The sequence below is a fragment of the Natator depressus genome, chromosome 3 (assembly GCF_965152275.1).
Source record: "Natator depressus isolate rNatDep1 chromosome 3, rNatDep2.hap1, whole genome shotgun sequence".
NCBI classification, from domain to species: domain Eukaryota; kingdom Metazoa; phylum Chordata; order Testudines; family Cheloniidae; genus Natator; species Natator depressus.
This window is the reverse complement of record NC_134236.1, coordinates 103654071-103892581: the sequence shown is the minus strand read 5'-3', so window position 1 is coordinate 103892581 and position 238511 is coordinate 103654071. Positions and strand designations below refer to the sequence as shown.

Sequence of the window (238511 nt, the reverse complement as noted above, 5' to 3'; positions counted from 1 at the left end):
TTAAGTTATAGGTGATAGTCAATCCACTAATAAGGGCAGACATTTCAGACAGGAAAATCACTGTTTTATTCTTATATATCATAAAGTGCTTTTGGCACAAGTCTTCTTTCACAAGGTGATTCTAAAAGGAGACCAGGCCATCTCTCTTCCTCTCCAAACAGGGTTTTGAAGTTCACAACTGCAACGCAGTCATTACTAGATGGAAGTGAATGCTTTTGACAGGCTTTGGTCAGCAAATCTGATCAAACATAGTCTAGTAGATGGAAACAAATGGAATAGCTTTCATCTACATTGAAGATACTACTGCACTTAGACTGCCTAGGAACCTTTATTATTACTTTGTGTGTATTTTTACAACTAGTCCAATTATATTTTACGATGTCACTCAGTGATTCTATTGTACTTTTTTTTTTTTTTTAAGTGAAAAACATCTGGGCTAAATAGGTATTTTAGAAAGATCAACAGACATGTCCCCCAATTGACTGTGGAGCAGCAGAAGTCAATCTAAATTCTTCTCTGCCTATGTGTTGTAGGAAGCTATGGAAGGAATTTTCAAATCAGCAATTTGCTTGTACACAAGATCACTATTCAACCAGCTTACAGCTCAGTTTTGGAGGCTACAGTTAAGTGTTTGTCATTACTGTGTTGGTGACACTGGGCACTACTCTAGGTAACTCGGGAGGGTGGAAGACCACGAGTGTCGATGAAGCCCTCTTGCTCTAGGCCCAGGCAAACTGATGCCCCTCTGTTCCTTGAACTTTCTGCGACCCTGCACAACTATGAGGAAGCTAGCACACAGACAGGTTTGCACACGGCTCGCTAGCCAAGGCCAGCTTCGGCCTGGGAAACGTATAGATAAGGCAGAAATGTTTAGCAAAAACCAGTAACAAATAGAACCAAATAAGGCAAGGCCCGGGCAATGCTAATGAGAAAAAACATAACTGGCTGCTTTAGCTGATTGGCTAAGGTATTGTATGGGGCAACAGGTAATTGGTTGCATAAGCTTGTGTAGTGAAGTAGGCAACAGGTATAAATTGTATACTGTAATCTGCATTCGGGGCTGCAGGATTTGAGACAGTTCAGTCTCCCTGCGCCCTATCTGAAGCTTCAAATAAAACTCTCTGCTTCTCCACCCCGTTGTGGTCATCGGCGCAACGCACACCGGGCAACGAACCCAACTGTTGCTTGCCTCGGGCACTCTGTGCCGGCAACAACTGTATGAAGTTTATATTAACAATCTTAACTTGGACTAAGATTATCAGAGGAAGCACACTTTTATGTATGCTGAAAAGCAAAGAAAACAGAAAATCTGAAGGACTGTTTCATGAGAGATTATTCTAGATGTTTCCTCAAATTATAATTTATCCAGAAACTAAAGAGCTTGATTCTCCACTACAATGCACCTTGTATAGTCATTTACACTTGTGGGTATAAATGCTACTCTTCTGATCTAATAGCATTTTACACTGGTGTAAATGACTACACAAGGTGCAATGCAGAGGAGAATCGCGTCCCAAATACCATTTTGTCTTTTGTGTTTGATAACAAGGAGAATACGATTTCAGACAGCGGTAGAAGTGGTTGCCAGATGTTGTGATATATATATAGCAATAGTCTTTTTGTTCTATAACTCACTTGATTAGTGGTTGGGAGATGCTAGTCAGGCTCTTCCATGTCACAAAGGGCTAAATTCAAGCAATACAATCAAATGGCAAAAGCCATGTAAAATCACTGATACCATTCATGACAATGTACACTGAAGAGTGAAAAATAAGCCATATCATAGCCATCATTTATAATAGGAATTCCAGAGTTACATGTGAGTGAGGATTCAGATATTCTTTAGAATCACCCAAAAATTCACAAGTAAATCATTTAGCAGGAAAGACAACATGGACCGTTGAAAAGGAGAAAGTGGCAAGAGAATCCAAACTGTTAAAAAAAAATTGGGGAAAGTGAGAAGTGGCCAAAAGGACTCTATGTGCAGGGGCTGAAATTGTGGAAAAGCAGCATCACTTGCCGCATAACCTCAGCCATGCTGAACATAATGCCATCAACAGCCTCAGGAACAACTTTGACATCATAATCAAAAAGGCTGACAAAGGAGGTGCTGTTGTCACCATGAATAAGTTGGAATATGAACAAGAGGCTGCTAGGCAGCTTTCTAACTCCACATTCTACAGGCCAATCCCACTGAGGATTACCAAAAGAAACACCATCTGCTCAAGAAACTCCCTGAAAAAGCACAGGAACAGATCTGTGGAGAAACATGCCTAGAACCCCAACCAGGGGCATTCTATTTGCTACCCAAGATCCATAAACCTGGAAATCCTGGACACCCCATCATCTCCGGCATTGGCACCCTAACAGCAGGATTGTCTGGCTATGTGGACTCTCTCCTCAGGCCCTATGCTACCAGCACTCCCAGCTATCTTCGAGACACCACTGACTTCCTGAGGAAACTACAATCCATCGGTGATCTTCCTGAAAATACCATCCTGGCCACTATGGATGTAGAAGCCCTCTACACCAACATTCCACACACAGATGGACTACAAGCCGTCAGGAACAGTATCCCCGATAATGTCACGGCAAACCTGGTGGCTGAACTTTGTGACTTTGTCCTCACCCACAACTATTTCACATTTGGGGACAATATATATCTTCAAGTCAGCGGCACTGCTATGGGTACCCGCATGGCCCCACAGTATGCCAACATTTTTATGGCTGACTTAGAACAATGCTTCCTTAGCTCTCGTCCCCTAATGCCCCAACTCTACTTGCGCTACATTGATGATATCTTCAATGTCTGGACCCATGGAAAAGAAGCCCTTGAGGAATTCCACCATGATTTCAACAATTTCCATCCCACCATCAACCTAGACCAATCCACACAAGCAGTCCATTTACTGGAAACTACTGTGCTAATAAGCGATGGTCACATAAACACCACTCTATAGCCGTCAGTAGGTTTCCGGTATACTTACCTACATGCCTCCAACTTCCATCCAGGACACACCACATGATCCACTGTCTACAGCCAAGCTCTAAGATACAAGCACATTTGCTCAAATCCCCCAGACAGAGACAAACACCTACAAGATCTCTATCAAGCATTCTTTAAACTACAATACCCACCTGCTGAAGTGAAAAACAGATTGACAGAGCCAGAAGAGTACCCAGAAGTCACCTACTACAGGACAGGCCCAAAGAAAACAACAGAACACCACTAGCCATCACCTTCAGCCCCCAACTAAAACCTCTCCAGCACATCAAAGATCTACAACCTATCCTGAAAAATGATCCCTCACTCTCACAGATCTTGGGAGACAGACCAGTCCTCACCTACAGACAGCCCCCCAACCTGAAGCAAATACTCTCCAGCAACCACATACCACACAACAAAAACATTAACCCAGGAACCTATCCTTGCAAGAAAGCCCGATGCCAACTCTGTCCACATATTTATTCAAGTCACACCATCGTAGGACCTAATCACATTAGCCATGCCATCGGGGGCTTGTTCACCTGCACATCTACCAATGTGATAGATGCCATCATGTGCCAGCAATGCCCTTCTGCCATGTACATTGGCCAAACCGGACAGTCTCTATGCAAAAGAATAAATGGACACAAATCTGACATCAGGAAATATAACATTCAAAAACCAGTAGGAGAACACTTCAACCTCTCTGGCCACTCAGTAAAAGACATAAGGGTGGCAATTTTGCAACAGAAAAGCTTCAAAAACAGACTCCAACGAGAAACTGCTGAGCTTGAATTAATATGCAAACTAGATACCATTAACTTGGGTTAGAATAGAGACGGGGAAATAGATTCAATATGTGTAATGACCCAGCCACTCCCAATGTTAAGTATCCTCACATCTTCTTGTCAACTGTCTAAATGGGCCATCTTGATTATCAATTGATTGTTTCCTGCTGATAGTAGGCCATCTTAATTAATTAGCCTCTTACAGTTTGTATGGCAACTTCCATCTTCTTTGTTTGTATATGTATATTCTTACTATATGTTCCATTCTATATGCATCCGATGAAGAGGGCTTTAGCCCATGAAAGCTTATGCTCTAATAAATTTGTTAGTCTCTAAGGTGCCACAGGTACTCCTGTTAAGCACTTTCCTTAATATCACAGCCCTTCACTATATTTATAGTGAAAACAAAAATAAGTTTATTATCAAAGATTTAAGGTTCAAATGATAGTGAGGAAGGATATTGGAACAAATGTTAGATATAAAACTAAATCATAACATTCTTTCTATAGACTAAACTATAGGTTACCCTCCAGTCTAAAAAAGTTGCTCACCCTAAACCTTTTGCAGCTTTTCAACCAAGGTTGGCTGAGATGCCGTTTTCATGGATGTAAACACACTACCTCCTTATTTTCTAGGTGCAGGATGAGGGGGTGTCTTCTTTGCCTTCTACTTATACCCCCAAAGTTAATTGTCTTTACTCAGAGACAGGATAACCATCTGTGGCTGTTTTTCCTGTGTGCTGCTTTCCCGCTGACTTCACTTCTTTGTTGACTTTGTATGCAAAAGAGCATCCATTGTGTAAGCTTATAATGCTTAATTTACATCCTTACCAAGAGATAGTTGAATAAGCATTTGTCTCACAGAAAACCTGTTTTGTCACCTCTGCTGGTGACTCATACCTTGATACAGACTCTGAGAACATATTTTCAGTGTATATACGAAACTCTTTACATAGTATCTGCACATACATTTCACAACAATATTAATGACCATTGTGACCCCAGCTTTCATTTAAGACCTCACATGACATTCTTTGAACCAGAATGTACACAGAATCAGGAAATTCCTGTCACCCCCTTGCCAGTTAGTTCACAAGAGCTAAGTACAAAGCAAGGGGAAAAAAAACATTTGCCAAAAAAAGAGTATAGGAACCAAAACATAGCAAAGACACAAAGCATATAAAATCATACATACTTTGCAGAAACATTGCCAATAGAAACATCTAGTAGATAAACTAGTAAAAGAAAATATAATTACTGAGTTAATCTATAAGTCAATGCATGTTGCTATTTTCTCTTTTCCAATACTATGGTTGGTGATGCTTTTGCAAACCAAGTTTTCCACTTGCATTGTTTTTGCATATTGTGACAAAGATCCTCCTCCGCCTTGGTGGGTCCTGCACTTATTGGCAGATTTGCGTGCCTCAGAGATTCACAGCAGCCCTCAGTTTGGCCACTCTTGCTAGTGGCTCAAACCTGCCGTTCACTCAGCTAACCTCATCACTGGCCAGCATGGGGGAAACGGAGAACAATCCCCGCAGTCTCTGTATCCCACCTGATTGGGGTTGGGGACAGGGCAGATCCCTTTCCAATTTAGACCTTCCCTTGTGGTGTTTCTCACAGACCAGGTCAACTCCTCCTGTGTCCGATCAGGAGTTGTGGGGGAACCCATGCCCACCCTCTACACCAGGTTCCAGCCCAGGGCCCTGTGGATGGCAGCTGTCCACAATGTTCCCTGTATCAGCTGCATGACACCTACAACTCCCTGGGCTACTTCCCCATTGCCTTCCCCCCAGCACCTTCTTTATCCTCACTGCAGGATCTTCCTCCTTAAGCCTGATCATGCTTGAACTCTTCAATCCTCCAGCAGCACACCTTCTCACTCCCTGCTCCTGGCACACCCCCCTACTTACTGATGGGAGGTCCTTTTTAAACCAGATGTCCAGATTAGCCTGCCTGCCATAATTGAATCTAGAAAGTTCTTAATTGGCTCCAGGTGTCTTGATTAGCTTGCCTGTCTTAATTGGTTCTGGCAGTTTCCTGATTGCTCTAGGGCAGCCCCTGCTCTGGTCACTCAGGGAACAGAAAACTGTTCATCCAGTGGCCAATATATTTGCCTTCGACCAGACTCCTGTATCGCACTGGTCTGGGTCTGTCACAACATATAGGGTTTTGGTCACAATGTTTTTAAATCCTATACTTTTGTCTTTGTGGTTTGCTTGCTGTGTCTTTGTCCCACACTGGTTTTGTTTGTTTGTTTGTTTTGTTTTGTTTCCCCCCTGCTTTGTATTGACATGGAAACAGTGACAGAGGACAGTGGTAATAAGATTCTGCTTCCTGCAGTGAGAAGTCTTCAACGCTATTCTCACTTCAGTCACTATTCTCTTGCTCCTATAAGAATCTCTGGTGTTACAAAGTGGAGATTTAGGGAAAAAAAGAAGCTGTGTTAGTCAAGAAGGAAAGTGGTAATGGCAAGGCCAAGAATTTCAGAAGGGGCAAGGACAAATTTAGACAGTCATCCAAAAACGGTTAGAGAGAGTTTTACAGACAAATGGAATGTAGAAGATAAAGAGAGGTGGGAGGATCAAGGATGCCTCCTAGATTCCTGGTTTTAGAAGCAGTCTAAGTTAGCATAGGGAACAGTGAAATCAGAGACTGGAAAAGAGAAGATTTTTCTTTTTTGCCATGAAGGATTTAATTCTATGAAGGATTAAATAATAGGAAATTATGGTTGCATTCAGGAGATGACAATCAAGCAAGACATGAGTGGGTGATAGAAAATGCTGAAAGAGTTATGGAATTGAGCAATATCTGCACACAGATGATGTACGCCATAGATACTAGTGATAAAGATGTTACGGAGGGCCAGGATATATGGAGAAGCCTGCCAAGGGTAGAGACTTGAAGCTGTACATAGAGGAGAAGGGGATGGGAAGTTGTAAAGCTTCTGAAAAAGAATGAAAAGTGAGCAGTTAGATAAGTATGTTTCCAACCACGTGAGTTTTTTGCTCAAGATGATAAAGAAGGAGGAGGAGGAGAGAAAGAGAGTGTATCTTCTCTACAGTGGGGATGTGCACTGGTTGTGGGGTGGGGGCTAAGGCAATAAGCACTATCAAAAATGCTTTCCACTGCATTTCCCTTAAAAAAGATGCATTTTATTCAGTTCTATACTCACTGAGTCTTTGTTTCATCTAACTGGTTCTTTTTTTTAAAAAAGTCCTCTGGTAAATTGGATGCAATCTTCATCAAGTTTTACTTCGAGATTTTGATTTAATTTGAACTGGTGCCAAACTACACTGCCTGAAATCACAGAATACACATCCTCACAATTCTCTTATGTTTCTTTAGCAGGATCAGTTGTTTTAAGTAAATCACTTGTGAAATGAAGCCTTGGCTAAACTGCGGTTTTCAAATTTCATGGCCAGACACCAGAGTATGGTGCCACCCCAAACCCCGCTAATGTAGACAATGCCAGTAAAAGCTCTCTGCTGCACAGGTTTAACTCACCCCACATCCTGTAGAGGTAAGTTGCACCACTGGAGTCACAGTTCAGCCTGGCCACATGAAGTTTGGAGTTCAATTTTCACTCTGGGTTTCAGATTTAAATGAACTCAACATCTCAAAGTGAAACTTGGTTCAAGTTGCTGAGTTTCACTTGGTTTCCCAGCCTGCTCCAAAACACCATGAAGCCCAGCCAAAACTTACCCTGACTTTTTGGGGTTTGGCTGTACTAACAAGTTAATATAAAAACACAGCATAATCTCGAGCCCAAGCCTTCTCCCCAAACTTGGTGCTTCCGACCTCAGACCTGTTCAAACCCAGATTACTGTCTATAAAGGTTTCAGAGTGGTAGCCGTGTTAGTCTGTATCAGCAAAAACAACGAGGAGTCCTTGTGGCAGCTTAGAGACTAACAAATTTATTTAGACATAAACTTTTGTGGGCTAAAACCCACTTCATCAGATGCATGGAGTGGAAAATACAGTAGAGAGGTATAAATACATAGCATATGAAAAGATGGGAGTTGCCTTACCAAGGGGTGGGGGGGTTAGTGCTAATGAGCCAATTCAATTAAGGTGGAAGTGAGCTATTCTCAACAGTTGACAAGAAGGGGTAGAAATCACTTTTGTAGTGCTAATGAGGCCAATGTAATCAAGGTGGCTCATTTCCAACAGTTGACAAAAAGGTGTGAGTATCAGCAGGGGGAAATTAGTTTTTGTAGTAATCCATCCACTCCCAGTCTTTATTCAGGCCTAATTTGATGGTGTCCAATTTGAAAATTAATTCCAGTTCTGCAGTTTCTCGTTGGAGTCTGTTTTTGAAGTTTTTTTATTGAAGAATTGTCACTTTTAAGTCTGTTATTGAGTGTCCAGGGAGATTGAAGTGTTCTCCTACTGGTTTTTGAAAGTTATAATTCTTGACATCAGATTTGTGTCCATTTATTCTTTTGGACTGTCTGGTTTGGCCAATGTACATGGCAGAGGGGCATTGCTGGCACATGATGGCATATATAGATGTGTAGGTGAATGAGCCCCTGATGGTGTGGCTGATGCGGTTAGGTCCTATGATGGTATCCCTTGAATAGATATGTGGACAGAGTTGGCACCGGGGTTTGTTGGAGGGTTTGGTTCTTGGGTTAGTGTTTTTGTTGTGTGGTGTGTAGTTGCCGGTGAGTATTTGCTTCAGGTTGGGAGGGGGCTGTCTGTAAGCGAGGACTGGTCTGTCTCCCAAGGTCTTGTGAGAGTGAGGGATCGTCCTTCAGGATAGATTGTAGATCCTTGACGATATGATGCAGAGGTTTTAGTTGGGGGCTGTAGGTGACAGCTAGTGACGTTATGTTACTTTCTTTGTTGGGCCTGTCCTGTAGTAGGTGACTTCTGGTTACCCTTCTGGCTCTGTCAATCTGTTTCTTCACTTCACCAGGTGGGTATTGTAGTTGTAAGAATGCTTGATAGAGATCCTGTAGGTGTTTGTCTCCGTCTGAGGGATTTGAGCAAATGCGGTTGTATCTTAGAGCTTGGCTGTAGACAATGGATTGTGCGATGTGGTCTGGATGAAAGCTGGAGGCATGTAGGTAAGTATAGCCGTCAGTAGGTTTCCGGTGTAGGGTGGTGTTTATGTGACCATCGCTTATTTGCACTGTAGTGTCTAGGAAATGGATCTCTTGTGTGGACTGGTCCAAGCTGAGGTTCATGGTAGGGTGGAAATTGTTGAAATCCTTGTGGAATTCCTCAAGGGCCTCCTTCCCATGGGTCCAGGTGATGAAGATGTCATCAGTGTAGCGCAAGTAGAGTTGGGGCATTAGGGGACGAGAGCTAAGGAGAGGGTTGTTCTAAGTCAGCTATAAAAATGTTGGCATACTGTGGGGCCATGTGGGTACCCATAGCAGTCCCACTGACTTGAAGGTATAAATTGTCCCCAAATGTGAAATAGTTGTGGGTGAGGACAAAGTCACAAAGTTCAGCCACCAGGTTTGCCGTGACATTATTGGGGATACTGTTCCTGATGGCTTGTAGTCCATCTTTGTGAGTAATGTTGGTGTAGAGAGCTTCTACATCCATAGTGGCTAGGACGGTATTTTCTGGAAGATCACCAAAGTATTGTAGTTTCCTCAGGAAGACAGTGGTGTCTCGAAGATAGCTGGGAGTGTCTCGAAGATAGCTCGACTATTCTCCCCTTGTTGTACCCAGATGGAGTTCTTGAGTCACCTGCAAGAAAATCATTGGGACTCAGATTTTCCCAGGTGGAACAACTGTTAACAGGCTAGGTCCAAAAGTTCATTACTCCCTTGTCAGTATCAAATCATAGCATTTTTAATGGTTTCAGTGTGAAACCATAAATCATAGACAATAAGTGTACCTTCCAACAAATGTGGGCTGAGAATAGAGATCATAATGAAACCAAGTATATTCACAGGGTCAGGTGTCATCATTCACTTTTTTTTCTGAAGCTCTAATCAGACTTCACCAAAAATTAATAAGAATCCAACAAAGACAGGACTGCATTACAACAGAAATGCGAAAGGGCTTTCAAAGTTAAATACTGGAACCCCTGTTTGGGCATATAGTCATTCTGATGCAGGTGGCAACTTAAAACACATCTTACTGAAATACAAAAGAATAAAATATTCCAGTGCAATAGCCAACATGTGATTAACAGTCAGGATTGAAGGTTTGGGGGACTATAGTAAAGAATACCTGTTTAAAAAAAAGAAAAGAAAAAACTCCCTAAGCCCTGGTCTAAACTAGGACTTTAGGTTGACTTTAGCAGCGTTAAATCGATGTAAACCTGCACCCGTCCACACGATGAAGCCCTTTTTTTCGACTTAAAGGGCTCTTAAAATCGATTTCCTTACTCCACCCCGACAAGTGGATTAGCGCTTAAATCGGCCTTGCTGGGTCGAATTTGGGGTACTGTGGACACAATTCGACGGTATTGGCCTCCGGGAGCTATCCCAGAGTGCTCCATTGTGACCGCTCTGGACAGCACTCTCAACTCAGATGCACTGGCCAGGTAGACAGAAAAAGGCCCGCGAACTTTTGAATCTCATTTCCTGTTTGGCCAGCGTGGCAGGCTGCAGGTGACCATGCAGAGCTCATCAGCAGAGGTGACCATGATGGAGTCCCAGAATCGCAAAAGAGCTCCAGCATGGACCGAACGGGAGGTACGGGATCTGATCGCTGTATGGGGAGAGGAATCCGTGCTATCAGAACTCCGTTCCAGTTTTCGAAATGCCAAAACCTTTGTCAAAATCTCCCAGGGCATGAAGGACAGAGGCCATAACAGGGACCTGAAGCAGTGCCGCGTGAAACTTAAGGAGCTGAGGCACGCCTACCAGAAAACCAGAGAGGCGAATGGCCGCTCCGGGTCAGAGCCCCAAACATGCCGCTTCTATGATGAGCTGCATGCCATTTTAGGGGGTTCAGCCACCATTACCGCAGCCGTGTTGTTTGACTCCTTCAATGGAGATGGAGGCAACACGGAACCAGGTTTGGGGACGAAGAAGATGATGATGATGATGAGGTTGTAGATAGCTCACAGCAAGCAAGCGGAGAAACCGGTTTTCCCGACAGCCAGGAACTGTTTCTCACCCTGGACCTGGAGCCAGTACCCCCCGAACCCACCCAAGGCTGCCTCCTGGACCCAGCAGGCGGAGAAGGGACCTCCGGTGAGTGTACCTTTTAAAATACTATACATGGTTTAAAAGCAAACATGTGAAAGGATTAATTTGCCCTGGCATTCGCGGCTCTCCTGGATGTACTCCCAAAGCCTTTGCAAAAGGTTTCTGGGGAGGGCAGCCTTATTGCGTCCTCCATGGTAGGACACTTTACCACTCCAGGCCAGTAACACGTACTCGGGAATCATTGTACAACAAAGCATTGCAGTGTATGTTTGCTGGCGTTCAAACAACATCCGTTCTTTATCTCTCTGTGTTATCCTCAGGAGAGTGAGATATCATTCATGGTCACCTGGTTGAAATAGGGTGCTTTTCTTCAGGGGACGCTCAGAGGTGCCCGTTCCTGCTGGGCTGTTTGCCTGTGGCTGAACAGAAATGTTCCCCGCTGTTAGCCACGGGGAGGGGGGAGGGTTGGGGTAGCCACGCGGTGGGGGGAGGCAAAATGCGACCTTGTAACGAAAGCACATGTGTGATGTATGTAATGTTAACAGCAAGGTTTACCCTGAAAGAGTGTAGCCACTGTTTTATAAAATGTGTCTTTTTAAATACCAGGTTTCAGAGTAACAGCCGTGTTAGTCTGTATTCGCAAAAAGAAAAGGAGTACGAAAGCTCATGCTCAAATAAATTGGTTAGTCTCTAAGGTGCCACAAGTACTCCTTTTCTTTTTAAATACCGCTGTCCCTTTTTTTTTCTCCACCAGCTGCATATGTTTCAATGATCACAGGATCTTCTCCTTCCCAGAGGCTAGTGAAGATTAGAAAGAAAAAAAACCGCACTCGTGATGAAATGTTCTCTGAGCTCATGCTGTCCTTCCATACTGACAGAGCACAGACGAATGCATGGAGGCAAATAATGTCAGAGTGCAGGAAAGCACAAAATGACCGGGAGGAGAGGTGGTGGGCTGAAGAGAGTAAGTGGGGGGCTGAAGAGAGTAAGTGTTGGGCTGAAGACAGGGCTGAAGCTCAAATGTGGCGGCAGTGTGATGAGAGGAGGCTGAGGCTGCTGGAGGATCAAACCAGTATGCTCCAGTGTATGGTTGAGCTGCAGCAAAGGCAGCTGGAGCACAGACTGCCACTACAGCCCCTGTGTAACCAACCGCCCTCCTCCCCAAGTTCCATAGCCTCCACACCCAGACGCCCAAGAACGTGGTGGGGAGGCCTCCGGCCAACCAGCCACTCCACCACAGAGGATTGCCCAAAAAACAGAAGGCTGGCATTCAATAAATTTTAAAGTTGTAAACTTTTAAAGTGCTGTGTGGCATTTTCCTTCCCTCCTCCACCACCCCTCCTGGGCTACCTTGGTAGTTATCCCCCTATTTGTGTGATGAATGAATAAAGAATGCATGAATGTGAAGCAACAATGACTTTATTGCCTCTGCAAGCGGTGATCGAAGGGAGGAGGGGAGGGTGGTTAGCTTATAGGGAAGTAGAGTGAACCAAGGAGCGGCGGGTTTCATCAAGGAGAAACAAACCGAACTTTCACACCGTAGCCTGGCCAGTCATGAAACTGGTTTTCAAAGCTTCTCTGATGTGTACCGCGCCCTCCTGTGCTCTTCTAACCGCCCTGGTGTCTGGCTGCGCGTAACCAGCAGCCAGGCGATTTGCCTCAACCTCCCACCCCGCCATAAACGTCTCCCCCTTACTCTCACAGATATTGTGGAGCACACAGCAAGCAGTAATAACAGTGGGAATATTGGTTTCGCTGAGGTCTAAGCGAGTCAGTAAACTGCGCCAGCGCGCCTTTAAATGTCCAAATGCACATTCTACCACCATTCTGCACTTGCTCAGCCTGTAGTTGAACAGCTCCTGACTACTGTCCAGGCTGCCTGTGTACGGCTTCAAGAGCCATGGCATTAAGGGGTAGGCTGGGTCCCCAAGGATAACTATAGGCATTTCAACATCCCCAACAGTTATTTTCTGGTCTGGGAATAAAGTCTCTTCCTGCAGCTTTTGAAACAGACCAGAGTTCCTGAAGATGCGAGCGTCACGTACCTTTCCCGGCCATCCCACGTTGATGTTGGTGAAACGTCCCTTGTGATCCACCAGAGCTTGCAGCACTATTGAAAAGTACCCCTTGCGGTTTATGTACTCGCTGGCTTGTTGCTCCGCTGCCAAGATAGGGATATGGGATCCGTCTATGGCCCCACCACAGTTAGGGAATCCCATTGCAGCAAAGCCATACACTATGACCTGCACATTTCCCAGGGTCACTACCCTTGATATCAGCAGATCTTTGATTGCGTGGGCTACTTGCATCACAGCAGCCCCCACAGTAGATTTGCCCACTCCAAATTGATTCCCAACTGACGGTAGCTGTCTGGCGTTGCAAGCTTCCACAGGGCTATCGCCACTCGCTTCTCAACTGTGAGGGATGCTCTCATCTTGGTATTCGTGCGCTTCAGGGCAGGGGAAAGCAAGTCACAAAGTTCCATGAAAGTGCCCTTACGCATGCGAAAGTTTCGCAGCCACTGGGAATCGTCCCAGACCTGCAACACTATATGGTCCCACCAGTCTGTGCTTGTTTCCCGAGCCCAGAATCGGCGTTCCACAGCATGAACCTGCCCCATTAGCACCATGATGCATTCATTGGCATGGCCCATGCTTTCAGAGAAATCTGCGTCCATGTCCTGATCACTCACGTGACCGCGCTGACGTCGCCTCCTCGCCCGGTATCGCTCTGCCAGGTTCTGGTGCTTCATATACTGCTGGATAATGCGTGTGGTGTTTAATGTGCTCCTAATTGCCAAAGTGAGCTGAGCGGCCTCCATGCTTGCCTTGGTATGGTGTCCGCACAGAAAAAAGGCGTGGAACGATTGTCTGCCTTTGCTCTGACGGAGGGAGGGGCGACTGACGACATGGCTTACAGGGTAGGCTTACAGGGAATTAAAATCAACAAAGGGGGTGGCTTTACATCAATGAGTATTTCAGGCAGGACTTCACGGAGGGTTCCAATAAGAAATGGTGCACCTAAGTAATTGTTCTTATTGGAACAAGCAGGTTGGTCTGGCCTCTGATTGATACATGGCTAGATTTACCTCACTGCACCTTCTCTGTGAGTGACTGCAGTGTGACCTAGAGGAATGAGTCCCCTAGACGGGGGAGGGAGGGAAGCAAATGAGTACAAAACAAATCTGGTCAATTTCTTATTTTGATCCACTCCATCTATCTTTTACATCTTTGGCTGGCAGCAGACGATGCAGAAGGACTGCAAGCCATCCACATCTCATGGCTGCTCGGCAGAAGATGGTGCAGTAGGACTGCTAGCCATCCTCATCTCTTGCCTTCCTGGCAGAAGATGGTACAGTAGGACTGCTAGCAATCCGTATCACCTGCCTGCTCACCATAAGATGGTTCAATAGGACTGACTGCAGGACTAAAGAGAATGACCTGGTCAAGTCGCTCCAAATTTAGTCCCTGAGCCCATGTCTGCCCAGGCGCTCCTGATCGACCTCACAGAGGCGACCAGGAGCGCCCTGGACATGACGATGACGGCTACCAGTCCTACTGTACCGTCTGCTGCCACAAGGCAATGGGTTGATGCTGCTGTGTAGCAATGCAGTACCATGTCTGCCAGCACCCAGGAGACATACGGTGAGGGTTACCTGAGCGGGCTCCATGCTTGCCGTGGTATGGCGTCTGCACAGGTAACTCAAGAAAAAAGGCACGAAACAATTGTCTGCTGCTGCTTTCACAGAGGGAGGGAGGGAACGGGGGCCTGATGATATGTACCCAGAACCACCCGCGACAATGTTTTAGCCCTATCAGGCATTGGGATCTCAACCCAGAATTCCAGTGGGCAGCGGAGACTGCGGGAACTGTGGGATAGCTACCCACAGTGCAACACTCCGGAAGTCGACGCTTGCCTCGGTACTGTGGAAGCACTCCGCCGAGTTAATGCACTTAATGCACTTAGAGCATTTTCTGTGGGGACACACACACTCGAATATATAAAAATGATTTCTAAAAAACCAACTTCTATAAATTCGACCTAATTTCGTAGTGTAGACATAAGAACTAACAACTCCAAATGCATCCCAGTTACAAGAGGATTAAAAAAAAATGAAGATGTCTGGCAAATAAAAGAAACAAATATAACAGAATAAAAGAATATCTTTCTTCGGATTTTCTAAGGAAAGACTGTGCAGTGGAAAGTAATCTGTAAAGCAAATGTTAATTACAGTAGACAATAGGGAGATAAAAAACTTTCTTCATAATTAGTCTCCCTTAAAATGGTATCCCAAGGAGTGTAAGATGAAAATAATTAAAATGTATCCACACTGGCAGTATGACATGTTAATTGTATAAATGAAACAGTAATATGCTAAAAAGATCAAACATAGTAATTGTATACCTACTGTCAGAAAATTTAAGAGCCAGTGTTATGGTAATAGTTGAGAAATTAGATGAGATGTGTTGCTACACTGCCACCTAGTGTTGAGGTGGATACTTGTACTTGCCACTTAAAACCTTCCCTCTGAGACATCAAACTGCTTTACATATATTAATTAATTTATTATCACAACAGCCTCCTGAGCTAATGTATATTAGTCTTATTTTACTGATGAGGACAGTGAGGCACAGAGGTTACAATACATGCCCCAGGAGAGACAGTGGATGAAATCCTGACTGTATTGAAGTCAATGGAAAAATCTCCACTGACTTCAACAGGGCCAGGATTTCTCCTAGTAAGACTGTCAGACTCAGGCAGGACCTGAACCCCAGTTCTCTGGCAATTAAACAAATAGATTTAACTAATTCCTTATGTTCAAGTTGTATATATTATGTCTTGCCATACACTGCTAATGTAGACAGTCTAACATACTGCAATACAAACTGATATAAGGGATTTTTCACAACTTTTCTTTATTTAATTACAGTCCATTTAAAATGAATAATAAAATTACCAATTAAAATTCTAGAAGCCTTAAAATCCCTAAAAATATTAGATCTCAGTGGTTTGCGAACTTCTGGTTTCAGCTTCAGTCCAGCTCTCCACAACTTGTACCCTTAAAGTAGTCCTGGCTTGAACTTCTTAAAGCACTTGAAAGCCAGAAATTGGATAGACTCTAGAAAAGGCTTTCAAATGGACTAGAGTTTTTTCAGATGTTTGTTTCTCAAGTTTTCAATACAAGAAACTATTTCAAAGGTAGCTTATATGGCTTTGGCTGAGGTGAAAGACTGTAGCAAATTTTGAAGGGCTTCTGGATCTTAGTAATTTTAGCTCCTGGAGAAAAGGTGTCCACATTAAGAAGACAAAAACAACCCCACATTATAAATGATACTTTCCCTTATTCAGGAACACATAAGCATGTATTTACATTTAAGTATATGCTTAAGTCCAATAGAAGTCAATGGGTTTTAAGCATGTCCTTAAAGTTATGCATGCATAAGCATATACTTAATTTCATCCCTACTCAGGAAAGTGCTTACATGCCTTCCTGAATTGCAATCACTAACATTGGCATCTCCACAAAAATTGAACTGGTATGGAAACTAACCTACCTTTTCACCCCTAGGCATTGAAGCACATGGGTAGGAAGATGTATGTGAGTTTGCACTGCTAATTACTGTGTTGTACTTAAAAGGAAAAGGAGTACTTGTGGCACCTTAGAGACTAACCAATTTATTTGAGCATAAGCTTTCGTGAGCTACAGCTCACTTCATCAGATGCATGCTGTGGAAAGCGTAGAAGATCTTTTTATACACACAAAGCATGAAAAAATACCTCCCCCCACCCCACTCTCCTGCTGGTAATAGCTTATCTAAAGTGATCACTCTCCTTACAATGTGTATGATAATCAAGTTGGGCCATTTCCAGCACAAATCCAGGTTTTCTCACCCCCCCCCAAACCCACTCTCCTGCTGGTAATAGCTTATCTAAAGTGACCACTCTCCTTACAATGTGTGAATTGGAATTCATTTGCAAATTGGATACAATTAACTTAGGCTTGAATAGAGACTGGGAGTGGCTAAGTCATTATGCAAGGTAACCTATTTCCCCTTGTTTTTTCCTACCCCCCCCCAGACGTTCTTGTTAAACCCTGGATTTGTGCTGGAAATGGCCCACCTTGATTATCATACACATTGTAAGGGGAGTGGTCACTTTAGATAAGCTATTACCAGCAGGAGAGTGGGGTGGGGGGTGAGAAAACCTGGATTTGTGCTGGAAATGGCCCAACTTGATTATCATACACATTGTAAGGAGAGTGATCACTTTAGATAAGCTATTACGAGCAGGAGAGTGGGATGGGGGGAGGTATTTTTTCATGCTTTGTGTGTATAAAAAGATCTACACTTTCCACAGTATGCATCCGATGAAGTGAGCTGTAGCTCACGAAAGCTTATGCTCAAATAAATTGGTTAGTCTCTAAGATGCCACAAGTACTCCTTTTCTTTTTGCGAATACAGACTAACACGGCTGTTACTCTGAAACCTGTGTTGTACTTGTTCTTCTTTAAGAGACTTCAGTTTACAAGACTGCCAGAGACCAGGACTGCTCCTTTCATAGCACTAGAAACCTGACCCTGCAGACACAGTACAGGAAGGTGAGGGTGCTCAGCACTTTGCAAGATTGGGCCCTAAATTTACCATAATTCTGTGATAATCTTAGGCTTTTAAAGGCTTTCATTGCTCTTATAAATTCATTTTCAAATTACAACTGTATAATATAGTAGGGGAAAAGCTAAAACATTTTTTCTTATATTTTTTCTCCTTGGCATATTACTTCAAAAGGCCAGTGTCACTAACAAATTCCACTGTGACTGTTGCCATATAAATCACGCTTGTTGGGCATTGTAAACCTGCCCACTTTATAAAGAAAAAGAATAAATTACTATCAAGGTAAAATAATCTATTATGTAATTCTGTTAAATAATAAAAGCTTCTGTCAGGATACTTTACCACTGCATTGATTTTCTCTGAAGCCTCAGTTAGAGATGTAAAATTTCCAGAAATTTTGCAGGTGTGGGGAAAAGCCCCATTCCCCCCTGAAAACCCCCCAGAAATTTTGGGGAAAAGTTTTGGGGGAAATTGAAAACTCATTGACACTAAACTTTATTTCCTTCATTAAGAATGAGAAATGTATTATGTGAATTTAGTTAGCCCATTAAAAAGTACTGCTAGGTATATTTATGAAATAAGTATAAATTTTTTGCGTTTGAATAATGACAAATATACCAAGTGTCAGAGATGGAGCTGCATGCTAAGGTACTTAAGAATATATTTTTTGCCTGTTGACATATCTCTAAAAGAAGAAAAATAATTAAAATGTTGAAAATTAAAAGCATCAATATTGTTGAACTGTAAACAAAAAGGAAATTTATTACTGTAGAAATAGTATGTAAAGAGAGATCTGATGTTATAATGCAGATACAGAAGAAACTCATGTTTCTAGAGTAAAAGGTTGGAAAATGAACATCCCTATACATATTCTTTATAATATCATTAACACAGAACAACATTATGCAACATCAGTAAATTTGGGTATATATTAGGGCTGTTGATTAATCGCAGTTAACTCACACGATCAACTCAAAAAAATTAATCGTGATTAAAAAAATTAATTGCAATTAATCGCAGTTTTAATCACACTGTTAAACAACAGAATACTAATTGAAATTTATTAAATATTTTGGATGTTTTTCCGCATTTTCATATATATTATATTGTGTGTTGTAATTGAAATCAAAGTGTATGTTATTTTTATTACAAATATATGCATTGTAAAAATGATAAACAAACAGTATTTTTCAGTTCACCTCATATAAGTACTGTAGTGCAATCTCTTTGTCGTGAAAGTGCAACTTACAAATGTAGACTTTTTTTTGTTACATAACTGCACTCAAAACAAAACAACGTAAAACTTCAGAGCCTACAAGTCCACTCAGTCCTAATTCTTGTTCAGCCAGTGGCTGAGACAAACAAGTTTGTTTACATTTACAGTTGCTAATGCTGCCCTCTTCTTATTTACAATGTCACCAGAAAGTGAGAACAAGGCATTTGCATTGCACTTTTGTGCATTGCAAGGTATTTATGTGCCAGATATGCTAAACATTCGTATACCCCTTCATGCTTCAGCCACCATTCCAGAGGACATGCTTCTATGCTGATGACGCTTGTTAAAAAAATAATGTGTTAATTAAATTTGTGACTGAACTCCTTGGGGGAAAATTGTATGCCCCCTACTCTGTTTTACCCGCATTCTGCCATATACTTCATGTTATAGCAGTCTCGGATGATGACCCAGCACATGTTGTTCATTTTAAGAACATTTTCACTGCAGATTTGACAAAACGCAAAGAAGGTACCAATGTGAGATTTCTAAAGATAGGTACAGCACTTGACCCAAGATTTAAGAATCTGAAGTACCTTCCAAATCTGAGGGGTACAGGGTATGGAGCATGCTTTCAAAAGTCTTAAAAGAGCAACACTCCGATGCAGAAACTACAGAACCCAAACCACCAAAAAAGAAAATCAACCTTATGCTTATGGCATCTGACTCAGATAATGAAAATGAACATGCGTCGGTGCGCACTGCTTTGGATTGTTATTGAGCAGAACCCGTCATCAGCATGGATGCATGTCTCCTGGAATGGTGGTTGAAGCATGAAGGAACGTATGAATCTTTAGCACATCTGGCACGTAAATATCTTGCGACGCCGGCTACAACAGTGCCATGAGAACACCTGTTCTCACTTTCAGGTGACATTGTAATCAAGAAGCATTATCTCCTGCAAATGTAGACAAACTTGTTTGTCTGAGCTATTGGCTGAACAAGGAGTAGGACTGAGTGGCCTTGCAGGCTCTAAAATTTTATGTTTTATTTTTGAATGCAGGTTGTTTTTTTTTTTTACACAATTCTACATTTGTAAGTTCAACTTTCATGATAAAGCGATTTTTGAAAATGTAGAAAACATCCAAAAATATTTAAATAAATGGTATTCTATTATTAACAGTGCAATTAATCATATGATTAATCGCGATTACATTTTTTAATCACTTGACAGCCCTAGTATATATCCAAATTTTATAGTAAACACCTGACTCCTTAATAGTACATTATCATTACACAGTAAATGACATAGCTGTAGGCAAAAAAAAGCCATCTTATAAATAAACAAGAATAATATAACTTAAACAATTTAGTTACTAATATAATCTTGGAAACGCTAGCATAGCTCAAGTTTTTCCTTGTGATTCCTCTAATCAGAATCTATTTCTGAAAGATCCACAACTTTTGATTCTGAACTTTCACAATGATCTTCAAGTATTTCAGCAAACTGAAGATTTACCAAATGAAGCAAGCTTCTGAACTCTTTCTCATGTTAGCCTATTTCTTGATTTTGTGTGCATATTTCCAAATATGGACCAGTTTCTTTCAAATGCTGCAGAAAATGGAGGAATCCGAAGCAGATGAGAAGTCAGAGGTTGTATTGTACAAAAGTCTTGCCACCGTGTTGTAGGAGCAATACGCTTGGCAAATTCCCAGACTGCACTCCTGGACCAACTATCTGAAGATGTTCTGTACTCTGCAACATTTGAAAGTACTTTTCCAATATCCAGTGCTAAGTGTGTTTGGTTGTTTAGCAGTCCAGTCAATGCTGTAACATCACTACCATTACTACCTTTGAACCTTGGATCTATGAGGTTTGCAGCAACATGTACTGGCTTGCAACAAAATTCTTCCCATCTACAAATGAAGTCCTTCACTTTTACTCCTTCCTGACTTGTGGGTGGAGATGCACTTAGAGTCTCAAAAAACAGTTGACTTTATCTTGGCCAGAAGATGATGAATGTTTGACGAAAGTGCTTTGTCTGATTCATCTAGTGATTGCAGAAACAATTGGCTGTAGAATCTTCAGAGAGTTCTGCATGTGAACCCAGAAGATAGCCTCATCAAGTATACCTTTAAGATCTTCAATTATGACTTTTTCTGGAAGAGCTTTCTTTGTTTTAAAAAAACTTTCAAATGACATCATCATTTTTCTCCATCTCATTTTGCTAGATAGTTTCAGTGTTACCATTTTATTCTTACCAGGCTTTTCTTCTTGCTTCTTCTTTAAAGACTGCAGCTACAATATGAACATATTTTCACCTTTTATAACTCGTTTTTTTCTTTTTATAGATCTTTTCCAGTGTGCCCAACTGCATGAAATCATTAAAAAGCTGTTTTAGGCCATGGGAAGCACGTCCTGTTGCAGTAATATGTGGATATTTGTCCATTACGATGTGCCATGCTGCTATCGTATTACTGGCATTTTGACTCAGCAGAGCAAATACTTTCCCACTTCCAATCTTCTCTAGTACTTCACATATTTCACTACTAATATACTCTGTAATATGTCTGTTCTCCTCTTTCAATGCTTTTTTAAAAAACCTGGTTTAGGTGTTATCACAAATTTTATGATTCTTTCTCCCTATACATTTGTCCATCTATTTATAAGTACTACTAGACGAAGTGCTTCATTTATTTTTTTCTTGCACAGTTTGCTGACTGGGAACTGTAATAATGTGCCCCAGGGGATTACATAGATAACTATGGTATATTGGCCTACTTGTGTGTAGGAATAGTAATTGCTTAATACTATAAATTGAATTATAGTAACTTCATTTGAAATACTTATTAGTTTTTAGACATCATTTTGAAGGACTGAAGTGCAGCAGTAATATTTTAAATATTACTCTAAAATTTCTTTCACTGTTCATTCTGAGAGAAAATATTTCACACAAGTTTCTTTTCAGTTTTTCCCAAACTTTCCAAATGTAAACAGGATCTGAATGAATGCTTCCCTGACAGCTAGCTGGGAGGAGAAGAGACTATGGGCGTGTTTATGTAAATACAGTTTGCTCCTGCGCTGTTTACATATTCATCATTTACAGCTGTGTCAAAGGATCAACTTTGCCTGGTGTTGGGTACAAATGACCTTAGTACTGAATGCAGGGGTACTGAAATATGGTTACCAATGTTGTAATTATTGTAGGAATACAGGAAAGCAGGACTGTGCTTAACCTGTCCCAAATGAGGGGGGGCACCCTCAGTTTAAAGAACCTTATTAAGCAGGGGCTTGAATGTCAGAGCCCTGTGAATGTAAGAGGGGTGTGGACAAGCTTTTGGGCAGATTATCTCAGTAGCACTCAGACTAGAGATGCGAAGGTCCAGAAAAACCCTGTAAACTTTAAGGGAAAAAAGCTCTTTCCCCCCAGAGGCCTAGTATGGAAAAATTGTGTAACCCTTCTGCCACGTGGAGCCAGCAGCAACCAGGGACGGATTCAATATCCAGGGGTTCCTTTCCATCGATACAACACAGAACTGGCTCAAGTCCCCATGCAGTAACCTGGGAAAATTACACACCACCCCTGGGGGCTTATGAGAGGCAATACTTTCCCACTCGCAAGCACAGAGTCCAAGTGTAGAAAATAAACTTTTAATAAAAGGAGGGAAGTAACTCAGAGTTAATTTGGGAAAACACCGCAAACAGGTTCATGAACATATACCATGAGTAAAAGACCCACCCCCAAGTAGGTTGGGCAGTGCCCTTTTCCCCTCAAGTTCTTAATCCAACCCAAAAGTCCCTTTCACATGCACGACCCTTCTCTGCACCCCACTCACAGTTGCTGTCCTTAGTCAGTGCAGACTGAGAGTTCAGAGGTGCATCTGCAGAGTTCACCTCTTACCCTGGGGGTTGGGGGTAAAAAGGCATCTTACTCTGCTGGCCGCTCACCGGCCACCTGCTCACTGCTCTTACCATGCCCCTCCACCAGCCGGCTGTTCGTCGCGCCTCTCCTCTGCCACCCTGCTAGCCGCTCCTCACGCCTCTCTGCTGCCGCCCTGCTGGTCGCTCATTCACCAGCTGACTGTCAGTCACCTTCTGCCTCTCTGCTGTGACCTCTGCACATCAGTCTCTCAGTGATTTTCAGCTCTTTTGCAGGCTGGGCAGAAACACTGCCCCCTCTAAGCTGATTTCAGCTCTCAGTGATTTTAGCTCTTAGAAGGCAGGTCAGAAACACAGTCCTACCACAACCCCACAAAGTCACGGGACCCCCTGGTCAACCTCCTCCTAACCCTGGCCAAAATGGCCATCTACAAAACTAGGGAGAGGAGGTTGGCCGATGGGGTTTCCTGTGACTGTTGGGCCTATTTCCACTCCTCAGTCTGTTCACGTATCCGGGCAGAGTTCTTCTGGGCGGCGTCTGCTGACTCCTTTGACACCGGCAAGGAGCAGTGGGTGCTGTCCGGGGTTCTCTGCTCTGTGTCCCCATCAAGTTCCCTTCGTTTAGCCCTGTGATCTCACTCCCGTTCCTGTTATATCTTTAGTTGTCCCGCACAATCATTTGGAATCCCAGACCTGGGGAGGAAAGAGGATGTGGGCAAAAATCTACACCATGACAAGTTGGGGGTTCACGTTTAGACATACTTTCCGTCTCCTGAACCTCAGCTGGAGATGATTCTTAAAGAAAAGAAAGAGCTATAAGAAGAGAAAGCAGATGCCCCAAATTATCTCTCCCTTTCTCTCCACCCATGTGTGATGGGGCATGCATGTCCTGTACTGGGACTGCAGGAGTTAATTCCTCTCTTTGGGCCAAGGAGTCCATGCCCCCTTGACTCTGCCGGGTCCCCCTATCCTGGCCACCGCCCACCCTGAGGTGGTGGCCCACCTCACCAACCCTATTGATTCTGGCTGCTAGGCCGCCCAGCCCTGATCGTGAGAGCAGCTCTCCTGACTCTGGCCACTAGGTCACGCAGCCCTGATCGTGAGGTTGAGTATATTGACTTTGGCTGTTGGACCACACTACTCCGGGACTCGGGGGGGCGCGTAGACTTGACCGTGGGTCTATAATGACCCTTGCCCCATCCCATAGGGGAATGGGGAGTGCATGACCCGTGATGCTAAAGCATCCACAATACCTGAAGAACAAAGGAAACAGCTTTAGACTGGGGGAGGGATCCTGACTGAGAGAAATTCAGCCAGCAGAACTGTTGAAACGTGGTGAGAGAGACCTTTGCTTTAAATTTACTTAGCTTGTTAAGTTGGGTATTAGTTGTGTTTTACTTTTATTTTCTTGTAACCAAATCTGACTTTTATGCCTCATTACTGGTAATCGCTTTAAATTATCTATTTGGGATAATAGGATTTGTGCATATCATTTTCTATTAATAAAATGGCAGACTTTGAGTTTGTATTGTTCAGGAGAGAGCTGGGCAGTACACGACCTGCACTTCTGAGGAAAGTCTGGGACTGGGAATTGGCTGGTGTTGTTCTGCAGTGTAATTCAAGAGTGGCTGGCTATAGCACTCATATACTATAACTGGGAGTAATTTACATGTTGGAGGTTTTTGAACAGACCAGGAGTGGTAACTGTAACTGTGAAGCAATGTAAAAAGCACCCCAGATTGAAAAACTGAGGGAACTGTTCATCGGTCCAGATTGTACTCTGGGTAATGTCACAGTGTCATAATTGTACTAAGATTAACAAAACGTGTTTTATTAGTTGCATATAATTTTGACAAATGTAGGGCATCAGCTTTCAGAAATCTTATGGACTTGATCATGCTACTTTTACTACTCATGTGAGTAGTTCTAATGAGAATGGAGTTTCCAGACTACCAGTGTAGGTACACTGAAAAACTCTGGCATTTACTGACATATGTGAGTCTATTTGTGCTGCCATTTATAACTGAGGCAAAGACTGAAATTGTGTCCTCACTGAAGTCAATAGCAAAATTCCCACTGACTTCAGTGGGGTCCATGATTTCATTCAAAGGCTTTCATTTTACAAGTTAATTTTCATAGTTAATTGCACACACACAACTTGTAAAAAAATTAACTTTTTCCCCCCATCAACAAATGACTTAATATTGAAAAAACTGTCTGTTCTCTGCTTTTTTTTGCAAATGTTTTTCTGTTCGTCGAAACTGGAAGTCAAGCAAAGCTTTTGAACTTGAATTTTACTGGGCCATCACCCACTACAAGGGCAACAACAGAAACCGATTTGGGGCTTCCCAAATAACAACAGGATAGCTGGTGGGGTTAGGGCCTGCGCCGGCTGGGGCAGAGGGGCATGCACTGCCCCACCCCATGCCCAGCGGGCTCCTCGGCTTCCCAGAAGAGGTCACTTGAGGGATCGGGGATGTGAGGCTCCCCTGCCCCAGTCCCGAGCCCGTGGGCGTTGCAGCAAGGAGAGCGGAGGTGAACCTGATCACACCCCACAGGCGTGGGGCAGCCTGGCAGGATCGCCACTGCGGGGAATGGGGCTGCTCAGGGGCCCAGTCTGTGGGGACACAGGACCGGCTGACGGGCCCTCTGGCGTCAGCAGGAAGCTTCCTCGCCACCTCCCTGAGCTTTGGGGCAGGCCCACAATGCCCCGAGAAGGCCCCTGCCGCGGCCAATCGCCAACGCTACCAGGAGCCGGCTGCGGGGGCATTAAACCAGTGCAGGAGAAGTCGTTTACGCGCGTTCCTAAAACGCATCCTCCAACAACGTCCCACCCTAAACACTGCCGGGCTGGCCGGCTGGCATCATAAGCACCAACGTCATGCGCCGCGCATGCGCATCACATCTTGCCCGCCTCTCCCCGAATGGCGTGTACTGCATCACTCTCTAGCGCAAGCGCCTTTCCTCCCCCTTAATTCTAAGGAGCGCGCGCGCGTTTCATCTTCGGGACTCAGTAGTGGAGCATGTGTTTCCGTTGTCGTTGAGGTGGGAAGCCTGCAAAGAAGTTCCGGAGGCTTCTCCACTCCCAGCGTTCGCCCCAGTTTAGGCGCATGCGCATTCTGCGGAGCGTTGTTTCCTTGGCAGCTGTTGTTTGTTTTCGGCAAAACGAGCGTGAGAGGCCGCGGAGGGGGATGAGGAAGAAACCAAGTGGCGGGGGGGAGAAGGGGCAGCCGCAGCCCTAGTTCGAGGCCGTGCCCGAGGCTCAGTCAAAGTGAGTGAGAGCCCCTGCCCCGCGCGCTCTGCCGTTTGCGGAGGCACCGGGATGGGGAGCGGGGTAAGAGGCAGCCGGGGCTCGGGGGGCGGGGCGGGGGGAGTGGGTCTCCACCCGCTACCCGCTGGGCTCTGCCCCGGTAACTGCACACTGTGTCCCTGACTGCTGGTGACACTGGCCGCGCGCTGCTGGTTCCGCGTTGCCAACTTTCTAATCCCACAAAACCCAACGCCCTTGCCCCGCCCCTTCCCCCCTCCTCGCGCTCTCCCCCACCCTCACTCGCTCTCCCCGCCCTGCAGCACGGGGATGGAGTGCGTGGGCGGGGGTGCAGGCTCTGGGATGGGGAGTTTGGGGGGGGGGGGCTGAGCCTGGGGCAGGGGTTTGGGAGGAGGTGGGGGCTCGATTACAGTACAGCAGGGGGTTCGGGCCTGGGGCAGGGGTTTGGGAGGGGGTGGGGGCTCAGTTACAGCACAGCAGGGGATTCGGGGCAGGGGGTCGGGCTGTGGGCTCCAGCTGGGCAGCGCTTACCTCAGGCAGCTGCTGGAAGCGGACAGCATATCCGGCTCCTAGGCAGAGGGGACGAGGGGCTCTGTGGACTGCCTGCCCCCGCAGGTGCCACCCCCACAGCTCTCATTGCCTGCGGTTCCTGGCCAATGGGAGTGTGGAGCCAGCACTCGGGGTGGGTGCAGCTCATGGAGCCTCCCTGGCCGCCCACGCACCTAGGAGCTGGACATGGTATCTGCTTGTGGGAGCTGCACGGAGCCAGGGCAGGCAGGGAGCCTGCCTTGGCCTTGCTGCACCGCTGACAAGACTTTTAGCAGCTCGATCAACAGTGCTGACTGGAGCTGCCAGGGTCCCTTTTCAACTAGACGTTCCGGTCGAAAACTGGACACCTGGCAACCCTATGCTGACCACTGCCCTACCTTGGGGTTTGAGGGGGGCTAAGACTGCAGGGGAGGGACGTGTGGTGCTGTGACATGAGTCGCTAACCCCACTTGCCAGCAGCTGCCTGGGTACTGGCTGCTGGATTTGCGCTCAGGCAAACTTGGGCAGACTTCTGAGTGGAGGCTACTCTTGTGGGAATTCTGTGTGAAAAAATTAAAGATTCTGCACATATTTTAAAATTCTGCAATATTCTCCATATTTTATTGGCCAAAATAACACAATATAATCACACAAATTTCAATTATTTTGGTAATTTATTTCAAAATACCTGTCAGCAAGTATGTCTGTAACAGTACAGACAACGAATAAGACTAGGAAATGTGTTTTTGTCAAATAGATTCCTTACTAGGCATATAAATACAGAACTTTGAATAATTAATTTAAACTGCAATGCAGAACCGTATTTACCGCCCCCCTCAGAAGCAGTGCAAAAGTTTGGGGGAGTCAGGGGTAAACAGAGGAGCTGAGGGAGAGGGTAGGAGCCTGGGAGTGAACCTGGAGGGTTGATGGGTATGGGTGGGAGAAATATGGAACAGGTTTTTTGGGGGGGGCAGGAAGGGATTGTTAGGGGAGCCTCCCCTATGCAGATCCTGGCTGACCTCTAGACTCTCCCATTCAGTCAGCTACATCTGCCCCTGTCCCCATGTGTCCCTGTACCCTCCTGTCCTTGCACCCTTTCCCCGGTCCCCATGTGTCCCGACACCCCCTCCCCCATGCCCATGTGTCTCTGTACTCTTTCGCCCATCCCCATGTAGCCTTGCATGCCCTCAGCCAGCCCCCTCCCCCCATGTGACTCTGCACCCTCTCCCCCTGTCCCCATATGTGCCTCCACTCAGCCACCTTCTCCTATGTGGCTGTGCACCCTCCCCCCACCCCGTACCCATGTGGGTCAGCACCTCCACTCCCATTCATCCCCTGCCCTAGTCTGTTCTCCACCACTAGCCCTTATGAACCCCAGTCTGTGATCCGCCAACCCCGCACTGTCTGTTCCCCCGTATGCCCTGTCTCCTGACCTGGCCGCACAGGCACAGCGCTGGGCAGGCAACCTCTTCCCTTCCATATCAGCAGCTGGGGCTACTCCTGCCTTGGAATGGCTGCTCTGTTCTAGTGCCACAGCAGTCCCTGGGGGACAAAAGGCAGAACTGCAGTAACTTTCTAGTAGAAGTTATTTTCTGCAGGGGAAAAAAATTATGCACGGCACATTAATTATGTGCATGCGTAGTGGTGCAGAATTCTCCCTGGAGTAGTGGGGGCTGCAGCAGGGAAGGCAAGGGGAACTGCTATGCTGTAGGCAGTTTCCCACCCACCTGCCTTACCTGAGCCCAGCTGCTTTCCCAGCCCTCGGGACAGGTGTCTGAGGAGGGGTGTTTGCCTGCCCTACAGGGAGTGAAATTCACTCAGCCCGCCAGCGCAGACCTACCTGTTCTTCCCCACAGAAGCCTGCCTTGGCACTTCGGAGGAAAAGAGATTAGGGATGTCTCCCCCGGTGTCATGAGGCTGTGCCGCCCAGAACAGTGCTGGTCCCAAATAATTGCTGGTGAAGTTGAGATGAGTGTACAAAACTGAGAATGGCTGGCAACACAGGTTGTACTGCAGAGCCAGTTTTTTAAAAAGGCTCCAGAGACTATCCTGGCTGGTACAGGCCGGTAAGCCGAAGTTCAGTACCAGGGAAATTGGTTGAAACTGTAGTACAGAACAAAATTATGAGACACACAGGTGAACGCTATTTGTTGGGGAAGAATTAACATGGCTTTTGTAAAGGAAAATCATGTCTTGCCAATCTATCAGAATTCTTTGAGGTGTGTCAACAGATGTGGACAAGGATGATCTGGTAGATACAGTGTATTTGGATTTTCAGAAAGCCTTTGAGGCGGTCCCTCACCAAAGACTCTTAAGCAAAGTAGCCAGTCATCAGAAAAGAGGTGAGGACCTTTTAGGGATCAGTAACTGGTCAAAAGATAGGAAACAAAGTGTAGGAATAAATGGTCAGTTTTCAGAATGGAGGAAGGTATGTAGTGAGGTCTCCTAAAGATCTGTACAGGGACCAGTGCTGTTCAACGTCTTCATAAAAGATCTGAAAAAAAGGGAAGATAGTGAGGTAGCGAAGTTTGCAGATGATACAAAATTGCTCAAGATAGTTAAGTTCAAAGTAGAAGAGTTACAAAGGGATCTCACAAAACTGGATGGTGGGGCAAGAAAATAGGAGATGAAGTTCAGTGTTGATAAATGCAAGTAATGCATATTAGAAAACATAATCCTAACTATATATCCAAAATGATGTGGTCTAAATTAGTTATGACTCAGGAAACAGATCTTGGAGTCATTGTGGATAGTTCTCAGAAAACATCTGCCCAGTGTGCAGGAACCATTACGAAAGACATAGTAAGAAAGTATATGTCATAATGCCACTATATAAATCTATACTGCATGCAGTTCTGGTTGCCCCATCTTCAGAAAGATATATTAGAAATGGAAAAGGTACAGAGAAGAGCAACAAAAATGATTAAGGGTATGGAACAACTTCCATATGAGGAGAGACTAAAAAGACTGGGACTCTTCAGCTTGGAAAAGAGATTACAGTGCTAAGCAGGGATATGATAGAGGACTATAAAATCATGAATAATGTGGAGAAAGTGAATAAGGAAGTGGTGTTTACCCCTTCACATAATACAAGAACCATGGGTCACCCAATGAAATTAATAGGCAGCAGATTTAAAACAAATGGAAGTACTTCACTCAATATGTGGTCAACCTCTAGAACTCATTACCAGGGGATGCTGTGCAGACAAAAAGTATAACAGGGTTCAAAAAAGAATTAGATAAGTTAATGGAGGATAGGTCCATCAGTGGCTATTAGCCAGGATAATCAAGGATGCAACCATGCTCTGAGTGTCCCTAAATCTTTGACTGCCAGATGCTGAGACTGGACGACAAGGGATGTATCACTTGTTGATTGCCCTGTTCTGCTCATTCCCTTTGAAGCATCTGGCATTAGCCACTATGGGATACTGGGCTGGAGGGACCATTGGTCTAACCCAGTATGGCCACTGCCCCTCTGTTTGGAAAGTTTAAAACAGGCGTGCTTGGAGCATGCACCAAGAACACACTGCTGACTGAGACTGGGGTGAGGAGGCTTTACACACATGAGAAACTCTCCAGCACTTGGGAGGGGGATGGAAAAACCCACTGACATGAGTGGAGCAGTTCACATGTCTCAGACCTATTGTTCCAGGCTGTAGTCATCTCTTTCAGGTGAGAACATTTCACTGAGATGAATGGGCCACTTTAGAAATCTGCGAGCTCACAGAGGTGTTGTTTTAAACCCACCATGGGCAGAAATCTGAGAATGATCTGTCAAAGTTTGGGAAAAAATTTGCCTCTATCAAGTTTCCCAGTGGTCCCCCCCCAACTCCACTCAACATAGTTCCCATCCCCTGATCCTCCTGAATTTTCCCCTTCTGTGTGTGTACTGGGATCTAGGGGAGCCCTACCTCTCTGCAGGGTCTGACCCTCTCTCCCAGCCCCGCCATGTGAGCTGAAATCAGATCTGGAGTGAAGAGGGACTGAAGGTAATCAACATGGCCGTCCTTAGGCATACGCAGAATACGCAACTGCGTAGGGCACCACGTAATTTGGGGCACCAAATTTCATGGTGCCCCAGGCAGCTGCATGGTGCGTATGCGGCACTGGCTCCAGCAGCCAGCCCCACCTCTTCCCGCCTCTGCTCCGCCCCCACCCCACCCCCATTCTACCCCTTCCCGACAGCCCCCTCCCCTGAGTGACGCAGCCGGGGATTAGTGTGGGTACTGGAGCTGGCAGAAGGGGTCACTCCCGCACTCCCTAGCGGCGGTGGGAAGCAGAACTATCCAGCCCCAGCCTGCTCTGCTCTGTTCCACTTCCCGCTGCTGCCGCTGGTGAGTGTGGGGGTGGGCTGACCCCTTCCTCCAAGCCCCCTCCCACAAGCAACAGGGCTGGGAGCTGCGGGAGCGGAGCAGGCTGGGGCCAGGTCGCTCTGCTCTGCGCTGCGACCGATGAGTACGCAGGGGGGCGGGTCTGACTCCTGTTGCTGGCACCAGGCCCCCTGCTAATCCCTCGCACTGCCCTAGGCCTCCCTGTCCTGCTGCTGCCCCCCACAGCTTCTGCCCCTGCAGCTCTTGAGTGCAGTTTCCCCCTCACCAGCAGAGGGGGTGCAGTGCTCAGGCCATCTGCCCCACCCCACCCCCAGGAGCCACTGCCAGACATGATGGCCACTTCTGGGAGTGGCGCGGGGCCAGGGCAGGCAGGCAGGCACGCTGCTGCCACCCTGGAGCTGCTAGAGGTACACCCCTGCACCCGAAACCCCTGTCCTGAGTCCCTGAGCCTCCTGCTGCACCCTCCTGCACCCCAATGCTCTGCCCTGAGCCTCCTCCTGCACTTCACAACTCTTCCTGCATCCCAACCCTCTGCCCTGAGCCCCTTCCTGCACTCCCTCCTGCACCCCAACCCCCTACCCCAGCCCTACATTCATGGCCCTGTACCCCTCCTGCACCACCAACCCCGTGTCCTGAGCTACTGCCACACCCCGCACCCCTCCTGCACCCCAAGCCCTTCCCCGAACCCTACATTCATGGCCCTGCATACAGTTTACCCACCCAGATGTGGCCCTCAGGCCAAAAAGTTTGCCCATCCCTGACTTAACCTATGTCCTATTAATAAATTTATTTTATTTTAATATAAACCAATTCAGTGCTGTGTTTGAGGGGAAAGGTGTCTTTACCCCAGTTAAGTTAATAAACTGTAATATGCTTTTCTCTCTTTAAAGGCACAACAAACATTATTTCTCTGAGCTGTCCAGGAGAGGACTGGACACTCCAGGGCACAAGGTTTGGGGGGAAATTTGGGACTGGAAGTGCGGTAAGGTCATCTTGCTGGTTATAACCAGGGCTGGCAAGAGGTAGAACGGAGGTGTAGATAGGTTGCTGAGGATCAGAGCTGCTGAACTAGGGCTTCATAGCACATAGGCAAAGAGTGTGACCTGCATTCAGCTGTGAGCATTCGAGGCTGGTAGTATAGCAGCAAAGCATTGTAAGGCACCCAGGGTTGCAGGGCAAGTGGTGACACAACTCTTTACTGGTCTGGATTGCACTCCCAAACTCAGTGACAGAATGGTGGGGCAGACACACACTAATCTTCTGTCACATGTTTAGTGGCACTCTAACAACCATGTAATAAAATTGAAGGTTTTGGGACATAGACCATGTATGAGATTTCTCTCACTGGCCCTGTTAGCAACTACACATTGCAAACATTTCCAAGTGAAACTATTATGTTAATTCTACTGTGACGGGTTGGATCACAGAAACCCCCTTTGGGACCTGCCATCTGATGTGCTGAGACTACCTCTGAGCCCATTTTCCCTGGCAGCTTGGGACTTCAGACATACTAGCCTGCTACAAACACGGACTCAGGTCTGAACCATGCCCCCCACAAGCTGCAGGGCTTAACTGAAAACAGCTTAAGAAGTGTTCCTATCTCCAACACTCAGGTACCCTGCTCCCAGTGGGGTCCAAATCCCAAATAAATCCATTTTACCCTGTATAAAGTTTATACAGGATAAACTCATAAATTGTTCACCCTACATAACACTGATAGAGAGATATGCACAGCTGTTTGCCTCTCCCCCCCCCCCACCAGGTATTAATACATACTCTGGGTTGGTTAATAAGTAAAAAGTGATTTTATTAAATACAAAAAGTAGGATTTAAGTGGTTCTAAGTAATAACAGACAGAACAAAGTGAATTACCAAGCAAAATAAAAATATAATACGCAAGTCTAAGCCTAATACAGTAAGAAAGTGATTACAGATGAAATCTCACCCTCAGAGATGTTCCAATAAGTTTCTTTTACAGACTAGCCGCCTTCTAGTCTGGGTCCAGCAATCACTCATACCCCTGTGGTTACTGTCCTTTGTTCCAGTTTCTTTCAGGCATCCTTTTGGGGTGGAGAGACTACCTCTTGAGCTGAACTGAAGACAAAACTGAAGACAAAAAGGTGTGGTCTCCCAGGACTTTGTATAGTTTCTCTCTTCTGGGTGGAAACCCCCCTCTCCGCCTGTGTAGAATTACAGCTACAAAATGGAGTTTTGGAGTCACATGTCCAGGCATGACTCAGAACTTTACAGGAATGTTTCCAGGAAAGCTCAGATGTGGATTGGCATCTGTCAAAGTCTATTGTCAGATTAAGTATTTCTTGATTGGGCGCTTACTGAGAATAGTCTTTTCTCAAGAAGCTGACCAAATGTTTCACTGAGGCTACTTAAAATCAAACAAGTACACAGCCAATATTCATAACTTCGAATACAAAAATGATACATGCATACAAATAGGATGAATATATTCAGTAGATCATAACCTTTGGAGAGAGATGTTACATGACATATGTAGCATAAAACATATTCCAGTTATGTCATATTTACATTCATAAGCATATTTCTATAAAGCATTATGGGGTGCAACATCACATCTACTATAACAAAATGTGTAGCAGTGAAGAAGAAGCACTGAGGAATTATGTAGTGACTCTATGGTCTAGCGAAAAGACCACTGGACTGAAACTGTTCCTTACTCTGCCACTGGGCCTGCTGGATGATCTTGGGGAAATCACTTCACCTTTCCGTGCCTCAGTTTCCCACCTGTAATATGAGGATAATAATGTAAAGTTCTTTAAGTTATACCAATGAAAAGTACGATATAAATGTTATGTCTTTAATTATTACTAGGCTTGGAAGGATTAGGGTTTTTATTGGTAAATGTCAATTTCACCATACACACACACAAACAGATGAAAAAATATATCCATGGAGAATAATAGAAATTTACAAATAGGCAGAGAGAGAAATGCTGCTTGAGAAATTATTAGAGTCTGATTTAAGGATATTTGCTCTATATTTTGACATGTGATGTTGGTGATTGGTGTTTTAATTGTTTTAAAGCTTTAACGTTTTGAATCTCAAGGTCTACTGTCATTGAATAATTACTGTCTGACAACTCCGCCCCTAAATTTACACAGTTGCAGGAAATTAAATCAATTAAAACAGAAAAAATACCTAAAATAAACATTGATACTTGCTCAAAATTATTTTTGTAAAAAAAAAATTTAATTGTGCCAAGCCTAATTATTACCTAGACATGGGAGCATATAAACAGCAAACCTAGGTGAGAACTACAACTGTTGAAATGACCATTAACTCCTACCAGCAAACATTTCACTTTCTGTTTAAAAAAACCTAGGAAATTAAATGGCAATATACTTCATTAGCTCAGAGTTACATTTGCCCAGTGATAGCTCCTGCACTTTTAGAACATCGATTTCAGTAAAGTCTCAGACTTCTGAAAGTCAGGAAGTGCAGAGTTAAGGTAAACTCATGCAACCTTAATTTTGCCCTCTTTGAGCAATGCCCCAATATGTCCATAACACACATACGCCCATTCTCCCTTTTCACTGTAATGGACAGCTGCATTTGCTGTACACTCAAACACCCAGTCCGCTGCCTCAACAGAATACAACACTTGTAATATTTAAAAACTACTTCACTCTTTTTATAGCCCCTTCACACTTGCACGTAAGATACCACCTAAACCTCTACTTTCCCCTACCCATCATTAAAGCCACAGAGTGCTCTCATATCTGGCCTTTCTACTGACAGTATCAGTGCCCTGCCACTCACACAACCTGTACCATTCTGTATTGAAATGATGCAGAGTGGAAACTCAAGGTATATATACACCTCTTTCCTTTCATAAAACACATGTGGGGGAGGGGACTCAGAACCACATCTTCTAGTATGTGGTTCTGAGTCCTCTCCCCCACATGTGGCAATCTAGTATGGCAATCACAGCTCTGTGATGCTCCTCAAACTAATCCCCAGGTCTCCTAATATCACTGTCACAGCTCTTCCACCTTATTTCTCTTCCACTGAATCTACACCTAACACAGTGAATGCAGCAGGAGTGCATGTAAATCATTCTCAGTGCTATTGTCACCTCCGTGGATGTAGAGTTAAGGTTGCATAGGCATTTACCTTAACTCTATGCTTACTGGCTTTCAGAAGTTTGAGTTTTGCTGAACTTAATGTTCTGGAAGGGCATGAGCTACTACCAGGCAACCTTAACTCTGCTTTAACAAAGTGTTTTGACATTTAATAGATTGAGCTCCTTGCCTCTCTTACTATAAGGCATGTTTTCCAATCCTTTAATCATACTCATGGCTCTTCTTTGAACTCTCTCCAGTTATCAGCATTTTTCCTGACTTGTGGACATCAGAACTGGACACAGTATTCTAATGATGGTCTGCACCAGTACCAAATAAAAAGGTAATGTAATCTCAATACTGATATTTCAATGTTTATACATCCAAGGATTGCTTTAGCCCTTTTGGCAGTGGCATTGCACTAGGAGCTCATGTTCAAGGGATTCTCCACCATGAACCCCAAGTCTTTTTCAGAGTCACTGTTTCCTAGGATCCCCCCATCCTGTAAGTAGGACTACATTCTTTGTTCCTAGGTGTATGACTACATTTGTCCATATTATTATTATTTATTTTATTTATTATAAATGTGTATTATCATAGCACCTAGAGAACCTGGACCCCATTTACTATGCACTGTACAAATATAGAACAAAAAGGCAGCCTCTAACCCAAAAAACATTCTCATTTTTTGTCTAGTTTCCTCCTTTGAAGTTAAATGCTATTGTGTGTTTCTTTGGTATTTTTCCTTCTACAAGGATGTTAAATTTAATTACATTATGGTCACTGTTACTGAGTAGTGCAGCTATATTCATCTCTTGGATGTGCTCATGTGTTTCATTTAGGACTAAATCAAGAATTGCCTCTCCCCTTTTGGGTTCCAGGACTATCTGTTCCAAGAAGTAGTCATTAAGGGTGTCTAGAAATTTTATTTCTGTATCTCCTCCTGAAGTGACATGTTCCCAGTCAATATGGGGATAATTGAAAGCCTCCTTTATCATTGGGTGTTCAATTTTGTAGCCTCTCAAATCTCCCTGAGCATTGCACAGTCACCTGGTCAGCTGTAGATAGTATGTTTCTGCTGCTGTACTCTGATTATTCAAGCATGAAATTTTAAAATTTCTATCCATAGAGATTCTGTGGTACAGTTTGATTCATTTAAGATATTTTACTATATTTAATTCTGTGCTTTCTTTGACATGGAGAGTTATGTTAGCTGGTGTTGCCAAGTTAGCATTTACATGGTATTAATAAGACTTCAGAAATGATGCCTAGTTAATCACTCTCTTGACTAAAGTACCCCATTGAGGCGAATGAATAAAAACCTAACACACTTTTTGTTTTTGCATAAATAATAAATGGTGATGAATAGGAATAGTTTGTATTTTTGTGCCATTTTGTCAAATAATTCTGGGTTGCAGTCTTGTGAGATCTCAAGCTAAGCAGTTACATCTAAGTTACACTAAGCAGTGAATCCTTGGATGGGAAACCTCCAAGGAAAACATGGGGTGCCTCAAGATGGTGCTGGAGATTCAGCAGCTTGGCCAGTCAGTGTCCAAGTTCAGTGTTGGGAAGCATTTTACTGTGCAGATGCTATCTTTCAGGTGAGATGTAAGCAAACAAAATCTGGAGTTATGACCATTTGTGATCACTAAAAATTTCATTTCACTTTTTGCAAGAGTGTAAGGGAGCTAGTCTGATCAAATTCTAAATTGTGTAATAAGGTTCACCTACCTAAATTCTTCTGTGGCTCATATTGGATGAGGAATTCTTCAGTTCCTGTAGTGTAGCATTTAACAGTAGACACACACTTCTGCTTTGTTATATCCTACGTGTGGCTGCTTAGCTGTGGTGGCTGGGGTATTTTTTTTCTTTGCAGCATAACCTATACAGCCCCTGGGATCTTTCAGGACAGAAAATGTTACAGAAGTATAAAATACTGAAGCAGCAATACTACACTATCTGTTTATAGACACAAAAGACAATGATGGACAGTACATTAGTTGCCATTCTGAAGATTATTTTTGCTACTTGATGAATTTGAAAAATATAGTTTAAAAAATGATAGCTTAGATAGAGAAAATGAGAATGTGCAGGAAGATATACAGGAATTTTTTAAAATCTCTGGCTGCAGATTTCTGTTTCCCAGATTATATCCTGGTGTCTGGAATATAACTCTGTACTGTATTATGTGTGTTTGTCATTGCTGGAGGAAAACTGCTTTATTAATCAATATGCTAGAAAAATAATAGATTAAGGAAAACTCTAGCCTTAGTCATTTTGGGATTCTCTGATTGCTGAACTTTAACACAAGATTAAATCTCTCCTATTTTAAAATGAGATTATATAGGGGGAACATCCTTGTTCTTATCCATGTTGATTAATGGGCTATATTTAGACTCCTGATACTGTTAATTAAAGGCTGTGTGTCAAATGTTATGTAATTCTTCCTTCCGATTACAGTGGATAAAAATAACTATTAATATTATGGGTTTTAATTTTGTTGTCATGAAAGGGATAATTTATTCAGCAGGAGAAGAGTGGTGTGTAGAGAGCTCAGTGGTCTTCAGTCAAGCGTGGTGGATCTGTGCAATTTATAGCACTCAAAACAAAAAAGTGGCAGTGAGAATACTAGCCTAGCCTGTAGAGAAGATGATCAGCTGTGGACAAAATTTATTTGCTAGTGGCCCTCTTTTGTTGTGTATATTTGGATACTAATGAAGATATTTCAGCCATTAGATTGGAAGCAGGTATGCGCTACGCATATTTTATTTGTTTTTTGTCCTGTGTTCCTTTTTATATACTTGAGAATACCTGCTTTCTTGGTGCTCAGACTCTTGAGAGAATAAAATCAATCACAAAATGTATTCTTCCCTACTCTCCAAAAGACAAAAATAATTGATAAACTGCAGGGTATTATAATTTAACAGTGTTTTGGTTTCTACCTTAAAGTAGTAAATGTTTTCTGTTTCTATCTGAGTCTGAATTTGAATTGTGTGTAAAGCATTGGTATCCTGTTGAGACACATACTTTATAGTGCCTTATAGTGACAATAAATCTAACTTTAGAAATATTCAAATTGATTTTATGTAACTAAAAAAAACCCCCTAAGACATGATTATTTAAAAATACATTTTCTCTTTTTTCATTTCTTTTAAGTGTTATGACCATAGGGATGCATAGTTTAACAATGACACTGAAGTAGTTTTGTTTCTGAGCTAGAAATAAATTATATTTCTTTTGGAGGAAAAATATTGTTGTTAGCTGTTAAATGACAAGCTACATTTTTACAATAAAAGATGCTCCCTGCAGCCCCCCATGTAAAGCCACTTTTGGTCATACCTGCCAATTTCAAACACCTTTCAGAATGTAAAGTTTGTATGGTTTCCACCTCAAAAGACTGCCTAGCAGCAAGAGGTAGAATTGGTATAACTAGATGTTAATGCGTAGCTTCTGTTTCTCTCTTTTTAGTTTCTAGAGCTGTGCAAATATTGGAATTTTGGTTTGTTGGCAGTTCTGAAAAATAAAATAATTTAAAAAAAACAATAACTTTTGTTGGTGTATCAAAAAGTCAAATTTCATTTCAGTGTGATGATCATTTTATATTTTTATTAATAAAAATAAATATTGAAATGAAGAGTTGTTTCAAACTGAAAAATCAAAACACTTTATTTAGAAAATGTCAAAACAAAATGCTTTGATATTTTTCAGACTTTTTTATAATTGTTTCAATAAAAAAAAATTAAGTGTTTTTGGTGTTGCTGAACGTGCATATTTGATGGGTGTGTGTGTGTGTGTGTGGGGGGGGGGTTGGCCAATAAATTTCACCCAACCCTATTTAGTACATTATGGCAGTTCAGTAATTGCTAGAACTTATGCTTGGCATATCCACTCAAGTTTCTTTTAGAACTAATATACCTCACATTTTGTAAGAAGGAATTTAGGACCCTGTCCTATGATCTTTACTCCACCAAAGCTAATGTTGACTTCATTTGGAGTATCGTCTGAGTGAAGAGGGTGTGCAGGATTGAGTCTTAATTGTTTTTTTTTTTTTTTTAAAGAGTGAATCTGTAAAATCTCTCTTTAGAGCACGCCACAAATTAAAGGGAAATGGATTCTATTTCATTGACTCTGTTTATATGGTGAGAAGTATTTCTTGCATTGTTCCATATAAATTGAATTGCATTTTAGATTTATTCCAATCAACATTGGTTTTTTTTTGGTTTGGTTTTTTTTAGTCTCAGTATTACTAACCCAGTCATTCAGGCTGGCATAAATTTATACTATACATTTTGTAACTTAGTTTTGTTAATTAAAATATTCTGAATGTTGGTGTGTGTTTTGCAGAATGTTGAACTTTAAGAAAGAAAGGTGTAGTGTATTGAGCCATTCTTAATATAGGACTGAAAATGCCACCAGGTGAGAACTTCTACATTTTTAATTTCCAAAATGCATTTTATTCTTAGAATTGGGTATTAATGTTCAGTTACTTCCATCAATTGATCTTTAGTGCTGCCTTGGATTAATTCTTGGTCAATGCTTACAGCTGATTTTGTTTTGTTTTATGAACTTTTTTATTTAACATTTGCAGGATTTATAAAATTGATAGTTAACATGTGAAACAATGTATTTGAGAATTGTCTTGTTGTGTACAATAGATAGATGATTCTACGTATATTGCTTCTTTGAGTTATGTTCATCTGGTTGCCATTGTAAATGGAAACTTTTTCTCAGTTTCACAAGGTAAAATAAAAGTCTTGATTAGTGTAATTCATCTCTGGTGAAAATGCTGCCCTCTATGCCTAAAAGTGTAATCAGGTGCTATTGTAATGAACCTAATTATTTGAGCCAATTAATCTTATTTTAACTTTTTTTCCAGCGGAGAGTGAGGCAAAGGCAAAAACCAAAGTTCGCTTTGAGGAAATATTCAGGAGTCATTCTGGGCTAACAGAAAAAAAGAAATCAAAGAAGGAAAAATTTCACTCTCATGAGAATATTATGGTGAGTTTGTTAACCTGAGAACAGTGATTCTGCTTGCCTTCGTGGAAAAAATCCCATATCTCTCAGCAAAGGAAGTATGCTTCCTCCCTCCCAACAGAAAGGAGATGCTGTAAGCTTCAGCAAGCACTATGAAAAGAAAACGTGGTGTTTGCTTCATAATAGAAAACTTCCATTTTTAATGTATGACTTTTATTCATTATTGATGTCCATACTGAACAATAAGAGTAAACCCCAGTAGTTTACAACTTACAGTGACCTAGTGATACTAGTAATGTAATTCGAGGTTAATGTTCAAGGATGCCTACTGGCATGCCTACAGTTAAAATTGTGTCAACCTATTCTTATCCACCACATTTTTCAGTAGAATTTTGGAGGCCATCCTTCAAGCTTTCCAAATTCACATTAACTTCAGTTGGAGTGTCGTGTGTGAAGGGCTTGCAGGATCATTCCCACAGTAATACTAGTAGTTAGATCTTAGAGCATATAGCTCATGTCTGTGAGTTTTACAGATGCTCATCAGTTGTCTAGTTGGTAACAAAGGTAAATGTCAACTTTATTAAGTTTTCCAAAGCTAGTATCATGAAAATAAGAATATTAAAACAAAATTAAATCAAACTAGAACTCCCTCTCCTCTTTCCCACTCATTTCTCTGCTTCTGAACAGCACTGAATATGACTCTTCTCTCCTCCCACCCTCCAGGAGTTGTCATCTAACATCTACCCAGCTCCTTTCCATCAGCCTTCCTCTCTTGATTTTGATTCATGGCTGTCTATCTTCCTTGCCTCACAATCTCCCTCACTCATTTGTGGTGACTTCACGTTCCATGGTGACGACCCATCCGATCCCTAAGCTCAGTAGTTTTCAACCTTTTTTCATTTGCGGACCCCTAAAAAGATTTTGAATAGAAATCTTAGACCTAGTCTGTGGACCCCCAGGGTGAAAACCACTGTTTTATGGTAATGACAACCTTTCACAGAGCCCTTAGATATAGTCTGTGGATCCCCAGGGGTCCATAGACCACAGGTTGAAAACCACTCGCCATCACCTCTTCATTCAACTTGCAACCCTGGTCAATAGTCCACTCACCAAAATGACCACTCATTTGACTTGGACTCCACCAACCACTGCTCTCATTTATCTCTCTGTTGCTGAGTTCCCCGTCCAGCCAGTAAAAGCTGGCAAATAACAGGAACGTCAACACACTCTATTGGTGGCCCAAAAAGCTGCCTGTGGCTTAGTTCCTTAGACAGGGCTTAGTTCCTTAGACAGCTCCAGCCTGTACAACCTTAATTCATGCCACTGGTACGTATGCATTATGATACCGTCTTTAATTACATAATCACATATTATTTTTTCCACAGGACCTTTGCTTCATTCAGTGCACAGCATGGATGGTACTCTCTCAGTTGGTAGCCGGTCAATATTTCATTTCATTCTCAGCACTCCATGTGTGGCCTCAGACCTTATTGCATACCTTTCAGAGCCTGTTCTGAATACAAAATTATTAATTTCCTCGTGGTGCTTATCACCTGTGACAAAGTTCCTGCTCTGCCTTGGTGGGTCTTGCACTTATTGGCGGATTTGCTTGCCTTGGAGCTTCACGGCAGCCCTCAGCTTGGCCATTTTTCTGAATTCACAGTCCAAGTCGACTCCTCCTGTGTCTGACCAGGAGTTGGGAGGATTTGGGGGAACCTGGGCCCGCCCTCTACTCCGGGTTCCAGCCCAGGGCCCTGTGGAATGCAGGTGTCTAGAGTGCCTCCTGGAACAGCTGTGTGACAGCTACAACTCCCTGGGCTACTTCCCCATGGCCTCCTCCCAACACCGCCTTTATCCTCACCATAGGACCACCTTCTTGGTATCTGATAATGCTTGTACACGTCAGTCCTCCAAAAGTCCGCATTCTCGCTCCCAGCTCCTCACACACACACCAGAAACTGAAGTGAGCTCCTTTTTAAAACCCAGGTGCCCTGATTAGCCTTCCTTAATTGATTTAGCAGCTTCTTGATTGGCTACAGGTGTTCTAATCAGCCTGTCTTAATTGTTTCCAGAAGGTTCCTGATTGTTCTGGAACCTTCCCTGTTACCTGACCCAGGGAAAAGGGACCTGCTTAGCCTGGGGCTAATATATTTGCCTTCTGTTACTCTCCTTTTGCCTTCTGGCCCGACCGTGTCACACACCATAGTGCTTATCACCATGGAATCAGAGTGCTTCACAAATATAAATTAATTTATTTTCAAAATACTCCTGTGAGGTAAGTTATCATCCCCATTTTACAGATGGGGACCAGAGCAAAGAGAGATTCACATCAGAAGTGTTCACTAATTTTGGGTGACCAACCTGAGTGCCCAGCAACTGGAATTCATCTACCAATAAGCCCTAGGGACTGATTTTTTTTTCAGAGTACTTAGCATTTTATAGCAGTTTATCTGTTTAGAGCAGAGGTGGGAAAACTACGGCCCGTGGGCCACATTCAGCCTGCGGGACCCTCCTGCCCGGCCCCGAGCTCCTGGCCTGGGAGGCTAGCCCCCGGATCCTCCCCTGTTGTTCCCCCGCTGCCTCAGCTCACTGCGCCGCCGGCGCAATGCTCTGAGCGGCGGGGCTGCTAGCTCTTGCCGAGCAGCACAGCTGCAGAGCCGCGGCCTGACCTGGTGCTCTGTGCTGTGTGGTGGCGTGGCTGCCTGTCCTGGTGCTCTGGGCAGTGCGGCTGTAGCGGCGCCAGTTGCCGGTGCTCCAGGCAGTGTGGTAAGGGGGCATGGAGCAGGGGGGGTTGGAGAGAGGGCAGGGGAATTCGGGGTGGTGGTCGGGGGTGGAGGTGAGGATGGGGGTCGGGGCGGTCCAAGGGCAGGGAACAGGGTGGTTGAATGGGGGAAGGGGTCCCGGGGGGGCAGTCAGGAAGGAGGGGGGGGTTGGATGGGGCGGCAGAGGGCAGTCAAGGGACAGGGAGGGATGTATGGGGCAGGATTCCCAGGGGGGCCGTCAAGGGACAGGGAACAGTGGGGGTTGGATGGGGCAGGGGTCCTGGAGGAGCTGTCAGGGGGCGAGAAGCGGGGGGGTCGGATAGGGGGCAGGGGCCGGGCCATGCTTGGCTGTTTGGGGAGGCACAGCCTCCCCTAACTGACCCTCCATACAATTTTGGAAACCCCAATGTGGCCCTCAGGCCAAAAAGTTTGCCCATCCCTGGTTTAGAGTATGGCTCGCATTGACTTCAGTTGTAGGCCTTAGATGTCTAAAGTTGATCACTGAGGAAAATTAGGAACACACAAGTGACTTGCCCAGCGTCACACAGGAACTCTGTGGCAGAGGCAGGAATAGAATCCATTTAACCAGTATGGCAATTAAGTGTCTTAACCATGACACCATCTTTTTATTACATACCTTCCAACTTCTACAACAAATGAGGCAGAGGCCCTACAGACAACAATTTCCTTCACTGCATAGTCCTGTTCCAGCCCCAAAGCACCATCCTTCCTTCTTACTGAATGAGGCTGGGGTCCTGTGAATAGAATAGTATGTGATCATGTAATAAAAGTCTGTATCATAATGCATATGTACCAATGGCATGAATTAAGGTTGTACAGACTGGTGCTGTCTGAGGAACTAAGGTCTGAGCCTAGCCACAGGTAGCTTTTTGTGCTACCGATCAAATGTGTTGATGTTCCTGTAATTTGCCAGCTTTTTTGGGGGCAGTGTTTGATATAGTTAGGAGGAGCTTCTGTTTAGCTAAGAGTTGTGGCTAAATTTAAGTGAACAAAGGGGTTTGTTCAAATTAGGGATATATATGTGTGTGTGGGTGCTGTAGATGATGAACTGCACAAAGTTTACAAAAAATGTAACACACCAGTCAAAATATCTCAGTTATGATTTTTCAGATTTCTTCAGTGGAACACTTTTTACATATCAGGATAAATTCAGAAAATCACTGACATGTAAATGATTAATTCCAAGTTATTTTCTGAAAGAAAACTGCTTCCTCAGCTACAGAGAAGGAGTAAGGTACTGTCAAAGACAAAAGAGTGACATAACCTTGACTATGGTGTCACTATTGTTCCTCTATAATTATTTGTCTGATAAATAACTTCATCCATTATACTTCATGGGTAAAACCTGCTCAGTAAAAATGCAGATAAGGAGGTGGGATAATCCATCCAAAATCAGTTGATGTTTCTGTATGCTTTGCCTTTTTTCATTTTGTATATAATCTGCTGCATTTTTTTAGCCACTGTAAAAATATTTTTCCTTTCTTTCCTTTATCTGTCACTCTTAAAATTACCTGTACATAATCTGCCACATCCTTTTGGATTGTTGGCTTTTGTATGGAAAGAATGTTGTTGGACTAACTAAGCAGGAAAAGGTTAAATTCATATGATGATGAGTATTTTCATGATTAAATACTACATAATTTTAAGTACACTCTATGTAACTAAAAATACTGAAAAGGTGTGTGAATACAGAGCTGGCCTTAGGTTTTTTGCTACCCTAGATGAACATCATTGCATGCAGTGCTATTCCCTATCCTTCCATACATTTACATCCCACATTTAATAGAATTATTTAATTTAATATTTTAGCATGCATTTTTTACATTACTATGTCTGGGTTTATGCTTCTCTTTCCTTTCCCTCATTCCCTTTTTCTTTATGTTGACTCTGTGTTGGTGCATTTTTTCTCCCACTCTGTTTATCTGTCCAATTTATTTTTCTAGTAAGAATAATAATTCTCTCTCTCTCTCCCCCTCCCTTCTTTCTTCAACATCTCCAATGCCTTTTCTACCTCCTTTTGTAATCTCCCCTCACCCCCATGTCCATCATGGCTAAACCAGGCTTCCTCCTCATCTCAAGGGTAGAGGGGAAGGTTTGGCAGCTAAGAAAGCTGAGGTGAAACTTGTGATGAAGGCAGCTGGTTGGCAGATAGGGAGTGATCAACTTTTCTTGGTTAGTCACATGAAAGGTCAACTATATCCTTCTCTCACTCTTCAGAGATGGATCTCTAGAAATCACAGATTCCAAAAGTGTGTGTGCCTTTGTAGCTGCATGCTTTGCCCATGTTTAGGGTTGGACCCGCCTGCTTCCTTCCCCAACCCCTCAGGATGACATTTAGTGGCATTGTCTAGACAGACCAGGTGAATATTTAAATATCCGGTTCTTATATAATGTTCTTAAGTATTAAAAAAAAAAAAAAAAACCCCACAAAACAAAAAACCAAGAACCCAAAGGAGAAATACAAAAACTATAAGATTACTTAAAGGAACCCTATCAGTCTAAATTGGTTTGTCTTAGATTTTTTTTATCTGCTATTCTTACAAGTAACACCCGTGATAGGGGTTCTCAACCTGGGGTTTGTGTAAAGGTGTCAAGAGTTCTTTGGCCACTGTGCCCTTCCTAGCTAGATGGGAAGTGAATCCCAGGATTGTCTTGCTATTGAAAAATAGGGTAATGGCAAGGAAAAGGCTGACGAGTACAGAAATAAAATATTTGTACTGGAAGAAATCAGAGGGGAAAAGATATATTTTAGTTATTGGGGTTTCTTGTGGGTGTGCATCTGAAAGCTCTGTCTGTATAGTTAGTTTTACTGTTTCCCCCTGTGTAGTCAGTAACACCCCAATCCTGCAATGAGCTTCACTTTGGCAACCCCCTGAGCCCACATGGAGCCCCACTGACTTAATAGGAGCCCCACACAAGCTCAGGGACATATCTGTGTGGAGCTCATTGCTGGATCAGGCCTGTAGTAAGTTTGCTATGTTGTCTGTGTGGGTTTTTCATTCATCCATAAAGGGAGAGAAACCTTTACAAAAGTATTTTGCAAAACCACAAAAATTGACAGAGGGGTTCAAAGGTGGGTGTATTATCTGAAAATACTTTCAGCTACGTTTTTGAAGTGGACTAGATTTCAGGTTGACTCGGTCTCTTTAATAAGAGTAGTTTATTAATAGATTTTTCTTCCGTAGTTTTATAACTGTCATCTTAAGAGTTGTCAGTTCTTACATTTTATTAAGTCTGTCTTTTGGAAAGTGATTTTCATTGCCAAAATTTGGCACACTGCTCATGGTAAAAAGGACAGGCATTGGCACAGGCATTGGCACCTCTAACATTAATATTAATATCTGTTTGAGACATGTTTTGGTTCTGCATTTCATTTCTCCAGATCTTTCAAAATGTTTTACATTGACATATCATACCATTATGGAGTAGTCCTGTTCATTGAGGTAGTTTTGAATTTTACTGTGTGGTGAATATATACGTAAGGTGTTTGTTGAAAAAGAACATTGAAAATACAGATTTAAAGCTGTCCAAATACAAAAACATATTTTAAGCATGAATGCTCTGTTTCTGTTCCATCTGGTACTTGCTAGGTTTAAACAAAACAATGATTAGATGACTAATTTAATTTTTATATTTCACCAAATAGTGTAAACTGATAATGTACTGAGCTATTTTTATTATTGTAACATTGCATATGATTTATACTTAAAATTATGTTCTGTGTTTTTATTTCAAGCTTGACACCTTTAGAAATAATCTTGATCTAGCTAAAGAAAGTGGAAATGATGAGGTAATTATAAACAACACTTATAATCCTGAGGAAAAGAGCCCCCGGTTTACAAAAAACAAACTAAGAGACAAAGCCTCAGTTGCAGAAAAAATAAACAATGATGTTGTTAGTGGAGAAGAAAACAAGCAACCAAAGTCTAACAAGAAGAAAAAGAAAGCAGTGTTACAAGAACAATTTAATGAGGAGGAAAATGTATATGAAACTAAATTGGAGAGTTTTGAAAAACAGATTACTGATTTTCCAAAGAAAAAAACAAAAAGTAAATCACAAACAGATGCATCTCGTCAAAAAGGTAACAACAAGATAAAAAGTACCTTGAATGAAGTGAGAGATGTAACTGAATTAGAAGAGGAAGAACAGCTAATTCAAGCCTATCAGCTGCAAGTGGCTGAGGATGAGGCAAATGCAATTAAGGAGAAAATAAGAAAAAAACTTACAGAACAGATGTCTGAATTCACCTCCAGTGTTCAAAGCCAAAAAGTTGTATTGAACAATGAAGTGGGCAAGAAGAAGAAAAAGAAGAAAGAAGTGCCAGTTGCATCTGAAGCTGAAACAAGGTATAGTGGTAAATTGTAATCTGTGCATGTATACATCTTAAACAAACTGTTTGATTTTTAAGATGGGGAAAGAATCCTGTGATAGATGTGCAAGGTTTTTTTGTTTTGTTTTTGTTTTTAACTGTGAACGAGCCAGATGATTTTATGTTGGGGGGAGGGAACCTCTTCCCCTATATACACAAATAACTCTTCTACCACATTATATCTAAAAATGTTGCCAAGATCCTTACTAATTTGTAAGAACTTACAAAATTGAATGCATTTTTTTTTAATGTTGCAATACTACATGTAATCTGCCAATTCTTCACTGAGGACCCCACTCCTTGACTGTGTGGCCTTTGGGTCAAGCCTGATTAAAATTCGGCATTTATGAAATATTGTCTCAAGTCAAAACTACTTATCCACTCAGCTAACAGAATGCATCATTCTTTAGTATATTTTATTTCATGTGAACTGTGGCTCTGATCCTGCAAAGATCTTGTTTAAATTTATGCACATGAGTAGTCGCAGGACTACTCATGTGCAAATCCCCACATGAAAATATTTTAGAAGGTAAGACTTAGGATAATAAAATGGAGAGAGAAATTAAGGATAGACCATTCAAGAATGTGTGCCACTGTTATCACTGTAATAGCTAAACAAGACAAAATTATATTTTTGATAGGATTTTGAAGATGGAGAGCTAATGAATTCGAGAAGCAGGAAGAGTCTTTTTAATGCATTAACAGAAATAGTATGTATTTGCTGACAGTGATGTGTGTTGCGTTACAGTGCAATGTCCCTCGCTGAACTACAGCATAACCCAGTGGAAGATGATACCAGAAAAAAGAAGTCATCAGGAAGACTGCTTGTATCATACTTTAAAGATGAAATGAACACAGAGGAACACAAGGAGGAGGAAGATGTGGAAAAACTGAAACCTAAAATAAAGAAAGCAAAAAAGAAATCTAAAAAAGGTTTTTGTAATCAAAATATTATAGTCAAAGTTTTTCATATTGGAAGACTTTGCTGCTGCTAAGTTCCTTTGCTGTTGCTTGTTCCTATCAATGAGACAAAGGTGGCTTAGAATATTATAAAAATATTCAGTAGCAAAAAACTGTTAACTCAGAGTTAATGTTGCTTGGTGGTATGTCATCTCGTTGCAGAGTATTGCGTTAAGCAAAACTCAAATTTCTGAAAACCAGGAAATGCACAGTTAAGGTTGCCCATGTAATCTTAACTCTGCCCTCTTTCAGTAATGCCCATTACGTCCCATTAACACACACATCTTTACTCTGCCACCCCCACAGTTTCTGAAATGTACAAGCTCTTCACCTCCATTCGTTCTCACCCATAGGATTCTATCTAAACCATGTCCCTGACCCATTCACTGCATTCCCCTCTCCACTATTGTACCTACGCCTCCCCACTGCAGTGCAACTCCCTGATGTCTTCAGTCCCTGGTTTACAAATGTTTCTGTTGCTGTTATTTTCTCCCTCCTATAACTTGACTTACCTTCTGTGCTTGGAGTGAAGGACAACTATGTTACAGTGGAATAGTGTTGGGATACAGGGAGGTTGGGTTGCACTGGCAGAACTGGTAGGTGCAGGGAGGTTGGGGTGCACTGATGACAGTGGTGGGGTACAGGCAGGTTGGGGTGCAGGAAGGTTGGTGTACACTGGCAGAACTGGGAGGTGCAAGGGGATTTGGGTGCACCGGCAGAGCAGTGGGATGCAGAGGGGTTGAGTTCCAGAAGTTTGGGCTGCACTGACAGAGCTGAGGCCGTTGTGGGGGTTGGCTTTACCTGAGCCCCCAGCCTCTCTTGCCTCCCCTACCATCCATCACCATGACCCTTTTTCCTTCACTACAGCCCTAAACCCAATCTCCAAATCTCTCCCCCAGTCTCCCACTCCTCCATCCCCTAATGCCCCTCCCAGAAAGTATTCACACGTCATCTCTCTCCCTGCCCTGTAGACTTTAATTACGTTCCCTCAAAATAATTTTGACACCCATGACTCTCACAAATTGTAGCAACCTCCAGCCCCTCAATCTAAAACTCCTTTTGTCTTAGGTAGGGGCTTGTGATTAATATATCCTCAGTTATGTTAAACTGAAGTGTGAGTTCACAGCCATGGGTCTCAATGAGGTCTGTGGTTCATCCAGTCATAATTGTCTCTCAGTTTAACAGTACAAGGCAGCAAAAGGAAACCAGTTTCTTGGGAGGGCCTGTAACTCAGGAGCCACCCCCTTCAAATGACCCCAAATGTGGTCTCTACCATTACCCTGCACCTTGTAAGGCATAATCAATTTAAAAATAGTCTGATTAGCTATTCAGATGTTAGACCATTTACAAGAATTGAGCTTCAAAGCATGTAAAATGGTGGGACTGGAAAACCTCTAGCTGTTTTTCTGTATTGGTGCATGCGCAGTGTAAAAAATGTACATTTTTCTTAAATGCTGTTCTCAGTTTGGGTCCCCCAAAGATTAGTGGGTGCTGTGCACTGCTTTGGGTAAAACTGAACAGATTGAGACCATTTTGCTCTGCATGACATCAATAGTTTAATCTCTAGCTCTGGGAAAAAGAAATACCCACCTAGAAATTTTTTTAAAAAAGGCTATTTTTCCCAGAGCATACATCTCCAGAATCCCTGTCTCAAATGATCCCAAATTTGGGTCACTAACTCTACCACGCACCCACATGAGGCACACCAAATTTCAAAGAAATCTGACTAAGCATGTTCAGTCTAGAGCCGGGGTTCTCGAACTTCATTGCACATGACTCCCTTCTGATGACAAAAATTAACTACATGCCTCCAGGAGGGGGGACTAAAGCCTGTGCGCTCCCCCCGCCGCCAAGCCCTGCTGCCCTGGGGCAGGGGCGGCCAAAGCCCAACCCCCACCACCCTGGGAAGGGGGAGCCAAAGCTGAAGCCCAAGGGCTTCAGCCTCACGCAGGGGGCCTGTAACCTGAGCCCCATCACCTGGGGTTGAAGCCCTCGGGCTCCAGCTTTGGCTCCGGGCCCCAGCAAGTCTAAGCCAGTCCTCACAACCCCATTAAAACAGGATTGAGACCCACTTTGAGGTCCTGACCCACAGTTTAAGAACCGCTGCTCTAGAGGACTTAGAAAGGTCAACCTTTAAACAAATGATTCGATGCAGCCTTAACTGTAGTGGTGCTCCTGTGCCATTATAATACTATAAAATAGCTAAGGAGGCATATGGCATATTTTCTGTTCCTAGTTTTGGGCTGAATTCGTGGAAAATTAGATGGGTGCAAAGCCATAAGTGCCTATTATAGTCTAGGGGATTCAGCTAATTGTGCTAAATGATCTTGTGCTAGTCTTGCAATTTGGATAGTAAGGTATTTTTAATCACATTATATAACCATTCAACAACATATTGTGTAGCTATTGAAATCATAAAAGACAACAGGCATATATACTGTCGTTTATTAGTGTAGCTGGCTACATGTATACTGAAGTCTCAGGGAAGAGCTGATGCAAATCAAGAGCAAGAGTTGTGGTTCATTAATTTTTATTTGATAATAATCAGTGGTAGAGAATGCTTGTGTTAATATATATGCATATAGACAAACATATGTATAATGCTGTAATCCACTGACTTTATTATGATACTCTATTGCATAAAGAACAGAACTAAATATGAGCTGAATGTAAAGTTTGCTGTGAAACTGTAATAGATTTTTAATCCTTATAATTTGTCACTAATGTCTGCTTAAAGATCTTTTGTTTGTTTGTTTCTTTGCTTTTAGCATTAGAAGAAAACACAGAAATTGCTGCAGAAAATATACAGGAAATGAACAGTCCAGAAGTTTGTACTCAATCCAAACTTGCTTTTGATGACAGCCTTGTGTTAGGGGTTTACATCCATCGAACTGATAGACTTAAAACTGATCTCATGGTTTCACATCCCATGGTCAAGATTCATGTGATTGATCAGAAAACTGGTTTGTATGTCAAGAAAGAGCATAGGTGATTTTACTGATTTTTTTTTTCCCCCACTTCCCCCTCCCCCCCCCAAAAAAACCCTTCATGTGCCTGCTTCTGCTGGAAATAATTACTTAAATAAGCATATACATACATGTTTAACTATAAGAATAAATATAGTCTTATTCACTGCAAATCCCCACACAACTTGCATACTTAAAATAAAGTACATGTGTAAGTGTTTGCAGGAATGGCGCCATTGTTTTCTTTCACATTTGGAGCACATGTATTATCAGAGTAGCAGTGTATCTGGTCAGACACACACATTTGCAATGTGACTGATTGACTCTTCTCCCAAAACAAAGAGAGAGATGGCAGAATCTTTAGAAGCCTCATTGAGAATAAGCAAACAAACATATTGAGGCATGAATAAGAGATTTCTTTTTGCTTATTGGCAAAACATCCATAAGAATATTGAAATGAAGGTGAGTTCTCCATTCCTCTTATTGGTTTCAGAGTAGCAGTCGTGTTAGTCTATATTCGCAAAAAGAAAAGGAGTACTTGTGGCACCTTAGAGACTAACCAATTTATTTGAGCATAAGCTACAGCTCTGTTTCACTTACCTATTCCCATGAGGGGCCTGATTCAAAGCCCACTGAAGTCAGTGGGATTTGTATTGGCTTCAATGGGCTATGGATCAGGCCCAATCAAAATGCTTGATTATTGGGATTTGGAACTCCAGCAATGCTTATTGCCCTGGACTTCATCAGTTGCAGTAGGATCTGCAGTGATTATTGAATATTCTTTCTAAAATAAAGAGAATGGATATCTTGTACATTTTTGTTTACAGTAGTTGAAGTAGTCATAGTATTTTGTTCTTTGCTTACTTTTTTGAAAAATATTGACAATTGCAGTTGGTTGTTTTTAAACAGCAGCCGGGCGGTTTCATCTTTTTATGAACAAGAGCGAGTGGAGCACATTCTTCCTATTATGACCCAGCCTTATGATTTCCGACAATTTAAATCAACACTTCCAGAATGGGAGGAACAAATCATATTTAATGAACGTTTTAGTTATTTTCTTCAAGATGCTGAAGAAAGCCCCAAAGTAGTCCTGTTTTTTGAGGTACAGATGAAATATTTTACAGTAAATTTTTCAAGTTGCAATTTTCTGACTGTGTATTTCTGGCAGCACTTTATTTATGATTTACAGTTATATTGCTGGAATACCATAGTTTTTTTAAGACAATATATATTATGGTGAAGATTTTTAAAAACACTCAGCATTGGCCAGCTGTTCTCTCATTGAAGCCAATGGGAGTAAAATTAGGGCAATACTAAGGAGTTTTGAAAATCCCTCCCTCAGCAGGATTCTGTTCTGGGTAATAAATAAATACTTTGGCGAACGTGTCTTATTGACACAATCAAAATTCTTCCAGAAAGGACTGAAAGGGGCATGCCAGACTGGGAGCTATGGTACCCTTTGAAAAGGGTGTAGCATACCCTCCTCTCATTGCACTGGCACTTCTTGCTGACAGAAGAATAGGGTAGGGTCACTGTCCTTTTTTTGGGTTCCTAACACCAGCAGTTCAGAGGCTGATAGTGACTGCCCCCTTAGTGCTGCCACCTCCTACTTGTATACATAAGCAAGGCTAGCCAACACGTAGCCCACAGACTTTTTGCATGTTTGCCATAAAAAAAAAAAAGTAGACATCTGTTTCTCCTTCATCATTACTCAAACAGCAATAACTACCTCAGCCTCAAATACATTTATGTTTATAGGAAAAATTGTAAAGCATGTTCCGAACATGTTTTTGAGCGTAACTGTAGCCAGTATTTATAGACAGCTATATACAAGAGAGTTTATATAGTGTTAATGTGGAAATGGAAACCTAGTACAATCAATAATTTTTTCATACCCTTGTCATATATTTTTCTAAATACATTGTGCATATGCAATCTAATAACAGTGCCAGATGTTCCTTTATGGTCTGCAATTTTCATAAAATAACTACATTCAAAGTAGTAAGAGAGGATCCTGGTGGCTTATCACAGAAGTGATTCCAGTAGTGTATAGAGGCTCTTCATGGAAACAGTTTTAAAGTTTGAGACAAAATCTTTGTCAAATGAAAGCCCGCAGTTTCTGTTGTTTTCACTGGCATTACTTAGGCACAAATCTGAAGATCGATTGTAACTCTAATATTATGCATAGAATCATAGAATATCAGGGTTGGAAGGGACCTCAGGGGGTCATCTAGTCCAACCCCCTGCTCAAAGCAGGACCAATCCCCAGCTAAATCATCCCAGCCAGGGCTTTGTCAAGCCTGACCTTGAAAACTTGTAAGGAAGGAAATTCCACCACCTCTCTAGGTAACCCATTCCAGTGCTTCACCATCCTCCTGGTGAAAAAGTTTTTCCTAATATCCAACCTAAACCTCCCCCACTGCAACTTGAGACCATTACTCCTCGTTCTATCATCTGCTACCACTGAGAACGGTCTAAATCCATCCTCTTTGGAATCCCCTTTCAGGTAGTTGAAAGCAGTTATCAAATCCCCCCTCATTATTCTCTTCTGCAGACTAAATATCCCAGTTCCCTCAATCTCTCCTCATAAATTATGTGTTCCATCCCTCTAATCATTTTTGTTGCCCTCTGATGGACTCTTGCCAATTTTTCCACATCCTTCTTGTAGTGTGGGGCCCAAAACTGGACACGGTACTCCAGATGAGGCCTCACCAATGTCGAATAGAGGGGAATGATCACATCCCTCGATTTGCTGGCAATGCTCCTACTTATACAGCCCAAAATGCTGTTAGCCTTAGAATCATAGAATATCAGGGTTGGAAGGGACCCCAGAAGGTCATCTAGTCCAACCCCCTGCTCGAAGCAGGAAAGCCATGTAAAGTTGCAGAAGTGGTCGGATATGAGGAGATTCTGGTTGCAGACCATGAAAATCAAGAGAATTTGTATACCAAAATGATCTTTTTGACATATAAAGGGTTTGTGAAGAGTTGCTTTTGTCCAGTTTTTATAAAAAATATAAAGAGACTGATGTGAAATAAGAAACTTTGTTAAAAAAAAAAAAAAAAAAAAAGAGAGATTTACGTTCTTGAAGATCATAACACTGATGTGGTGGTGTGTGTGTTTAAATATCACTTGTGGTAGATATGGACACTGGATAGTTCATAAATTATATTTTTATAATATTAAGTAAAATGAGAATTTTAAATCCATGAATCCTATCTAAAATACCGTCAGTAGTAATTATTACTTCAGAGAAGTGCATTCTCAATGGTAATGTATGTATATATTCTAATTTAATATCTGCAGATCCTTGATTTCTTAAGCATGGATGAAGCAAGAGCCAACTCTGAAGTGCAAATTCAGGAAAGTGGTTTTCACAAAATCTCTTGGGCATTTCTAAAGGTATTGTGAACTTAAAAATACAAAAAAACAACCACCAAAAGTAGAATAAAAAGCCTGCATAAAGTATCTAAAAGAAATTAGCAAAGCCAGCTTTTCAAAGAAACATATTACTTGGTGGGAAACTTTTTTAAAACAAACGAAGTATTTTAAACCACAGGTATAGAGACAGATTCTGACAGAGAGCACTCATGCTATTAAAAGATCATGTAGATATACAGAGAAAATAGGTATGGCAATAGAGAAAATGGATATTTCTCAACTAAATGTACAAAATGCATGAAAAAATACATTTTCTTTTTCAAGTGCAGCACTTGGCAGAAAAAACAGAAGCTTCTGAATAAAGGCTAATCAATTGATAAATGTCATGGGTGTCTTCTCTGTACACCTGGGACCAGAAGTACTACCTCAAGAGCAGTTAGTGTCTTCTGTTTAAGTGCTATTCAAAATTCTAGTAGAGCTTTTAGTTAAATCCAGATATTGAGGGGGCACTGTGAGTCCCCCCCCACTTGAAATAATGAAATTGTCATGACTCGCCTTAATCCTACAAAAGGGGAATCATCCTGACAAACAGTGGTCTATCTCCTGCCCCAGTAGGCAAAAAACTAACTTATGGAAGGGATAAGTTCCAGAGCTCACTTATTTTCTCTTACCCTGAGTCATGCTATGCTACTCAGGGATGTTTACAGGCGCTACAGTGGTATGCCTGTGGCTTTGCAGCTGCCCCGTTATAATGCAGTAGCATAGACACTTGCTACAGTGACAGGGGTTTTCTGTCACTATAATAAATCCATCTCCTTGAGAGGCTAGGCAACTAGGTCGATTGAAGAATTCTGACATAGTGGTGTCTATGTAGAGGCTTAGATTGGCTTAACTTCATCTCTCAGATATGAATTTTTCACTTTGGGGAAGATGGGAGAGTTGCTACTTCTGCTGCACCTTCTGTCCTCCACCAGAAGCCTGTAGAAGCGCCTTCACTGGGACATGGAAAAAGTGGGGGCAAGAGCAGGGACCTAGCTGCTCTTTGTGGCAGAAATCCAATGAGTCTCAATGGACAGTGCAACTGTTAATAACATTAAAAATATAATATTTTGTCTTAAACAACCACATTAAAACTAAATCTTTTTTTGACTTTTCCCTTTGGAAAGGAGTTGCAAAGGAAAGTGATGTTGCAAATAGGGATTCTTTCCCAAGTACAATATATTACATAACTACTTCTTGTGAAAAATTATAATAAATTAATGAATGCCTTTTTCTCTTGGGAAAGACAAGGTAGGTGAGGTGATCTATTTTATTGGACCAACTTCTGTTGGTGGAGGGTTTGAGTTTCACAGAGCTCTTCTTCAGGTCTGGGGAAGGTAACCAGAGAGTCTAAGCTAAATATAAGCTGCGACAGATAGTTAAGGGATTCACACATTGTAGGAGATCACTTAAAATGAAGTGGTCAGTTACAGGTTAGCAGGCAGTGAGGTGTGTTACAACTTGGCATAATGAACTATGGAACTTGTTGAGTCCATGGTTTGTGGTGTCTATTAGAGATACGAATTTAATTTCCTAGGCTCACCTTTTGAAGGTGCTGTGCAGGTTTCCTTTGAGGACAAGTATTGAAAGATCAGATACGGAGTGATTGCTTTGTGAAAAGTATTCATCCAGAGGTGATAAGGTGTTTTTGTCTTATCATTTTTCTGTATGAGTTTATTCAGGAGCTTAGAGATTGTCTGTCTGGTTTTACCCCCATGATTGTTGTTCTTAGTGCATTTGATGAGGTACACCACACTTTGAGATAGGCATGTGTAGGATCCGTGAATCTTGAAAGTTGTATTGTGGGGAGTATTGATGATTGTAGTGATGGAGACATGTCTGTGGGTTTTGCATCTGTTCTGGCAGGTTCTGGTGCTGCTTTGAGTTTTGTGTTTTGGTCTATGGGGAGCTTGCTTCTGATGATGAGCTTAGCAAGGTTGGGGGATTGTTTGAAGGCCAGAAGAATGGGTCTGGGAAAGATTTCGTTCAGGGTGTGGTCCCCATCAAATGTGTTATGCTTATAAGAAGCACATGGAATCTTTTTCAAGGGGATATCAGAACCCCGTGGAGGTTTCACACGAGGCTGCTCTTGCAGACGGGGTAACTTGGGACCAGGAGGGTGGTCATACCCGGATCCCTGATACCTCCCAGAGGGCACTAAGCAGTGCCAACAAGAGGGGGAGAAGGAATACAACTCCATTAAGACAAAGCTCCCCAGCTAGCCTGACAGACCCTAATGCAGCTTGGGGAGAGCCAGGAAAAGTGGGATGAAGCACGGACTGGGAGGCCCTTAAATTACAATTGCAGCAGAAGGAGGTAGCAAGCATAACCCCCAACACTCCTCCTTTCCCTCCTCCTCCAGAAGACAACGAGGGAGGCCTGCTGGATAGGGAACCCCCACATTATGTAGGAGCACAGCAGTGGAGGTTCATAGGTAAAATCACCTGGGATCCCGGGGGGCGACCATGTATTTATGTCCAGCTGGGTAGATATGCTCCTATGCTAACTCTAATTGACACAGGAGCTGCTGTATCTTTAATAAAATCCACTCCAAAAGCCTAATGGGGAGAAATTGTCTCGAGGAAACTTTGCTTATTTTGTTAGCTTTGAATTAGTAAGAAGAAATTGTTTTGGTTTTATTCTTTGCTTTATGTGTTAATGATTGTTTGTTTTTTAGAAGGATAGAAGTGTTATGGCTATAATTCTTTCTTTTGAAATTATTTACTGTTTTGTGTGTGAGTGAAGAATGTATGGCATGCTAACAGAGAAGACACATGAGGCGCCAGTAATGATGGGCCGGATGGTCAAGAGGGGAGTGGAGAAGTCAAGAGGCACCAACCTTATTATCAGAATCACCCGGATGGCAGGCTGACGACCCTAAAGCAAAGGCATACGCCCCAAGGACAAGATAAAGAGTGGAGCCAAAGGGACGAGATAAGAAACATCTGCGGATACTCCCAGGAACAACCCAAAATAATGCTGATTGGCAGCAACCTTGACTACCTCGTGATTAACAGCTCCGGTGTGACACAGCAAGGTCCATAGACTTTTATGGGAACTTATTACTGTAAAAGAAGGGTGTATTCCTATGGGACTCTGGTTTGTTCTGCATCAACATCAGCGCTTCAGATGCTTCCGACAGAGACCCAGTTCCAGCTTCTCCCCTCCCTCGTGTGCAGTTTCAGCTGGCCACTGGAACTGACCGAGCAACACTAAGGACTGGTAACTATAAGATCCAGCTGCAGAACCTTTTGGGGTGTGTGTGTGTGTGAATGGAAGCACGTGCTGATTTTAATGTTTAAATTGTACTCTCAATAAACGGGACGTATTGCCTTATCCCCTTGAAAAAGATTCTGTGTGCTTCTTATATGCATAATATATGGGTTGTAATTATTTGATGATACCCTGTATGGGTTCCAGTGTGGGGTGACAGGTGACCACTAGGGGTGTGCAGTCAGTAGGTTGTCTTTTCTTTTTTTTTCCTGAATGGAAGCAGGTTCTCCACAAGTATTCTGGTGGCCCTTTCCATGATGTGATCTACTTCTCTGATGGAGTGTCCTTGTTTAGTGAAGGCAGTTTTAAGGATCTTTAGGTGTGTATCCTGGACTTTCTCTTTGGAGCAAATTCTGTGGTATCTGAGTGTCTGGATATAAATAACAGATTTCTTAGTGTGACTGGGGTGGTAAAGGTGATCTGTGAATTTCTTGTATATAAGTTGTTTGTAGGGTTCCATTGCTGAAGCTCATCATGGTATCCAGGAAGCAGATGCAGGTATGGAGTATTCTAGAGAGAGTTTGATGGATGGGTGATGGTGGTTGAAGTTGTGGTAGAAATCTATGAAGGAGTTCATAGAATCATAGTCTATCAGGGTTGGAAGGGACCTCAGGAGATCATCTAGTCCAACTCCCTGCTCAAAGCAGGACCAATCCCCAACTAAATCATCCCAGCCAGGGCTTTGTCAAGCCTGACCTTAAAAACTTCTAAGGAAGGAGATTCCACCACCTCCCTAGGTAATGCATTCCAGTGTTTCACCACCCTCCTAGTGAAAAAGTTTTTCCTAATATCCAACCTAAACCTCCCCCACTGCAACTTGAGACCATTACTCCTCGTTCTGTCATCTACTACCACTGAGAACAGTCTAAATCCATCCTCTTTGGAACCCCCTTTCAGGTAGTTAAAAGCAGCTATCAGATCCCCCCTCATTCTTCTCTTCTGCAGACTAAACAATCCCACTTCCCTCAGCCACTCCTCATTAGTCATGTGTTCCAGTCCCCTAATCATTCTTGTTGCCCTCCACTGGACTCTTTCCAATTTTTCCACATCCTTCTTGTAGTGTGGGGCCCAAAACTGGACACAGTACTCCAGATGAGGCCTCACCAATGTCGAATAGAGGGGAATGATCACATCCTTTGATCTGCTGGCAATGCTCCTACTTATACATCCCAAAATGCCATTGGCCTTCTTGGCAACAAGGGCACACTGTTGACTCATATCCAGCTTCTCGTCCACTGTAACCCCTAGGTCCTTTTCTGCAGAACTGCTGCCAAGCCATTCTGTCCCTAGTCTGTAGCGGTGCATGGGATTCTTCTGTCCTAAGTGCAGGACTTTGCACTTGTCCTTGTTGAACCTTATCAGATTTCTTTTGGCCCAATCCTCTAATTTATCTAGGGCCCTCTGTATCCTGTCCCTACACTCCAGTGTATCTACCTCTCCTCCCAGTTTAGTGTCATCTGCAAACTTGCTGAGGGTGCAATCCACACCATCCTCCAGATCATTAATGAAGATATTGAACAAAACTGGCCCAAGGACTGACCCTTGGGGCACGCCACTTGATACCGGCTGCCAACTAGACATGGAGCCATTGATCACTACCTGTTGAGCCCGACAATCTAGCCGGCTTTCTGTCCACCTTATCGTCCATTCATCCAGCCCATTCTTCTTTAACTTGCTGGCAAGAATACTGTGGGAGACCGTGTCAAAAGCTTTGCTGAAGTCAAGGAACAACACATCCACTGCTTTCCCTTCATCCACAGAGCCAGTTATCTCCTCATAGAAGGCAATTAGATTAGTCAGGCATGACTTGCCCTTGGTGAATCCATGATGACTGTTTCTGATCACTTTCCTCTCCTCCTAAGTGCTTCAGAATTGATTCTTTGAGGACCTGCTCCATGATTTTTCCAGGGACTGAGGTGTGGTTCTGTAATCACATCCACCAATTCCTTTAGCACTCTCGGATGCAGCGCATCAGGCCCCATGGACTTGTGCTCGTCCAGCTTTTCTAAATAGTCCCAAACCACTTCTTTTTCCACAGAGCGCTGGTTACCGCCTCCCCATGCTGTGCTGCCCAGTGCAGTAGTCTGGGAGCTGGCCTTGTTTGTGAAGACGGAGGCAAAAAAGGCATTGAGTACATTAGCTTTTTCCACATCCTCTGTCACTAGGTTGCCTCCCTCATTCAGTAAGGGGCCCCTTCTTGTTGCTAACATACCTGAAGAAACCCTTCTTGTTACTCTTAACATCTCTTGCTAGCTGCAACTCCAAGTGTGATTTGGCCTTCCTGATTTCACTCCTGCATGCCCGAGCAATATTTTTATACTCTTCCCTGGTCATTTGTCCAATCTTCCACTTCTTGTAAGCTTCTTTTTTGTGCTTAAAATCAGCAAGGATTTCACTGTTAAGCCAAGCTGGTCACCTGCCATATTTACTATTCTTTCTACACATCGGGGTGGTTTGTCCCTGTAACCTCAATAAGGATTCTTTAAAATACAGCCAGCTCTCCTGGACTCCTTTCCCCCTCATGTTGTTCTCCCAGGGGATCCTGCCCATCAGTTCCCTGAGGTTGTCAAAGTCTGCTTTTCTGAAGTCCAGGGTCCGTATTCTGCTGCTCTCCTTTCTTCTTTGTGTCAGGATCCTGAACTCGACCATCTCATGGTCACTGCCTCCCAGGTTCCCATCCGCTTTTGCTTCCCCTACTAATTCTTCCCGGTTTGTGAGCAGCAGGTCAAGAAGAGCTCTGCCCCTAGTTGGTTTCTCTAGCACTTGCACCAGGAAATTGTCCCCTACACTTTCCAAAAACTTCCTGGATTGTCTGTGCACTGCTATATTCCTCTCCCAGCAGATATCATGGTGATTGAAGTCTCCCATGAGAACCAGGGCCTGCGATCTAGTAACTTCTGTTAGTTGCCGGAAGAAAGCCTTGTCCACCTCATCCCAGGACTTCCCGTTCTCCCTGCTTGTTTCCCAGGCTTCTTGCATTTGTGTATAGGCACTTGAGATAACTTGCTGTTTGTTCTGCTTTCTTAGTATGAGGCAGGAGCCCTCCCCGTCGCACTTTCCTGCTCGTGCTTCCTCCTGGTATCCCACGTCCCCATTTACCTCAGGGCTTTGGTCTCCTTCCCCCGGTGAACCTAGTTTAAAGCCCTTCTCACTAGGTTAGCCAGCCTGCTTGCGAAGATGCTCTTCCCTCTCTTCGTTAGGTGGAGCCCATCTCTGCCTAGCACGCCTCCTTCTTGAAACACCATCCCATGGTCAAAGAATCCAAAGCCTTCTCTCCGATGCCACCTGTGTAACCATTCGTTGACTTCCACGATTCGACGGTTTCTACCCAGGCCTTTTCCTTTCACGGGGAGGATGGACGAGAACACCACTTGCACCTCAAACTCCTTTATCCTTCTTCCCAGAGCCACATAGTCTACAGTGATCCACTCAAGGTCATTTTTGGCAGTATCATTGATGCCCACGTGGAGAAGCAGGAAGGGGTAGCGATCCGAGGGCTTGATGAGTCTCGGCAGTCTCTCCGTCACATCGTGAATCCTAGCTCCTGGCAAGCAGCAGACTTCTCGGTTTTCCCGGTCGGGGCGGCAGATAGATGACTCAGTCCCCCTGAGGAGAGAGTCCCTGACCACCACCACCCGCCTCCTTCTCTTGGGAGCAGTGGTCGTGGAACCCCCATCCCTAGAACAGTGCATCTCATGCCTTCCAATTGGCAGAATCTCCTTCTGTTCCCTTCCCTCAGATGTATCATCTGGTCCACTTTCCACATTAGTACCTGGGGAGAGAACATGAAAACGGTTGCTCACCTGTATCTGTGTTGCTGGTACACGAGCGCTCCCTGTTCTTCTTCTGGAGGTCACATGCTGCCAGATTTCTTCACCGTCCTCCTGTCCCCGCTGCGCAGCCTGCTCTGACTCTTCAGAACATTGTGTCCGTAGAAGCATATCCTGACGTATGCCCAGGAAATCTTCAGTTTTTCTTATGCAATGCAGGGTCGATACTTGTTTCTCCAGACCTTGAACCTTCTCTTCCAATATGGAGACCAGCTTGCACTTTGATGATGGGGTGTTGAGTAGTGCCCGTTTAGTGGGTCTTGGTGTCATGGTTTCTCTCAAAGGTGGTATCAGTTGTGGAGGAGTTGTCGTTAGTTTTATTTTTTGTTTTTATGTTGGATGGCTGTCATCAGAGAAGAGGGCTTTTTTATAGTTGTTTTGGGTTTCCTGCATAATCTCCAGGTATGTCTTTCCTTATTTTTTTATTCCAGTGTGTGGGAGCGTGTGGTGATTTCTTGTTTGAGGTTGGCCCTTCTGGAATAAGGTGGAGGAGGTGGTTCCTCAGTTTTTCTGAGGTCCTTCCGTAGAGCTGTTCATCGTATTTGGAGTTTTATGCAGTGGTCAGAGGGTTATAGATGGTGAGTCGTCTTGGTATGATGATTTGTTTTTTGCGTCTGTTCAGGAAGTAGATGTTTCTTGGGTCTATGTCACTTAATGTAGTTCTGCACCATTTAAGACTGAGGCCAGATAGGAGTAAATTAACAGAAATATTTAGTTTCTCTTAAATGCTATATGATCTTTTACCAATTTTTTTTTTTAATTTGCAAAATTTATTTTAACAAATTTTCTCTCTTTTTGTGGCAATATGGTACAGATAAAATATTTATTGCAAATTCTTATCTGTCTGAATTATTTCAACAAAATGTAACTTGTAATGCCTCAATTGCTGCAAGAAAAAGATTACACAAGAATGCCAGTTTGAAGAGAGACATAAAAAATGGTAGTGCTTTCTGAATTATAGTAGGGTTTGATCCTGCAAACATACTAGGGTTAGTGCTTGCTTACTCTCAAGAGTAATCCATTGAGTAGAGTGGGGACATCACTCGTGGGAATAATAACTATCCCCAGTAGTAAGTTGAGCCCCTAGTTGGTCAAAAGTGTCAGTGTCATCAATGGCTTGTATGAATTTTGAACAAAAGTAGCAATTTTCTTTAATTTTTTAAAATTACTCTTTTAGCTTGTAGGTGCAAACGGAGTCCTAAACATTGATGGGAAACTACGTCTGCAATTGTATTATCCACCTCCAAGGACCAGGACACAGTCAAATGTTGTTGAGGTTTTTGATTGGTGGGAAAAGGGTCCTAGGAATCGTTACCCATCAACATTATATGTAACTATAAAAGGCATAAAACTACCAGATCACGTAAGTTAAGTACATTTACATATTTATATATAAACAGAAATACTTAAGATCCATTCAAGCTATTTATTTTTAACCAAAATCAGATGACAATTTACATTTTTATGTTTTTTTCTGTAACTGTCCTTTATAACTTGCTATACTAAGCATACTACATCTTAACATGCCCCCTCTTTTTTTTTTAATCCGCTTAGCACTTTACAACTTCCCGTAAAAACGTTCAAATCAGTTTCCCCAACTACTCTGAATTTTCTGCTATTTAGCCAATGTTTTCCATAGAACAGTCCTGTATCATCTTGGCCCTCTTTGTCCTCTCATATTGGTGAAAACGGGGCCAAACATCATTAAAGTTAATTGAATTGAACTGGTATACAATTAGTGCAAGTGAGAGGAGAATTCGGCCCCTAACTCTTATTTTTGTTCTAAAAACTATATAAGAAAATGTACTTTTTATCAGATTTAACACCTTTTAAAGGAGGTGAAATCTTAAAATCAGAATAGCTATGATTATTTGCTCCAACAACACCCAGATGGGGACTAAAAAATAAAATTTTGTTACATACGGTATATATTGTTTTATTACTGGCTTCTTTATCTATAATCTTGACAGATTTCTTATCTTTGTTTAATACTGACATGGGTGAAGTGTAGTGGGGTTGGGGCAATGAAATCCACACTCCCAATCCAAGGCCAGCGTGTAAGGCTGTTGTGTAGCCCTCTCAGATCACTATTTAAGCCTACAGATTGGAATAGCAGCTACAGACCTTCTGCACTAGTTACATGTATTGTTAGATCCACTGGACTTTACCCCTTGCCTGCGTTGCCCCATTCCTGTGATGCCATTCTAGTACACTGACCCTTTCCATAGAACATGAGTGGATAGGCACCTCCACATGGCTGGCCAATCCACCCACAGTCTCTTTGCATGGCCCCATATAGGCTCTACATTGTGGAGAGTGTCTTGTACTGGCCCTCTGAACCACAGGTGAATTTAATCCTTTGCACACTTATAGTATTTTTACATTTTTGTTCTTCTTAAATGCTCTTAACTTCTGTCTTTCCTGACTTTCTGACTTTAGGGACTGATCCTGCAGATAGTCACTGCTCCGTAATCTCTATTCCTGCACATATTCCTCCTGAAATCTATGGGTCTAAGTGCAATAGTAACTGTTTGCTATACGTGAAATAACATATGCATTGGTAACATATGCATTGGTGTGCTAGGCACCATACAAACATAGAGTAGGAGTTGGTCCTTGACCTGAACTATAATGCCAGACAAAGAGTGGAAGGAAAACAGAGGCACAGAGAATAGAAGTGACTTGCTTCTCCCTGATATTAAGGCATGTTCTTGGCGTTATTTAGTGTGCATTTCATTAAGATATTTACGGTTTTCCTTATCAAAAGAGGGAGCCCAAGTTCAGTATCCAATGTGGCAGTCAGGCTGCACAGAGATCACGTAGGTTGCTCTCATGCGCTATATTAGGGGTTGGCAACCTTTCAGAAGTGGTGTGCAGAATCTTCATTTATTCGCTTTAATTTAAGGTTTCGCGTACCAGTAATACATTTTAACGTTTTTAGAAGGTCTCTCTCTGTCTATATATTATATAACTAAACTATTGTCATATGTAAAGTAAACAAGGTTTTCAAAATGTTTAAGAAGCTTCATTTAAAATTAAACTAAAATGCTGATCTTATGCCACCAGCCCGCTCAGCCCGCTGCCAGCCTGGTGTTCCATTCACCTAGGCCGGCAGCAGGCTGAGTGGGGCAAGCGGTTGGTAGCCAGAACCCTAGACTGGCAGCGGGCTGAGCGGGGCTGGCGGCTGGGACCCCAGACTGTCGGTGGGCTGAGTGGCTCAGCTCGCTGCCACTCAGCCTGCTGCCAGTCTGGGATCCCGCCCCTTCCCACATAGAGTGGGTACCTACCTTCTCCCTGGTTCTAGCCCATTCTCTTCCTCTCTCTCTGCACTGAGCTGAGGGTGGGAGTGCACTGAGCTCAAGGCTGGGGGTGAAGGAGCAGGCTGGGGGTTGGAGTGTAGGGTCTGGCCAGGAGCTAGAATGAGGGAAGGGGCTCAGGGTTGGGGCAGGAGGTTTGGGGATGGAGTGCTTACGCCACTCCCATTTGATGCGAAGGGTACAGGTGGGAATGTGGGGTGGGGGTGGGGTACAGGAGCTCCTGTTTGGTGCTCAGGGTGGGGGTGGGAATGTGGGGGGTGCAAGAGTCAGGACATGGGGTGGGGGGAGCTGGGGGTGTGTGAGTGGGGGTGCAGGAGTCAGGGTTGGGGGTTTGAGGGGGGTGCAGGAGTCAGGGCAGGAGGCTAGGGGTGTGGGCTGGGGTCGTGAGGGTGCTCCCAGCCCCCTGGCCTGAGCGGCTCACAGCAGCGGGCTGGTGATTCCAGCCTGATTCCACCCCCCTTCCCCAAGGCCTTGTCCTCACCTCTTCTCCGTCTCCTCCCCGGAGCAGCGAGCTCGCTGCAGCTCTGCTTCTCCCCCTCCCTCTCAAGGGCCATCAGCTGATCGGCGGCAGGGAGGGAGTGGAGGAGGGGTAGGAACCCAGCACGCTGGGGGAAGAGGCGGGGGAGTGGGGAGCTTGCCTGCTCTGCAGCAGCCTCCGGCAGGACCAAGCTTCTTCACCCTGCCCCCGTGGGGAGGGGTGGGGGGAGAAGGCGGAGAAGAGCGGGCTGGGGGTCCCGGCCTGGGTTCGGCAGCCCGCTGCGTGGGGCTGGCGGCTGGGACCTAGCAGGGAGCAGCGTGCCATTAAAAATCGGCTCACGTGCCGTCGGTTGCCGACCCCTGCACTATATGATGTTCTGTCTCCTTTGTGAAATTATTAGGTTCTGCTCAAATATTAGGAGAAGTTCATTAAGCACACTTAGCAGAGATTTTTCAATCGCTTACAACTTCAATCTCCCTCCACAATTAATTCCACACATGGTGCAATCCACTTGTGCAGCACTTTTTTTTTTTTTTTTTTAAACAGTAGGATTTAATTAATGCAGAGAGCCTGTGCTGGCCCTTGGCACCAGGTGTAAATTTCAGTAAAGAGCGGTGTCTGCTAGATTTGGGGTGGGGAGATTAACTTGACTTAAGTGGGAGAACTCGTGCTTAAACTGAATTGGGCTCTATTGTGGAAAAGGCTAATAAAACAGAAAAGCATGAATCAGTTGTGTAAGTAAAAGATTTATCAACCATCGGACAGAATTTTACCACCCCAATTTACTTTTCACCAGTGTAGGCTTGTTGGCTACTTTCATTGCACCTCATTTGTATTTGACGATGAATTTCACTTATTTCTTATGGAAGTATTACGTATTACTGTTTAACAGCATGTATCACTGTACTACCAGGTATTTTTTCATATACAAGGATTGCCCCCATTTAATTTTCTTTCAGTGTTTACACAAAATACATTTACATCCTAAAATTTTTAGACTTATTTCAATTTTGTGAAATATGTTACTGTACTTAAAACATTTTGTGTTTTCCTGAAATAATTGATTTTGCTATTGATATTTTATCTGCCTTTAGGTATATCCTTCTTTCCGTTCTATGATGGCTGTTCAGCAGGAACAAGGTAGCACGTCATTCTGTGAGCTCCAGAATGAGGTATCAAAAAAAGCTAGTGTATATAGTCCACATGAGAAAAAGGAGCAATTGAAATGGATGAGACTGCCTGGACAGGTGAAGGTTTTTTTTTTAAAAGTACCAAAAAAATCCACTATCTGCTAATAAGGTTATTTTATGGTATAAGATTGTGAAACAAGTCTGGTTTTGAGGGTGTGGGCGGGTCTCAGGAACCTGCTGGAGGGCAGGACTCTTTCCATGGAGGCCCTAAGCTCCCATTCTAGCTTTGGGACCCGTGCAATCAGTTCCTTGACAACATGATTCTTGGGACTCCTCATTCAAAGGATGTTTCACCAGCTTAGTGGGGATGGAGAGGAGTTAGTGCAGCTCCACTCTTGGTGCTTCTGGTCCTGCCCACTCCTCAGTCATGGATCCCCACCACACGTCAGAAAGGGGACCTTCTGTGAGCCTATTATTGTCCATATAATCATTCAGTTTATTCTCCAAATGGGAATGGGGTTTATTTCACTGCTGGATGCCATGTAAGAAACACAACTAATACACAGAGTGCACTTGTTCAGAAGAAAATCCCAATTTAATCTTAGATGTAAATGGCTTTTGTTTGATTATGTACCTTGATTTTGTGATAATATATAATTTGTGTTAAAAACTGCCAGTGGTTTTATTTCTTTCATATTTAATAACAGCCAGTGATTTAAGTAGTAACAAGGAAATGTTAGAAAAATCAACAAATTGTTTTAAAACAGCAAATTGTCCAAAGATGAAAAGGGTATGGAAATAAATTTATGTTTGACATGTTTAGGATGAATAAAAATTGTGTAAATTTAGATTAAATTCTTTTTCAAAATGTTTTATGATGAATTTTTGCCTTTTTACAGAAAGGCAAATAAATGCATGAGCCAAATTAAGTGAATTATACTCTTGAGAATATTGTCTAGACATCCTCAAATATTAAATTATTTACTATTAAACTTGTCCATGTAAACACTGTAGAAATTGTGTTTTTGAGAGATCCAGGTACTAACAACTTATTTTGCTGATTTTTTTGGCTTGTGGAAAAGTTTGTTAAATACATAATGTCTTTTAAGTTTTGTGTGTTTGTTAACATTCACAGCTGTGCAATAACTGTTTTTATTTGGAAATGTAGGCTTGTCGTATACCAAACAAGCATCTCTTTTCACTGAGAGCAGGAGATATGGGCTGTTTCTGTATTCGTTTTTCTCAAGATGGAAAAACATTAGCAGCAGCGTGTGCAGGGAGAGATGGTTATCCCATTATTTGTAAGTTATGAATTTATTACTTCTGTTTTAACATAGAGCTATAACATATGCAAAGAGCTCTTTTTTTCCCCTTTAGTTTTTTATTTTGAAGAGTGTGTCGATTGGACTTTAAAAAAAAAAAAGTGTTACTTTTTGGAGTATAGAGGTTTTATATTAACAGTTATGTTCTTTTAGTTCTTTTAGTTCTCTTTGTAAATATTCTTAGCTATAAGGCAACTTTAGCAAAGTGTCTGCTGATTGAAGACAGTATGGCTTTTCATATGTGGTAATGTATATGTCCAGTTTAAGGACTTGATATTACAATATTTCAGCATCCAGTAGAAATCTGAGAGTCTGAAATGTGTCAGGAATATAAGTTCTGATAATAAGTTTTTAAGTGAAATAACTTGCCCCTTTCTTAGATTTTTTTTTTGACAGGGGAAAGGGAATTTGTGAATGAATTCACTTTTCATTAAAGTGGCTAACCAATAATACTTACTAGAGCCAGGCATAATGCTGGAGATGCCAGGCAGTCGTCTTCACAAAAATCTCCCAATACAACTCACTAATGACTAGCAATACTATTCATATCCTGGGCTGCTTCTGTGCAAGAAAATGTCACTTGCTGCATTTTGAAACAGAATATAATCGATTTTTTGAGATTCTTGGGAACAACGTTCCATCTCCACACAGAATAAAAGGCAAAACCTATAAATGCAAGTACTTAAAGAGTGGCTATCACGGTTATATTGCTTCTCTACAAAACTTGCTGATCACCAAAAAATTGACCTCACCATTAATATTCTTATGTAGCTGGCCAAGTGGCAATCAAAGTTTAAAAAAAAATAAAATAGAGTATTTACTTAATGTCCTAGGTTCATCCCTGAAAACTTAAACTGTCTCATCTAATTTTTAAAGGGGTTAATGCACTTGTGACATATCCATGAACCACTAGATGGAAGTAGATGCTTGCAAACTTGTGTTAAATTATTAACAATGCATACCCAGTAGCTATTTGATTTTGAATTATGGAAATTAGGAGCTAGTGGAGTTGAATTCACTTATGCAAGCAATGACTTGGCCCTAGGAATATATCTAGCTTTGTAGTAATTATATTCCAGATGTTTGTTGCATCAACATCTTCCATATTTAAAGATTGAATTTGTATCGGAACATGCAGTTATAAGTCTTATACATAAAATCTTGGCCCTAAATCGTTTTCTTTTGAGTATCGATGCTTTATTATTGGAAAAGCAGTTTCAAATGTTTCCAAATTTAACCTTTTTATTTACATTTTCATTAGTATATGAGATTCCTTCTGGACAATACTTGAGAGAATTTTATGGCCACCTTAATATTGTATATGATCTTTGTTGGTCAAAAGATAATGAGTACCTCCTTACTGCATCCTCTGATGGCACTGTCAGGTCAGTATGAGTGAAATGTTATAGCAGCTGTTGTCAAAATGATAAGTAGGCTTAGTGAACCCAGCTGTGTCTTTATCATAAACTGTGCTGGACAACTTTTAACCATGGACTTGAGTGTAATTTGAGTTATTTGTTAATGTTATTGGAAAGCTATGATAGAATGATAGCTTTTTAGGAATAATTTTATTATGTTTGGTTTAAAATATACGGTGTTTTTGGTCCAAGATTTTAAAATGTAGTTGCCTAAGTATAGGCTCTTAAATCCATATTTAGCCGCCTAAATAAGTGGTCTCATTTTTCAAAAGTGCTCAGCACCCAGCAGCTATTACAGAAATCAATAGGACTTTTGGAACATTTAATCCTTCCAAAAATTACCATATTCTAGATGCAAAAGCCAATCTTAATGCTATATTAAGGCTGCAAATTTGAACACACCAGTCAGGAAACTGAAAATTTAGAATTCAGTAGCAACTTTAACTTTACCACGTTGCAATTGTATATAGTAGTTTGAATTCTTGGCTAGGCTGTTACAGTGATTTGCCTTGAGTTACACATTTATCTGGAATATAAAATCTTAACTCTGAAATTTTTCCCCTCTTGTGTATAAATTTAAAAAGTTACATTAATGCAGTATTTAAGCAGCAAATCTTGAGGTACTTAAAGCTCCCTCATCCCTCCAAAAAAAACCAACCCAGAACACTTAAAACACAGCAAGAAAAAATATGGCCATAGTATTCCACAAATGTGTTATGGGTAACCTCATAGGTTTTAATCTTCACTGATGTGTAGATGCACAAAAACCTAGCTATTGCCTTTGTTGGGCAACTCCATAGTGCTGCAGGCAGCTGCATAATTAAAATCCCCAAAGAATTGTGATTGCCATATTATATGTGTTGAAAGTGTTAATTTAATTGGTTTTACTATGGGGTAGAGGGGAAATAAATATAAAGTTCTTCAAGTGATTGTCCACATTGTTTCCACTCTTGGTATGCTTGGGTATGAGATCAGGTTTTTTTTGGCCAGCTGTGTACATTGGGGTCATGCCTTTGCCCTGGACGTCTTTACACCATTCATCCAAGCCTGAGGGCATAAAAGGCAGAGTGGGCCAGCTGCCCCTTGGTTCTGTCTTACCTCTTGTAGCAGCAAGATGGAATCCTTGCAGTGTCCTTCTTCTGTCCACGGTGTTCGTGTAGTTAGTTAGTAGTCTTACTGCCTAGTTACTAGTTAGTTTGTTCATGTAATTAGATAGTTAAAAATATTTTTTTTCTTAAATAAGTTTCAGTGTAGGCTAGTCCCCCGTGCCTGTACAGGGATGCTAGAAACAGGGTGGAAATAAATTTCCGGAGTTCAAAACCTGTCCCTCACATGAAGCTTAATTCCCATTGGAATGTTCCACATCAACCTTTTGAGTATAGCTGCAAAAATTCAGTAGATTCAATTAGACCCTTAAGTATTTGCATGTATTTACATCTAGAACCATTAGCACAAAATTTGGTATTAATTTATATGGTAATATTTACTAGAAAGCGTCACGTTATGAGACAGTTATCCTAACTTTTTGTTTTGTTTTTTGTTTTTTGTTTTTAAAAGAATGTGGAAAATTGAGACCCAGGCTACAACTTCTGTGAGAGTTTTCCCTCATCCTTCATTTGTTTACACTGCAAAGTACCATCCAGTTGCTGACTATCTTGTGGTGACAGGCTGTTATGACTCTGTGATTAGGGTATGGAATACAAAAGTGAGAGAGATCTATGGTCAGTTAATACAGGAGTTTGATGGTCACAAAAGTTTCATCAATACACTGTGTTTTGATGCAGAAGGTATGTTCAATATGTTATAATTGCATCTCAAACAAAGAGCAGTTCAAGCCTGTTCAGTTTGGTGTATTTCACTGAGATAGTTGTTAAAAAACAGGATGTTTTTATTTTGTTACAATTGTTATTTTATTAAAATGTCTCACTCAGATCTACTACTATCCAGTGTGTTGATGTATTCAATTATTATTTACTGTCTGTAATCTGGGCATGTCTACAATATGCTGGGCACTGTACAAACATTTAGGAAGACATAGCCTGGGCTGGAAAGATAAATAAGCAGGCAAAAGACAGGAAAGGAGGATACAACAGATGTAAAAGGGTCAAGGTGATAACTAACCAGGTCTTGATGATACAGTTTTTTTAAATTAGATATATAGATTATCCACAATTGACCCTCTTCCTAACTAGTTTTAGTTGGCTAATTTCTTGTCAGTGTCATTGCAGAAATTGGTATGGAATAAAGAACGGAGACTGTTGTGGGAGAAGCAGGCAAATGGTGTGCCAAGGCTGGTATTATGAGCTGAGCAGAGATGTGGAGAGGCAATGTAGAAAAAAGTAGGGCTGTGAAATGATTACAACATTAATTGCTATTAATCGCAGTTTTAATTACACGGTTAAACAATAACAGAAAACAATGTATTTAAATATTTTTGGATGTTTTCTACATTTTCAAATATATTGATTTCAACTACAACACAGAATACAAAGTATACAGTGCTCAGTTTAAATGATTATTTTATTACAAATATTTGCACTGTAAAATGATAAATAAAAGAAATAGTATTTTTCAATTCACTTCATACAATACCGTAATGCAATCTCTTTATCATGAAAGTACAACTTAGAAATGTAGATTTTTTTTTGTGACGTAACTGCACTCAAAAACAAAACAAAGTAAAACTTTAGAGTCTAAAAGTCCACTGAGTCCTACTTCTTGTTCAGCCAAACACTAAGACAAACAAATTTGTTTACATTTACGGGCGATAGTGCTGCCCTATTCTTATTTACAGTGTCACCAGAAAGCGAGAATAGGCATTTTCATGGCATTTTTGCAGCCGACATTGCAAGGTATTTACATGCCAGATATACTAAGCATTTGTATGCCCCTTCATGCTTTGACCACCATTCCAGAGGACATGCTTCCATGCAACATTATCTTACATAAATGTAAACATGCTTGTTTGTCTTAGAGATTGGTTGAGCAAAAAGTAGGACTGAATGGATTTGTAGGCCCTACACAGGGGTGGGCAAACTTTTTGGCCAGAGGGCCACATTGGGGTTGCGAAATGGTATGGAGGGCCGGGTAGGGAAGGCTGTGCCTCTGCAAACAGCCTGGCCCTGTCCCTGTCCCCTATCCGCCCCCTCCCACTTCCCACCCCCTATCAAACCCCTCCGCTCACTGTCCACTGACTGCCCCGCCCCCTGACAGGCCCCCCGCCCCATCCAACCCCCTGCCACGCTCCTTGTCCCCTGACCACCCCCTCCCGGGACCCCCGTCTGTAACTGCCCCCCAGGACCCAACTCCTATCCAACCCCCCTGGTTCCTGTCCCCCCCCCCCCCCCGGGACCGACCTGAGCCCCCCTGACCCTACTCCCTATCCACTCCCCCCTGTTCCCTGTCTCCTGACTGCCCTCCACCCCATCCAACCACCCCCTGACTACCCCTCAGGACCTCCTGCCCTTTATCCAACCCCCCCCACTTACCATGCCATTCAGAGCAGCAGGATAGGCTTATTGGAAAGCCTGGGAGATGGGCGGGTGCAAGCGGTGCTGCCCATGTGGCTGCGGGGGAGGAGGGACAGAGGAGGAGGGGCCGGGGGTTAGCCTCCCTGACCGGGAGCTCAGGGGCTGGGCAGGACAGTCCTGCGGGCCGTAGTTTGCCCACCTCTACTCTAAAATCTCACTTTGTTTTATTTTTGAGTGCAGTTATGTAACAAAAAAACTACACTGTAATTTGCACTTTCATGATAAAGAGATTGCACTACAGTACTTGTATGAGGTGAATTTAAAAAGATAAAATAGTATTTTTCCAGTGCAAGTATTTGCAATAAAAATAATATAAAATGAGCACTGTACACTTTGTATTCTGTGTTGTAATTGAAATCAATGTATTTGAAAATGTAGAAAAAAATAAAAAAAATTTATAATAAATTTGAATTGGTATTCTATTATTGTTTAACAGTGTGATTAAAACTGCAATTAATCACGATTAATTTTAACTATGAGAGAAGCTCTCTCACCAGCATAGTGCTGTCTAGACCAGCACTTTGGTCAGTATAACTTATTTCACTCAGGGGCGTGGGTTATTCAAACCCCTGAGTAACATAAGTTATACCAAAGTAACCTGTAGTGTAGACAAGGTCTTAAGTTACAGCCTGGGGAACTGGGAGGATGGTGAATTTTTCAACAATGTCAGCGAATGGAGAGGGTTTGGAAGGAGAGATAAGGAGTTCAGTTTTGGCAGTATTAAGACTGTGTCGGTGGCAAGACATCCAGGAAGAGGTGTTGGAGAAACATTCTAAAATGCATAACTGGATGGAGATGTGAGTTGTTGCTGTGTGAGTAGAGGAGCTCCCCAAAGATGGAACATTTGTATTTTAGAATCTGGGTTTTTCAGATAGGTATTTGATGAAAATGTAGATGCATTATTTCTGTGATAGGCATGGCAGCTGACCACAGAAAATAAAGAACCTTCTACTTCGTTGTTTACAATGATGTGTATACTATTGGTTAAAGAGCAGCTGTTGAAAGGCAGCAATTGGAGGGAAATTTGCATTTGCTCTTGCCCAACCTGTTCTCAGTGGGGGTCTTCACTGGATAGTTATGCACGAGGGGTCTAATCTAAGGCCCACTGAAATCAGTGGAAAGACGTCCATTGATTTCAGTGACCTTTGGAACACAACATAGAAGACAATACTAAAAAGCAAAGATATTGAATAAAACCAACTTAGCATCTAAGTGAAAAATAGTCAAAGTATTTAATTGTAAGTATTACAGTATTTACATTTTTATTCTGTTTGGAATTTACGATATTGACTTCTGTGATGTATTATAAGCAAAATTTAGGCTTTTTGACTACCCTGCATTAATTGGAGAAAATGGAAGCAAAATATTGCTGTTCAAATATTGGCTTTAATAATTCAGTTTATAATATATCCATGAATGTGGAAATTACTATAAAACTGTTAATAGCACTGATAAGACAGAGTTTCCCATGTATATTTAATTTTGGAGATATCTCTAGCTCACATATCCCCTGTTGTTCATTTAGTATGGTTTCAAAATCTTGCTGTTAATACTACATAAGTGTAATTATTATTTTACAGGACTTCACATGTTCTCAGGAGACAGCTCAGGGCTGATTATAGTTTGGAATACCTTTGTCAAAGGAAGTTCTCAACATCCAGTCCAACATTGGGGTATAAATAAGGTATACAAATATTTTAATTAGCACGATAACTTTTATGTAAAGCAGTTTCAAATCTAGCCATCTAATTTGCATTTAATTACTTTTTCATGTCACTTTTGTGTGGTTGGAAAGTAAATTTCCCCTAAATGTCTTGTTAACACTTTGCAAACGGCTGATAAAACATGCTGTGATTCACTGGGAATTTCTAGATTTTTTTTTTTTGTCACAGTTTTAGATATGATACTGTAAGTAGAGAATGTAAATGCTTATTCCTAGCACCAGCTTCTACAACAAATGTTTGAGAATTGGTAGCATTGTAATTGCATACAGTAACGTGTTGTTTGTACTTCCATAGATAGAATTAAAATAACAGACTGTGTATCTTGTCAAAGTAGCTTTATTCACACTTCTATGGTTAACGTCTTGTCAGCCTTTCTGTTATCAACTCTGGTTTTCAGAATTTCATCATTATAATAGGATCTGTCACTTAAATGGCTGTGGAAACTTGATATGGGCTAAAACTTGTTGATTTGGGATACAGTATCTTGTCTAGGAACCAGTGTTTGCTTTTTAAAATGGCCTTGGTTTTTTTTAAACTGCATTTAATCTTTCCTTGCACTGCCCCCCACCAGTTTCATAAGTTAATATCATAGTGACATCCTTGCCTTTGTTTCCTATCAGATTAGTCTTGCATTACAATAAACTTCATTTTTTCATTGTAGGAAATAAAAGAAAATGATATTAAAGGGACTCCAATAAATCATCTAGAGGTACATCCGAATGGAAGACGTTTATTAATCCATGCCAAAGACAGTGTTCTGAGAATTATGGATCTCAGAATGTAAGTAGGTTTTTGTAGTCAATGCATAGATTTCTGTGTCTCAAGTTGACTCATTGTGATAGTAAAATGTTTTAAAATTATTAAATAGATACTTAAAAGAGGAAGGATAGTCCAATAGTTACAGTGCTAGACTGGGACTTGGGAGACCTCAATACAAATCCTTGCTCTGCCACAGGCTTCCTTTGTGACATTGGACATGTCCTGTAAGTTAGAATTTCCAAAAGTGCCTAAGTCCCATTACAAAAATGATTTAGCCACTTACCCGATGTCATTGACTTTTCAATGTCACTCAGGAAGTCCAACCTCATACAGGAAGTCTGCAGCAGATCAGGGATTTTAATCCAGATCTCCCAAATCCCTTTAAAAAAATTATTTAGTTACTTAGCTTGGTTCATTGACTTTCAGTGGGACTTAGGAGCCTGAGTCACTTAGGCACCTTTGGAAATTTTACTCTTTGGGTATGTCTACATTTTAAAACGCTACAGCAGTGCCACTGTAACGCTTAGACACTACCTACACCAACACCTACATTCTCCCATTGGCATGGCAATCCATCTCCCCAAGAGGTGATAGCTAGGTTGACAGAAGAAGTCTTCTATCAACCTAACACTGTCTACACTGTGATTTTTCATACCCTGAATGATGTAGCTATACCAATGTAAGTGCCTAATGTAGACCCAGGCCTTAGGGTTAGTCTACACTAGAATTGCAACAGCGGCGCAGCTGTACCAATGTAGCTGTGCCGCTGTAGCGCTACTAGTGTAGATGATCTATGCCGAAGGGAGAGAGCTTCTCACGCCGACATAATGCTGTCCACACCAGCACTTAGGTCAGTGTAACATACGTCGCTGGGGGGGTGGCTTTTTCACACCCCTGAGCGATTTAAGTTATACAGAAGTAAGCGCTAGTGGGTACAAGCCCTTAGTCTCTCTGTGCCTCAGTTCCCCTTCAGTAAAATGGGGCTAATAGCACTTCACTCCCTCACAGGGTAAATACATTCAAGATTGTGAGGTGCTCAGATACTATGGTCACAGGGGCCACACAAGTACATGAGATGGATGGGTGGAGAGACATTCAAATATAATCTGTGATTATTATTTTCCCCTTTATTATTAATATATTTAAACTATTAGTATAAAAATAAAGAACTTAAACTACGAAAAGCAAAACCGCCCTAAGTGAATGTACCACTAAGGCTAAAACTTAAATCCAGAAAAACAACGGAATGTAGTGTTAAAGCATAAAATCTGTGCTGATGTTTTGTTCTTAGTTTCCGTCTTCTCCCTCCCCCTCCCAAACACAGACACTCAAAGTTTCCCCAGTGTTTTAAGAAAAGATGCTTGGGGGAAAATACCTTCCAAACACTGACAGCACAAGGAAGTATCTGAGGTCTAGGGACATTTTTTCAGAATATACATTTATTTATAATGTAGCTCTCTCCCCATATCACTCTGTTTAAATTTCTTTGACCCTGTCATGTTTTGTGCTATCAAAAGACTTAGCTCTTTTACAGCACTTTTCCTATTGCCAGAAGGGAGAGGATCCTTGGAATGGTCTTGATGGAGAGGCCAAAGCTCAGAACCTCGGTGCAGTGTGGTTGCTTTTCATTGAACTGTCCACAGAATCTGTGTGTGGAGTCATTGTAATGGGCCCTTTGAGGGTCATATGAATGTAGGCGGATCCTACAGAGGTGTAGAGCCAGTATTATAGTTCCTATACTACAACCCTTCCTGCTACTGGCATGGCAGTGTGTTTGCGGGGGAAGAGGAAAGTGGGCATTGCTAAGGTTTCCCCACATACTCCTGGAGATACTGGCAGCCAAAGAACCTTACATTGGAAAACCACCCAGCCAAGACTTCGAAACAGCGGGTATGTACCATGTGCTGTAGTGGACCCCCCTGGAACTATTATTGTGTTCAGAATCTCCACTCTGACTAAAAAGTTTCTAGTTATTGTGACTGTGAAGCAAACTTCAGAAATGTGAGCTGAGTGTCACCAATATGAAGTTGTCTATGTGAGTCTGCAGAGAGCATGAAATAGTAGCTCTGAGAGGTTTGAACTGCTCTGTTAATCTCCATGAGGTGTTAGTTTGGATTCCCAGCAATTTTACTTTTAAATGTCAACATTGTTAACCATTTGAATCCTCACGTAAGAAAGGAGAGAGGGAGGGGATCACAGATCTGGACAACTTGCTGTGAGTGACACCGAAAGCTAAAACAGAGCTCTTAATCTTACCCCCAAGTCCATTCCCCACTACCTCCTTCTTTGATCACTAGACAACCCCACCATTCTGCCTGTCATTCAGGTCTGAAATGTGGGCATCCTCTTTGACTTGGACCTCTCTGTCTAGGTCCTCACGTCTAGGCTATGTCTCAATCTTGCCAACTTTTTCTGCTTAACATCTCTAAGATACAGCCTGTGCCATCAGTCTATGCAGCTAAGACTCTCATCATCTCATGTCTCAAGTACTGCTGCAACATCCTTCTCTCTGGCCTTCATGAGTGCATTCTTGCCCTGCTCATGTCCATTCAGAATGGTGCAGCAAAGATAATTTTCCTAGCCTGTTGCTTTGACCAAGTCACCCTTCTCTTTGTATCCCTCCACTGACTCCCCTTCTCGAGTGTATCAAACATAAACTATTTGTCTTCACTTGCAAGACCTATCCAGGCCTACCTGTCAACTTTCATTCACTATGAAGATGTCTGCTTCTGACTCCAATTGACCATGATGCCAGTCTCCATCGCTCACTTATTAAGTTCTCAATCAAGCATCTTTGTGCTTTCTCTCATGTGCCCCTCATGTGTGAGAAGCTCCCCATAAACATCTTCAAAGCTATTTCATTATCGTCCTTAAAATTCTCCTTTTCCATAATGCCTACAAAAAAGCTATTCCACAATGATCCCATCTCTGCAACAGTGATCTGGTTACCAACGCACATTGTAGAATGCATAGTGGTACTCAAAGCACATTGTCCTTGTAAATGTACAGCAAACAGCACATGGCTCATAGCTTCAGCAAAACGAGTAGTCCTTGTTTATAAATGTCCTGCTAGGAATTGTGTGGTGCTTGCTGCACTCAAAGCTCCAGGCCCAGAGAACAGTCCAGCACAGGATGCTACTGTGGCTGACTGCTAAAATGCTCTTTCAAAGCTTCCCTCAACCGCATAGCTCCACACTAGCTCTTGTAATGGCCCAGGTGTCGAGCTGTTCACAGTCAGCAAACAGCCGCTCTACCTTTGTCCACCCTGGTGATTGCTTTTCACCCTTTGCATCACAGATATTATGCAGGACACCACAGAGAGCTGTAGTCATTGGGATATTTTTCTCACTGAGATCCAATCATATGAGTAAATACCACATCATCTTTTCACATTCAGCTGTCATTCTGCACCAGATGAGCTGGGTGTTAAGTCTTTCCTTGGTGCTGTCAAGGTGGCCAGTGTGTGGCTTCATGAGCAAGGTGTTTGCTGGGTCCCCCTGTGTCACTAATGGCATTTCAGCATTGCCAGTGGTAATCTGCTGGTTGGGAAAGAAAGTCCCCGCTTGCAGTTTTCTGAATAGTCCTGTGTTTTTGAAGGTGTAAGCATCATGTACCTTCCCTGACCAGCCCACGTTGATATTGGTGAAGCATCCCTGGTGATCTTTCTGTTGATATGCTCTGTAGCAAAATAGGAGTGTGCATGCCATCTGTCTTCCTACCACAGCTTGGAAACTCCATTGCTACAGATCCATCCACTACATCTTGCACAGTCCTCCACTGCAGGAGACATTAATGGCCCTGTATACTTGCATGATGACTCCCACTGTGGATTGTCCAACTCCAAAATGATTTCCCTCTGACTGGCCGCAATTTGGTGTTGCAGTCTTCTAAAATGTGATCACCACTTGCTTTTCAACGGTCAGCGCAGCTCTCATTCTGGTTTCCGTGCACTGGAGGGCTCGGGCAAGATTGGCACACAGATCCAGGAATGTGGCCTTTCGCATTCTGAAGCTCTGCAGCCACTACTCGTCGTCCCAAACCTGCCTATGTTGCAGTGTCACCCATCAGTGCTTGTTTCTTGGGGCCGGAAACAGTGCTCCACTGTCAGCTGCTGCTCCATGAATGCCATCAACAACCTTGACTTGGTTCTCACTATGTCCCATAGCAATCTGTCCTAGAAGAAACTGTCATGTCCCCCGTTGTTGTGGTACTTTCTGCGGGTCTGCAAATACCAGAGGATCACATGTTCTGTATTTGCAACATTCATTGGAATAGTGTAGAGCTCTGTGCTTCAGTCAGAGGTGGCAGACACTGAAAAGTGCCACCTGGATTTGTGGGATTTTTTTAAAAAGTTGTGAAAATTTATGGACTATGGATGGCATTATGGAATGGAGAAAGGTACATGCTGGGAACTTGACCTCTAGCTCCCAAAGATCCCTGAGTGAGTAATTTCTACCCCATAACACATTGCAAAAATGTCCCAAAAGGCATTGGACCAGACAGCACTGTGTAGCACACTGGGATACCTACCTGCAGGAGACCATACTTTGCATCAACACAGGCACTCCTGCTGAGTATGTGCAGTGCCGACGCAAGTAGCCAAGCATGCATGTGCTGAAGCGATATACAAACTTTGGTGACTGTGTGCCAATATAACTTGAATCGAGCAAAGTTTGTTTTGTAGGCATGGCCTTCTATTATAATCTCCTTGGGACAGGGACCGGCTTTTGGTTCTTTGTTCGTACAGCCCCTAGGACAATTGGGTCCTGGTCCATGACTAGGATTCCTAGGTGCTATGGTGATACAATTTTTTTTTTAAAAATCTAATTTTGGTGCCATACATGGGTGATGTTTCGGAGTACCACCTCTTTCCCATCCCTCCCCCAGTCAAGAAGGAGCCAAGTCCAAGGAATCCAGCAAATCCCCTGGGCATATTTAAGCCTCACTGAGGCGAGGAGGAGCTGAGCTCAGAGAGCTGCACAATTATATTTTGAATATCTACACATCCTACTGTAAGGGGCACCTCATTTTGGCAATTTACATGGGTAGAGCGTATTTTGTTGGCAGAGGTGGGAAAAGTACCACCACTTTTTTTTTTCCAGTCCAACCCTCTTGGCCCAGCAAACAATCAGCCCAGAATTAAAGAAATGCAAAGACAACTTTTGTACCCACTGTCCAGATCTGGTATTCCTTTGCCATTTCCAAAGATATGGGCTTAAGTAGGTAAGTGTACTGATGCCTACTTTAGATACAATATATTGAGCTAGTATTATTTATTCAGCAGAAAATTCATATGTGAGGTATGGGAGATTTTGTCTGTTATGAAAGCAATTGCCACACTCAGACTATTCTTTATTTTTAGCTTGGCTACAAAGAAATACATAGGTGCCACAAACTATAGAGAGAAGGTTCACAGTACCTTAACACCATGTGGGACATTTCTTTTTTCTGGAAGTGAAGATGGTATAGCATATGTTTGGAATCCAGAAACAGGTAACCAATCAATTATTTTACAATATTAGGCCAGGTTGTTAAGCTCTCTGGAAGAGCCTTCGTTTTAAAAAAACAAAAACAAAACTTTTTCTTTTTCATTTAATAACATTGGTGCAAAATAAAAATTTAGGCTGATGTCCTTAAGTCTGTAAATGTAAGGTCCACCTTTTATGTCAGTGTTATTAGTTATATGCTCTGAGTTAACAATCATATTCATATGGGAATAAATCTCAATCACAGGTAGTATTTCAGATTTCTAGTAGTAATTAAACATTTCTAATTTGGTCTTTTGTTCAGTTATCCTTTCCATATATGATACCAACGTATTTGTGTATGCAGATTAAGACCCTGTTCCAAAGCCGACTGAAGTCAATAAGTGTCTTTCTGGTAACATCAGTGGCTTTGGATCAGGCTGTTAAGAGCTGTTTATTTTACTTGCACAATTGACTGATTGAAGACCTCTAATAAGTGAATGATCAGTATACATAGCCACCTGGATGTAGGAGTACTAGGCTTCCTCATAAATTGCTCTCAAAATTGGATAATTCCCACATAACCACTAAAATACAAAAGGACCCTGCTGGACAAAGCGCAAGCAAAGCACAACTAAGAGCTAGAGAATTTCTTGTCTAAATTAACCTTATTGTACTGTGTATAGCAGAGAGGAAATTAAATGCGGTGGTTCGTAACAAAAATTTGGTTTTGTTGCCTTTCTGCTTTGTTCTTTTATATCAGATTGCAACCTAGATATTTAAAACATTAAACATTTAAAAACTGGTATTTAGGCAGGCAGGTCTGTTCTGAAGATTTTTTTTTTGAAGGCATCTTCATCAACCAGGGTTCAAAACTACCTGCACATCATTGCACGACTTTCCCAGTGTCTATCAAAAATAGGTGGAATGTAGGAAGAGAGAATTTGTAGATAAAAGCACTGAGACTAAAAAGACTTATGCATGTGTTTAACTTTATAGACTGGACAGGGTCAGGCCAGATGGCTACAAAAGAGTGGTCGAAGGTAGACACATTAGTTCCAGGTTAAGCAGGTCCCTTTTCCCTGGGTAAAATAACAGGGACTATTCCAGAACACTCAGGAACTTTCTAGAAATAATTAAGGCAGGCAGGCTAATTAGGACACCTGTAGCCAATTGGGAAGCTGCTAGAATTAATTAAGGCTAATCAGGACACCTGGTTTAAAAAGGCTCTCACTCCAGTTAGTGAGGGGCGCGCAAGGAGCTGAGAGTGAGAGGGCATGGTGCTGGAGGACTGAGGAGTACAAATGCTATGTAGCATCAGGAGGAAGGTCCTGTGGTGAGGATACAGAAGGTGTTGGGAGGAGGCCATGGGGAAGTAGACCAGGGAGTTGTAGCTGTCACACAGGTGTTACACAAAACACTATAGACAGCTGTGATCCACAGGGCCCTGGGCTGGAACCCGGAGTAGAGGGCGGGCCTGGGTTCCCCCCGTCCCCCCAACTCCCTATTGGATACAGGAAGAGTTGACTTGGACTGTAGGTCCCACCAGAGGGGAAGGTCCCTGGCCTGTCCCCCGACCCACTAGTTGGACCAGCAGAGACTGTGGGGATTGTTCTCCTTCCTTTCCCCCATGCTGGCCAGTGATGAGGTTATCTGAGTGAACGGCAGATTTGAGCCCCTGAGGGCTACTGTGAATCTCTGAGGCGAGCAAAATCCTCCAATAAGCACAGGACCCACCAAGATAGAGGAGGAACTTTGTCACAAGACATAAGTTGTTCCATTGAGTTCAGGATCAGGGCCAAAACTTTTATGAAATAGTGGTGTGCAAAACTTCCGTTTCCATTGGTCAGTATGACTGAAGCCCATGACTAAGATAACAAGCATTTTCCCAGAAAGATACAAACACATATTATGGTTATGTGCCATTTAATATTTAAGTGGATAGTGCTTTCCAAGTTACAAACTAGTTTAAAATACAAAGGTTGAAGTCCTCTCTAAGGTTTTTGTAACATAAATATAATATAGAGAGATGAGTGAATTTTATAAAAAGTTGCAACGTTATCACGTCAAATTTTTATGACAAATTAAGAACTCTATTTTTCCTTTTGTAGGTGATCAAGTAGCCATGTATTCTGACCTCTCCTTCACATTTCCAGTTCGAGATGTTGCCTTTCATCCACATGAACACATGGTGTCATTTTGTGCCTTTGGTCAAAACCAGCCAATACTTGTATACATTTATGATTATAAAGGTACTGTAGAGCATTTCTTGATGCATAAGAATCTTGGTAGCTGTTTGTTTCACTTTTTAGAAGCGACTTGCAAAGGTTCTTTTTTAAAAACAAACAAACAAAACAGAACATCAAAACCTGCCGTGCAAGAATTGTGCTGAAATCTCTAAACCAGTTTAAGATCAGCACAGAAATAGCTTCCAGTTTACCTTTCTGTCATGATTTTGCATGACTGAATTCCAGACTTGTCCTCACTTCTCTCTCCAGATCATACCCTCAGCAATCTATGTTGTGCTAGTGATATCATGTCAATCATTAGAACCATATTTCAGTCTTGGGCTGGATTATGGAGTCAGGCAAATTTACATTTTCTCAAAGTACACATAGTTTAATGAAAACCTTAATGTTTTATGCTTGATGGGATATAAAATAATTTTTAAAAGCTGTATACAAATGGTTTAATTGTTGAGTAAAATCTAGGCTCTCTTGGTCCTCTGTAGGCAAACTCACATCTGCAGTGGAATTCCATAGCAACTGTGTTATCATCAGGGATCCTAGAAATCTGTTTGTTTTGGAAAAACATGGAATTTATGTTTTTACAGAGAATCTTTGAGATTTTACATTTTGTGGAGGGAAAAAAAAACAAAAAACCATATACAGTAGAACCATGTTTATACAAGCCTCCATTATCCAGCTCACTGTATTAAGCAAACTGGGGCTGTCAGCCCTGGGTGGTGGGGTTTGGACAGCCAGCCCCGGCAATGGGACCCCCTATTGTGGCTAGGGAAGCTAAAAGTTCAGTTTGCAGAAAAACATGGATTTTTGTGGGTTTTTATTGGAGAATTTTGGGATTTTTTATCACAGAAAATGAGATCCCCGGCTATCTCTAACATAGAGTTAATTGTAGACTTAATTAGTCTTTTAAACTGGTAGGTTTCTTGATTTTTAAATTTTGTTGGTTATTATTCAGTAGCATCACTCTTTTCTTTGTTGCGGATGTTGTTTCAGTTGTCATGTTTCATCTTAATGGCAGATATGACAAAGGTGTGTATATATAATATATTAAGAAGATATATGTATATATATTTACTTTTTTTCCATTTACATCTGCTGTAAAGTAATTGCATTTTGTGCTGATAAAGATGAATAGTTAATGCAAAATATTACATTTTCCATTTAGTTGCTGTCTTGATAATATTGAGTGAATAATTAAAAAAAAAAAGCAACACTCTTACTAACTTTATATTAAGGTTCAAATCCTCCATCTACTGTACAGACATGATTTTATTGAACTAATTAAACTGAAAGAATTAATGGTCAATATTAAATGCTAACTTTTAGTCCACTAATAAATCTATTCTGTTTAGCTGTTTAACTAGAGAACCACAGATAATTGTCTCTCTTATTAAAAACTGATTGTAGGCCTGACTCAGGAAAACACTTAAGCATATTCTCAAATCTGTCCCTGTTCAGGAGAGCATTTAAGCATGTGCGTTAGTATTTTCTTCAACAGGGATGCTTTCCTAAATTGGGGCCCATCACAGTTCTGGAAAGCACTCTGCAAAGAAACAAACTATTATTTCCTGCAAGTAATACATATTTATCATGTCAAATTAAAGCTGAGAACTAATTTGCATTATGACTACATAGATATTTGTTAATATGCATATAAATTATATTAATAAAAGTGAAGAAAATTAGCTATTTGAAATCACTAAACAAAATTACATTCTTGAATTAGACAGATTTCATAGCTGTTTAACTGTGTACCTCCTGGAAGTTCATTTTCTATTTAATGGAAAACGTGGTTGAATCTTGAACAATCAAACAGGATCACACTGAGGTTATATTGGTAGTTAAAGTCATCTGTTGTTTTAACAAAGTTACTGATCTTTTGTCATCAGTAAGCCATTTCATAGGTTGCGATTTTTTGGGCATAATCTGTATGACATACCAGGGTACAATCCAGACTGAGTAGCCATGTCACCTCTGCCCTCGAACCTTGGGTGCCCTTTAAAATGCTTTGCTACTATAGCCTACAGTCTGCTCACAAAAAGCTTCCAGCATGCAAGTCACTCCCAGCTGTGTATGTGCTGCAGCCAGCTACACCTTTGCTCTTACCAGCCTTGATAATACTGCAGGGTGACTCAGCACATCCACAGTCTTCGAATTCCCCCTAGATATGTGTGTGTTCTGTACTTCCCAGCCCTCTCCTGGACAATACAGGTTTATATAAGATCTGTTATTGCTTTACTAGAAATAATATGTATGCACCTTGTTACCCCCAAATGGAGTCTCACAGATACTTCAGTGTAAACACACTGGATTAGATAAACAATGAAACAAGTTTATAAACTACAAAGAGAGATTTTAAGTGAATACAAGTAATAAGGGGCATAAAAGTCAGAAATGGTTACAGGGAAAATAAAGATGAAATGCAACTGGTGCCTAACTTAAGCTATGTTAAATTCAAAACAGAGTTTTCTCATCACATGCACTAAGCAGTCTTACTGACCAAACTTCTTAGGTTAGGACCCCTTTTCCAGTTCAATGGCTGCTTCCTTTGTCCCTTCTGGTGCAGTGAATTGAAGGACAGAGGGAGAGGGAGTGGAGGAATGTTTGTCCTTCCTTTTTATAGTGTTAGCCCCTCTCCTGAAAAACATTTCTAAGTGAGATTTAGGACACAGAGTCTATAGGGAAGGATTTTCCCTGCTGCTTTTTCCTAACGTGTTGGAGCTTCTTTTGTTTCTCTTCCTGCTTGATGACTCTGTTTACTGCTTAAATGCAAATTAAGTAGCACATATTTCTTTGAGACAGACCTGTTTGGAACATGTGTGAAGAACAGCATACAGTGGGATCGTATAACTTCACACACAATGTTGCCACAGACATTTTCCGAGAACAGTAATGACCAGCAAATTATGAGTTTTCAGATAATACCTCACAAGGCAGATATTGAACAAAGGTTATTACAATAATGTGTCGGGTGTGGACACAGGTACATTCTGACAAGTCTGCTGCTAACTTTTTCTTCGTTTTTGGTTAAAAATATTTGCTTTGCTTTCAGAAGATGATTTTATTGCATTGGTGTTAAGGAGTTAATCATACAGTAATATTAATTTTAGTCACTAGTACCATTTTTTAGGATTTCCATAGTTTGACTTAGATCAGCTGGTTTAAAAATGCCCTCTAATGTTTACAATGGGCAAATTTTAAATAAGGAATGCTGAAATCCTTTGTCTTCCTGATGCCACAATCTAGAAACTGTAAAAGCAAAGTGTGTGGTTAAAAGGCAGCTGGGCTTGACTTTTATCAAGATAATACCTGTCAACGCTGGTACCTGGCAGCTAGCCCATGTGATTGTCTAATTGGACCCTAATGGCCCTGCAATGGATATTGCCAAAAGCCTTTTCCCAAAACCTGAGGTTCCCAGCCCCTGAGCTGTTTCGCTGAATATCTCACTCTGCATGACTAGGCCTGCTCCTGCAGGATATCTCCTGTGCCTAAATGTGTTCAGTTGTCAACTTTAGAAATTTTTCTCAAAGACAGTTCTCTAAATGAGCTCAGTGCTGCTGGGCTGGAAAAACCTCCGGGCAACCTTAGTAGAAGAAGCAGTGAGGCTACAGAGAGAAAGAAATAGCAGCGTCTTGTGGCAGAAAGAAGTAACTGAAATACAAGCTCAGGATCTTCAGTCCAAGTTGCCCAAGCGGTACTACTTGATGACTCCCTTGAGCACCTGCTGGACTGGACCCAGCAAGTTACTAACCTCAACTGAACTAGAAGCCTGCATTTTAATTTAGTCATCATACTTCATCCTTTAGTTTGTGTTTCCAAATGTACTTGGTGTTTTCAATTTTACTTTTCCTTAAGTGTATGGAAAATTGACCTTTTTAAAATAAAAATGGTCTGCAATAGAGCCCTTGTGTATCCAAACCCATTTCTGAAAACAGTCTTTTTCATGTATCTTGGTAGTTTCCTAGACATGAATTAATTACTGGTACATACTCTCTCCTTTATTTCAACCTGGGTTTATTTGAATAAATTTTATCCCCCTCTTTCCATTTGGAAAAACGGTATTGTTCCGTATTGCTACTTGCAGTTACGTTAATCAGTTGTAATCTATTTTATTTGTATAAAAATAAATAAGAATCGGAACTTAGGAAATGTATGATTTGCTTGAATTCAATGCCAGTCACCTACTTTTTTGACTTGTGTAGGACAGACTTATTAAGGTCATATTTTACTAATATTTTTATCAAGAGAAAACTACTGCTGATTAAAGATTGTGATGAATCAGCTCAGTGTTAGAGGATGGTGAATACTAACAGTGGGAGGAAATCAGACTTCTGTGTGGGGAGAGGGAGAAAGAGGGAATTCTGGAATCAAGACATGAGAGCAGCTGCTCTTTTTGGAGATCCTTGAACAGGGATGATGTGGCAGGAGGGAGGTGGACCAGCAGAGAGAGAGAGAAGAGTGGCAGAAGGGAGTCAGACCTACAGAAGTGTACTCTGGAAAGGGAAGCACTGGGAAAGGGTGGCAGGAGGGAACCTGGCACATAAGGCCAAAGTCTTTTGCACTGTTAAGCATGGCATGAGGGGATTTTCTCTAAACTTTACATTTGGCTTTCTTGATAGCACCTTTATCATACATTTTGATAGAGATTCAGTGGAACCAGAGCAGGCACACATGACAATTGTCAGCTGAATTCTTTGTGTTTTGGTAACTGAATACTAATACTGCACTATTCCTTATATTCCTAGACTAACTGAACTTAAATTGTAGATTCATCACATCCATACTATTGGCATGTTCAGAATACTGCACCTAACTTTTAAATTATTTTGCCGAGGGTTTTATATAATTTACTCTTGTTCGTATGTTGTATGCATTGATGCCCTGTATTTCTAGGGGGAGCTGGTAGTGACCCTTATATTTAGGGTCCTTAACACTTTCCATTGTTAAAGATTCCTATGATTCTTTTTTGAGACACTCCTAACTTCTCCATTGTTTGCAGAAGGACTTTGAAATCTGACAGGGAGAAAGCCCTCAGGCTAGAAAAGTTCCTTTTCTTTGTCCCATGAAATCCCATTTGGGTTTTCCTGAGTTACAAACTATTTAAAGTTGTCAATTCCCTTTTCTTGCTTATGTTCCTCAAGAACTTTCACAGCATACCAAAATAACTGAACCTTTAATTTTCTAAAGAACTAGGCCCACACCCTGGTAAAACAGCAGTAGCAGATTGGTAGTGGGAACACCAGGGAGCTGCCACAGCAGCAGTAGAAATGGGGTGGTGAGAGACTCTGGCTGGGGTGGGGTTACCCTCATTTGATTATCCCAGGGACCCAGCACATTGCCCTCATAGAATCATAGAATATCAGGGTTGGAAGGGACCTCAGGAGGTCATCTAGTCCAACCCCCTGCTCAAAGCAGGACCAATCCCCAATTAAATCATCCCAGCCCGGGCTTTGTCAAGCCTGACCTTAAAAACTTCTAAGGAAGGAGATTCTACCACCTCCCTAGGTAACGCATTCCAGTGTTTCACCACCCTCCTAGTGAAAAAGTTTTTCCTAATATCCAACCTAAACCTCCCCCACTGCAACTTGAGACCATTACTCCTTGTCCTGTCATCTTCTACCACTGAGAATAGTCTAGAACCATCCTCTTTGGAACCACCTCTCAGGTAGTTGAAAGCAGCTATCAAATCCCCCCTCATTCTTCTCTTCTGCAGACTAAACAATCCCAGTTCCCTCAGCTTCTCCTCATAAGTCATGTGTTCCAGACCCCTAATCATTTTTGTTGCCCTTCGCTGGACTCTCTCCAATTTATCCACATCCTTCTTGTAGTGTGGGGCCCAAAACTGGACACAGTACTCCAGATGAGGCCTCACCAATGTCGAATAGAGGGGAACGATCACGTCCCTCGATCTGCTCGCTATGCCCCTACTTGTACATCCCAAAATGCCATTGGCCTTCTTGGCAACAAGGGCACACTGTTGACTCATATCCAGCTTCTCGTCCACTGTAACCCCTAGGTCCTTTTCCGCAGAACTGCTGCCTAGCCATTCGGTCCCTAGTCTGTAGCTGTGCATTGGGTTCTTCCGTCCTAAGTGCAGGACCCTGCATTTATCCTTATTGAACCTCATCAGGTTTCTTTTGGCCCAATCCTCCAATTTGTCCAGGTCCCTCTGTATCCTATCTCTGCCCTCCAACGTATCTACCACTCCTCCCAGTTTAGTATCATCCGCAAATTTGCTAAGAGTGCAATCCACACCATCCTCCAGATCATTTATCAAGATATTGAACAAAACCGGCCCCAGGACCGACCCCTGGGGCACTCCACTTGACACCGGCTGCCAACTAGACATGGAGCCATTGATCACTACCCGTTGAGCCGACAATCTAGCCAACTTTCTACCCACCTTATAGTACATTCATCCAGTCCATACTTCTTTAACTTGCTGACAAGAATACTGTGGGAGACCGTGTCAAAAGCTTTGCTAAAGTCAAGAAACAATACATCCACTGCTTTCCCTTCATCCACAGAACCAGTAATCTCATCATAGAAGGCGATTAGATTAGTCAGGCATGACCTTCCCTTGGTGAATCCATGCTGACTGTTCCTGATCACTTTACTCTCATCTAAGTGCTTCAGGATTGATTCCTTGAGGACCTGCTCCATGATTTTTCCGGGGACTGAGGTGAGGCTGACCGGCCTGTAGTTCCCAGGATCCTCCTTCTTCCCTTTTTTAAAGATTGGCACTACATTAGCCTTTTTCCAGTCATCTGGGACTTCCCCCGTTCGCCACGAGTTTTCAAAGATAATGGCCAATGGCTCTGCAATCACATCCGCCAATTCCTTTAGCACTCTCGGATGCAACTCGTCCGGCCCCATGGACTTGTGCACGTCCAGCTTTTCTAAATAGTCCCTAACCACCTCTTTCTCCACAGAGGGCTGGCCATCTACTCCCCATGTTGCGATGCCCAGCGCAGCAGTCTGGGAGCTGTCCTTGTTAGTGAAGACAGAGGCAAAAAAAGCATTGAGCACATTAGCTTTTTCCACATCCTCTGTCACTAGGTTGCCTTCCTCATTCAGTAAGAGCAGTAAGGGCCCTGGCAACCTGTCCTCCTTTCTGGGAGTACCATGTTGGACAACAATTCCCACCACATTGAATGCAGGGAGTATTAGAGAGTGCTAAGTTGGGCCAGGCTTCTCTTGGACCCAGCTCATGGTGCCATCAGGTCATCAATGCTTCTCCCTTCCCGGGGAGAACAACCTATCCTTTTAACAGCTACTGTAATTAGACCTGTAGCTCAAGTGATAAGTCTGTCCAGTAGTGAAAGTTCAGGTTTCAGCCTTGATATTCTAGTGATATGTGTTATAGGGTTCGTTACATAGTGAGACATAATGAGATTTAGTTTTATTGTATTCCTTTAAAAATACAAAAACCCTAAATTACATATAAACAACCCTGAGATAAGTCATTTAGATTTCAAAGTTAAGAGAGATTTATGGTTGCCCATGCAACTTTAGTATTGTGGCCTTGTTGTATGCATTATGATACAGTCTTCAATGGCAATAATCACATCCTATTCTTTTGCCACAAGATCTCTGCCTCATTACATGGACATGGGGACAGAATTAAGGTTGCCTAGGCAATTGTAAAACTGGCCTTTCTTAACTCAACTATGTAACCTAAATAACTTTCTTTTAATATAGGGTTTTTATATATAATTTATCTTTATCTTGTTCAGCAAAGTCTTAGAATTTAATATGACCTATGAACTCAGTGTGGTTTGTTTCATGGAACTATTAAGACTTGACCTAAAATGTTAATGTTGATTATTTCTGCAGTTGCACAGCAGGAGGCTGAAATAGTAAAAGATCTCAATGGGTCACTCGCATCAACAACATCCAGAGGGCCACAAATTCTTAGCAATTCTTCTCATATTTCTGCACAGAAAGATTCAACAATGTCTCCAGCAAATCAATTTGTCAGTGTTGCAAGAGTATCTATGAGAATGCAGAAAGTGAAGCAGAAACTTGACTCTGTTATGGTATGTCAAATTTATTTATATTTCCAAGAAAATTGTAAAGTCCTCTCATACAATGCCTATATTCTATACAGCACAAGCACATATTACAAAACATCTGTATATTGTTTGTAGGTCTATTCTCCTTTTGATAAATGAATATAACTCCCATTATTGTCAATGCACTTATTGTGCCTGTTCAGAGACTAGATCATGTAAATATAAGTTATTTTTGATATCTGTTTTTTACCACCCATCAGTGACCAGAGGTTCTTTTGGTAACACCCATTAGCATTAATGTGAATTACATACCTACATATCCTGACTGTTTTTAAGGGATCCATCTTCATCATATTTTTGCTTTTCAGAAGATAAAATTTGGTGGCATTCACAATTCAGCTAGTCATGTCTAAGATGTACAGCACCCCCTGAAAATTCTTTCCTCACCTCAGTAGTAATAATAATATTTCCACTTAAAGTATAGGCAAAAAATAGTCCTGTCTCTAAGTTACACAAGGAGTATTAATACTAATTACAGGAAATTCTTGTGTGCTTGATACATTTCAAGACACACAATACCTAACCTTGTATGGGATAACAGTGCCTTCAGATTTTAATCTAGTACTGTGCCTTGATACATATACATGACATAGTTCTACTCAACTATGGTTAATCAGAGATCAATAATTAAGTCTGAAAAACAAAGTTTTACTGATAGGTAAATATTTCTGACGTAATTGGAGGCAAAAAACCAAATTATACAGCCACCATACATCTCTGCGAAAAGCGAACAACAGCCTTATATCAGAATCAAGAAAAGAACTTTGCAAGTCTTGAATGAACACACACAATTAAAATTTTTGGCATTGCTTAAAAATGACAAATGTTTATGTCTCTGATAAGTTACATAGTTATGCTATATCTTTCAAGACTGTAAACTCACATGACTATAATACTAATTCAGAAATATTCATGCAATTACTAAATAGTTTTATGGAGGTTTCATTTTTAATTAAAATGCATTTGTCGGTTTGACATCACTAGTATTTAAATTTTAAAATAATTGCTTGTTATAGAAAATTTACTGTTATCTCACCTGCTTTTTCTTTTAGTAATCATTAAATTGAAGAAACTTGTTCAATTATATATTTGCACATAAGATCATGTTTACTTGAGTGACAGGTAGTTAGGAAACATCCAACCACAATTATTTTATCATTAAATCTCATTCTTTAAATCAATATAATTAAATGTGATTAGGTCCACGTGTATCCTGATAATCTAGTTTATGTATGCATTAAAGGCTAAATTTTTTACCATATGTCTGAATTGTATCTACAACTTTTGCAGAAGCATATACAAAACTACCCATTTTTCATACATCAATGAGCTTTTCATACATAACTTGCACACACCTGCATTTTGCCTGTGCAAATTAGGCATCTACATTGAAAAAATTAACCATTTGGGCTCAGTGTTGATCTGATTATATATAAGCATATATCCTTTTTATTCCTTTATGTGTCTTCTCCATTCCTGGAATAGCTTCTGCTTGAGCAATGAAGAATCATTTTCAGTCAAGTTGTGGCCACTACCTTCCGTGCCACTCTTTGTACCCAGTCAACCTTGCTTCTCTCTTGTCAGGAGGGGGGCATTCGTGAATAAAGCAAGAAGCTTCCTTTTCTCCCCTTTTCCCCATGGCAAAGCATGCAGCCTTGGAAGCATGCCTATCCTTTGTTAGCCCAGAGAATGGGAGACTAGAGCAAAGAACTGAATCTTGGTCTCTGCTTTAGCAGTGAACAGCACTAGTACTAGGAGATCAAGTCAGGCTATATTTAAGTAAAATGAGTTACTGTATATTATCTTAAGCTTAAAAGAGATGCCAGAATTTTCTTTGTTAATCAAGTGTTGTTGATTGGCCTCTGCCTCTCAGAGAAATTGGATTGATATACACTATAGTAAATCTTGGCAGCGCTTCCTATTTATCTGTGCTTCAGGGGATTAAATCTTGATAATTCTCTCAATTTAAAATAAACTTCAGTGACAAAACATTTAATGCCTAAGTGTTAGCCTAACATAGCAAGTCACTAAAAAATTCTTTGTATTGGATTTCTCTATTTGTATAATAAAATTCCCACTATCCATTAGCGGCAAAAATACCAATTTAGCTTTTTCATTATCAGAAGATTGTGTAGTATTTCTCATTATGTGGTTGTGGGGAGGAGATTTCATACTGTTACATTAGGGCTGTGAAATGACACTTTTGAAATATCCAGAATTAAACTACTAACTTAATTGCTATCATTTTAGAAGTAAGAAAAGCCTAGTATTTTACAGCGCTTGTAACAAGTCCATTTTTCTTTCTTAGTGCTGGAGTCAACCATGTATTGGCTGAGTTACCTCGGATGCCAAACTACTCCTGAGCAATATTACACACACCCCTTTTTTTCTTCAATTTTTTCTTCTACTTTTCTCAATACTTTTTTTTGGAAATTTTTATTGAAAAAAAATTGTTAAAGTGATAACTGAAAATTTTCATTTATTGAAAACCTGCAACCAGTATAGGTTTGAAGGCTTTTAAGAGCAATGACAACAGAAGGTTAGGATTTAAAATTAAGAGATCTCACCTTTTGTACAAACTGTAAAAATCACTGTGGTTTTTGTGGTCTTCCAGCATATACTTACCTCAGAGAACCTTTAGTATGAGAGAAACTAGGAGCTTTTTACTTCAGGTGACTTCTAATCACTTATAATGTGCTAATTCATAGCATTATTCTATCTGACTACAAAATCTGATTTTGGAAAATCCTTCAGATTGTCCCCTTACAGAATATACTGGAGATGTAAAATATCTCCCTATTGGTAAAAAACAGAAATTTACAGAACTTATGCCACTGTGCCTCTGAACGAGTATGCAGCCTTTTTGACAAAAATTTGAAGCACTGGTGAAACATGATACTGATAATATCTTAACCAGTGGTTTTCAACCTTTTCTCGTTTGCAGACCCCTAAAAAAAAATTCAAATGGAGGTGCAGACCCCTTTGGAAATATTGAACATAGTCTGCAGACTCCCAGGGTCCATGGACCACTGTTCTATGGTAATGACAACCTTTTGTGGACCCCATAGACAAAGTCTGCGGACTCCCATGGGTTCACAGGTTGAAAGCCATTGATCTAAGTGATCAAGTAGAAGAAGCTGGCAACTTGTCCTTTTTGTCTGCATTAAAGACTAAGAGGCAGATCCTCAGCTTGTGTAAATTATCATAGCTCCATTGCCAATGTACTGAGGATCTCCCTCCACACCCTCTCCCCTCAAGGCCTTCTCTAATTTAGTACATCCTGGAATACCTTGCGTAACAACTTTGGCTTTGAATTCAGGTCAGAAAGATAGGGGTTCCCATAACAGCTATTACAGGTTTCCATGGAGAAATAGAAAATCTCAAGATGAGTATACACCAAATGATCGAAACGTTGTAAAAGCAGTGTTAGTCTTGTGGATATTTCAGTACCGGTATAGGCAGAAGGAGTGGGATCCCTGAACTCAGTCAGTTCTATATTAGAAAATCTTCATCTACCACCTCTTAAATGTGGTACTGATATTCTGTAATCTATGCTGAAGTTGCCCCCTTTCTCTTCCCAAAGAAGCTTTAGCTTTCCTCCAAAATAACCTTGCATGCACAATTTCTAGTGAGCCATTTTTATTAAACCTGACTTCCCATGTTTGAAGTAGGACCATACATCTAATGCTGTTTGTAATTAGAAATAATAAACTGTTTTCACTCCAAATTTAAAACATTTAAATCCACAAAAATGGTACAATATAAAAATAGTACCCTACCTACTTATTAAAGGTAATTGAACAACATGCTAGATCTTGGATTAAACTCATGTTTATAATGCATTATGAGAACTATGTTCTAAATTCATATGTTTTATTTCTAAGTTTCTGTTTTGCTAGATAAGGGTGTAAATAGGTATGGATGAGGAATCCTACTGTAAAGATGTGTTTGTCTTTTAATTTTACAAAAATGTTTCTTCTACATATTTTAAATACTATAAGTGCTCCCTCAGTAGAGAACAGGATGTAAAATGGATTTCAATAGATTCCCACGCCTAAAAGGATTAATGCACACATTTATTAAATTTATTTTACCTAGACGCACAAACACTGTAATGGGACAACTCTGCCTTAATAGGTTCTCTTGGCACCCAATCTAATTACAAGATAATACTCTACAAACACACTGCATATAGCCTGCAAACAATCAAATGCCTAAATTAGTAAAAATAAATATAGGTAGAGGGGAAAGCCTGAGGTATTAAAACAAAAAGACATAGAAAAGACTTATGAAAGACTTGCAGAGTTTATTTATAATTAGACTTTTTGTAATTGATAATAGGTTGGAGAGGGAAAGCATTTCTATGTGTGACATTCTATGTGTTGAACAGCTGTATCCCCTCAATTCTCCAACCTGGGATACCTTTTTTACACTGCTGTGCTGTGAAAGTGACCATTACTGGTCTGCTCTCACACAGCCTCTAACATGTAAATTACTCCCAGCTGTATTATATATGAGTGCTCTAGCCAGTGACTCCTGAATTATATTACAGAGTAACACCAGCAAATTCCCAGTCCCAGATCTGTCCCTAGAAATGTGTGTCTTGTACTGCCCAGTATTCTCCTGGACAACACAAGCTCATAGGAAGTTTATTTCATTATTAGAAAATTATAAGCACAAACCTTGTTATCTCAAATTGAGTTTCCCAAACACTTCAGTCCAAATACACACTGGCTTAGTTAAAACAAACAAGTTTATTAACAGAAAGTTAGATTTTAAGTGATTGCAAGTAATGAGGCCTAAAAGTTAGAATTAGTTTTGAAGAAATATAAAATAAAACACAAACTAATACCTAACTTAATAAACTAAGTGAACTTAAAGCAAAAGGGTCTTTCTCATCACCTGTTTTTTTGCAGTCTTACTGTCTGGATGCCTTTTAGCAAAAACCCCTCCCCCAGTCCCGTGCTTCTTACCTTGTCCTTCAGGCATTGTGGATGTTGTGGGCAGAGAGAAAGGGCACAGAGATGATTTGTGTCCCCTGTTCTCACTTCTTATAGTTATTTTCCTATTTGAAAATCATCATCATCTGAGTTTCAAGAGACAGACGGTCTGTGGGATGGGAACTTCCAGCTGTTTGTTTACCAACATGTACACTTCTCGCTCACACCCTTTTTCCTGACAAGAATGGCCCCTTAACCAGGTGATAGTCCATTTGATTACACTGACACCTGGCTGAGGTGCTGGCTAGCCTTTAGTCTCTGGGGAACTGGTTTGAAGCTGGTGGAATAGTAGTCATGACTGGGCTACAGGTATTGAAGGGTATGTGCTGTTTAGGAAAGACCAAAATAAAGGTAAAGGTGGTGGAGTAGCACTGTATATCGATGATGAGATAGAATGTAAAGAAATAAGAAGCGATGAAATGGATATGACTGAGTCTGTCTGGGCAAAAATTAAATTGGGGAAGAAAACTATTAGAGCATCCCCTGGGATAGTGCTTGGGGTGTGCTATAGACCGCCAGGATCTAATTTGGATATGGATAGAGCCCTTTTTAATGTTTTTAATAAAGTAAATACTAATGGAAACTGTGTGATCATGGGAGACTTTAATTTTCCAGATATAGACTGGAGGACGAGTGCTAGTAATAATAATAGGGCTCAGATTTTCCTAGATGCGATAGCTGATGGATTCCTTCAGCAAGTAGTTGCTGAACCGACTAGAGGGGATGCCATTATAGATTTGGTCTTGGTGAGTAATGAGGACCTCATAGAAGAAATGGTTGTAGGGGATAATCTTGGCTCAAGTGATCATGAGCTAATTCAGTTCAAACTGAATGGAAGGATTAATAAAAATAAATCTGCAGCTAGGGTTTTTGATTTTAAAAGGGCTGACTTTCAAAAATTAAGAAAATTAGTTAGGGAAGTGGATTGGACTGAAGAATTTATGGATCTAAAGGTAGAGGAGGCCTGGGATTATTTTAAATCAAAGCTGCAGAAGCTATCGGAAGCCTGCATCCCAAGAAAGGGGAAAAAAATTCATAGACAGGAGTTGTAGACCAAGTTGGATGAGCAAGCATCTTAGAGAGGTAATTAAGAAAAAGCAGAAAGCATATAGGGAGTGGAAGAAGGGAGGGATCAGCAAGGAAAGCTACCTTATTGAGGTCAGAACATGTAGGGATAAAGTGAGACAGGCTAAAAGTCAAGTAGAGTTGGACCTTGCAAAGGGAATTAAAACCAATAGTAAAAGGTTCTATAGTCATATAAATAGGAAGAAAACAAAGAAAGAAGAAGTGGGACCGCTAAAAACTGAGGATGGAGTTTCAGAGTTACAGCCGTGTTAGTCTGTATTCGCAAAAAGAAAGGAGTACTTGTGGCACCTTAGAGACTAACCAATTTATTTGAGCATGAGCTTTCGTGAGCTACAGCTCACTTCATCGGATGCATACTGTGAAAATTGCAGAAGACAATGTGTGTGTGTTTTTTTTGGGGGGGGGGGGCGCGAGAAAACCTGGATTTGTGCTGGAAATGGCCCACCTTGATTTTCATGCACGTTGTAAGGAGAGAGTGGTCACTTTGGATAGGCTATTACCAGCAGGAGAGTGAGTTTGTGTGTGTATGGGGGTGGGGGGGTGAGAAAACCTGTATTTGTGCTGGAAATGGCCCACCTTGATTTTCATGCACGTTGTAAGGAGAGTGGTCACTTTGGATAGGCTATTACCAGCAGGAGAGCGAGTTTGTGTGTGGGGCTTTTGGAGGGGGGTGAGAGAACCTGGATTTCTGCAGGAAATGGCCCACCTTGATTATCATACACATTGTGAAGAGAGTGGTCACTTTGGATGGGCTATTACCAGCAAGAGAGTGAGTTTGTCTGTGGGGGGCGGAGAGTGAGAACCTGGATTTGTGCTGGAAATGGCCCATCTTGATGATCACTTTAGATAAGCTATTACCAGCAGGAGAGTGGGGTGGGAGGAGGTATTGGTTCATGGTATCTGTGTATATAATAATGTCTTCTGCAATTTCCACAGTATGCATCCGATGAAGTGAGCGTGTAGCTCAACGAAAGCTCATGCTCAAATAAATTGGTTAGTCTCTAAGGTGCCACAAGTACTCCTTTTCTTTTTGAGGATGGAGTGGAGGTCAAGGATAATCTAGGCATGGCCCAATATCTCAACAAATACTTTGCCTCAGTCTTTAATAAGACTAAAGAGGATCTTAGGGATAATGGTACCATGACAAATGGGAATGAGGATATGGAGGTAGGCATTACCATATTTGAGGTAGAAGCGAAACTCAAACAGCTTAATGGGACTAAATCGGGGGGCCCAGATAATCTTCATCCAAGAATATTAAAAGAATTGCCACAAGAAATTGCAAGCCCATTAGCAAGAATTTTTAATGAATCTGTAAACTCAGGGGTTGTACCGTATGATTGGAGAATTGCTAACATAGTTCCTATTTTTAAGAAAGGGAAAAAAAGTGATCCGAGTAATTATAGGCCTGTTAGTTTGACATCTGTAGTATGCAAGGTCTTGGAAAAAATTTTGAAGGAGAAGGTAGTTAAGGACATTGAAGTCAATGGTAAATGGGACAAAATACAACATGGTTTTACAAAAGGTAGATCGTGCCAAACCAACCTGATCTCCTTCTTTGAGAAAGTAACAGATTTTTTTAGACAAAGGAAACGCAGTGGATCTAATTTACCTAGATTTTAGTAAGGCGTTTGATACCGTGCCACATGGGGAATTATTAGTTAAATTGGATAAGATGGGCATCAATAGGAAAATTCAAAGGTGGATAGGGAATTGGTTAAAGGGGAGACTACAACGGGTCCTACTGAAAGGTGAACTGTCAAGCTGGAGGGAGGTTACCAGTGGAGTTCCTCAAGGATCAGTTTTGGGACCAATCTTATTTAATCTTTTTATTACTGACCTGGGCACAAAAAGTGGGAGTGTGCTAATAAAGTTTGCAGATGATACAAAGCTGGGAGGTATTGCTAATTTAGAGAAGGACAGGGATACCCTACAGGAGGATCTGGATGACCTTGTAAACTGGAGTAATAGGAATAGGATGAAATTTAATAGTGAGAAGTGTAAGGTCATGCATTTAGGGATTAATAACAAGAATTTTAGTTATAAGCTGAGGACGCATCAATTAGAAGTAACGGAGGAGGAAAAGGACCTTGGAGTATTGGTTGATCATAGGATGACTATGAGCTGCCAATGTGATATGGCTGTGAAAAAAGCTAATGTAGTCTTGGGATGCATCAGGAGAGGTATTTCCAGTAGGGATAAGGAGGTTTTAGTACCGTTATACAAGGCACTGGTGAGACCTCACCTGGAATACTGTGTGCAGTTCTGGTCTCCCATGTTTAAGAAGGATGAATTCAAACTGGAACAGGTACAGAGAAGGGCTACTAGGATGATCCGAGGAATGGAAAACTTGTCTTATGAAAGGAGACTCAGGGAGCTTGGCTTGTTTAGCCTAACTAAAAGAAGGTTGAGGGGAGATATGATTGCTCTCTATAAATATATCAGAGGTATAAATACCAGAGAGGGGGAGGAATTATTTAAACTCAGTACCAATGTGGACACAAGAACAAATGGATATAAACTGGCCACTAGGAAATTTAGATTAGAAATTAGACGAAGGTTTCTAACCATCAGAGGAGTGAAGTTTTGGAATAGCCTTCCGAGGGAAGCAGAGGGGGCAAAAGATCTATCTTGCTTTAAGATTAAACTCGATAAGCTTATGGAGGAGATGGTATGATGGGATAACATGGTTTTGGTAATTAAATATTCATGGTAAATAGGTCCAATGGCCTGTGATGGGTTATTAGATGGGGTAAGATCCGAGTTACCCGGGAAAGAATTTTCTGTAGTATCTGGCTGATGAATCTTGCCCATATGCTCAGGGTTTAGCTGATCGCCATATTTGGGGTCGGGAAGGAATTTTCCTCCAGGGCAGATTGGAAGGCCCTGGAGGTTTTTCACCTTCCTCTGTAGCATGGGGCACAGGTCACTTGCTGGAGGATTCTCTGCTCCTTGAAGTCTTTAAACTACGATTTGAGGACTTCAATAGCACCGATATAGGTGTGAGGTTTTTTTTTTGTAGGAGTGGTGGGTGAAATTCTGTGGTCTGCGTTGTGCAGGAGGGCAGACTAGATGATCATAATGGTCCCTTCTGACCTAAATATCTATGAATCTATGAAGCTGTTTTCCTAGACTTGGAACATGTTTTACACAGCAAAATTTTATAATTTTACATACAATGGTGCCACACATATTTTACCAGGACAATAAAGTTCAGCAGATTACAGGTTTTCAAATGATATCTCACAAGGCATACATTGTACAAAATTTTATAATAGTCTTGGAAAAAGGGTTAACATAAAGGTACAGACTGTGACACTATGTAGGCATTGTTTGTTGGTTGTGACTTCAGGTTGTTGTGTTTTGTCATTTACTAGTTCTATTTCTAATCTGCATGTTTCCAATTGTCAACAGGGTGCAGAAGCACTTTGAAGAGTAACATTGATAAGGGGGGTGTGTATGAAAATTGAGTATATATACCTTTTTTCCCACCAGCTGCGGCTGTTGTCCATGCAATCTGTGATATGTAATAAAATTTTTGGAGCCCTAAACAAGATGAAAATGTTTCTTTCAACTAAGGGGGAACACCACATAGGATATGACATAAACTTCTCTTTCCCAAAAAAGTCTCCATTAAGCAAAAGAATGCAGTGCAGTGCAGAGAAGGCAATACACTTCAAACATGAATTGAAGTGCTAAAGTAAACCGAAAAGAAATATTGTATTAGAAAAAAATTAAACAGTTTATTACAATATAATTTATTATGCTAATATAGGATTTAATAGAACCCCAAACTATTAATATTCACAGGAAAGATATGTTCTGACTATAATAAGATTAAATTTATTTTTAAGTAGTCAATATGAGAGATATACAGGACTCTTATATATCTTATAGCTACAAAATTCTGTAAGCATCATGTTCTTTTTTTAAGGTGCCAGCCAAATGTAATTTTGGAATAGTAACTGTACAAAAATGGCACAAAGGCACAAACATATTTTAAAACAATGTGTTTAACAACTAAATAACAAATAAAAGTGAAAGCATAAGTTGGTTTGACATCTCCTCATTGCATGTTACCATAAAGTACAGTGCAACATGGTACATCTTTACTTTGTTTTTCCTACCAAATATATCCCAGTAAGGTCTAGATTTTTATCTCTGATCTGGCTCCTGTGTGCTGCGTAGATTGCTGTAACTCCTACTGAGACTAGCGCAAATCAGCCTGCAGAATCTGTAAACTGTAACCAGTTCTCCATTTCCCCACTCTCCTGTGCCAAGTATATATCGGCATAGAAGAGAAAATGCTTCTTAAATAATATCACTATAAAATGTAAAATAATAGCAGAAGGAAAGCTAAATTGGGTAGAAAAAGTGAGGAATATGTTTTCAGTTGAAAATTGAAATTACAGAGAGTGTATGTGTGAGAGCGAGAGAGAAAGAAGCGGGTCTTTAATGTTATCTCTGCTAAATTATAGCTATCAGAACTTGAATTGTACTCTGATCTGTTGTACCTAGGATTTAAATGCTTGTAAAACACAGTAATAGTGATTACTAGGGTAGTGCACTGAGGGCCAAATCCTCCTCTCTGTTCAAAGCTTGAATAAATGGGCTCTGTCATCCTCTATTGAAGTTAGAGGAAGAGGATTGAAATAGTCTCTGTCCATCAACCCACAGGACAATGCTAGAGATGCTATGAATGCCAAGTGATCAAGGTGGTTTCCATTAGAATGGGGAGGGTGTTTTGACAAGTAGATCCACTGTCTCCATCTCTTCTGTTATCCATCCCCTTTATGATCTTAACGTAGCACAGCTCAGGAGCATGCCTGTGGGTTGTTAATTCTCCTGTGTAGGCTTTTCACAGCCTGCCCTCCTGTGTGCAGTAAAACAATAATAGCACAACTGCTTTTGGGCCCTGCATGCCAGCAGAAACATAGATGTTCGAATGTCATGGAAATCTGCCAGAGAAAGTTCTCCAAACAAACCAAAGGACTGAGACCACCAAAGGGTTGTATTCCCACTCTGGTGGATTTTACTTTACCTAAACCTAAGAGAGGGGACATACACAACCCTCCACAGTCCCTCAACTTACTTGAAAAGTTGTTCCTTGAAAAAGTTATCCTCCGTCCCATGGTTGCTTTCCCCCAATTCTTTCCTCCCCATGGGATGGGATTGATCTCTATCCCTTGTAGGCTCTTCTTCTGGCAGCTCATTGTTTCCCCTCCTTTGGTCTCTGGCTGTCACTCTCAGCAGCAGCTGGCTCCAGCTCTGTCATCCTTCTGTAAACAACTGAGAGGTGGCTGCAGAGAACAGAACTAATTGCTGCTGAGAGGCAGAAAGGGGGCTTGGACAATTCAGACTGTTGGGGGGCCACTGAGCTGCTGGGAGAGGAACAGCTCAGAGAAAAAATCTCCTGTGCTGCCACAGTCCTGCTGTTGGGATTTTGGTTGAGACACCAATTACCAGAGAGGGATTTTTGCAAACCCGAAACTGTCCCAGACAAAGTAGGTCTGCTTGCAGCTATCCACAAGGGTTTGGGGGGCCAAAGAGCAGAGCAGCATTATGTTAGAGGTACATGCACAAGAATATGAACTTGTTTTCACAGGTTACGTTGTTAGAAAGCTAACCTTGGTAGGTTACAGTTGTGCTGAAAATATGATGTGGTTTGGTTGTAGTTTTGGAGAGATTTTTTGGATATGCTTTCCATTGTTTAATGGTTTGCAATGCAATAGCCCCTTGTTTGTGGCTTGTATACTGGAAGATACAAAATTAACATGTCACATGTTAAGTGAATTATAAACAGGCTAACTGACAGGTCTCAAAGTGTAATTATAAATGGGAAATCAGCTTTGACTAGTTCCTGTAGGAATCAGTTCTTGGCCTTATGCTATTTAGCATTTTTATCAGTGACATGGAAGAAAGCATAAAGTCATTACTGATAAAATTTGCAGGTGACACAAAAATTGGGGGAGTAACAAATGATGAAGAGGACAGTTACTGATACAGAGTGATATGGATTGTTTGTAAAGCTAGGCGCAGACTAACAATGTGTTTTAATAGAGCCAAACGTAAAAGTAAACACAGGAACAAAGAATGTAGGCTGTAGTTACAGGATGGGGGACTGTGGTAGGAAGCAGTGACCCTGAAAAAGATTTGGGGGTCATGGTGGATAATCTGCTGAACATGAGCATCCAGTGCAACATTGTGGCCAAAAGGGCTAATGTGATTCTTGGATGTATAAACAGGGATCATTGAGTAGGAGGCGATATGTGTTATAACCTCTGTATTTGGCACTGGTGCGACTGCTGCTGGAATACTGTGTCCAGTTCTGGTGTCCACAATTCAAGGAGGATTTTGATAAATTGGAGAAGGTTCAGAGAAGAGCCACAAGAATGGTTAAAGGGTTAGAAAACATGCATTAAGTGAGAGATTCAAGGACCTCAATCTGTTCATTGTGACAAGGAGAATGTTACGGGTAACTTGATCACAGTCTGTAAGTACCTACATGGGGAACAAAACATTGATAATAGGCTCCTTAATCTAGCAGAAAAAGGTATAACACGACCCAATGGCTGGAAATTGATGCTTGACAAATTCAGATTGGAAATAAGGTATATGTTTTTAACAGTAAGGGTAATTAGTCATTGAACAATTTACCAAGAGTTGTGGTGGATTTTCTGTAACTGGTAATTTTGAAATCAGGGTTGGATTTTTTTTCTACAAGATATGTTCTAGTTCAAACAGGAATTGTTTAAGGGAAGTTGTAGGACCTGCACAATGCAAAAGGTCAGGAGATCACAGCAGCCCATTCTGGCCATAAAATCTAGGGAATATGTGTCACCGTATAAAAGTTATATTGATCTGCTTTGGGGATGGCCACATTACTCATAGTGGGTTGTGCAGGTAATTCTAAACAAGTGCAACTAAAACCTTTACATTATACCACACTGTATTTATAAACATTTTTGTTAGAAATGTTAAGTGCTTTTAATAAAATGTATTGGAGCTTCTTGTCCTATACTTCCTCCTTTAAAGCCTGCCTGCCTTAGTTGCCATGTGTCCAACTATATGGTATAGGTGTTGTTTTGAGGGTTTTATTGGTTTTTGGATACCATAGGGAAGGCATGATATAAAGAAATAGATAGAGGCACATGCAGGTATTTGTTTGAGATACCACATTTTGCAGGCTAACTGAAAGTCAATAGGATTGAGGCTCCTTAGGCTTTTGAAAATGTTACTTGCTTTGAGGCAGACAGTTTTCTTTCTAGAACACAAATGGCATTACTTTGCTAGGAAATTCTATTCAGATAATAACTTTTGACCAAGCTGCCCAAAGAATAATATCGTAAGGCTATGTTGTATGAGCCACATCATAAGGACTTTGGGCTCTGAATTCTAAAATGCAAAGCAAAGCAGTATATACTTCATATAAACCTTATTGCCTCCATTTGCCAGTAAATAGTGTTGAGCAGTCAACATTGCGCAAAATATGATTACTAACAAAATGCTTGAAAAATCATTAAAACCTGTTGATCAGTAAAATATTTAACAGTATAAGAATGCTTTACCAGAATTTTCCTTTATATTTCCTAAAGAAATAGTGTGTAATAAAAGAAAGGCCTTTTGGAAATGGTTATGTAGTTATTTTTCTTGCCAGTTCATTAAGTATGTCCAGGTTTAACTCCAAGATACTTTACCACCCACAGCAGGGGCAGGATTATAAATTGCTTTTATATTTGGTTAACCATATTAGCAAAGAGCTGACCAAATTTCTGCTTTTCCTATCGTTTTTGTCTTATGAAAACCTCCATCCGAAAGCAATTTAATTAACAATTTCTATGTGTATGCAGAAAGTGAGGGAACTTTGAGTCTCATCTTCCTGAAAATCAGGCCCTTGAAGTCTAAACTGTTTTTCCTATAATAATAATTAATAACTTGCACTTAAACAAAATATTTTATATGTGCATTTCCAAATGCCTTACACACATCAATAAATGTTGTTTTAAAGCTTATGAAAGCAAATTTGAGAGGTAGAAAAACATTATCATTATTTTGAAAATGGAGAAACTGGGGCATAGATATGTGACTTAGCCAGACTCAAACAGTGAGTCAGTATCAGAGCTGATAACAGAATCCAGAATTCCTGACTCCCATTTTGGTGCTCTAGCCATTAAGCAACTCTTCCTCCACTATTACCATGATATTTCTGTAATATCAAAATAGTTTCCAAGGAGTTGTATTCCCCTTGCAGGATCACCTAACTCCCATTATCATCAACAGGAGTTATGCATATGGGTCCTGAATCTGGAATTTAATCTGCATGGGCATTCCCTGGCACCCCTATAGAACTCAGTTGACCCATGTGGATTCACTTGTAGGATCAGAGCCATGAAGAAGAAAGGAAGCTCCTTGGTGTTTGAGTGTAGCCTAACTGGAGATCAAACTGTGTGAAGGGTATGGGTTCCTGTTTGTATTTAGCCTTTGTGACACCACTATATGAGCAGAATTTTAATTCATTATAAGTGAGAACTAAGTACCGTAAGTAGAGGTTTTGTCTCATTTCTATAAACCCATAAGCTTGTTTGAGTTCTTGTTCCTTTTTGTTACCTTATTATTTCTTTCTCTCTGTGCTTTGTGTTTAAGTCAAGGTTACCTCAGTATGAGGAATGTATTGCAGTAGTGCCATACTCTAGCATAGTCCTGTAACCCACACAAGTACTATATTTTACTAAAGAAGATCCAAGGAATATTTCTGTCTTTGAGGACAACCTCACTAATCAATTCATATTACAGATTGGTATTGTCATTTTATTTCTTTGTTTGTTTGTCTTCTTTCTTGTTTCTCCATGTACATGTTTGTACAAGATTAACAAAGAAAAAAAGTTTTTCATTGTTTGTTTTCTCTCTCCTGAACAAAGTGAACTGTGGCATCTGAAAAAGGCTATATTTGATTGTCATATTTAAAGCAGAGAGGCCAGAGTCACTCTTGCAGGTGCAAGGAGGAACAAATTATATCTGCGTGTCATCTGGCTGTGGGGAAAGTTTCCTATGGGAGGGCAAGCAGTGGTGTTTCTGTTGGGGGAGGGCAGTTTTAATCTACAATATGAGCCCATGGGAACTCTTCCTACAGGAGATGGCTAGGAGATGGATTGAATTAGTACATTAGCAGTGCCCCCAGCCAATGCTACCCACTTGTTGTTTTTTATTTTATTGGGGCTGCACTAGGCACTTGTTAGCCCCCTGATGTAAAGGAAAATTGTGGGCATCTCTTGCCACTCGATTCCATCCATTCCTGCTGCAGAGTCCATGTGTGAATTTGGTCATTGCCCACCCATATGCTGAAGGTGCTGTAGATTAAAAGTAAAGGAAGAGCAGATGAGATTGAAAATGTTTACAGATTTTGGTAACACTGTTTCACAGTTTTCTTTTCGTGTTTATACATTCACTTGAAACAAAAAAAAACAACCTGAAATGATTACCTCTCATTAAAGTAAAAACCAAAACAACCCACTAGAAAGAATCTTGCATATTTTGCATCCAAAAATGGAATGTGTAGCTCATTCTGTGTGAATCTGGGTAGTTTATTTTAACTGTCTTCCAATTCCGAACTGTCTTGTAATGAATCAGCAGGCAAGGCAATTTAGGCCTTGTCTACATAAGAAAGTTGCACTGGTTTAACTGAAAATGTGATTTTTGTAAACCAATTTAATTAAACCAATACAGACTCTTGTGTGGACACTGACTTATATTGGTTTAGCTTAAACTGATTTCTAATTGAATTTCACAAAAATGTCATTCTGGGGTTTTTTTTTGTTTGTTGTTGTTGTTGTTTAACATAACCATACTATTAAGCTGCCTGGTCTGGCTTATGGCACTCAGAGAAGTTTTTATTTGTGGGGGGAAATGCAGGTGCCAAATAAATGTCTTGGAGGAAGAGGGTTTTGTGTATGCATTTCAGGCTTTTGTTTGTCTGTTTTAATTTAAATACATTTTCAGGAAACCAATCATGCCACAGTGTTTTCTGTCAACAGGTAGGGAGGAACCAGGAATAGGGTTTTGCATTATTTGTCTGGAAGTCCCTGAGGTATGCAAGAGCACCATATCCCATCAGTTAGGAGGGGAAATGCAATCACAGGAAAGGTTCACTGAGTCAGTTAAAAACAAAAACCCCTCTGGATTGAGATGTTCAAGTGGAACACAACTTTGAATGCTCTGTTTGCCATATCTCATTGCAAGAAACTGGACTGGAGCCAGTGGAAGCTTTATCCCGTAATTGGTGAAGAAAATGTAATGTACTTTCCCCATATACCCTTCAATAGGAAGAAAAATAACCAACCTCTGGGGAGACAAAGGTCACATAATCCTCATAGCCTTTCTTAAGCAAGACAAATGTACTTCCCACTGCTGTTGGTGATGGCATTGACCAATCCCATTAAAATGGCAGTACCTCTGCATTTTATTTTGTAGAAACAACATCTGTCTTAAACCTCATCCAAGAAAGATCACTGTTTCTCTGTATGCCTCGTAAAGGGAATCACAAGTTCTTATGGCTCTAAGGAAGAAGCCTGTTAGTTCAGATGGTTATAGAAATGTTTATGTTTTAACAGAACACAGAGAGGAGAAATGGCCTTGATGTTTAGGCATTGAACTGGAACTTGAGAGAGATTTGTTCAATTCCTGGTTCTACCATAAACTTCCTGTGTGAGTTTAGGAAAGTCATGTGATCTTTCTGTATCTCAAAGCCTGATCTGTATACCATGGAAGATAATTCATTTCACCCACCTTATGTCTGTCTTGTCTACTTAGACTGGAAGCTCTTCGAGGCAAGGACTGGCTCTTACTATGTGTTTGTACAATGCCTAATACAATGGAGCCCTGATCTCAGCTGAGGACACTATGTGCTGCTGTAATACAAATAATAAAAAAAATTGTATATCAGATGTAAACTTGAGATTCAGAATTCACATAAAAATTGTGGCAGTATATTTTTATTTATACGGAAGTATTATTGCATATGGATCAATTCTACTATTGAACAAAATAGATGGTAAAAAAATTTTTTTACTTGATTGCATTGTCAACTTCTTAGACACACAAAATCATGATTTAAAAACTACTTTAAAAGTCTTCTTTAAAAATAGTGTCCTAAAGGCACAAAACCTGGAAAGAAAACCTAAACGGATAAGAAATAAAACAGACCTGGCCAACTTAATTTGACTTGCAAGTACATATGGAAATTTTAATTTATCAGTTGCAAAGTTCATAAAACTGAGTTGTCAGGGAAAAAAAGAAATTGTCAAATCTTGCAGTATTTTTTCTTTTTGTCACATGCAGTTCACTTTTTTTAACATGAAAACTAGTACCATTAAAAATGTATATTTGCATAATTTGCATAGAGCTGCCCTAACACAAAAAAGAGAATGCAAAGTAGCATTGTTTAAACTTGGCAAAAATTGTGGGTTTCTTTTTACCTCTGCAAAAACTGAGTTTTATAACTTTTAGCTTTACTCAACTCAGGGGTGGTAGTAAACTGTGTCTTTGATAAAGCTGTGGTTTTTGCATGAAGCAAGCAAAGTATGTTGTGAAAAATGAGTAGATTGGTGTTGGTTATCTTAGCCAACCTTACTTGTGGTTATAAAGGTATTTAGCAATTCCTTCCCACAGCATGCATTTCAAAAATAGTGATTGCTTCACTCTATTTGTTCCATAGGTATTATTACATGTTTGTCTATCGGAAAAAGTAGAGAAAATACATAAGTATTAATGTGCTTTTTAAAATATATTTTATTAACACATTCATACCTCAAATTTCAAACAACACTAATAAAAAAGTCATTATCATGTATCCACATTTGACTTCTCTAGCCCTTTTGTAGTGCTGTTCTTCACTATTTAATAAGTTTTTAAAAAGGGATTTAAAATAACATCAGAAACCTAACGGTGTGGAAGAAAGTGCAGGCTCTGATTATGCAGTTACTTCATGTGGGGAGCTCTTATGCCTGCATAGAGCTCTGTTGACTTCTAGGGGCTCTGTGTAGGGGCTCTTCCCACATGGAGTCAGTTGCAGAATTGGGACCATTGCTATAAGATTTATTTTCAAATGAAAGCTTTTAAATTAACAAAGAATGTCAAGCTTTTACAAAAAATGCCTTGCTTTAAGGTTTTTTGGAGGGAGGACATGAGTGGGGGCATGAATTGTTTTGTGTTTTTGTTTGTATTTTAAATAAGGGCCATTTTTCTTAAGAGAAAAATTGAAAGGGAGAATGGATATATATTAAAGAAATACAGTCTTGTGGCCTGGATTTCAAAGCAATACATTGTGGTATGTACAAAGGTTGTTGGGCATACTGAAGGAAAAATGAATTTAGAAAGAGAAGTGAATTAAATACTGTACTGAAATAAATTTACATGTGACATATTTCACTTCATCTTTAAAAATTCCATGTAGGGTCACCACAACTGAGACAGGTTATTGAAACATCTCTGATACCTGAAATTTTTAAATCAATTTCTCCTAATTTTTCCTGTGATGTACAAAACAAGGGATTATAGAAAGTCCCAATTTTGAATAGTTTTATTTGTTGTTTGTGTGATTTATTACACACATTAGGTTATGAATTTACAAAATATTTGTGAAGTTTAGAAAAAAGATCCATGATATTGGAACTGGCTCATTTGGAAGAAGAAGAAGGTGTGTATGTAGGAGAGAAGTCAGGTTGTAAGGAGGGGAGAACTTGTCTTCATTCTGCTTAGATTTCAGGAGTATTACTTAAAATGTACACACAATTGAATTCTCATACTGCAGAAAAATGCAGATGCTTTAGCGTTAATGCTCATTGGTTGGTCTGATTTTTTTGCACTGTATGTTGCACTTAACCCAAAACTGAGCAAAACAAATTAGCCTGTTTGGGAAAATATTTATTATTACAGTAGTATGTAGTTGCCAAGTCAAGGCCCCATTTTCATTGGTGCTGTACAGACAAATAATAAAAGATAGTCCCTGCCTCATGGGCACTTAGTGCACAGCAGGCTAGTGCAAGATACATTTACACCCCAGCTTGCTGCAAATTAATTGTTTGTATAGACAAGTCCAAAGTTAAATTCAAGCATACGTTTTTTTTTTCAGGATCGAGGCCTAGGGAATTGTTGAACATATATTGTAATTTATACAACCAGTGTTTATGTCACTGTACTACTTGTGAAAGCAAGTGAAAGCATGCCCTTTCTTGTAACTGGCTTCATTTCTTTAAATAGAATTTAGAGACTAATAAAATAGAAGTAGGCTTAAATATGTCATAATTATTCTCCACAACTAAAGTTTGAGGGCCTGATCTAAAACCCACAGAAGTCACAAGAAAGATTTCCATTGACCTGTGTGGGCTTTGGATTAAACCCTACGTGAACAAGCTTGATAACATACTTCTTGGCTTTTTGTTTGTTTGTTTTTTCTTTTTATATATGTTACTGAGGAAAAAAACAATTTCAGCTAATTACACTGATTTTATTTAAAGGCAACTCAGTGAATTTTGTTGCAGATATTTTATGACTATATTTTCCCACCAGTTTGACAGTATGATCAAAGGCAGTCAGTGACAATAGGTGTAATTTATAAGAAAATGTTTTGTTTGATCATGTAAATGCCTCAAATTGTCTTAATATATTTTATATGTGTTATCTAGGATAACTCATTAGGAATAGTTTGAGAAGGGTTTGTATTTGTGGTAACTGCGTGTATGCAAAGAACCTCTATAGCAAATCAGATTTCAGCCATGTTATCTATGTCATTATGGAAATAAGCATGTATACTACAGATGGCTTTTGTGTAGTCTTCATAAAGGAAGTATCTGGTGTTTTGGTCTAAATATGTTGCACAATTTGCAAAGAATAAATTTCTCTATGACTAAGTTTTAACCCTTTCCTCATAAGTACTCTCTTTAGACACAATGTAATTTAAAATACTAAAATTAAGTGTTCTTTTTCATATCTGAATTTGGTCTAGCATTCAAATAGTTTGATAGGCCAATATGAATAAGAGTATTACCCATATAAACTGTACATTATATTTCTTTCTGTATTGTGGAGGATTTTTATTCTATTAGTTTTTCACTACTCAATTTTTTGTTAAGCATTTAAGCTTTCATTTACATTTCAAACCACCAATAGGTTTTCAACTTTCTGTTCCCAAATATGTTTCCCCAAAAAAGCAAACAATTTAAATTGCTCTTTTGCCCTCAATGTGACGCTCATTCTGTCTAGAATTTAATAATTATTTATGGTAAGTAAATACTTCTCATCCAGTTCTTGCATCAGTAAGTAACCCAGGAAATTACAACTTACTTTCTGATTTGCCTTTCCTATTACAGACCAGCTCAAATCTCATGCTTCCGGCTCCATCACTGCTCTCGCCACACTCCAAGTTAAGGCTGCCAAGTACTCTGGGCACTTCACTGATTCCTCCGTATCCTTTCACTGCTCAAAACGGTGAGCCTCTTTCCTAATTTGATTACTGTCTCTAATGTATGTATGCTGTTTTAGTTGATGAGTCTTTTTTCCTTTGTTGTTATATTAATCAAGTTTAGTATGCAGCACTTCATGGAGTAGTCAAGATGTCATATGTACCATTGCTTATACAATGCAATATTTAAACCATTACCTCAAACTGTTTTTTCTTCAGTTAGATACTTATTGTTATTATGCTAAGTTTTTAGTAAAAAGAGTTAGCTCTAGATTTTCTTAGTTTTTATCAGCTTTTGTGTCAAAGTACTTTAAACACAGCAAACACTATTAAATAAGCAATCACAGTTTAAAATGCATAATTGTTGAAAAAAGAAAAGGGAGAAAAACAGTTGGTCTTCAAATTGGGAATGGACTATTTACAAGGGTGTTAATACAAACCCTATCATTAGGCTTAAAACCAGCATTTTTAAAAAATGCTTAAGTGAATCCACAGCCTTCAGAAAAAAGACTAGTAGCAACAGAATTGTATGTTTTCTGAAATTCTTACATCTTGGTTTCAAAGTGCAATTGTGATGAAAATAATAATTTATTGCAAAACAGCATATTTGATGTTTGTTTGGAGTGCCTGTTAGAATGATATATAAAACTGCTAGGTGGTGGTGGTTGTTGTTATTATTTCTGTTTAAAGCACTAACCAAGAATGTGGTCCAGTTGTGCTAGGTAAAGTACAAACACAAAGTATGTTCGTTTAAAGGATTTTATTTTGTAACTTTGGGAGAGGGCAAGAGAGAGAAGAAAAAAGGGTACCATATAGTGAGATAGAAACAGGAAATTGAGCTTTTTTAAAAAAAGTATATATAGTTTGGTAGAAAAAGATAAATGGGTTCTGTTATTATATAGAATTAGCTAAAAAAGAGGCACTAATAATTATGGCTTGAATCAGAAAGATTTTCTAGTCAGAATATTGATTGATATGCTTTTTTCTAGTGTGAGCTAAAGGACTGACCACAAGTGTAGGAACTGGGAGATGAAGTTCTGATTTGCCTCTGCCACTGATTTGCTGTGTGACTTTGACTGTGTCAGTTAAGCTTTCTGGGCTTCAGTTTCCTTATCAGTAAAACGGTGATAACAGTACCTTAGCAATAACTACCCCCTTCACAGGTATATGGTGAGGTTAATTAATATTTGTTCAGTGCTTTGCAAGTGTGAAGATCTCATAAAAGCAGTAAGTATTCATATTTCATCTCACAGAATGAACATACATCTAAATTTAGTAGAATGGCCCTTTCAAGAGAATGAGCATATATTTTAAATCTACGCTGTAATTAACTCGGTACATAGCTCCCAAACTATACTGTCCTGTATCTTCCTTTAGACAGAAACACAAGATAAATGTGTTGACAATGGCTTCTTACATAGAACAATAAAACATGAATGTGTGCTACCACTGTGCATGCATGTTTGTCTACAGTCCCATTGTTGCCAAAACCGACTACGCTTCAGCACCTTCCTTAAATGCAGAACGTTCTTTGTGAGGCAAATAAAGCTGAAAAAATACAAACAACACTACAGAAGATATGCTTCTAAAGTATCTTTCAAATATACAATGGAACAACCAAAAAATCAAGATTTCTGGAAAAACCACATTAGAAAGATTATGGGATGCATAGACAAAATGGAGTTTCCCATGAGAAAATTTGTGAGACTCCTAAGTGACACCACTTGTCGTATTTTCAGTTTCTAAGCTGCTCTACTGTGTTTGTAGCACTGTGCTATAATGTTTTCATAGAAATATAAGGAAAAAGTTTCACTCATGTAGTTTATTTTTCATCACCAGCTAGCAAGTATGAAGAAAGATACTGGTGACTTTCAGTGTAGCTCTTACTGTTAGTTTAGTTTTAGTTTTGAATATTATGGAATTTGGACTAAAATGGAGATATGAGCTTACAACAGACACATCGAACCCGTGTTTCCCTGATTACCTTGTATTCCTGACTGTGTATTATCTTTTTAAAAGTCGGGATCTACTCTGGCTACTCAAATTCATCTGGCATTTGGAGCAGCAAATCATCCTTTTATAACAGGGATCCTTAGTGTTCATTGATTATGAAAAGTTTGCTCAAGGGCCTAGTCCCTGTTTCCCCTCCAATATTCCTCTTTCCACCAGAACTCCTTGACAAACAGACCTTCATGAGATTTGAATTTAGTACTGAGAATACTCAGGGGGACTCTCCCTTTTGAGCCAGTGGGGATGTAATCCTCAAAGCAAAATTCCTGATGGTCACTATAGCGTCAGTGCAACAAAGCACTTAAGTACATCGATAAAGAGTTATTTTTAAGCATTTGGTTAGTGTAACTGTATGTTATACTACCTGTGTAATGTTGTTCTGATGTTTTGTGATGAAGACCAAATTGCAGCATTGGCACATTCAGCCATCTTTACTTTGAAGACCATCCAGTTGCTCCCGATAGTATAAAACAGCTGGGTGTTCCACCTTGTGGTTAGTGACAATGGAGGTAATACTAAGGATTTGTCTTGAGCTTGCAAGATCTTGAAGAAGTAACTATGAATATTCTTTTTTTATTGCTGCAAAAAGGAAACTAGTACTGCTACAGTTTTTTTATCCAAATGTCCCCTAGCAATTTGAGTAGATGTACTCCACAAGTTACCAAACATGTAGCAATTTCAGCTTTTTTTCCACATGCATTTGGTCATCTTAAGCCTTTTCTGACACAACCCTAATACCCTTCTGTGCGGAATGTCCTTTTTTGTAGCGTTTACATTATTGCTCTGGAAATAATTGACATGATGGAGCTTCTAGTGCTACCATAGTTGATGTCATGTTTGTTTAGATTAGGAGCTGAGGCAAAAGAGGACACTCTGAAGCTTTTTACAAGCCACGATAAGAATAAAAATATGCATTAGTCTCCCTCCCCTCTTCTCCTCCAAAAATCACACTAACCGAGAATATCAGTAACCCCTACCACATATTCTGTGTCATGGATATAGTGACATGAGTATGTGATGTTGTAATAGGCTCTTTGTGGGCTAGGTGGCCTAGTGGTTAACGCTCACCCTGTCGTGATGGCAGTAGTATGGGAGCCTGGGCCTGCCCACTCCACCGGGCTCCGACCCAGAACCCTAGGAGGGTCAGCAGTGTTTGGCCTCCAAGGGGGCTCTCTGAGTTACCCTTCCTGGGTTACATCCTACTTTTGCTTTTCTCCCCCAGCTTCTGGTCCCAGATAAGAAAAAGGAAATAGAAGCCAAACCATCAGCGCCAATCAGCCTCAGCATGTAGTCCTGTTCCCACAGGGAGGCTTCCTAGGCCCCTTTTGCCAGGAGTCTGTCTTTCTCTCCCACCTCTCCCTTCTGAGCTGGGTTGTTCCATTTTCAACCATGTCTTCAGTTGGAGCATGCTCTGCAGGGCTAGAGGGATGGGGCTACCTGGGCCCAGTACTGTCCTTTAGCCCTTTCCAGCCCCATGTGGGGTTTGTATACCCCATCACACAGATCGTCTCATATTTTGTCAAAATGTTGAGAAGCTGCATAAATTCTTCTTTTGTACAAAAACTTAACAAGTCTATTTTTGAATTGGCCATGGTAAATATGTTCCTGTAAGAACAATGAGATGCACAGAAAGGATATATATCTCTACCATTGAAGGCAAGTCTTTGTTCATAAGACACTGAAAATATTATTCAACGCAGTTTATCCTTCTGAAATATCCCTTTTCCTTTAAGAATGAGGAGTACTTGTGGCACCTTAGAGACTAACAAATTTATTTGAGCATAAGCTTTCGTGGGCTGAAATATATCTTCCTACTGTATTTTCCACTGCATGCATCCGGTGAAGTGGGTTTTAGCCCACGAAAGCTTATGCTCATATAAATTGGTTAGTCTCTAAGGTGCCACAACTACTCCTTGTTCTTTTTGCTGATACGGCTTCCACTCTGAAACCTTTTCCTTTACTAAATCTACTGCTGTAAGAGCTAACTTGGACTATTAGAAATTTCACATAAGCTTGTCTTGTGTTCATACCTTCCTGAACATTTCTTAAATGAAGAGGAAAGATCCCTTTCTTGTATTTGCCAGTTTTTTTTCCATCACAGACTTTTTCCTTCTCTTCATTATTTTACATTAATTGAGGATTTCCTTTTGTGCAGTAGCTCTTTCTTACACATATTGGTCAAAAATTTGTGAAATGTCTATTGCTGAATTTGTGAAATTGCTCCTGATTCCCTAAGCAGAGCATAACAATTGAAAAAGAAGCAATTAATGTCATATCTTAGGTTAAACATTCTCAGACAATGCATTGCTAAAAATTTCAAACCAATAATAATAATAATTTTTGTCCTTGTAACCATTTTAGAGACTTTCCTTGATTATGGTCTTTTGTCCCTTACCTGTATCAAGGATATGATAGTCATAGGGCCAGATAGAAAGGTCTCATTCAAAGGTAATCCATCTGTTGATCAGCCAGCAAATACAGTATTAGAGAGTTTCTCTCCTCTGTCCTCATATATAATGTAATGTACTTGACTCCTAAGTAATGTTTAATATTTGTGGATCTTCACAAACACTAATGTAATAAATGTCACAGCGCCTATATGGTGTATGTAAATGTTCTTATTCCCATAACAAGTAGGGTCCCACAGGGATCAGTTCTGGGTCTGGTTCTGTTCGATATCTTTTTCAATGATTTACATAATGGCGTAGAGAGTACACTTATAAAGTTTGTGGACAATACCGAGGTGTGAGGGGTTGCAAATGCTTTGGAGGAAATTGGGACAAACTGGAGTAATGGTCTGAAGTAAACAGGATGAAATTCAATAAGGACAAATGCAAAGTGCTCCACTTAGGAAGGAACAATCAGTTGCACACATACAAAATGAGAAATGACTGCCTAGGAAGGAGTACTGCGGAAAGGGATCTGGGGGTCATAGTGGACCAAAAGCTAAATGAGTCAACAGTGTAACACTGTTGCAAAAAAAGCGAACATCATTCTGGGATGTGTTAGCAGAAGTAATTCAAGCAAGTAATTCAAGCAAGACACGAGAAGTAATTCTTCTGCTCAACACCTGCGCTGATTAGGCCTCAACTGGGGTATTGTGTCCAGTTCTGGGTACCACATTTCAGGAAAGATGTGGACAAATTGGAGAAAGTCCAGAGAAGAGCAACAAACATTATTAAAGGGGAAGACATGACCTCTGAGGGAAGATTGGGAAAAAATTGGGTTTGTTTAGTCTGGAGAAGAGAAGTCTGAGAGGGGACATAACGGTTTTCAAGTACATAAAAGGTTGTTACAAGGAGGAGGAAGAACAGATGTTCTTCTTAACCTCTGAGGCTAGGACAAGAAACAATGGGCTTAAATTGCAGCAAGGAAGGTTTAGGTTGGACATTAGGAAAAACTTCCTAACTGTCAGGGTGGGTAAGCACTGGAATAAATTGCCTAGGGATGTGGTGGAATCTCCATCATTGGGGATTTTTAAGAGCAGGTTGGTCAATCACCTGTCAGGGGTGGTCTAGATCAGTCATTCCCAAACTTGTTCTGCCGCTTGTGCAGGGAAAGCCCCTAGTGGGCCAGGCTGATTGGCCTGGAGCAGTGAACCGTGGCCACTGGGAGCCGCAATCAGCCGAACCTGCGGACGCGGCAGGTAAACAAACCGGCCTGGCCCGCCAGGGGCTTTCCCCGCACAAGTGGCGGAACAAGTTTGGGAACCACTGGTCTAGATAATACTTAGTCGTGCCATGAGTGCAGGGGACTGGACTAGATGACCTCTCGTGGTCCCTTCCAGTCCTCTGATTCTCTGATTCCATTTTACAGATGGGGAAACAGAGGCACTGAGAGATTAAGCAATTTCCCTACATTCAACAGGAAGCTTGTCAGAGATAGGAATAGAACAGGGGTTCTCAAACTTCATTGCACCGCTACCCCCTTCTGACAACAAAAATTGCTACACGACCCCAGAAGCGGGGTCCGAAGCCTGAGCCTGCCCAAGCTCCACCACCCTGCCTGGGCAAGCCGAAGCCCGGAGGCCTGTATCCTGAGCCCCACTGCCCAGGGCTGAAGCCCTTGGGCTTTGGTCGGGGGCAGTGGGGCTAGGGTTTCGGCCCTGGGCCCTGGCAAGTCTAAGCCAGCCCTGGTGACCCCATTAAAACAGGATCGCAACTCACTTTGGGGTCCTGGACCCACAGTTTGAGAACCACTGGAAAAGAACATAGATTTCCTGACTCACTGTCCTGTACTTTAGCTGTGACTTTCTTCCTTCCCCATAGTTTGTCAGTCAGATTAAGTTCTCTGATATGTGATTTATCTGGCCATATCATGCTAATCTTGTGGGGGACTAAGGTCTGTTGCACAGTAATTCTGACTTTTTCATGGATGGCTATTCCAGTGGCCTGTGAATTATCTTTAAAAAAAAAAAAAAAAAAAAAAAAAAAAAACCCATGCACTTAAACATGTTTGCAAAAATGTTGAGGGTCAACTCTTTATAAGAGCCCCTAGAAGATGTGCACACTACTACATTTAGCTGCTTTTTCAGGGCTAAATTCTGTTCTCACCAGGCACAAGTAGCCTGAATTGAAGGGAATTTCCCCAACTCCAAATCCAGAGTGTAGCAATGGAGTAAAGCCCCTTATTGTTCTTGTGCCTTTGCTGTGTGCAGAGTAAATGGAATTTCCTTGTTGAGTAATAGGAGAGAGATTCCATGATCTATGCTAGATGTACATGAAAGCTTTAAAGAACTTCTTTAATGCTTGCCTTTTGCAGTCAAATGCAGACTCCTTTTACTTGCCTTCCTCACTCTGCACAACTCTGCTCCTCCGCACATTTCAGTGTTGATATTATCTCATCCCACCTTCCTGCACTTTGTACTATCCAAGCCCTTCCCTCTTAATCACACCCTTCATTTCCTTATAATGTTCTCATCTTTGTACTGTCTTTCATGCTACCCCATTATCTTGGTCATTACTTTTTAAAAACTAACTAATAAAGAAACAACAATGCCCCTGGCTTTTAAACTTTCACTCCCTGGAGAACAATTAACTCCCTAATCGTTTTTATTTACCTATCTCATTTTAAATTGTAAACATCTCTGGACAGAGACTTCACCTTCCTATTGACCTCTAAAATACCTTTTATGTCTATAGCACAATTTTAAAAATAAAAAATGGGCCCAATCTTGAGATTCTCAGGTATCCCCCATTGAATTCTGTACCTTCCATTGAGTTCAGGAGTTTGCTGAGCAAAGACTATATAAGAACATCAAAATTGGGCCAATTACAATTAGTAATTGGCCTAATAATTAACACTGGTTTTGTGAAAGATCACTGTTTGACTGTAAATACTGCCCAGCTAGTTTCACTAAAATACTGACTTCATTGAAAACAATGGATTAAACCTGCTCTTAAAAATAAATTACATCTGTGTTGGGAACGTGATGGTTCTTGTATTTAAAAAAAAAAAATGTTGGCAAAGATGAGAACAATTAGAATGTTTCTCTCAGTTAACACAGCTGATAGTCAAGGGGTTTTCCAACTAAAGAAAGTGAAAGCAACTTCAAAGGAGTCTTTCTTTCTCTCTGAAGATATTAGCAGAGCTGACTATTGTCGTTAAACCCTCCATTATATTTGATGGACGACTAAAAAATATATTTTTATTATGGTCTCAGATAAATGGTAATGTCAAAATCTTAGAGATATAAAGGATACCAAAAAAGGACATTCAGATTCTACATTGATTAAATAGCCACCAAATCTCAAATTTTCTCTTTCTTGTAGGGGGAAGGCGAAAGCAAAAGCTTTGTTACAAAATCCCACACCTATGCAAATATGCTTACCATTCATAACTAATATGTATTTTAGAATCCTTGATGATTATTGCAGTGTTGCCAGTTCTCACGATTTTATCCTCTCTTAGAGTTTTTTATAACCATCTCTGTAGTGTGTGAGTGCCTTCCACATAAAACCAGTAGCAATGGCGAAGTCCCTACTTGATTTCCTGGTGTCTTTCTGTCTCTTCTTCCTTTTCAGGGTTTAAACATAAATAAATACAGCCCTGATATCAGAGAAGCTAGTTAGAAAGGAATCACATTATGTTAGTAAGCATACATTTCCTTTTTAGTCTCTATGCTTTTATTAATATTACTCCAGTTGCTTATTTGCCCCTGATTTACAAGCTATTTTAGATAATATCCTTCTCCAACTCTTTACATAGACTGGGTTTTAATTTTAACTGTACAACTGCACTAAGTCACTTTAAACTATACATTCAAAAAGGATTTGGGGAAGAAATTTGATGTGTTTTCCAAAAAAAAAATGGTCTTTTTTTCTTATGTTTTTATAAAAAGAATTGAGTAGAGCCATAAAGCACTTATTAAAAGGCTAATATCAGCTGAAGATCAGGCTCTTTGTTGAAGTGTTATTTTATTTCACATTTTTACTTTTCTCTCACTTTTCCTGTCAGGAAAAGAAGTAAGAGAAAGGAGAGACACCCCACCCCATCCCCTAAATGTATGAAATTTTTTGGTTCAGTAAAAAAAATTGTTTTGAATTTTTCATCAAAAAGAAAAAAACTGAAAATGTTGAACAAAAAGAAAACTTAATTTTCTTAAAATCTCCCCCCGCCCACATACTGCTTCCCACCTTTAGTGTATGTCTAGACCATTTTTTTCCATACCATTTACATTTTGGGGGCAACATCCTGCAGAATTTTTGTACACAAAACTCTCATTGATTTCAGGGGGAATTAAACACCTGGATTTAATCCTCAACTGCAGCCAGCTCTATTTATGCTACCCTGATACTGAAGCTGCTGAGGGCTGGATCAGCTCCTGGTGTAATTTAGAGCAGCCTCTGGGATTCTTTGAATTATATCTAGCTTTAATGGCTCCCAAGAATTTGTTTGTACAAATGCTCTGACCACGCCTCTCTTCCCCGCCATGCCTCCGATCCCAGGGGCTATGAGTGGGAATGACCAAGAGCGAGAGTCTCTAGGGAGCCAAATAAGCCTGCTCTGTGGCCACTGGAGCAGCACAAAATAGCTATATTGGGGTCCAGGATCTGACGTAGGTCTAGGGCATGAATACAGGCCCATACCTCTGGAGTATTATAACTATAAGTGTTTCAAAGTATAAAAGGAATAGTAAAAATGAATTATATAATATTTAATTTGAAAACGTAAGATCTTCATAAGTAGACTCATCTAACCACAAAAATGTTTTGACATACAATAAGAATAAAGTTAATTATTTTTGTGTCTGTTACTTTACTAATGAGAACAATCTATTTATTCTGTTTTTAAAAGTTGCTCATTCAGTTTCCTCTGGCTGATTGATTAGATGTTATAAATATAAATGTCAGAATAGTTTGCATTTTCTAGTTCAGCTCAGTGTAGCTTGGTGTATTTGTTTATACTGAGATCAAGGGTATGCACGTTCCTCTATTATGTGTTCTTTTTCATGTTACTCCTAGGCATATTAATTACAATCTTTGACTGAAAACTACACTAAATACAGAGCACAATAACAGCAGTCTTTGAAGATTCCAAAAACTTTGTCAAGAGAACATCATTTATATTTATGTGAAATTGGTATATGTTAGGATAATTACTGCTGTGCCTTCAGGGTAAAGGAAGTACTCTCGGCCAAAATTATATAAGGGTGCGGATTAAATGAAGCATTACTCTGTTTGGCAGCAATGGATGTAAGTTGCGAAATCAGGGTATGACGTAGCATTGTAAAACTAATCTGCCAAAAATTATTTGGCCTGAAAATGCCCTTATTTTTTCAATTATATGCTATTCTAAAAGAACCAAATTTAATTCAGTCTTAACTGAGAGATCCTGTTAACTACTTTTAGTCCTTTGAAAATAGATCCACTATACATTTTCTAAAGAGAGAGAGCCATGAGGCAGGAAATGCTCGCAAGATAATACTTTGAGACAAATCCAGCTGCTCTTGGCAGTGGAACCTTGAAGTTTCACTGCCCAGGGGCTCTGCAATGGAGTACACACCCTCTGCACAGTATAAAGTTCAGGTTTTAAGGGGGACTCCCTTCATGAGAATGAGCATAAGGTGGATGGGGGAAGAGGATGCATTTCTGCATGGCTCCCTCCAGTCTTACTACTACCACCACCACCGCCACCTCCTGAGGCAGAGTATATTAGGGCTGTGGTCACACTGGTATGGGGGATGATTCTTTCCATTCTTTCCTCTTTTTCCTAACATGGAGATACCTACCATTTGGGCTGCATGCTGGATCCCTGGATTTGGCCCTTCATTTTGGAAATTGGGCAAACAGCAAAGTACACCTACAATAGGGGCCTGGTTTTAAAGGGGCTTCATCTGTCCCTGGTATACACACATGCCTGTGCACACATTTTTCAAACCCTAACACCTTAATATGCATTTTATGGATTCTTTTATCAGTGTGCCAAGATGATCTTTTCATATGTAAAACCCATTTGCTCTTTTATGTGAGTGCTTGAAAAATGCATGCTTGTGTATTTCCTTATGGAGCATTGCACATGAAGAGGCCACTGTTTTAAAAACCAAGCCATATAATTTTCAATGTTGTGATGTTTCAGTGCTGTGTAGCATGTGTGCTAAACCTTAACCTTCAGTTTCTCTCAGGGCTATCTGTAGGCAATTGCTGATAATGGCAAAATGTCATTTTAAGGATACTTGAGTGAGTGTGTGTGTGTGTGTGTGTGTGTGTGTGTGTGTATGTAACAAAATATGAAAAACATTCTCATTTATAGGGAGTAAACATTTAATTTTGCTCTTTTCTTAAACTATCTCAGAATTTGAATTTTTAATTCACCTTCTTTCACCATTACGTTGTCATTGTCAGGATTATAATTGAAGGAATGAAGCAAGATTTTTAGAAACCCCTGCCTTTTCCACATGGCATGCAAGTTTCACTTTGAAGATGCTCAGAACGCACCCACCAGGCCTTTCAGGGTCTGAAACAATGGAATACCTGCACAAGGACTCCAGTTATGTCCTTCAAATCCACCTTAGGCTGTAATGAGCTTATTGATTCTTCTTGTTGATCAATAGGATCTGGTCTCAAACCCTGAGGTCAAAGGCTGATTCTGATTGCTTTCAATTCTTTAGATTCTGGGATACCTCCTCGTGGGGCATTCCCTAAATAAACTCATGCATTCCTAGCCTCTCATCTGTGGTTTTTGGACTAGCAGATATTGACAGAACTTCTGAGAGGTCACACTGTATTATAAGGAAGATTTATTATGCTGCCAAATAGTCTATTTTTGCTCGTTGAAAGGAGTGATAGGATTGTTTCTACATCAAGGATAGCACGGAAGTGCTTCCAGTTCCTTCAAAGGATGGTAGTTGGTCATTCATTCCAACACAAAGTTAATGTGTCTGCTCTCCTGTCTGTAATTATGTATATGTAGTGAGGTAAGCCCACATGTCACTGTAAACACAAAAGATATAGGAGGAAATAGAGTAACAGATCTCTCCTCACCAGCATCTGCTCATACCGTACATTAACATGTCCCTTTATATAGTCTCCATTTTTGAACCATTACTACTACTACTACTTCAAGTGATGGTACCTGTTGTATTCCACTGAGGGTTTTCGTATGCACACCATTTGTCCGGAGCTGGAGAATTTGAAAGTAGTATAGTCCATTGATCTACGCACGCGCCCATGGCTCACCTCATGGTTTCATCTGAGGTAAGAAACGGCGAGGCAGGCTGATCACATCTCCAGTTTCTTATCCTTGCTGCATGGTCTGGGTCAGAACTATTAGTGTCCTCTTGCGTGTGACACACTTCTAAAAATATATAGTTGTACATAGTTAATTTTAGAGTATTTTACTGTTTATATAGTTTTTAGTAGTTTACTAGTTTTAGGAGTAGTATTGGGACTTTGGGGGATTTGTTTCTGAGTAAACACTCCCATCCTGCCCACCAACCCACATGTGGGTACTGGACTATGCCGAAGACTCCAGGCTTTAAAATCTGCATCTCCTGCCCATGTTCCTTCTCAGTCAGCAATGAACATCAACGCTGCCTCTACTGCTTGGGAGAAGCCTACATTGCATCTATCTGCAGTATCTACCAGTCCTTCCCCAGCCATACCCATATCTCCCCATCTCAGGCGCCTTCAAGTAGATGCTCTCCGCATCTGGAAGCACCTCATGGAAGTCACCATGAGACCTCATTCGGAGCCAGGCCGGGCAACCCCCCGGTACATCGGCCCGAGACAGCCAGGAGGAGTGTGCCTCCGGCTACAGAGTCAGATTCCAGCACCGGTAGTACCACCACTATTCACCCCACACTGGGGCCTAGTCAGTAAGTAAGGAAGCATGCACATAAGCATGGCAAAAAGAAAAGGAGTACTTGTGGCACGTTAGAGACTAACAAATTTATTTGAGCATAAGCTTTTGTGAGCTATAGCTCACTTCATCGGAGCTGTAGCTCACGAAAGCTTATGCTCAAATAAATTTGTTAGTCTCTAACGTGCCACAAGTACTCCTTTTCTTTTTGCGAATACAGACTAACACGGCTGTTACTCTGAAATAAGCTTGGCAGTAACTATTCCTCCAAACCTAACAAAGAGGATGCTCCTTCGATGAGCCCCAGTCATGGGGAGGGAGTGCGCTCTAAAACACACAAACACAAAAAGAGACCCCACAAACTGACAGATCCACCAGTATCAGGTACAAATAGCACACACCATCAACATCAGTGTCCCTCAGAGTTTGAAATCCACCCACTCTGGGGAAGATGACCCTCATGTACCGATTCCAGGGACAGAAAGAATACCCTTCACTCCAGGGAGGTCAGAAAAAGGGCCAGAGCCCCAGGAATTGTTTGCCGTGGGAAAGCCGAAGTCCTCACACCTTCTGGAACCTTCTATTTCCAAGAGACTATATCTCCTGCTCAGGATACGCCAAAGCTGAAGCACTGCTTGCCCCCTGTTCCTGTGATGGTACCTGCTTCCACCGGCTCTGCTGGTAATACCGATGGAACTGGTCTCTGGATTTTTGTATTCGGAGGAGTTGGATGAGGGGCAGAGACCGTCCATCCCCTCCCGTCCGTATGAGTACCAGTGGAGGCCTTCCATATCATAGCAATATGCTCCACTCCAGTTGCCATGAAGTCACTGGTTCCCCACACCATGCGGCCCACTACAACCTCTTGATCCATCATTCAGCCCTATTGGGCACCCTGGCCCCAATACCCACCCTCAGAACCCATCTGTTCTGTGAGGGAAACTTTGCCTATCTCCCTGTCTCAGCTGCCTTCAGGTAGATGCTTGGAACCAGTGATAAAGAAGAGCTGCCCAGTCTGGTTCTGACAGGGCTACTGGAGCAGGAAAGATTCCCATCGTCCTCACCTGATGTGGCAGTGGCTTGGGCATCTCCCCCACCCCTTGAGGACTACTGCCAATGCCAAGATCTCCTGCATAGAGTGGCAGCTGCACATTCCCCTGGAGTTGATCTAAGACACTCAGCATAAGCTGCTGGACATACTTCACTCATCGGTGCCATGTAGAGTTGCTCTGCCAATCAACAATGCCATCCTTGAGCCAGCTAGAATGATTTGACATATGCCGGCCACATGTATGCCTACCCCCAAGGGGGCAGAAAAATACTACTCTGTACCAGCTAAATAGGCTGAGTTTCTTTTCTCACCCTCCCTCCCAATTCACCTGTCCAAGTGACAATGAAATGGGCTAGACAACAGCACCCCATGCTCCACCGCATTCAATAAGGAGGGCAAGCAGTTAGACCTTTTGAGCCGCAAGATCTTCTCAGCCAGTTTTCAGTTCAGGGTTTCAAATTATCGGGCATTATTTGCCAAATACAATTTGCTGAATTACAGCAAACTGGAGGACTTTGCTGAAAAACTGCCACAAGAAGACTGTGCCCACTTCCAGGCAATTATAGAAAAGGGGAAATTAGTTGCAAAGACATCGCTTCAATCAGCAGTGGATGCGGCAGATACCTCATTGCACTCTCTGGCTAGAGGCGTAGTCATGCAGAGGGAATCGTGGCTCCATTCTTCTGGTTTTCCCAGGGAGATATAAAATACCAGTGAAAACCACCTTTTCGATGAATCCCATCTTTTTAAACAGAAAATGGATGATTCCCTTCAAACCCTCAATTATTCAAGAGCTACACTTTGTTCTTTGGGTATTTACGCACCTGCGCTGAAATGTAAATTCTACCACCCACACAGCATTACAGAATCTCCCAATTTTTCCATCAGAGGCCTTATGAAAAACCATGGAAGCATCAAAAGACTCAAAGATCTCATCCTCAGGGTCCACCCTCACAGCCTTCCTCCTTCCAGATGCAACCCCCACAGGAGAGAGATTTCTGAGGAACTCTAGAGAGCAGTCACCGCCTTGCCTACTGCTATACAACCACCCCACTCCCTTCCAGGGTCATCTAGCACTCTTCTTTCCAGGCTGGAATCTAATAGCGATAGACGAGTGCTTGCTAAATGTCGTCATATGATAGAGTTCATCATGGTACCTCATCCAGAGCCCACTCCCCGATCTCTCCTCTGGGACCCCTCTCGCAACAGCATCCTGACCTAGAGATGAACTCCTTACTGCAAAGAGGAGCAATAGAGTGGGTTCCTTTGGAATACCCAGGGATGGGATTCTATTCAACTTCTTCCTTTTTGGGTGTCAGGAAATGCGGATGGAAGCCAATTCTGGACCTCCACCATCATAATCGCTTCAGCCACAAACACAAGTTTCCTATGGTCACATTAGCAGCAATCATCCCATCATTAGAAGAAGGCACGTTATTTACAGCTCTTGATATGCAGGATGCTTATTTTCACAGACATTCATCTGACTGACAGATGGTTCCTGAGGTTCACCATCAGCTTACACCATTTTCAATACAGAGTCCTTTCATTTGGACTCACCACTGCTCCAAAGGTCTTCACCAAGGTTTTCTCCATCATGGTGGCCTACCTCAGGCATTGTGGGGTCCTTGTATTCCCCTAGCTCGATGACTGGCAAGGAAATTATTCATGAAACTGGAGAAGATGGGGATTAATACATGAATCAAAAGGTGGATAAGGAACTGGTTAAAGGGAAGACTACAACAGGTCATACTGAAAGATGAACTGTCAGGGTGGAGGGAGGTTACTAGAGGAGACCCTCAAGTATCTGTCTTAAGATCAAACTTATTTAACATGTTTATTAATGACCTCGGCACAAAAAGTGGAAGTGTGTTAATAAAATTTGCAGATGACACAAAGTTGGGAGGTATTGCCAATGTGGGGGAGGAGTGGAATATCATACGTGAAGATTTGGATGACCTTGAAAACTGGGGAAATAGAAATAGGATGAAATTTTATAGTGCAAAGTCATGCACTTAGGGACTAACAACAAAAATTTTAGCTATAAGTTGGGGATTTACCAGTTGGAAGTGGCAGAGGAGGAGAAATGCCTGGGTGTATAGGTTGAACACGGGATTACTGTGAGATGCCAATGTGATGTGGCTGTGAAAAAGGCTAAAGCAATCCTAGGATACATCAGGCGAGGTATTTCCAGTAGAGATAGGGAAGTGTTATTACCATTGTACAAGGCACTGGTGAGACGGCCTATGGAATGCTGTGTGCAGTTTTGGTTTCCAGTGTTTAAGAAAGATGAATTCAAACTGGAACAGGTACAGAGAAGGGCTGCTAGGATGATCAGAGGAATGGAGAACTTGCCTTAAGAGAGGCGACTCAAGGATCTTGGTTTGTTTAGCCTAACAAAACAAAAGCTGAGAGGGGATATGATTGTCCCTCTGATGTATTAATAGAGAGGGAACACCGGGGAGGGAGAGGAGTTATTTAAATTAAGGGCTAATGTTGGCACAGGAACGAATGGATGTAAACTGGCCATTAACAAGTTTAGGCTTTCTAAAGATGAAGATTTCTAACCATCAGAGGAGTGAGGTTCTGGAACAGCTTTCCAAGGTGAGTACTGGGAGCAAAAAGCCTAACTTGTCTCAAGGCTTCGCTTGATAAATTTATGGAGGGGATGGCATGATGAGATCGCCTTCAATGGCATATGGCCCATCTGCTATTAGCAAATATCTTCAACTGCCGGAGATGGGACACCAGATGGGGAGGGTTTTGAGTTGGTGGGTCTCACCCACATGCTCAGGGTCTAACTGGGTGGAAACCATATTTGGGGTCAGGAAGGAATTTTCCAACAGGTCAGAATGACAGAGACCCTGAAGTTTTTCACCTCCCTTTGCAGCATGGGGTAGGGGCAGGGCTGGATTACCCAATAGGCAGACGAAGCACATGCTTAGGGCACCAGCAAAGCAGGGGGCACCAAAAAAAAAAAAAAAGATTTAAAATTGATATTTAATATTTCAAAAAAAGCATTGAAGTAGTCATCATGGGAAAAATCAGAACTTTGTTAGACTTCCTTACACTCCACTACACACTTTTTCCCTGTTTTTCTGTTCTCTTTTTATTACTTACCCCACCTAAACCAGGGGGGCGTCCTACTAACGTAGATCGAAATAATGCGAGGAAATCAGATCCTGTCATGTATTGCAATAAATTTATTTTATTATTGATATATTCTTCTGAGTTATACGTACTTGATTATTTTTTTATTTCATATATATATATACACTATTTTCGTGTGTGTGTATATATACACACATAAAAATAGTGTATGTTGTGTAATTTGGTTTTTTTTTTAAGTTTAGATAACTGAGATAAGGGGCAGGATGAAATGTAACCAACTGAATGGAGCACAGAAACGTAAACTGGCGGAAGAAAAGAAACAAAAAACTAGTGAAATTTTCCAAAATCTTCCAAAGCTGACATCATTTTTCAAAGCGAATCCATCAGAAGCAACATCTTCTCTCAGTAGCACAGACATCGTTCCAAAACCTGCAGGTGTTTCAGAGACTGACCCTTCTTCTATTGGTGAAACAAACACGATTCCAGAACATGTGGATGTGTCAGAGACTGTAACTGATCATCTTACTCCTGGTGGTAAAACAGACATTGTTCTAGAAGGTGTGGATGTGTCAGAGACTGAACCTGCTCATGCTGTAAATAATAGGAGAAAAGACCTGATATGTGGGTTAATTTCAGTACCGATGATGTAGCTTACTGGATAGATCATGGACCAAATGACTGTCAGCACCTCACTGGGCCATTTGAGAAATCACGTCGGACTTTTACCAATGGCAAACAAACAAGATATTGTTCACAAAAAAATATTTTTTGGCATGAAAGCGAATGGTGAGCAATATACTCGAGAATGGCTACTGTATTCACCATCAACAGGGTCTGTGTACTGTTTTGTTTGCAAACTTTTTGCATATAAACCTTCAACATCCCGGTTTGCTGCAGATGGATTTAGTGACTGGTGGAATACTGTTTTAATTGAACAGAAAATAGCACTACTCACAGAGTTTCAATGTTGACATATTTAAATCAAAGACAGGGCTTTGGTTTGACACGAAAATTGGAAGAAGAAATTAAAGGGGAGCGTGAATACTGGCAACATGTCTTGCAGCGTGTTCTAGCTGTTATTCAAACATCAGCTAAACGTGGTCTGCCTTTCCGGGGATCAAATGACACATTTGGATCATTGCAGAATGGAAATTTCTTGGGATTGTTGGAGCTTGTGGCTCAGTTTGACCCATTTTTAGCAGGCCATATCTCAAAATATGGGAATGCTGGCAAAGGTAACTCATCATACTTATCCAAGACAATATGTGATGAACTCATTGGTCTAATGAGTGACAAAGTTCGTTCAGCTATTTTGGATGAAATAAGTACTGCTGGGTACTTCAGTTTATCTGTCAATTCTACACCTGATCTTTCACATATTGATCAATTGAGTATTGTACTAAGATATGTGTCTCCCACAGATGGAAAACCAGTTGAACAATTTATAACATTCCTCAATTTGAAAAGCCACACTGGTGAAGAAATGGCAAATCAAGTACTGCATTATCTGTGCCAAGTTTGTAAACTAGATTTCTCAAAGTGCAGAGGTCAATCTTATGACAACGCTGCCAACATGTCAGGGCGTTATCAAGGAATGGAGAAGAAACTTTTAGAACAGAACAAATATGCCATATTCATACCATGTGCTCAGTGGCAGATTCATGATTTTGCCGCCCCAGGCCCCATGTGAACTTGTTTTAGTTTTTGTACAAATTCGTTTGAACCCACCAGCAGCTGTTTCCTGTGACAAGCCTAGGAGGGAGGGGGTAGAAGCAGAACAGCTGTGCGCTCGGGGGAGGAGGCAGCAGTGGAGCGGAGGTGAGCTGGGGTAGGGTGTGGTTCCTCTGCCCCCCCCGCCCCGGGTTACTTGCTGCTGCCCTCCCCACTCCCCCAGCTCACCTCCACTCCACCTCCTCCCCTGAGCGTGCCGCCGCTCCACTTCTCCTCCCTCCCAGCGCTTTCTTGCGGCAAGCCTGGGAGAGAGGGGGAAGGAGACGGGGCTGGGGATTTGGGGGGCAGAGTTGAGGCGGGGGGGGCGCAAGCACCCACCAGCACCGGGTAAAGTCAGCACCTATGGCTATTATAAATTTGCCCCCCCTGCAAGTTTGCCGCGCTAGGCCTAGGCCTTGTCGGCCTAGGCGATAATACGCCGCTGCATGTGCTGCACACTCTCTCAGTCTTGTTGGCCACAGTGCTGTTGATTGTTGTCCGGTGGCAGTAAGTTTTTTCTCAACAGTCCAGTTACTTTATACATTTTTCTCTGCCTCCACACACCAATGGGGAGTTCTTGAAACGTATTTGAGCAATGATCATGTGTTGAAATCTCTTTCTAATACTCGCTGGGAGGCACATGCAGGGGCAACAAGTGCAATTCTGGAGTCCTACTCAAAGATTGTGGGTGCATTAGAAAGCACAGCTGAAGACCAGTCACAAAAGGGAGAAACTATACAAGAGGCAGAAAACATTGCAAACAAGATGCCAGAACTAGAGTTTGTATTCATGTTGACCATGTGGAATGAAATCTTACAACACTTTTACCACACAAGTCAAGCTCTCCAGGAAAAAGAATTGGATTTGAAAACATGTGTAGACCTCTGTCAATCGTTAGCAGACCACTTACACACTTTGAGGAATGATTTTGAAAGATTTGAAGACAGTATCAGGCAAGATATCTTTTGATATAACTACAAAGAAGCCCAGTCCCACAAGTGAATCAGGAAAAAACAAGCAAATGATAGCAGTGCAACAGAAACAGCATTGAATCCTAGAGACAAATTTCACGTATCTACTTACTACGCTATAATTGATACACTTGAAGCTCATATGAAGAGGAGTTGTGAAGTGTACAAGGAAGTATCAAGTAGATTTTCTCTTCTAAACGATATGGACTTATCTGATGAACAATATTCACAAGGTTCCCAAAAGCTAGTTGACTCCTACCCTGTTGACTTGAACATGAATCTCTGTGGAGAAGTACGGCAGTTCCACTGTTATATGTGCACAAAGTTTAGTGAAACAGGAAAAATGAAATTCAGTCACATTCATCTTCATGACACAATATTGAAAGATGGAATACAATGTGTATTTTCAAATGTAGAGATCGCACTATGTATTTTTCTAACATTGATGATGATTAATTGTTCCGCAGAACGCTCTCTTTCTCAGCTGAAAAGAATAAAAAACCCTCAGAGAACAACAATGTGTCAGGACACACTTGATTCAGTTTCCCTATTGTGTATGGAAGCGGACATGCTTCGTCGAGTCAGCTTCAATGAACTTATCCAGAATTTTGCAATCAGAAAATCTAGAAAGAAGCTATTTTAATTTCAGCATACATGTAAGTTTTGTGTCATTTCGAAAAATAAAATTTTATTTTACGGTATAGTATTGTTTTTATTTTGAATTACATATGGGGGGGGCACCATAATCTTTTCAGTGCTTAGGGGCTCTAAAGGTCTTAATGCGGCCCTGGGTAGGGGTTTCTTGCTGGTTTGATGTAAAGGTTTCAAGTTACAGAGTTGAAATCTTCAAGATTTGAGGATTTCAGTAACTCAGCTAGAGGTTATGGGTCTATTGCAGGAGTGAGTCGGTGAGGTTCTGTGGCCTGCAAAGTGCGGGAGGTCAGACTAGATTATCATGAAGGCCCTTCTGTCTTTAAAGTCTATAAGTGTAAGCAACAAAGTCTTATAATCCTTGAGCCCAGAAATGGACTTGGTCTGATGATAATGATGATTGATGATAGAGTTCTTCCACTATTTCAAGCCATTCAGGGATGGCAAACTTCACAAAACTATAGTCCTTCAACTCTTCTTCATTCAGGACTTGGTAAGGAACGTGACCTTTTCTAGTGAAAAATAGAGACAGGTATAGATGGCCCAGGTTGGAATGGGGCCAGAGCCACTAGTGAAATCGCCAGATGGCATTAGATTGGCTGACAGGTTTGGACTTGAGTCTTGAAAGGCTGAAACCATTGCATCTGCTGTGCAGCTGTCTGAGCTTACTGTTCAGCGGGGCTGTATGTACATTAGTTGAAGGAGGGCAACCGCTTCTGTTGATCCTACACCACAGCTTGCTGTGGTACTATAAGGCAAGCTTTCCTCCTTGGTCTCGCTTTGTTGACAGAGCTTTCGACATTCCATTTCTCTGGCACCACGTTATTACAGTGCAGACTTTCCTCCTCAAAACTAAACTCCAGATCTTCCCTTTTGGTGGATGTAACAAAGTGGTTCAACAAAAGACTGTTCTTCCCTTTCACGGGGTATACTAAAGATTCACAGTTATAAAACCTAAGTTCTAGGAAGAGAACAACATCCATCCTTGCCTTCAGCCTCAACTTCATAGATCCCAAGGCCAAAAGGGGCCACTGAGGTAGTGTTGGGAGGCATCATGGACTTCTAACTAGATAAAAGGATTGGAAATAAAAATCCCTGGAATCTATTCCCAGGTCTGCCAATAACCTGCTGCTTTGACATTAGACAAATGAGTGGCATAGCTAGGAATGGAAATTTGGGTGGGCCCCAGCTTATGGTGGACAGGCAATGACCTGAGAGCTTGGCTGGGCCCTTCTTTGGCTCTGGCACCTCGCCCCATTTCCTGTCCCAGCTACCCAGTTTTTCCAGTACCTCTTGTGTAATGTGCTGTTTCCTACACTGAAGAAGCAGCAGCTCCTGTTCCCTTCTGTCCTGTAGCTGCAGTGGCCTGGCTCTGACCCTTGCAGCCCTGGGCTGCTTCCCTTCTCCCCACCACAGTCTATGGGGGTTCTGAGGAGCCCATACAGGTCCCTGCAGAGGATTGTGTTCCCCCTAGCCCCTAGTTGTGCGCACCCTTCCTCCATGTTGCTGGTGTGGGGAGAGAGACAGGGACAGAACAGTTACTGACTAACCTGCAACAGCTGTGGGAAGTGGAGAAGACAGTCCCAGAAATGAAGGTTCTCCCTCCCCTTCCCCAGCCCCGGGAGCAATCTGCTGCTGTTGTTGCAGAGGAGGGTGGGGTGTTCACACATGCTCAGATTTTGGTGGGCCTGGAGCTAATGGGATGGGCTATGGCCAGCCTAACTCCACCTGTGACTACACCCTTGACACAAACCATTTCACTTCTCTGCTTCATTTTGCTCTAAGATGGGGGAAACAATACTAATATACCTCACAGGGTGGCTTTCACAGTGAGTTTGGTGGTAAAGTGCTTTGAGATTTTCTTATAAAAAGTTGCTGTATAATTTCCAAATATAGAAGGAAATGAATTAGAAAGCGCCTTTTTTTATGCATGCTTCAGTGATGGGAATGGATCTCCTTAAAATGCCGTAGTTTATCTGTCAAACATGTTAAATTTTGAAAACATGCTTCTTGTTGCATATGCATGTATATAATGCAGGTTGCATTGCATTTCTGTACTCAAAATATCCAATAACCTAACAGCTTCAAAAACTGGAAAATAACATGGATAAAAGTCCATTAAGAATTGAGATCGTGGCCTTATTTTCTGAATATATAGTAATAAGGCATATCTACTTGCACAGATATTTTGTTATTCAGTTACTCTTGGAGATATTACAATTAGTATATTATGGCTGACTTGTTCTCAATTTGTGGTCTTGCATTTTTTAGGTTTAGTAAAATACTGGTCAGGATTTTTTGGCAAGCTGTGATGTCATAGGATTTCCTGGTAGTGTTGTTTGGAAATGAATATTCTGTACTTGCTGAATGTGCTAACTCAAGAAGGAAAATAGGCTGAAGTGCAAACAGTGGGTATTGTGGTCACAGTAAAGATCTGAAAGATAAAGCTGATTTATATTTTCCAGAATACTGCATGTGGGTTTGCTGGAAATCTTTTCCTTGAACAGAGATGAGATGAAAATGCTGCATATGTTCTTCAAGTGCTTTTGGTTGAAAGGTTCATCATTTTTGTTTGTTTTTAGTCAACACTCAGTTCACAAACGAAAGCTGGTGAGCAATACAGAAACGTACAAGTTTACTGCGTGCAGTGACTGGTCAGTTTCTCTACTGAGGGGACTGCGTTGCAAATTTTTTAATGGGTGAATCTGTAAAGTAATCAAGGTGGTCTAAGTTCAGGCAAGGTGTTGGATTTTAGTTACAGCTTCTCATCTGTAAAGCAAGATGATAAACTGCTTATCATAAGTGTGAGCGTGATACCGAGTAGTTGAAATGTTACCTACCCATTATCATTTATTTTTTTCTTTTCAGTTGTGGAACCAGTAAACTAGATTATTTTGGACTTTCTTTTCTACCTAATTTTCATTCTTCCATATCTCTTCCTAATCTCATCCCTGATCCAACAAACAATTTAAGTATGTGCTTAACTTTAAGCATGTGAGTAGTCCTATTGAAATCAATAGGGCTTCTTGCATGCTTAAAGTATGTGCTTAAGTACTTTGCTGGATCTGGGTCACAGTCACATTCTTCTTGTAATAGCCAAACAAAGCTTGTTTCAAGGTTCCAGTAAATGGCATTTACTCAGTTTCAGTAGGGGGTACTTTAAAATAGTGTAGCTGAAGCAGCAGTATGACCACGCCCAGAAATTATAACCTCTGTGTGAGGCATCTCCTCTCCCCAAGCCTACAGTCTCTGTGTACCTCTTGAACACATCTTCAGCACAGTAATACTAAGCACTGTCAGTGTAATAAAAAACTAGCTTCTTCTTTTACTTCACATATTAACATACTTTTTCCCCTTTTTTATTAACCTTGATAAACTTTGCAAAAGGATAATTGCTTTCTCAAGATATATTTGCAATTTTGAAGGGAAATTTTCAGTTGTTTAAAAATAAGTTATGTGGCATAATCCAGTTTTTCTTTAAACCTTTTGTGAAAACCATTGCCTTTATGACAATGATGTTATCGATTCAGCACCCTTACCCAGGCTTATTGACACTAGGTCTGCATTCATTTTCCCTTATCCACTTTGTGGAAAGAAACAGCTGAAAACTACAGGGGTCATAGTGTCTGTTGCCGTAATGGTATGGACTATTAATTAACATGTTCTTGATTTTTTTTAAACTTAATGGCATTTAATTACCAATGACAAATTATGTACAATTAAGTGCTACTCTTCAGCTGTTTATATGACAACTAAATCAAAGCTACCAGTACTTCCTTAATTTTAATTTTCTCCTTCCTTGAATTAATTTTGTTTTATGACTTATACCTCATAACCTGGTTAGCCCAATTTGGAACTTAGTGTGTGACAAAGACCCACAATAAGGGTCACACAAAAACTATTATCACAGGAAGATTAAAACAATGTCAGACACATTCCTCAATGGCTTGTGTACACCTTGCAATAATGTGCACTACAGGGATGTGAATTCTGAAGCATACCAATGTGTTGCACAGTAACTGACCCATTAAAAGTTTCATAGTGCACATTATGCACACTTTCCATAACCTCACTTAAGATTCTGCATTTTTATGCAAATAATTTACAACAGTAAAACTGGAAAGGCCATCACATTTGTGTGGTACATGAATGAGTGACATCCCTTGAAATGAGAGACATTTCAGAGATGTAACTGTCCTATGTAACATAACAGGAATTTGTGCAAACATGTCAGATACATATTTTCGCAAGAAGGAATTTTATGGGATATATTTTTGTAAGACCTTTTTATTTAATAACAGTATGTAGCTAAAAGGAGAATATGCCCTGTCAGTGTGGGGAAACTGATAGTATTTGGGGTATAACTTTTCAAGAACTGCACGTGTAAAAAAAAAAAGAGAGAGAGAGAGGAAAAATAGTGCATTTTATTTGTGCACTAGTGGAATTCAGAGCTCCAAAAAGAGGTAAAGTCAAAAAGGTCTGGGTCCAGTAGTGTATGTTGAACACACACATTCCTGAAGGGGAAGAAATATTACAGAAAACATCACCTGAGCGTCTTTTTGTGGCACTCTCCTTCAGTTTCCCAGTTTCCTAATGATCCAATCCCCCCAACTCTTTTGGAAAATTATTACTGTTGGTAGGAAGGCGATCCCTTAGAATGATTAAATATGCTGAATTCCCTCAAATTTCTGCCTGCTGCCTATCAGGTCAGTCTGTGTTTGGCCATGGGTAGTGCAGATTGATCTTATTAGCGTGTATTATGTACATGCTCTTTACTTTAAAACAGTGTCTTGGACTTGAGCTACTGCTAGTAGTAAAAAGAAAAGGAGGACTTGTGGCACCTTAGAGACTAACAAATTTATTTGAGCATAAGCTCCACTGAATGCATCCGATGAAGTGAGCTGTAGCTCACGAAAGCTTATGCTCAAATAAATGTTAGTCTCTAAGGTGCCACAAGTCCTCCTTTTCTTTTTGCGGATACAGACTAACACGGCTGCTACTCTGAAACCTGTCACTACTTGTAGTGTTTATATATTGTGGGAAATTACATCTGCAAGAAACTACATCTCACTAGCTGACATTTAGATAAGATTACCAAGAAATAATGGTTCGGTGCGTAGCCTACTAAATCTATTTCATTTTAATCTCTAACTAAAATGTTGGGATTATTTTGTATTGTTTTTATTTGTGATACTGCAGGCATAGCTTAGTTATATTTTGGGCCAAATTCTTTATATTGGTTGTGCCTTTGTACAATGCCAGTAAATCCATGAGAAAAGGGAAAGCACAGGATTGAAGTTTTCTGGCTCAAATATTGCTCTCCACGGTTCTGCTGTGGAGGATTACTGTGGTGTGGAACCTAGGGGTCGGATCATAGTCTGCTTATATTTGCATGTATACCTTTGATCCAGCAATGGAAGTTAGTGCGTAGACCTACATCATTACATGAATTTCCCCTACTTATGGTAGTAATAATCAGTGGGGGACATGCAGTGGGAAATAACATCCGTATTATAGAGCTTCAGGCATATTAATGCTTCTACTACCAGCTCAACAAGCACTTTTCCATTGGATTCTCAAACACCAGTGACTGGGGCAACTTCTGGCCCCTTTGGGGGAAGGCACAATAACAATTTTTTTTATGGTGTCACTGCAGGCTGATTGAGAGATCTAATCTGTGAGGAGCTGGAAGTTGTCCCATTCATTGGTGTTTGGGAATCCAATGGAAAATTGCTTGTTGAGCTGGTAGTAGAAGCATTGATATGCCAATACGGATGTTATTTCCCACTGCATATCCCTTTTTACCTAAGGCCTGGTTTACACTAAAAAGTTAGTTGACCCCACTACGTCGCTCACCACACTCTTGAGCGATGTACTTAAGCGTTCTAGGGAAGTGGATTAACTACAGCAAGAACCCCTCCAGTCGCTATAGTGAGTGTCTGCACTGAAGTACTACAGCAGCACAGCTGCAGTGCTGCAACTGTGCCGCCGAAGTGTATACATAGGTTGACCCATACATAGGTTGACCCACATAGGTTGACCCACATAGGTTGAAGCCAATATCTAGCTTTAATAAACCACTGGACAAAGCAAGTGTTGCTGATTTTTTTTATTGGAAGTTTGTACCGTCCGATGTAGATTTTTACTGGTTTAATATCTTGAGTAGCCAAAAGAATCTGATATAATTGACATAAACTGTGAACTTTGCTCTTTAAAGATTTTGTGATGCCATGAAGCTGAGGGGAAAACAATAGGAGTAAAATTCTGTTTTACTAAGTTTCAGTAGGGCCTTGCATTGGCTTATTGGATTTTTGTTGGGGCTGCCAGCCAGATCAGACAGACCACGCTCGAGCTAGAGCTGTGACAACTGGGAGTAGTGGGGCTGACAGCTATGTTTTTTCATTATGTATATACCATTGAGGCAGCTCACTGGGATCTGATTTCTAATATAATTGAAGGGAAAGTTTTCCTGTATATTTCATGCAAATTAGTACAGAAGATAAGAGAAAGAGTTTATTGTTTTTTGTCTTTTATTTTGAGTGTTCTGTTTTAGTGGACAGACTGGGATTTATATGATAAACTGGAACCCAGAGTAGAAAGCCATGGCCATCCTTGGGGAGACAGTGGAATCTTTTCAAACTGCTGTAGAGGTTCCCAGGGATATGAAAGGGAAGAAGAATATAGAGGAGGGGATAGTAATGGTGAGAACTGACCTACTGTGTGCTGTAGAGGTAGCCTAAGAATGGTAGAACGAATTCTGCAAATTCACAGGGCTATATTCTGGGTTTTTTGAGTGCAAGTAGCACCTAGATCTATTTAGGTCAGGCTGGGGTCCTGATCTAGCAAAGAACTTAAGCATGCACAATTAAGGACATTGAGCATATGAGTACCATTGACTTTGACGACAACTCAACAAACATGTTTTAAATGGTTTGCCGGAACTGTTTTTGTCCTCGTTCTTGCTACATGTGGAATGCTTTAAAATAGTGGTTAAAAATGCAGCTTAACCTCTCACCTCAACCACAGATTAGTTTTGAACCCAGAAATCCAACAGTTGTGGCAGAAGACTAACAGTGATCAAAACTAATTGAAGAAAAAAATGCATTGAAGGGTAAATTTTGTTGCAACAGTTTTTGAATATAGTTTGGTCCTTGCCAGACAAACTATTATGTCCAAAATCATGTTACAAGAAAACTAGGTTTGAATATTGCCACTATTTCAAACAGATCTCCACCTGTAGTAAGGATTGGGCATTAGAGTACACTCTCTTTTCTGGCAAAATAAATTGTTAGGTGATGTCAACTGAGTGATTCCAACTTTTTATTATGTATGAATCACATCTGAAAATACGTGTATGCAGTGGCTTTCAAAGACTTTTTTTTAAAATTTGATCATGGAGAATACCATTTTGTGGCAATGTCATCGTGGCTGTAAAAAAAAAGTTGCTCTCTTTGTTGGTTATTCTGCTTGACGCTCTGGATATAGATACAATGGAGGAATTCAATGTGACCAAACTGTGTCAGGATTAGTCAGAACAGAGGGCGGTTTCTGGTAGAATGGTAGGTGCACGGACGCTAACTCTCTTTGAAGACAGAAGCAATTAGGTAAGAATGAGGAGGTGAAAGACCATCCAGGGCTCCTGTGGTTCAGATACATATTTTAGAAGGTAGGAAAACTGCCTAAAATTTAGTTAATTTTTCCAGCTATGGTTATGCTGATTGAGGATGCCCTCCACATAATTTATAGCCAATAGGAAGCGAGAAGGCTAAAGATACACTTTCAGTACTCTGGTGCTAAAATCAATCAGGAATAGGGTAGTGTGGTTTCTGGCTGTCTGAAAAAGTAAGTGACTAAAATATTTATGAAAAGATGCCCATCCTTTCCAAATGATTTACATAAACTCAGCAAATTTTTGGATAACTGAAGGACTTTGTCAGGGGGATTGGGGTGTTTTGTTTTTTGTTTTTTGCCATAAATAGTGAAAAAATACTCTTTGTGAGCAAAAAACCTTAAAGAAAGCTATGCAACATAAAGTTAGATTTCCTATTCTCATGGCTAGCATAATCAATGGACATAAGGGTTAAACAGAACACGGAGGAATACTGCTCCTGAGTTGGAAATATGCCAAGGAGGAGTCCCAGTAGTTCAAGAAGGAGCTGCAGTACATCTCATTTTGAGAGGCTGTAATAATTTCTAGGCATTAGCCTACATACTCTTGAAGAATGTACTGTATTTATTTACTTCTCTCATGTGAGATTATATATGTAAAAAAGGTCCTGGAAGAACCAATGTAGAGCCACAGAGAGCACAGCAATCCAGGATATAGTACTTTCACAGAGAAAACTAGCTTCACAAGGCATATGGGGATCTGAAGGTGAAGGCAGCAGGAGTTGCTGAGAAGGGAAATTGATGGGACGAACTCATGTGGATGATCATCTGGAATTATAAAACTTGTTCTCTATGAGTGATCCTGAAATGTCTGAGAGATTGTTTAGCACAGGCAACTTGGTTTAAGCAATTTATTCATGTTCAGCACTATAAAAGACTCAGTGACCATTATACAGGCTCCGACTAAATGACAGACCCAGTGGGACATGTTCCAGTCTCTCCATTATAAGTCACCAGATAAAAAGAAAATGTCCTTCCATAATTCTGACTGCTACATTCCAATACTGAACTACAGTATTGGAAAGTTTGTACAGGGATCAGGGACAACCAAACCAAGCCCTTCTGAGATATAGTCGCACACCTGCTCAGTGTAGTTTACATGCTTCATCGAGAATGGAACCCTGTCGACCCAGCCACTGCGCAGAACTGCTTAAAAAAATCAGGCTTCTGCTTAGCACTATATGAGGAAAAGGAATTGGATAGTCACCTACTTGCTGAATGGACCTTTCTTTATGAATGGACCAGACTTTTTAACATATTTTTAAATATAGATGTAGAAGAAAATCCTGTGGATGAAATTACTAATAAGATGTACAACAGACGAAAAGAACCAAAGGGCATATCTAGATAAAAGAGGTGGAGGTGGCCAAAGAGACCAAAGATGAGATGGAGGAAATTGAATAATTGTGTCAGAAGCTTTAGCAAGCCCTGACCACTGCCAACAAATAATGTTGGCTCCATGGAGTAGTGAATGCACTGCAAAAGTACAGTGTACAGTTTATCTGTTACAGTTTGTTTCTGAAGCAAAAATGACATGAATTAACTGATTACGTTGGCAGAGGATTGTAGTAACTCATAGAAAATGCTTTTAATCACAGAGTAATTAGAAACGTTTTTGGCAGTGTATTGTTTTATGCTCCTATAGTAGCTTAGTAGTATTGACTTTCATTAGAAGGCAAACTTTATTAAAAGACAATTTCATTAGCCTAAATATTGTTTTATGTTGCTTATAAGGCTAAAACACTGTTTTTAAAGATGCTATTCGCTTCATTATTGTTAAAATAATATAAAATGATGATACTGGAGGTGACAGGTGCCACAGTATTGTGATTAAAATGAAGTATCAACATTAAAACTATCAATAATAAGCCAAGGTTTTGTTTATATAATAGTTTCTTCTCTGAGTGCTTGCTCATGACGATTCCATTCAAGATATATGCACACCCAAGTGCACAGCTGTCAGAGATTTTTGCCTTAGCAGTATCCGTAGGGTCAGCTGTGGCGCCCTCTTGAGTGCCGCACTCATGCGTCGGTATATCAGGCACCGCCAGCCCTACACCCTCTCAGTTCCTTCTTACTGCCCAAGATGGTTAGTCAGAGAACGTTTGGTTGGAGAATGTTTTTCCCTTACCTTCTCTCTCCTGTTTTTGAACCTTGGAACAGTAAGTTTGTTTGTATGTAGTTGTTAAGTAGTGTAGTTAGAAGTTAGAGTCCTAGTGGGGACTTTGTCCCAGATGGGGCATGCCCCAGTCTCTGGATTTTATGTCCTGTTCTGATTGTAACAGGCCTATGCCTGTTAGTGACTCCCATAGCAGCTGCCTGAAGTACTTGGGAGAATCACAAGTGAAGGACAAATGTCACATCTGTAAGAACTTTCGCCCCAGAATACAGAAGGAGTGCAATATTCATTTGAGGACCCTTCTCATGGAGGCTGCTCTCTGCCTGGCCTCAGAGCCATCCCGGCCAGACTGTAGTCCCAGTACTTCGGCCTCGGTGCATAGTGCACTCCCAGCATCGGGCTCTTCCTAGCACTGCTTGCTGTTGCTGGTGCCCAAGAAGAAGTTGAAGAAGCACGACTCCCCGGCACAGAGCAAGAAGGGCCAAGGGGTATTGGGTAAAGGATCCAGTTCAGGCCGCTCACCCACTCTGGAGCTATGGGGGGGTGCCTCCCCGATGGGATCCCTACCCCCTGGAGGGATCCACCACTGACTCTGTGGAGCAGTAGGGGATCCAGACTCATGGCAGGGCCGGCACCTTTCCCAGGCCCTCTTGGCGCCCAGAGAGCAAAGGCCTCTACCAGTGCCGCTGGCACCACGCGCATTGCAGGAAACAGCAAGGGTTCCCTACGAGGGCAAGCCAGCCGTAAAGACCTCCCAGAGGGCAAGTGATGGCTGCCGATCTCCGGAACCAAGACAACACTCTCTGTCTCCATGCCCCAAATCTCAGGTTCTCAGCCCAGGTCTCCCACAAGATGTTCCAGGTCGCCAGCACCCTGATCGTAGTCTCTGTCCTCTCAACGTGGATCTCCCAGGGGCAGGGGTGAAAGTAAGTCGAGTGACTTACCGGTACGCTGGGGCCAGCTGTGGGGCCTAGGGCAGAAGGGGCGGGGTTGAGGGGGTCAGAGCCAGCCCACCCTGTAATGTAAGTGCCCTCCCCACACTCACACACATCTGAGTAGCAGCAGCAGCCCGGGGCTCTGGGGGCTATTTAAAGGGCCTGGAGCTCCCCTCTTCTACCGCCCTGGCCCTTTAAATAGCCTCCGGAGCCCCTGCCCTCTGCTGCCCTGGTCCTTTAAATAGCTGCTGGAGCCCCACCACTTCCCCAGGTAGAAGCAGGGGAGCCGTGGGCCCTTTAAATAGCCCCCGGAGCCCTGGGGAAGCGGCAGGACTCCAGCAGCTATTTAAAGGACTGGGGCGGCAGAGGCAGCTGGAGCCCTGGCCCTTTAAATAGCCCACCGGAGTGCACACCCCCCCCTCCAGGACTCTGGGGGCTGTTTAAAGGGCCTGGGGTTTCCCTGCTTCTACCACCCCAGCCCTTTAAATAGCCCCCGGAGCCCTGCAGCCACTACCCCAAGGCTCCAGCAGCGGGGCTCTGGAGATAATTTAAAGAGCCTGGGGCTCCAGCCACTGCTGGGAGCCCCAGGCCCTTTAAATTGCCCCCTGGGGAAGTTGGGCTGCCCCAGTACGGTGCACCGGCTCTTGCACCGGTACCGGGGCGTCCCGGCTTACTTTCACCTCTGCCCAGGGAAGACATTGGTCACCGTATCTCCGGCACCGGTTACCCTCCCACCAGCCATCTCCTCAAATCCCCATCTCCTAGACCATGGGAACGGTCTCCAACACGGTACCGGACTCCCTGCCTCCGGCACCGATCCACCTACTCAAGACACCGGTCACCTGTGGCAACCATTAGCCATCAGACACAGGCTTTGACGGCCCCACCATAGTCACCGGATAGGGATTCCTGTGGCATGGAAAGGGAGTTCAGCCCCTCACCGAGGCAGCACTGGAGCGACTGGGCACCTGAGGCTGCCTCGACCTCCACAATGTCATCTTGGCAGCAGGGCCAGTGGCCGGCACAGTGGCCCTACTGGAGTGCATGGGGCATGCCCGTGATGTTGATGCCCTCTTCCCACCATTCTTTGGCCGCCACCTCAGAGTAGCAACCGGCAGCACTGGGCTCGGTGCGCAAAGCTTCTTTGAACATCGGGGTAGAGGAGCAAGTGCCCACCCCAGAGTCCCCTTTTCCCACAGGGGATTATTCCCCCGGTGATCCAGTCGTCATCCTTGTCCCTGGATGAGATGGTGGTGAGGCCCTCTCATGCCAGCCCTCCAGATGACTTTAAAGAACACCAGGCCCTGCTTCAGAAATTGGCCACCAACTTGGACCTGGAGGTAAAGGAGATGGCTGAACAGGCAAACACCCTGTTTAATGTACTCTTGGCGTCTACCCCTACCCATGTCGTGCTACTGATACATGATGGGGTCTTAAAAATAGCCAAAGCCCTCTGGCAAATCATCCCTCCCATCTCCAAGAGGGCCGAGGAAAAAGTATTTTTTTCCTGCCAAGGATTTTGATTTCTTGTACACCTATCCACCTCCGGATTGGCTGGTTGTCTCTGCAGCCAACAAGAAAGAGAGATGGGCAAAACCAGTTCGACCCCCAAAAATAAGGAGGTTAAGAGGCTGGCCCTTTTTGGAAGAAATATTTATTCAATGGTCAGCCTTCAGTTCCGGGTGGCTAACCACCAGGCTCTTTTGGGCAGAGGCATCTTTAACTTATAGGTCTCCCTCCGTAAGTTCAAGGAGTCCCTGCCACAGGACTCAGCCCAGGAATTTGGGGCCCTGGTGCTCCATCCAAATGGCGTGGGATGCAGCTGATTCAGCAGCTAGGGTGGCCACATCAGCAGTGGTCATGAGGCACAGCTCCTGGCTTCAGACTGTTGTCCTGTCCCAGGAAATGCAGTCCTCAATCCAGGACCTCCCGTTTGATGAGAATGGACTCTTTACAGAACAGACAGATGTGAGGCTACGTGGACTGAAGGACACTCAGGCCACCCTTTACTTGCTGGATCTGCATACACTGCAGTCAGCGAGGAAGCAGTTCCTTCCACCCCCTCTGCCAAGGCCTTGGCAGCCTCAGCAGGGTTCCGCAAGGAGAAGGGATAGAGATGTGAGTTTTAGTAATCACCACCCTTCCTCCTCTCGCTAAGTCAGCGTGGGTGAACTCAGTCGTAAGTCAGCTTGGACTGTTGGGTGCGAGAAATTGTATCTCTGGGCTACACCTTGCAATTCTCAGCCACGCCCCCTTCTACCCTCCCTTTCCCATCCCTCTTCAGGGACCCTTCTCACGATCAACTTCTCGTTTAAGAGGTTGAGAACCTCCTGCGGCTGCGGGGCAGTGGAGGAAGTCCCTCGGGAAGTGAGAGGAAAAGGTTTCTACTCCCATTATTTCCTAATCCTGAAAGCAGAAGGGGGCCTAAGACCCATCCTGGACCTGTGACGCCTCAGAAGATCTCTCAAGAAGTTGAAGTTTGCATGGTCTCCCTAGTCTCCATCATCCCCTCCCTGGATCCGGGAGACTGGTACTCCATCCTTGACTTGAAGGATGCCTATTTCCATGTCTCCATCTTCCAAGGAGAGATGATTCCTCTGTTTTATAGTGGGCAGGTGCCATTTCCAATTCATGGCATTGCCCTTTGGTCTCTCGTCAGCCCCAAGGATGTTCACAAAATGTATGGCGCCAGTGGCTGCTTACCTGAGGCAAGGGGTCCAGGTCTACCCATATCTCAATGATTGGCTCATCAAGGGCAGATCTCCGGAACAGGTGCAAAGGATCCTCGATCTGGTACGTTCCACCTGCCACGACCTGGGCCTGTTGATAAACTAAAAACAAATAGATCTTATGGCTGGTGCAACAGATAGAGTTCATAGGGGTGCGTCTCGACTCCACACGAGCCAGAGCCTTCCTTCCAGAGGCACACTTCCAGGCCATGTTGGGACTGATCTCCCATGTGAAAGACCACTCACTCACCACTGCTCGCATGTGCCTGAGGTTGTTAGGCAAAATGGCAGCATGTATGTATGTGTTCCATCAAGCCCGGCTCCATGTCTGGCCACTGCAAGCATGGTTGGCGTCCGTCTACATCCCCAGTAGGTATGATCTAGACTGGGTAGTCAGGGTTCTGGATCACATCCAGTTACCCTGGATTGATAGTTGAGCTCCATATCAGTGTTGGAGGGAGTTCCCTTCGCAGCGCCGTCCCCGTCACTGACCCTGGTTTCCGATGCCTCGGATCTGGGCTGTGGAGCCCACGTGGGTGAACTCAGCATGCGAGGCCACTGGTTGTGGGACGATCTGTCCCTTCACATAAACTTCAGGGAGCTCAAAGCAGTTCGTCTGGCCTGACAGACTTTCCTGCCCCACCTGGAGAGCAAGGTGGTGCAGATCCTGATGGACAATACTGCTATGATGTGTTACATCAACAGGCAGGGCGGAGCCAGGTTGTCGGCCCTTTGCCAAGAAGCTCTCCGCCTTTGGGACTTCTGTGTGCAGCATGCCATCCATCTGGTAGCCGTGCATCTGCCCGGGGCCAGGAACATGTTAGCGGATCGCCTCAGCAGGACTGTCTCATCTCATCACGAGTGGTCACTCCATCTGGAGGCAGTCAGTGTGATCTTCTAGAAGTGGGGAACTCCCCAGGTGGACTCATTACATCCCATCAGAACAGGAAGTGCCAAGTGTTCTGCTCATTCTGGAGGATGGACAGGGGCTCCCTGTCAGATGTCCTTTTGCTCCCGTAGTCGGGGGCTCTGATGTATGCCTTCCCACAGGTGCCCTTGATCCACAGAGTTCTCATGAAGATCAAACAGGACAGGGTGAAGGTGATCCTGATAGCCCCTGCATGGCCTCAACAGCACTGGTTTGGCACGCTGATGGACCTTTCGGTGGCTGCCCCACTGCAGCTGCCTCACAGGCTGGATCTGCTGTCCCAGTCTTCTGCACCCAAACCTGGCAGCGTTGCACCTGATGGCATGGCTACTGCATGGTTAAATGCTTGCCCCATGTCCAACAGGTCTTGTTGGGTAGCAGAAAGCCCTCCACCAGAGCAACCTGCCTGGCCAAATGGAAAAGATTTACATGCTGGACCTCAGGCCAAGGTATCTGGGCTGAACAGGTCTCACTCGCTGCAAGCAATCCTGGACTATCTTCTGCACCTCAAGCTCCAGGGATTATCCCGGTCATCAATTAAGGTCCACTTGGCTGCTATTTCGGCCTTCCACCCTCCATTCCAGGGCAGATCGGTCTTCGCTCACGACATGATGGTTTGGTTTTTGAAAGGTCTGGAGTGACTCTGTTCCCATGTCCGGAACCATGTCCCTCCGTGAAACCTGAATCTTTTGCTGTCGTGGCTCATGGGTCCTCCCTTCAAGCCTCTGGCTTCCTTCTCCTTCTCTCCTGGAAGGTTTCTTTCCCGGTCGCAATAACATCTGTCCTCAGGGTGTCTGAGATCAGGGCGCTTACTTTGGAGCCACCCTATATGGTGTTCTACAAAGACAAGGTCCAGCTGTGGCTGCACCCAGCGTTCCTACCCAGTTTCATACCAGCCAGGACATATACTTACCTGTCATCTTTTCGAAGCCTCATAAATCGGAAAAGGATCGAAAGGTGCACTCTCTGGATGTTAGGAGGGCGCTTCCCTTCTACATCGACGGGACCAAGCCGTTTCACAAGTCAACTCAGTTGTTCACTGCGGTGGCAGACAGGATGAAAAGCCACCCAGTGTCTGCCTTGAGGCTTTCATCCTGGATCACGTCCTGCATCCGTTACTGCTATGATCTGGCGAAAGTGCCTCCACCAGCAACAATAACTGCCCACTCAACTAAGGAACAGTTGGTCTTCCTGGACCAGCGGCCTTCCTGGACCAGCTGCCAATTCAAGATATCTGCAGGGCCGCTACCTGGTCATCTAATCTACACATTTACATTTCATTACGCACTTACCCAGCAGGCCCGAGACGATGCTGGCTTCAGTAAAGCAGTGTTGCAAGCCACACTACCGTGAACTTGAGCTCGCCTCCAGAGATACTGCTTTTGAGTCATCTAGAATGGAATCGACATGAGCAAGCACTTGAAGAAGAAAAAACAGTTCTTCGAGTGATTGCTCATGTGTAGGTGTGCGCGCTCTCCACATGCACCAGTGCCGGAAGTTTTTCCCCTAGCAGTACCTGTAGAGAGGAGTGCCCCAGCGACCCCTGGAGTGGCGCCTCCATGGCGTGGTATAAGGGGAGCTGCACACTCCTCCCACCCTCAGTTCCTTCTTGCCGCTGGTGAAGGTGCGTTGGAACTACTCTGCTTCAGCTTTGCTGTAGCTCGTCCCCAGAACTCTTTGTTCGTTCAATGTTGGTACCTGTAATTAGTTAGCTGTTTAGTTATTTCAGTTTGTCAGAGAACCCAGGCTGGGGCATGCCCCGTGCCCTGGGTTTTAAGTTGTGCGGCACTTGTAGGTGATCTGTGCCAAGGAGTGACCTGCATGCAGACTGTCTGCGCTGTTTGGGAGAAACCCATATCAGTGATTGTTGCAAAATTTGCAAGTCGTTTACACCTCAGACCAAGAGAGAAGGGGACATTAGGCTCCAGACCATTCTCATGGAGTCAGCGCTGACGCCGACTCTGGCGTGCTGCTCCGAGCCAGCACCGCGGTGTCAGTGTGCAGCGACCTTCCGGTGCCATCGACCAGTCAGCACTGCTCCCCGTTCACGGGGCACACCAAGAAGGCCAGAAAGATGCCTTCCTCGCAGCGACACTGAGGGAAACCCAGGACAGAGGCAAGACCCATGTCAGGCAGTCCTCGATCCCCACCGGCCTCTAGGCCTCCAACTTATGTAGAGCGGAGTAGCCCGGCCCCTTTGGAGCAGACCTCCCCAGATGTCCGGATGTCATCCGCACCGGAGGTCATGCAGGTGGTCCAGGAAGTTATGTCCATGCCGGTACCAGGAGCACCGCAGATGTTGGCCCCACGCTCCAGGGGCAAGCGCCGCTGGGATCTCCACTGTCACCCCCAGCTCGGTACCAATCTTAGTCCAAGGAACATTCCTGATGCCGTTTGCTGCCCAGCGACGGTTCAGAGCAAAGTCCATGTGGATCGCCCTTGACTCCCACCAGACTGTCTGGTTGGGTTCCGTCAGACTGAGACACTCGGCACCGCTCCACCTCAAGGAGTGAATACCAACGGGACCAGGGGAGGTGTCACCAAAGGTCCTTGTCTCGGAGGGGTTTCGCAGCCGGTCATGGCACAGACTTCGATGCCATTCCCACTCGGAATCCTGCTCCAAGACTCCGCCAAGGGATTGCCTCCACAGCCCCGGGCGTCCATCACCAGCGTCTCGCTGTCTCGGGTCTGCCCATTGGAGCCAATCGCAGAGCATCTGTTACCGATGGTACCAGTCCTCCCTGTCGGGATCGTGGTCGGCGTTGCTCCCGGCGCTTCTGCTCCTCCCGGTCTGCGGACAGCGGCAGGTTGTATGTCAGCCTGGCCTCCATTCGTAGTCATCCATCGATGGGCCAGGCCAAACAGCAGGCCCCACCGGTGCCGTAGCAGGCGCAGTGACACCAGGCGCCATGGCCGGCCCAATGATACCAGTGGGCACCGTGGCCCATGATGCAGCCCCCGATGGGGGCTTGCTCGGTAGCTGGAGCCTCGGAAGCACCATCGGCCTTCCTCTCCAGACCTCCAAGGAAGGAGTCAGTGGGACATACATCCTCAGCACCATGCCCAGAGACCGACCAGGTGGTGGACCCTCCGGTGCCGGCGGACACCCAGAGTACCACATTGGCCTCCTCGCCCTCCCCAGATGAGGCGATTACAGCCCCGCCCCACTCCGTCCCGCAGGAGGACTTTAGGGCCCACCAAGGACTCTTAAAAAGGGTGGCATCAAGCCTCCACCTCCAGGCAGAGGAGATGGAGGAGCCCTCCAACTCCCTGTTTAATGTGCTCTCCTCTTCGGCACCGGGGAGGGTAGCCTTGCCTCTCCATGAAGGGGTGGCAAAAATTTCAAAAGCTCTGTGGAAAACACCGGCCTCGTTGGCCCCCATCTCTAAGAGGGCAGAACGCAAGTACTTTGTGCCTACCAAGGAACACATGTACTTGGGCGCTGGGTGGGTGTATAACTCCCTGGTGGTCGAGTCGGTTAACCACAGGGAACAGCAGGGCCAGCCAGCCCCTGACCCGAAAAATAAAGATTCACGGAGGCTGGACTCTTTTGGAAGAAAAATGTACTCGTCCTCGAGCTTCCTGTTACAAGTGGCAAACCACCAGGCTCTCCTGAGCCAGTATGAGTTCAATCTGTGCGGCTCCCTGCCCAAGTTCGAGGACTCCCTCCAAGAGCGCGATAGGAAGGAGTTCAAAGTGCTGGCGGAGGAGGGTACAGCGGCTGCCAGGGCAACCCTGCAGGCAGCTTCGGATGCGGCGGACAGAGCCGTGTGGTCCATGCCTCTGCGGTGTCCCTGAGAAGGGCTTCATGGCTCCTGCTCTCTGGGCTGTCCAGTGAGGCACAGACCTCTGTGCAGGATCTCCCATTTGACAGCAAAGCTCTCTTTGCGGTGCAAATGGATACAAGACTGCATGGCATGAAAGACTCCCGCACGACCCTCCAGATTCTGGGTGTCTGTGTTCCAGCTCTGGCTAAATCTAAGCTCAAACAACAGCAGACTCCCGCTCAGGCCACCCACCCGAAATACGAGGCTGCCCATAAGAAGTTACGGGACTATAAGAGGCGCCCTCAGAGACAGTCTCAGCCCGCCCCCCCGACCTGGGTCCTCCAAGGGCAAGCAGGTGGGGAAAAGGCGTTTCTGACAGGACGCTCGGGGGAGCCCTGCCAGTTCTCATCAGGGATCACCGTCAATAAAGTTTCCCTTCTCCAACCGGTTGTGTGCTTTCCTCCCGGAGTGGTCACAGCTGACCTTGGACCGATGGGTCCTCAACACCATCTCCTGGGGCTACACCCTCCAGTTTACTTCCTCCCCGCCCAACCATCCCTCACCCCCATCCCTCCTGGGGGACCCCTCACACAAAGCTCTGCTCAAGCAGGAGGTGGGGCGGCTCTTGGGCCTAGGAGCAGTGGAAGGGGTGCCTGAGGAGTTCAAAGGCAAGGGGTACTACTCCCGCTATTTTCTTATCCCGAAGGCCAAAGGGGGACAAAGGCCCATCCTGGACCTGCGAGGTCTGAACCAGTACGTGGTGAAGCTCAAGTTCCACATGGTCTCCCTGGCCTCCATCATCCCCTTCCTGGATCCCAGAGACTGGTATGCTTCCCTCGATCTGCAGGACGCGTACTTCCACATTCATATATTCGAGGGACACAGACACTTCCTCCATTTTGTGGTGGGGCAGAATCACTACCAATTTACAGTCCTCCCGTTTGGCCTGTCCACTGCCCCCAGGGTATTTACAAAATGTATGTCAGTGGTAGCGGCCTATCACAGGCGTCGGGGGGTCCAGATCTTTCCCTGTCTGGACGATTGGCTGGTCAAGGGCAGCTCCCGGTCGCAAGTGAGGGATCATGTGACACTCCTCCTGTCCATGTGCACCGTAAACAACACCAAAGCCACATTAGTCCCGGTTCAACGCATAGAGTTTATCGGGGTGCTCCTGGATACCTCGTCGGCCAGAGACTCCCTTCTACCGGACAGCTTCAAGACTCTGAAGGGGCTTATCGACACGGTCACAAGATTCCTGGTGACAACAGCCAGAGCATGCCTCCAGCTCTTGGGTCACATGTCAGTGTGCACATACATGGTCCATCACGCCAGTCTCAGGATGAGGCCCCTCCAGCTCTGGTTGGCCTCTGAGTTCTCCTAGGCCAGGGACAGGATGGTAAAAGTCCTTACAGTACCCGACTTGGTGATCGCCTCCCTACGGTGGTGGTCTGCCCCAAGCAACGTGCCCCAAGGGGTCCCGTTCAGGGACAGGGCCCTGTCAGTGGAACTGGTGTCCAATGCGTTGAACCTGGGTTGGGGGACCCATGTGGGGAACGTTCAGACCCAAGCCCTGTGGTTGGCTCAGGATCTGACCCGACATATAAACGTCAAGGAACTCAGGGTGGTACGGCTGGCGTGTGTGGCCTTCCACTCGCACCTGGAGGGCAGGATGATCAGGGTCCTCATGGACAACACGGCCTCAATGTTCTATATCAACAGGCAAGGCGGGGCCCGCTCCTCTGCCCTCTGCTGCGAAGCTCTCAGGCTGTGGGATTTCTGTATAGCCCACGACATCTGCCTGAAGGCCTTCCATCTACCAGGTGCCCGGAACACACAGGCAGATCGCTTGAGCAGAGACTTGTCCTCTCCACGTGAGTGGTCTCTCCACGCAGAAGTGGCTCACAGGCTTTTCCACCTGGGGAGTCCCCCACACTCGGACTTGTTCGTGACTCGGCAGAACCAGCGCTGTCCCCGGTTCTGCTCTGGGGGGGACTGGGAAGGGGCGCTATCTCCAATGCCTTCCTCCTGTCCTGCTCAGGCCAGTTTCTCTATGCCTTCCCCCCCGTTCCCACTGATTAGTAAGGTCCTGGAAAAGATAAAGACAGACAAGGCCCGGGTCCTCCTGATTGCCCCGGCGTGACCCAGGCAACATTGGTATGGGACCCTCACGGGCCTGGCAGTTGCTGTGCCATGGCCGTTGCCGTTCCGCCTGGACCTGCTCTCCCAGGACCAGGGCCGCCTTCTCCACCCCAACCTAGCGGCTCTCCATCTCACGGCATGGCTGCTCAAAGGCTAGGTAGGGAAGAGAGAACATGCTCAGAAGGGGTTCAACACATCCTCCTAGAAAGCAGACACCCCTCCACGTGCCGCGCCTACTTGGCAAAGTGGTCCCAGTTCTCTAGATGGGCGGGTGAATGGGGTGTTTCCCCGGTGGCCGCCCCGATCCACCTTATCCTTGACTACCTTCTCCACCTGAGAGTCCAGGGCCTGGCACCCTCGTCAGTTAAGGTGCACCTGGCTGCCATATCAGCCTTCCATCCACCGGTACAGAGCCACATGGTATTCTCCCATGCTATGACTTTTTCCATCTTTTTCTGTATGCTAGGCCCCCGGTCCAGCAGTGGGACCTGAGCCTGGTGTTGGCCTGTCTCATTGGGGCCCCCCTTTGAGCTGCTAGCCATGTGCTCCTGGTCCCACCTCTGGAGGGAGGTGGCCTTCCTGGTCATGATCGCGTCAGCCAGGTGGGTCTCAGAACTCAGGGCCCTGACCTTCAAGCCTCCATACACGGTTTTTCATAAGGACAAGGTCCAGCTCCACCCACACCCTGCGTTCCTCCCGAAGGTGGTCTCTGCCTATCACATGGGTCAGGACATTTTTCTGCTGGTCCTCTGCCCCAAGCCCCACGCGTCCAGTGGGGAGCGCCATCTCCATACACTCGATGTGCAGCGGGCTCTGGCTTTCTACGTCGAACGGACCAAGCCATTCAGAAAATCCTTGCAACTGTTCATCGCCTCGGTTAAGTGCATGAGGGGTCGGTCTATCTCCACTCAGCAGCTTTCCAACCAGATCACTTTATGCATCTGTTCCTGTTATGAGCTGGCGGGTATCACCTCGCCACCAATTGTGAAGGCGCACTCGACTTGAGCGCAGGCCTCGTCGGCTGCCTTCTTGGCCCGCATCCCCATCCAGGACATTTGTAGGGCCGACACGTGGTCTTCAGTTCACACGTTCACCTCGCACTATGCGATCGTCTCACAAACCAGGGATGACGCCAGGTTCGGCCAGCTTGTCCTCCGTCCTGAGAACTTGTGAACTCCTACCCACCTACAACAGATATAGCTTGGAATCACCTATTGTGGAATACACATGAGAAATCACTCAAAGAAGAAAAGACAGTTACCTTTTCCGTAACTGGTGTTCTTTGAGATGTGTTGCTCATGTCTATTCCACATCCCACCCTCCTTCCCCCCTATTGGAGTTGTCTGGCAAGAAGGAACTGAGGGTGGAGGGAGCATGCAGCTCCCCTTATACCGTGTCATGGAGGCGCCACTCTAGGGGTTGCTAGGGTGCTCCCCCGTACGGGTTCTGCTAGGGGAAAAACTTCCGGCACCGGTGCACGTGGCGAGCACGCACACCTATTGTGGAATAGACATGAGCAACACAGCTCGAAGAACACCAGTTACAGAAAAGGTAACTTTTACCTACCTTTCGTAACTGTTCTTCGAGATATGTTGCTCATGTCCATTCCATTACCCTCCCTCCTGCCCCTCTCTTGGAGTTGCCAGCAAGAAGGAACTGAGAGGGTGTAGGGCCAGGAGCGCCTAACATACCGACGCATGAGTGCGATACTCAAGAGGGCACCACAGCCGATCCTACGGATACCACTAAGGCAAAAATCTCCAACGATTATACACATGGACGCACACACACCTAGAATGGAATTGACATGAGCAACGCATCTCCAAGAACAACAGTTACAAAAGGTAGGTAATCATTTTTTCTTTGTTTCAATCCTTGACTTTCTCTTCAAAGGTTACAAAACAGCAGGAAAATTTTTTTGTGGCATGTATCATATTTCCTGATCTAGCTGCACGTCTGACCCCTTCATGGCCTCCTTGAAGGTGCCCTATTAGGTGTCAGGCCTCTAGTCATCGCTGCCCTCAGGGCAGAGTCCTGTGAGTCTCTTCTCTAGACCTGGGCTGCAGACCCTTGTAAATCACTCATCTCAGCAGAATCTGAGTTTCAATCAGCACTTGCAGTCCTGTTTTCTCAGGGGCAATGACAGGGTTAAGCAGTGACCAACCAGCTTTCATAAAGCAAAGAACTAATTATTCAGAACAAAGGTGTTACAGAAAAAACACCTTAAAAGCAATAAACTGCTTATACAACTGCCTAGTTTATCAGGTGTCACCCATCTTCCACATGGAGACTCTGGTTCCAAAGTACTTCAGGTCCTCCCCGGGACCTGTCCCTCTTCGTCACAGTCTTACCTCTGTTCTTGGATTGATGTGAGCAACTTAGCTCACCTTTCCTGATCACTCTTGCTTCAGTCTGTATGGTAACACCCATTGTTTCATGTTCTCTGTGTATATAAAATCTCCCCACTATATTTTCCACTGTATGCATCCGATGAAGTGAGCTGTAGCTCATGAAAGCTTATGCTCTAATAAATTTGTTAGTCTCTAAAGTGCCACAAGTACTCCTTTTCTTTTTTCTCCCTATGTCAGGGTGAGAAACTTTATACAGTTTACAATTCAGTTTGCCAGGCTTTTTGAACCAGGTCAAAGCAATATATGCTATCTCTCCAGAGGGCTAAGCATCTCCAGAGGTGTTACTTGCAGTAGGGATTCACATTAATTGACCACCTGATTTTAGTTCCTGCAGGAAACCCTTTAGTTCCCCACTTGAGCCAGGAATACAGTCACTAGGCGGCCCATAAAGCTACATATAACATTTTTTAAGTAGGTACATTAGTTTTGAATATTCCATTTTTCATTGCTTCTAAGTGTTGTTGTTTTTTCTTTAATAGATTTATCCTTTTATAGGCCTGTAATTATATCAAAAAGTATCAATACAAACTTTAATATACCAGGCTTTTCCCTCCATGCTTCAATATGCTGTGCCTCTCCAACCATCACCTTGAATAAGCATCTGGTTCACTACATTTCAAAACAGAGTCCTACTTTACTATAATTTCTTGGATTAATCAAGCTAGATTTTATTTTTAACTCATTTATTCTTGAATCACAAAAGCATTTAGCATATATATTGTTGCACTTTATTTTTTTTAACTTTATAACTTTAAACCAAAAAACTTTGTTTTAAAAGGATTTTTCTAAATAAAATTTCTCCTTGTCTCAGACTTTTAAAGCTAAGATTCAGCCAGTTATTTTGGTTTACAGCACATTTATAATAAATCCATTAAAATAAGGGAGTAAAATCTTTCAGAGTCACAATTTGAGCCCTGCCCTCCTCTTCAGGCAGTGCAGTTACGTGCTGCCCCCTATTCAGGCTGGATTGGAAGATGCTAGTGTGGCCCTAAATCCCTAATCCTGCAAACACTTACATACATGAACTGAAAAGGATTACTCACCTTTTGTAAGGATGTTCAGTTCGGGCCCTAAGAGGTTTGTCTTAGAATCTGACAAGTAATATATATTTTCTTTAAAGGGGCACTGTGAGATTAAAAGAACAAGTAATTAAAATTCGTTATCTCTGTTATAAAAAAATCTTAAATTACTAAAATTGAAAGAATTTTCAAATCTGTTTCTTTTCATGTTTACATTCTGCAGTTCTCTCATCTTGGAGAATTAAAATAAAGTAATACATTTCAGTTGTTTTTAGTCTCTTTTGAGTTCATATGACTTTCAGATTCTCACAAACAGCACAATGTTGGTGTGTTTGATTTGAAAAAATGGCATTGGAAAGTTTAAAGTTTTTAAAAAAACTATTTTCATTGGTTTTTTTATTATTTAATTATGAAAATATGTCTGTTGGTCTTGAGTTTTGCACAAGTTTTTTTTTATTTTTTGTTTTAAACCAAAACTGGTCAATTTGGCTGTACAGTTTCCCTTTAAATCCTATTAATTCTTTGCATGGACTGTGTATGTAATAGTGATTACATTTTACTTTTGATACACTAAGGCCTTGCTCCTGCAAATACATAAGCACATGAATGACTTTGCCTCATGTAGTAGTCCCATTGACTTGAGGGCTTCTCACATGCGTAAGTGTTTGTGTAACCTTTGGGTAGGCTAGAGTTTATTTTACTGCCCTTCCCCAGTGCCTAAAAAAACCTAACTTCATAGAAAAGCACGTGGAGACGCAGAATTCAGTCATTAAGGATTTTCAGCAAGGATTCCACAGGGTCAACCTCCCCACGATCAAGTCCAAAAAGAACAAAAGGAATTAACTTAATTCTTAAATACCAACTTCATAAAATCTTATCATAATATTTTTATTAACAACAACTTAATTTCTACAACATAACATAGCTATTTTATAATCCACATAATCTTAATAGTAATACATAAAAATAAAGAAAAGAAATTAAATCTAAACAGGTCAGTCCCCACAGAAACACGGTGAGAGGAAATTCTGAATTCTCAAATGCTTAGATTGAGTTCATCTGAGTCTCAGTTACAGTTTTTGATCACCAAAATCTATACAGTCTGCTGAATGGAAGCACTGCATCCACATCTTCCCTCCACTTGCTTGTAGAAATCTTCAGATAGAATCCATGCAGACTGTTCCTTCTCCTCTAGTGAAATCACTCAGTTAGCTAAGTTTCAGAGTAACAGCCGTGTTAGTCTGTATTCGTAAAAAGAAAAAAGAAAAGGAGTACTTGTGGCACCTTAGAGACTAACCAGTTTATTTGAGCATGAGCTTTCGTGAGCTACAGCTCACTTCATCGGATGCATAGCATATCGTGGAAACTGCAGAAGACATTATATACACACAGAGACCATGAAACAAAACTTCCTCCCACCCCACTGTCCTGCTGCTAACAGCTTATCTAAAGTGATCATCAAGTGATCATCAAGGAAGGCCATTTCCAGCACAAATCAAGGTTTTCTCACTCTTCCCCCCCACACACACACACACAGACACAGACACACATACAAACTCACTCTCCTGCTGGTAATAGCCCATCCCTCTTTGAAACCTCTCTTTATAATGCGCATGATAATCAAGGTGGGTCATTTCCAGCACTAATCCAGGTTTTCTCACCCCCCCCCCACACACCCCTCCAAAAACCACACACACAAACTCACTCTCCTGCTGGCAATAGCTCATCTTACAATGTGCACAGCAATAATCCAAGTTTAACCAGAACGTCTTGGGGGGGGGGGGGTTTGTAGGAAAAAAACAAGGGGAGATAGGCTACCTTGCATAATGACTTAGCCACTCCCAGTCTCTATTCAAGCCCAAATTAATAGTATCCAATTTGCAAATGAATTCCAATTCAGCAGTTTCTCGCTGGAGTCTGGATTTGAAGTTTTTTTGCTTTAAGATAGCGACACTCATGTCTGTGATTGCGTGACCAGAGAGATTGAAGTGCTCTCCGACTGGTTTATGAATGTTATAATTCTTAACATCTGATTTGTGTCCATTTATTCTTTTACGTAGAGACTGTCCAGTTTGACCAATGTACATGGCAGAGGGGCATTGCTGGCACATGATGGCATATATCACATTGGTGGATGTGCAGGTGAACGAGCCTCTGATAGTGTGGCTGATGTTGTTAGGCCCTGTGATGGTGTTCCCTGAATAGATATGTGGGCACAGTTGGCAACGGGCTTTGTTGCAAGGATAGGTTCCTGGGTTAGTGGTTCTGTTGTGTGGTATGTGGTTGTTGGTGAGTATTCGCTTCAGGTTGGGGGGCTGTCTGTAGGCAAGGACTGGCCTTTCTCCCAAGATTTGTGAGAGTGTTGGGTCATCCTTCAGGATAGGTTGTAGATCCTTAATAATGCGTTGGAGGGGTTTTAGTTGGGGGCTGAAGGTGACGGCTAGTGGCGTTCTGTTATTTTCTTTGTTAGGCCTGTCCTGTAGTAGGTGACTTCTGGGAACTCTTCTGGCTCTATCAATCTGTTTCTTCACTTCCGCAGGTGGGTATTGTAGTTGTAAGAATGCTTGATAGAGATCTTGTAGGTGTTTGTCTCTGTCTGAGGGGTTGGAGCAAATGCGGTTGTATCGCAGAGCTTGGCTGTAGACGATGGATCGTGTGGTGTGGTCAGGGTGAAAGCTGGAGGCATGTAGGTAGGAATAGCGGTCAGTAGGTTTCCGGTATAGGGTGGTGTTGATGTGACCATCGTTTATTAGCACTGTAGTGTCCAGGAAGTGGATCTCATGTGTGGACTGGACCAGGCTGAGGTTGATGGTGGGATGGAAATTGTTGAAATCATGGTGGAATTCCTCAAGGGCTTCTTTTCCATGGGTCCAGATGATGAAGATGTCATCAATATAGCGCAAGTAAAGTAGGGGCGTTAGGGGACGAGAGCTGAGGAAGCGTTGTTCTAAATCAGCCATAAAAATGTTGGCATACTGTGGGGCCATGCGGGTACCCATAGCAGTGCCGCTGATCTGAAGGTATACATTGTCCCCAAATGTAAAATAGTTATGGGTAAGGACAAAGTCACAAAGTTCAGCCACCAGGTTAGCCGTGACATTATCGGGGATAGTGTTCTTGATGGCTTGTAGTCCATCTTTGTGTGGAATGTTGGTGTAGAGGGCTTCTACATCCATAGTGGCCAGGATGGTGTTCACCAATGGATTGTAGTTTCCTCAGGAAGTCAGTGGTGTCTCGAAGGTAGCTGGGAGTGCTGGTAGCGTAGGGCCTGAGGAGTGTCTCTACATAGCCGGACAATCCTGCTGTCAGGGTGCCAATGCCTGAGATGATGGGGCGTCCAGGATTTCCAGGTTTATGGATCTTGGGTAGTAGATAGAATATCCCAGGTCGGGGTTCCAGGGGTGTGTCTGTGCGGATTTGATCTTGCGCTTTTTCAGGAAGTTTCTTGAGCAAATGCTGTAGATGCTTTTGGTAACTCTCAGTGGGATCAGAGGGTAATGGCTTGTAGAAAGTGGTGTTGGAGAGCTGCCGAGCAGCCTCTTGTTCATATTCCGACCTATTCATGATGACAACAGCACCTCCTTTGTCAGCCTTTTTGATTATGATGTCAGAGTTGTTTCTGAGGCTGTGGATGGCATTGTGTTCTGCACGGCTGAGGTTATGGGGCAAGTGATGCTGCTTTTCCACAATTTCAGCCCGTGCACGTCGGCGGAAGCACTCTATGTAGAAGTCCAGTCTGCTGTTTCGACCTTCAGGAGGAGTCCACCTAGAATCCTTCTTTTTGTAATGTTGGTAGGCAGGCCTCTGTGGATCATTATGTTGTTCAGAGGTATCTTGGAAATATTCCTTGAGTCGGAGACGTCGAAAATAGGATTCTAGGTCACCACAGAACTGTATCATGTTCGAGGGGGTGGAGGGGCAGAAGGAGAGACCCCGAGATAGGACAGCTGCTTCTGCTGGGCTGAGAGTATAGTTGGATAGGTTAACAATATTGCTGGGTGGGTTGAGGGGACCATTGCTGTGGCCCCTTGTAGCCTGTAGTAGTTTAGAAAGTTTAGTGTCCTTTTTCTTTTGTAGAGAAGTAAAGTGTGCGTTGTAAATGGCTAACTAATAGTTAACTAATAGTTAGCTAACTAATTAACCAACCACTCAATTTAAGTATACAGGGGGAAAAAAACTCTGTTACAAGAGAAGTACAAACTGAGAATAGCAAAATATAAGTGACTCTTTCCCTGTCATCACATTTAAATAAGAGAAAAGTTGGTGAATCATACTAGTTGAGATAATTTAACTAAAACAGTTTGGCTAAAATCAAACATTCCAAGTATACAATTAAAATTAAAAAATTAGTTTTTCCTTCGCGTTTCTCCTTTCTATAATTAGCATGGCCAGGAGGGTTAACAATATCACTAACCTGCTGCAAAATGCTTCAGAGTTAGGGAGAAACAGCCTGCTGTCTACTGCTGTGACTCAGCTTCTCCCAACCCACAGAGGGCACAAGGCCTTTTGCAAAGCAGCTGCCCTGGCTATTTGCCCTCATGGATAAGTCTGCGAGGTTTCATGAAAGTCACGGATTCTGTGACCTCCGTGACTTCTGCAGTGGCCTGTGCACCTGGCTCCTGGGCAGCTTGGGCAGCCCCGGCGCCCGTCGTACCAGCCATTGCTGGGGCAGTCTTGGGCCATCGTGTGCCCACCACCCAGAAGACTTTAGGTGTGGGAGGGGACAGGGGATTCAGGCACGGGACAGGGTGATGCGAGCTGTGGGCAGCGCTTACCTGGGGGGCTCCCCAGAAGTGGCAACATCCCCCGCACTCAGCTGCTAGGTGCAGGAATGGCCAGGCAGTCCTGTGTGCTGCCTCTGCCTGCAGGCACCACCCCCGCAGCTCCCGTTGGCCGCAGTTCATTGTGTGGGTTGGGAGTAGCTAAGCGAGGGGGATGTTGCCGCTTCTGGGGAGCCTCCCAGGTAAGCACTGCACAGAGCCCACCTCAACCCATCCTGTGCCCCTGCCCCCTCCCACACCCAAACTCTGCTGCTGCTGGTGGGGGTGGGTGGGTGCGGAGCAAGGTAGGGAGCCTGCCAGCTCCACCAACCACCACCCACCAGCACCAGTGTGGGTCCCGGACCGTACCCTGCCAGTCACCTTCCCCCAGTACCCATGGCACCTCCCCCCAAGTTTTAGTCACGGGTATTTTTAGTAAAAGTCATGGACAGAAATTCACGGCTCATGATCTGTTTACTGCCCCTGACCTGTCCGTTACTTTTACTAAAAATACCCCTGACTAAAACATAGCCTTACTAATGGAGTCTCAGTCAAGCTACTGGGAACCCATTGAGCATACCCAAAACTACCACACCCAATATCAGAAAATTCTGAGTGTTGAGTGCTAATTGTGCATCTGCCTAACAATGACCCAGACACAACTCATTCCTCCCCACCTCCCCAGATAGATCTCTTAAACAGTTATCTCCCTATTAGGCACATGGGTTACATTTGCAAGATCAGGGCCTAATAAATTGTAACCCTTTGAGCTTGAATTGCACCTGTGATACAGCATGGCCAGAGGGCAGCAGGAGAGTGTTAGAAGGGAGCCTTATTCCCTGTAGAGGGAAGAAAGTTTGCTATAGATTAATTAAAGCACCTGAAGCCAGTCACCTGATAAAACCCCCCCTGCTTCAATCAGACAAGGAAAGAAGATGAAGCAGAGTGGACTGGTGTTGGAGTAGAGAGCAGTTTGGAGGAGTTGAAGCAGAGTGGATTGGTGGTGGAGCAGAGACCAGTTTGGAGGGAAGCAGAGGAGAGTTTGGAGAAGTGCTGTGGTGGGCTAAGAAGATCAAGACCCTAGGTAAAGGGACACCTGGTTTGTGCAAAGGGAGGGCAGGAAGCCCCACAAGCTGAAGGGCAGGAGAGGGAAGTAGCCCAGGGGAAGGAACTGCTAGTTCAAGAGGTTTACCGCTAACCCTAGGGCCCCTGGGCTGGGACCCGGAGTAGAGGGCAGGCCCGGGTCCCTCCCTCTCCGCTCCCTTCCTCTAGGACACTAGCGGGGCAGTTAATACTCCAGTTCCGGGGTGAGAAATGGTGCCCTGTACCCTCCCCAAGAAGAGAAAACACGAGACCCGTCAAAGTAGTGCCGGCAATTTGCCACACATGGTGTCAGCAGTGGGATCTACACGCTGGGGACTTAAACTAGGGTTAGCCAAAACCCTCCCGTCCCTAAGATGGACGACGTGGTCAAGGCCCTAATACAAGCCACCACAGCCCAGCAGGAGGCTACCCGGGTCCAAGCAACTGCCCAACAGGAGGCGACTTGGATGCAGCAGGGGACTAATCATCTGTTGATGAGTCAGGCTGCCCAGGACTGAGCCCTGCTGCAAGAGCTGGTGAACCAGATGAAGGCCCTCATGGAGCTGAACCGCAACTGCGACGGGACCCGGACCATACGGACCAGCCACTGCCTACAGAAAATGACACAGGAGGATGATGTGGTGGCATACCTCCTGGCTTTTGAAAGAGCAGCCCTGCGGGAGGCCTGGCCCCAAGTTCAGTGGTCTGGTATCCTCGCCCCGTTCCTGTGTAGAGAGGTCCAGAAGGTCTACTATGATATGGCTGCGGAGACTGCAGCAGATTACCCCCAGCTGAAGGCAGAGATCCTGTCCAGATCCGGAGTAACGAAGGCGTTGCGAGCCCAAAGGTTCCATGAGTGGCAGTATATGGAGGACAAGACACCCTGATCGCAATTGTTTGACCTGATCCACCTAACCTGGAAATGACTGCACCCTGAGGCCCTCAGCTCTGAGAAGATGATGGAGCTCCTGGTACTGGACCGGTATATGAGGGGGCTACCACCAGGCCTCCAGGCTTGGGTTGGCCAGAATGACCCCTCCACTTATGATGAGTTGGCCTCCCTCGTGGAAAGACAGCTGGCAGCCCGCGAACTGTTCCAGACCCCAGGGGGTGAGACGTGGCAAACCAGGAAGCCAGTCCCAAACCCAAGGCGCCGGACTGTCGAGAACTCCAGGAGAACCATAACTGGGAGGAAAGACACCGAGGAATGACCCGAGGCCAAGAAGGGACCTGGGGGTTGGGAAGAGAGGGCTGGGGGTGGCAACCGGAATAAGGGGGCGGTGTTACGAGTGTGGGGAATTGGGCATATAGTAGCTCAATGCCCCAACAGGGAAGAGTCTATGCAATGTAATCTGGGGGATCACGGGGAGCAATGTGGCCTAATCGTCCTGGTAGGGGGTTGCAAAGATCTCGCATGGGTGTACAAGATCAGTAAAAATGAATGGAATCGAAACCATAGCATTAGTAGATTCCGGGAGTGCTGTCACCCTGGTCTTGGGGAAGTTGGTGGGGCAAGACCAACTAACCCAGGCCAAAAACACAGGGTAACGTGCGTTCATGGCACCGTAAATTTCTACCCCACAATCCTGGTATGGATTGAGATCCAGGGGAATACTACCAGGGTGACAGCAGGGGTGGTCCCCAGGCTCCCGTACCCTGTCTTAATTGGTAGGGACTTTCCCGGGTTTGAGAGCTTACTCCCCCCAATAGAGCCAGGGGAGGGTAGCAACCCCTGGGTTGAGACAGAGGTACCTACAGATAGCCTCACCCCAATGTTTGCTGAATTTGCCCCAGAGTTATTTTCATCCCCCGGAAAACCCCGAAAGTCTAGGCAGGAAAGGAAGGCAGATAAAAGATTACGGACCAGGATTCTAGCCGAGAACCAGAAAACCTCCCTTGTTGGTAGGCGAACCCGTTCAGGAGGCCAGGAGATAATTCAGGCCAGTGAGGACTTGGAGGTGATTCCTAGCCCAAGTAGGGGCAACCCAGGAGGCGGAGTAGAAACAGGCCCCCTAGAATTAGGTCAGATTGGTACCTCACGTAAGAATTTCAGGCAGGACCAAGCCAATGACCCCGAGAGGGAGGAGATAGTGGAAGTAAATGGCATACCCATGGAAGGAAAGGCCTAAGGCCATATTATGTGCTCAAACCTGATCTGTTGTACAGGATAGCGCAAATATGAGGGGAAGAAGTAGAGCAACTCTTAGTCCACGGAAACACACAAGGGCAGGACTAGAGTTAGCTTACAGTCATCTATTTGGGGGACATCTAGGAGTAGACAAGACACTGGATAGAGTCCTAAGAAGGATTTATTGGCCAGGAATACATGCAGAGTTCCAGCACTATTGTGCCTCCTGCCCTGAATGCCAGTTGCATAGCTCCGGACCTCACTTGCAGGCCCCATTAGTACCTTTGCCTATTATTGAAGTCCCTTTCGAGAGGATAGCAATGGACATAGTGGGCCCACTGGAAAGATTGGCATGGGGCCACCGAAACGTACTAGTCATCCTTGACTACGCCACGTGGTATCCAGAAGTCATTACTTTCAGAAACCCCACATCCAAGGCAATAGCAAAAGAACTACTCCAGGTTTTTGCCAGAGTGGGCATCGCTAAGGAGATCCTGACAGACCAAGGAACTTGGTTCATGTCAAAATTAATGAAAGACTTATGTACCCTACTCTGCAACCAGGCCATACGGACCTCAGTCTACCATCCACAAACAGATGGACTGGTCGAGCTGTTTAACCATACCCTTAAAAGTATGATCCGGAAGGTGGTAGCACAGGACGGAAAAGACTGGGATACCCTTCTACCGTACCTAATGTTTGCTATATGGGAATTCCCCCATGCATCCACTGGTTTCTCTCCCTTTGAACTACTATACAGACGCCACCCACGCAGAATATTAGATATTGCCAAGGAAGATTGAGAAGAACAACCCAACCCAGGAAAGAATGTCATTGAGCACGTGACACAGATGAGAGAGTGAATAACTCGAGTAACACCTATAGTACGAGAACATTTGGAAAAAGCACAAGAGGCCCAGCAGACATATTACAACTGACAGGCAAAAGTAGAGAAATTTCAGCTGGGAGAACGGGTAATGGTGCTAGTACCGACAGCAGAAAGCAAACTTCTAGCCAGCTGGCATGGACCATGTGGGATAGTGGAAGCCATTGGGGAGGTGGACTATAAGGTCAGACAACCAGACCACTGAAGGCCAGAGCAAATCTACCACATCAACTTACTGAAGCCCTGGCATGACCGAGAGACGTGCCTGGTCATTCAGGGAGCTCCACCCCAGACAGACAACCCACAGGCGCTGGTGAAGATATCTTCTGAGTTAACTCCAGAACAATGAACAGAGGTCATGTTCTGTACACAGCCGGGCTGTACGACACTGGTCCAACATCATATTGTCACCAGTCCAGGAGTAAGGGTGATGATAAGACCGTTCCGAATACCGGAAGCTAAAAGGGAAGAAATTAGGACAGAAGTGAAGATGATGCTGGAATTCTGGGTTATTGAAGAATCCCACAGCCAGTGGTCCAGCTCTATCGTCCTAGTCCCCAAGCCTGACGGCACCCTGAGGTTTTGCAATGACTTCCGGAAGTTGAATGAAGGATCCCAATTCAATGCCTATCCGATAGCACACATTGATGAGCTAGTTGATCAGTTAGGTAAGGCCTGATACCTAACCACCCTAGACCTGACCAAAGGATATTGGCAAATTCCCGTGGCCGAGAATACCAAGGAAAAGACTGCCTTCTCTACACCCGATGGCCTGTTCCAATACACTGTCCTCCCTGTCGGACTCCATGGGGCCCCTGCAACATTCCAATGACTTATGGACAAATTGCTGCGACCCCATGCCAAATATGCCGCTGCCTATCTAGATGACATAATCATCCATAGCCCTGACTGGGAAACGCACCTTGGAAAAGTAGAAGCGGTACTAGACACGCTGCCGAAGGCCAGCCTCACTGGCAACCTCTCAAATGCGTGATAGGACTAGCTGAGGCCAGATACCTCGGGTATGTAGTAGGGAGAGGTTTGGTGAAACCCCAATGGAACAAAGTGGATGTAATACAAGGTTGGCCTCCACCAGTCCGCAAAAAGCAGGTCAGAGCATTTCTAGGGATAGTAGGATACTATCGGAGATTCATCCCTCATTTCGCCACAAGAGCAGGGCAATTGACGGGTTTGATAAAGGCTTGAGGCCCCGAGATAGTAAAGTGGACTGATGTGGCAGAAGGAGCATTTGCAGATTTAAGGACAGCCCTTTGTTGCCATCCAGTACTCATAGCCCCAGACTTCAAGAAGGAATTCATCCTACAAACAGATGTCTCAGAAGTAGGGCTAGGAGCTGTCCTTTCACAGATGGTAGGGGAGGAGGAACACCTGATCTTCTACCTCAGCCGGAAGCTCCTCTCCAGGGAACAAAAGTATGCCATTGTTGAAAAGGAATGTCTGGCAGTAAAATGGGCTATGGAGACTCTCCGCTACTACCTACTGGGGTGGCGGTTTACCCTCATGACAGACCACGCCCCACTCCAGTGGGTGCACAGAAACAAGGAGAACAACGCAAGAGTGACTAGGTGGTTCCTATCCCTGCAGCCCTTCCATTTCCGGATACAGCATAGGGCCAGAAACCAACACGGCAATGCTGATGGCCTATCACGACAGCACTGCCTCTCGTCCCAAGTAGCCCAACCCCATGGTGTTGAGCGGGGGTAGGGGGAGGGGTATGTGATACAGCATGGCCAGAGGGCAGCAAGAGAGTGTTAGAAGGGAGCCTTATTCCCTGTAGAGGGAAGAAAGTTTGCTATAGATTAATTAAAGCACCTGAAACCAATTAAAGCACCTGAGGCCAGTCACCTGATTAAAAACCCCCCTGCTTCAATCAGACAAGGAAAGAAGTTGAAGCAGAGTGGTTTGGTGTTGGAGTAGAGAGCAGTTTGGAGGAGTTGACGCAGAGTGGATTGGTGGTGGAGCAGAGACCAGTTTGGAGGGAAGCAGAGGAGAGTTTGGAGAAGTGCTGTGGTGGGCTAAGAAGATCAAGACCCTAGGTAAAGGGACACCTGGTTTGTGCAAAGGGAGGGTAGGAAGTCCCACAAGCTGTAGGGCAGGAGAGGGAAGTAGCCCAGGGGAAGGAACCGCTAGTTCAAGTGGTTTACTGCTATCCCTAGGGCCCCTGGGCTGGGACCCGGAGTAGAGGGTGGGCCTGGGTCCCTCCCTCTCCACTCCCCTCCTCTAGGACACTAGCGGGGCAGTTAATACCCCAGTTCAGGGGCGAGAAACAGATCCCTGAACCCTCCCCAAGAAGAGAGAGCGCAAGACCCATCAAAGTAGTGCCGGCAATTTGCCACAGCACCATTTAATTACATATATAAATATCTTCCAGTGGTTAAACATTTACAAGCAAATCACTTATGAATATGAATAATACCACTGGCTTCACACGGGTATAGTGCAGGTGGAGGTTGTACAAGGTTTCCCAAGGATCTGTGCCAATGCATCTGAATCTTAACCTGAAAAATCCCCATTATTCAAACTCTGGGCTCCTTATGAGCAGATATTCCCTGTTGTGCTAAATTGAGTTGGGTTTTGTGGTTGGAAACTAGAGTGAGACCTTAGAACTCATTTTCACTTGAAACCTAAACTAGGATTTGAACCCATGTCTCTCATGGCAAAAAGATGGTGAGCTTAACTCTGTGATATTTGGCTTCCCTCTGCTCCACCTGCTTGAGAAAAAGAGAGATGAAATATTTTGAGCAAAGCTATAGCATTTAGTATTGTCATGTTTAGCAATTTTCAGATGTCTCTGTCTTTTAAAGATGTTTTCTTAGAAGAGATATAGTAGAAGAAACCAATAATAAAAAGATAAATCCATAGATGATGAAAGGATTTTCTTGAGCTTAGCCGATGTAATAATTTCAAAAGGAACAAATTTACAAGTAGCACTTTTTCAAATGCAGTTTATAAAGAGTGAATAAAATAAACATCAAGATGTGTTGTGGTGGGAAGTCAGATGATCAAAGGGAGATACTGAATAGACATCCTTATTTTATCTGAAAGAATAAGTAATTCCTTTGAGAGGTTTTGTGATCATTTCTGACTGAAAACTTTGTATGCGCTACTCAGAAATACAATGAAAAGAAAGGCAATGTAGCTTAGATAATAGTGTCTGTTCTAAGCACGAGGTGGCATGTGGACATTGCTTGTGCTATTGCTCCAAATCATTTGAATGGAAATATTGGATTAACTAACCTTGTGTCAGGTCTATTAGTTAAATAAACCCTCCAACTGTTCCTGACTGAAGGATGTGTAGTTGCAACTGAAAGATGGTGCTGCTTTTCATTAGAGTTTTGTGAAACATGTCCTGCTAACATAATGTTATTAAAATAAAGTGGTTTATTAGAACGGGGTAACAAGCAAAAATTCACAGCTTTGTCTTTTCACAGGGAGTTTCAGCCCAGTAGGAAGTCCTCTTAGCCGAACACCATCCGTCAGACTACAGACGGTAAGGAATTCTATTTATGCATTTAAAAAAATTGATAAAGTTAAACTATAAAATGGCATTCTTCACAAATTGCTTTGTAGAAAAGCTTTCTTCTTCTTTTGTGAATAAAAGGAGGTATCTTTAAGGAAACTTTCGTGGCTGTGTAGGCTTTTACCTCATGTTGTTGATATAGAGGTCAGAGGTTTTTTTTTAAAAAAAGGTAAAATACAGTCGTCTTCTCTCGCTCGCGCGCTCTCTCTCTCTCTCTCTCTCAATTGTTTAGAAATGAATATGTCAGAATTACATTCCTGTATTCTTGGTATTTATCAGGAATATAGGCAGTACTAAGTCAGGAGGGGAAAATGTGGTTGTAACTTAAAATTGGCTATTGGATCAATTGCAACTGTTTTTTACCATTAACTCACCTATATCTTATTTCAAGCACTGTTTGTACCAGTTGGCTCATGGTAACCAAAGTGAAATCATTGATATCTTCTGTGTATTTCTTTTATTGTGCATATAGGTTGGTGATGATGTATACTCCGTCCTGATCCTTTTTTCCCAACACAAAAGAACCCCCAAACTCTATAAACTTAGTTAACTACGACTATACAATCATTAAAGTATATATTTTTTAAAATACCAGGGAGGGACTAGTTGTAGAAGAAGTAATGTTCTCAACACTTTGTGTGTGGCCCCTAAAAAAAATGGGCCTCTTGCACTTGGATGTTAACCCCCTGGTGCCTGCAATCGAAATGTCCTGACCTAATGTGCTATGGTAATTGCTTGCCAGCTGCTGGCCTCCAGAGGGTTCATCGGAAAGGGACATAAATTAGATTGTGCCCTTAATTCCCAGAACCTGTTCCACCTTTTATTTCCATCTCATTTAGACCTTTCCTTCACAAAATCCTTTAATGTGTCTTTGTATCTGGCTGATATAATAAATAAGACTTCTCTTGAAAAACAACGCTGAAAATATAGTTTTGCATTCATCTTTTTCTCTGTGGCTAGGTGACTATTATTGTCTGCATATTTTATATATATTTAATTCTAGATATCAGCCAATTATTAAGAAAAATTATGAATTATTCAATATGTATATCAGTGCTTTCCTGCTACAGCAACCCTTAAAAGTATCTATAGTATTGACTCATTTTGGGAAGGGATTTATAAATAAATTAGCAGCTTTCTGTTAAACTTGGTGGGATTGAATATATTTTCTTTAACCCTTTTTCTAGTGATGTTATAAATAAAGTCGTAATAGCATAGAAGTGATATTCTTTAAAGAAAGAAAGTAAATGTTGCCAGGTAAGGACAAAATAGATCAAAATAGTTTTGCTGTGTATTTGATTAATCTCAGGAGTTGGTTTATTTCACATACTTCTGAATTCATCTTTTTTTTTTCTTTCTTTCTTTATCCCTGTAGGCTTTGCTGAGGCAGCTGTGTTTGCATTTCTGTTTTCTGTTTGTACATTGTAGGATTCAATAAAGTGCAGCCTGGCACAGTTTTTCCTTGAGGCAGATTATAGATTCCCATGCTCATTAAATGCTGAAGAACTATAATCAAATAAGGATCATATTAATTTGAAACCCAAGGAAGTAACATTTACAGTAGTTTCAGGATATTAGATGTATTAATTAAGACCAAAGCCCACTACAGTATTTTAAGATGTTACTACTTTCTCTATGCTTATAGCATTTTAATGTAACTATTAACACTTTCCCTTGTGTTTTTTCCTTTGGGTATACACGGAATGTATACATTAAGATTCAATATTAAGTGTTAATTTAAAGATGCTTTCCATTTTCAAGGTAATAACCTAACTTGGATGATATTTCTCAGACATTTTTCATTTTGAGGAACATCAGTCATTTTAATCCCAAAGTCACCTATATTCCACACAAAATTAACGTCCCCTCATGCCCACCCGAAGTATCAAGGAGTTACAATACTTCCTGGGGTTCACTAACTTTTATAGGCTGTTCATCTCTGGATTTTCAGGCTACATCACCCCATTGACAGCACTTCTCCTTAAAAATACCACCTTCAGCTGGCCTCCGGAGGCCCAATGAGCATTCGTCCTACTCAAGATGACCTTTATCCCCACCCCAATCCTAGCTCATCCCAACCCAACATGACCCTTTGTTGTCAGGACTGATGCCTCCAATGTGGCAATTAGGGCAATACTCTCTCAAAGAGGTGGTCCCCAATAGCAACTCTTGCTTTGCGTGTATTATTCATGGAAGTTCACTGCAGCTGAACAGAATTATCTAGTTAAGGAGCTTCTAGCCATCAAAGCAGTTTTTGAAGAGCGTTGCTGCTATCTGGAGGGTGCTTGGTACCCAGGACAGGTTTTCTTTGATCATAAAAATGTAGAGTACCTCTGCTGAGCCAAGACTCTCAACCAGATGCAGTTTCGCTGGGCCCTGTTCTTTGCACTCTTCAGTTTCACCATCATGTACCACTCAGGAGCTCAGAACAAGACTGCCAATGCCTCATCCCAAAAAGGGGAATATCTCATCAGCCAAGAGCCCCCCTGTGCTGAGCCCCCCCCATTCTTAAGCCCCCGAACTTCCTGGATGCCGCAGTTCCTCAGGACTTCATGTCCATGAGCCGCTCAGCTGCAGAGAAGGATCCCCATCCCAAGGAATTTGAGGCAGCAAGCCAAGGGCAACACCAGGTCCAGGTGGCTTGCTCTCTGTCAAGGGCTACTTGTACATTCCGCTAGAACCCCCTCAGTTAGAGGTACTATGGTTCTGTCATGACTTGCCATTAGCAGGCCATTTGGGTTGCTTCAAGACTCTCTGTTTGGCCATCCACTCCTTCTGGTGGCCCTGAATGCACACAACAATCCACTTGTATGTTGATTTCTGTGAGACATACCTGCGCTCCGATATCATGCTCAAAACTCCTCAACACCCTAATGCTTTCTGAGAGCCCATCCAGGCTTTGGGCAGCCATTACCCTGGACTTCATAGTCAAGCTCCCTGTGTCTAACAAGCACACTGATCTGTCTCCATGGAATCCCAGAGCGAGTCACAATTGATAAGGGTCTGCAGTTCGTGTTGTGGTTTTGGAACAAAATCCTACAATTGCTTAGGATCTGTGCTTACACATCCATTGTTTATCCCCCACAAACTGATGGTCAGTCTGAATGAGCAATCAAGTATTAGAACAATACTTGTGGTGCTTTATTAATTTCCATCAGGAGAACTGGTCAAGCTTCCTACCCCAAACAGAGTTTGCTTACAACAACGCTGATCATATATCCACCATGCAGAATCCGTTCTATGCAACCTCAGGCCTCCACCCCCATCTCCACCCAGCTGCATCTGTCACCTCCACCAATCCTGTAGCTGCTGACTGGGTGTGTCTGATCCATGATGTCCAAGAAGAACTCAAGACACATATGGACAAGGCCAAGGAAGATTACAAGTGGTATGCTGACCACCAGTGCAGGGAAGGCCTGGCATTCACCATCAGGCAAAAAGTCTGGCTATCAGCCCAACACATCTGCACTGACTGGCTATGTCATAACTGGATTACCAATACCTCGGGCCATATTCCATCAGCCAGGTAATCAACCCAGTGTTCATGAGGCTTCAAAACCACGCAGTGTTCCACGTATCCTTGCTAAAAATCTATGTTGACAACCTTTCACTCACTGCGCCCAGCCACTGCCTCCTTTGGAACTGATTCAAGAGCACAACGAGTATGAAGTCTGTGAAATACTGGACTTGAAAATCAAATGTAGCTCCCTCTGGTACCTTGTAGGTTGGAGGACTATGCCCTAGAGGATAATCCTGGGAGTCAGCATCCCAAATCCATGCCCCGACCTTATGGCAGTCCATCCAGACAAATATGGGCCGGCAGAGAGTGTCCAGCAGGTCTTGAATCAGGCCTGCAGAGCTGCTAGGCGGGGAACACGTCCACACAGCAGCAGTTGTAACTGGTTCACACACTATCTATGACTAGCTGTGAGCAAAAACCACAAGAAGTCCCTGCCCTCAGGCTCTAACAGGCGGCAGCCTCATGGCTCCTGATTGGCTTCCTGCCCTATATAAATCGAAGCGGCATTCTAGGAAGCGTCCAGACAACAGTGTGGATCTCCGTAACTTCCACAACTATTTTTGCTTCCTGCTCTCAAAGTCCTGGCTTCGACCTTGGCTTGATTTGGACCTTACCTCCTGACCCAGACCGTGAAACCTATCTTGGACTCTGATCTTTGGTATTAACCCTGGTCTGGAACTTGACCACAAACTCCTCCGCTACTCTCATCCTCAGATTTGGCCCTGCTCTTATCTTTGGTCCCCACTGCCCTTGTCAGGATCCTGACAAGATGCATTTGTTCAGAGGCAAGGGTATTATATATGTAATGGCTGACTGAGGTTAATTAGAGGAAAGCTCCTTATCCAACTAAAGAATGGCAGAAGGCGTAAAAGAGTTAGGTAACAGTTAATTGGTAAAGAAAGAACGTCCACATATTTACTCTGTTGCAGTGAAGAGCCTGTTTGCAAATCAAAGAAAAATGGCACCTGAATGCATAAGCAAACTTTAGGTGTGATAAGCCTATGCCCGGAGGGGATCCTTACTCCACTTGTCTGAAGTGCCTGGGAGGAGGGTCATTTGCAAGACAAGTGCACCATCTGCAGAGGCTTCAAGCCCAGAACTAAGAGGGAGAGAGACTATCGCCTCAAGCTCTTCTTGATGGAGTCCGCTCTCCAGCCCCAACTAGCTCAAGAGCCGGCACCAGCAGCCTCGGTGCACAGCTCACCGACCTTGGTGCAGGACATCTCGGCACCGAGGAAGGACCCGAATAAGGAGCATTGGCACCCTTCCCTGCGCTCATCGCTGCAGCACCGATCACTATCCCTAGTGCCGCATAAGAAGGCGGCGGAATGGGGCCACTCCCCCGCCAAGAAGAGCGGAGGGGACTCCAGCATGGTGCATCCCTCTTTGGGACACTAGAAGGCTGGTCCATCGGTCCCAGCACTGTCGACTCCAACTTCGAAGGGGGGTCCGTTGAATCCAGTGTGGGTGGATTCTCCAGTCTGGCAAGTGTTGGAGGAGGACCTGGACCTCCCCTCCACACCAGACGCCTTTGAGTTCTTGCGGGACTTAATTGCCATGACGGCACAGTCCCTGGCCTCCTGTTCCCGTGCACCAGCTCAGGTGCAGGCGACGCAAGAAGCGGCTGCTGCACCACTTCTGGTACAGTCCGCGGCACTGATGGCGGCACCTCCTATCCAGCACCGGGGCAAGCCCACCTTGATGCAGTACCACTCCCCGACACCGTCGGGATCCGCCCCTCCCTGGTCGGGCTCAGACTGTTATCGGAATCAGAGGTGGAGTCATACGTGTCCCAACATAGCCGATACTGGTCAAGATACTGGCACCGGTCTTGGTACCGTAAGGTGGAGGAACACTCATTACCGATGGTGTCCTGGCCTCCCCAGTGGCAGGGACTGTTACAATGGCCCTTTTGGACACCTTGGGCCTACCACTAGGGCCACGGGCATGGTTCCAGGGCAGCATCGGTAGTCTCCATTGCCCATGCCCCACCTTCTGCGATGTCCATTGCCCCATATCAGTCCAGGGCTCCCGAGGACCCACCATGGGGTTCAGACCCCAGGCCTCCCGTATCGAGCGCAAGGTCAGAGACACCAATGAAGGTGGCTCCTGTACCATCAGTAGCAGCAATGATGGATATCCCTGAGCAAGTCACCAGGAAACTGGAGGGGCAGAAAGACCCCATCCCACTTCAAGCCTGGTCTTCTTCCTCGCCGGACGAGGCAGTGGCGAGCACTACCATGTCCCTTCTGGCGATGGACATGAAAGCCCACCAGGACCTCCTTAGGAGGGTGGTCCAGAACCTCAACATGACGACGGAGGAGGTGGTGGAAGACTCAGGTAGCATGGTGGACATACTCGCCCTGGAGGGTCCCTTCAAGGTGGCACTGCCACTTATAAAAATCATTCAGAACACCACGAAGGTGCTCTGGCAAATCCCACCCTCTATACCAACAACGGCCAGGGGAGTAGAGAGGCGTTACTTTGTCCCTCAGAAAGGGTGCAAGCACCTCTTCACCCACCACCCACCCGGGACCTTGGTAGTGGATGCAGTAAACCACAAAGAGCGGCAGGGGCAGCCAGGGCCCACCCCTAAGAATAAAGATGCTAAGAAGCTGGACCTCTTCGTTCAAAAAGTGTACTTGACCGGGGGGCTCCAGCTTCGAATTTCCAACCAGCAGGTGGTACTTAGCTGCTATGCGTACAACTCGTGGAATGCCCTCTCTAAACTTCAGGAACTGCTTCCGTCGGAATCCTGAAAGGAATTCACTGCAGTCCCGGAAGAGGGCAGGGTAGTGGCTAGAACCTCCCTCCAGGCTGCTCTGGACTCAGCTGACTCAGCGGTGCGAACCGTGGCTACAGGCATCACAATGAGGCGTAGCTCATTGCTACAGGTCTTGGGACTCCTGGCAGAGGTCCAGAATACCATACAGGACTTCTCATTTGACTGTGAGGGGCTGTTCGCTGACAAAACAGACTCGAGACTGCACAGTCTCAAGGACTCAAGAGCAACCCTCAAGTCTCTGGGAATTCACACCGACACCCCAGAGAAAACCCTTCAAATCCAAGCCCCCCTCACAATTCTATCCAGGTCCCCCCAGGCAGGACTATAATTGAAGGAGGAACAGAAACAATAGGAGGCGTTCCCTGCAGTCCAGGCTCCTCCAAGCACCCCCTGGCTCTACACCCAACTTTTGAAGGTGCGCCCGGGGACAGAGCACCGGCCCAAATCCTGGATCCTTGCCCTCCCTTTGTGAATTGTCTGTCCCACTTCTGCCATGCCTGGGCCCAGATTACTTCAGATCGCTGGGTCCTGAGCACAGTAGGGGTGGAATATTCTATCCAATTCTGGCCCTACCCGCCTTCCTCAGTCCTCTTCAGGGACCCCTCTCACAAGCAACTCCTGCTACAGGAGGTGCAGTCGCTCCTCACGCTGGGCACAATAGAGGAGGTTCCTCAGGAGTTCAGGGGCAGTGGATTCTACTCCTGATATTTCCTCATCCCCAAGGCCAAGGGTGGGCTCAGCCCTATCCTGGATCTGCGAAACCTCAACACATACATAAGAAAGCTGAAGTTTCGTATGATCTCTCTGGCCACCATCATTCCTTCCCTGGATTCGGGGGACTGGTATGCCACCCTCAACTTGAAGGACGCGTACTTTCATATATCAATTATTCAGCCACACAGGCGATTCCTGAGATTCATAGTCAGTGGCCTGCACTATCAGTTCACTGTACTACCATTCGGACTTTCAACAGGCCCGCACATGTTCACGAAGTGCATGGCAGTCGTGGCAGCCTTCCTGCGCAAATGCCAGGTACAGGTCTTCCCGTACCTGGATGATGGGCTCATCAAGGGCAATTCCCAAGTGCAAGTGCTGGAGCATGTAGCCGTGGTACAGACCACTTTCAGCAGGCTGGGGCTCATTCTGAATGTGCCCAAGTCTACTCTGGTCCCAGCCCAGAAGATAGAGTTCACCGGGGCTCTCCTGGACTCCACTCAGTCAAGAGCCTCCCTACCCAAGTCCCAGTTCCAAAGCATCAGGGACATCATCGACAGCCTCCACTGGTTCCCAACTACCACGGCCAGAAACTGCATGAAGCTTCTAGGGCATATGGTGGCCTGCACGTATGTAGTGCAGCACGCCAGGTTGCACCTTCGCCCCCCTCCAGGCTTGGTTGGCAAGGGTATACACACCCAACCGGGACTCTTTGGACAGACTGGTTACCCTTCTGTCCAAGATTCTCGAGTCCCTCAGCTGGTAGCTTCAACCTCAGGTGGTCTGTGCGGGAGTACCCGTCACCAAAGCTCAGCCCTCACTGTTGCTGGTCACAGACACATCGCAGACTGGCTGGGGAATGCACCTGGGCAGTATCAGAACTCAAGACATGTGGTCACAACCAGAACTATCACTGCATTTCAACGTTAGGGAGCTGAGAGCAGTTTGCCTGGTTTGCCAGACATTCCAGGCCCATCTTCAGGGCAAATGTGTCTCAGTACTGACGGACAACACCACAGCGATGTTCTATATAAACAAATAGGGTGGTGCTTGCTCGCCTCCCCTGTGCCAGAAAGCTCTCCGACTCTGGGACTTCTGCGTCGCACATTGCATCCAGCTACAGGCTTCATATCTGCTGGGAGCACAGAACAAACTAACGGACCACCTCAGCCACTCGTTCAGCACTCACAAGTGGGCACTCAGAGTGTACATCGCCCTTTCAATCTTCCAGAGGTGGGGCTATCCCCACGTGGACCTATTTGCGATGCGGGACAACAGAAAGTGTCAGCTTTTCTGCTCCTCTCAGAACCACAGCCACAGCTCCATAGAGGATGCCTTTCACCTACCATGGATGAGTCACCTGCTATATGCATTCCCACCCTTCCCGCTCATACACAAGGTCCTCCTCAAGATCTGGCAGGACAGGTCTTCAGTCATCCTCATAGCACCAGTGTGGCCCCGACAGCACTGGTTCACCACGCTGCTGAACCTATTAGTGGACAGGGCAGTGGCCCTTCCTATGCTCCAGGATGTCATCACACAGGATCATGGCCAACTACAACATCCCAACCTGGAGTCCCTCCAACTCATGGCATGGAAACTCCATGGCTGAACCAGCTTGAACTGCAGTGCTCGGACTCTGTTAGGGAAGTTCTGTTGGGGAGCAGGAAGCCCTCCACTCGCACAATGTACCTGGCAAAGTGGAAGTGTTTCTCCATTTGGTCCCCACAGAAAGGTACCTCCCCACAGCAAGCCTCTATTCCCCTAGTGCTAAACTACCTCTTTTACCTGAAGCGATGGGGGTTGGTGATATCGTCTATGAAGGTACACCTAGTGGCCATCTCAGCCTTCCACCTGGGTGTGGTGGGCAAGTCAGTCTTTAGCAATCCCATAGTGGGCCGGTTTCTTAAGGGCTTGGATAGGCTTAACCCCCAGGTGAGACAGCCCGTTCCTCAGTGGGATCTTAACCTGGTCCTTTCAGGACTCATGGGTCCTCCTTTCAAGTCCCTGGCAACCTGCCCCTTAGCCTACCTTTCCTGAAAGCTGGCCTTTCTGGTGGCCATAACCTTGGCCAGAAGGGTCTCCAAGCTCAGACTGCTGACTTCCAAGCCCCCCACATGGTCTTTTACAAGGACACAGTGCAGCTATGCCCTCAGCCAGCATTCCTACCTAAGGTAGTATCCCAATTTCACATTAACCAGTACATATTTCTACCAGTATTCTTTCCTAAACCTCATGCCAGCAACAAAGAGTGAGCACTCCCTTCCCTGAACGACAGGCGTGCCCTAGCCTTCTACACTGAACGCACAAAGCTGTTTCCTAAGTCACCACCGCTTTTTATTGCAATCACTGAGAGAATGAAAGGGCTTCCCATCTCATCCCAGTGCATGTCATCATGGATCATGTCCTGCATCAGAACGTGCTATGACCTGGCTAAGATCCTAGCCCCAGTGTTGACGGTGCACTCCACAAGAGCGCAGGCCTCTTCCGCTGCGTTCCTCGCACAAGTCCCCATTCAGGATACATGTAAGGCATCAACGTCGTCTTCCATCCACACCTTCACGTCGCACTACGCCATCATCCAACAGGCGAGGGACGATGCAGCATTTGGCAGGGCAGTACTGCAATCAGCAAGACGGTGAACTCCAACCCCTCCTCCATTGAATTTGCTTGAGAGTCGCCCATTGGAATGGATATGAGCAATCACTCGAAGAAGAAAAACCGGTTACCTACCTTTCGTAACTGTTGTTCTTCAAGATGTGTTGTTCATGTCCATTCCAAATCCTGCATGCCTCCCCTCTGTCAGAGTATTCTGACAAGAAGGAACTGAGCAAGTGGCAGGTTGGCAGGGACCTATATACACCGCCACAAGGGCACCACTCCAGGGGGCTTCACAGCCGACCCAACGGGTACTGCTAGCGTAAAAACTTCCGATGATTGTGCACGCGGCACACGCACACACACCTGTTGGAATGGACTTGAGCAACACATCTCAAAGAACACAGTTAGGAAAGGTAGGTAACCATCTTTTTTTCCTGGCAGAAACCCCAGAAAAAAAATTTAATGACTTCTAAGCTGGGGAAACACAAGTGGGAATTATTGATGCTGATTTCCCTTGGCCTCTTGGGTCATCTTGAAAGGAGACTGGTTGCTCTTCCACTCAGCAAAAATGGAAATAGTCCAGTCACCCAGCAAGACATCCAGGGTCTGATTTTCCTCTTGCTTACATAGGTGTGAAATGGGAGTTAGTGTCATTGTAGTTATCAGAAATATGCATTGTAAAGCAAGCATTGTATAAAAGTGGAGAACCAGGTGCCAGATTCCAGACTATATGAAAGATACAGGTAAAGAGTCATTTCTTTCACTGTATTTTTCTCTTTGGATGTGAATTTCTGTGGAGTGTTGGATGGGTAATTTGGTTACTCAGCTTAAGTAATTGGTTGTGCATTGCCTATCTTGCAAGACTGCTACTTAGGCTACTTCTCTTTTGCATCTGCTCCCTGTATTTTGAGAGATTACAGGTTTAAGGTTTTCTTACTTTTCTTCTGGCTCCTCCTATGGCTCGGGATCACCTCAGATACAAACATACACCCAGTGTGAGGGTACTGGCTCCTTACTCAAGAGAACTTCCCTGTGTGTTATACATAAGGAGTGTATAGGTACCTGTGGAATGCAGAAAATTTACTATATTTGGAATTTACTAATTTAATACTGTCTCACAAAATCTGGCATGAAAATAGAATACAAATTGGTTTAGATTGCTATACTGTTGTGTACAAAACATATTTAAAAATATATAAGGGATGTTTTGATAGAAAAAAGTTGTGGGAGGAAGTGTCTGGCAGTGTTGGCAATTTTTGTTATTTTATTGTATGTCTTGCAATATTTTCTTAGGCTTCAGGATCCATGTGATTATGTTAAAATCACAATTTTCATTTTTTTAAAGTACGGTAAATTTCTAGTCCTCATGGTTATGGAGAAAAATTGGAAAATGTGACTTGCATGCATCCTAGAGGCTCCGCAATCTCAAGTAAAATAAAAAGAACGCAAAATGTGTTGGGGGTTTTTTTTGTTTTTTTTTAAAATCTCATGATTGTTAAGCCAATATCAAAATGGGGGGAGGGGGAGTGTGACTCATGGTTTTTAAATGCCTGAGGGTTAGCAATACTGTCGGTGGGATACTGAGGGACTGGTGTTAGAACCAGCCTTATTTTACATCTGTTAATGTAGGAGAGGGAGTGAATAGCATAAGTAATGCAATTTGCAGATCAGAAACATGGGTAGAAAATAACAAAAATGATCTGTTTTGAAAAATACTAGCTTATTACACCTGAGGAAGAGTAATCTTAAATGCACATACTGAGTGGGAGGTAGAAATCTAGGAAGTATCATAACCATCTGAAGGAACTGCAGCAGTAGTAGTGGAGAAAATACCCAGCTTGGGCACCTGTTCCATCTTCAGGGTCTAGGAAGAGAAACCTTCCTCAGGTCCATGGGCCTCGGCTACGCTCCCCTTCTCCAGTTATATGGTCTAAGGAAGGCAGGGCAGGACCTCTCAGGGGAGAGGCAAGGACTTCCCAAGCAACAAGCTGCTAAAGTGGGCTAAGTGGGGTCCTTTGTCCCTCTTCATCCTAAAAATCTTGACACCCCCTAGATAGCCATGTCGCCAACAGAACTCCATCTATGGGGGTTCTTCCATGGAAGGGCTTAAACAGTCACAAAGGCTTTGTTCAGCTAAGGTTAATGTGGCAAAAGAGGGCATTCCGAGTTAGTTTTTTCATCCTGTCTCTCTCAGGTGGACTGGCTCATAGTGTGCTAGCTCCAACTCTGAACACATCCATCCTACACTCCAAAAATAGCAATGTAATGGAATCTGAATACAACATGGTTGAATTGTTTTCACTTTACAGCAAAGAGGAGATGTCTTAAGAGTCATGCTAGAGCTAGATATGTCCAAGGCTTTAGGACAGTTCTGAAAAAAATATGTTTTATAGACACTGTGAAAAGGAGTCATGTTTTAAAAGTATTGTAGGAGCCAGTTATATCTCCATGGTATTATTCTGAAATTTAGATGGGAGCGTAAGTGTACTGGGGAAATTACTTATTCACCACATCAGACCCTATCCTGCTACCAATCCCTGTGTTTGGAGCATGCAGCTGTGGTCATAACTCTGCTTGAACTCTCACTCTGCCAGCTCTTGGATGGCTCTGTACACACACTGACACGTACACCGATTAAAAATATACTATGTACTCCTTCAAGTGGAAACTCCTTGGGTTCATGTTGTAATAAAAGTTTAGCACAACATCTGAGAGCATTCATAATATTCTGGGGGGTGGCTCATGGCTTTGAGAATATTATTTCCTAACCGCTCACCTCACTGTAAGGAGAACTTGATGAGACCTTCTTTAGAATACAAATACCTTACAAAAAGGAGAGAGAAACATTCAGTATTGTAAGGGGAGCTATATAAGTTCCTTAACTAGTTACCTAAATAATATTATTAATAATCCTGATGAATCACTGTTGAGCAACAACTCCCACCCTCCAGGCTAAGCACACTGCCTGCAGAGTTCTCTCCGCTCAGAGAATGAAAGGTGAGGAATAGGCTGAAACCTGCATGGCTGTGTTAACTACCAGTATGCCATTTACAAGCCCTTTAAACTGTACTATAATACAGATGTGGGGTGTTCAGAGCCTGTATATTTATCAGATGAGTCTTAAAGGTTAATCACTGTGTGTATACTTTACAAAAATTCAGTAGCACTTTGGTAGTAGGAATAGATATGCTGGTAAAATGTAAGAATGGACTGCAGCTATTTGCTTTGATACTTTATTAATGTATGGTTAATATGGTAAAAGCCATATTGAATATTATATATTATATCTCATAAATGAGCTGGAGATGAGTTTAGAGACGCTTAAGTTTCATGGTTACCAAATATACCTCTCCTAGATGAGTTAAGACTAGTAGTCATGTGAAAGTGCATTATACTTCTGCAGGGGCAGGAATGGAGGTCACTTGAGATTTCAGAGGAGACCACAAATTCTGCTCTCCTTGCTGCAGAGTGTTATAATGATGGTCCTTTGAAAAAGACGTGGTGAGGGCCTAATGGAAATAGTACTGGGAGAATAAAAGCAGCATCAAATTTAAGATGTGCATTCATTTGCTTGAAAAAAAAAGTTAAAATATCTCTTTTTAAGAGAGAAGGAAAGAGGAAAAAGTTATAGATGCCAAAAACATTTGAAGTGAGTGTGAGATGAAAGAAATAGAGGTTGAATGAGATTTCTCATAAGTTTTAAACTGGTTTATAATTTAGCACAATCTGCTGCGGGTGAAAATGTCACTTCCAAATGCCCATCGTTGATTCTCCCATTAAAATATCTTAGTCCCTTTCACACTGGTTATATGCTGGTGCATATGTGCACAATATTTGTTCTGAGTTGTAGTATGTACTTTTCAGCGTGCAAAAAAATCCAGGAGAATCTGGTTTCTCCTTTAATAAATTAGGCAGTTGACACCTTCGCTATTTCAGTAGCACTGACAAATGCCTTGTATCAGTTCAGTTACTCTGAGGGAGCTGCTTTCAGTATACTGGAGAAAAATAGTTTTGTCATAATTATTCAATTCTAAATCTACCGTCAGCAAATGCTCCTAAATTTGGAGAAACCTGCCAAAGGTTTGTAGTTTTGCTATTTGAATTACATCAAACTTTCCAGGTACTGGTACATCCAAGTTTGAGCACACTTGTAGCATTGCTAAAATGTTAGTGTTATTCCATTTATTTCAGTGAAAGGATAATGAATAATGGCAGCAAAGTGCTGTTAAGAACCAGCAGTGAAAAGGTTGATTGTTTCAAATCAGCCAAAAGTGAGCCATTATATTAAAAAAAAAATCAGTTTGAGCATAATAAATCAGAGGTGAAATTCACTGCATCATCTCCATTGTGTAGTTTGTAAGGCAGGCAAGCTCAGAATGAGTCCTCATTAACAGCCTTTTTCCTTACTACAAGGAGTTGTCTTTAGTGGGGTGCATGTAGCAAAGGAGTTTTAATTAAATCTTCTCCTAAATACCTTTTAATCAATACTGCTAGGAATATTCTCCAACCTCACTTGTATTTTCCCTTGGGAAAACAAAAATTAATATTTATTACATTACACTGTTGTGTTTACAGTATATGACAAGTGCTCATTTTGAAAACTATCCTTACCAAAATATTGCATGCTAATGTTAAAATAATTTCTTCTTTTAGAGTGATGACCTTCTGGTTACATCATGTGTGAGAGGAGCAAATAATTCTACACCAGTGCAAGAGAGAGTACGTATTATGCAATTGTTTATTGTTTTAATACCTGCTACACTGTATTTATAATTTTGGAAATATTAATCTACACCACCATCACTCTTCCTCCTCTGACCGTTTTGTAAATCTAGCCCCTTTAAAAATGCCTGGAAACTAAACATTTTGGCTGAGGGACATGTTTTTGTTTGTTTGTTTTTATCCAGAACAGATTTTTTTTTTATTTCCTGAAAGTTTTTGGAATTTTGGGGTCTGGTTCAACCCAAATCATAATTCTTTTTTTCTGCCAGCGAACCAAAAAATCAGTTATTTGCCCAGCTGTAGTCCAGATATCCAGTAACTTCCACTTTTATTTTTAATCAGTGATTCCCTAATTTCCCTAAACCAATCACAACACAAAATACAATGGTACCTAAATTTTGATTTGCCTTGCTTTTCTTTTAAGATTGTTGCAAGTTTGTCATGTCATTAGATTTTTGTAATTTTTTTCAGATATTGAACATCCACTGAACATTTTACTATAAGACATTGCAAAAATACACAGCACTTTCTGGTCTGCCTTTCATTCTGTGCATTTTGTTGAATATTTACCTCAAGTTTATGTTCCTTTTACCTTAAGTGACCTATTGGTTTTCACAGTATTATCTTCAAGGAGTCCTTTCATTTCTCAATTAGTTGGTATTCTCAGAGCACCGCTTGCTGGATGTGATCGTGTAAGCTGCATCCATCTAAATTTTACACTGGCAGTGTTGGTTTTGATCATATTATTGTGTTTCCTGATTTGGAGAGGAGAGGTATAATTGAGAGGGATGTATTCAGTTACTCAGTTTCTTTGGTCCTTTAGATATGTTAGTGGCCGCTAAGTGAAAGTTTGGATAGATTCCTGTCTAATAGTAGCTGAGCTGATCTTAATGCTTTGAGGCTGGCCAAATCGCACAGTTCCACACTAAACTTGTGATTATAGAAGCATCCCCTTTTCAATTTATTTAATATCCCTGGTCGCTGTTTGTGATATACGGGTATGCTTTGGTGGCAAAAATAGTTTATGTAAAATATAATTATGTCTGGGGAGGGTGGAGATTCATATCTGTTCATACCTCCTCTATTGTTTTTACTCTTTTCTACTCTCTGTTGGCCAAAATGGGACAGAAATCACTCCCTGATCATATAGTTGTGGAAGCTAAATAAGAAATGATCCATGGTATTTTTATTTTCAGGGCAGTTGGAAAGGCTGTGATTGGTGGTTGTGTATTCTATGTATTATGAAAGGTGGGAGAAGCCTATTAAAATTTTTTCTAGTGGCAGTATTGATGTAGCATGTTTCAAAGGCAAATGGCTTTATTATGTAGATAATATGTGGACCCAATGTACAAATTGTTTATAACAGATATTTGTTTCAAAACAAAACATTACAAATAAATGAAAGGATCAAAATAAAGCTTTATAATGAAAGTGTTCCATTGGAGTTTTCCATCTAGTAAAACAGTCACATTGCTGAAGTATTTATTCAAACATATATGTTTGGTGTGCAGACACACACACAGAATTGGATCTGAAAGTGGTATAACAATTCTGAGAAAGTGAATGTACTAAGGGTTGTGTTTTTTTTTTTTTGTTTTTGTTTAACAAGTCAATTGCTTATAAAACTAGCAGCTGCTGTTTTGAAGCTAATCTTAGTGTATTGAATGTTCTTAACCATTTCTACAATCCCACAGTCCTTTATCTTGCTTCTCCTGCTGCGTTCCCACCACCCGTGATCCCATTAGCAAAAATTGAGACAGCCTCAGCTTTTACCAAAGTGCAGCTTTGGTTTCAGCTGCTTTTCTGCAAGAGGAAGTGAATGTTGGGCTTTTTTCTCTGTGGCACAGTTGTGATAAAGATGTGGTGGTCTTATCTCTCTTTTAGGTAGTGGCTCTTTATGACTACACAGCGCATCGATCAGATGAGCTAACCATCCATCGCAGTGACATTATCCAAGTGTTATACAAAGATAATGATAACTGGTGGTTTGGCAGCCTAGCAAATGGACAGCAAGGCTATTTTCCAGCTAATTATGTGGCTGGTGAAAGTAAGTTTACTGTTCTCTTCCTGGTATACCAGTATGGGTTTAACTGATGGTCCAAGATTTTACCATGCTATTCTGCTTTATTACTCTGAATACATATGTTTATACAATACACATGACATATCAAGAACTTACTGTGATGCAGAAATTATGTATGAAATAGCATGTTAACATGTAGTACTTTGTACTTTTCAAAAGTATCAACACTGCAGTTTCACGTTCCAGTTCACACAGTATCTTTGCAGTTACCAACCACCTCCTTCCTCACTCACCGCCTCCTCCCCCCTGCACACAACCACCTGGTTCACATCGTGTCTTGGCAGCTCTTTAGGGTTCCCACAGCATCTAGATAGTTCACAAGCATCTGAGACTTCCACTTGGTAATAGCTCCTGGACTCAGCCATCTCAGGCGCCTAAATATTAACTTACCTGTTGAAGTTATACAACTTTTCCCCACTCTGGTGGAGATGTTTCATTCCCCAATAATTCAGTTCCATTCTAAGGATTTAAAAGAGGAATGCCAGTTAAAACAGCAGTCCCAGGTACAAACTCTGAATTTGCCACTTTGTCCTAGCCATTAAAAACAACTTCTATAGAACACTGATGCAGCCTGAATCTCAAAACAAAACTAAACTAAAAGCTAATTGTAGAACATAGGGAGCAGCCTAGGGAGCCTCTCTGGCATAGCGATGCACACCGTGCTGCTAGAGGTTCCCTATCGGTTCAGAACTTTCCAATTATGGGATATCTGTCTATGTGCTGGAAGCATGGATTCAAGAGTAGAAATCCACTGGGATTCTTTCTTCAGAGAATAAGAATTACAGTTATCTAATTTTCTTTTCTAAGTAAGTGATGATACTGGTGTTTGGAACATAGAAATTCCCTAACCAGAATAGCCCAAAGGTTGATATCTGGGATCTAATCTTCAGCAGCGGCCTTTACTGCTTGGGAAAGGTGAAAAATAAATCTCAGAACAAACTTAGAGAGCTGTGCAAAATAACTTCAGGAGATCTGTCCTTACCTCATCTGGTGACCCTCTTTTATACTATTCGCTTGTATTATACATTACTAGCAGTGAGCATGGTACTTTTTGATAGCCTTTGAAATATAGTTGTTATGACCACACATGCTACTTTTTACTCATTTAAATGTCTAATCCTTTTTTAATATTTGCTAAGCATTTATGATTGTAGTGGTCATAACTATGCTAAGGTAAATAATCATGCTAAAGACTAGAGTTTATTGGAAAATTTTAATTAAAAAAGGAAAAGTTCTAATGAAAAAAATTGGTGAAAAATATTTTCTGACTGGTGAAGCTAATGTCTCAGTGTTAACTATATAATAATAATATCACTGCCATTCACATTTTTATTAACTGCATTCTTTATTACATAATTTTTATGACAAACATAATGGTGAATTGAATCATGTGTTATATTTTTAGCTGAATATGAAAAGGAACAGTCTTCTGGATTAGTACCAGATTCTACTCCTCTTCTACACAGTGAACAAACAGAAGCAGAAGTAAGATATCCAGTTCCACATGGGGTAATTATTTGAGAGGAGGGGACCATAAACTGTAGAATATGGATTTTAATTTTCCTGCCTTATTTGATAAAATACAGAACATTCAGAATCTTTCCCTAGGCAAACAACTGTGTTTTCAGATGATGTTCAATGCAAATTTGTTGCCTAGATCCAATTACCTCCATGATTTGTCAATTAAATGCTGGGCCTGCTCCTGCTCTCTTTGAAGTCAATAACAAAGCATTATTGAAATGAATGACAAAGCTCCCATTTACTTCAAAGGGGGCAGGAACATAACCATAGGAAAATAGATATTGAAGTATGAGTATGAAGATGAATTTATAGAGAACTATCCCCCTTTGTTACTTTTTAGATATTGGCATTCAGCTTTTAGTCTTGGGCAACACAACATCCACAATGCATGTGTATATATATCTTCAAAATTGTGCTCCTTGTTCTGTAAAATTTCTTATTTATCAAATGGCTTAGATAAAACCTATGAGATAACTGGTGGAAGAAGTTTTCAATCCATGTAATAATTTCCTAATTAGCATACACGTTTGGTACCATAAAGCCTCGTCACCAAACAGAGCAATGTGCCACATCCAAACCTTACTTGAGCAACAGACATTTTTATTCAAAAGGAGTTAAGTCCCTCCTCTCAGTCCCTGCTCCCTACAGGTGATATGGGGAGAGGAATCTACACTAACTTGGCCTATTACATTACATGTCTAATTTGGGAGAGTTAAGGTCAGAGATGCAGGGAAATCCATAAACAGAAGCAGAATACTGTTTCTTCTGGTCCCTTCCTCTTTCTGCAGGTTCATCGCATTTTCTTTGTTCCAAAGAAACCTATTTTCTATTTAAAATATTTAACACATTTCTGAAATTTACATTTATAGAAGTAATTTTTAATCATTAAACCACTTTATAAGTAAAATAACTCTGTATTGTTCACCAGCCAATATATAGATATCCTACCATAGAGGTATGTTCAGGATCCTGCCTGTACCTATTAGATAAGCATTCCCAAGGTGTATGTTCAACTGGCAAGTTCTCATCATGTTGTGTATCATTGCCTATATATCGCACTCTCTATTATATGTTTGATTCGTTCTGGCATTCTTGTTTCCATGCTTTTGCACGATGTTAAGGCTTGACAAAGTGAATTCAGGGTGCAGGAACTAGAACAAAGGCACAAATACCTGTCCCAACTCAAGGTAGAGAAAATGTATTGTATAAGAGGGGAAAGAAATACAGCACTGGTTTAGCACAGAGAAAAGATATGAGAGTATATGGGAAGGATACGTGTAAAGCAGACAGTGTGACTTTCGCATCTCCATACAACGTAGATTAGAACCTTTTAATAAGTGATATTCTCATCCTCTGAAGAAAGGGTGAAAATTACAGTCTTATACTGTAGGACAATTTTTTAGCAAAAGTAAACATACATAATGAATAGTTTTCAGAGTAGCAGCCGTGTTAGTCTGTATCCGCAAAAAGAAAAGGAGTACTTGTGGCACCTTAGAGGCTAACAAATTTATTTGAGCAAAAGCTTTCGTGAGCTACAGCTCTCTTCATCACGAAAACTTTTGCTCAAATAAATTTGTTAGTCTCTAAGGTGCCACAAGTACTCCTTTTCTTTTTATAATGAATAGTGGAAACAAATTTAATGAATATTAGTAAGAATTTTAAAATGATTTTTGAATTGAACATGTTTGTAACCCTCTTCTGTTTGCTTCCACAAATGTTCAGGTAATCAAACTTCACTAACAAAATTATTTTTTCGTAAGTATTTAACTTAGAAATTTCAAATATTTTTCCAAAATGAAGTTCAAATTTTGTTTGATTGTAAGATTCAAAATGTATACTGTATTGCTTAGTTAAATAAATCATCTAAACAAAGAAAATATCATGCAACTTATGTTACCAACATATTGCAAATTTTGAGGTTCAGATATTCACAAAGAGCTATTTGGAACCTCCTCGTGTAGAAATAACATTTCATGTAGGGGAAGAGAGAAGTGAAATCTAACAAATTATTTATTACAGATTATTCACTCAGCTCTGCTGAAGCCAACAATTATCATAAATCCACTTACTGAATACTTCTAATTATATTTTTGTAAAATTAATCACTATATTGACCAGAAATAATAATTTGAAATATTTCTGCTGCTGCTTTACTTCATAGCTGTTCCACTATAAGACTTTGTGAAAAATGCATAGCCAAAACAGTATTCCAAATGGTAAACAAATTAAATACAAATGTATACTCTCTTTTAAAGCATACTGGCACAAATATAGTAAAAGGTATTATATGACTGAATGGTGAGTAATTTCTGTTTATATAGTCTATAATAGTCTAGACTAGTGTGAATTTTCCCAATATCTGCATTATCATTTTGTTGCTTAATTACACCGATAGACATTTGAAAACCTTAGCCCATTCCCACTATCTTCTTATTCCAGATGTAGGTAGCTTAATCAGATCATCAGTGTTACCTTTAGAAATTCTGTTTATCAAAGACACACAGAAATTAGAAAGGGAAAAGATCTGTCATAGTTAGAGTTAATAAAGGTTATTTTTGTGTTTGTCTTGAGATATTTTTTTTTATCCAGAGTAAATCTAATTAGATTATTGAATAACAACAACCTTTTGGTATAACAGTGAACATCAATCACAACCAATTTGTAACAAATAGCCAACTTGGTAAAGGAGCACTACCCACAGTCTGCAGGGTCATTTACTTCTTTTTAAGACCATATTGTTTAAAGGAAATCATTTTTATATCTTTCTAATAATTTCTTCTGTAGTAGTAGTTTCAGTAATATTTTAGGGGAAAATATTTGTGTGTGTGTGTTTAATCTTTAGATTCTACTCCAAAATTAAATTTACCAAGCATGTACTAATAATGAACAGGGCTTCATTGTGGACCATTCAATGTGCAGTGACTGTCAAAAAAAAAAATATTAGTGTATACATATAAAGAATGGGATAAAAATACAGTATTGAGAATATTATACAACCATTATATATCTGATGCCCTCCCTGGAACATTGCATTCCATTCTGGTCATCCTGTCTCAAAAATGATACAGCAGAAAGAAAAGGCGTTCAGAGATTTAAAAAATGGTTAAATGGAGAAAATTATGAGTTAGGAGAGTGTGTAAACTATTCAGAAAGTTGTTTGCATTGTTGTTGTTGCCGTGTTGGTCCCAGGAATATTTGAGAGACAAGGCGGGTGAGGTAATATCTTTTATTGGACTAATCCTGTTGGTGAAAGAGACAAACTTTCGAGTTTACATAGAGCTCTTGTTCAGGTCTGAGCTCAGTGTAAGCTCAAAAGAGGTAAAAAAGGTAATAACACTGCTCAACTTCTACTCAAGATCCCCCCATTTATGTATCCGAGGATTTAATTAGGCCTTTTGACCACAGCGTCACTCTAGGTGAGCATATTCAGATGCGTATCTACCAAGTCCCCCAAATCTTTTTCAGAGTCACTCCTTCCCAGGATAGAGTCCCCCATCCTGTAAATATGGCCTAGACCATAATACCTCAGGACATCGGCCAACCACGAACTAGGGAATCTTAGAAAGAAATTTCCTTATGGGCAGGTTATGCTTTAACTGTTGTTCCTGGAGTTTTTTGCACTCTCCTCTGAAGCCTTTGGTAGTGACCGCTGTCAGAGAGAGGATGCTGGACTAGATTGTCCACAGCTTGATGTCCTGAACTAGTATGGAAATCCCGATATAATAGCAAGTACACAGCAGTTATTCTGGCTGCTACTTTTATTTTTTCCCCTAAACTTTCTAAAGAAGTCAATAAATATAGCATTTATTAGAGAAAATCAAATAGTGCCAATTATTTTTCATGGGAAATTTTGGGAAAAAAGTATTTTTAAATATCCTATGAATTTTACCCCAAAACAAATAAAAACAAAAAACTAACAAACAAAAAATTACCAACATTATGTGACATTTTTTGACATTTGACTATTTACTGAAATGTTTGTTACGCTTAGATTTTTTTTTTCACTGAAAACTAGAAAAATATGATCAAAACTATTGGGGGGGGGGCAAAAAACCACCTGAGATAAAAAATGTTTAGACAGAGTTTTGACCAACTCTGCCATTTATGTGCTTTGTTATGCGCTTTTTGAGAAATGCTCAAATATATAAGGTTTCAGAGTAACAGCCGTGTTAGTCTGTATTCGCAAAAAGAAAAGGAGGAGTTGTGGCACCTTAGAGACTAACCAATTTATTTGAACATAAGCTTATGCTCTAAGGTGTCTCAAATATATAAGTTAATTCTGATTACAAGTATCGTGAATATGAGAGTAGTCGTACGTGTGATTGTTCTCTGATATTTTTAAGTCCTAACTGACTGATGGCTGAACCTTCGAAAAAAAGCAGATGAAGATTAATGTGGTTTGGGTCACACAGGATTGCACATATGGCTAAACCCTTCAAAAAAAGATACTGTTGAGATGGTTTGGTTACAATCAGGACCAGGTCTAGGCACGAGCAAAGCAAGCACATGCTTGGGGCGGCACAATTCCAGCCATCCTTTTTTTTTTTTTGCTTGGGCAGTTGTGCTCTCGGAGCTTGGGGCAGCAAATTTTTTGCTTGGGGAGGCAAAAAACCTAGAGCCGGCCCTGATTACAATCATCAGTCTGAGCTCTAGACTTTTATAATGAACTAATGCAATCACATCAGTGGCAAAGTATGTTACTTCTTAGAGACCACTTTGGGTCCTGCGAATACGGACCATTTTTTTGCAGTCTACGATCCACTAGTGTTTTTTGGGAGGGTATCATCGCTTTCTACTATTCACCTTGTATATATAATATAACAACTTGATGCAAAACTTTGTTCTCCTGCCTTTTGAATTACTTAACTCCTGAGCCACAAAATTAGCTCATATTCATCTTTACTTACAACATATATCTAACTGCCAATATAAAATCCTATCAGAATCTTCATGGCCTACAGTTACAGGGCTCTTTTTATCAAACAAAGTTTAAAATTTAGTTAGGAGCCCCTTTTGTTATAAGCACTTGTGAACTTGCTCTGTTCTTGGGGGAGGAGGGGGCAGTACTAATCATTCTCTAAATCTATGTTAGTGTTATTCTGAAAGTTAATTATGTGAGGTTGACCAGAGCCTAGGATAAGCTCTTTTTATGTTTATAAATCTAAATAAACATGACTAATACTCTTCCCTTCCCCACCACCAGAAGCAGGTATTGCCATCAACTCTCTAAGGCCCCAGTCTTGCAATTGAGTCCATGTGGGCTGACCCCTGAAGTCTCTGGGGCTCTTCATGGTGTAGGGTCCATCCTCTTGGGTGCATTTGCAGATAGGGCTTAGGGTATGTCTACACTACGGAATAAGGTCGAATTTATAGAAGTCGGTTTTTTTAGAAATCAGTTTTATATATTCGAGTGTGTGTGTCCCCACAGAAGTGCATTAAGTGCATTAACTCGGCGGAGTGCTTCCACAGTACCGAGGCTAGAGTCGACTTCCGGAGCGTTGCACTATGGATAGCTATCCCACAGTTCCCGCAGTCTCCGCTGCCCATTGGAATTCTGGGTTGAGATCCCAATGCCTGATGGGGCTAAAACATTGTCGCGGGTGGTTCTGGGTACATATCGTCAGTCCCCCCTTCCCTCCCTCCGTGAAAGCAAGGGCAGACAATCGTTTCGCGCCTTTTTTCCTGAGTTACCTGTGCGGACGCCATACCACCGCAAGCATGGAGCCCGCTCAGGTAACCGTCACCGTATGTCTCCTGGGTGCTGGCAGACGCGGTACTGCATTGCTACACAGTAGCAGCAACCCATTGCCTTCTGGCAGCAGATGGTACAATACGACTGGTAGCCGTCATCGTCATGTCCAAGGTGCTCCTGGCCGCGTCGGCTGGGAGCGCCTGGGCAGACATGGGCGCAGGGACTAAATTTTTAGTGACTTGACCAGGTCATTCTCTTTAGTCCTGCAGTCAGTCCTATTGAACCGTCTTATGGTGAGCAGGCAGGCAATATGGATTGCTAGCAGTCCTATTGTACCGTCTTCTGCCGAGCAGCCATTAGATGTGGATGGCATGCAGTCCTTCTGCACCGTCTGCTGCCAGCCAAAGATGTAAAAGATAGATGGAGTGGATCAAAACAAGAAATAGACCAGATTTGTTTTGTACTCATTTGCCTCCTCCCCTGTCTAGGGGACTCATTCCTCTAGGTCACACTGCAGTCACTCACAGAGAAGGTGCAGCGAGGTAAATCTAGCCATGTATCAATCAGAGGCCAGGCTAACCTCCTTGTTCCAATAAGAACAATAACTTAGGTGCACCATTTCTTATTGGAACCCTCCGTGAAGTCCTGCCTGAAATACTCCTTGATGTAAAGCCACCCCCTTTGTTGATTTTAGCTCCCTGAAGCCAACCCTGTAAGCCGTGTCGTCAGTCGCCCCTCCCTCCGTCAGAGCAACGGCAGACAATCATTCCACGCCTTTTTTCTGTGCGGACGCCATACCAAGGCAAGCATGGAGGCTGCTCAGCTCACTTTGGCAATTAGGAGCACATTAAACACCACACGCATTATCCAGCAGTATATGCAGCACCAGAACCTGGCAAAGCGCTACCGGGCGAGGAGGCGACGTCAGCGCGATCACGTGAGTGATCAGGACATGGACACAGATTTCTCTGAAAGCATGGGCCCTGCCAATGCATGCATCATGGTGCTAATGGGGCAGGTTCATGCTGTGGAACGCCGATTCTGGGCTCGGGAAACAAGCACAGACTGGTGGGACCGCATAGTGTTGCAGGTCTGGGACGATTCCCAGTGGCTGCAAAACTTTCGCATGCGTAAGGGCACTTTCATGGAACTTTGTGACTTGCTTTCCCCTGCCCTGAAGCGCATGAATACCAAGATGAGAGCAGCCCTCACAGTTGAGAAGCGAGTGGTGATAGCCCTGTGGAAGCTTGCAACGCCAGACAGCTACCGGTCAGTTGGGAATCAATTTGGAGTGGGCAAATCTACTGTTGGGGCTGCTGTGATGCAAGTAGCCCATGCAATCAAAGATCTGCTGATATCAAGGGTAGTGACCCTGGGAAATGTGCAGGTCATAGTGGATGGCTTTGCTGCAATGGGATTCCCTAACTATGGTGGGGCCATAGACGGAATCCATATCCCTATCTTGGCACCGGAGCACCAAGCCGCTGAGTACATAAACCGCAAGGGGTACTTTTCAATAGTGCTGCAAGCTCTGGTGGATCACAAGGGACGTTTCACCAACATCAACGTGGGATGGCCGGGAAAGGTACGTGACGCTCGCATCTTCAGGAACTCTGGTCTGTTTCAAAAGCTGCAAGAAGGGACTTTATTCCCAGACCAGAAAATAACGGTTGGGGATGTTGAAATGCCTATATGTATCCTTGGGGACCCAGCCTACCCCTTAATGCCATGGCTCATGAAGCCGTACACAGGCAGCCTGGACAGTAGTCAGGAGCTGTTCAACTACAGGCTGAGCAAGTGCAGAATGGTGGTAGAATGTGCATTTGGACATTTAAAGGCGCGCTGGCGCAGTTTACTGACTCGCTTAGACCTCAGCGAAACCAATATTCCCACTGTTATTACTGCTTGCTGTGTGCTCCACAATATCTATGAGAGTAAGGGGGAGACGTTTATGGCGGGGTGGGAGGTTGAGGCAAATCGCCTGGCTGCTGGTTACGCGCAGCCAGACACCAGGGCGGTTAGAAGAGCACAGGAGGGCGCGGTACGCATCAGAGAAGCTTTGAAAACCAGTTTCATGACTGGCCAGGCTACGGTGTGAAAGTTCTGTTTGTTTCTCCTTGATGAAACCCCCCGCCCCTTGGTTCACTCTACTTCCCTGTAAGCTAACCACCCTCTCCTCCTCCCTTCGATCACCGCTTGCAGAGGCAATAAAGTCATTGTTGCTTCACATTCATGCATTCTTTATTCATTCATCACACAAATAGGGGGATGACTACCAAGGTAGCCCAGGAGGGGTGGTGGAGGAGGGAAGGAAAATGCCACACAGCACTTTAAAAGTTTACAACTTTAAAATTTATTGAATGACAGCCTTCTTTTTTTTTGGGCAATCCTCTGTGGCGGAGTGGCTGGTTGGCCGGAGGCCCCCCCACCGCATTCTTGGGCGTCTGGGTGTGGAGGCTATGGAACTTGGGGAGGAGGGCGGTTGGTTACACAGGGGCTGTAGTGGCAGTCTGTGCTCCAGCTGCCTTTGCTGCAGCTCAACCATACACTGGAGCATACTGGTTTGGTCCTCCAGCAGCCTCAGCATTGAATCCTGCCTCCTCTCATCACGCTGCCACCACATTCGAGCTTCAGCCCTCTCTTCAGCCCGCCACTTACTCTCTTCAGCCCGCCACCTCTCCTCCCGGTCGTTTTGTGCTTTCCTGCAGTCTGACGTTATTTGTCTCCACGCATTCGTCTGTGCTCTGTCAGTGTGGGAGGACAGCATGAGCTCGGAGAACATTTCATCTCGAGTGCGTTTTTTTTTCTTTCTAATCTTCACTAGCCTCTGGGAAGGAGAAGATCCTGTGATCATTGAAACACATGCAGCTGGTGGAGAAAAAAAAAGGGACAGCGGTATTTAAAAAGACACATTTTATAAAACACTGGCTACACTCTTTCAGGGTAAACCTTGCTGTTAACATTACATACATAGCACATGTGCTTTCGTTACAAGGTCGCATTTTGCCTCCCCCCACCGCGTGGCTACCCCCTCAACCCTCCCCCCTCCCTGTGGCTAACAGCGGGGAACATTTTTGTTCAGCCGCAGGCAAACAGCCCAGCAGGAATGGGCTCCTCTGAGTGTCCCCTGAAGAAAAGCACCCTATTTCAACCAGGTGACCATGGATTATATCTCACTCTCCTGAGGATAACACAGAGAGATAAAGAACGGATGTTGTTTGAACGCCAGCAAACATACACTGCAATGCTTTGTTGTACAATGATTCCCGAGTACGTGTTACTGGCCTGGAGTGGTAAAGTGTCCTACCATGAAGGACGCAATAAGTCTGCCCTCCCCAGAAACCTTTTGCAAAGGCTTTGGGAGTATATCCAGGAGAGCCGCGAATGCCAGGGCAAAGTAATCCTTTCACATGCTTGCTTTTAAACCATGTATAGTATTTTAAAAGGTACACTCACCGGAGGTCCTTTCTCCGCCTGCTGGGTCCAGGAGGCAGCCTTGGGTGGGTTCGGGGGGTACTGGCTCCAGGTCCAGGGTGAGAAACAGTTCCTGGCTGTCGGGAAAACCGGTTTCTCCGCTTGCTTGCTGTGAGCTATCTACAACCTCATCATCATCTTCTTCGTCCCCAAAACCTGCTTCCATATTGCCTCCATCTCCATTGAAGGAGTCAAACAACACGGCTGGGGTAGTGGTGGCTGAACCCCCTAAAATGGCATGCAGCTCATCATAGAAGCGGCATGTTTGGGGCTCTGACCCGGAGCGGCCGTTCGCCTCTCTGGTTTTCTGGTAGGCTTGCCTCAGCTCCTTCAGTTTCACGCGGCACTGCTTTGGGTCCCTGTTATGGCCTCTGTCCTTCATGCCCTGGGAGATTTTGACAAAGGTTTTGGCATTTCGAAAACTGGAACGGAGTTCTGATAGCACGGATTCCTCTCCCCATACAGCGATCAGATCCCGTACCTCCCGTTCGGTCCATGCTGGAGCTCTTTTGCGATTCTGAGACTCCATCATGGTCACCTCTGCTGATGAGCTCTGCATGGTCACCTGCAGCTTCCACGCTGGCCAAACAGGAAATGAGATTCAAAAGTTCGCGGTTCTTTTCCTGTCTACCTGGCCAGTGCATCTGAGTTGAGAGTGCTGTCCAGAGCGGTCAAAATGGAGCACTCTGGGATAGCTCCCGGAGGCCAATACCGTCGAATTGTGTCCACAGTACCCCAAATTCAACCCGGCAAGGCCGATTTAAGCGCTAATCCACTTGTCAGGGGTGGAGTAAGGAAATCGATTTTAAGAGCCCTTTAAGTCGAAATAAAGGGCTTCATTGTGTGGACGGGTGCAGGTTTACATCGATTTAATGCTGCTAAATTCGACCTAAAGTCCTAGTGTAGACCAGGGCTTAGTGTATCAGGCTTCCTAACTGAGAGTGATTGGAAACATTATTCAAGACTATTTTGACATATTATGGCTAGAGTTTTTCACTGAATTTCATCAAAAATAGAATATAATCCTCCCTCCCTTGTGCCTTTTCTCAGCTGAACAAGGAAGTACCTCCATGACTTAACTTCATGGCCTTTCTAACATTCATCTTTAAACAGAACAAAAGATTTGGAAGCTCTTGGAAGTTGTTCATGCATTTTGAAGAGCCAAAGAAGAGGCTGAAGCCCCACAAAAATGTGTTATCCAAACAGATCAGAATGTGTTTCAATAATGCAAGGTCCAGCCTTGTCCAGTACTCTTAAAATTCTGTTCTTCTAGAAGCAATGCCTCCTCCTGGACTGAAAGAGACAGTGCTTCCCTAGAATAGATCTGCAAAGCTTCTGAGTGATCTTGCACACAGATTACCACTAGACATTGTGTACGATAGACACACCTCAGCAAATCCAGTTCTTGACAGAATAGTTACATCTCTTGTTCTTGGGAAAATAATCATACTGTTTTCTGAAGGAAATTATACTAAGATCCATCCAGAGAGAACAGACATTTTTTGTTATCTGTAAATGGTATTTCTGTGATGGACAAGATAAGACCCTAACATACTCCACCTTTTTGTTTTTGATCTGTTATGATGCTATTCAATTCTCTTGTCATGCTGAAATGTCTCTATTCAAAAGCAGCCACTGTTACTAACATTTAATTTGCACTTTTCCAGTTAGATTAACACAGAGTTCCACATCTCCACTGTGTTTGAAGCCCTGTGCTTTACTAGACATCCAAAACTGAACTGATAGTTTCAGAAATATATATGCCAGGGTAAGTCTAATTTTAAAACATCAGCTGTCTATAAAAGTAATTTTGGGCCATACTACATCCCAATAAAGAGACCAGAGGGGCAAGAAAACTCCACAGGATTCACCTTACAAAGTTTCCTGCCAATTGTCCATTCAATGGGGAAGAGTTTGGAGGGGCCCAGAATGGGGAGAAATAAGGCAGAATTAGCAGGAAATGGTGACATGGACTCCTCCCAACCTTGTCTCCAAAACTCATGACAGCATTTTCCACAGGAGCCATCTACATGCTTCTAGGCAGGAAGAGTATATTGCCATGGAGAGAAAAACTTCTTCCCCTTCCAAGCAGGCATGGAGGGATCTGCACTCAGAGGACCCCCGCACACACTTAGATCTCTGGGAGATGTTCTAGGTCACAATCTGCAACTCATAAAACTTAAACTGTAGTTTAGGGGAGGAAGGGATTGTCTTATAATTGAGTATAGGTTTGTGAGCCAGGAGACCTAGGTCCTCTTATTTAAGTCTGTGTTACTGGCTTTCTGTGTGACCTTGGGAAAGTATCTTACTTCTGTTGCCCCATCTGCATTATTGGGACAAAAATACCTATCACAGAGATGTTACAAGGCCAATTAGATTGGAAGGCATTTTTGATCCTGGAATGGAAGGTGTTACAGAAGTGCAAAGTATTTTTTTATTATTATTCCATCATACTAGACTGGGGATGATCTTCATATACCTGCTAGTGAACAAATGGCCACATCATTAAATTAAAAAGTAAATAAAAGGAAAAAATACCCCTTTACAGTTGGTACTAATTGGCAGTTCTATTGGCAATCTCTGTCAAAAGGCAAAGGATTAAAAGGGCATGGAGACACTGGTTGAGGGAGGGCAGAATGAGGGAACTTGCTGTCTGTATCATATGGTATGTGTTCTGTGGATAGAAAAACTTCAGACACCTGTGTTAGCAATCTGACATCAAGAAAATCTCGGCCCCAGCAATTGCAAATTAGCCGTTTGATTGTTGGAATCTGGATTACCTTGAATCACTAATACTAAGTATGTTAGAATGTTGGACGCAATGAGTCTCAATTGACTTCAAGTTATGAAGGAAAATTGCTTTTAATGGCCTATGACGAATGAAGGGAGTCCTTCTTATAGTCGGGGCTGGTAGCACCACCTATTATTAAGGTTGCCTAAAACTTCCCAATGAATTTAACAGGCAGCAGGTTTAAAACAAACATAAGCAAGTACTTTATCACACAACGCACAGTCAAGCTGTGGAACTCGTTGCCAGGGGATGTTGTGAAGGCCAAAAGTATAACTGATTTCAAAAAAGAGTTAGATAAGTTAATGGAGCATAGGTACATCAATGGCTATTAGCCAAGATGGTCAGGAACACAATCCCATGCACTGGGTGTCCCTGAACCTCTGACTGCCAGACACTGGGACTAGAAAACAAGGGATGGATTACTCATAATTGCCCTGTTCTCTTTATTCCCTCTGAAGCATCTAGCATTGACAACTGTCAGAAGCCAGGATACTGAGGTAGATGGACAATTGGTCTAACCCAGTATAGCCATTATTATGTTCCCATTATAAGACCTTGTTTTCAGTTGTTTATGACTTTGCCAAACTTTAGCTGTTTGGGTTGAAATTTTCCATGCTGGATGTCCTCTTCAGGCTGAAATTTTTTATTTATTTATTTTACTTCAGCCAGCACAGTTCAGTCATTTCTACCAACAAGGAGAACGAGGCTAAGGAAAAATATATTATTTTGCCCATGTTAAAAATTGCTTAGTAGAGACTTGCTAGAGCTTAACAGCTAAAACTTCAGATGATTCCATCTTCACTGAGTATGCTTGAGACGCTCACAGCTCCTAGTGCTGACCAAACTATGCATGCACTATCCCCACAGAGCAACAGAGAATATACTCCAGCCCAGGGCTGTGGAGGCTTAGAAGGACTTTCCCTGTAATGGCTGCTCCCAGCGGCTCTGACCTATGGCGGAGTTGAGCACTGGAACTGAAAAGCATCCTGTGCTCTCGGTGACCCTCTGCTGGCACATAGGCCATGCGAAAAAGAAAACTGTCTGATTCAAATGAAAAGGGGACAAAAGCCAAACTGTGGGGAGGGAGGAAATAGTTTGGGACAAGAAGTCTGATAAGACTGGGACAGAATCATAGGGTTAGAAGGGACCACAAGGGTTTCTAATCCAACCCCCTGCCAAGATACAGGATTTGTTATGTCTGAACCATCCAAGACAGATGGCTATCCAGCCTCCTTTTGAAAACCTCCAGTGAAGGAGTTTCCACAACCTCCCAAGGCAGTCTGTTCCATTGTCCTACTGTTCTTACAGTTAGGAAGTTTTTCCTAATCTAGATCTGCTATGCTGTAGTTTGAGCCCATTGCCCCTTGTCCTGCCCTCTGTGGCAAGAGAGAACAACTTTTTTCCATCTTTTTATGGCAGTCTTTCAAGTATTTGGAAACCGCTATCAATTTCCTCTTTTCCAAATGAAACATACCCAGTTCTTCTTTGAGTGATTGTTCACGTCTATTCCCATTAGGTGTGTGCGTGCAGCGTGCACGGACGTCGGAAACTTCTTCCCTTAGCAGCTCCCACCGGGACAGCGGGGGAGCACCCTAGAGTGGCGCCCTCATGGCGGTGTATATATTACCCTGCCGGCCCAACCCCCCCTCAGTTCCTTCTTACCATCCATGGCGGCGTTGGAACGTTCTCTCCCTCGTACATAGTTATCAGTTAATTATCACTAGTTTAGAAATCCTTTGTTTCAGGTGTCTGGAAGCTACTTCAAGCACCAGCCTTGGGCTGGGCATGCTGCAAGCTCAGGGTTTTAAAGCTTGCGGCACGTGCCGCAAGTCTGTGCCCAACAGTGACCCCCCTCACTCCTGACTCCAGTGTCTGGGAGAGTCTCACCAAGCTGAGCGCTGCAAGATCTGCAAGGCCTTTAAGCCACGCACCAATAAAGAGAGAGACTTTCACCTTTCATTCAGCTCGTAGCATCCTACTTCCCAGGAGTGCAGAACGAGCTTGCAGATTGCCTCAGCAGGTCTTACCACATGCACAAGTGATCAATCAGGTCGGACATCATACAGTCAGTCTTCCAGAAGTGGGGTTATCCCCAGCTAGACCTCTTCGCCACCAAGAGCAACAGTCAGTGCCCTCAGTTCTGCTCTTTCCAAAACCACAGTCTGGGTTCAGTCGCCGATGCGTTCTTAATACCATGGGGCGAGAGTCTGAAATATGCCTTCCCTCCGATCCCGCTTGTCCACCGGGTCCTCCTCAAAATTCACAGAGACAGGGCGACGTAATCATGATCGCCCCGTCTTGGCCCCGTCAGGATTGGTTTACAACCCTTATAGAGTTGTCTGTGGAGGCCCCGATTGCACTGTCCATCCACCGAGACCTGATCACACAGGACCACGGGTGCCTCCTTCACCTGAACCAGCAATCCCTGCACCTCATGGCGTGGAAACTGTGTGGCTAAATTCCACGGAAAGATAGTGCTTTTAGTCTGTGAGGCACATTCTCCTCGGCACTAGGAAACCTTCCACTAGGGCGACCTACCTGGCGAAATGGAAAAGATTTTCCCGTTGGTGTGAACCCAAGCGCCTTCAACCACTCCAGGCTACCATCCCAATTATTCTAGAATACCTCCTGCACCTTAAACATCAAGGTCTAGCCCCTTCCTCCAACAGAGTACACCTGGCAGCCATTTCAGCTTTCTATCCAGGGAACTCTGGGCTCTCGGTGTTTTCTAATCCCATAGTGGGGCTATTCCTCAAAGGTCTGGAAAGGGTGTTCCTGTATTCTCGCCCCCGTTTCCCAACCTGGAACTTGAACTTGGTCCTCTCCAAACTCATGAGCCCACCATTTGAGCCCCTGGCCTCTTGCTCCCTCCTCTATCTTTCTTGGAAGATGGCGTTCCTGGTGGCCATTACATCAGCGAGGAGGGTGTCCGAGCTGAGGGCCCTCACCTCTGAACCACCTTACAGAGTGTTTGATAAGCACAAGGTGCAGCATAGACCTCACCCTACATTTCTCCCCAAGGTGGTCTCCCAATTCCACATGGGTCAGGACACTTGCTTACTGGTGTTCTTTCCAAAACCCCACATGAGCCCGAGACACCGCAGCCTGCACATCCTGGATGTCTGGAGAGCCCTGGCATTCTACATAAAGCGAATGAAACCTTTCCTCAAGTCGACCCAATTGTTTGTCGCCATAGCCAACAGAATGAAGGGTCTTCCTGTTTCGTCCTGGATCACAGACTGCATTCGCACGTGCTATGAGTTGGCCAAGATTCCAGCCCCAGCAATCATGGCCCATTCAACCAGACCACAGGCATCTTCGACAGCCTTTCTGGCTCAGGTCCCTATCCATGAGATCTGCAAAGCTGCCACCTGGTCTTCAGTACACACATTTACAGCCCACTATGCTATTAACCAACAGGCCACGGATGATGCGGCCGTCGGCAGAGCTGTTCTCCATTCATTCCATGACTCCTACCCTCCTCCTATGGTAAGCTTGGAAGTCACCTAATTGGAATGGACATGAACAAACACTCAAAGAAAATACAGTTACCTATCTTTTCGTAACTGTTGTTCTTCGAGATGTGTTGTTCACGTCCATTACAATACCCACCCCCCTTCCCCTCTGTTGGAATCAACGGCAAGAAGGAACCAAGGGGGGGAGGAGTTGGGCCAGCAGGGTAATACATACACTGCCATGAGGGAGCCACTCTAGGGGGCTCCCCTGCCGTCCAGAGGGGAGCTGCTAAGGGGAAAAGTTTCCAATGTTTGTGCACGCGGCGCGCGCGCACCTAATTGTAATGGACATGAACAACACATTTCAAAGAACAACAGTTACGAAAAGGTCGGTAACAGTCTTTTCCTTCAGCCTTTGCTCATATGGCTTGTATTCCATCCTTTTGATCATCTTTGTTGTTCACCTCCTTTCCAGTTTCTCCACATCCTTTCTATACACTGCTGACCAAAACTGGACACAATAATTCATTTGAGGTCTAACCAGCACTGAGTAGAGTGGTATTATCACCTCCCATTACTTGCATGCTAGACCTCTGTTAATGCACCATAAAATTGCATTTGCTTTTTTTGCAACAGCATCGCATTGCTAACTCATGTTGAGGTTGTGATCCACCACAACTCCCAGATCGTTCTCAGCAATGCTGCTGCCAAGCCAGTTATCCCGCATTCTGTATTTGTGCATTTGATTTTTCTCCCCTAAGTGTAGCACCCTACATTTGTGTGTGTTGAATTTCATTTTGTTGTCTATAGCCCAGTTCTCCAACTTATCAAGATCCCTCTGAACTTTAGCTCTCTCCTCAAAAGTGTTGACAACTCTCCTAGCTTTCAGAGTGGTAGCCGTGTTAGTCTGTATCAGCAAAAACAACGAGGAGTCCTTGTGGCACCTTAGAGACTAACAAATGCCCAAATAAATTTGTTAGTCTCTAAGGTGCCACAAGGACTCCTCGTTGTTTCTCCTAGCTTTGTGTCATCAGAAAATTTGATCAGTAGGGGTCTGGCCTGCATTCCATGTTCCCAGATGACTGGGGGAGAGAAACAGTGAGTTAGATTCGGGGCAGTGGACTGGGAGCTGGAGGATCAACTGGGACTGGCTGGGCAAAGAGACTGTGAGCCAAGGGGGAAGCAGCTGGGACTGGAAGCTGTGTTAGGGGAGACTGGGAGCTAGTGAAGGAAATGGGGGTAGGACCAGGAGCTATTTGGCTTTTGGGGGGGATAGGAGGAACACTGATGCCAGATGAGGAGATTAGAGTAGGTTCTGGGGAGAGGTGAAGACTGGGACTAGGAACCAGTTGTGGGAAGGAGGTGGTGGCAGGGGAAGGAGAATCTGACAAGGAGCTGTAGTATAGGGGCAGAACTGTCACAGACTGGGCAAAGAGACTGAGACATGGAGTCAGGGCAGGGGAAAATCTGAGATTAGATGAGGAGCCCAGGAAGGAAGACTGGGTCTGGAAGCCAATAGTGGGAGAGGAAACACAGATTGGACGAGGAGCCAAGAGGGGGGAAATGGGTCTGCTGGGCAAGGAGACTTGCACTGGGGTGGCATGAGAGGCCTGAGTAGCGGAGAGTGGGACAAGGTGCCAGGTATGGAGAAGAGAGACTTGGGAGAAGGACAGGTTGGAGGGGATGGGACAGAAGAGATCAAGCTTCGGGGAAACAGGCAGAAGAATGTGTGCCCCCTAGTGGATGTTCCCCTACAGATCCTGGAATGGAACCCAACCTCCCTGAGTCTGTCTTCCTCTACTCTCAGCAACTATCTGTGAAACCCATTGGCAAAATGTGTGTCTTATCCCTCTCTAGTGCTGATCCCCATAAAAGATGACACCGTAGTGCTGCTATCAGTTACACCCTTAGCTGAAGTGGCAGAAGCCTTTGCTGTGTATCTAAATGTCCCAACCCTGCTGATGAACTACAGGGGTGTTATTATGATACCATATGATGGAATTTGTTTTTCAGTTTGTGTACATACTCATATTGGTAGCCCATGCCATATTCCATGCTGCCACATCTTCACTGCTATTTTTTACTTCCGCACACCAACACAGAAGCTCATTAATTTCTCATGAACAACAGGGAGACTGATTACAGATTAGCTGTAGCTCACGAAAGCTTTTATGCTCAAATAAATTTGTTGGTCTCTAAGGTGCCACAAGTACTCCTTTTCTTTTTGCGGATACAGACTAACACGGCTGCTACTCTGAAACCTGTCAGTTTTGAAAGCATTTTGTGGTGACAGTAATAAGATCTTTAATTACATGAGGTTAGTTTGACCTCAGTTGTATGCAAGGTATTGGAACAAATTTTGAAAGAGAAAATAGTTAAGAACATACCAGTATGTGGGATAAAATATCAAATGGTTTTACAAAAGGTAGATCATGACAAACCAGCCTGATCTCTTTCTTTGAGAAGATGGATTGATTTTTATTTTATTTTTTTTAGACAAAAGCAATGCAGTAGATCTAATCTATCTTAATTTCAGTAAGGCATTTGATATAGTTCCACATAGGAAATTATTCGTTAAATTGGAGAAGATGAGGATTAATATATGAATCAAGAGGTGGGTAAGGAACTGGTTAAAGAGAGACTACAACGAGTCATACTGAAAGGTGAACTGTCAGACTGGAGGGAGGTTATTAGAAGAGCTCCTCAATGATCAGTCTTAGGACCAATCTTATTTAACATTTTCATTAATTAATGTTGGCACAAAAAGTGGGAGTGTACTAATAAAATTTGCAGATGACACCAAGTTGGGAGGTATTGCCAATGTGAGGAGAAGTGGAATATCACAAGCAGATTTGAATGACCAAAAAACTGGAGTAATAGAAATAGGATGAACTTTTATAGTGCAAAGTGAAAAGTCATGCAGGTAGGGATTGACAAGAATTTTTCCTATAAGCTGGGGATGACTCGGTTGGAAGCGACAGAGGAGGAGAAAGACCTGGGTGTTTTGGTTGATCACAGGATGACTGAGCCACCGATGTGATGCAGCCATGAAAAAGGCTAATGCAATCGTAGGATGCATCAGGTGAGGTATTGCCAGTTAAGATAGGAAAGTGTTATTACCATTGTACAAGACACTGGTGAGACCTTTGGTATAATTACATTGCTCAGGGGTGTGAAAAATCCACACCCCTGAGTGACATAATTATGCCGACCGTAACCCCCCATGTAGATAGTGCTAGGTCGTTGGGAGAGCTTCTCCAGCTGACATAGCTACCGCCTCCTGTGAAGGTGGAGTATTAAGCCAACAAGGGAGCTCTCTCCTGTCGGCTTAGACTGTCTTTACCAGATGTACTACAGCACCGCAGCTGTACTGACGTAAATTTGTAGTGTAAACCTGCCCTAAGAAAGGCAAATTCAAACTGGAACATGTGCAGAGAAGGGCTACTAGGGTGATCAGAGGAATGGAAAACCTACCTTAGGGGACTTAAGGAGCTTGACTTGTTTAGCCTAACAAAACGAAGGCTATGGGGAGATATGATTGCTCTCCATAAATACATCTGAGGGATAAATACCAGGGAGGGAGAGGAGTTATTTAAGTTAAGCACCAATGTTGGCACAATAACAAATGGATGTAAATTCACCATCAACAACGTTTGGCCTGAAATTAGATGGAGGTTTCTAACCATCAGAGGAGTGAAGTTCTGGAACAGCCTTCCATGCGGAGCAGTGAGGGCAAAAAATCTAACTAGTTTCAAGACTGAGCTTGATAAATTTATGGAAGGGATTATATGATGACACTGCCTACAATGGCTGGTGGCTGATCTGCTACTGCTAGTAACAAATATCCTCAACAGCCAAATATGGGACAGTAGATGGCGAGGACTCTGAGTAACAACAGACAGTTCTTTCCCAGGTGTCTGGCTGGTGGGTCTTGTTGACATGCCCAAGGTCCACAATATTTGGGGTTGGGTTTCCCCTGGTCAGATTGGCAGTGGCCCTGGGTTCTTTTGGGTTTGTTTTTTTTGGTCTCCTTCTGCAGCATGGGACATGGGTCACTTGCAGGTTTAAACTAGAATAATGGTGGATTCTTTGTAACTTGAAGTCTTTAAATCATGATTTGAGGACTTCAGTTACTCAGCCAGAGGTTATGGATCTATTACAGGAGTGAATGGGTGAGGTTCTGTGGTCTGCAATGTGCAGGAGGTCAGACTAGGTAATCACAGAAGTCCCTTCTGGCCTTACAGTCTATGAGCCTGTACTATTTTTTCCACACGACTCCAGCCATATTTACTGCACAGGATGGATGTGCCCTGGAGATGGATGTTGTCTGTGAGCCCTGTATTCATTTATTTCAGAAGTTGGAAGTTCATTTATTTCACATTCAAATGTGGCAGAGTATTGCAGAAAGAAGAAAGATGGTCTTATGTTTAAGGCAGTTGAATGCTGCCCTGGGAGAACTGGGTTCTATCCCTGCCTCTGCCAGAGTCCCTTTGTGATGCTAAGCAAGTCACTTAAACCAAACTTTCCAATGGGTGTTCACTCAATGCATGTTCCTTATTTTCTGGGCGCCAGACTTGAGGCTCCAGGGTCTGATTTGCAGACATGCTGAGCACTCACAATTGCAACTGAAATCAACGGGAGCTCTGCTTGAATATATAAAGCGCTATATAACAGTAACATCTCTGAAAAATTAGGTCATAGACATCTCAAATTGGGCACCCAAAATTATTGGATACTTTTGATACTTTAATCTCCCTGTGCCCCAGGGCCCATCTGTAAAATGGGGACACCACCATCTCATCTCAAGGGGTTTGGTGAAGATGAATAAGTTAATGTTTATGAAGCACTTGGATCGTATAGTGATGACAACCATAGAAAAGCCAATGAGGAAATTAATCATTCTGACTTTATAGCAGGCTTTGAATAAAATGCAGTAAATAAGGCCTAAGGCCACATACTGAACAATGAGGATAAAACAAAATGTTGAATAGCTGCTTATTAAGTGAGCACTGCCCAGCCTGTGCACTGAATGAGGCAGGGGTCCTGTTGGAAAATATCGTATGTGAGCATGTAATGAAAAACTACCCGAATGCATATGCACAAGGGGGCGGAATTAAGACCTTCATTCTAGCATTTCCTAACCTTTGAGTACTTGACTTTACAACCTTAATACTGTTCACTGTTATTTCTAGAAGAAAACTTAGAAGTATCTTATTGGAATTGTCTGTGATAAGGAGTAGGCTTTAATTAATTATTGATGCTTTCCCCCTTGTTTCTATAAGAAGAATAAAAAATAGCTTATTCCTTAGACAAGTTTTCATTATGTGCTTCCTCTGCATGGCCAATAACTTCCTTTCTAAAATAGGAACTGTTCTAGTGTTACATTCCATTTAGAATTTCTGAGATTCTGTAAACAAATCCAGGATCACTCCACTGACAAGTGGGAGTATCTGAGTGTATTTGCATATCCCATCATTATAATCTTCACTAACATGGGATTTGTTTGTTTTCTTTGTATCGTCAGCTGGTCCTCACCAGCACAGAACCCTTTTAATTCCCCAGGAACGACAGGAAGACCACTCGCGTGCAGATTACTCAGCTTTTAAGTTTAACAAAAATGTGATTTTTAAAAATATGAAGAATACTGTATCAGACAGATGTATGATAGAGCGTCACTAATCAATACCCAGGAGAAAGGCCCACTGTAGATTGGTGAAGCTTTATACTAGAGAGTTTTGAGTTTGGGGAAGAGACATCAACATTGAGGGCTAATTAGAATTAATATATATTTATAATGTATTTCAGGGAGTGACCAGAGGTGATGGGAGTGTTGCCCCATGTCTCATGGAGAACTAGATATTACTCGCACCAATCATGACTCTGGCAGAACCTCATTTGGCTGTGTTTCATTCTGAAAAACTCAACAATCCGTTTTTGGACTAGGTTCGCATTTTGCTGCAGTGCAGTTTAGTCAGGTTCTCCTGTCTTGTAAAGAGACATGTTTGATTGCAATATTAACAGAGTTAGGAGAGAGATTCCGTTATTAAAGATTGTTGTCTGTATTTTCCTTTTTTGAAAATATGGAAGATGAAAAGCCTTAACTTCTTTCATGTGAGAAACTCCGAGAGTGACTTGGCCCAGTTCTGACTACAAGAAAAGGGAGTGTAAAAAGGAAAAAATAAACATCAGGAGGGTGTGAACATTGAAAAATGTAGTAATCACTCATAGTTGCATTCCCTTTAATGCACTCCATTGTATATCGTTATCAGACAGTGACAGTATGTTTCCTTCTTTTGTGTGCAGTCCCAAATTTTATATTATGTTAATGTAGATTTATGTGTAAATTTAACACAGAGAGGCTTTTTTCTGTCATAACCAGTACTCTTACACATTCATACACTGACTGGGTATGGTATTTTCTAACACTGTGATCCTGTCTGCACTGGCCAAGGAAACTGTTAGGACCGCTTCACAAGTCATGTGTGGTGATGGCTCATGTCTGAACATGGCCCTTGTAAGCAATGTGTATACATTAATTCTCTGGCCATTAGGGGCTTGATACTGCTCCCATTTAAGTCAGTAATAAAAGTCTCATTGACATGGAGGGAGCAGAATCAAGCCATAGAATTAGGAGCTTACACGTCTCTTTGTTTACTTTGTTTACTTTGCTTTAATTAATGTTATAGGGAAGCATGATCTAGTAGTTTGATTAAAGTCCAGGACTGGGACCCAGGAGGTCTGCCACAGACTTACTGTAAGACCAGTCATTTAACATCCGTGCCTCAGTTTCCGCAGCTTCAGAATATGGGTGATAATATTTGACTGGGAAGTTGTGAGGCTTCATTCATTAATGTTTGTGAAGGATTTTAAGATCATTGATGGAAAGCTTTATTATCCCTGCTGATAAAATTTGTGGATGACACAAAGACTGGCAGAGTGGTAAATAATGGTGAGGACAGCACAGTCATCTGGATCACTTGGTAAACTGGACCCATTCAAATAAAATGTATTTTAATGCAGCCAATTGCAGTTATACATCTAGGAACAAGGAATGCAGACCAGATCTATAGAATGGGGAACTGTATCTTGGAAAACAGTGACTCTGAACAGGATCTAGGAGTCATAAAAGACAAACAACTCGACATGAGTTTCCAGTGCAATGCTGTGGCAAAAAGGGCTAGTGTGATCCTTGAATGTATAAGCAGGAGAGTAGGAGTAGGGAGGTGATTTTAACCCTGTGTATAGCACTAGTGAGACTAGACTATTGTATCCAGCTCTCATATCCACATTTTAAAAGAATGTTGAAAAATTGGTGAGGGTGCAGAAAAGAGACACAAAGATGATTCAGGGGCTGGAGAAAATGCCTCACAGTGAGAGACTTAAAGGAGCTCAATCTGCTTATCTTATCAGAAAGAAGATTGAGAAGTTACTTGGTTACACTGAATAAGTACCTATAGGGGGAGAAAATATTAACTACAAAAGGACTCTTCAATCTAGTGGAGAAAGGCATAACAAGAGCCAATGGTGAGCAGAAGCCAGACAATTTCAAATTAGAAATAAGGCACAGATTTTTAGTACTGAGGGTGATTAACCACTGGAACAAATTACCAAGGGAAGGGGTGGATTCTCCATTTCTTAATGTCTTAAAATCAAAACTGAATGCCTTTTCTAGAGGATATGCTTTTAGCCAAATACTAGTAATTGGGCTCACTACAGGGTGACATTTAAGGGCCTGTGATATACAGTAGGTCAGACTGGGTGATATAATGTTCTCTTCTTGCCTTAAATGCTATGAAAGTATCAAAGAGTAAAGTGGTGTTATTATTATTATTATTTTATTATTTCATTCTATAATAGTGAAGCAAGCCTAAGTTGTACTTTATAATAAGATCATATTGCCTTGAAGGCAATATTTGTTTTCTCTTATTTGTTTAAATTAGAGATGGCATGGCCATGGTATACCTCACCTATTAGTCCATACAAATGCTAATCACCAGTTGGCAGGCTATCAAAAGTTGTCCTTTCTTTCTTGACATCTCTCCCAGAAGGTGCTTGCTGACTTTGAGAGTGCTATTTACAGTAGTTACATCACTGTGTTAGCCACTCACGAGGATCTTAAGGGCATTTTCTCTCTCAATACTATTGGTGGTTCTAGTGAGAGGATTTCAAAGAGAGTAATGTCAGAGAAAATGGCACGGCTATTTCCTGGAGAGATGAGGGTTGAGAGTGAAATGTGAGATTTACGAGCAGATAAGAGTAGCTGGGTAGGTCCATCATGATCTCTAATGTAAATCACTGGGTGTGGTGGGGTGAATTTAAGAACTAGAGTTGTTTGAAATGTCCATAATAAAACACAATGGAATGGGTTGTGCTTAGTTTCATTTTGAACTCAAAACATAACTTGATTTTGTTAAAAAATCATAAGCTTGGTCCAAGTTTTATTGGATGAGTTCACTTTAAGTCCACGCTTCTCACAAGCTACCTGGAAAAACTTCTTTTTCAACTTAACCCCTTGCCCTCCTTCAGGCTCCAGTGTCTGAAAATCTCCATGGAGAGCACTATCCAATTTTCAGAGATTCGCCTGTTAGGCCTGTTGTCTTTCTGCCCACCCGTCTCATCCAAGAAAGATTTTTCTAGGGTGCAGAGCCCTGTCAATCTGCAGCAGAGAGACAAGAAAGCTTCCTGTTGCCAACATTATGTTGTTACGCATGGAACAAGAGATGCCCCAAACTTCTTTGCGTGTTTTTTTTAGCTAAACGTGTAAGGCACTGTGGAGCTTCTTAGGCCTAAATGTGTCTATACTGCAAACAGAGGTGCAATTGCAGCTGAGGTAGACATACCCACACTAGCTTCACTGTGTACAGCCCCACCTGGAACCCTGGGTAGGTACTCACGTTGCTAGCGTGTGCCAGGGTCCATGCCAGTACATCATCACTGCTAGATTCAAGCTAGTGAGGGTATTCGTATTCAAGCTGTAGTCACGCCTCTGATGGTCATGCGGAATTACCCTAAGCGTACATCTATACTGCAGCTGAAAGTGGTCATCTGAAGCTCAGTAGATGTACATGTGCTAGCTTTGTTTGAGCTAGCATGCTAAAAATAGCAGTGTGGCTGCAGTGGCTTGAACTAGCTGCTCAAGTACCATCTGAAATCCTCGGTACATACTCAGGTGGCTAGCCTAAGATGCTGGCCATGCTACGATGGCCATGCTGCTATTTTTTGCAGATGAGCTTGATCAGAACTAGCATGTGTACATCTGCCTGAGCTGGGAATTACACCCCCCAGCTGCAGTGTAGGCTTAGCCTAAGACTCAGTACTTCAGTTGTGGGAGTAAGTGCTGCATGGTCAGAGGTATGTGTTGCATTCCAGGACAGCTTTTCTGAGTAAGATTTGGGGAGAGAGAGTGAAGCAGCAGGCTTTCCAGTTGTGCCCTCTTCTCTCCTTCATGAAAATTCAACAGTAAGGAACGGCCGCTAGAGGCCCGTGAACACTCCAGGAGGAAGAGCAGGCAGTAGTGTCCTCTGCCTTGGAAGACTTCAGACCTTGGGAGGAGGAAGTTACAAGCCACATTGAGCCATTCCTCCCTATTCCTAAGAGGAGTTCTTGTGGTAAGGGAGTGTCCCAGTCCTATTAGGAGTAGAAGAGGTTTATGGATGTGAAGTGCAAACTGGGCTGACACTCACTGGTTTCATAGGAAACTAGAGAATTTTGCATGAATTCACGTTGAGTTTTGAGTCTGTACGAACCCTAACCTCCAAACGAACCTGAAGAGATTTGAACCACTTTGAACAAAATCTGCTATGAAGTGAAGCAGGCCGCTTTTGCACTAGTTAAGGCTGAGATGGGATGACTCCTCAGCATTCTTTAGTTACTAATTCAGTAGCTGAAATAAATTTAATCTCTTACAGACTATGTGCATTTTAAGATTCATTCAAGCAAAGATTCATAACCCGTTGTTTTTGCCACACACCTGAAAACTGTCTTTGTTTGCAAGGAGTTGTTAAGCAGGGGGCTGTTTCCTTGTTTTTAACCACATAGGAGTGAACACTTCATGGCTGATAGACATTCTTTTTTCAGACTGGGTATATTCTCTCCTTATTCAGGAAGCTGGTGGCTTTTCAATGTACATGTGTTAGCCCCATTGTCTTTCTTCTTTCTACCTTCCTGCTTGTTTTCTTTTGCAGATGTCAGCAGCCATCACCGAGTCAGGGGACCTGAAATTTATCTCAGAGCATGACACAGATATAGACTCACCTGTGACACAGTAAGCAACAAATCATTCAAAGCAATTTGCAGTGTTATTTCTACAACTTCTCTTAGGAAACTGAGATATTGCCCGGGGGGAGGGGGGAGGTTACTTTGTTTTTTTAAGCGAGACAGCAAAACAAGAAGTTAAAATTAGGATAATTGGTCTAGAGAAGTGTTTAAGAAAAATAAAGTGAAAAGGAAATAATGGTTTGTTGTACTTTTTTTGCATAGGTATGTTACAGAGATACTGTAAGGAGTATAGTGTAAGGGAGTTGAGCTGTAATCCAGAGGTGCGGGATTGCCATGAAACATCCCTCAGCTCTTTTGATTAACCCATATTGTTATGAGCTGCCAACTACTTTCTGCACCTTCTAAGAATTAATTAATGTAAATTGAATGAGTTTGTCACATGTAAGGAAGACAAACAAGCCAGCATCTTTCATTATTACATTTGTATTTTAAGTGTGTGTGTGTGTGTGTGTGTGTGTGTGTGTGTGTGTGTGTACACATATATATGTAGCTACACAATGTGTGAAACTTTGAAATAAATAAGATCTAAACATTTTGCACAAGATTTTCCTTGTGGATGCATAAATACTTGCTTTTCCATGTCATCTTCATGTTATCCTAACTGTTGTTTGAAGTATCTGCATTCGTTTATTTTTGAAGAATACCTAGAAAATACTTATGTTCCTTGTCATTAACTTTTTTAGCCGATACATAAATGCAAACCACCTACTGAAAGGGAGAGCTGATCATATAATAACCTATGCTTGAGTGTTAGAGATGGTTTTTTATCTCTAATTTTAACCATGTCTCAAAACCCTCATTGCTAGGGCTCCATCTTTGTGTCTATATTCAGAAATAAATGGTTAAGGGAAGGTTTGCTTAACACTCATGTGCCATAAGAAAAGGGGCTGTACAACTGCACTGTGACACAATATGAGATTGCATTTTGAGCATAATTGTATTAAAAGGATTGTGTTCAAGAAGAAAATACATGGTTTAGGAGGAGTTCAAACAAACTTGATACAGTTTTTTAAAGACAGGACTCGGACCACGGTATGACAGGACTGCATAGTTAAAAATTCAGCAAAGGTGATTTTTTTTTAGCATCTTCAGAGTAGTGTAGGACCAGGGATTTATGAAATATGGAATTCACAAAGAATATGATCTAATTCAGGGTTTGGGGGGCATTACTAGGTATAAAATGTTCATTTAAAAGAGAAGTAAACACATCATGAGAGTAGGTTACATTAGCAATCTGGTTCAGATGCTGGATCATATGAGGGAAATAAAAAGCCTAAGGGTATGTGTATACTACCCGCCAGATCGGCGGGCAGCGATTGGTTCAGCAGGGGTCGATTTATCGCATCTAGTCTAGATGCGATAACTCGATCCCCGAGCGCTCTCCCGTCGACTCCTGCACTCCACCACCGTGAGAGGCGCAAGCGGAGTCGACGGGGAGCAGCAGCAGTCGTCTCACAGCAGTGAAGAAACCACGGTGAGTAGGTCTAACTACGTCGACTTCAGCTACGTAACTTAGATTGATTTCCCCCCCGATTCCTCTCCCCCCCCCCCCCCCCCCCGGGTAGACCAGGCCGAAGAAACCTTTCAGCTGCAGTTCAGAAAGGTGTTGGATGCCTGAGTCATCAGAATTTAAATTCTAGCAGTCTCTCTTCCTGCGCAGCAGGGAGTAGGCATGTCACAGAGATGCCACTCCAAACATGAGAGGGACTGAAGGGCATGCTACTCAATGAGGGGGGAAAGACAATAACAGAAAATGTGGAAATGGCAGAGGTGCGTAATGACTTCTTTGTTTCGGTTTTCACCAAGAATGTTGGTGGCGATTGGACGTCTAACATAGTGAATGCCAGTGAAAATGAGGTAGGATCAGAATCTAAAATAGGGAAAGAACAAGTCAAAAATTACTTAGTTAGATGTCTTCAAATCACCAGGGCCTGATTAAATGCATCCTAGAATACTCAAGGAGCTGACTGAGGAGATATCTGAGCCATTAGCAATTATCTTTGAAAAGTCATGGAGGATGGAAGACATTCCAGAAGACTGGAAAAGGGCAAATATACTGCCCATCTATAAAAAGGGAAATAAGGATAACTGGGGGAATTACAGACCAGTCAGCTTAACTTCTGTACCCAGAAAGATAATGGAGCAAATAATTAAGAAATCAATTTGCAAACACCTAGAAGATAATAAGGTGATAAACAACAGTCAGCATGGATTTGTCAAGAACAAATCGTGTCAAACCAACCTGATAGCTTTCTTTGACAGAGTAACAAGCCTCGTGGGGGGGAAATGGTAGGTGTGGTATATCTTGACTTCAGTAAAGCTTTTGATACTGTCTCACATGATCTTCTCATAAACAAATTAGGGAAATACAACCTAGATGGAGCTACTATAAGGTGGGTGCATAACTGGTTGGAAAATCATTCCCAGAGAGTAGTTATTAGTGGTTCGCAGTCATGCTGGAAGGTCATAATGAGTGGGGTCCTGCAGGGATCGGTTCTGGGTCCGGTTCTGTTCAATATCTTCATCAATGATTTAGATAATGGCATAGAGAGTACACTTACGAAGTTTGCAGATGATACTAAGCTGGGAGGGGTTGCAAGTGTTTTGGAGGATAGGATTAAAATACAAAATGATCTGGACAAACTGGAGAAATGGTCTGAAGTAAATAGGATGAAATTCAATAAGGACAAATGCAAAGTACTCCACTTAGGAAGGAACAATCAGTTGCACACATATTAAATGGGAAATGACTGCCTAGGAGGGAGTACTGCGGAAAGGGATCTGGGGGTATAGTGGATCACAAGCTAAATATGAGTCAACAGTGGAACGCTGTTGCACAAAAAGGATACCTCATCATTTCAGGATGTATTAGCAGGAGTATTGTAAGCAAGACATGAGAAGTAATTCTTCTGCTCTACTCAACGCTTATTAGGCCTCAACTGGAGTATTGTGTCCAGTTCTGGGTGCCACATTTCAGGAATGTGGACAAATTGGAGAAAGTCCAGAGAAGAGCAGCAAAAATTATTAAAGGTCTAGAAAACATGACCTATGAGAGAAGATTGAAAAAACTGGGTTTGTTTAGTCTGGAGAAGAGAAGACTGAGAGGGAATATAACAGTTTTCAAATACATAAAAGGTTGTTATAAGGAGGAGGGAGAAAAATTGTTAATCTTAACCTCTGAGGCTAGGACAAGAAGCAATGGGCTTAAATTGCAGCAAGAGCGGTTTAGGTTGGACATTAGAAAAAACTTCCTAGCTGTCAGGGTGGTTAAGCACTGGCATAATTTGCCTAGGGGAGATTGTGGAATCTCCATCATTGGGGATTTTTAAGAGCAGGTTGGACAAACACCTGTCAGGGACGGTCTAGATAATACTTAGTCCTGCCTTGAGTGCAAGGGACTGGACTAGATGACTGCACAAGGTCACTTCCAGTTCTATGATTCTGTGTCATTACTGTCCTGTTTGGGCAGACAGCAGTGCTGCAGAGAGGGTTAGTTCTCAGGCTTTGAGGATGCTGAGGCCATTTGAACATGATAATAGGAGTAGGAGAGACACTCCGGCTCAAAATCTGCTGCTACACCTTGACGGGAAGGAGCTAATTTAGAAGGGAAGGGGATTACATTAAAAAATGAGCAGGCAAGTTTTGTACAGTGCTTGTTTCTCAGGGACACATTAGGGTTTTTTTAAACCTTTAGTTTTCTTCCTGATGTTTTGCCTTTTCTAACAGGTTTCAGAGTAACAGCCGTGTTAGTCTGTATCCGTAAAAAGAAAAGGAGGACTTGTGGCACCTTAGTCTAACAAATTTATTTGAGCATAAGCTTTCATGAGCTACAGCTCACTTCATCGGATGCATGCAGTGGAAAATACAGTGGGGAGATTTTATATACACAGAGAACATGAAACAATGGGTGTTACCATACACACTGTAACGAGAGTGATCAGGGAAGGTGAGCTATTACTAGCAGGAGAGCGGGGGGGGGGGGAACCTTTTGTAGTGATAATCAAGGTGGGCCATTTCCAGCACTTTACAAGAACAGTAGGAGGGGAAATAAACATGGGGAAATAGTTTTACTTTGTGTAATGACACATCCATTCCCAGTCTTTATTCAAGCCTAAATTAATTGTATCCAGTTTGCAAATTAATTCCAATTCAGCGGTCTCTCATTGGAGTCTGTTTTTGAAGGGCTTTTTTTGAAGAATTGCTACTTTTAGGTCTGTAATCGAGTGACCAAAGAGATTGACTGGTTTTTGAATGTTATAATTCTTGATGTCTGATTTGTGTCCATTTATTCTTTTACGTAGAGACTGTCCAGTTTGGCCAATGTACATGGCAGAGGGGCATTGCTGGCACATGATGGCATATATCACATTGGTAGATGCTCAGGTGAACAAGCCTCTGACAATGTGGCTGATGTGATTAGGCCCTATGATGGTGTCCCCTGAATAGATATGTGGACACAGTTGGCAACGGGCTTTGTTGCAAGGATAGGTTCCTGGGTTAGTGGTTCTGTTGTGTGGTGTGTGGCTGCTGGTGAGTATTTGCTTCAGGTTGGGGGCTGTCTGTAAGCAAGGACTGGCCTGTCTCCCAAGATCTGTGAGAGTGATGGGTCATCCTTCAGGATAGGTTGTAGATCCTTGATGATGCGTTGGAGAGGTTTTAGTTGGGGGCTGAAGGTGATGGCTAGTGGCGTTCTGTTATTTTCTTTGTTGGGCCTGTCCTGTAGTAGGTAACTTCTGGGTACTCTTCTGGCTCTGTCAATCTGTTTCTTCACTTCAGCAGGTGGGTATTGTAGTTGTAAGAACGCTTAATAGAGATCCTATAGGTGTTTGTCTCTGTCTGAGGGGTTGGAGCACATGCGGTTGTATCGTAGAGCTTGGCTGTAGACAATGGATCATGTGGTGTGGTCTGGATGAAAGCTGGAGGCATGTAGGTAAGTTTAGCGGTCAGTAGGTTTCCGGTATAGGGTGGTGTTTATGTGACCAATTCTGCTGTCAGGGTGCCAATGCCTGAGATGATGGGGCTTCCAGGATTTCCAGGTTTATGGATCTTGGGTAGCAGATAGAATACCCCTGGTCGGGGCTCTAGGGGTGTGTCTGAGGATTTGTTCTTGTGCTTTTTCAGGGAGTCTCTTGAGCAGATGGTGTAGTTTCTTTTGGTAACCCTCAGTGGGATCAGAGGGTAATGGCTTGTAGAAAGTGGTGTTTGAGAGCCGCCGAGCAGCCTCTTGTTCATATTCCGACCTATTCATGATGACGACAGCACCTCCTTTGTCAGCCTTTTTGATTATGATGTCAGAGTTGTTTCTGAGGCTGTGGATGGCATTGTGTTCTGCACGGCTGAGGTTATGGGGCAAGTGATGCTGCTTTTCCACAATTTCAGCCTGTGCATGTCGGCGGAAGCACTCTATGTAGAAGTCCATTCTGTTTCGACCTTCAGGAGGAGTCCACCAAGAATCCTTCTTTTTATAGTCTTGGTAGGACTACAAAATCAGCGGCACTGCTATGGGTACCCGCATGGCCCCACAGTATGCCAACATTTTTATGGCTGACTTAGAACAACACTTCCTCAGCTCTCGTCCCCTAATGCCCCTACTCTACTTGCGCTACATTGATGACGACATCATCATCTGGACCCATGGAAAAGAAGCCCTTGAGGAATTCCACCATGATTTCAAAGGTCCCCCGCCACCCACTCTCGTGCTGGTAATAGCTCACCTTTCCTGATCACTCTTGTTACAGTGCGTATGGTAACACCCATTGTTTCATGTTTTCTGTGTATATAAAATCTCCCCACTGTATTTTCCACTTCATGCATCCAATGAAGTGAGCTGTCGCTCACGAAAGCTTGTGCTCTAATAAATTTGTTAGTCTCTAAGGTGCCACAAGTACTCCTTTTCTTTTTGCCTTTTCTGACATCATGGGGAGAGCTGCTTTTGAGCCTAAAACAACATTCTTCTCAAGTTCCTGTGCTATCTTGAAAGAAACAGGAAAGCAGCCAGTTGTGCATGTAAATATAGCTGCAAAGAAAGAGATTGTGAAGTTATTCCACACAAAAATTCATGTCTTAGACAAGAGTTCAGTCATGAGAGATAAAAACACAGGCAGGATTCAGGAGATTGATCTGTGGGTCAGAGTCCTTGAAAATACATGATCTGGACTGGATGCCAAGGTTCATGATTTCTTAAGACAGCAGTGCCTACCTTGTTGAGACAGTATGGAAGGATGATGTCATTCATGCATTTCTAATTGTTCTTCGACTAGCTCCTGCACTTTCCCACTCATGGGATGCGCTGGAGTACAGCTCCTGGTGGTGGAACATTTCATAAGTTTCCTCCAGAGTGCTCTTATGCCCCCTCCTCTCCTGCCTTCACTGTTCCTGAATATTCTGAGAGGGAGGCTATTAAAAGGAGTCATGGCACTGCAGCCACCTCAGTTCCTTCCAAACACAGAAGCAGAAAGACCAAGAACCTCTCCAGATTGATCCATCCTCTTTGAGGACTTGGTGCCTTACTTAGATTTTTTTTTTTAGTTAGGATTAATAATAGAAATTTTAGCTTACTCGTTTTCTTTATTAAGAGTATTTCTTTTTTTAGTGTTTATTAGATCCAGCACCTCAGTTCAGGTGTCTGTGGCAGATCTGAAGATGAAGAGACCAGGGTTTAAGAGTTGTGCCACTTGTCGTGCTGTATTCCCACTTTGAATGCCCATACCAGGCGTCTGGCTTGCTTAGGGGAAGGAATGCTCTCCTGCATGGTGCGCAGTCTGCAGCACCTTCATCCCAAGAGCTCACAAAGAGCGTCAGAGCCAGCACCAAGCCTTAGTACTTCAGGAGGCCCTAGCAGCCAAACCCTACCCACCTCTGTGAGTGCAGAGAGGCCCGTGTCAGCCCCTACCCCCTCAGGCAATAAAAAGCTCAAGATGCTGCTGAGTAATGTCCTCTGCTCCTTGAGTGAAAGCAAAACCTTCAGTACCAAAGGATCCTAAGCCATCAGATCCCAGTTCGAGACACAAATGGAACCCCATATGTGTTAGCAGAGCCAGTCCTAGTGGGAGCACCCCTTCACGTCCAGCACCTCTGTTCCAGATAAGATTATGGTGTGAGTTATGGCACCTGTTAGCAGGGCTGAGCCCCATTCCAGATCCCTCTTGGATCCTTAGGTCAGTTATGAAAACACCCAGGGTGAAAGGTTAAGGCTATGGCACAGTGAAAATGCCTATAGAAGTGTCATGCCCCTAATGCAACAACAATATCCGTTTTGGATCTTGGTTCTGACTCCTTGGTGCCATCAACAAATATCAGATCCTCAGTCTAACATTGTAGTAACATTGTGGAATTAGATTGTGACAGGCAGGTTAAATTACCACTGCGGTTCCCAAGAAAGCATATCAGGGCAAATGCTACACTGATGCTCTACACAGTTCACATAGATACAGACCATGCTCTTACCCCAGTAAGTACTATGATAAGGAACCTGAAGCAAAATATTGGCAGGACTGGCAATTCCCTCCTTGTGCCAGATGACCTTACTGGTTCTCACCTAGGTGTTATGGGGATGGTGAACACACTTGTCCTTACAGGGATCAGTCCCCTCATATAGGTCAGGGGAAGCTTCATACATTGAATCTTCTGCTCCCATATCAATCTGCATCACTGGGCTATAGGACCCCCTCCCATCAGTAGTCCCAGAAACCCTTTCAGAGAAAGAACCAATGGGACCCTTGGAATTCCAGGAGACACATCTAGAGCCTGCTGATGAGACCTCTCCTGATGATAATGTAGAAGTTGCTCCAGCATCTTCCCCATCAGAAGATGCCATTCAGTTTCATGAACTGTTAGTCACAGTGGCTTCAATTAGCTTATTGCACTAGAGCAGTATCACCAACATCAACTATTGTTCTGCCTTGCAACTTCCAGGGCAGCTACATGAAGCTCTTTATGTGCTTTGGACTTCAGTCATCCATGCTTATTATTTATTCATTTGTACTGTGGTAGCACTTGGAGACCTGGTCATGGACCCAGACCCCATAATGCTGAGCACTATGCAAACACAGATCAAAGAGATGGTCCCTGACCCAAAGAACTTACAGTCTAAACTAAGTCATTATTTAAGTAAGGTTACATCAACTTCTGCCCAGAACAGAGGGTCCATGACTTTGCCTTGATGAGGGTTGCAGCACTACAATGCACTCAAATTCCTGCTCCATTTGCGGGTCTGCAGATGGCCATCGCAACCCGTAATTGGGTGGCAGCAGTTGGGGAGGGTACATAAGGAAACTGGCTTGATTCATGGTGTGTTTGGTGCTTATGTGAAGTGCCCAATACACTAGTGGACATGAAAGCAGCTTGTATTTCTGTAAATACGTCCTAGTTCAGATACTTAAAATGACCAAATGAGTTATTCCATTTTGCATGATTTTCCTAGAGTGGGTGAATGAATAAATAAACCAGGAATCTCTCTTTGACTGGAATATTGTGGAAATCAAAGTTGTAGGATGACCAATATTCTGTAATGGCTCTTTGGAGGGGGCCAGAGGGTTGGTAATTTGACACTTTTAAAATAATTAAACTTATTGATTACTCAAGGCTCTAGTTAGTTTTAAAAATCATGGGCAGCTGTCATCAAACAGGACAGTTAGAACATATGTTGCAATGGATTTGGAATAGAGACTACCATACTTGGTTCTAGTGCTTTTGTCTGTTTTGGTTCTGCAGTAGCAAAGTAGTACTTACAGCTGTTTCACCACTATACTCAAGGGGGAAAGGCAGACAATTGTTTTAGCATGTCAGCTGTGGTTGGAAATAGCTCTAAACTTTAGCTAATTCTGTATGTTTCTTATCCTCCTTCTCTCCCCCTCCCCCAATAGAATTACGAAGAAGAAGAAAAGGATACTGAAGAATGAAACAATAGAGAATCAGCCAAATGTAATGGCTCTTGACACCCTTGCATCATCAATTACCACTAACAGCATTGAAAACAAACCTAGAACACATGGGTTAGAACTGAAGAAGAAGAAAAGAGCAGTGAAAAGCTCAAGTGCAAGTGGAAAGACAAATGTTGCCTTTGAGCCTGACAGTTGAAGTGTAGTCATCATTTAACTCCAGATATAGGTGTCGCATTCAGAATATTGTATGCAAAAAAATGGATTTGAATGGGATTTATGCTGAAATGATGATCTCACTTTCAGGATTAAAAAACATTGAAAACCAAAACATTAAACATAGACAAACACACAAAATTCCCCCATACTCCTGTCAAGACATGCCATGTCATATAGAGCCTAATTCTGCAAGCAACCTGGCACCTCCAGCTCTTACTGATGTTAACGAAATTTGAGTATCCAGCAGTTCACAGGATTGGGCTCCTGGACAGTTCAAGCCTGAAGTTTGGCTCTCATATTTCCCAAAAGCAGCATTTACAGATGCATTCTGAAATAATCTAAATCCCGATTCTGCTACCTTTCTCATGCTGACTAGAATTTTACTGTTGGAAAAATTCCCATTGACTTCAATGGGCCTTGGAATCCAGGCCATTTTTGAGCATGAGCAAAGGTGGTAGACTGAAGTCCAAAGTTGTTAGTACTCTGTGACCTAAAATTAAACAAGCTTGACCACAATCGAAGGTTTTGTGTTAGCAATTTTGATTTTTTTGCAAGTAAAAAGACAGACAGTATTCTGTATGTAGCATGTGAGCACTCTGAAAGAATCTTACATGGGTCTACATGAAAACACACTTTTTATGTCTTCCTTTTGTTGAGTATTCCCTTTGGACTAGATTTTGCAACCCTTGTTTATATTGGTGAACACCTACTCATGCAAGTAAATTGACTTCAGTGGAACAACTTGTAACTAAAGCTCACCAACATGAGTAAGGATTGGAAAATTCATCTTTTTGGTACATTGATTTTTAAAATGAAGGCTTTTTATACATATATAAATGTGCACTAAAACTTTGTAAAACTCAGTTTTTGCTGCACTGAGAGCAGCATTGCCAAATATATTTTACTTTATTTTGAAGAAAGGTTTCATATCAAAATGGGTAGTTTATTTTATGCTGTGTGTAGTATTTATTTCCTTTATATGTTTTCTTTATCTATTTTTGAAAATAATGGCACTATGTTGTGAACCATTATTAATTATTTCAATAACTTCTTACAATACTATCATTTTACATTTGACATTAAATGAAATACTTTCCATCAGTTAATGCTGGTATTTTTTCTGACTGATGGTGTCCAGTTTATTTTTACTCTGCTAGGAAAATCTTCCCCCTCCCCCTCCGAAGCAAGAAATAACATAAAATTAGAAAACCCTTATTTAGTAGACAGGGCACTTGATTCCATTAAAAAAAGAAGTGAGAATAACCATGTTGGGCACTGATGTGTGAAATGCACCCAGATGCAAAGGACTAGTTGCCATATATTATAGTGTCATCCCTGCACATGTTTTGAAGGCATAAAATATGTAAACATGTTTCGGTTGGGTAAAACTCCCCAGGAAAAAATCCTTTGTTCAGGGGCATTGTTAAGGGCTCTGTTTGCCCAGTGTGTGTGTGTGTGTATGCAAATCCCATATTATCCTAAACAGGAGTTACATGTGTGCACTGGGGTGATAATGAACTCCTATGTGTGTGTTTCCCTAGCCATATATTATAAAAGCATATTATTCCTGTGTAGTGAAACTGCTTAATGTTTTAGCCTGGCTTCTTGTCAAGCTGCTGTTGAAATACAGCCCAGCTGCCACTTCAGTGAGGTGTGTGGGATTTAATGCTTTATGAAAGGAAAACGTCAGCATCTTCTGACTTTAAAAATGTCATTGGTCACATTTAAAGATAAGGGCAAAGCATGACATCAGGCTACACCACTGATGTAAGGGTGAGCAGAGCAGTAGCCAAGAGCTGGGTGCTCCTTTGGAAAGCCTAGTAAAATGTTGATTTGGCATTGTGGATGCTGAAGATAAAAATAACACTTCAGATACACACCAGAGAGAAATGGTAGTTCTAATCAAAGGCACAGTGCCTCCTTTCATGCTTGGAACTAGGGCTCCAATTATGTTCATTGCTCTGAAGCTAAACAGAGCTGCTTTGCCACACTTTCCAAATTGAGAGAGCAGAGGCAGAAGACGTGTCTTCCAAGGCATGGTTCCAAATAACAGTTAAGCGGAGAAATCAAATAAAAGACCCAACATGAAAATTTATGGAGTTGGAAATATACTTTTAAAAACTGTTTTGTTACTATTCTCATTATTACAGAATCACTGGCTTTATTTGCATTATCCTTTTCTCCCTGCCTCATGAAGGTTAGGTTCTTTTACTGCTTTGTATTCCTTCAGTGCAGTGTTAGAGCGAACTGCATTTACTTCAGAGGAAATGAGATAGAACAAAGATCTGCATTTAACAAAACAACACTTCTGAGCCATTTTCAATAGCCAAATTAGGAGAGTCAGATTAAGATTATTATTAACCTTTTAAACTAGTACATATCAGGAGATAATATCAAGGACTTGTAGTTTTTACCTGTGTTTAGAAATGTAGCCAATGCATTCATTTTAAAAAATCTCATTTTTCTTTTCAGTGGTGTTGAAGACTGAGAAATGGCAATGCTTTTTTCCCACAGGCATTCAGATTGTTTTAAATATACATACAAGCATAAAAGAATAAGTTTTCTATTTGTCAAGTCAATTTGTAGTAGCAAGGGGATGGTTTAGTAAACTAATCTTGGAAATGAAACTTTGTGTCCTTGTGTAGCATGGTGCCTTTTTCATGATAATGCAGCACACGCATAAAAAGTTGTTAAAAATGGTGAACTTCACACGCTTGGTGGCAACTTTCTAGACATTTAGAGGGACGAAATTTTAATTTAAGGGGGGGGAAGGGTTGAGAATGCATACTGCACACATGATCTGAACATTTTCCCCTCTCCCTATTTTTTTTTAGCGCTGCACATTAAACATCCCAAATGTGAGTGAGCTGAAACCTTGTTCACTAAGTTACAGCCCAGAGTGGCAGAGTTATAATGAGGGGTTTCTACAGGAAACACAGACTTAACTTTGATCTAGTGGCACAAATAGTGTCAGTGGAATAATGACAATGGCGATCACTGGTGGAACAAAGCAGGTAGAAATCTATACAAGGAGATGAAACATTACAGAAGTTTATAACTACCTGGCCAGTGATAGTATAGTGGTTTGTTGTTTTGGGGTTCTATTGTATATGTTTTTGTGTGGATACATACATTTCTCCATCTGTAACATGTATGTGTGGTTCAGCAAAGACATGTTGAACAATACACAAATGTGAACAATTAAAATGGAAAGGAAGAGATGACTCATTTTTTCCTTGCATTCCCCCATAACCATCAGCTTGCTTTTCTTTTTTCTTCTAATGCTTTAAGGAATGGACATCATAAAACACAAGTCCTATATTTGTAGCATCGCTTAACTCAAAAGGCAATAGGCAATGGATCACAGTCAAACAAGGGCTAATGAGAACACAGAAGAATATGACAATTGAAAGTCTCTGACTAGTGAACTAAATCTGCCGGCTGGACCTGATTGTCTGATGAAGAATTGAATGTCAGTATCATTTAGGGTTAACAATGGTCCAACACAAGCAAAAGCAGACAGCTATGAAAAATAGCCGGCATGGTAGCCATTCTGCAGAGACCATGGAGGCAAACTTTATAATGAGGCACTTCATTCACCACATCTTTCTGCTCTAATTACTAAGGTGAATAGGAAATACTTCATCTAAGGCGGGAACAAGCTAAAGCAAAAACATTTGTTTGGTAAACACAGAAGTTTTTTTTTTTAAATGATTCTTTTCTAGCATCTGTGAAATTAGTATGAACTTCAGTTTCATACTTATCTTTGCGTTAGCATGTATGCCTGTTCAGCGTTTCCTCTCCAAGTACAATGGGTGTTAGTACAGTCCTAGTTGTACTGTAGGATTATATTTTTAAAAGTGTACTGCCTCCAACTGCTTAAAACAAAGCCGCTATAATTTTTAAATTGAATCCCCAACTAAACTGTTTCAGTTTTCCGCAGGGCTGATGTAACAGCTTAATTAGTTTTCCACCATTGACTTAAAGGCCAAGTTAGTGCTTATCCTAACTATTCATTTTATAAAATACATACTCTCTCCAATTGAAGGGGTAACCTAGAGTGCCAGAAAAAGTTACCTCCGTAACAAAGTATAAAACTGGGCACGCTTTCCATGCATATCGTACAGTCTTAAAAAAAAAGTACTTATAGTAGTCTGGAAGTGGGGGAAAAATGAGAAGCATTTGCTGAATGTTAAAGGAGATGAGAGGTTAATTTACAGGTCTTTCATCTTTTTTGCTTAGCATTCTGTCCTAAAACGACCCAGAATGTTTTGGAGGAAATAATTTATGGATGTGCAACTGTGCCTGTAAAAACATACTGCATCAATTCAAAGGTTTGTATTGCTTAAAAGTGGCAATGTGTGCATTTGGAACAGAGCTACTGAGCATAAGGAATAAAAGGGAGAGGAGGTTTGAAAGAAGTAAATGAGCAGCTTGAGAAGAAAACTGCTGTCTGGGGCAGATTTAGGAGAATATAGCAACTAGGAATTGGAGCTTTAGAAGAAGGAACAGGAGAGAGTGGAAAGGCTCATTATAACAGAGCTTTGGTGGCTTCCGTCATGTGTTTTAATCTTTCGGAGCTAAGACCTTTTAATCATCCTACCAAGCTCTTCATCCTTCTCTGGTGTGTACGCTGAGTTCCATGCTATTTACTGGGGTCCTTCAGACTAAACCTTAGAAACCAAGAGGGAGATTCTGGGCCGGGCCTCTAAGAGGCTCAGCATGGAACTCTCAGGCCAGGGGGGAAAAGGGGCTATGGTGGCTTTGTGCCCTCCCACTCCTAGGCTGCTCCAGGCCCTGGAGAGGCACCTGTCATAACTTAGATGGGTGCTGCCAGTAACTGCTGATGCTGTGGTGCCACAGCCCTGTCCCTGACATGTCCCCCTGATCATGCAAACTACTCTGTGTGAGCAGACCCCTGTGCCCAAGTAGAAGCCCATTGAAATCGGGGGGAATCAGTGTGTGAGCAGGGTTCGCCGTGGCTGGAAAACTTCAGAATGAGGGGCTATGGTTTACACGTTACTTGGCGATCCTGCAGGTTCAAAAGGCTGCATTTCCATTTCGCTCTGACAGATGTGGATGGCAACTTTGTATTTCATCTGACAAACTCCCACCATCTGTGTTTTGTCACTGTGCTCTTTGCACTAGGGTCGGCTGTGGCCAACCAGTTTTACAATTCCTGTCTAATGCACAGAGGTGAATATTCAGTAGAAACTGCAGATGCCACTTTTAGCGGAAAAAAGTTTCCACACCGGTAAAGAAATATCAGTAAAATCTATGCACTGAGAAGACATCGAATTCTTGTTACCCTCCTATCTCCTGCACAGGCAGGGAGGGTAACAAACTAGTCTGCAGCAGCTGTAAATTTTCTGAGGATTTATCTAACCACAAATACATTGAAATGGGGAAATGGGGCTATATTAAACTGTGCAAGATGCTGCTGGAACTTAGCCATTTCTGCAACATCCTGTAATTAATTTATTATGACAGGTCTGGCAAACTGAAACACCCAATACACTTGCAACAGACTGTTATGATATAGCTGTTTGAAAACTCTGTAGTCACATAACGTGCAGGTATAGCTGAAAAAATACAGCAGGGGAATATTAAATTGATACATTATTTCTCCAGAGGTATCAATCCTTCCCAGACCCACATCTTCAAACCCTCAGAATGGCCTTGGGTAAGTATATATAGACAGTATTCTCCAGAATGTACAGACTTGGATCCTGCTCCTCAAGGAGTCAAAGTGATAGACCAGGCAGAATCATGGAAATGTAGGGCTGGAAGGGACGTCAAGAGGTCAGCTAGTCCCCACACCGTGTTCAACAAAAGCAACTGTACCCCACACGTTTTGTGAGGCCAGGCTCAGCAGCCTGTTTTTGTCCATCTGGATGCTGGACACATTCAGTTTTGTTCAATAATATTGGAAGAGGACACCATTTATTTTGTTTCAAGAGATGAAAAAAATTAATACTCAAAACTACAAAAGGTTTTTGGGGGTATGGCTGGTCTAGTTTAGAAACAAGGTCTGAAGAGGCTCTCTGTTTATCCAACTGCACCTCCTGACTTCACCTCAGTTCACAATTTAAACCAAGAAATACTGAACTTTGTCTTCTCGTGGGGCTCTCCTCAGTCCGATGGTATAAATCCCATTGCTGGAGCCGATCGGTCACAAGCTATTAGACCCTGAATCTGTCACTGGTGTAGAACTAAATTCAGCCCACCCTGCACCTCAGAAGTGTATGATCTGAGGGGAAGTCTTTTTCCCCTCACAACATGTGATAACATGTTTAGCTGTTTTGCTTAATTGCTTGGCCAGCTGTTTTGCTTGGTTGGTTTATTGTTTTAATGGCAGCAGTTTGAATCTGTTCATAGATTCAAGTGGTCGAGTAAGTCCCAGCACAGATGCATTCATAGGCAGCGTGCAGGTGAGGCAGCCAGAGATGCATAATAAATGTAACCTATTATATGAAGATTACCACCATGTGTTCATATTAATATTCGCCTAGCATTGGTTATTTGTAATGGGCCCTAAATGCATAGTTCTACAATATTATTGATGCTTTTATTTCACCAGAATACCATCAGCTGTTAATTTCACAAATATATCTGGCATTCATATTTTAATAGCATCGTTGTATAAATGTCTGTAATCGCTTAATTCTGTGTAAGGCATTAATCTTCACTTGTTGGGGATAACTTGTCACAACACACTCACGGCTGCTGTAGTTGTATATGACATCAGCCTCCTACTCGTTAAAATAAATGCTGTCTAAAGCTAAGCTATAACAACATGCATAAGCCTATAATAGGCTTATAAAAGTGGGTGGCTAATCCTCATTATGGTTTGGTGTTATGTCATAATGAGAAAGTGACATTCAAAAAGTCCATGAAATGAGGTAAATCAACTTTCCCCCTCCCCCATATAATAGAATCATAGAAGATTAGGGTTGGAAGAGAGCGCAGGAGGTCATCTAGTCCAACCCCCTGCTCAAAGCAGGACCAACCCCAACTAAATCATCCTAGCCAGGGCTTTGTCAAGCCGGGCCTTAAAAAGCTCTAAGGATGGAGATTCCACCACCTCCCTAGGTAAACCATTCCAGTGCTTCACCACCCTTCTCGTGAAATAGTGTTTCCTAAATCCAATCTAGACCTTTACCACTGCAACTTGAAACCATTGCTCCTTGTCCTGTCATCTGCCACCACTGAGAACAGCCAAACTCCATCCTGTTTGGAACCCCCCTTCAGGTAGTTGAAGGCTGCTATCAAATCCCCCTACGCTCTTCTGCAAACTAAATAACCCCAGTTCCCTCAGCCACTTGTCATAAGTCATGTCACCCAGCCCCCTAATCATTTTCATTGCCCTCCTCTGGACTCTCTCCAATTTGTCCACATCCTTTCTGTAGTGGGGGCCCCAAAACTGGAGGCAATACTACAGATGTGACCTCATAGTGCCGAACAGAGGGGAATAATCACTTCCCTCGATCTGCTGGCAGTGCTCCTATTAATGCAGCCCAATATGCTGTTAGCCTTCTTGGCAACAAGGGCACACTGTTGACTTATATCCAGCTTCTCATCCACTGTAATCTCCAGGTCCTTTTCTGCAGAACTGCTGCTTAGCCAGTCAGTCCCCAGCCTGTAGCGGTGCATGGGATTCTTCCATCCTAAGTGCAGGACTCTGCATATCTAATGGGCTAACCTCAGGGGGTGGAATGTGCAGCAGAAGGAGCCAGTCAGCCCCTGCCAGTATTCCCTTTTGACTAACCACATGGTGAGGACATAGCTGATGACCGCAGGCTTTAATTGACGGTGAATTTAAATCCACATTTTCTATTCACATGTGCAGGGTGAGGAAAGTACAAACAAATATTTTTGGCTGCAGTTATTGATTGAGGCAGCATAGGGTCATGATTAGAGCAGTGGGGACTGGGAGTCAGGAGACCTGGGTCTGCCACCATGTCACTCTAAATAAGTCACCTGTGCCAAAATTGACAAACTTGCCTGCCTAAAATTAGGCCCCCTCGATTTATACAAATCGGGTGACCAGATGTCCTGATTTTATAGGGACAGTCCCAATTTTGGGGTCTTTTTCTTATATAGGCTCCTATTACCCCCCACCCCATCCCGATTTTTCAGACTTGCTGTCTGGTCACCCTATATACAAACAAGTGGTCTGATTTTACCCACGGTTAACAGCTGGACCTAGGCGATAGGCCAACATTCACAAATCAAGGCAGTGGCAGCCATGAGTAGAACAGGAGTTTTGACTTCCAGTCCTCTGCTCTAACCATTACCCCCAAAGTATTTGTTGGTACTTTTATCTGGATGCAACCTATCTTGATTGAGGCTTTTTGGGTGGTATTGCCCCGATGGTACTTAGCACTGGGATTTTAGGGCCAGTAAAATTGAGAGCAATAAAGCACCAATTTCTATTCTCAAATGGTTTGGATCGGACCCACCACTGCTAACTGAGATTGCCTCAGGGCAGAGGATAACATGGAGGTTTCTGGAAGAAAGTTTTAAGGCTAAAGTCCCCTGATGAGCTCCCAGCTAAGAGCTATAAAGCCTGGTTTTTAGCCCAGTCTACTTACGACAGTAAGGATTGTGTTGGGCGAGAGGAGGATCTGATTACTTCAGTACATTGGGATTGGTATATGTTTCAAATACCGTCACAGCCAGATCCGGAGCTGTTGTAAATCAAGGTTGCTCCATTGATGTCAGTAAAGCCATGCGGGTTTACTCTGCTAAGGGGGTATATTTTTGTGTATCTTGTTTACTTTCTTTTTGGATTTATGGTACTGCATGTTGGCAATTTGTCCTGGCACCATCCAGGATAACTGTTCCTCTTTAAACAGTTGGCATTGTTCTCCAGAGGACTTCCTTGCTCTACCAGACTTGAGATCAGTCAGGTCCAGACACAGACTCCCATGGTGCCTGTTAGTGTGACAACAGCACAACAAACACAAAGGGATAACTGTTCTTGTCATTCTTGTTCCTGCAACACTTGTTCACATGAGTAACCCTTACTCAAACAAATAGTCCTCTTGACTTCAGTGGAATTACTTGCACGAGTACGTGTGGCAGGATTGGGCTCCACATGAATAAGGGTACAAAGAGGTGGGGAGAGAGAATTTGGTCCTGATTCTCCACTACCCTTCACCTTGGGCAAAGTGAGTGTAGAAACTCCACCAATTCAGACATAGCCTTTGACACCCACTTTGCACAGGTGTAAGTGACACACACTCTGCTGCTCTGCATTTTGTGTAATGTGTATATACATACATATATATCTTTGTGAAGGGCATCACCTTAAATCAAGTGTGCTCTGAGGTACCTGCACTTTGTCGTTTTGCTCCCCTTCACACTCATCTGCTTTCAGTTTTTTTTGCAGCTTCTTTAAAATTCCAAACTCCAATTGTGTAAGCCGATGGGTGGCAACATGCCAGGCATCCATGCAGCAAACACCCTTTGACAGACACCCAGGCATCGATGAGCTGACAAGCTTCTTCACACGCTCATGCCTTCTGTAACACAGGTCATTTATTCAGTCTGGGATGCATTTATGCAAATATCTATATTGCTGCTTTGTTTGTGTGAGGGGGTGGTGGTGGTGTTTTGGTTTATTTGTCACTGTATCTTTCGAAGCAGGTAAAGGAATGCAGAAGAGGGCTTTCTGCAGTATGATAGTGTACCAGGAGGCAAAGTATTCAGCTGAATAAAAGTCTAAAGCTATTCTGTACAATCCTAGAGCTGGTTGAAAACCAGCAGTGTCACAAAACATGTTGAAAGGATGTTTCCATTTTGCAGGGTTTGAACCCGAGCTGTTTTTCATGAAGCTTTTCATGCTGTTAACTGTTGTTAAAATCATTATGCCCATTGTTTTCTATACCAAAAGCCAGGTTTTCTTATTGACGCAGTTTTTGGTAAGAGAAAAATTTCCAGTGTGCTTTTAAAAATGACAATAAAATATGGATAAAAACTTTCACCAAAATTTTGATACTGTTAATAGTTTTTTACAGAAAGTTTCTTTTTAAAAAAAGGACATTTTTCAATGGAAAAAAATGTTTGTGTGTGAAAAATATTGATCTCCGCTGAATACTTAAATCTGCCTCTTGTGGGGCAGTTTACAGATTACCTATTTCCTTTCCTCTTATATGTTCCAGTGTCCCATGTAGTACCCTTTTTCACACTGTAAAATAGGATCTATAATTTCCCACCAAGTCTATCTTGATGCTTAGTCACTAATCTTAGGGCATGCTGATAAGAGAGTTTTTTCATGACTTTGTCATAAATCTATTATTTCAACACATCTTAATTGCCAGGAGTGAAATTCTGACCCCCTTGAAGTCAATGGCAAAGTTCCCATTGACTTTAATGGACCTAGGATTTCACCTCAGACTTTTTCAGGGACTCAGAGGCCAGCAATTCCTGAGTTCTATCCCTGCTCTTCCATTGCTTCTCTGCATGGCCTTGGGTAAGTCAAATGTCTCCGCCTCAGTTTCCCTAATCTTAAAGTGGGGACACTAATACTTCTCTCGTGGGTATGGCTGAAAGGCTGTTTAGTTGATGGGCATACAGCACTTTGACAATACATGGTGCCCATTATTACTATTTTAATTGTTGGTGGAGTCCTCTCTCTTTCCCGACAAACATCTGCAGGGATTGCAGAGCATTGCCATGTGAAGCCCCTGGCAGACAAGCAGTGGTGCCAACATTCTTAGGCTTATCATGAGTCTTGCAATGTTTGGTGCTTTTTTATAAAGCCCCAGCTCCTGGATTCAAGTGATTGCATGAACATATCAACTTTTATATAAAAAAAATAGTTTCTTGCCCTCATGATTACAGAGAGACTAGAAAACATGACCAGAGTGAAGCCAAAAGGCTCAAAAACCAGAAGACAAATAAAAAGAACCCAGAACTAGTTAATTTAAAAAAACCTCATGATTTTTAAACCAGTCTCATGATTTTGGAGGGTTGACTGAATTTTTGTACCCTTGGGGCTGGCAGAACTGGACATGGGATGAAAAATCCTAGAGCAGCACTGTAAGAGCCATTACTTTGCAAGTTTGGATTTTTCAGCTGTACTTGGAGACTATCCCACTATTACAACACAGTCTCCCCTGGCAATCACAACAGACTCCAGAGCAGGCCCCGCTGAAGCTCCCAAAGTCTGGGATGCAGCTGGGACAGAACAGCTGACAGCCCTGAAACGTGTTCCATTTAAAGGCAAAGGGGTTGCCTTTTCCCTCCGGTTTTCTTGAACTCCTAAATTAGTGATCAAGAGAAGGAGAGGAGAATGCTGGAGATGCTGGCAGGGAAGAAGACAGTTGTTCCCCACAAACGGGACTGTCTAAATATCACACTGGATGAAGTGGTGAGGTAATAACTTTTATTGGACCAACTTCTGTTGGTGAGAGAGACAAGTTTTCGAGCTTACTCAGAGCTCTTCTTCAGGTCTGGGAAACTAACTCAAGAGTGTCATTGCTAGATACAAGATGGAACCAATAAAAGATTTTACCTCACCCGCCTTGTCTCTCTAATATCCTGGGACCAACATGGCTACAATGACACCGCATACGACACTGGACGAAGTGTTTATTTTACAAAAACAGTGATGAAGAGCAAAGAGCTGATCTGCTCGTTATGTCAGGTCTGAAAGCGGTATCAGAAGATCTAAGGATGATCCAGCCGTTCCAGCATCAGTCTCTATTTTCAGGGCTTTGTAACAGAGGAATGGGAGTTCCTTTGGGCTGGAACATGGCTAACAAAGGCTCCGCCTAGCAGGTCGTTTCTTTAAAATATGTCACATACAATTGTAATCATAGGCCCAAATCCTGAGCGGTAATGACGTGTGCAACTCCAGTTGACTCATTCGTTAAACACATTTATTAAATAAAAAACACACTGATCCAGTCTGAGATGTTTTGCTATTGGAGTGCAAGACTTACTTTTGTTTTTTAACAACTTCCTTTTTGTTCATTTGTAACTTGAAACCAGCTTTTTTTAAAGTGTCAATGAACACATTATGAGATCACATTTTTGTCTATTTTGAAAAAAAAACAATCCTACCTTTCAGACCCAAAGATATTTCTGTTTAGAAAATGTAGTTAGTGAAGACAACCATTTTGGGGGGGAGGGTGGGTGGGAATAATGATCACAATGTTTTGATTGTTGGTATTTCCCACGCTTTCCAACTTCCACAAAACATACACCATGGCCAAATCCATTCCAAAGACTAGATTAGAGTCCAAGATTATTATTTTATTTTATTTATTATTATTTATTTTGCCTCTAAGCAAAATGTGCTCGCATGGCACTAAGTGCAGAGCGATGTGACTCTGCGAACTGCAAATAAAGCCACTGAACCACTTTCCCCCATTCAAAACTTCATTAAAACAACTTGGTGCCTGATAGAAAACCACAAGAGCTGGACATTGCTTCCTACAGGCCCCATCCAAGGCCCAATTAATTCAGTAGGAATTTTTTCCATTGACTTGGATGAGCTTTGGGCTGGGCCAGGGGTAAAGTTCTTCCAGGATCCAAGTTCAAGTGCTGGAGTAGCTTTTGCAATTATTTTCCATGCTAAAAACTTTCCAAGTCCTTACCCAGACCAAGTGCCCATTGATTTCAAAGCCTAAAGGGCTTGAAAAGCATAAATATTTAAATATTTCATTACACTACAAGTCCCACTGAAGTCAATGAGGATTGCTAGGCTTATCTACCATGCAACATCTTTAATGTAGTCTGATCCATGTCAGTGGGAGTTTTACCATAACTAGGCTTCAGTGGGAATTGGCTCAGGCCCTTAGTCATTAGCATTCTCTTTGTACAACTTTTGCTTGGTAAATAGTAAGATATTGTACTTACACAGTGTCCATAAATAGAGAGGGAGAGTGTAACTTCCCACTCTGGTTTCTCCGTTGTTTGTACCTAGCTATGTCATGCTGACAGCACCTATTGTTCTGATGCCACTGAAGGGCGGCCAAGTTTTTGTTTCATTAGATTGTCGTCATGGTGCTAAGACTGCCGTCCGGGCACAATAAAGGAGTTTTACTTCACCTACAATCACTATGTGCTGTTATCCCCGTTAATGAAACAGCCAATTATGTCATGGCTGTGCGGGCATACAAATATATGCAAAATGATTTGATTTAAGAGTGGGAGGAAATGGTTTTACAAGGCTAGCGTTCCCTTCGCCATGGAATTCCACTCTAACCCGTGAGAGTCCAATTTAGCCAGCGAAGAGCCGGCAGTATTAGAATGTTATTTACAATTTGATAATAACGGATACAAAAATAATAGTAGTACTTTGCAATTTTATAGCACCTTTCAGTGGAAGATTTCTAAGTGTCTGATGAATTAAAACTCACCCTGATTTATAAGGTGGGGAATATATTAGTATGACCAAGAAACCATCCAAGCCTCACTGTTAAAAACAGGCTGGCCGGCAGATGAAATGGTTTTCACTTCCCTGGCTGCGCGATGGAGAGGCTTTGTGCATGGGCATTCCAAATGAAGGCCACTGAAGCCATAGCTGGCACAGGGCTGCAGCTTGAACGTAGCGTATCCAGGCTAGTGGCAGACAATGGCATCATAGCCTTGTTCAGCTTTCCGGAGTCCCCAAGTAGTTGTAGCAGCATGGCCAGCTACCACCTCACAAAACCTCAGGCGTTGTTTTACGTGACGATGGTGACGCTCAGGAGAAAGGGGAAAGGAAAAGGGGACATTGCTGGGGGCAGGAATACAACGGCAGGCTAGCAAGGTCAAGCTGCCTGAGGTAAGTTATTTTTAACTTCATTATTCCAAGTGAATTAGCTGACACTCTGCCTGCCTGACGCTAGTACAAGCTTCAGCCAATAACAACATTATTCAACATTCCCCCTCCACTGCAACTCAGGTACCCAGTTTCGCCCTCTCAGAGCCCTGGTGATCTCCACATTTCCCCATGCGTTATCCCTTCTTCATTGCGGCTAATGAGGCTTGGCTGGGGCTAAGTTTGGCTCCCATCAATGAAGGCAAGATTGGGGAGCAGCACAAGCCCATCCTTCCCACCTCCCCTTCCCACCCAGTGGGCTGGAGAGCGAGAGACATAGAAAATGAAGCTAGGGTGCCCAAGGGAGCAATGCAGAGCACAGCCTGCTGGCAAACACAGATGCTATCTCCCACCCCTCCTCCCCTTTCTCCTGCCCCTCCTCCTGGCTTGGTCACACCGAAGAAGGAAGGTAAAAGTGAGTCTGGCTGTTTAGCCCCTTAAATCATGCCGGTTCCTGGCTCCAGAGAGCGAGGAAGAAGCTTTCAGTATGTGACCACTGGTGAGAGATCAGAATAATGAGATCCACTGTGGAAAAATGGATGTAGGGAAAAATTATCTGGCCCACATGTACTCAGTGGGCGGGAGGAACTGTGTGGGTGACAGCGAAGCGCAAGTGTGACAAGATTTTACCACGTGATATGGCAGCAAAAAGGGCCAGTGCAATTTTGGGCTGCCTATGCAGCAGCCTCACATCATTGCGCGGGGATGTGAGAGTCCCACTCTGCATGGGTCAGGTGCAGCTTCACCTGGAATGCTGAATTCATTTCTGAGACCCGTGTTACCAGAGAGACACCTGGAAAATTTGAGAGCGTTTAGAACAGAGCACAAAAATGATCAGCGGGTTGGAGGACCCTGGGGGAAGTTTAAAGGAGCTAAATATGTATATCTTGGCATTGTGACAGCTTGTTAGGCTGGGATGGGCATGGCAATGTGTAAGAGTGTAAACACCAAGTATGGAGAATTATGATTTTGTATGATAGCTGGGGTATAATTAGCCAGAATTGGATGAAATTAAGAGAGGGAAAAAGTAGGCAGACTATCAGGGGGAACATCCTGGCCTTGATACTGTGGAATAGTGCCCCAAGGGGAGTAATAGACACCCCATTGTTTGAGCCGCTGAAAATGAGACAGGAAAGTAACACTAGCCATGGCACCTTAGGGAACAATCCTGCACTGGCAGGGCCAGGGACTGGATGAGGTAACAAGGCTTTGTTTTTTGGAAGGAATAATAAATTGTAGGTCTCCTTGACCACTTGTGCTCCTTAAAGACCCCATGGAACTTTTTATTTTAATGTTAAAGTCTCAATCAACCTTCAGTCTGGGGAATTCCAATCTGCTCCATAAATCCCACCTTTATTTCCAATTGCTTATATTCTTCATTTCCTGTCCCAAGGTGCTTGTCTGAAACTTCTGCATAGTTTTACTGACCTCTGTTAAATGACTGCTGCCTTCCACCCCAGAGTTGGCTGCATTTCAGTAGGGAGGGGGGGTGAGAGGGTGAGATGACCTTGGCATAGCTTAACTATTTAAGGAAAGTTTTGTAATTAATTGGCTAATGGTTGGAAAGTGCTCTAAGAGCCTAAGAAGAAAAGTACTATGGAAATGAAAAGAAACTGCAAAAGTACTACGATTAATCTGGGGGACAGTTTTTGGACTGTCATATCATTAGTTTAGCTATTTATTTATGCAATTTTTAGCTAGGTTTTTTTTTTGGGTCCATCTTGGGGAAAAAAGGGTTAATAAGTCTCAGTAAAACATTGACAGTCACTAGAGACTACTAAACTGAGATGAAAAACAAGACTGCACCTGTATGCTGGCAATTTCAGCTAGATTCTGGTCAGCTATTTTTCTCTAGTGCTTTGTTCTGCCAGCTGCCTCAGTGCTTTGGATGCAGGTGGAAGGATGGACTTTGCTATCTATAAAAAAATTTAATGGTGAAGACCAACTTCCGCTTCACCTCCCAGGGGATCAAAGTTACTGTATTGCTACATAACATGGCAAAGCAGCACAGAACAAGCTGCAGGCTACATGCCTAGCTACTGTGAGGGACACTTTATCCAAAGAAATAGCGGGAGATATTCCTCTTCTTTTTGAAAGACATAATGGATGCATGGAAGGAATCCCAAACTGAGCAACTATACACAGAAGGGACAAGCATTCACTTCAAATCAATGCCAGGCAGTATCGGTACCGTACTTCCTCCACTAAGAAGGAGTTGTATTTGTTCAAATAATCCAGTACACGGAAATGAAGTGCCCTGGAACACTACGTATATGGCATGATGTATGTCTGACAAAGCAACTCTGAGGGACCCTACAGAGTCAAGTCATATGTGCTGGCATATAATAAACAGCCCCACCTGCTCCTGGAGGCACTTTCATTGTCTGTGGTGGAAAAACAAGCTACCGTCCAGACTTTTCAAAGGGGTTAGACCTATTCTCAGATTGTGAGAGTAATATTGTGAAGTAAATCTTTTAACTGAGATTTATCTAATCGCTTGATCCTCTGGGAGCTCTCTGGGGCAACAACTGCCTTTGTGCTGTGAGAATTGCCTAGTAATAATGATAATATCGAGCTCTTGTAGAGTGCTTTTCATCAGTAGATCTCAAAGCACTTCACAATCAACGCCACTGTGAGGTTTATCCCCATTTTACAGATGGGGAACTGATGCACAGAGAGACTATGTGGCTTGCACCAGGTTACAGTCCTGACTGGAGTGTTTAGCTGTGACTGTGATAGAAATAAATAATAATCCTCTGATAGCAATGTAAGAACTCAGTGTGAGTAAGTCACAAGAAATATAAAGAATCTACATAAAAAACCATTAATAAGAGGGGAGAGAACTATCAGATCTGATGGAAAGGTTAAATGTAAAAGAGCCGTGCACCAATTGAGTGGGCTTTGTAAATGCTAGTAGGAGCAAGGGACATCTGCTCTTTTTTTAAGTCACACAAACAGCTGCTTAATTTAGGTTGTTTTCTTAGGTTGTTGTTTTACATCACTGCTCTATGACCCCACGCCTCCAAAGTGACAGAAAAAGAGGAAAAAATACAGAAGTTGCTAAATGGAGATCAACGGGTTACAGCAGCTGAAAATAAGTATGTGTGTGTGTGGAGGGGGGTTGGTTTCTTTTAGAAGTGGCTACATAGCAGACAAATGTTAGAAGGTCAATCTATTCATCATGGTATGCCATGATAATCACAATGTTATCTAGGTAACATCACCTATCGCATGTAAGGATAATGAAATCTCCCCTGAAAGGACCCACAAGGAATTAGTTGCATCATGGGTGGTGCTTACCTTACTCTGAAGTAACAGGTGTTGCCTGCTGTGAAAGGCAAGATACCAGGATAGAGGGACCAAGTGTCTTATTTGGTTGAGTAAATTGTATGCTCTTGTGCATTTTCTGGTATTTGGACATTCTGATGCAGTATTGTGGATGCTGCCACAGACCCGCGTGTAGGAGGGGTCTGTCAATGGGCAAACGTCAACACTAGTTTCATATGTGGTCATGGGACAACTCTTACTTTTCCTGTGCACTGCATACAGTAAATGAGTCACTGTTCCACCACCTATGGCAGATGAGCACTTACCTGACACATGACTCTGGACTGCCTGAAGCATGAACAAGCTGCCCAGCTTTCCATTAATGACCTTCAGCTTTATCATATGCTTGGCAGAGTACTAGTGCCATTAAGGCACGTGACCTATTGTATTAAAAGAAATATTTGACTTGGGTGGTGCTGTTGCATGCAGGCTCTGGACAGGTTATTCTCTGAGCCAGATTTATCCTGGCTTCAATGGTGTTACAGCCAGGATTAATTTGCTCTAATATGCTTATACTGTTCTAAAGATAATAAATAAGACCAGCCATTTCATTGGACTATGCATGCATGAGTGAAATAATTTCAAAATCTTCTCCCATTGCATGCACAGATTTTGATAACTGGTATTAACTTGTCTGTGGGGCAGGCTGGGATTGTCACTTGAACCAGCCCACCCTGTTAGCAGATGTTGCTGCTGCTGACATGGAATGTATTGGGTTCTGCTCTCACTGACTAAAACAGGTGGCTCGTTACCTCTGCCTGATGTAAGTGAAAAGGTGGGAGAGGTGTTCTAAAGAGAGGGGAGGGCTGAGCAGTCCTGAGGTAGGAACTCTAGGAGCAGCCAAGCCTGAGAAGAAGGTTTGAGCTGAATCATGTGTTGTACTGTTGTTAATTTCTATGTTAGCAACTCTCCAGAAAGGGGTGAGTTAGGACTCTCCATTGTGTATGGACTGTGTCTGAGAGCTAGTTGGGAATGGCCCCTGATCGCAGTCTTTGTGTAGTGAATGTGGAAATGTACTCTGCGGTGGTATAGAGCGTGGCAGGTCCTGGGTTTATGGCTATATATTAGGAAGGGTTTGATTAGCTACTATGCCCAGGGAGCAAGTTAATGGAATCTCTAGTTTATTTGAATATAAATCCTACTCTCTTTGTAGGCTTTTCACATTTTGATTTCTACATGGGAATACATTAAAATTGCTCTTGTGTACAAGTCCCTCTCCTTCTCATATGCTCCCTGCAATCTCCCTGGTTCCCCTCCCAGAGCTGTAAAATGTGTGAGAACACAGTCAGAGAACACTTCAATCTCTCTGGTCAAA

General features: G+C 42.8%; 1 protein-coding gene across 8 annotated transcripts; it reads left to right on the top strand.

Moving 5' to 3' along the window:
• The first annotated feature begins 25785 nt into the window (after nucleotides 1-25785).
• On the top strand, nucleotides 25786-221295 carry AHI1 (Abelson helper integration site 1). Of its 8 annotated transcripts, XM_074948471.1 has the most exons (28): nucleotides 25789-25869; nucleotides 32771-32845; nucleotides 35083-35165; nucleotides 38881-38961; nucleotides 39167-39238; nucleotides 39699-39820; nucleotides 46316-46926; nucleotides 47698-47882; nucleotides 50678-50897; nucleotides 51785-51977; nucleotides 54182-54277; nucleotides 62576-62761; nucleotides 66288-66440; nucleotides 67492-67624; nucleotides 68907-69030; nucleotides 70621-70850; nucleotides 74174-74277; nucleotides 74979-75097; nucleotides 80439-80569; nucleotides 82653-82793; nucleotides 90624-90826; nucleotides 111312-111429; nucleotides 167231-167289; nucleotides 181593-181658; nucleotides 183546-183708; nucleotides 185150-185253; nucleotides 210862-210941; nucleotides 219820-221290. In XM_074948471.1, the coding sequence occupies exons 5-28, from the start codon at nucleotides 39229-39231 to the stop codon at nucleotides 220031-220033; spliced, it is 3765 nt and encodes a 1254-aa protein (XP_074804572.1). In that variant the 5' UTR covers nucleotides 25789-25869; nucleotides 32771-32845; nucleotides 35083-35165; nucleotides 38881-38961; nucleotides 39167-39228; the 3' UTR covers nucleotides 220034-221290. The 8 variants fall into 8 exon arrangements, with proteins under 8 accessions (XP_074804573.1, XP_074804572.1, XP_074804570.1 ...); XM_074948472.1 differs by lacking the exon at nucleotides 38881-38961 and having other exon boundaries at nucleotides 25786-25869; nucleotides 51788-51977; nucleotides 219820-221295; XM_074948469.1 differs by lacking the exon at nucleotides 38881-38961 and having other exon boundaries at nucleotides 219820-221287.
• The last annotated feature ends 17216 nt before the right edge of the window (nucleotides 221296-238511 follow it).

Excerpts from the sequence above, each read along its gene's own strand:
- AHI1 (XM_074948471.1), top strand. Across the intron at positions 39,821-46,315 it reads ACTCTCATGAGAATATTATG|CTTGACACCTTTAGAAATAA; the intron begins GTGAGTTTGTTA and ends TTTTATTTCAAG. Across the intron at positions 82,794-90,623 it reads ATACATTTATGATTATAAAG|TTGCACAGCAGGAGGCTGAA; the intron begins GTACTGTAGAGC and ends TTATTTCTGCAG.